We start from the raw sequence: 283,174 nt of genomic DNA, 5'->3' as shown, positions 1-283,174 counted from the left end.
TAATGGAGAGGTAAGCCCGTGGGCAGAGTAACTATAGCTTTGACTATCATTGGCACTGATCACCTATCTCTAAAAGGGGAAAAAAGAGCTAAAACTGAGATGTAAACCAGAATACCATCCTCTACTATCACTTGTAATCAGTGATAGGATGCACCACCATTTCCTTAAGTAGACCTATCCTTGTTAAACATTAAAACCCCCAAGGTAATATGAATTAAGACATAATATGTTTGGCAAATTACTCTCAATTCAGGGCTTGCTAAAGTTGTTCTTAGTGTGTTAAGGGATTGTGGGGAGGAAGAAGGAGTGTGGAGGGGAGAAGTCATGGCTAGGCAGGGAAATCGCAGGCAATCCCATCCTTGGAGGCTGAGTGGATCTCTGGGACCTAGTATTTCAATTCCCCTGTTCAGAACATGCATAGCAAGCTCTTCTAATCAAAGATTTCTGGAATTCCTGCCATAAACTTAGCAGTCCCTACCAGAATTGCCCCAATAAACTGGCTATGACAACCATGTGGCACCAAATCTGGACAGAGCTGGGCCTTGCAAAAGGACCCCTGGAACTCCTGGCTTGCTAGCTGTATAGGTTTATTAACCTTTAAGTAATGTGACCCCAAATTTTCTGAAATTGAGTTTTTTGAAATTGAATTTTTTGAAATCGCTCTCTTTTTTTGTTTTGCATTATGATAGAGTTTTAAGGTACTGAATATTTCCCAAATGCTTGGTATATACAGAGTGCCTTAAGCCATGGTCCCCCTCTTGGCCATCTGTCTTCTGCCACCTAGGGCTGCCCTAGCCCCTTACTTTGAACCCCCCTCCCCTGGGCTATCCCAGCAACTAAGGAATAATACCTTTTGTATCAGGAGTTCCCTAGGATCCTACTCTTGAGCAAAAGTGAGTGAGGATGGCTTCATGGGTATATGTTCTGTGCAGTTACACAGGGCCCTATTCTTGGATGCTTGGAAGGGCCTCAGCCATGGTTTAATGATCTGCTGTCACCATCTTGAAATTTTTAATCATTTTTGAAGAAGGGGCCCCATATTTTACTCTCTACTGTATCCTGTTAATTATGTAGCCACTCCTGAGAGCCAGCATCAGTTCTGATTTCGTTTTCTCAGGATATACCATTAAAACATTTTGGACATCACCCCTGGTTTTTTATATCAGGAAATCAATAATTAGAACCTTAGAAATCACTCACCACCTACCCATGCATCCATTCATTTGTCCATCCTTCAGTCCAGTTCAACATTTATTGCACAATACCATATTCCAGACACTGTGATAGTCACTAAAATAGCCATCCAGCCTGAGACAGTCATTTGCTTGAAGGGGAGAGAAGTGACATTTATTGAGTGTCTACTATGAGTCAACTTCTATGCTAGGTGCTTTATATAACACTATTTCAATAGTCTTTCAATCCTCATCACAATCTGAGAGGTATATAAAGTTCCCATGTTATAAATAAGGAAAAACTTAGGTTAAATCATACATTTAAAGTGTTAAAGCTAAAATGGGAATTCATTATTATTTCCATGCTCTGAACAGTCCTAGGTTCATTCACTCTAAAAATAAGTTATTTGAAAAAGCACTTCTAGATTGGTGGCATGAGGAGCTCGATGGAGCCTCTCTATCAGCAAAACAACCATAACTGGTAAAAATTCTTTAAAAAAACAAATATTTAAAGTATCTAGAAATTGCTCTAAAAGCCTACAACAAATGGAGAAACATTTATTCAAGAAAATCTGGTAAATCTTGGTAAGATCAGCTAGAGTCTATGGCGTTTGAACCATGAACTATTCCCTACCTCCCACCTTTCCCAGCTCAGTGCAATGGGAACTCTATTCCAGGTGGGTGTAGCTAATAACACGGGACTTGCTCTTTTTCCACATTTCAGTTTAAGACAATGATTTCTCCCCAGGAGGGGTTGGCCACCAGCATTCTTTATCCTTCCCAGCTCTGTTGCAGAAGCTCTTTTCCAGGCAAGAGAGATCTGAGGCTCCCTTCCTCCACCCAGCTCACATGCATAGGACAGAAACTCTACCCCAGGCATAGTAAGCTGAGAATACTAGGCTTCAATAATCTTCACACCAGTCTCCCTGTAGGGCAGAGGTTCCATTCTGAGAGAGACAAACCCACAAGACCAGCGATGCCCCATCCCTTCCTGCCTCCCAGCCTAGAGTCTTGCTTGTAACGGGTGGCACTGCAAGAGTAAAAGTTCCTGCCCCCATCTCTGGAGCAGTAGCACAGAGGTTCTGCAAAGGGTGAGAGTCAGGCCATAAGAACAGAGAGCTGTGTAGCTCTCCCTGACTTTATTTGGAATAGAGACTGAGGAAGTTCAAGTCTAAGGGTGCTGTAAAGAAATGCAGATTTTGCTGGTGAGGAAACATAACACAAAAAGGCAGAAGAGGAGATAGAGCTATATAACATTTCTATATGTCACTGTCTTTAAGTTAGTATAAATCTGAAGTAGATCTAATAAGTTAAGCTGTATACTGAAAGTCCACTTAACCACTAAGAAAATAAATATAAATGTAGAGAACAATCTTTAAAGTAATTCAGATGCTACACTGAAAACATTTACAAATGAAGGTAATAAAGCGGAAAAAGAAAGAAAAAAACATGAGAAAAAACAAAAAGTAAAATGACAGTCATAAATTCAATCATATTAATAATGACATAAAAGAAGGCTATATGAGGGCTATATGTACTCATTATTTCCCAGTTCCTCTCATTGGACAAGAGTTTGGGAAATGTACATGTGAGTGTGTATGCATGCATGTGTGTATCCTCCTTATACACCTCAGGCTCAGCTATCACAAAATGCTGGGTTGTCCCCAATCCATGTGAATACCTTTCTCAACCTGCTCAGACTCTGACACCCCACTCCAGGCCACCCTTTCACAAACATGCCCCCCTTACCCTGCTTGGGCTTTGATATTTTGTGCTGGGACTCCCCCATGTGCAGATACTCTCCTTATTCCACTCAGCCTCTAACTTCCCACGCAGGGATGCCCCACCTCCATGCATGGATGCCCTCCTCACCTTGCTTGGCCGCTCACTTTCTACACTAGCCTGCCTCCCCCTTGTGGATTTCCTCTTCTCTGGACTTAAGCTTTTACTCTGCATGCCAGGCAAGCCTCCTATTTAATATCCTCCTCACTAAACTGACTTCTTGTGTCAAGCTGCTCGGCTCTGTGAATGCCTCTCAATCACACTTGGCCACTGACTGCCCATGACAAGTCCTAGCATGGTCATCCTGTTTACCCTGATCACGTTCTGACATCTCATACTACACACCTCCCTTCCCTGCTTTTGTGGATCTTATCACCTCACCCTATTTGAGTTCTGACTCCCCATACTGGGCTACTCTGACTGCATGGGTATTCTCTTCACCCCCACTTCACCTCTAACATATCACTCTGGGTCACTATGGTTCCACTCCTCCCTGTCATGGATGCCTATCTTGATCTATCTCACCTAATTGCCTTATGATGAGTTGCTCAGCAAGAGGAAGAAGGGGAAGGAAGGGCGGTCTTGAATTGAATTTGGAAGGACAAGTGGGCATTGCCAATCAAAGATAGATAAAGGGCATTTTGGGTAGGGAAATTATATGTGAATTCTGGGGTATAGAAAAATAATTTTTCAAGCTTATATTTTTTCCAGAAGGTTACTAAATAATTGCATCACAATTTGTTGAACAAACTCTCTTCTCCCGATGCAAAATGACACCTTCTACCTTTATCATATACTTAATTTGTATGCGTATGTGTGTGTGTGTGTGTATATGTGTGTGTGTGTATCTTAGTCCGCTTGGGATGCTATAACAAAATACCACACACTGGGTTACTTATGAACAACAGAAATTTATTTCTCACAGTTCTGGAGGCTAGAGGTATAAAATCAGGGTACCAGCATGGCCAAGTGAGGGCCCTTTTCTGAATTGCCGACTTCTTTTGTATTCTCATATGGTGAAATGGGGCTAGGGAGCTCTGTGGATTCTCTTTTGTAAGAGCATTAATCCCCATTCTTGAGGGCTCCACCCTCACGACCTAAGCATCTCCCAAAGGCCCCACCTCCTAATATTATCACACTGGACATTAGGTTTACAACATGAATTTTGTGGGGACACACATTCAGACAAGAACTGTGTGTGTGTGTGTGTGTGTGTGTGTGTGTGTGTGTAGTTGAGTTTATTTCTGGGCTCTCTTCTTGCCTAGTGAGCTGCAAGTCTAATCATGTACCAGTACTAGTCATGTACCAGTACTTCTCTATTTAACTATGTAGTCTAATAATATGCTTTAATAGCTAGTAAGGATAGCCCTCCATGCTCATTAGTCTTCTTTTCCAGAAATTTCCTGCCTCTTCTTAAATGTTTATTTTTCCACATATATTTTAGAATTAGCTTGTTTTATTCCCCACACCAATCATATTGGTATTTTTGTTGAGATCTCCTCATAATCATAAAATAATTTGTGGGAGAATTGATATCTGTACAAAATTTTTCCAATCCAAAAACATAGGTATCTTTCCATTTTGTCAGGTATTATATTGTGTTTTTCAGTAGCATTTCAGAGTTGTCTTCAAATAGCTATTGCATGTTTCTTGTTAAATATATTCCTAAGTAATTATCTGTTTGCAGCTTTTGTAAATGGTGTCTTCCATTATAAATGTAATTGGTTGTTAGCATATCGGAACACTTTGTTTTATATATTGTTATTTTTACCCAGCCATCTTGCTCAATTCCTTTAAAGTACAGTTGTCCCTCGTTATCTGTGGGAGATTAGTTCCAGGACATCCCGCCCCCACCACAGCAGATACCAAAATCCACAGATGCTCAGGTCCCTTATATAAAGTATCATAGTATTTTAGTTTTTGCATATAACCTACACACATCCTCCCATATACTTTAAATCATCTCTAGATTATTTATAATACCTAATACAATGTAAATGATATGTAAATAGTTGTAAATACAATGTAAATTCTATGTAAATAGTTGCCAGCACATCATAAATTCAAGTTTTGCTTTTTGGAACTTTCTGGAGTTTTTTTTTTTTTTTTTTTTTTTTTAATCCACACTTAGTTGAATCCTTGGATGTGAAACCCATGGATAGGAAAGGCCAACTGTATATAAAAATTTTCTCTTGGGGTCTCCAGATATACAATTATGTCATCAGTAAGTAATGCTAATGTTACCTCCATCACTCTAGTTTTTAAAAATAAACTTAAAACAATCTTAGAACAATTTTAGATTTACAAAAAAAAGCAAAGATAGTACAGAGAGTTCCCATATATCACACATATTATTATTAACTAGAGTCCCTACTTTATTTCTAAGATTTTTCCTACTAAGATTTCCTTAGTTTTTACCTAATGTCCTTCTTCTGTTCCAGGAACCCATCCCAGATCCCACATTACATTTGGTAGCCATGTCTCCTTAGAATCCTCTTGGCTGTGACAATTTCTCAGGCTTTCCTTATTTTTTATGACCTTGATAGTTTTGAGGAGTACTAGTCAGGTATTTTATAAAATGTCCCTCAACTTGGATTTCTCTGATGTTTTTCCTATTAGCCTGGGACTATGGATTTGGGGGGAGGAAGACCACAGAGGAGGAGTGTCCTTTTCATTGAATGATACCAAGGTTACATACTATCAACATGACTTGTCCCTGTTAATGTTGACCTTGACCACTTGGCTGAAGTAGAGTCTGTCAGGTTATTCCACTGTAAAGTTACTCTTTTTCTCCCTCTCCATATTGTTGTATTTTGGGGGAAGGAAGTCACTCTGTGTAGCTCACTCTTAAGGAATAGGGAGTTATACTCCACCTCCCTGAGAGCAGAATTACCTACATAAATTATCTGCAATTCTTCTGCATGGGAAATTGGTCTACTCTCTCACGTTAGTTTATTCAATCGTTTATTTCTATCAGTGTGAACTCATAGATATTTATTGTATACTTTGGGGTCTAATCCAATATTACTTTATTTATTGTGTTGCTCATATTGTTACAGCTTTGGCCATTGGGAGGTCTTTCCTGTCTTCTTTGACATAACCCCATCACTGTGGGGTTTTTTTACTTTTTAGCACTTCTTTACTTTTTGACACAATAAAATCCTCCAGGCTCATCTTCTATATTTCCTCTCTGAGCCCTAGAATCAGTAATTTCTCCAAGAAGCCTGGTTACTTTTATTGGAAAATAGTATTAGGAACCAAGATCTGTGCTTATTTCTATGTCGTTGTTTCTTTCAGATTTTGGGAGTATCATTTCTTTTAGCCCGTTTCAGCTAACAGAACAAAGAAATATATGTGTGAATACTCATATCTCATAATCATATCATATACTCAAATCATATTAGTTATATATACAGATATCTATAAATATTTCTATATATAAATATTTCTGTTTAAAAGTTATACTGATATATCCAACAGTAATACATTACCACGTGAATCACTTTGCTATCTATAACCTCCCACTCCAACAGTGAGAAACCTGTCTCCCAGCATCTGCCATCTATTTAATTAGTTGTTAACTTCAAGTATACATGTATAACAATATCAGGATTGTTAACCTGTACCCCCATGAGAAAGAACATTATCAACTAGAGTACAGTGCTTTTTTCTTTCGCTTTTAGTCTTACAAACTCTGATCATTTCCCAAGTTACTTGCCAGCACCATTTTCCTCCACCCCCTTAGTGAGGTTGTTTCGTACATTTGTAATATAGTTAGATTGTTTAGTCAAATTCTGCATTCCATTCTCGATGTCAAAATATTTTTTCTTCATATGCATACATTAAGATTCACTTTTTGTGCTGTAAAGTTCTATGGGTTTTGACAAATGTGTAATGTCATGTATTTACCATAACATCATACAAAATAGTTTCACTGCCCTGAAAAATCCTCTATGCTACACCTGAACCCCTGGCAACCACTGATATTTTTATTTATAGTTTTACCTTTTCCAGAATGTCATATAATTGATATCATGCAGTGTATAGCCTTTTTCAGACTAGCTTATTTTACTTAGCAACATGCATTCAAGTTTCATCCATCTCTTTTCATGATTTGATAGCTCATTTCTTTTTATTCCTGAATATAATAATCTGTTATATTGATGTACCATAGTTTGTTTATCCATTCAGCTATTAAAGGACATCTTGGTTGCTTCTAGTTTGTGTGTGTATGTGTGGGTGAGAGAGAGAGAGATTATGAATAAAGCTGGTATAAAGTTTGTGTGCATGTTCTTGTGTGGGCATTAGCTTTCAAATCAGTTGGTTAAATATCTAGGAGCATAATTGCTAGATCATATGGTAAAACAATGTTTAGCTATGTAAGAAATTGCTTCCAGACTGACTGTACCATTTTGCATTCACACTAACAATGAATAAGAGTTCCTGTTGGGCTTCCCTGGTGGCGCAGTGGTTGAGAGTCCGCCTGCCGATGCAGGGGACACGGGTTCGTGTCCCGGTTCGGGAAGATCCCACGTGCCGCGGAGCGGCTGGGCCTGTGAGCCATGGCCACTGAGCCTGCGCGTCCGGAGCCTGTGCTCCGCAACGGGAGAGGCCACAACAGTGAGAGGCCCGCGTACTGCAAAAAAAAAAAAAAAAAAAGAGTTCCTGTTGCTCCTCATCTTTGCCAGTTATTGGTATTGTCAGATTTTTGGATTTGACCATTCCAATAAGTGTGTAGTGGTATCTCGTTTTAATTCACAAGTATACTTTAAAAAGTTATCTTATTTCCATATTTCCACTGTAGCATTTACATTGTGTTTTATTACCATAATTTCCACAGGTGTTTTATCACCATAATTTCCACAGGTGTTTTATCTTTAACCTTATGTATAAATAGATCCACTGCTCAACAAAACTTCTGCTGCTGTTTATACCATCAGTTCTTACTTTGCTAAATTTGTCCTCTACTAATTTTTTTCATTTATATTGGAAAATATTTATTGCTAATTGAACAACACTGTCCACATTTTCTTTTCCTGAGTACTGCTTTGTCCACTAATGTTTAATGCTTCTACACAAAAGTTTAAGTTCAGCATGAACTTCTCCCACTTTTTATTGTTTGTTTTGTTTTTTGCCTGAGTGCCCAAAGGAGTCTTTCTGTTTCTGAAATCCAGGAACTTTACTAGGATAATGTCTTAATGTCTGTTTTCCTTGGAATGTCATGTGTTCCTTAATATATAAATTCAAATATTTCTTTGAATTTAAGGAAATTTCCTAGTATCAAGCTCTTGAACAATTTTTTCTCTTCTAATTTGTCCTTCCCTTTTTCTGGGAAACCAATTTTGTATGTGTTGGATCTCCTAGTTATGCCTTAAAAAGTCAACAGTTTCTTTCTAATTCTTTTAAATTCTTTTCTATTTTTTAAAAACCACTTTTCTCGGGTCAGTCTTCCTATTTCTTTCAGTGATTTTAATTATGTTTCTTATCCTATTTGCTGCTTCCAAAATGGCCTTAATTCTGTGATAGTTTAATTTTTTTCTTCTACTTTCCTGAACTTTTCCAACTCATTTCAATCTTCTTCTGTCATCTTAACCTTTCTTGAGAATTTTATTTTGTGTCCTTTATTTTTTTTAAAGACCAGGTGTTTTTTCCATTCACGTCTTTGAATTCTTAACTATATGTTTGGTCATGATTTGCCCCTGTTTCACAGCAATATGTTTTAGTGAATGCTATTCATCTACTATTTGTTTACCTTTTTCTTCTTTATTTTCTTGTAGCATATTTGCCACATATATGGTTCCTTTAAAATTATAATTTGGCAAGTTCCCAAACTCCACGAGGACAGGAGCTCCTTTGTTCAGGACCCTGCCCTATGTGTCTCTTCATCTGGCTGTTGGAAAACTGCTATCAGTCAAGGAGTCTCCTCCGTTCTGCCTTATTGTAATTGACCAAAAATCTATTTCAAGAAAGCCATCAAAAGACAAGAATCAAACGGTTCCTGGACCAGCATTTGTATCCAGAATTCAATTATATTGTCACTGCTTTAGTTGTTAATTTCCATCACAGCTGTACATAATGGGCTTTCTCAGACTTCAATTCATGATTCCTGGGAGAACTGTGAAAAAAAGAGAACCTGGTCTTGGTGCTCCAGCCTGATGTCAGGCCTGAGCCTCCAAGGTGGGAGAGCCAAATTCAGGACACTGAACCACCAGAGACCTCCCAGACCCATGTAATATCAATTGGCAAGAGCTCTCCCAGAGATCTCCATCTCAATGCTAAGACCCAGCTCCACCTAATGGCCAGCAAGTGCCAGTGCTGGATGCCCCATGCCAAACAACTAGCAAGACAGGAACACAACCCCACTCATTAGCAGAGAGGCTGCCTAAAATCATAATAAGTTCACAGACCCTCCAAAACACACCACCAGATGCGGCCCTGCCCACCAGAAAGACAAGATCCAGGCCCACCCACCAGAACACAGGCACCAGTCCCCTCCACCAGGAAGCCTACACAATCCACTGAACCAACCTCACCCACTGGGGGCAGACACCAAAAACAACGGGAACTACGAACCTGCAGCCTGCAAAAAGGAGACCCAAAACACAGTAAGTTAAACAAAATGAGAAGACAGAGAAATATGCAGCAGATGAAGGAGCAAGGTAAAAACTCACCAGACCAAAAAATGAAGAGGAAATAGGCAGTCTACCTGAAAAAGAATTCAGATTAATGATAGTAAAGATGATCCCAAATCTTGCTTGGAAATAGAATGGAGAAAATACAAGAAACGTTTAACAAGGACCTAGAAGAACTAAAGAGTAAACAAACAGTGATGAGCAACACAATAAATGAAATTAAAAATTCTCTAGAAGGGATCAACAGCAGAATAACTGAGGCAGAAGAACGGGTAAGTGACCTGGAAGATAAAATAGTGGAAATAACTACCACAGAGCAGAATAAAGGAAAAAGAATGAAAAGAATTGAGGACACTCTGAGAGACTTCTGGGACAACATTAAATGCACCAACATTCGAATTATAGGGGTCCCACAAGAAGAAGAGAAAAAGAAAGGGACTGAGAAAATATTTGAAGAGATTATAGTTGAAAACTTCCCTAACATGGGAAAGGAAATAGTCAATCAAGTTCCAGGAAGTGCAGAGAGTCTCATACAGGATAAATCCAAGGAGAAACATGCCAAGACACATATTAGTCAAACTATCAAAAATTACATACAAATAAAAAATATTAAAAGCAGCAAGGGAAAAACAACAAATAACATACAAGGGAATCCCCATAAGGTTAACAGCTGATTCTTCAGCAGAAACTCTGCAAGCTAGAAGGGAGTGGCAGGACATAGTTAAAGTGATGAAAGGGAAAAAGCTACAACAAAGATTACTCTACCCAGCAAGGATCTCATTCAGATTTGACGGAGAAATTAAAACCTTTAGAGATGAGCAAAAGTTAAGAGAATTCAGCACCACCAAACCAGCTTTACAACAAATGCTAAAGGAACTTCTCTAGGCAGGAAACACAAGAGAAGGAAAAGATCTACAAAAACAAACCCAAAGCAGTTAAGAAAATGGTAATAGGAACATACATATTGATAACTACCTTAAATGTAAATGGATTAAATGCTCCCACCAAAAGACATAGACTGGATGAATGGATACAAAAACAAGACCTGTATATATGTTGTCTACAAGAGGCCCACTTCAGACCTAGGGACACATACAGACTGAAAGTGAGGGGATGGAAAAGATATTCCATGCAAATGGAAACCAAAAGAAAGCTGGAGTAGCAATTCTCATATCAGACAATATACACTTTAAAATAAAGACTATTACAAGAGACAAAGAAGGACACTACATAATGATCAAGGGATCAATCCAAGAAGAAGATATAACAATTGTAAATATTTATGCACCCAACATAGGAGCACCTCAATACATAAGGCAAATGCTAACAGCCATAAAAGGGGAAATCAACAGTAACACAATCATAGTAGGGGACTTTAACACCCTACTTTCACCAAGGGCCAGATCATCCAAAATGAAAATAAATAAGGAAACAAAAGCTTTAAATGACACATTAGACAAGAGGGACTTAATTGCTATTTATATGACATTACACCTAAAAACAACAGAATACACTCTCTTCTCAAGTGCTCATGGAACATTCTCCAGGATAGATCATATCTTGGGTCACAAATCAAGCCTTGGTGAATTTAAGAAAATTGAAATCATATCAAGTATCTTTTGCGACCACAATATTATGAGAGTAGATATCAGTACAGGAAAAAATCTGTAAAAATTACAAACACATGGAGGCTAAACAATACACTACTAAATAACCAAGAGATCACTGAAGAAATCTAAGAGGAAAGCTAAAAATCCCTAGAAACAAAAGACAATGAAAACCCGATGACAGAAAACCTATGGGTTGCAGCAAAAGCAGTTCTAAGCGTGAAGTTTATAGCAATAAAATCCTACCTCAAGAAACAAGAAAAATCTCAAACAACCTAACTTTACACCGAAAGCAATTAGACAAAGAAGAACCAAAAAGCCCAAAGTTAGCAGAAGGAAAGAAATCATAAAGATCAGATCAGAAATAAATGAAAAAGAAATGAGAGAAACAATAGCAGACGTCAATAAAACTAAAAGCTGGTTCTTTGAGAAGATAAACAAAATTGATAAACCATTAGCCAGACCCATCAAGAAAAAAAGGAAGAGGACTCAAATCAATAGATTTGAGATCAGGAACATGACAAGGTTGCCCACTCTCACCACTATTATTCAACATAGTTTTAGAAGTTTTAGCCACAGCAATCAGAGAAGAAAAAGAAATAAAAGGAATCAAAATCGAAAAAGAAGTATAGCTGTCACTGTTTCCAGATGACATGATACCATACATAGAGAATCCTAAAAATGCTACCAGAAAACTACTAGAGCTAATCAATTAATTTGGTAAAGTAGCAGGATACAAAATGAATGCACAGAAATCTCTTGCATTCCTATACACTAACGATGAACAATCTGAAAGAGAAATTAAGGAAACACTGCCATTTACCATTGCAACAAAAAGAATAAAATACCTAGGAATAAACCTACCTAGGGAGACAAAAGACCTGTATGCAGAAAACTATAACACACTGACGAAAGAAATTAAAGATGGTACAAAGAGATGGAGAAATATGCCATGTTCTTGGATTGGAAGAATCAACATTGTGAAAATGACTATACTGCCCAAAGCAATCTACAGATTCAATGCAATCCCTATCAAACTACCAACGGCATTTTTCACAGAACTAAAACAAAAAAATTCACAATTTTTATGGAAACACAAAGGACCCTGAATAGCCAAAGCAATCTTGAGAAAGGAAAACAGAGCTGGAGAAATCAGGCTCCCTGGTTTCAGCCTACACTACAAAGCTACAGTAATCAAGACAAGATGGTACTGGCACAAAAACAGAAATATAGATCAATGAAACAGGATAGAAAGCCCAGAGATAAACCCACACACATACGGTCAACTTATCTTTGATAAAGGAGGCAAGAATATACAATGTAAAATAGATAGCCTCTTTAATAAGTGGTGCTGGCAAAACCGGAGAGCTACTTGTAAAAGAACGAAATTAGAACACTTCCTAACACCATACACAAAAATCAACTCAAAATGGATTTAAGACCTAAATCTAAGGCCACACACTATTAAAACTCTTAGAGGAAAACATGGGCACAACAGTCTATGATATAAATCACAGCAAGATCCTTTTTGACCCACCTCCTAGAGAAATGGAAATAAAAACAAAGATAAACAAATGGGACCTAATGAAACTTCAAAGCTTTTGCACAGCAAAGGAAACCATAAACAAGACCAAAAGACAACCCTCAGAATGGGAGAAAATATTTGCAAATGAAGCAACTGACAAAGGATTAATCTCCAAAATTTATAAGCAGTTCATGCAGCTCAATAGCAAAAAAACAAACAACCCAATCCACAAATGGGCAGAAGTCCTAGATAGACATTTCTCCAAAGAAGATATACAGATTGCCAGGAAACACATGAAAGGATGCTCAATGTCACTAATATTAGAGAAATGCAAATCAAAACTACAATGAGTTATCACCTCACACCGGTCAGAATGGCCATCATCAAAAAATGTACAAACAATAAATGCTGGAGAGAGTGTGGGGAAAAGGGAACCCTCTTGCACTCTTGGTGGGAATGTAAATTGATACAGCCAATATGGAGAACAGTATGGAAGTTCCTTAAAAATCTAAACATACAACTACCATGTGACCCAGCAATCCCACTACTGGCCATTTACTCTGAGAAAACCATAATTCAAAAAGAGACATGTACCACAATGTTCATTGCAGCACTATTCACAATAGCCAGCACATGGAAACAACCTAAGTGTCCATTGACGGATGAATGGATGAAGAAGATGTGGTACATATATACAATGGAATATTACTCAGCCATAAAAAGAAATGAAATTGAGCTATCTGTAGTGAGGTGGATGGACCTAGAGCCTGTCATACAGAGTGAAGTAAGTCAGAAAGAGAAAAACAAATCACGTATGCTAACACACATATATAGAATCTAAAAAAAAAAAAAAAAAGGTTCTGAAGAACCTAGGGGCAGGACAGGAATAAAGACTCAGACATAGAGAATGGACTTGAGGACACGGGGAGGGTAAAGCATAAGCTGGGATGAAGTGAGAGTGTGGCAGGGACTTATATATACTGCCAAATATAAAATAGATAGCTAGTGGGAAGCAGCCGCATAGCACAGGGAGATCAGCTCGGTGCTTTGCGATCACCTCGAGGGGTGGGATAGGGAGGGTGGAATGGAGATGCAAGAGGGAGGAGATATGGGTATATATGTATATGTATAGCTGATTCACTTTGTTATAAAGTAGAAACTAACACACCATTGTAAAGAAATTATACTCCAATAAAGATGTTAAAAAATCATTTCATTTGTGAAAATATGGACTTATTCCAGCATGGTAACTACTGACTGGAATTTGCGTATATTTGGCATGAAGATTCAGAGCCCCCATAAAGCTGACTACATCAGGCTATTCTGTGTATTGCCACAACAACCTGTGATAACAGTGTTTGTGGTGCTGCAGGGCACTGTTGTAGATTTTTATGCATTTCACAGTATGTTCATAAACATGCCTCTAATTGTTTCTTACAACAAACCTATAAGGTACATAGGATTAATCATAATGAGATGAAAAGACAAAAAAAGTTAAAACCTTGGCTGGGATTTTATATCTCCAAATATTAGTTAGCCCCACACCAGTGCTATGGTAGCTTCTTGAGAGAGCTGAGAAAACACTCTGTGTAAAGGAGAGCTGTGTATGAGTAAATTAGGCTTTGTGCATCCCCAGCACCAAGCTGGAATGGTACAATTTATTTTTTTTATTTATTTTATTTTATTTTATTTTATTTTTTTTAAAGAAGATGTTGGGGGTAGGAGTTTATTAATTAATTTATTTATTTTTGCTGTGTTGGGTCTTCGTTTCTGTGCGAGGGCTTTCTCTAGTTGTGGCAAGCGGGGTCCACTCTTCATCGCAGTGCACGGGCCTCTCACTATCGCGGCCTCTCTTGTTGTGGAGCACAGGCTGCAGACACGCAGGCTCAGTAGTTGTGGCTCACGGGCCTAGTTGCTCCGTGGCATGTGGGATCCTCCCAGCCCAGGGCTCGAAACCGTGTCCCCTGCATTAGCAGGCAGATTCTCAACCACTGCACCACCAGGGAAGCCCTGGAATGGTACAATTTATTCATTCTCTTTTTCAACAATATTTAATGAGTGCCTTCAATGTGTTCATTTCTGGGGATACAAAGTGACCAAAAATAAACAGGACCTTACTCCATGGAGCTTGCAGTTTAGTGAGACAGAGAAACCTAAATAATTGAAGAAATAACATATAGATTATGATGAGCATTTTGAAGACATAGTGTTCTATGAAGTTGTTTATGTGGTTGTTTGTGTTTAGTAGTATTTTGAATAGAGTGCTCAGGAAAGCTCTCTCTGATGAAATCTGAAAAGTGAAAAGGAGTGAGCCATAGAAGGAATGGCGGGAAAAATGTACTGTAAGCAGAGGGAATAGCAAATACAAAGTACCAGGAATAGGTGAATGCTGGTATTTTGGAACCAAAACAGCATCAATTTTGTTGGTGTGTCACTCATGTGTTTGGACATTCTTGTAAGAATAATTATTTTGAAATAGTGATAAATTCACAGGAAGTTTCAAAATGATGTGCAAAGAGGTCCCATGTACTCTTCATCCAGTTCCCCTCAGTGGTAACATTCTGCATACACATAGTACAATATTAAAGCCAGAAAACCAACATTGATATAAGCTACATAGCTTATTTCACCAGTTTTACATGTACTTGTGTGTGCATGTGCACACGCGTGTGTGTGTAATTCTATGCAATTTTATCACAATTTTATCAACATTCAGGACTGTTCTATCACCACGGAAATCCATAGGGCTACCCATTTTTAGCCACATCCATCTCTCCTTCTCTGCCCTCTGTCCCCAGTCCTTATCCACTGGTGAACCACTAATCTATTCTCCATCTGTATAATTTTGTCATTTTGAGAATGTTGTTTAAATGGAATCATATAGTATATAGCCTTTTGAGATTAGCTTTTTTCACTCAGCATAATTTTTTGAGATCATCCAAGTTGTACGTACAAATAGTTTGTTATTTTTTATTGCTGAGTAGAATTACATAGTGTTTTATTGACTCACCCACTGAAGAACATTTGAAATGACTCCAGTTTTTAGTTATTATGAATAAAGATGCTATGAATATTCATATACAGGATTTTATATGAACATAAGTTTTAGTTTCTCTATAATTAATTTCCAAGAGTGCAGTTGCTGGATCATACAGTAGTTGCATGTTTAGTTTTACAATAAACTGTCAAACTTGTCTAGAGCACCCATACCATTTTTCATTCCCACTAGCAATGAATGAGTGTTGTTTCTCTGTATCACTATTTTTTATTTTAGCTATTTTGATAAGTATGTAGTGCTATCTCATAGTGGTTTCAATTTACATTTCCCTAATAATAAGTGATGTGGAACATTTTTTCACATGTTTATTTGCCATCTTTATATCCTCTTTGGTGGAATGTCTCTTTATGTCTTTTGCCCATTTTCTAATTTGGTTGTGTTCTTACTGCTGAGTTTTGATAATCCTTTATACAGTTGACCCTTGAACAACACGGATTTGAACAGTGCGGGTCCAATTATACATGGAATGTTTTCAGTAGTACAGCACCATTTGTGTTTGGTTGAATCTGTGGATGCAGAACTGTGGATATGGAGGAAACATGGGTATGGAGGGTGAACTATAAGTTATATGCAGATTTTCAACTGAGTAGAGGGTTGAGCCCCAAACCCCCACATTGTTCAAGTATCAACTGTATATTCTAGACATGATACCTTTTTTTGGATATGGGGTTTGCAAATATTCTCTCCCAGTCTGTAGCTTGTTTTTACATCTCTTTCGCAAGGTCTTTCTCAGAGCAAAGTATTTTAATTTTGTTGACATACAGTTTATCAATTTTTCCTTTTATGGATTTTGCATGTGGTGGCATGCCTAAGAACACCTCATCAAGCTCTTGGTGCTAAAGATTTTCTCTTATTTTACCTTCTAAAAGTTTTACAGTTTTACATTTAAATCTATGATCCATTTCAAGTTAACTTTGTATAAGTTGTGAGGTTTAGTTCAAGGTTTGTTAATTTTTTTGTATTTATATTTTGGGTGGTGGTTAAGCAAATTGTGTCTCCTTGCAAACAGACGAATGCCTTGGCCCCTCTCAGGGCATTGGTTGTATGGAGAATACGTCAGAAGGGCCAGTCGACAGAGTCAAATCCAAAAGGATTATACCCTGAGAAGGGAATAATTTGAACTCTATTTCCTCTTCATACAGATAGCTCCAATCTTTTGCAGAAGGCCTTGAAATATTCTGGACTTTGGCGATCTTTACCAGCACTCATTTTCAGAATTAAGCATGTGAGGTAGTTGGAAGAGTGGGCTGTGGGATTGAAGTTCTTCTTAGAAACTTCTAGATAGCATAGTAATTAATGAGAAAATTGGGACAAAAGAAAGTTAAATGACTTGGGAGGATTACCTAGTAAGTCAGTTGTGGAGGGGAATGGAAGCCAATACTCAACTTTAGAGCTATATCCAATATACTATCCTACAGTAAATGAATAGGTGCTCAGTAAATGTTCTTGAAGTGGCAAGAAAGACTAAAAACCTTGGTCTGTAAAGGAAGACATAATGGCATGAATGAAGTGTTTTCTCATTCACTCTCTCCACTAGTCAGAAAATTAGCTTGCGCTATTTTCCATCATTTAAAGAATATAAAAAAAATTCTTGTAAGTTTTTTGTTTGTTTGTTTGTTTGTTTGGCTGTGTCGGGTCTTAGTTGTGGCATGAGGGATTTCATTATGCATGTGGGATCTTTCTTTGCAGAGTGTGGGCTTCTCTAGTTGCGGTGCTCAGACTTCTCTCTAGGTGTGGCACACAGGTTCAGAAGTTGTGGTGCACAGGCTCTCTAGTTGTGGAGTGCAGGGTCTAGAGCACGCAGGCTCAGTAGTTGCAGCATGTGGGCTTAGTTGCCCCATGACATGTGGGATCTTAGTTCCCTGACCAGGTATCAAACCTGCATTGGAAGGCAAATTCTTAACCACTGGACCACCAGGGAAGTCCCTGTAGTTTGTTTTTTTAATGTCTTATATGAAATAATTGCCTGAGCTACCAATTTCAAGGGAACTTGGTCTGCAACTCAAGTTTACTGTATGCAGTTAGAATTCCAAACTGATAAAGTAAAAGCTTTTAAGGCAAAACAGTGTTTAAAACATGATGCTAGCTAAGAAAGAAGAGCTGAGGTACAGATTTGTACTTTTTCAAATACTAAATTAAAAGATGTCTGCAAGCTATTTCCTGTAGCAGACACCATCAGTTTGGAAAGTAACTTTCCAGAACAAGAATTGTTTTACTAATTAATAACAACTCCATGTTTAAAGAACAGAGAAAGGCACTGGAATATTGCATGTTGCTGAGGTATGTGTTATCCTGTCTGAGGTTGGTTCATTCAGCTATTGAGAACATGGTGTTAATGAGGCCAAAGGCACAGGCCATATTCCAATATGGGCCAATGCTATGAACTGAATGTTTATGTCCTCTCAAAATTCATATGTCAAGGTTCCGGGTAAGATGGCGGAAGAGTAAGACGCGATCACCCTCCCCCCGCAACGGATACACCAGAAATACAGCTACACGTGGAACAACTCCTACAGAACACCTACTGAACGCTGGCAGAAGACCCCAGACCTCCCAAAAGGCAAGAAACTCCCCACATACTTGGGTAGGGCAAAGCGGAGAGATTCCCGCACAGAGGATCGGTGCCGACAGGCACTCACCAGCCCGAGAGGCTTGTCTGCTCGCCCGCCGGCGCTGGAAGCTGAGGCTCGGGCTTCAGTCAGAGCGCAGGGAGAGGACTGGGGCTGGCGGCGAGAACTCAGCCTGAAGGGGGCTAATGTGCCACAGCTAGCCGGGAGGGAGTCCGGGAAACCTCTGGAGCTACTGAAGAGGCAAGAGACTTTTTCTTCCCTCTTGGTTTCCTGGTGCGCGAGGAGAGGGGATTAAGAGCGCTGCTTAAAGGAGCTCCACAGATGGGCGCGAGTCGCGACTGAAAGCGCGGAGCCCAGTGACGGGCGTGGGACGCTGGGGATGCTGCTGCCGCTGCCAAGAAGCCTGTGTGCGAGCGCAGGTCACTGTCCACACCGCCCTTCCGGGAGCCTGTGCAGCCCGCCACTGCCGGGGTCCCGGGATCCAGGGGCGGCTTCCCTGGGAGAACGCACGGCGCGCCTCGGGCTGGTGCAACGTCACGCCGACCTCTGCCGCTGCAGGCTCGCCCCGCACTCCGTGCCCCTCCCTCCCGCCCGGCCTGAGTGAGCCAGAGTCCCCGAAGAGGCTGCTCCTTTAACCCTGTCCTGTCTGAGCGAAGAACAGACGCCCTCCGGCGACCTACACGCAGAGGCGGGGCCAAATCCAAAGCTGAGACCCAGGAGCTGTGAGAACAAAGAAGAGAAAGGGAAACCTCTCCCAGCAGCCTCAGAAGTAGCGGATTAAATCTCCACAATCAACTTGATGTACCCTGCATCTGTGGAATACATGAATAGACAACAAATCATCCCAAATTGAGGAGCCAGGAGTCAGTGCTGTGCCTCTGAGGTGGGAGAGCCAACTTCAGGACACTGGTCCACAAGAGACCTCCCAGCTCCACATAATATCAAACGGCGAAAATCTGCCAGAGATCTCCATCTCAACACCAGCACCCAGCTTCACTCAACGACCAGCAAGCTACAGTGCTGGACACCCTATGCCAAACAACTAGCAAGACAGGAACACAACGCCACCCATTAGCAGAGAGGTGGCCTAAAATCATAAAAAGTCCACAGACACCCCAAAACACACCACCAGACGTGGACCTGCCCACCAGAAAGACAAGATCCAGCCTCATCCACCAGAACACAGGCACTAGTCCCCTCCACCAGGAAGCCTACACAACCCACTAAACCAACCTTAGCCACTGGGGACAGACACCAAAAACAACGGGAACTACGAACCTGCAGCCTGCAAAAAGGAGACCCCAAACACAGTAACATAAGCAAAATGAGAAGACAGAAAAACACACAGCAGGAGAAGGAGCAAGATAAAAACCCACCAGACCTAACAAATGAAGAGGAAATAGGCAGTCTACCTGAAAAAGAATTCAGAATAATGATGGTAAAGATGATCCAAGATTTTATTTCCAAGATCCAAAATCTTGGAAATAGAATAGACAAAATGCAAGAAACAGTTAACAAGGACGTAGAAGAACTAAAGATGAATCAAGCACTGATTAAAAACACAATAAATGAAATAAAAAATACTCTAGATGGGATCAATAGCAGAATAACTGAGGCAGAAGAACGGATAAGTGAGGTGGAAGATAAAATAGTGGAAATAACTGCTGCAGAGCAAAATAAAGAAAAAAGAATGAAAAGAACAGAGGACAGTCTCAGAGACCTCTGGGACAACATTAAACGCACCAACATTCGAATTATAGGGGTTCCAGAAGAAGAAGAGAAAAAGAAAGGGACTGAGAAAATACTTGAAGAGATTATAGTTGAAAACTTCCCTAATATGGGAAAGGAAATAGTTAATCAAGTCCAGGAGGCACAGAGAGTCCCATACAGAATAAATCCAAGGAGAAATACGCCAAGACACATATTAATCAAACTGTCAAAAATTAAATACAATGAAAACATATTAAAAGAAGCAAGGGAAAAACAACAAATACCACACAAGGGAATCCCCATCAGGATAACAGCTGATCTCTCAGCAGAAACTCTACAAGCCAGAAGGGAGTGGCAGGACATAATTAAAGTGATGAAGGAGAAAAACCTGCAACCAAGACTACTCTACCCAGCAAGGATCTCATTCAGATTTGATGGAGAAATTAAAACATTTACAGACAAGCAAAAGCTGAGAGAGTTCAGCACACCAAACCAGCTTTACAACAAATGCTAAAGGAACTTCTCTAGGCAAGAAACACAACAGAAGGAAAAGACCTACAATAAGAAACCCAAAACAATTAAGAAAATGGGAATAGGAACATACATATCGATAATTACCTTAAATGTAAATGGACTAAATGCTCCCACCAAAAGACACAGATTGGATGAATGGATACAAAAACAAGACCCATATATATGCTGTCTACAAGAGACCCACTTCAGACCTAGAGACACATACAGACTGAAAGTAAGGGGATGGAAAAAGATATTCCATGCAAATGGAAACCAAAAGAAAGCTGGAGTAGCAATTCTCATATCAGACAAAATAGACTTTAAAATAAAGACTACTAGAAGAGACAAAGAAGGACACTACATAATGATAAAGGGATCGATCCAAGAAGAAGATATAACAATTGTAAATATTTATGCACCCAACATAGGAGCACCTCAATACATAAGGCAAATACTAACAGCCATAAAAGGAGAAATCGACAGTAACACAATCATAGTAGGGGACTTTAACACCCCACTTTCACCAAAGGACAGATCATCCAAAATGAAAATAAATAAGGAAACACAAGCTTTAAATGATACATTAAACAAGATGGACTTAATTGATATTTATAGGACATTCCATCCAAAAACAACAGAATACACATTTTTCTCAAGTGCTCATGGAACATTCGCCAGGATAGATCATATCTTGGGTCACAAATCAAGCCTTGGTAAATTTAAGAAAATTGAAATTGTATCAAGTATCTTTTCCGACCACAATGCTATGAGACTAGATATCAATTACAGGAAAAGAGCTGTAAAAAATACAAACACATGGAGGCTAAACAATACACTACTTAATAACGAAGTGATCACTTAAGAAATCAAAGAGGAAATAAAAAAATACCTAGAAACAAATGACAATGGAGACACGACAACCCAAACCCTATGGGATGCAGCAAAAGCAGTTCTAAGAGGGAAGTTTATAGCAATAGAATCCCACCTTAAGAAACAGGAAATATCTCGAATAAACAACCTAACCTTGCACCTTAAGCAACTAGAGAAAGAAGAACAAAAACATCCCAAAGTTAGCAGAAGGAAAGAAATCATAAAAATCAGATCAGAAATAAATGAAAAAGAAATGAAGGAAACGATAGCAAAGATCAATAAAACTAAAAGCTGGTTCTTTGAGAAGATAAACAAAATTGACAAACCATTAGCCAGACTCATCAAGAAAAAAAGGGAGAAGACTCAAATCAATAGAATTAGAAATGAAAAAGGAGAAGTAACAACTGGCACTGCAGAAATACAAAAGATCATGAGAGATTACTATAAGCAACTCTATGCCAATAAAATGGACAACCTGGAAGAAATGGACAAATTCTTAGAAATGCACAACCTGCCAAGACTGAATCAGGAAGAAATAGAAAATATGAACAGACCAATCACAAGCACTGAAATTGAAACTGTGATAAAAAATCTTCCAACAAACAAAACCCCAGGACCAGATGGCTTCACAGGCGAATTCTATCAAGCATTTAGAGAAGAGCTAACACGTATCCTTCTCAAACTCTTCCAAAATATAGCAGAGGGAGGAACACTCCCAAACTCATTCTACGAGGCCACCATCACCTTGATACCAAAACCAGACAAGGATGTCACAAAGAAAGAAAACTACAGGCCAATATCACTGATGAACATAGATGCAAAAATCCTCAACAAAATACTAGCAAACAGAATCCAACAGCACATTAAAAGGATCATACACCATGATCAAGTGGGATTTATTCCAGGAATGCAAGGATTCTTCAATATACGCAAATCAATCAACGTGATACACCATATTAACAAATTGAAGGAAAAAAACCATATGATCATCTCAATAGATGCAGAGAAAGCTTTTGACAAAATTCAACACCCATTTATGATAAAAACCCGCCAGAAAGTAGGCATAGAGGGAACTTTCCTCAACATAATAAAGGCCATATATGACAAACCCACAGCCAGCATCGTCCTCAATGGTGAAAAACTGAAACCATTTCCACTAAGATCAGGAACAAGACAAGGCTGCCCACTCTCACCACTCTTATTCAACATAGTTTTGGAAGTTTTAGCCACAGCAATCAGAGAAGAAAAGGAAATAAAAGGAATCCAAATCGGAAAAGAAGAAGTAAAGCTGTCACTGTTTGCAGATGACATGATACTATACATAGAGAATCCTAAAGATGCTACCAGAAAACTACTAGAGCTAATCAATGAATTTGGTAAAGTTGCAGGATACAAAATTAATGCACAGAAATCTCTGGCATTCCTATATACTAATGATGAAAAATCTGAAAGTGAAATCAAGGAAACACTCCCATTTACCATTGCAACAAAAAGAATAAAATATCTAGGAATAAACCTACCTAAGGAGACAAAAGACCTGTATGCAGAAAATTATAAGACCCTGATGAAAGAAATTAAAGATGATACAAATAGATGGAGAGATGTACCATGTTCTTGGATTGGAAGAATCAACATTGTGAAAATGACTCTACTACCCAAAGCAATCTACAGATTCAATGCAATCCCTATCAAACTACCACTCGCAGTTTTCACAGAACTAGAACAAAAAATTTCACAATTTGTATGGAAACACAAAAGACCCCGAATAGCCAAAGCAATCTTGAGAACGAAAAATGGAGCTGGAGGAATCAGGCTCCCTGACTTCAGACTATACTACAAAGCTACAGTAATCAAGACAGTATGGTACTGGCACAAAAACAGAAAGATAGATCAATGGAACAGGATAGAAAGGCCAGAGGTAAACCCACGCACATATGGTCACCTTATCTTTGATAAAGGAGGCAGGAATGTACAGTGGAGAAAGGACAGTCTCTTCAATAAGTGGTGCTGGGAAAACTGGATAGGGACATGTAAAAGTATGAGATTAGATCACTCCCTAACACCATATACAAAAATAAGCTCAAAATGGATTAAAGACCTAAATGTAAGGCCAGACACTATCAAACTCTTAGAGGAAAACATAGGCAGAACACTCTATGACATAAATCACAGCAAGATCCTTTTTGACCCACCTCCTAGAGAAATGGAAATAAAGACAAAAATAAACACATGGGACCTAAAGAAACTTCAAAGCTTTTGCACAGCAAAGGAAACCATAAACAAGACCAAAAGACAACCCTCAGAATGGGAGAAAATATTTGCAAATGAAGCAACTGACAAAGGATTAATCTCCAAAATTTATAAGCAGCTCATGCAGCTCAATAACAAAAAAACAAACAACCCAATCCAAAAATGGGCAGAAGACCTAAATAGACATTTCTCCACAGAAGATATACAGACTGCCAACAAACACATAAAAGGATGCTCAACATCTTTACTCATTAGAGAAATGCAAATCAAAACTACAATGAGATATCATCTCACACCAGTCAGAATGGCCATCATCAAAAAATCTAGAAACAATAAATGCTGGAGAGGGTGTGGAAAAAAGGGAACACTCTTGCACTGCTGGTGGGAATGTGAATTGGTACAGCCACTATGGAGAACAGTATGTAGGTTCCTTAAAAAACTACAAATAGAACTACCATATGACCCAGCAATCCCACTACTGGGCATATACCCTGAGAAAACCATAATTCAAAAAGAGACGTGTACCAAAATGTTCATAGCAGCCCTATTTACAATAGCCCGGAGATGGAAACAACCTAAGTGTCCATCATCGGATGAATGGGTAAAGAAGATGTGGCACATATATACAATGGAATATTACTCAGCCATAAAAAGAAATGAAATTGAGCTATTTGTAATGAGGTGGATGGACCTAGAGTCTGTCATACAGAGTGAAGTAAGTCAGAAAGAGAAAGACAAATACTGTATGCTGACACATATATATGGAATTTAAGAAAAAAAAATGTTATGAAGAACATAGGGGTAAGACACGAATAAAGACACAGACCTACTAGAGAATGGACTTGAGGATATGGGGAGGGGGAAGGGTAAGCTGTGACAAAATGAAAGAGCAGCATGGACATATATACACTACCAAACGTAAGGTCGATAGCTAGTGGGAAGCATCCGCATAGCACAGGGAGATCAGCTCGGTGCTTTGTGACCGCCTGGAGGGGTGGGATAGGGAGGGCGGGAGGGAGACACAAAAGGGAGGGGATATGGGAACATATGTATATGTATAACTGATTAAATTTGTTATAAAGCAAAAAAAAAAAATAAAAAAAATTAAAAAAAAATAAAAATGAAAAGAAATAAAAAAAAATTTTGGTAAATATTACAAATAATAAATAAATAAATTAAATATTCCCACAAAAAAAATTCATATGTTGAAACTCTAATCCACAAGGTGATGATATTAGGAGATGCGGTCTTTGAGAGGTAATTAGGTCATGAAAGTGGATCCCACATGATGGGATTAATGCCCTTATAAGGGGAGATGTGAAAGAGCTTGCTTCTTTTCACTCTCTTTTTGTGAGAATATAACAACAAGAAGGTCATTTGTGAATCAGGAAGCATGCCCTATCAGACACTAGATATGCTGGTGCTTTGGTCTTGGACTTAGCTTCCAGAACTGTGAGAAATAAATATTTGTTGTTTAATCCACAGTGTATGGTAATTTGCTATAGCCACCCAAACTGACTAAGAAAGCCAGTGAACTTCTCTCTCTTACATAACAGAGACTTTCCCTCATCCCTCCTTAGCTCACTGGCCAGTATGTACCACCGGCCGTACTAGATAGCTGGATATACTATGTAGCAATTCCCATGAAAATGAGAGCACTTTTAAGTGCAGATCATTTTCCTCAGTTGTAAAATGGATTTTGTGGTTAGTATTAAAAAGTGTTCTTTGGATTAGTAAAACACCTACATGTGCTTTGTGGAACTTTGGTCTGCTGGATGTTAGTAAGTGTTCCATAGAAAAAGCATTCTGGGTTCAAATAACTGGGAAATTCTGGGTTAAGCAAAGTTAAATCTTTTTGTTTTTTAACTGCAGGACTTGGCAGAGCCTTTATTATACTACATGTTGTGGCTCTCAGATAGTAGCATTCAGCATTTTTCAAATTTGTTTAATTGGGAAACTACTTTTTAAAATCCATAAATAAAGCTACTTTTAATCTAGCTTCATTGAGGTATAATTAACATACAACATTGGGCATGTTTAAGGTATACAACTTTACAATGTGTGGATTTGACACACATGTTCCAAAATGATTACCATCATAGCCTTAGCTAATACCTCCATCACACCACATAATTACCACTTAAAAAAAAATAATTAATTAAAGTTTGGTTGTGTTGGGTCTTTGTTGCTGTGTGCAGGCTTTCTCTAGTTGCAGTGAGCGGGGGCTACTCTTTGTTGCGGTGAGGGGCTTCTCACTGTCACGGCTTCCCTTGTTGCAGAGCACGGGCTTTAGGCGTGCAGGCTTCAGTAGTTGTGGCACATGGGCTCAGTAGTTGTGGCTTAGCGGGCTCTAGAGCTCAGGCTCAGTACTTGTGGTGCACGGGCTTAATTGCTCCATGGCATGTGGGATCTTCCTGGGCCAGGGCTCGAACCCATGTCCCTGCATTGGCAGGCAGATTCTTAACCACTGCACCACCAGGGAAGCCCCAATTACCACTTCTTTATTGTGGTAAGAGCATTTAAGATCTCAGCAACTTTCAAGTATTTTATGCCATATTATTAATTATAATCACCATGCTGTACATTAGATCCTCTGAACCTATTCATCTGATAACTGGAAGTTTGTATCCTTTGACCAATATTTCTCTCTTTCCCTCACCCCTCAGCCCCTCGTAACCACCATTCTACTCTGTCTCTATGAGCTTGGCTTTTTTAGATTCCATGTATAAGTAGACCACTACTGTTTATATCTCCTAAGAGAGTATTTCAAGGACAAAACAGTTTGAGATATGTTAATAACCCCAAAGACCTGCCCACCTGAAAAGTAAGGTAAACACTGAAGACTAGAGTATCACTCAGGAGGAGATAGTCGTTAAGGAAGGGCACTTGTGTTTCTTGGGCACACAGAGGTTTAGATTTGTTTACTCCCTGCTTAACCAAAATCTTTGATTCAATCTGAGGCTGAATGAGAAACAAATTGTCCTTCAGTGTCCTTAAGGATGGAAAAAAATGTTTAGAAGTTGACAGCAAGTACATAAGACAATAAAAATAGACTGCTGATGATGGAGTTCATACCGGCTTCAAGTACTGTGCAGTCAACAGCTGATGGGACTATGGAAAGAATGAGATAGATAGATGGGCAATCTGTCCTCTGCTCACTTCCCTAGCCAGTCTTCCTCTTCTTGCCCTGTCTTTGCCAAGTAGTCAGACCCCAGAATTCTGTTCTGAACACTGTTCTCTTCCCTTCCCCTTCCTTCCCTTCCTTTCTCCTCCATTGTCTCCTTGTGTAACCTCATCCATTCTCTTGGCCTTGGGTGCCACCTCCCACTTCTGGGTCTTCATTCCAGAGCTTTGACCTGAGCCCCATATCTGCATCTCTATTCAAATGTCTCACAATCACCCCAAACACATCTCCAAAGTCTAACTTCCCCTCCTTCAAACCCACTGCTTCTACTTCTGCTTGGAGCTGTGTGAAAAGGATGTTCACAGGCAGAAGATGGGATGGGTTGGTGATTTGAATAGGAATGTGAAAGCAACCATCTCCAGGCCCCTTCTAGATGCTGGTTTAAAAAGAGAAGTGGAGAATTAGAAGTCTCTAACCAGGGACAGCCCAGGGTCAGAGATCCTATGATTTCCTGTTTTGAGGGAGTGGTTGGAGAGAAAAGGGGAGAAAAGAGAGAAATCTGGCTGAGACAAAGACATAATTTTTCTTAATAGATGTACACTCCTGGCAGGAGGGAGCTCAGGAACTCAGCCCCTCTATTCTACCTGAATGTAAAGAAACAAGGATCAGAGGAGGCAAAGAGAATAGCAAGGATGTTCTTTTATTTACTTTTGACAATCCAACAGCTGTGACAAAGTGTCTAGGACAAAGCAAAGCCATTGGCAAAGGAAAAAAATCAATTTATAAAGTCTTCAGATTTCAAGGTATTTTGAAACACTGTGCACATACCTTGGAAATGTTTTTTTTGTTTTTTAATTTTTCCCTCTAGATTAATAGATTTGGTTGTGGTGGGAGGTTTGTGACTGGTGTGGGTTTGGCGGTGTCCTATTCAAAGCAAGGGATAACATTAGGATTAATTAACATCTCTGAGACCAACATTCCAAATGTGAGAATAATACCACTTACTTTTCTTTCTTGAGGATTAAATAACCACAGTATGTAGTATTTCACGGATCACAAAATAAGAGCTCAATAAATGTTATGTTTCTCTTTATTTCTGTCAAAAGATGTAAAGTGATGCACTTTCACCAGAACACAGGATATGGATGATGCAGGAGACAATTTACTTTGTGAAGACTGCACTGCAAATATTCAGGGCAAAAGAGAAAACAATGCCCGGGCAAAATGAACCTCCTTAAAGACACAGGATCTGATTTTTGAGTTTGTGAGTGTTTTTTTTTTTTTTTAATTTACACTAAAACCTTAAGTTCTTCCCTACCATCCACGTTATCATTTGCACAGACATTGGAGAAATATGCTCAGTGAAAGAGTCCATAAGCTAAATAGTAATAATCAAAATAATAACAGCTAACATTTGATTTACACTAATGTGCCAGCGTGCAAATCACTTTAGATCCATTATCTCATTCAATTTCACAATAACCCTGTTTGGTAGCCTCTGTAATTGTCTACATGGGACAGCAAAAATTATTTATAATCATTTGCTGCCCTCTGAGGAAGGGGGGGCTACTAACAACTGGAGGGTCCTTTGTTTGCTGAGTAGATCTTTGAGCATGGGTATGTGAGTTTGGAAGTGCCTAGACAGAGATAACTCACCCTGCCAAAGAAAAGGATAGGCAGAGAAGGAGTATAATGATGCTAGGAGAGAGAAGCCAAAGCTGAGAAGGATGAGCATAATAGAAGAGAGTGTAGAAAAGGAGACCTACTGGCTTTAAGAAGTAAGACTTGGAAAGAGATATCAAATAATGGCTTTTTGGAGAAAAATATTTTGTTTAGTAAATCTATCCCAACTTGCCTCTGAAATTTTCAGTATGATATGCATTTGATGCAAATGGATTTTTTATGGAAAATGCAAAGAAGTTCTGAGTCCTGTTTTACAGTTGGTTCAGGGGCGAAAAATAGATGTATGTGGATGCTGCCAACATAGAGATTATACCATTTAACAAATAAAGAAACTGAAGCTTACAGAGGTTAGTTTAGAAACTTGCTCAAGGTCAATAGCTAAGAAGCAAAGGAGCCGGGATTTAATCCCTGTTCTATAATATCCCAGTACCTACAATCTTAACCTTTAAGATAGAATACGTCTCTGAATATGTTATTTTAAAATGTTTTTATCAGTTTATAACCTCAAGTCATAATCTTTAATCTGGCTCATATTCTTCTGGGTCATGGGAGCACTGCAATGTGTCCTCCTTGGCCAGGGTATAGGGGATTCCTTTGCCCTTCCTCTTTACCAGCAACTTGGAGGAATGTAAGCAGAGTGTGACCTTCTCTGAAATAAACTTTGGAGGTCTTCCAGTCAAGAGTATGGCTTCTGACTTTCAACTGAAGAGCTGAACAAGGCAAAATGATCATCATGAAGTGAATAACACAACGTAAAATCATATGGCAGGAGACTAAACTTCAAAGGCTCTTTCCTTGCTTAAAACACTTTAAAAATGTTTTCTATTCCCTCCTGAATACAGAATGTGGGAACACTTCCCACATTTTCTTCTCAAGTCCCTCTCTTCCCTCCCTGACCCTTTTGCCTCCCTCTTCTTCACTAAAATTTTCAAAGCGGCTTTATAAAGCTTTGGGGCTTCAAATTCCCATTTAAACTGAACCCCTTTTCAAGGTGTTTTCTTTGGGGTTATTGAGGTAAGTAAACTCAAATTTATGTAGAGCTACCTGAGAGCCCAGTCCTCAGTTCAGTGACAAGAGTCTCTGGTTGGGAATATTTCTGCTGCTGGTAGTAAATCCAGTACCTGAAGATTCAGAGTTCAAGTGTCTGCCTTCAAAATGTTTCCACAGTTGAATGACTGAATTATCTGTAGTTTGTTTATTAGTCAGGAAGCTGTGACAAAACCAAATCTCCACCTTCATTTAGCACTCCAGAGCCAGCCTCACTGTGCCCTCTGATGTGCCAGAATCATTTGGGCAGTACACCCTCCTCAGAGTTCTGAGGCCTGAGCTGGGCCTCTGTGTTGCCTCTGTGTTCCCTTTTTGCTTTTACTGCTTATTTAACCAATTCCTTGTGTTAGACTGTATTGAAATACCTAATATAGTATCTATTTTTCTATGGAAGTATTTTTTATTCATATTAAGTTAGTTAGGAGAGTCTCTATATAGTTGCATATGAGAAACAGAAAAAAAGTTCTTTCCCTACTTTTTTTCACTGCCATCATTGTTATAATTTAAGTGCTTGAATAATTGTGGATCTATTTTGAACTCTTCTGTTCTATTAGTCTATTTTGCTGTCCTTGTGCAATACCACAATATCCTAATTACTGTAGCTTTATGAGTTTTGATACCTGGCTGTATAAGTCCTCTGACTTTGTTCTATTTCTTCCACAAAATTATTTGGATATTCCTGGACCTTCAAATTTCCATAAATACCTTGGTATGAATTTGACAATTTCTACGAAAAGCTTTCTGGGATTTTTATTGAGATTGTGTTGAATATCTTAGATTACTTTGGGGGAGAAGTGTCATCATTACAATATTGAGTCTTCCAATTCATTAACATAACATTCCATTTATTTAGGTTTTCTTTTATTTCTTTTCAAAATATTTTATAGTCTTCAGCGTAGAATTCTTGCATATCGTTCATTAGACTTATTCTTAGGAATGTGAGTAGGAATGTGTTAACTTTTGATGCTGTTGCAAATGGTATATTTTTAAAAATGTCATCTTTTGGTTTTTGCTGGTATATAGAAATGCATTTTTTAAATATTGATTTTGTATACAACTGTGGTGTAAGGTCTAAAATTAAGGCCAAGTATTATGTTCAGCCTTGACTTCTGGTAAAACTGGAAGAACCTCTAATGGACTAACTGCAAGTTCTCTTCCCCATTCTTCTCCTGCAGGTTAGGTACCCTAGCTAAAATATCCTCCTTATCAAGGGGACCAGGCATATTTCCTGCTTATTCAAAAGGAGTCCACAAAATTATTTAAACAGGCCAACCACATTATTCTCTACAAACCAGGGTTACCCTATCCTCTTGATACTACAAAGCCTGCCTCCTACAGATCTTGATTACTCACTCTGTTCCTGAGTGTCACGTGGCCTTGTATGGTGTGGAGTGCCTTCCCTTGGGCTGTAAGTATATATGACTAATAAACTGCTATCATTCTCACCTGTCTAGTGTTGAGTGTCATGTGTTTGCCAGCCCCATAACTGTAGGGCAGCAATCCCTCCTTCACCAACACAGTGAATAGGAGATGGTTAAAACCTTGCATCCTTGCTAAACTCCCAACAGAGTGAATAGGAGATGATTAAAACGCCTGCATTCTTGCTAAACTCACTTATCTTGTACTGTATTTGAGTATTCTTTGGATTTCCTGCAAACGTAATCATGTCTTTGAAAGTAATGTCAGTCTTATTTCTCCCTTTTAAATTCTTGTACTTATTATTTATTTTTCTTGCCTTACTGAACTAGCTAGAACTTCCAGTACAATGTTGACTAATGGTAGAGATTGTGGACTTCTTTTGTCTTTCCCAACTTCAGAAGAAAATTTCATTTTATCCCTAAGTCTCTTGTTTGTAATAGTTTTATTTTTTTTTCTGTTGTTTTGTTTTTGGTAGGTACCATTGATCAGATTAAGTGTATTCCTTTCTATTTCTAGTTTTCTAAGAGTTTTCACCATAAATGTGAATTGAATCTTCTTAGGTAATTTTTTTTGCATCTATTGAGATGATCATTTTTTCTCCTTTCTTCTGTTAATGTAGTGAATTGCATTGATTGATTTCTAATATGTTAAACCAACCTTTTATTTCTGGAACAAACTTAACTTGGTTATTATTTTTTAAGTTAGAATTTTTGCTACTGTGTTCATAAGTTGAACTTTTTCACCAAGAAATATAACATTCTATATCTAGTGATGGTTTTTTACCTTATAATCTACTTTTTGTAATATTAGTTTTACTATAGCAACTTTCTTTTTATTAGTGTTTGCCTGATATATCTTATTCTATCTTTTTACTTTTACTTACCTATATCTTTAAAATAGTTTTTAAAAAAGTAACATGGAAATACTTATCTTTTAACTGTAGCATTTAGTCCATTTTTGTGGAATGTATTTACTGATATATTTTAGCTTAAATTTAATACCTTGCTGTTTGCTTTCTCTTTGTGCCACTGTTTTATGTCTCCTTTTCTTTCTTTTTTGCCTTACTTTGTATTGAGTATTTTTATCATATCATATTTCCCCATATTAACTTTATACTTAAATATTCTTGTAATATTCATAGTGATTACCATAGGTATTGTAAAGTATATCTCTGATTTACTAAATAAATGAGTACTTTTACCTCTTCTTAGACAATTCAATGACCATAGAATTTTTTAACTCCATTTTACCTTCTCTCTGTCTTATATGTTATTTTTGTCATGAATGTTAATTCTCTGCATTTTTTAACTACTCAATACATTATTAATAATATTCAGTACTAATTTTGATGTGGCCATGTATTTACCCTTTTGTTGCTCTTTGTTCCTTCCTTCATCTTCAGATTTGTTTTAGTTTTTTTTTTTTTCCCTGCCCGAATATCTTCTTTAGTAGTTTTTCAACTCTGTGTCTGCTGTTGACAAATTTTCTCAGTTTTGTTTTTTTTGGTCTAAAAATATGTTTCCTTATTAATGGATATTTTTGTTATATATAGAACTATAATCTGGTCTTTTTTTTTTTAGTAACTAGAAGTTATGTCACTGTTTACTGGATTTTATTTTTCATTTAAGAAGTCACTTGTGAATTTTATTTTTGCTGCTTTGTGAAAAATGAAAATAAATCTTTTTTTTTCCTGGCTGCTTTTAACTTTTTCTTCATCTTTAGTTTTTAGAAGTTTTACTACGATGTACCTAGGAGTGGTAATATTATTATTTATCCTGACTGAAGTTTGTAGGTCTTCTTGAATCTGTAGCTTGATGTTTTTCTTAAGTTTTGGGAAATTATCTGCCATTAACTGTACCAATAGTGTGTTTTCCTATTAGCTCTCTTCTCCCCTTTGGAGACTCCAATTATATATATAATATTTTCACTACACCATCTGTGGGCATTTAGAATACAAAATTGTCTGATACTAAATTCCTCTGAATTACTTTAATGGGCACAGTCAAATTCTAATACTAAAAATATCACTCTAGTAATTAATGTAGAAGATGGCCATGAAGCACAGAGTGGAGGCAAGGAGTATAGTTATAAAACTATAACTAATCCTGTTTTTGACTACTTTTATGGTCAAAAATAATTTGTTAATTATTTTTGTAATTTGTTTCTTTTCCTGGCTTCCTTTTCTCCTCCCACTTTATAAATGTGGGTATTCCCCAAAGTTCTATTTTTATCTTTCTCATCTTCTTTTCATCTTATACTTTTATAGTTTCAAGTTACTGCTGCATTGTTGTCTATGAGATATATATTTCTCCAGTTTTCATTCCCTTTTCCAAGAACAAGTGCTGCATTTGAAACTGCCCATTGTATATTTACCCAAATTTTTTCTGCCACATTTTTGTTCTATGCTCTGATTTCCAGTTTCTGTTAATGGCATGATCATATATTCAGCCACTTGGGCCACTCGAGAGCCGTTCAGCCTCTCTCATCTTTGGCTCCTTCCTCTCTTTTTTCTAAAAAATATTATTTTGTATTGAAGTATAGTTGAATTACAATGTCGTGTTTCTTTACTCTCTCTTGAGGCTAACTTTCCATAAGTTATAAGACCTCTAGCGTTTTTATCCGCATTATCTCCTCCATCCTTTTCTATCATTCTGTTATCAAGATCCAACATAAGCTCTCATCTCCTGTACTATTTTAAGTTTTCTAACTGGTCTTTCTGTATTCAGTCTCTTTCCACTCTAATAAAAAGTTTCCAGGTTAAGTTTCCAAAAGACTCATCATATGTTATTTACCTGCTCAAAGCATTCAATGGGTCTTCATTGCTTACTGAATAAAATATAATCCTTCAGCCTAGCATTAAAGCCCTGCATGATAAGATCCCAACTGAACCTCCATATTTATCTCCTAACATGCTTCAATAGAGACATTTGCTTTAGTCAAACTGGACTGTCATTCTCTACACCTGTTCCATGCATTGCTTCCTTTTTTTATTTTTATTTTTTCATGGGACACAGGCCTCTCACTGTTGTGACCTCTTCCGTTGCGGAGCACAGGCTCCGGATGCGCAGGCTCAGTAGCCATGGCTCAAGGGCCCAGCTGCTCCGCAGCATGTGGGATCTTTCTGGACCGGGGCACGAACCTGTGTCCCCTGCATCGGCAGGCGGACTCTCAACCACTGCGCCACCAGGGAAGCCCGCTAAATACTCTTATTTCGAAAAATAATTACCTGCAACTTGTTTTGGATTTTCAATGTAGAAATTATATTCTTTCAAATAATAATTTAATTTATTTATTTCAAATTTATAGTGATAATTATTTTTGTCATATTATGCTGGGTATGACCTCCTGATTTATATTAAATAGAAGCAGAAATAATAGGCATCCTTGCCATTTTCCTGATTTTAAAGGGAATGGTCCTCATGTTATACTCTTATGAATGATGCTTTCTGTGTATTTTTGGTAGATAATGCTTTATCAGGGAGAAAGAAAGTTTACTTCTATTCATAATTTGCTGCAAGTTGCTTTTTTTTTTTTTTTTTTTGCGGTATGCGGGCCTCTCACTGTTGTGGCCTCTCCCGTTGCGGAGCACAGGCTCCGGACGCGCAGGCTCAGTGGCCATGGCTCACGGGCCTAGCCGCTCCGCGGCATGTGTTATCTTCCCGGACCGGGGCACGAACCTGTGTCCCCTGCATCGACAGGTGGACTCTCAACCACTGCGCCACCAGGGAAGCCCTGCAAGTTGTATTTTAACAAACGTTTTTTCTGTTTACGGAGATGATCATGTTTTTTTCATCCTTTGATCTGTTAATGCAGTGAATTATATTTATGGATTAAATGATGTTAAACCAACCTTACTTTTCTGGGATAAAACAGTTTGGTCATGAAATAGTAAATTGCTAGATTAATTTCATTAATATTTTGTTTGGGATTTTTGCATATGTGTTCATGAGTGTGAATGGCCTGCAGTTTTCTTGTTCTTTCTTTGTCTGACTTTGGTGTCAGATTTATACTGGCCACATCAAATTAGTGGGAGAGCATTCTCTTTTTATTCTCAGGGAGAGTTTGTATAAGACTGTGAGGGAGAACAGAGTACGTGACCCCAAAATATGTCACTTTGGCATGTGGTTTATTTTGAGCTGAAGGCAATCAAGACCCAGCAGACTCAGGAAAAACTTTTACCTCTCCCTTAACTGCCTAAAAGAATTTAGATAGGGGCCCATGCTCAGAAAGAGAGCTATTACCATAGATAAATTTCTATCTGAAAGACCTATCTGTATGACAGGACAAACATCTACCAAATATCTGTTCTTCTTACTGTCCTTTGAAGCTCCAGGTACCCATCCCATTCTTTAGCTCCCAACAGCATATAAACCTCAATTGCCTGACTTGCCTTCGGGTGTTATATCTTTGGGACTCCCATATTACCAAATTAAATTTGTTTTTCTCCCGTTACCTGTTTTATGTCAATTTAATTATCTGACCAGCCAAAGTACCTAGAAGGGAAGAAAGAAAGGAAAAATTTTTTGCCCCTACAATTTTATTTTATTCCTTGAATGTTTGATAGAATTCACTTGAACTTTTTGGTGCTTCCTTTGTGTAAAAATATTGAACACTTATTCAGTTTCTCTGGTAGTTATGGGAATATTCAATCTTATTAATTTTTCTCAAGACAATTTGTATAACTCATAATAATTTTTCTTTGTATATTATTCAATGTATTAGTATTAAGTTATTTATATCTTTTTTATTCACTTTTGTATATACAGTAATTTCACCCTTTTAACTTCCAGCATTGTTGATTTGTGTCTTCTCTCACTATTTTTGGTAGTCTCAACAAAATATGTTCAACTTGATTAATTTGTTCAAGGATCTGACTTTTGGCTTTTGTAATCCTCTTTACTGTATATTTGGTTTTTTTGTTTCATAGAGTACTGCTCTTGATTTTATAATTACATTTCATCTACTTTATTTAGTTTTATTAATTTTCCTTTTGTTAGCTTTTAAGTTATAAGCTTAACTCATTAATTTTCTCCCTGTTTTCTTTTATATCATGAGCATTTATGGTTATATTTCCTTCTATGTACCACTTTTAATATATCATTTTCTTCAATGATTGATATGTAGTGTTTGCCTCAAAGATTAAATTCTATGTTTTAGATCACCAGAATAGTTTTTCTTTGACCCATTTAGAAATAATTTTAATCTCCAAATATATTAGGATTTAAATTTATCTTTTGTTATTTACTTTTTAAAAAAGTGCCTGTGGTCAGAAAAAAATATTTATATGATACTAATTACTTTAAATTTTGTTTACACTTTTTTATTGCTTGGCACATGGTCAATTTTGTAAATATCCTTTTTGTGCTTGAGAAGTTATATTCCCTAATTGCTGGGTGCTGAGTTTGTAGAGGAAGAAAAACCTTCCCCTCTACCCTCCTTGGTCCTCTGGCTGGATCTGCAAAATAAACTGACAACAGATTAACAGAAAAATAAGTCATACAAATATATTAGTTAAAAAATTTTTTTTAATTTATTTTTTATACTGCAGGTTCTTATTAGTTATCGATTTTATACATATTAGTGTATATATGTCAAGCCCAATCTCCCAATTCACCCCATCATCACAGCCCCCACCACCCCGGCTTTCCCCCCTTGGTGTCCACATGTTTGTTCTCTACATCTGTGTCTCTATTTCTGCCTTGTAAGCCAGTTCATCTGTACCATTTTTCTAGATTCCACATATATGCATTAATATACGATATTTGTTTTTCTCTTTCTGACTTACTTCACTCTGTATGACAGTCTCTAGGTCCATCCAAGTCTCTACAAATGACCCAATTTCATTCCTTTTTATAGCTGAGCAATATTCCATTGTATATATGTACCACATCTTCTTTATCCATTCGTCTGTTGATGGGCATTTAGGTGGCTTCCATGACCTTGCTATTACAAATAGTGCTGCAATGAACTATGGGCTGCATGTGTCTTTTTGAATTATGGTTTTCTCTGGGTGTACGCCCAGCAGTGGGATTGCTGGGTCATATGGTAGTTCTATTTTAGGTTTTTTAAGAAACCTGCATACTGTTCTCCCTAGTGGCTGTATCAATTTACATTCCTACCAACAGTGCAAGAGGGTTTCCTTTTCTCCACACATTCTCCAGCATTTGTGGTTTGTACACTTTTTGATGATGGCCATTCTGACCAGTGTGAGGTGACACCTCTTTGTAGTTTTGGTTTGCATTTCTCTAATAATTAGTGTTGTTGAGCATCTTTTCATGGGCCTCTTGGCCATCTGTATGTCTTCTTCAGAGAAATGTCTATTTAGGTCTTCTGCCCATTTTTGATTGGGTTGTTTGTTTTTTTAATACTGAGCTGCACGAGCTATTTATATATTTTGGAGATTAATCCTGTGTCCATTGATTCCTTTGCAAATATTTTCTCCCATTCTGAGGGTTTTCTTTTCGTCTGGTTTGTAGTTTCCTTTGCTCTGCAAAAGCTTTGAAGTTTCATTAGGTCCCATTTGTTTATTTTTGTTTTTATTTCCATTACTCCAGGAGATGGGTCAAAAAAGATCTTGCTGTGATTTATGTCAAAGGGTGTTCTTCCTATGTTTTCCTTCAAGAGTTTTATAGTGTTCAGTCTTACATTTAGGTCTTTAATCCATTTTGAGTTTATTTTTGTGTATGGTGTTAGAGAGTATTCTAATTTCATTCTTTTACATGTAGCTGTCCAGTTTTCCCAGCACCACTTATTGAAGAGACAGTCTTCTCTCCATTGTATATTCTTGCCTCCTTTATCAAAGATAAGGTGACCATATGTGTGTGGGTTTATCACTGGGCTTTCTATCCTGTTCCACTGATCTATATTTCTGTTTTTGTGCCAGTACTATCCTGTCTTGCTTACTGTAGCTTTGTAGTATAGTCCTAAGTCAGGGAACCTGATTCCTCGTGCTCGGTTTTCCTTTCTCAAGATTGCTTTGGCTATTCAGGGTCCTTTGTGTTTCCATACAAATTGTGAAATTTTTTGTTCTAATTCTGTGAAAAATGCCATTGGTAGTTTGATAGGGACTGCACTGAATCTGTAGATTGCTTTGGGCAGTATAGTCATTTTCACAATGTTGATTCTTCCAATCCAAGAACATGGTATATCTCTCCATCTGTTTATATCATCTTTAATTTCTTTCATCAGTGTCTTATAGTTTTCTGCATACAGGTCTTTTGTCTCCCTAGGTAGGTTTATTCCTAGGTATTTTATTCTTTTTGTTGCAATGGTAAATGGGAGTGTTTCCATAATTTCTCTTTCAGATTTTTCTTCATTAGTGTATAGGAATGCAAGAGATTTCTGTGCATTAATTTTGTATCCTACAACTTTACCAAATTCATTGATTAGCTCTAGTAGTTTCCTGGGAGCATCTTTAGGATTCTCTATGTATAGTATCATGTCATCTCCAAACAGTGACAGTCTTACTTCTTCATTTCCGATTTGGATTCCTTTTACTTCTTTTTCTTCTCTGATTGCTGTGGCTAAAACTTCCAAAACTATGTTGAATAATAGTGGTGAGAGTAGGCACCCTTGATTTTTTCCTGATCTTAGAGGAAATGGTTTCAGATTTTCACCATTGAGAATGATGCTGGCTGCGGGTTTGTGATATATGGCCTTTATTATGTTGAGGTAAGTTCCCTATATGCCTACTTTCTGGAGGGTTTTTATCATAAATAGGTGTTGAATTTTGCCAAAAGCTTTTTCTGCATCTATTGAGTTGATCATATGATTTTTCTCCTTCAATTTTTTAATATGGTTTATCACATTGATTGATTTGCTTATATTGAAGAATTCCTGGGATAAACGTCACTTGATCATGGTGTATGAGCCTTTTAATGTGCTGTTAGATTCTGTTTGCTAGTATTTTGTTGAGGATTTTTGCATCTATGTTCATCAGTGATATTAGCCTGTGGTGTTTTTTTGTGTGTGACATCTTTGTCTGGTTTTGGTATCAGGGTGATGGTGGCCTCATAGAATGAGTTTGGGAGTGTTCCTCCCTCTGCTATATTTTAGAAGAGTTTGAGAAGGATAGGTGTTAGCTCTTCTCTAAATGTTTGATAGAATTCACCTGTGAAGCCATCTGGTCCTGGGCTTTTGTTTGTTGGAAGATTTTTAATCACAGTTTCAGTTTCATTATTTGTGATTGGTCTGTTCATATTTTCTATTATTTTCTGGTTCAGGCTCAGAAGGTTGTGCTTTTCTAAGAATTTGTCCATTTTTTCCAGATTGTCCATTTTATTGGTATATAGCTGCTTGTAGTAATCTCCATGATCCTTTGTATTTCTGCAGTGTCAGTTGTTACTTCTCCTTTTTCATTTCTAATTCTATTGATTTAAGTCTTTTCCCTTTCTTTCTTGATGAGTCTGGCTAATGGTTTATCAATTTTGTTTATCTTCTCAAAGAATCAGCTTTTAGTTTTATTGGTCTTTGCTATTGTTTCTCTCATTTCTCTTTCATTTTTTTCTGATCTGATGTTTATGATTTCTTTCCTTCTGCTAACTTTGAGTTTTTTTGCTCTTCTTTCTCTAATTGTTTTACCTGTAAGGTTAGGTTGTTTATTTGAGAAGTTTCTTGTTTCTTGAGGTAGGATTGTATTGCTCTAAACTTCCCTCTTAGAACTGGTTTTGCTGCATCCCATACGATTTGGGTCATGGTGTTTTCACTATCATTTGTTTCTAGGTATTTTTTGATTTCCTCTTTGATTTCTTCAGTTATCTCTTGGTTCTTTAGTAGTGTATTTAGTCTCCATGTGTTTGTATTTTTTGCAGATTTTTTCCTGTAATTGATATCCAGTCTCATAGCGTTGTGGTCGGAAAAGATACTTGATATGATTTCAATTTTCTTAAATTTACCAAGGCTTGATTTTTCACCCAAGATATGATCTATCCTGGAGAATGTTCCATGAGCAGTTGAGAAGAAAGTGAATTCTGTTGTTCTTGGATGGAATGTCCTATAAATATCAATTCAGTCCATCTTGTTTAGTGTATCATTTAAAGCTTGAGTTTCCTTATTTATTTTCATTTTGGATGATCTGTCCACTGGTGAAAGTGGGGTGTTAATGTCCCCTACTATGATTATATTACTGTTGATTTCCCTTTTGTCCGTTAGCATTTGCCTTATGTATTTAGGTGCTCCTATGTTGGGTGCATAAATATTTGCAATTGTTATATCTTCTTGGTTTGATCCCTTGATCATTATGTTGTGTCCTTCTTTGTCTTTTGTAATAGTCTTTGTTTTAAAGTCTATTTTGTCTGATATGAGAATTGCTACTCCAGCTTTCTTTTGATTTCCATTTGCATGGAATATCTTTTTCCATCCCCTCACTTTCATCTGTATGTGTCCCTAGTTCTGAAGTGGGTCTCTTGTAGACAGCATATATATGGGCCTTGTTTTTGTATCCATTCTGCGAGCCTGTGTCTTTTGGTGGAACATTTAACCCATTCATATTTAAGGTAATTATCGATATGTATGTTCCTATTACCATTTTATTATTTGTTTTTGGTGTGTTTTTGTAGATCCTTTTCTTCTCTTGTTTGTCCCACTTAGAGAAGTTCTTTTAGCATTTGTTGTAGAGCTGGTTTGGTGGTGCTGAATTCTCTTAGCTTTTGCTTGTCTGTAAAGCTTTTGATTTCTCTGTTGAATCTGCATGAGTTCCTTGCCTGGTAGAGTAATCTTGTTTCTTGGTTCTTCCCTTTCATCACTTTAAATATATCATGCCACTCCCTTCTGGCTTGTAGAGTTTCTGCTGAGAAATCAGCTGTTAACCTTATGGGAGTTCCCTTGTATGTTATTTGTTATTTTTCCCTTGTTGCTTTTAATAATTTTTCTTTGTCTTTAATTTTTGTCAGTCTGATTACTATGTGTCTCGACGTGTTACTCTTTGTGTTTTTCCTGCCTGGGACTCTCTGCACTTCCTGGACTTGGGTGGCTATTTCCTTTTCCATGTTAGGGAATTTTTTGGGTATAATCTCTTCAAATATTTTCTTGGGTCCTTTTTCTCTCTCTTCTCCTTCTGAGACCCCTATAATTCAAATGTTTGTGTGTTTACTGTTGTCCCAGAGGTCTCTTAGGCTGCCTTTTAAAATTTTCTTTCTTTTTTCTTTATTTTATTCTATGCCAGTGAATTCCACCATTCTTTCTTCCAGGTCACTTATCCATTCTTCTCCCACAGTTTTTCTGCTATTGATTCCTTCTAGTATTTTTCATTTCAGTTATTGTATTCTTCATCTCTGTTTGTTCTTTAATTCTTCTAGGTCTTTGTTAAACATTTCTTGCATCTTCTTGATCTTTGTCTCCATGCTTTTTCCAAGGTCCTGGATCATCTTCACTATCATTATTCTGAGTTTTTTTTCTGGAAGGTTGCCTATGTCCACTTCATTTAGTTGTTTTCCTGGGGTTTTTATCTTGTTCCTTCATCTGGTACATAGTCCTCTGCCTTTTCATTTTGTCTATATTTCTGTGAATGTGGTTTTCGTTCCACAGGGTTCAGGATTGTAGTTCTTCTTTCTTCTGCTGTCTGCCCTCTGGTGGATGAGGCTATCTATGAGGTTTGTGCAAGCTTCCCGATGAGAGAGACTGGTGGTGGTAAAGCTGGGTGTTGCTCTGGTGGGCAGAGCTGAGTAAAACTTTAATCTGCTTGTCTGCTGATGGGTGGGGCTGAGTTCCCTCCGTTGGTTTTTTGTCCTGAGGTGACCCAGCACTGGAGGCTACAGGCTCTTTGGTGGGGCTAATGGTGGACCTTGGGAGGGCTCATGCCAAGGAGTACTTCCCTGAGCTTCTTCTGCCAGTGTCATTGTCCCCGCAGTGAGCCACAGCCACCCCCCGTCTCTGCAGGAGACCCTCCAACACTAGCTGGTAGGCGTGGTTCAGTCTCCTATGGGGTCACTGCTCCTTCCCCCTGCATCCTGATGCACACACTACTTTTGTGTGTGGCCTCCATGCATGCAGTCTCTGTTTCCCCAAGTCCTGTCAAAGTCCTGCAATCAAATCCCACTAGCCTTCAAAGTCTGATTCTCTGGGAATTCCTCCTCCCATTGCTGGACCCCCAGGTTGGGAAGCCCGATGGGGTGCTCAGAACCTTCTCTCCAGTGGGTGGACTTCTGTGGTAAAATTGTTCTCCAGTTTGTGAGTCACACACCTAGCTGTTATGGGATTTGATTTTATTGTGATTGCACCCCTCCTACCATCTCACTATGGCTTCTCCTTTGTCTATGGATGTGGGGTATCTTCTTTAGTGAGTTCCAGTGTCTTCCTTTTGATGATTGTTCGACAGTTAATTATGGTTCTGGTGGTCTTGCAAGAGGGAGTGAGGGCATGTCCTTCTACTCTGCCATCTTGAACCAATCTCCTCACAAATATATTAATTTTTAATTTTATGTGCATGGGGGTATCACAGAAAGAAATTAATGCCCAAATCAGCAGTGAGATTTGAGAGTTTATAGGGGAAAAGCAGGGGAGGGGATGAAAGACCACTTATGGGAGAGCAAATGATTTTTTAGGAAAGATAAATGAGCCCTTAGGAGAATGGATGGGAGATAATTTTTTTTTGCAGTACGCGGGCCTCTCACTGCTGTGGCCTCTCCCGTTGCGGAGCACAGGCTCCGGACGCACAGGCTCAGTGGCCATGGCTCACGGGCCCAGCCACTCCGCAGCATGTGGGATCTTCCCGGACCGGGGCACGAACCCCTGTCCCCTGCATCGGCAGGCGGACTCTAAACCACTGCGCCACCAGGGAAGCCCGGGAGATAATTTTTGACAGTGTCTTTTTGAGCATGGTACTGACTTCTCTCCTCTTTTGTGATAAGAGTCAGTCTTCCCTATTTGATTAATCTCTGAAGGAGATTTATGACAATTGCTTCTTTCTTTTTTTTTGGAGGATCTGTTTTAAGCAGAGAAGGTAATTTCAGAGAAAACCTCTTCTTAAATTCATTGATACTCAAATGTCTTCAACTCAAAATTATCCTTATTTAAGAGTGGCATATTTTGGGGTGGCATATTTTGATCACCTGCAAGTTCTGTATATGATCACTGAATCAAGATTGTTAACTGTGTTGTTTAAATCTACTCTATTCTTACTAAATATTTTTTCCTTGACTGATCAGCAGTTTAGAAAAATCTCTTTTTTTTTTTTTTTGGTACGTGGGCCTCTCACTGTTGTGGCCTCTCCCATTGCAGAGCACAGGCTCCGGACACGCAGGCTCAGTGGCCATGGCTCACGGGCCTAGCCGCTCCGTGGCATGTGGGATCTTCCCGGACCGGGGCATGAGCCCACATCTCCTGCATTTGCAGGTGGACTCTCAACCACTGCACCATCAGGGAAGCCCTAGAAAATCATTTTGTAGTCTCCCATCAAGAGTGTAAATTTATTAAATTTTCTCCATAGTTCTGTCAATTTTGCTTATATTTTGAGTCAACATATTTTGATTTATACTACTTAGGATCCTTATGTTTTCTGAGTCACCTGAACATTTTATCATTATGTAGTAACCCTCTGTATCTCTTATAATGCATCATATCTTAAGGTATATGTTGATAGATACTAATATAACTACCCAAGGTGGATTTGTGTGTGTGCATGTGCATGTGTGTGTATTGACCAAAATTCTGTCCTTGAGCAAACTCTACTCCAGCTCCTCTGAACTTTTTTCAACTAGGCCTTGACTTTTTTTTTTTTTTTTTTTTTTTTTTTTTAATTTATTTATTTTTGGCTGCGTTGGGTCTTTGTTGCTGCATGCGGGCTTTTCCCAGCTGTGGTGCACAGGCTTCTCTTTGCAGTGGCTTCTCCTGTTGCAGAGCATGGGCTCTAGGCTTGCGGGCTTCAGTAGTTGTGGCTCAAGGGCTCCAGAGCGCAGGCTCAGCAATTGTGGCGCACGGGCCCAGCTGCTCCGCGGCATGTGGGATCTTCCCGGACCAGGGCTCGAACCGTGTCCCCTGCATTGGCAGGCGGACTCCCAACCACTGTGCCACCAGGGAAGCCCTAGGCCTTGACTTTTGTACTTCTGTATTCCTCTCTGTATTGCCGAATTTTAGCAAGAATCCTACTTAATCTGCTTAGCTAGAATCCCCTATAGTCCATATCTGGTCCTTGATATCTACTGGGTTCCTCATCCTCTCCTCTCCCCCAGGTGATGTCTGATTACCCTGGCCTGTCTTAAGCAAGAATTCTATTAGGTTGGCTTAGCCAGAATCCTCCCTTACCTCTGATGTTTCCTCTTAGTAATGTTCCATTCAATGACCCCCATCCTGCTCCTTGGCTTTAAATTCCCATTTTCCTATGCTGTATTCAGAGTTGTGCCCAATTTCTCTCCCCTACTGCAAGACTCCATTTCACTGGTCTTCTACTTATCACAATAGTCCCACCTTAAATAAAGTCTTACTGTCTTTAAACAAATGTCATTGAATAATTTTTTTAAATAGTATGTGTATTTGTGTGTGTGTGTTTGTATGGATGTGTGTGTGTCTGTCTGTCTGTGTGTTTTGGTTAGCAAATGCTTGGTGAATCTTTTTATTTTTACATTCAAATTTTTCTTGTCTCCCTAATTTGTGTTGCACAAAGGCATCATCTCCTATCCTTGGGCAGCTGGCCATTTAACATTCAGGTCTCATCATTACAGTAATGAGAGAATGATCCCAGGGCAGCCATAGATTCCACTGTAACTTAACTCTCTGGTTTCCTGCTTCTTCTTTGTTTTTCGCCCTTGGGGATATCCTATCTTTTGTTTTGAGTACTATTATGAATTTGAAACAGCTGTTTTAAACCCAGATAGCATGTTTTGCATCATGTGGTGAGCTTTTAAAAATACTGAAATACTGATGAACCTCCAACACAAAATAATTAAATCCAAATCTCTGGGGCTGATATCCTGGCATTGGTATTTTTTAAAGCTCCCCAAGTTGTTATAATGGCAGCTAGGTTTGAGAACTGCTAAGTTTGAGAACCTAGCTGCCATTATAACTGCAACAGGGAAGAGCTAAATCGGACTCCATGTTCGATCTCTTTCTTTGACTTTAACCTTTGATTTTCGTTGCTTTTGTTATTAAAATCATACATAATGGCCGGCCTCAGGGAACCCTGCCCCTCTGCCTGAATGTTAAACTAAAGTGCCTCTGTTCAGCTCACAGGGAGACAATCTGACCTCACCTTCCGGTGAATGGCTGCAGAAAAGAAGAAATTAACACATCCCCTCACCGAGGCTGGCCATTCCAGGGGATGTTTTGCAAGACTGGTGGCCCTTTTACCTTACTTCCTCACCGCCTCTCCCTCTCTGATTCTATAAAAGAAACTGGCATCCAGACCCCGATAAGATGTTTTTTGGGGACCCTAGTCTGTCGTCTTCTTGGTCTGCTGGCTTTCTGTAAAGTCATATTCCTTGCCTCAACACCTCATCTCCGATTCATTGGCCTGTCACGTGGTGAGCAGAGCAAGCTTGGACTGGTAAGATAACCACTTGGGGAGCTTTAAAAACTGCATATTTAAAAAACGCTTATTATCTTTAATCCAAGATATGTATATGCTGCATAAAGGTGGTTTTTTTTTAAATTACTGTGCCATTTTGCTAGAAATATTAGTTAAATCTAAGTTTCATGTTTTAAGAACTGTAACCTTAAAATCTGAGTAGAAGTTCTGGGCAATGTACATAGTCAAAAAATTTTAAATGTAGATAGCTTTTGCTGAAACACTGAAATCTTAAAAGCTATTGAGTAATGGAAAAATATCTTTTTTAAAAAAGTCAATTGAGAAGGCCTTGCTTTTTATCACTTTGAGCTTCTGCAGCACCCAACAACCCACAGCAGTTCTGTCTTTTTTTTTTTTTTTTTTGGCTGTGCTGCTAAGCTTGCGGGATCTTAGTTTCCCCGACCAGGAATTGAATCTGGGCCCCTGGCAGTGAGAGCACTGAGTCCTGACCACTGGACTACCAGGGAATTCTGGGAAAATTATCTTTTGTCATGTTGGGGAGGAAAAAAATTTTCCTCTACCCTCCTAAGTTCTTATGGTTGGTCTAATAATTAAATTGATGTGAGATAGATTAATAGGTGAAAAACCAATTTAATTTTGTATATACAGGAGGATCATGAAAATGATGTTCAGAGAGTTACTAAAAGTAGGCAGCTTTGATATCTTTTTACATAAAGAAATGTTAAGTTTGTGAGGATTAGACAGCACAAAGAAGCTTAGGTTTGTGTGCCTAATTAGTGAGGAATTTAAGCAGAGTTTGGGCTTGGGGTAGTATATTATTAAAGAAGAAATATGGTTTGTTTATACAGGCTTCTCAGCCTGAATTCCCTGTCTCTAGTGATAGCGGTGTCTCTTGTTAGCTTCCTGGTGTAAGGAGGGTACCCTTCACACATGGGAGATGTATTTCCTTCATTCAGGGATACAAAGGAGGGCCAAAGTGTTCTTTTTGAACCAGCTGATTTTCAAGTAACTTTAATTCAAAAAAAATCAATATGCCATTAAAGCATATTTTGGGGCAGCCAGCCCTGGGTCCCAACAATCAGAAGTTAAAAATTTCTGTGGATTAAAAATTCCATAAACAAATTACAATTTAAATGTAAAATTGAGAAAAGTATTTGGAGCACACAATAGAAATGGAGTGACTCTCTTACAAATAATTATAGACTAATATCTTTTTTTTTTTTTTTTTGCGGTACACTGGCCTCTCACTGTTGTGGCCTCTCCCGTTGCGGAGCACAGGCTCCGGACGCGCAGGCCCAGCGGCCATGGTTCACGGGCCCAGCCGCTCCGCGGCATGTGGGATCTTCCCAGACCGGGGCATGAACCTGTGTCCCCTGCATCGGCAGGCGGACTCTCAACCACTGCGCCACCAGGGAAGCCCTATAGACTAATATCTTGATACAAAAAAATGAAATGTTCAAGTGACAAAAGAACAGTCTTATCTCCAAATAAGAATAATTCAAATAAAACAAAAAGGAAGTAAATATTCCTTTATCACATTAGTAATGGTGAAAAGATTGACTTCACACTGTCACTGTCACAATGTTGGCATGTGTAGGGGAGGAAAAATTTTCCTTGACCCTCTTATGGTTCCTAGCTGGGTCTGAAAATGAAACTGACAAAGATTAACAGGAGAAAAACATACACATTTGTTTATGGGATACAAGAGCATTCATAGGGAAATGAAGACCCCAGGAAACAGTTAGACCTAAGTATTTTAATGCTAGGTTTGATAAAGAGTGTGCAGCTGTGCAGCAATATGGTAAGTTAAGGACTATGAGGAAACTGTAGTAAACTGGGGAAAACTTAGCAAGTCCTGTTTGTTAGGATTCTTCTAGGTGTCCCCTGTCTTCAGAGATAAGGATGCTCCTTTCCTCCAAGTATAGGGAGAGCACCTCTCACATGAGGGTTTTATGACCTGTTTCTGGAGAGAAGAGCTAGAAGGGCTGGGTTGGGGTTGGGGGGAGAGGTGAGGAAGGTCAGCGTGACCTTCCTGATTTTATTGTGTCGACTTAAAAAAAATGCACAACATGAGAGATGAGAGTTAAGTTTTATTTGGGGCAAAATGAGGATGATAGCCCAGGAGACAGCATTTCATACAGCTCTAAGAAACTGCTCCTAAGAGGCAGGGGGGAAGGTCAGTATATATGTGATTTTGGTGAAGGGGGAGTACATGCAATCGAGCACATATTTTTTGCAGAAGGTTTCTGCTAGTCTCGTGAAAGTTACTGCTAGTCAAGAGGAGCAGACATCACCATGAAGGATTTTAGTGTTTTTCTGGATATGAGGAGATACAAGAATTGGGCTCATAAAATCGGCTTCTAAAAACATCTAACTATCTGAAGACCTGTTATGCCAGTTTTTCCCAGAGCACAGAGTGCCTCATTTCTGCTCTCCCTCCTGAACTCCTTTCAGGGGGTGCTGAAAGTCAGCAGCTGCAGCAGCACATGATTTAATCCTTGTAGAGGTAGATGCCAAGTGCCAATGGCGAGTGCCAATTTGTAGTTGACAACTGTTTTCTCAAACTCCTTCAGCTTAAAATATTCAATATCCCAAGGTGCTATAATTTGTGGTAGCATCTCCTGAATCCCATCACAATGTAGGAGTGGAAACATGTCCCCTTCTTCCCTTCTAGGTTCTTTAGCTGGTATAATAATGAAATTGATATGACAGATTAACAGGAGAAAAACAAACAAAATTACATACATACAGAAGCCGCATAAAGATATGAACACACAAATGGCAACGGGGTAACTCAAGCTTATATAACATCCTGAGTTAAGGAAAGGAGTAGGGGTCTGGGGATGCAAAGAGGAGAAAAGCCACCTCAGAGGAGATGTTTAGAAAACAAACTTTGCCCTGTTATGCAGATAAGTTTCATAGGTAAAAAGGTATCTCTGGTGTTAAAAAAAAAAGAAACAACAGGCCCAAGGTGGAGTCATTTGCTCCCAGAAGAGCAAACCAAGACTTAATTGTAGTTTCAGCCTCTTTCAGGAGTGGAATTTTAAACTAATCAGTCTGGAATTTCCTGGCCATCACTAGTGAGCTAATCTGCTTAAGATCCTCTGCTAACGGAAGGTAACTTTGCCTGAAATAATCCACTCTTTTAACTTCCCTACACCACCTCCTTTCTGCCTGTAAAAACCTTCCATTTTGTACAACTCCTCAGAGGGCCTTTCTACTTTCCTAGGTGAGATGCTGCCTGATTTATGAATCACTTAGTAAAGCCAATTAGATCTTCAAATTAACTTGGTTGAATTTTGTTTTTTAACACTGGTAATAGCTCTCTTCCTGGTACAGGCCCCTTTCCAATGTAAATTTAGGCAGTTGAGGGGGAGGTGAAGAGCTTTTCCTGAATCTGCTGGGTTTTAATCTGTCTTTTCTTCATCTCAAAATAATCCTCATGCCAAAGTAGCATATTTTGGGATGACAAATCCTAGTCCCCTTCAAGAAGAAATTGGAGGAAAAAGAAAAATTGGTAAAATCTCTTTAGAGGCCAAATAATACCTGTCAACACAAAAAATGCATACACTCTATGATTCAAAGATTTCATTTTTGTCTAATGAGTCCTCCATCTCTACTACCTCATATATTCACAGCATATATAAAAGACCACCTACTGCAGAACTGTATTATCAAGACACTGAAAAAACTCTAAATTTACATCAGAAAGAGTCTATTTAAATACATTTTAGCATTTTTCTGCAACCGAATGAAGTAGTTTTGCATCTCCTGATTTTGAGTGCAAAACATTTCATAGTTGAGTTAAAAACCTTTTGGAATATAAAGTTGAGTGAGAAACTCAAATGCAGAATAATGCCTTTTATAAATAAGAGACACACAGTACTGATATACATATGTATGTATATGTCTGGAAGATTTTTGAAAGGACAAACAAGACCACTGTGATAATGTTTACCTCTAAAATACAGGATTATGGAGTATGGAGCTAGTTAGAGGGAGCCTTTTCCTTTACTGAATATATGTACAATAAGAATTTTTACCCAGAGCAAGTTTTATTCTCATAATCACTCTTTGAAAAGCAACAAAGGTCCTTTTACTTCTAGGTATTACATAATAAGTATGGCAGGTTAAAGCTTCCACTGACCATGACTAAAAAAATTTGGATAATTTACAAAATCATATTTTAAAGGCATCAGAAAACTATGGAAGCAACAATCACTAAATTGACTAAAATTCAGAGATTGAAAAACTGAGCAGATTATTGGTCACTATTTTTCCACTGTGGGCATTTGCTGTTTCTGGGCATAAAGGAAGGGCCACGTCTGGAGAAAGAGAAACCAGCAGAGCTTTTATTTATTACATGGCTCTAGTGTGACAAAACTGGAAATTAGAGAGGCCTCAAATACAGAGGCTTTATTATGATCCTATGTAGGAAGGTAAATAGCCAAGCTAAATGCTTCAGAAGGGCAAAGTAAAATGTCCCGTGGTCTCAGAGTATTTAGGAAAAAGAGACTAGCCAGGAGGAAGGGCCTGCAAAATCAAAACAGAAAAGAAATGAAAGCTCTAAAAGGAGTGATGAGTTAACACTGAGGCTGTATGGTCCCTTTTAACCTGGGGGCATTTATTAATGTTGGACTCACCTAGAGTTTACAAATGTAGGTTGGACCTCGTTTAGAAGGCCACTGTTGGGGGCAAAGATCTGCAGAGATTTTGGCATTCATGTGAGGCTACAATGACAAAACTGGAAATTTGAAAGGCATCCAAAAAACATTGCTATTTCCTGCTCAAGACGTTTACCAAATTTTGAAGCTGAAAATTTCTAAAGGGCAGAATTGAATCTTTAACAATCTTCCAGGCCAAGGAGACAAAGCTCTATCAAGGTTTCAGCTGAAAACCATGGAGGGACAATGCCATAAAATCACTGGTGATGTAGAGGTAAACAACCTTACGAAAATTTAAATCCAGTAAAAATCAACTGAATCCCTGATTAGATTGTCATGACCATCGCTTCCCCCCACATCATATACTATTAGCTTAATAGACAAAAGGTAGGCCACCTGTGGTAGAAGATAGCCTCATTTGGAGTTTCTATGGTTCTTTAATTAATAATGTTGGGTAAACAATAAAAGTTATGACACATAGGGCTTCCCTGGTGGCGCAGTGGTTGCGAGTCCTCCTGCCGATGAAGGGGACACGGGTTCGTGCCCCGGTACGGGAAGATCCCACATGCCGCGGAGCTGCTGGGCCCGTGAGGCATGGCCGCTGAGCCTGTGCGTCCGGAGCCTGTGCTCCGCAACGGGAGAGGCCGCAGCGGTGAGAGGCCCGTGTACCGCAAAAAAAAAAAAAAAAAAAAAAAAAAATTATGACACATATAAAGACGCAAGATGATGTGACAGATGTCAAGAAAGAAAAAGAAAGATGTCAAGCACCCTCACAGGTGATCAAGATACTGAAGTTAATAGAAAATACTTTACAATAACTATGACTAAGGCTTCCCTGGTGGCGCAGTGGTTGAGAGTCCGCCTGCCGATGCGGGGGAAGCGGGTTCGTGCCCTGGTTCGGGAAGATCCCATATGCCGCGGAGTGGCTGGGCCCGTGAGCCATGGCCACTGAGCCTGCGCGTCCGGAGCCTGTGCTCCGCAACGGGAGAGGCCACAACAGTGAGAGGCCCGCATACAGCAAAAACAAACAAACAAACAAACAAACAAAAAACTATGACTAGAATGTTGAGTTTAATAGAGAAAATGAGCAAACAAATAAATGACTGGATTATTTCATCTTAGAATTGGAATCTATAAAAATAATTAAATAGGCATTCTGTAACTGATAAATACAATACCTGAAATTAATAACTCAGTGGATGAGTTTAACAGCAGATTGGACATCGATTCCAGAAATGGTTAAATAGGAGCTAGGTTAATAGAAAATACATAAACTGAAGTAAAAAGAGGAAAATAAAATGGATAAAAACAGATGACAGATTAAGAGACATGTTAGACATATTCAAAAGGTTGAACATATGGGTTGATGGCTAGCACTTTTAGCAATAAAGTATTTTAAATTAAATATGTACATTTAAAAATTTTTATTTATTTATTTTGGCCATGCCACGTGGCATGTGGGATCTTTGTTCCTGGACCAGAGATCGAACCGAACTGGCACCCCCTGCAGTGGAAGCACAGAGTCTTAACAACTGGAATGCCAGGGAGTCCTTTACATTTTTTTAGACACAATGCTGTTGCTCACTTAATTGACTACAGTATAGTGTAAACATAACTTTTATGTGCACTAGGAAACCAAAACATTCGTGTGACTTACTTTATTGTGATATTTGCTTTATTACCGTGATCTGGAACTGAACCTGCAGCATTTCTGAGGTATGTCTGTAGTTCATTTATGTATGTTTAGAATTCTTAGAAATCATAACAGGAGAATAGTTTTATGGAGGAGCAGGCAGCTTTCTAGAGAAGATTTCTTAAGCACAAATGTAATATGTCAAGGTAACATATTTTGGGGCAGCATATCCTGAACACCATCAACTTTTTTAGTGTGTATTTTTGGCTGCATATATTTGATAACCTCTTCATATGTCAATAATTTTGTAGTATATTTTGCAGTAGAATGTTTTGAATGATAAGATAGTCTTTTTTTTTAATTTAACATCTACATTGGAGTATAATTGCTTTACAATGTTGTGTTAGTTTCTGCTGTATAACAAACTGAATCAGCTATATGTATACATATACCCCCATATCCCCTCCCTCTTGCATCTCCCTCCCACCCTCCCTATCCCACCCTTCTAGGTGGTCACAAAGCACCGAGCTGATATCCCTGTGCTATGTGGCTGCTTCCCACTAGCTATCTATTTTACATTTGGTAGTGTATATATGTCCATGCCACTCTCTCACTTCGTCCCAGCTTACCCTTCCCCCTCCCCATGTCCTCAAGTCCATTCTCTATGTCTGCGTCTTTATTCCTGTCCTGCCCCTAGGTTCTTCAGAACCATTTTTCTTTTTAGATTCCATATATATGTGTTAGCATACGGTATTTGTTTTTCTCTTTCTGACTTACTTCACTCTGTATGATAGACTCTAGGTTTTTTCATACTGCTCACACTTTACATCATATAACCTACTTATAACTTAGCTAAAAATATGTCTCCCCTGAATGGAATGTAAGCTGTATGAGTACAGAGATTTTGGGGGGCTGTATTGTTCACACTTCATCCCCAGTACCTAAAGAAATGCCTGGTAAGTAGTAGCTGTTCGACAAATATTAGTTGAATAAAATAATAAATAAATGAATGATTATTGATTGTAAGCCAAATGTGAAGTTTTTTTTTTTTTTTTTTTGCGGTACGCGGGCCTCTCACCGCTGCGGCCTCTCCCGTTGCGGAGCACAGGCTCCGGACGCGCAGGCCCAGCGGCCATGGCTCACGGGCCCAGCCGCTCCGCGGCATGCGGGATCCTCCCGGACCGGGGCACGAACCCGCGTCCCCTGCATCGGCAGGCGGACCCTCAACCACTGCGCCACCAGGGAAGCCCCAAATGTGAAGTTTTTTTAAAGTTGATTGCATTCAGATGTGTCACGGTAAGTAGAAAATAACCACTTTGCCTCAAAAACCAGGAAGTAGTTCATAAGAGGAAATTGGTAGGCAGAGATAGAGAAGTTGTAAGGCAGCTCACACCTGAAGAGACCCCTAGAAGCCCCATAGGCCCCTCAGGGCACTTAGGCTTCTCAACAGCAGGTCTGTCTATCTTAGTGGAACCAAGGGTGATCAGGCAAGCTGTGCCAAAAGCACTGTTTAAATGCAGTCTCATTGTTGTATACGAGGTCAGGTAAATTATGTAAACTCTTGTCAAGTACGAAGCTGTATTACTTCATAGAACATGAAACTGCAATAGTTGTGAGAACTTAATTGTCAGCATACAGATCCCATACACTGCTTTAGGACTGTTACAAGGTGGATTTGATTATGTTTAAAAAAAGTGCTTATAATATTAAATTTGAATTGTTTCTGTCAATTTTCCTATGGCCTCATATGGAAGATGTTGGGACAATTACAGAGTTTATTGTAATCAACTCCTACTTACCAATGAAAGCCTTAAAGTAGTCTGAAGATAATTCAGACAAACTCTATCAGGAATTCCAATAGTTCAGTCAATAAAGGGAATAGAAACCTATGCTATTTCTCATGTCAAGTATATTTTAGTAATACTATTTTGAATTGGCAACTTTGCATAATAAGATTGGTAAAAATTTGAGCAACATAAAAAAATGAATACAAAGTTATCATTTGGGTTCAAAATTTATGACTGTACAGTCTTGTGCTTATCTCTTGTTTATTTCATTTTTATAACATAACATTACTTCAAATGGGTTATATTTATTGTGCTTATCTAAGAAGATAAAATTATATTTCCTATAACTGCTCTAATTATTTATTATAATACAAAATATGACAAAATATATAATGTTTTGTGGTGAGTTTTTCCCAGTGGTATTGATTGGCATGAATATATTTGGGATATAATTCATTTTCAAACTCTGATATTTAATAATTTATAATTTTAATAATTTAATGATTTTTATTTCTGCAGTTTATTTCTTGCTGACTTTACAGTTTTAATAAAAACTACTTTGCACTTCTTATTCAAGATGGCAATTATATCCCACATAATTAACACTCCTTCTGCCCTAGTTCTTGTAATTAAAGGAACATAATAATTTCAGTAAACACTGGATCAGTACTAGAAGTAGGGAAGGTTGCCAGCAACAAGCTCAAATTTCTAAAACATAATAAAAGACATGATCAAAATATAGGAGTATTGCCATTACTTTGATATCCAGAGTATGCAAAGAAAAAAAATCTCCAAAGGAGGTTATTCCAGGGAAAAGAGCAATAGGAGCTAATGGTTTGGAAGAGTAGATAGCAAACCTACTAGCATCAGCACAATGAGGAGTTGGCCATGTCCTTCACTTTAAGACTTAATCTTTCAGAAGACCCTTAGATAATCCTGCTTGCAGGCTAACGGGTTTTGGGAAATTGGCCATGTAAGTCATTCCTCTTGGAAAGAGAAGGGATTGATGCACTGTCACTAGTGTTCCTAGAGCATAATACTAGAAGTCTCTGTCCAGTCCATCCCAAAAGATGATTTATACAGGTTGTAAACAAGGGCTGGAAATGGGCACATATATTAATCTACAAAATTCTTATGTATCTCATTGTCCAGAAAGCATATATGCATACAACTTTTTAATGTTTCTATTATAGAATAGGAAAAAAATCTGTCTTTCAGTGCCTTGAATGGAGATGAAATGTAAAATGTAAAAGTTGAATTTCATTATTGTGAATTAATACTACTCAGGAAAGTTTATAAATAAAAGCTGAGATCCAGACACTTTTCCCTTTCTAAGCAGTTACAGTATATGACTATGAAGCTTGACTTTGGGCTTGGCTTTCTCTTTGTCCATTCCTTCCATTTGGAGCACACAAAACACTACTGTGACTTCTGAAAAAAGAAAGAAAGAAAGTAAAAGAAAGAAAGAAAGAAAGAAAGGTAGGAGGGAGGGAGGGAGGGAAGGAAGGAAGGAAGGAAGGAAAGAAGAAAACTCACTAACAGAGATCTGAAAAGCATTGAAAATAATATCTGACCATTAATATTATATTAGGCAAAAAAATAAGGGAGTTGTATAAAAACAGTTTGATATTTCTCTGTTTCTTGGTGTTTTGAGATTTTTGTCTTATTCATTTTATAACTAGTCAATGAATTAGATGGAGGGGAACATAGAGAAGGAGGCAGTCCAGATTTTGACAAGATACTCAACTAAGGGAATGCATAATAACTAAAATGAGATCCTTAGTTACAGTGGATTCCTAATGAGAGCAAGCATGACAATTAAAGAAGTGTAGTGCCATGGCCATCATATATGGCTGGGCAGATTTTGCGAGGTGCTATACACTTACACTGCCAGAGTCATGCAGCTCCGTGACCCGGGGTGATGTCCCAGGTAATTTAGGGCTAACCCAGTTAAAATAAATTACAGAATATACATTTTGTTATAATATGTTACATGCATTCTAGAAAAATAAATCTCCTATCACGCAATCTTTCACTAAAAATAACAAGGTTTATTGGAAAATAAGGTTGAAGCAGGTGATTCAAAACATATGCAACTTTGTAACTAGTGCACTAACAAAAACAATAACAATTTTTAAATTTTTTTTGGCCACACAGCATGCAGGATCTTAGTTCCCTGACCAGGGATTGAACCCATGCCCCCTGCAGTGGAAGTGCAGAGTCCTAACTATTGGACTGCCAGGGAATTCCCTAAAAACAATAACAATTCTAACCAAGATAGTACCACAGTTGAAGTGTTCAAGAGGATATTGTATCCATAAAAAGGCAAGAATATGAGATCAGAAATAACATTCAGATAAAAAAATTAAAATATATGCTCAGTTAATAAAACGTTGGGTATTTCAGAGCATGAAATCAGTAAATCAAAGTTCAGTTTAAGGGACTTCCTTGGTGGCACAGTGGTTAAGAATCTGCCTGCCAATGCAGGAGACATGGGTTTGATCCCTGGTCTGGGAAGATCCCACATGCCGTGGAGCAACTAAGCCCGTGTGCCACAACTACTGAGCCTGGGCTCTAGAGCCCGTGAGCTGCAGCTACTGAGGCCTGCGTGCTCTAGGGCCTGCATCCTGCAACTACTGAAGCCCACATGCCTAGGGCCCGTGCTCCACAACAAGAGAACCCACCATGATGAGAAGCCCATGCACTGCAACGAAAAGTAGACCCTGCTCACCACAACTAGAGAAAGCCCACGCGCAGCAACGAAGACCCAACAAAGCCAAAAGAAAAAAAAATTCAGTTTAAGAAATTATGCTAGCACTTGGAAAAAGGGATGTATAAATGATTATCATGAATAAAAGGATGAGACATGAAAAAAATGATAAAAGACATCTAAAATGTATATCATAGGATCCTAGAAGCATAAAACAGAGTACATGGTTCAGAACAAACAATAAGAACTTATAGAAAAAATTTCCCTATAGCTATATAAAGTCTTTTCAAACTCAAAAAACCTACCAAGTACTAGAAAAAATTAAGGAAAAGAGATCTACATGTATACAGTATTGAATTTTAAGAATGAAGTAAAATTCTACAAGCATTAAGAAAATAACCTGTCAGGAAATTTGGGTAGCAGATATGTAGGTTTGAGGGGAGAATATTTTTACCTATGAATTCTGTGCCCAACTAAGCTATCATTTATGTGCAAGGGTAATAAAGAGATACTCTCAGATTTGCAAAAACTCAGAAAGTATACTAATAATTACTCTTCCTGGAAAAATATTGTTTAAATAGTTTTAGAAAACTGAAAATGGAAATAAAGAGTTTAAGAAATAGGGACAAGTTATCAGAGCCATGGCATTGATCACTGAAAGCAGTAAGCTTTGAAATTAATGGATGATGTATAAAGGTTATAAAATCAATACTAACGGCAAAAACTCTTCAATATAGAATCTAAATAATGTACAAAATAAATCAATAATGTGAATATCAGTTGCTGAGATTATTAACAAAAACTAGGTAGAAGGAAAATACAAATGAGGGTCTAAAACCATTATCCATATCTCATGTTACATGTGAGAAGGGAATAAATATTTTTACATTTGTGTTGGTAAGGATATATAAATTCGAAAGGTTTTTTAAATAAAATTAAAATGACTACTAGGAAAGGGCTTCCCTGGTGGCGCAGTGGTTGAGAGTCCGCCTGCCGATGCAGGGGACACGGGTTCGTGCCCCGGTCTGGGAAGATCCCACATGCCGCGGAGCAGCTGGGCCCGTGAGCCATGGCTGCTGAGCCTGCACGTCCGGAGCCTGTGCTCCGCAACGGGAGAGGCCACAACAGTGAGAGGCCCGCGTACCGCAAAAAAAAAAAAAAAAAAAAAAAAATGATTACTAGGAAATTAAACCAATTCATGTAAATACTGAAAAAGAGCTGGTGACACGTAATATATCAAAGAAATACAATTCGTCAAATATGGAAGTAGCAAGTTGCCTAAAATAATCAAGAAAGGTATTTAGAAAGCATAAATGCACTTAATTAGAACTAAGAATGTGGACATAATCACTGATAAAAACCTAAAATAATTAGATAATACTTTATCATATCTCTGAAAATATATTTGAAAGTAAGATGAAATTAGTGATTTGAAATCAAAATTCCTTGGAGAAGAGATAGAGAATAAGAAGAGATAAATTAGTATGGAAGGAATTGAGAAAGCTGTCAATGAGATTTCCCTCTAACCCCAAAGAAAATCCCCAGGGAAAGATTTTGTAGCCCCAGGATCCAGGTTTTACAGGTGGAGTCTTTCTAAGCTTCAAGAAAAGATCAAACTTTTTTTACTCAAATTCAAACTATTTTAGAGGTGTGGATCAGGAGGAAAGCTTCCAAACTCATTTTATGAAATACTGTTAATCAACATTGAGAAAGATGATAATAATGTAAGAAACTAACTATATTATTTCTTTGTCTCTGATTTCTTTGACATAGCTGAATCACAACTTTTATAGGCTCACAACAACACACACACACATGTATATATGTATATGTATGTATGTATATATGTAACATAAATATATATATAAACAGTTCTTTTGAATTTTCATTATATACCATAAAATTCATCATTCACCTGTGGTTTTTTTTTTTGTTTTTCGTTTGTTTTTCTTTTTTGGCTGTGCTGCACGGCTTGCAGGATCTTAGCTCCCCAAGCAGGGATCAAACTGGGGCTCTGGCAGTGAAAGAGCTGAGTCCTAACCACTGGACCTCCAGGGAATTTCCTCATTCACCTGTTTTAAGTGTAAAACTTAATTTTAGAATGTTTCATTTGACCCAATAAGATCTCTGCTGCCCATTTACAGTTAATCCATGTTCTCATCCTTAGCCCTAAACAATCATTAATACACATTCTGTAGGTGAATTGTCAATATTCTGGACATTTCATATAAACATAATCATATTTATGAAATATGTGAAATGAAAATACTGACTTCTTTCACTCCACATAATGTTTGCAAGCTTTATTCATTTGTAGCAGCTATCAGAACTACATTTTTTTAATTGCCAAATAATATTCCATTTTCTGAATCTACCACAATTTATTCATTCATCAGTTGATGGACATCTGGGTTGTTTCCACCTTTTGGCTATTATGAATAATGTTGCTATGTACAAGTTTTTGTGTAGACATATGTTTTCAATGGTCTTGAGTATGTACCTATGGGTAGAATTGTTGGATCATATGGTAATTCTATGTTTAATCTTTTGAGGACCTGCCAAACTGCCCTTAGCAAAGGTTCATTTCAATTATTGTACTTTTTACAGCTATAGAATTTCTATTTGGTTCTTATTGATAATTTCTACCTCTTTATTAATATTCTCTCTGTAGTGAGATGTTGTCATTCTTTCTTATTTATGGTTTAATAGCAGCTTTGAAGTCTTTTTCTGCTGAGTTTAACTCCTGGACCCCATCAGAATCAAATTCTATTGCCTGTCGCTTTTCCTGAACATGGTTCACACTATTTTGTCTCTTTGGTTGTCTAATTTTTTAAATGGATAACTAGATATTTTAGATCATATACTGTAGCAAGTCTGGATTCTGATTACCCACTAGGGCTTGGTTTTTTATTTTTGTTTGTTTCTCAATGATTTGTCTAGACTAATTCTGCAAAATCTATTCCCACACAGTGTGCAGGCCTCTGATGGTGCAACTCTATTTTTTCTCCTTGAGTTTATTTTATTTATATATATATATAAATTTATTATTCATTTATTTATTTATTTTTGGCTGCGTTGGGCCTTTGTCGCTCGTCACTGTGTGTGGGCTTTCTCTAGATGTGGCGAGCTGGGGCTACTCTTCCTTGCGGTGTGTGGGCTTCTCATTGCGGTGGCTTCTCTTGTTATGGAGCACGGGCTCTAGGTGCGCAGGCTTCAGTAGTTGTGGTGAGCGGGCTCAGTAGTTGTGGTGCATGGGCCCAGTTGCTCCGTGGCATGTGGGATTTTCCTGGACCAGGGCTTGAACCCGTGTCTCCTGCATTGGTAGGCGGATTCTTAACCACTGTGCCACCAGGGGAAGCCCCTGCTTGTGTTTATTTTTAAAGTCTGGCTTCCTAGAAGTCATTCTTAAAGTTAGCACTGCTTAGTGTTCTGCTAGTGATTTGGCATAATTGGTTCTTGATTCCCGTGAGGCAGTAAAACTTCCATCCTTTGCAGATAAATCTGTGTGGCTTGGGGAAGGCTTTCAGATCTGTCCCATGTCTAAAATGTCCGCTCTAGTCCCTCCTGAGTGGGTGCAGCCTAGCATGTGTGCACAGCTTTCTAGACCTCCAGCAGTGAGTATACTGTTAACAAGGCCCTTTTTGGCCCTTTCTTTCGCTGGTTCTCTCTGTTAAACTTCTCTCTGGTTTTGTTGATACTAGTTTCATTGCGTTATTAGCTTTCTCTGAACTGCTGACCATTAACAAAGTAAAGGATTATGTGTTTACTTACTGGCTTTACAGTGACTTGAAGTAGTAAGTAATATGTAATATGCTATTTTCTATTCTCCTTTAATCACCTAAGGGAAAATAGTGTACATTTGGAGGGCAGAAGATCTATTGATTGAATCGTAACAGAGAAATGAACCAAGAGTTTCCAAAATTGAACCGAAGGGTGGTTCCTACAATAAAATGAAGGATCAGTATCTTTCCCTTAAGACACTATCTCTTTGAAACAGCCTCTGGTCTATGGTATCATTTCGGAAAACCAGGAGGAGTGACTGAGAAGGTGTATAGGTTAATGTATATGCTTCTCAGCTGCTTTTAGTAAAGGTACTTTTAGGGCACTTGGCTCCCACTCTAATTTTTTAAAAAATTTGGCCACATCACGGGGCATGTGGGATCTTAGTTCCCCAACCAGGGATGGAACCCACGCCCCCTGCATTGGAAGCGCAGAGTCTTAACCACTGGACCACCAGGGAACTCCCACGCTCTAATTTTTAAAGACGACATATTCCTGAGGTACCATCTGAATTGGGGCATCAGGATCAGGAGGCATCTGGGTGGTTTAGATTATCCTCAAGACTCAGTAAGCTATAGCACATCAATGGCAGTGTAAAAGGTCAAAGTGTTCTCAGGAAACCAATAGAATCACCAAAGTCCTTAGTTTCCACCTAGGTAAGAGATCCAGGCTGTCATGAAGTTCCAGTGGCAACGTAGGCTATGGTTTGTCCAGAGGTTGCCAAACTAACTGTGGTGGTATCTTTGAATTCATTACCTGCTTGAATGCATTTTTCACAGAACATCCATTCAAAAGAATACAGACCCTTAGTGTATAATTCAATAATTTTTAGTAGATTGATAGAATTGTGCTACCATCCCCACAATCAAGTTTTAGGACATTTCCATCACCCCTAAAACTTCCTTCATGCCTATTTGCAGTAAATCTCTACTACTACCAGTCCCAGACTTGTAGATTGTACCTCAATAGAACTGTGTTAAAAAATAATGCAAATAAAATCTTATCATGTATTGCTTCTTGTAATATTAATTGTATTTATTGTTAAAAAATAAAATATTTGTAAAACTGAAAAAAAATATACAGATATAAAAGAGGAAAGGAGTGAACAGTAGAGGAAAATTACTTAATGATGGGGTCCGGAGACACTTGAAACTAGAGTAGCTCCACACTTCAGTGGTTTACTGAGAACCCATACCCTTGATGCTCAAAGGCCTGCAAAATTCTCCTTAGAATCATGCAGTGGGGATATTAAATTATATTAGCATCCAGGAGCAGCTTTCATGTAAGTTATTGCCAGTTCTGTTAAAAACATACCCTAGTAGGTTTTGGAATTGAATGTCTCTCCTGTGTTTTTTTCCCTTTGAGCCTTTTTGTTGACTGTCTCTGTTAGACTGTCTTACACAGAAAGATTACTTCAGCTGGGAAGAGCTAAGCTAGGTTTTTCCATAAAAAGCATATGAGTAATTTCTGAATTAAATATTGAAATAAAATTTTAGCCTTTTTGCCTAGTAAAATTAAACTAATTGCTATGGCCTGAATATTTGTGTCCCCCCTCCCCATTCGTATGTTGAAGTTCTAATGCTCAACATGATGGTATTTGGAGGTGGGTCTTTGGAAGATGCTTAGGCATGAGGGTGGAGCCCTCATGAATGGGATTAATGTCCTTATAAAAGAGGCTTCAGAAAACTCCCTCACCCCTTCCACCATGTGAAGACATGGCAGGACACAGGCAGTCTGCAACCTAGGAGAGGGCCTTCACCAGAATATAACCGTGCTGACACCATGATCTTGGACTTCCCAGTGTCCAGAACTGCGAGAAATAAATTTCTATTGTTTACAGGCCACCAAGTGTGTGGTATTTTTTTATAGCAGCCTGAATGGGCTAAGACATTAGTCTTAGAATGAATCCCTTGTTGAAACAGTAACTGTATTTTCTTTGATGTTAGAATGTCATTGGCAACATTATCTTCATCATCAAAGTTATTTTATTGTGTTTCAAGCACCTCTTTCATCTTAAGCATAAACAAGTCACTTCTGAGAGAGTTGTCTCTGTCACTATGAATCTCATGTTAGTCGTTTGTTCAATCCTTGTCCCCTTTTCCAACCTATTCAGGGTAAAACTCTCTCATAATAGGGACTCACAGTGGACTATACATGGCCATCCTTATTAATTTTAACGGCAGGAGTGAATAAATTTTAAAAAGGCTATTCCTCACTTGCACTCATCTACTTCTTTACCTCATTTTGAAGTGGTAATACTTGGAAAGATGCACTTTAATATGGGTTGTGCTTTCTGCCCTGGGGAAGCCAGTTTTGCTTATGGGACAGTAAAGAGGAGTCATATGGTATATTGGGAACAGCACAGGCTTAGAAACCAGTTAGTTCAGCCTCTGCTCTTGCCAGCAGTGTGATTTAAGGGAAGACCCTTTACCTCGCTGACCTACGTTTCCATTACAGCAAAGTGGAGATTTTTAAATGTACGAACCACCTGTTTACATAAAACAAAGCACGTCTGTGTTTGGCCCATTGTGAGGTTTTAAGACAGAGAAGTACAAAAGGGTCAAGCATAAAGTTTCCTTCTGTGTCTTCCAGTCCAGCTTCTCAGACTCTTAACAAAAAGAAAATTATTTAGAATAAAATAGAAATAATTAGAGCTAGACCTGGAGCTTAGATGTAAGGTTAGAAGAAAGTTTATAGTTAGCCCTAAGGGAGAGTTAAAGACAAAGGAAGCATTGGAGTTAATAATAAGTGTGAGGTGAGAGTTTTGAGTAAGGTTAGACTTTGCAGAAGGCAGGATCATGGTTAGAGGTAATTTAGAAACAAAAGTCAGGGTTAGAATTAATTATAAAGTTAAGATCAGGACAAGACACACATAGAGATAGCTTTAAGGATAAAGTTAAGAACAGAAATAATGAGATAGCTTTGAGGATAAAGTTAAGAACAGAAATAATGTTATAGGTAAGACGAGGGTATGGATGGAGTTAGGATTAAATGGAAAGTAAACGGTAGGGTTAGCTTTGGTTTAAGAAATAGGTTCACTAAATTTCTGTCCCTCTGCTACATGGAAGCAAGTTTGAAGGATGAAGACTTTATCACCGTTTTTTCCCAGAGTAACTATGATGAGAAGAGGTTTCCTGGCAACCCACATTGGACATGGAGTGTGAGCGCAAAATGAGTGTTTGTTTTGTTAAGCCATTGAGACTTTGGGATTGTTTTTTACTGCAGCTTAGCCTGAGATATCCAGATGGGTTCAGAAATCTAAGAATCCTAGTAAGCTGTTGATTGAGAACACCTTTAGCATGAAAAGAAATCTCATATAAAAACATATATTTATTTTCACCTCCATTTACCTTGATTTTGGCTTAAGTGACAGGCAGCCAGGTTCTTTCATGTTATTTGTATGGGTGCTGAACTAGGTGGTGAATCTTTTTGAATTAAGTGGTGAATCTTTTCTATTCAATAAATGTACTATTTGTTATAGATGCTATGCTACCCTGACCAGATCCTACCTTCAGGGCTGAAGGGTTTATTCCCCAGGTGATGGGAGATTGTGGACTTGACAACTTTCAGGTATAAGCCCTCTTGGAGAGTTGCCTCTGTTGAAGAGAGTGACCTGACATAAAGTCATATATCTCTCTTGGAGACAGTGGTGCTATAGAGGATTGGCCCCCTGCTTCAACATGGGACAACTCTGAAGCTTCCCATGAGAGTCATCTAAGTGTGATATTGTTTTTGTTGTTCACACCTCTCAATTGTCTTTCCCCTGGTGTTATAGTCTTTGAATACATGCAGAATTAGTCAGGAAAGGTGATACTTTTTGTTTAAGTATGTCTTTGTGAACTTATTTTATAGAATTCAATTTAACTTTCAAAGAAAATGAGGTGAAGTGGTATATTTTTCCTACCAAAGATGCAGGGGGAATAAGTCCTTATTGTAACTACATCACAGCCCAACTTTTCCCTCTGCCCAGTCATCCTTTCTTCCCTTTCCCCATGCAGATGGGTCCCAAGATCACTTCCTAATAAACATCCTGCACACTTATTTCCATCTCAGAATTTATATCCCAGAGGACCCATCTTAGAGCTATTTATGTTTAAAAGTGTGCTATGGGTCACATAATATTTGAGAGCCACTATGCTGTCACCTACTCCTGTTGGCATTGCCTATAAAAATACCTCTTTCTAATATATTCAGCTTCCTGGGTGATATGTTAATATATGTCTAGGGGAATATACAAGGAGAAATGGGCCTCAACCATGGAGATTGCATTGACTTAAGGGGGAGCTGATTAACTGTGTGGAAACTGTGTGTTTCTGCTGTAAGCAGAAATGTACTGCTGCCTGATGGCAAGAAGCATCTTTCTTTCCTCAGACCACGAAGGCCTTCCAGTACAATGGGATGTGGCACTCCAGTCTTCCTCTGTCCCTCCTTCCCTTTCATTGGTAGTAACAACTCCAGGTCTGTGCCGTCAGAAATTTCAGCCTCTCTCCATTGCCTTGCTGTTGGGGAAGAGTAGTCTCTAGCTTCTAGGGACTAGATATTTCCGGTACAAAATATTTCTAGCCATGGGCAGCAGTGACGCTGTTGTTTCAAAGTGGCAGTTCAACATTTATCCTTTGACCCATTCCTAGGACTCAACTTAGTCATGGTTGCAAAGGAATGAGGTATTCCTGCTTTCTTCTCAGGGAGCTGAATTCATGCCAGTGGGCTCACTCAGCGTCAGGAAGGTACAAATTTTGAAAGAAAAGGCCAGTGCATTTTGTCACCCATGGCTCCAGGTATGGAGGAACAGAACAGCTTAGTATGTGACCCTGATGATTGCATAGGTATCCAAAGCCATTTGGGATAGGGGTCAGTTAAGGTAATCAAGTCACACCACATGACTGAATAGTGGGGAGTTGTAAGGCTCCTTTTGGCAACAGGAACAGATAATACAATGCCCACAAATACTGACACTCAATACATGTCTGTTGAACATAGAGTGGCCGCTATCAACTGGGGATAAAACCATCAATAAGGTAAACATGGTCCTCTCTATTCTTGGGGAGCTTAGAGTTTGATGGGAATAAGATAGCAATGATACCTATAGCAAGGAGAGCATATGAGCCACCCCAGGCCCCTGCTCAGGTTAAGGAAAGTAGGATAATTTGAGACTGCAGTTATTCTGCTTATCAGGCATCAGTGATGTTGTTATTAATATTACGTTTGTTGTTTACACCTCTTGTCTTTCCTCAGGTGTCATAGTCTTTGAGTACATAGAGAAGAGTAATATTTTCTGGTTGTATTTGTCTTTATGAACTTATTTAACAGGTTACAATTTAATTTTCCAAGAAATGAAGTGGTGTATTTTTCCCTCAAAAGATGCAGGGGGAAAAAAAGACACGTGACATATTAGGCAACATTTAATAAATTTAATAAATTAATAGGAAGTATCACAAAAACCTGGAATGGATAACATACAGGAACCAGGAATAAGACAATGCTTTGCAACCACTCACAAAAAGTACCATTTGATGAAAGAAGACTTACAGGAAATAATATAAGGCAGTCTGTTGCACATGTCTTAAACAGATATACATACATAATAGGACATCAAAATGATCTGTTTGACAGTAAATTCACCACGTTTACACTTATCACATGGACTTTAAAACATTTATAAAAGTTGTAGGTTTAACATTGAACTGTAAGGTTTATATCCAAATGAGTATACTTGTTTCATACCGAACTGCACAGAACTTATGAATAGCACACAATTTGAGAATAATTACTGTGTTGGGTACTATTAAGTACTACTGCTTCATGGCATAAGAATTATTAACAAATGTGCTGTAAGCTATTATCCTTCAACTTATTGCTAGTGCTTTTGAAAATCTGTGGTTTATATTTTATTTCTTTGTAAAACATGTGCTATGAGCTTGCCCCGATAGTTCAGGAAAGAAATCAGATGTTCCCAATTTTCTCTAATACTCACAATACTTCAGATCTGTTTGCGTGGTCTTTTTAAAGACTGCTGAAGGATTTGCTTCAGTCCTTCTTATATCACCTACTCTGTCTTACATTAATACAAATCGATGGATTTATGCATCATACACGGCATACATGCAGGACACCATCTGTATGTGCAGAACTCATGCTCAGTGCATGGTGTGTTTCTTCAGACATTTTCGTTTCAGTAAGAATTAGATCTCACTCAATTTCATATAACTGTTTTAACATGCAGTTCAACAGAGCCAACAGGCAGGTAGACTTTACTTTCATGTCATAATTGGGCATGCTCAAGCAATTGACCAGCATTTGGCAGTGTTGCAAATCACGTAGAGACTGTATGAGTTTCCTCAAATACGTCTGTTGGCTCTCCCACTGCCCTTGTGACAGACTGTTGGATTTATCTATGCTGTGTGTTGAGGACACACACCAGGGGTTTTAGAAATTCAGATTCTGCCTTCACCAATTTCAAGAAACTCTAAGGTGTGTAAGTAACTGTCAGGCATAAGAAATAGCATCATGAACTCTTCAGAAATTGATCCACAGTTGTGTGACATGGACACACATGGAAATACAGTTACTGGAAACCCTTGTACACTCTGCATACAGCATAGACTTAATGGTCTGTCTTTAGCAATGTTTGAAAACCTTTCACGGTTAACAAACTAGTAAAATGGTACTGAATTCTTAGAGAGCAGCAGGCCCAAGAATGAAACAATGGCCAACACTTATTGTAACACAACACTATATTTTAACAAAGATTTAAACTTCTGGTACATAATTGCAGTACAATGAAGAGCTTGCCACTTTTACAAATTAGCTGCAGCCTTGCCTGCACTAGAGAGTTTGGAAGGATCTGTAAATGAGATACATTTTGTTTAAAATCCAAATGGAAACTCTGTATTTCTGTTTTTCCCAAAGTTCAGTAAAAGCTTCTTTTTAATTACTTTTTTTCACATTCTAAGGGCCCAGTTCTGTAGTCCTTAATCAAGCAAAACTTCCAAGCTTTTGATCATCTATGCTTCCAACACAAGTTTTACTCAAAAATGGACTGCTAAATTAGGTCCTATAGATAGAGGTACCATAATTAATATACTATTTTAATAAGGCTCAAAATGCTAATTTCATTTTGTGTGTAGCACACAAATTTCCAGGATCCTGAGATCAAAACCCAATTGATGATGAATCCTGGATTGGGAAATAACTCTGAGATTTTGTTTCCCAGTTCAATCATGGAATTAGGTATTTACTAAGGACCAGAATGAAAACACTAATTCCAGTTTGCTTGTCATTATAATCAGAATTTAAACATTGTCTGTAAGAAGTGAAAAGCTATTATTGGTGTATATATCTCGTATCATCCTTCCACTTCTGTAGTCCTGGTTAACCAGCTGCTATGTTAAAATACCACTATGTCTGGTGACAGACATTGCAGTAAAATATCAACAGAACATTCTGACAATGTCAAAATTTCCCCTATGTGTGACAACAAGGCTAAGTTCTGCCTTTGACTCACTAATAGTTATGATAGATTATCAGAAGGCAGAACCTATCTTACTGTGTTTATGTGTGTAGATGAGCTGAGCAAGAATTTAAAGTGTATATTTACTGTTAACCCAGGAAAAAGATTTCACTGAATTTGTTCAATTTTGGCGTGGTTGAAATGTAACCACTGTCCTGTGCATCATTCTGGTCTCCTGCAAATGCCACCTGAGATGAAGATCAACACTTCCTTATGTGAAAAAGAAAAAGAGAGAGAGAGAGAAGAGGGAAAGAAAGAAAGCAAGAAAGAGAGGGAGGGAAGGAGGGAGGAAGGAAGGAAGGGGGAAAAAATCAACACGTTTGCATCAAACAACCAAAGTAAGTTATTCTCAATCTATTATAAACAGTAAATACAGAACCCTAAATCTCACTATTGTAAGCATGATTGTAAAGTACAGGATTGCAAAGCTATATATAAAAACAACCTTTTCAGACAGCAATATTTACATTAGGTTATGACCGACAGAAGAATTATAGAACAATTTCCTACATTTGTAGCTTTACTGTAGGAAAAAACTGCACCGCTCCTTTTTACACACTACTAATCCTTTCACTAACCACATTGGAGGGATTAACTGGTAGCTCCAAATTCTCGATTTGCATCTCTATACCGGCCTCCTGGTCATCAGCTTTCTTAATCACTGGTTCATTGGTGTGCCGGTAAATGTTAACATTAAGCTCCCTCCCAGACAAAGCAGTGGCAGCAACTCGCGGGATTTGTCTGATCGGAGGTTTTTTATCTGCCTTGTAATTGCAGCGCAAATAATTGGAGAAAGCTCTTCGGTAAACTTTGTTGAAAAGAGTGTACACCAGAGGATTAATTCCTGAACAAACATAGCCAATCCAAACAAACACATTCAGAAGTTTTTCCATTAGCTTTTGATTACAAGCCTTCCCACAAAGAACCGACAGGATATTAGTAATAAAAAACGGGCACCACATGATTAGAAACACAAAGAAAACAATGCCAAGGACTTTCGAGGCTTTCCGTTCATTGTTGATAGCTTGCATGGTGCCCCTTGGCCGTCTTTCCTTCTTCTTCCTTCGGCGTGGGTTCAAATCTTGGTTAGGGTTTGCAGAGTTCTCTTCATCAGTATTCCTCTTGTAGCACTTCAGGAAATCCAGGCTTATTCCAGGCGGTTCCTCCATGTGGCCATGCAGTAACATCAGAGCTTGTCGGCGAAGGACGTGGATCGTTAGACAGTATGTAATCACCATGATCGTCAGCGGTATGAAGAAAGCTACGAAGGACCCAATAAGAACGAAATTTGGGTCATTCAGCACGCAGGTGGTGTTGTTGATGAACACCTTGTCTTCATCCCTCAGTCCAATCACTGGGATAGGAACTGATACACCTACAGGAACAGAAAAGAAGGTAGGACATTGTTACAACATATTGAAGGGTCGCACAGATTTGTACAGTAGGACGCATTTAATTGCATTTCACTGAAGAAAATTTAGATCTATCTGTTGAAGGCTATTCACAGCATAAATGGGTAGTCACATGAAAGAGTAGCAGTATGATATCAGAAAATGACAGCTTTTTTCAAGTTAGGAATGCCTTCTCGCCAAATTTCCTGTAGAAGACGTGGAATTATCATTATTGAGATAATTATAGGTATGGTTGTGCATAAGAGTGGTTCGTGTCTTTTTTGTTTTATCTCCAATTCCTAGAACTGTCCTGGCTCATAGAAACACTCAATAAATATTTGTTGAATAAGTGAATAACTTTGCATCTATACTCAGTGACGTCAATAAATTCAACTGTTCATTTTTAAGCATCTTCCAAATGCAATAAAAATGATGTATATGCCACCTACAAGAGTAATTATAGCATATCAGGGTTGGCTGAGCTTTTAGCTGAGGACATCTTTTCCTGAGGAAAGTGGTAAAGAAGAGGAACTTCTGTGTGTGTGTCCTTTGGAGACAGGGCCTAGGAGCTCTGGAGTTACTGGAGATGGAGAGGATAGTATGGCCCCCAAACAGGAATTAGATCCGACCACAGTGTAGACATAATCTATGCAGAAACTGAAAGGACTGTCTTTTTAGCATTTTCCTGAGACTGTGCTTAAGCAGGGTCAAGAGACAGATAGAAATGCTGAGTTGGGAAAGATACAGTCCTCCCATTTCTGTGTGGAGTTTTGAACACTTTTGTTTTTTAAGAATACTGAGACGTAGTAATTTTGTAAGCACTTCCATTAATAAAGAAGCTCACAGGCAGAAAATATCAACAAGGAGGTGGGAGCAGAAGGTGATCTTATGCCTGAGCATAAGTAAGAAACCTAGAAATTTTTAGAAATCATTATGGTAGATCTTGAATAGGTCCTACATTAATAAGTAAGGATAACTTGCAAGTGAAATTCAAATTTTAATGTTAATTTATTCTCTCTTGTGTCCACAGGAACTTGAAGCCTGGGAAAATTCAGATTGCATTTTTAGGATTTTATGAGATTATTATGAGGAATCCTGAGCTGGTGGATATCTGCACTACGAACTGTGAGAGGGGATAGAAGCGCACTCTCAAAGATCATTGCTGTGCCGATGCAGGGGACATGGGTTTGTGTCCCGGTCCGGGAGGATCCCGCATGCCGCGGAGCGGCTGGGCCCGTGAGCCATGGCCACTGAGCCTGCACGTCTGGAGCCTGTGCTCCGCACAACTGGAGAGGCCACAACAGTGAGAGGCCCGCGTACCGCAAAAAAAAAAAAAAAAGATCATTGCTGGCTTTAGGGAACACACAGGGAACAGTGACAAATCTGAAACTGAAAGTCCCTATAAATTGTCTTTTTTTTTTTTTTTTTTTTTTTACCACACAGCGTGGGTGGTGGGATCTCAGTTTCCCAACCAGGGATTGAACCCAGAATCCCAACCGCTAGGCCACCAGGGAACTCCCCTACAGGTTGTCTTAAGACACTTTTTCAGGTATAGAGTGTTTGGCTGGATGATCAAGAAGGAAATAAATGGTAAATGTTTCTTTGCTAAGAGCTCGCTGAGGATATTGATTGGTAATTAATTTCTAGGAAGACATGAGGAAGAAAGAGTCTTTGGAAAGTGATCTTTAAGCCTTCTAACTCAGACCCTGAATTTCTTAAATGACCGTTTTTTTTTTGTTTGTTTGTTTTTTCTAGAGAAAGAGGCCAAGTGATGGTAAGAGAACCAGTGATAGATGTGACAAGACTTCCCGGGGTATTGGTACATACCTGCAACCCTGAACCTGGGCATGCCATTCAAGAAAGTAAAAACGGCTGTGAAAACTAGGAGACACTGCAAACAGAAAGTGTCCTCAGGTAATACAGTGCAGGATCTGGTGAAAAGACCTTTGAACTCTGGATGGGAAGAGTGGCAAGTATCAGAAGGTAATATTTACCCAGTTTGATGAACCACGCAGATTACATTTCTTAAGAGTTATAAAATGACAGGTAAGAATGTGGTCAGTTTGTACTGTTAGGATCTTTATTCCAAAAGTTATAAATATGAGGGAATATCTAGAAAGAGTGTAGATCCAGCTTGCCTGCAAAAAGTCAGTATTGGCTTATCCTTCATGAAATGTTTTAGTGAGGATTAGGCTGCAGGAAGTTTTCTGGAGTTAAGGAAGCTAATATGAGATTAAGAAAAGAGGGACGGGTTACTTAAACACAAATCATTTACAAGAGAAAAAATTAGAGAGAGAACCTAAGATTAAGAGAGACTTAAAAGACCTATCAAGCAATTATAATATGTGGACCTTCTTGGGATCTTGATGCAAATAAATTTTAAAAAATATTCATGACACAGGTGGAAATTTTGAACAATGTTTGGCCTTTTGATGATATTAAATAATTTTTGTTCATTAATTTTTAAAAGTGATGTTGATATTGTGGTTATATAGAAAAAATCTTATATTTTTAGATACAGAGACTGAAGTATTTAAGGACAAAGTATTATGATTCTGAGGTTTATTTCAAAATAATATGGGAGGGAGAAGTGGATGGAAGTATGGATGAAAGAAGGTAGTCCATAAACTGATAAATCTTGGAGCTGGGTAATGAGTACATGGGGTTTTATTATATAATTCTATCTAACTTTACAATCTTTGAAAGTGTCTATAACAAAAATTTAATATTTTAAAAATTGAAGAAATTAAAAGAAGACATAGAAGTCCTTTCTGAAACAGAGAAAGAAATGGCTGTTAGACCTCAGATCATAACAGTCTCTAGGATTTACTACCACTGCTAACTTTGGAAGTGATTACTTCTAGAGCAAAAATCTTGGCCTCCTGATTGGAAACGCTCAATATTTGCATATAAATATGGAGAAGAAGGTGATTTTCTGACAAAATGTTGGTAGAAAACTATGTTATACTTTCTCAGGATCCTATAGCAAGACCAGAGGAGGGGTATAGTGGAATGGCTCCCCTTCCAAACTGCCCCCCTCCCCTGCCCTCCAGCAATGTGGGAACCAGAGCCTGAGGCTAGAAACTTGATCTGGGGAGTTTGCATTCATTCTGGAGGAATCCTGACAAGGGTAGACATATCTACACTCAGGAAACAAGTGCTGGAGTGGAGATTCAATTCCCAAGGAAATGCTGCACAATATTTTAGGTATTTCTAGATATCTGAAGCTTCTAGGGAAGGCCTCACACTCTGATCAGAATATCAGTGAAAGTCAGCATTACTCAGAGCCCAGCTCTGAACTGGTATTAACTTGTTTCTGTTAAAAGATTTATTCACTTTCATAAAGGATTCTTGGGCCTAAAAGTAAGCCTGTTGAGAGACAACAAGAGAGGGTAGCAGAGTTATCCCAGATGAGCTAAAGGTGTTATTGGGTATGTGAGGCCAATTTTATCCCTGGCATCTATTTGTATAATTTTATGTACATTGAACAAAGAGTGATTCTAAAGCTGCCTTTTACTGAGTCTATCTTGTATGCCAGGCATTGAGCCATGCATATTAAAGATATATTATATTATATATAATATATATATATATAATATATATATATTATATATATATTATATATTATATTAAAGATATAAAATGTATTATCTCAATTTGGTTAAAACTCCTAAAATACAGATATTATTTGGTGAAGGAACTTAACCATTTTACCAAATCTATATCATCACTAGTTTATTTGTTTTTGTTTTTTTAGAAACTGTGAATGCAGTCAACAAAACAAGAAACTCAAGTTCTTTGTCAGTATTTGGAAATGAAATATAAATAATAGCAACTAAAGCAGCATTAACAGCAGTATCTATTGTACAGATTATCTTAATCAATACTTAAAAAAAATTAAAAGTATATGTCAACAGTTTTCAAAGTGTGGTTCAAGGACCCTGGGGGGCCTCTGATACTCTTTTAGAGAGTTTGCTATGTTTCCTTTTTCCAGCTATTTATCTTTAAAACTGCATTTTCTTTATAAACTTCAACCCAAATAACATAAAACAGGTTGAATGCAGATACATAAATGAGAATCCAACTATATTTCCCTAAAACTAAATATTAAAGAGATTTTAAAACTGTAAAACAATGTCAGCCTTCTCCCAATTATTTTTGGGAAATATAGTTTATTTTTATAAAAAATATTTATGTTAACATTAAATGGATTCATTACTGTTATTTAAAATGAAAAGATTCATAAATATGTTAAACATTTCTCAGTTTTAAGTTATAATAAATATCAATAGATATAATCCATACAAACAAGCTCTTTGAGGTCTTCAACTATTTCGAAAATTATAAATAGGTCCTGACATCAAAGAGTTTGAGAGGTCCTGTTCTATATTAATGGATGAAGTTACTTAAGCCCTGGAGAGTTAAATTCAGCAAATTTATAAAGTCTTTCTCAGTATTTAAAATTTTTCAGCTAGTAGAAATTCAGGTGATGTTATGTCAGGGTAAACATAAACAACATCAATAATAGCAACTAAATATTTTACATGCATCATCTCACTCATTGTTGTAAAAATTATGAAAGGTGCATGTTATTTGGTGAAGTTAACTTCAGAAAAGTTAAATTAATTTAGCAAATATAATGGAGCAGTCTTTGATATTTTTAAACCATTGATATGTCCAAGGAGAAAAAGTGAAAATGAACTCCAAAGAAGACATACAGATTGCCAACAAACACATGAAAGAATGCTCAACATCATTAATCATTAGAGAAATGCAAATCAAAACTACAATGCGATATCATCTCACACCGGTCAGAATGGCCATCATCAAAAAATCTACAAACAATAAATGCTGGAGAGGGTGTGGAGAAAAGGGAACCCTCATACACTGTTGGTGGGAATGTAAATTGATACAGCCACTATGGAGAACAGTATGGAGGTTCCTTAAAAAACTAAAAATAAAACTACCATATGACCCAGCAATCCCACTACTGGGCATATACCCTGAGAAAACCATAATTCAAAAGGAGTCATGTACCACAACGTTCATTGCAGCTCTATTTACAATAGCCAGGACATGGAAGCAACCTAAGTGTCCATTGACAGATGAATGGATAAAGAAGATGTGGCATATATATAAATGGAATATTACTCAGCTATAAAAAGAAATGAAATTGAGTTATATGTAGTGAGGTGGATGGACCTAGAGTCTGTCATACAGAGTGAACTAAGTCAGAAAGAGAAAAACAAATACCGTATGCTAACACATATATATGGAATCTAAAAAAAAAAGTTCATGAAGAACCTAGGGGCAAGATGGGAATAAAGACACAGACCTACTAGAGAATGGACTTGAGGACACTGGGAGGGGGAAGGGTAAGCTGGGACAAAGTGAGAGAGTGGTAGTGTGTATATAGACATATATACAGTACCAAAAATAAAACAGATAGCTAGTGGGAAGCAGCTGCATAGCACAGGGAGATCAGCTCGGTGCTTTGTGACCAGCTAGAAGGGTGGGATAGGAAGGGTGGGAGGGAGGGAGATGCAAGAGGGAAGAGATATGGGGATATATGTATAACTGATTCACTTTGTTATAAAGCAGAAACTAACACACCATTGTAAAGCAATTATACTCCAATAAAAACGTTAAAAAAAAAAGAAAGAAAATACCAGCTATAAATAACAACAATTGCAATAATAATAACTACTTTTTACTGAGTGCTTTTTATTTGTCACACACTGAGTCGTGTGTTTAATAATTATATAGTTTCATATATTATTTAATCCAGACAAAAAACATAAAGAGAAGGAATTATTAACTAGAATTAGTAAGTCTTTCTGAAATTAACTTCAATAAATCTATATCATCTTTAGAATTTTAGAAACAACAAAGATAAGTTATAATTCACATTCGGCTGAAAATATCAGGTACTACTTCAACCAATAAACAGTCAAATATTTTGCATGCATTATCATTTAGTTCTCAGAAAATCCTGTAAAAGTGATTATTATTCATTAAGTTTACTTAAACTCAGAGAGAAAAAAATACTTTCAATAAACTTGTGGAGTCTTAGCATTTTAGGAACACTGAATTCAGTAATAGTTATAGTTCAAGTTTTTATTGAAAATATGTGTTACTATGACTACCACGACTACTAACTATCATTTATTGAGTGCTTACTAACTTTGGTACTGTATCTGCAGTATATACTTTATACGCATTATTTTATTCTAGCCTCATAAAAACCATAAAATAACTTGGTGCAGTTATTTTACTTCAGATAAGGCAAGTAAGTTCAGAGAATGTATAAAGATGTTCGCATTATTTCTTGAAGCCTTGAATTCAAGCAACACAGATCAATTCTCTTCAATCAGATAATAATACCATATGCCGATGATTCTTAGATGTACATTTCTTTTAGATTTTAACATCTTCTAATGTGTGATGCATCTTACAATTGATAGTATCTTACAATCAGTGTTGGCCAGACAGTAGTCATTACATAGCATTACATTGTCAGTGTATGTGTGAGCCCGGTCTGATAAAGTTCTTTTGACATCTTCTGGTAAGATCAAAATTACCAGTAGCAAAATTTGCAAAATGGCTATCAGCCGCATGGTAATAGTTCACACTGTGAATGAAAAATTATGTCATAACAGGCAAAAATAGGGAGTGTTCTGAACAAGGCATCCTCAACAGCATCAAATGTCACAGAAGGGTCTAGAATTTGAAACATTTCCTCTGTCTTTGAAAATGAGGAGGTCACTCGTGATTATAGAGAGAACAATTATAGTGGAGTAGTGAAGACAGGAAACAGATTGCCAAGGGATGAATAATGGTAATTAGACAGAGGAAAGAGAGATTATAAAATACATTTCCTGGAGCAGATTGACCAACATCAAAATGAAAACATAGATTAAGGGAATTTTTTACTGAACTGCAGGGCTATCTCCTAGGTATCTATTTTCATGAGTTTTTCATGGAGAGGAATTTTTTCAAGGACACCTAGGAGGATGACACAATGTCAGGCTGATGGGAGTGGTCCCTTGCCTCACGGAGTAATAAGTGAGTCCCTTGACAATGGGAATTGACAGCAGAAAATGAAGGAACTATTTTCAGAGAAGAACATAGAAGACAAACACAAGCAGTGCTGCCTTAGTTCTCAGGTGACAAAGTGTGACTGAGAGTTGGAGAAACATTTTGCATACTTTGGCAGATAAATCAGTATTGTGATGATGCAGTGGGAATTTTAAGGAAGTCAGAATCAGATTGAGAATCAACTTTGAACTTAAGGAGTTTTTAGCTTTGGGAAGAGTAGGAACCTAGGCATGCATGAATGAAGGATATCTAGTAAGGAAAAGGCCTTAAATGACTTTGAGGAAAGTGGAACTAAAGAAGTTTCTTCGTAAGCAGGAAAGCATGAGAAGACAGTTCATGAGGTGACAAAAGGAATGCCCAGAGTTTGTAAGATAAACTTGAGTAAGAGCTTCTGGACAGCTGGGTGTTAAAAAGAAATAGCAAGCACCAAACGGAGTCATCTGCCTTCATGACGGCAAACCAAGGCTTAATAGCAGTCTCAACTTCTCCCAATAATGTGACTTTTAAGCAATCTGAAATTTCCTGGTCAGCACTAATGAGGTAATCTGCATAATGACCCCTTCCATTACCTTTTCCCTCAAAAGAAGATGACCTAACCTGAAATAATTATTTTCTTTTGCTAATAACTTCCTTGCCCCATTCTCCTTCTGCCTGTAAAAACCTTCCATTTTGTCCAGTCCCTTGAAGTGCTTATCTATTCACTAGAAGGGATGCTACCCAATTCATGAATCATTGAATAAAGCCAATTAGATCTTCCAATTTACTCAGTTGAATTTTATTTTTTAACAGTGAGGGAGGTCCTAGGGAGGTCCAACTATAATATGACTGAGTGCATGAGGAAGTGAAATTTGAGGTAACATCGAAATATGGCAACATTACTACTGATGAGCAGCAGAATATGCCACCCCAAAATATGCGTCTTTGGCGTAAGGATTATTTTGGGTTGATTATTTTGAGAAATGACAGACACAAGAGAAGGTCTGAAAACAGCCTAAGAGAAATTTGCATTTACAAAGGAAATCTCCATTCGTAAACATTTCCTCTCTGTACCTGGAAGAGAAGGATGACTAAATCATAAGAGAATCTTATCAATGGAGAAGAAGCCCACTTAATTCTGCATAACAAACCTAACCCTTGTTTACCTAGCTTTTCCTGGTCACCTCTTATAACTGGTTTCCCCCACCCCACATCTTTATTTGTCTTTAGCTGAAGATGGTATTTAAGGTGATGGCTTACACCATTTGGGGAAGTTAGACTTAGTTTTTCTGGGTATCTCCCATGTATACATAACATATACATGTTAATAAACTTGTTTGTTTTCTCTTTTTAAACTGTGTTTTATTATAGGAGTCTAAGCCAAAAACTCAGAAGCGTAGAGGGAAAATTATTTTTCCTCCCCTACATTGCTCATAAGCTAATGAAGATTGAGGAAACTAAGATTATATTTAAGGTGCAATAATATGCTTACACATTAAAGGTGAAAGCCAATAGAGTGGAAGAGCTTAAAGACATAGAAAAGAAAGGTTAAGATGATAGATAAAGGTCCCTGAGGAGGCAAAGTTGGAAACAGTTGGAAAAATTACACTAGGACTAAAGACTGGTTGTTCCTTTCTATTAGAAGACATAGTATGAATGGATGGTAGAAATTATTGAGCCCTATACAAAAAGGTAGAAGAGAGATGAGAAGAAAGTGTTAAATGGGAAAAGAACAGAGTTGTTAACTGGATGCACAAAGTGATTTAAATGTGTATCTGTTGATTCCACAAAGCAGTGAGAAATAAGGAGAGTAAATGCAGATAGGTGAGTGTGGATAGTCAGCTTTCTTAAAGATAAAATCAGACAGTTGAACACCCTTACATGTTATTGGAAAAATATTCAGGAGAGGGAGTTTGAAGATGTGGAGAAAAAGACATTGAGTAATGGAGCCAGACCCTGAGAACTTGAGAAAAAATAGACTCATGGGTTCCAGGAAGAAAGTCAAGACTTGGGTAGAGGGTGGCCTCAATTCTCTTGTAACAGGTTAAAAAAAAATTATTATACAAGGGAAAGAAGAGAGTCTAAATTAAGGGAAGAGTAGAGGGGATTGGGAGAATAGACAGATTTTTTGAGCTATTTAGAAGTTCCATTGATAGGATCTGATGATTGATAGGATGTGGCATGTGAAGGAGAGGCAAGAGTTAATAAGTAAATGAAAATTTCTGTTTTGTGTCATTAGGTAGATGGGAATGCCATTAAGCACAAGAACATAGATGAAGGAGCAGGATTTTGGCAGTGAAAGTAATGGACTCACTTTGGATTGTGTAAAGTTGGAGATGTTTGTGAGTATCAATATCGAATTCTCTGTGAATATAGTTGTTTAAAACTCAGGAGACAGGTGTGAGTTGGGAACAGGATCTTTCTTATAAAGGGAAACTTCAAGGTCATGATCTTTTAGGGAGACCTTTGGTGAAAAGAAGTCATACAAAAATCTAGGGAAAGGGTTCCAAACCTTTTTGTACCTAAGGATCTCTTCTTAGAATAATGTTTTGAATATATAAAATAACATACAGGAGATTGCAAAAGAAATAAATTATTCTGACATTCTGCTATCAAAATATTAAAGATAAAATTTAGAAACAGTAGTATATGCAGGTTTTAATTAGCACATTAAATAACAAAATCTAGTAATGGGCCTAACAGCTCCTGAAATTTGAAATAGTGATGAGCATCTATCATATGGCAAGATATCTGCCACAACTGAATATGATTTTCAAGTATTTGTAATGCCTATTGGTGATACTGTTACAGATATTGCAAATTACTATTTTGGTTTATTGCTTACACTTGTAATTGAAGTAAATCCCAAATTTCAGTTATAAGTTAGTTAAAATAAAGATGCAGGGAGGGAGTGGCCAAGATGGTGAAGTAGAAAGACCCTGAGTTCACCTCATAGGAACATCAAAATTACAACTATTTACAGAACAACCATCAATGAGGACAACCTGAAGACTGGTAGTAAAGATCTTTTACAACTAAAGATATAAAGAAGGAACCAAAATGAGAAAGGTTGGAGGGGTAGAGACACAATATAGCCAAGACCCATCCCCCTGGGTAGGTAACCCACAAATGAGAGGATATTACAATTGCAAGGGTTCTTCCCAAGGAATGAGTGGTCCAAGCCCCATGTTGGGCTCCTTGCCCAGGGACCTTGCACCAGGAAGACAAGCCCCCAGAATGTTTGGCTTTGAAGGCCAGTGGGGCTTACTTTTGGGGAAGTTGAGGACTGTAGGAAGAAGAGACTCCACTCTTGGCACACACAAAGCCTCACAAGCTCTGAGACCCAGGACAGAAGCAGTAATTTGAAAGGAGCCTGGGTCATAACCACTTGCTATCTTAGCCTCCTGGAGAGTCAGGAGAAAACTGGGATCCACCCTAGGGACATACATGCTAGCAGTAGCCATTTTGGGGAGCTCATTCTACCATGAGGACACTGGTGCTGGCAAGTGCCAATTCTAGCACCAGAGGGCACAGGACCCGACCCTGCCCACCAGCAGGCCAGCATTAGCCTCAGGAACCATTGGACTGTGCCACCAGACATGATGGGACACAGCCCTGCCCACCAGCAGCCAACAATCTTCACACTAGGCAGAGTCCAGCAACCAATCAGACTGGGGGCCAGCCTTACCTACAAGCATGCCTATAGTAGTCAGCCCACCACAAAAGAAGGGCCCATGCAGCTCACATAGATGACACCACTAGAGCATGTAGCTCTGGTGACCAGAGGGGAGTGCACTGCTGAAAGGCATAGGAAGTCTCCTGCATAAGGCCACTTCTCCAAGGTCAGGAAATGTAACCCACCTACCAGAAACATAGAAATAAAAACAGCAAATTAGGTAAAATGAGGCAGCAGAGAAATATGTGCCTAAAGGAGGAACAAGCTAAAGCCTCAGAAGAACTAAATGGAGATAAACAATCTATCTGATAAAGAGTTCAAGGTAATGATCATGAAGGTGCTCAAATAACTCAGGAGAAGGATGGATAAACACAGTGAGACGTTAGAAGTTTTTAAACAAAGAGTTAGAAAATGTAAATAAAAACCAAGCAAAGCTGAAGAATACAATAACTGAAATAAAAAATAAACCAGAAGGAATCAACAGTAGATTAGATGATACAAAGGAAGAGATCAGGGAACCGGAAAGCAGAGCAGTGGAAATCACTGAGGCTGAACAGAAAAAATTTTTTTTTAAAATATCAGGACAGTTTAAGAGACCTCTGGGACAACATCAAGTCCATTAACACTTGCATTGTAGGGATCCCAGAAAGAGAAGAGAGAGAAAAATGTGCAGGGAACTTATTTGAAGTCATAATAGCTGAAAACTTCTTTAACCTGGGAAAGGAAACAGCCATCCAGGTCCAGGAATCATAGAGAGTCTCAAACAGGATAAACTCAAAGAGGAACAGGCCAAGACACATTGTAACTAAAATGGCAAAAATTAAAGATAAAAAGAGAATCTTAAAAGCAGCAAGTTATGTACAAGGGAACTCCCATGAGGCTATCAGTTGACTTTTCAGCAGAAACTCTGCAGGTCAGAAAGAGTGGCATGATATATTAAAAGTGATGAAAGAAAAAAACCTACTACCAAGAATACTCTACCTAACAGGGCTGTCATTCAGAATTAAAGGAGAGATCAAGAATTTTGCAGATGTGCAAAAGCTAAAAGAATTCAGAACCATGAAATCAGTTTCAGAAAAAATATTAAAGGTACTACTCTAATTGGAAAAGAAAGACCACAACTCCACAACCAGAAAAATGAAAATTACAAAAGGAGAAAATCCCATTGCTAAAGACAAATATATAGTAAAGGTAGTAGATCAATCACTTATGAAATTAGTAAGAAGCTTAAAAGACAAAAGTAGTAAAATCATCTATATCCACAGTAAGTAGTTAAGGGATACACAAAACAAAAAAGTTGTAAAATATGATGTCCAAAACATTAAAAGTGAGGAAGGGCATAAAAATTCAGGTTTGTTAAAATGCATTTGAACTTAAGAGATAGAAACTTAAAATAATCATATATTTATATAGATATATATAAAGCTCACTGTAACCACAAACAAAATCTATAATAGAAATACACACAAAAAGAGAAAGAAGACCAAACATAACACTAAAGATAGTTATCAAAACATAAGGGAAGAGAACAAAAGAAGTATAAATGAAAAAAATAGAACTACAAAATAACCCCAAAACAATGAACAAAATGGCAATAAGTACATACCTATCAATAATTACTTAAATGTAAATGAATTAATGTTCCAATCAAAAGACATAGAGTGGCTGAACAGATCCAAAAACAAGCCCCATAACTATGCTGCCTACAAGAGACTCACTTGAGATCGAAAGACAAGAGAATGAAACTGAGGGGATGGAAGAAGTTATTCCATGCAAATAGAAATGAAAAGAAAGCCAGCACAGAAATACTTATACCGCAAAAAATAAACTTTAAAAGAAAAACTGTTACAAGAGACAAAGAAGGACATTACATAAGGATCAAGGGATCAATCCAAAAGAAGATATAACAACTGTAAATATATATGCACCCAACATAGGAGCACCTAAATGTGTAAAGTGAATATTAGCAGATAAAAGGAGGAATTGACAGGAACACAATAATAGTAGGGGATTTTAACACTCCACTTACATCAATGGACAGATCATCCAGACCAAAAATCAGTAAGGAAACACTGGCCTTAAATGATACATTATACTGGATGGACCTAATAGATTTATATAGAACATTCCACCCAAAGCAGCAGAATACACATTCTTTTCAAGTTCACATGGAACATTCTCCAGAGTAGATCCCATGCTAAGCTACAAAACAAATCTTAGTAAATTGAAGAAGATTGAAATCATATTAAACATCACATTGCAACACTATGAGATCAGAAATCAACTGCAAGATAAAAACTGCAAAAATCATAAACACATGGAGGCTAAACAATATGCTGCTAAATAACCAATAGGTCTCTGAAGAAATCAGAGAGGAGATCAAAAAATACCTGGAGACAAATGAAAATGAAAGCACGATGATCCAAAATCTATGTGATGCAGCAAAAGCAGTTCTAGAAGGGAAGTTTACAGTGATACAAGCCTGCCTCAGGAAACCAGAAAATCTCAAATATACAACCAAACCTTACACTAAATGAACTAGAAATAGAACAAAACCCCAAGTTAGTAGAAGGAAAGAAATCATAAATATCAGAGTAGAAATAAATAAAATAGAGACAAAAAAAGAAAAGATCAATAAAACTAAGAGCTTGTTCTTTAAAAAGATAAACAAAATTGATGAACCTTTAACCAGACTCATGAAGAAAAAAATGAGAGAGGGTTCAAAACTATAAATTCAGAAATGAAAAATGGGAAGTTAAGTCAACATCACAGAACTACAAAGGATCATAAAATATTACTATGAACAAGTCTATACCAATAAAATGGACAACTTAGAAGAAATGGACAAATTCCTAGAAACGTATCTCCCAAGACTGAATCAGGAAGAAATAGAAAATATGAACAGACCAATTTTGAGTAATAAAATTGAATCAGTAATAAAACAAAATTCCAGGAACAGATGGTGACAAAGGGGAATTCTACCAAATATTTAGAAAAGAGTTAATGTCTATCCTTCTCAGACTATTCCAAAAACTTGAAGAGGAAGGAATATTTCCAAATTCATTCCAAAAGGCCAGCATCGTCCTGCTGCCAAAACCAGAAAAGATATCACAAAAAAAGAAAATTACAGACCAATAGCACTAATGAACATAGATACAAAAACATCCTTAACAAAATATTAGCAAGCTGAATTCAACAATACATTAAAAGAATAATAGACCATGCTGAAATGGGGTTTATCCCAGGGATGCAAGGATGGTTCAATATTCAAACATCAATCATGTCATACACCATATTAACAAATTGAAGAATAAAAATATGATCCTCTCAATAGATACAGAAAAAGCTTTTGACAAAATTCAACATTGATTTTTGATAAAAACTCTCCAGAAAGTGAGTATAGAGCGAACATAAGTCAACATAAAAGGCCATATATGACAAGCCCACAGCTAACAACATACTCAGTGGTTAAAAGCTGAAAGCATTTCCTCTAAGATTAGAAACAAAGAGAATGATGCCCCACTCTCACCACTTTTATTCAGCATAGTATTGGAATTCCTAGCCACAGCAATCAGGCAAGAAAAATAAATAAAAGGAATCCAAATCGGAATGGAAAAGGTAAAACTGTCACTGTTTGCAGATGACATGATAATATATATAGATGCATAAAGATTTCTACAAAAACTACTAGAACTCATCAACGAATTTGGTAAAGTTGTGGGATACAAAATTAATATGCAGAAATCTGTTGCATTTCTATACACTAACAGCAAAGTATCAGAAAGAGAAATTAAGGAAACAATTATATTTATAATAGCATCAAAAAGAATAAAATACCTAACATTAAGTCTAACTAAGGAAATAGAAGACCTGTATTGGAAAACTATAAGACACTGTTGAAAAAAATTAAAGATGAAACAAACAGATGGAAAGATATACTGTGTTCATGAACTGGAAGAATTAATATTGTTAAAACGACCATACTACCCAAGGCAATCTACAGATTCAGTGCAATCCCTATCAAAATACCAAAAGGCATTTCCCACAGAACTAGAACAAAAAATTTCCCAATTTGTATGGAAACACAAAAGACTCTGAATAACCAAAACTATCTTGAGAAAAAAGAACAAAGCTGGTGGTATCATGCTCCCTGATTTCTAACTACACTACAAATCTACAGTAATCAAAACAGTATGATACTGGCTCAAAAAACACACTTAGGTCAACGGAAGAGAATAGAGAACCTAGGAATGAATTCACAGTTATATGGTCAATTTATCTATGATAGAGGAGGCAAGAATATACAATGGAGAAAAGACAGCCTCTTCAATAAATGGTGTCAGTAAAACTGGACAGCTACATGTAGAAGAATCAAAATGGACTACTTTCACACCTCATATGAAAATAAACTCAAAATGGATTGAAGACTTAAATGTAAGACCTGAAATCATAAAACTCCTAGAAGAAAATGTAGGCAGTGTGCTCCTTAACATCGGTCTTAGCAATATTATTTTTGAATAAGTCTCCTCAGGCAAGGCCAACAAGGCAAAAATAAACAAATGGAACTACATCAAACTAAAAAGCTTTTGCAGAACAAAGGAAATTATCAACAAAGTGAAAAGGCCTCCTACTGAATGGGAGAAGATAAATGATGTAACTAATAAGGGGTTATCTGCAAAATATACAAAGAACTCACACAGCTCACATAAAAAGTAAATAGCCATTAAAATAATTGGCATAGGACTTGAGTAGACATTTTTCCAAAGAAGATATACAGATGGCCAACAGGCACATGAAAAGATCCTCAATATCACTAATCACTGGGGAAAAGGAAACCAAAACCACAATGAGCTATCACCTCACACCTGTCAGAATGGCTATTATCAAAATGACAACAAATAATCATTGTTGGTGAGGATGTGAAGAAAAAGGAACAGTTGTGTACTGTTGGTGGGAATGTAAATTGGTGCAGCCACTATGGAAAACAGTATGGAGATTTCTCAAGAAATTTAAAAATAGAACTACTGTACAATCCAACAATTCTACCCCTGGGTATTTATTCAAAGAAAACAAAAACACTAATTTGAAAAGATATATGCCCTCCTGGTTCATGGCACTGTTATTTATAATAGCCAAGATATGGAAACAACCCAACTGCCCATCAATAAATGAAAGGATAAAGAAGATGTGGTATATATATATATATATATATATATATATATATATATATATATATAGTGTGTGTGTATATATATATATATATACACACACACAATGGAACATTACTCAGCCATAAAAAAGAATGAAATCTTGTCATTTATGACAACATGGATGGACATAGAGGGTATTTTGCTAAGTGAAATGTCAAAGACAAAATACTGTATGATTTCACTTATATGTGGAATCTAAAAAACAAAATGAACAAACATAGCAAAACAGAAACAGAGTCATAGATACAGAGATCAAACAGGTTGTTTCTGGAGGGGAGGGGGGTAGGGAAGGAGAGGATTGGTGAGGGAGATTAAGAGGTACAAACTTCCAGTTACAAAATAAATGAGTCATGAGTATAAAATGTACAGTGTGGTGTATATAGTCAATAATTAAGTAATATCTTTGTATGGTGACATACTGTAACTAGATTTCTCAGGGTGACCAATTTGAAATGTATAGAAATATTGAATCACTATGTTGTGTACCAGGAACCAACATAGTGTTGTAGGTCAATTACACTTCAAAAACAAATAAACAAGCTCATAGCAAAAGAGATCAGATTTGTGGTTACCAGAGGTGGGAGGTGGGAGGAGGGGGAATTGGATGAAGACAGTCAAAAGGTACAAACTTCTACTTATAAGACAAATAAGTACTAGGGGCACAATGTACAGCATGATAAATATAATTAACTCTGCTGTATGTTATATATGAAAGTTATTAAGAGGGAAGGGGTTCTCATCTCAAGGAAAAAACTTTTATTTTTTAAATTTTGTATCTATATGAGATGATGGATAGCCAGTAAACTTATTTTGGTAATCTTTTCATGGTAATCTTTTCTTTTCATGGTGCATGTAAGTCAAACCATTATGCTGTATACCTTAGATTTATACAGTGCTGTATGTCAATTATATCTCAATAAAACTAGAAGAAAAAATGCAAATTTTTTTCACCATCAAAACATACAAACTCAGGCTTCCCTGGTGGCGCAGTGGTTGAGATGCAGGGGACATGGGTTCGTGCCCTGGTCCGGGAAGATCCCACATGCCGCGGAGCGGCTAGGCCCATGAGCCATGGCCGCTGAGCCTGTGCGTCTGGAGCCTGTGCTCCACAATGGGAGAGGCCACAACAGTGAGAGACCCGCATACCGCAAAACAAACAAACAAACAAAGAAAACCCATACAAACTCCCAGCTATAGTCATGATGCAGTAGTTGGTATCTGAGTCAGATTTAACTTTCTGCCACAAAAAACTATAAGAACTCGTAAGTAAATACTGTCATTTTCTAATAATGGTGGAATAGTTTATAGAAGACTAGGTCTCCTGCTGACAACAATCAAAAGCTTGAACAAAATTTAAAACACCCAACATGCAGAGATACTTGAGAGTGAACAAAAAGCAGGTAGAAACTACAGGGGGCTGTGCAATCAGAAATAGGACAAGCTACAGGCAGGAGGGGGTTTAAAATTTCTATACAAACTTCCCTCACATTCTTGTTTGACACCTGAGTCCTTTATTTGTGACTCTCCAAGGAACTCATGGAGCAAGCAACATTTGAGAGGTTGAAAATATTTAATAGAGATCTCAACAGTTTTCTACTGAAAAGGAAACAGAGTTGGGAGTTTGCATCACACCAGGTTAGGAAAGCTTAGTAAACACCCTGGCCTTTTCATCTATACTCAGAAGGAACATGCCTTAGGAAAAAAGCCAATTTCTTGAGAATAAAGGATTTGACCTAGGAATAAAAGCAAACCTGGAACCCACCATAAAAAAGCAAAAACAAGGCCTCCATAAGAGTATGTGTATAAAATGACTAAATATACAAAGAAACAGAAAAATGTGATGCATAATAAAGAAAGAAAATAGCAATAGAAATAGATCCACACATGACCCAGATCTTGAAATTAACAGACAAGAGCTTTAACTATGATAAATATATTAAATCATCTACTAGAAAATGTAAACACATGCTTGTAGAGGTGGGAATTTCAGGATAGATGTGGAAACTAAAGAAAAGAGGAAAGCCTCTAAAACTGAAAAAATTCATTATTTAAAATTAAGAAAAATCATTGGATGGGATCAATAGAAGTAATGATCAATGAACTTGAAGAAGGTCAATACATATCACTCAAATTTAAGCAAAATGATGAAACAAACTTTTTAAAATTGGAGTTATTTTTTTCAGCCATGACATAGAGTCCTTGGCATCAGACTTGCCATCCTTCCAAACACAAAGATAAAACTGGACAGAATATATGATACAACTCTTTTCAGGCATTTGGCAGTATTTGGTATAGAATTTTGCTTTTTAAGATAAGGGAAATACATGAAATAAGTCCTTTATTCACTCTACCCCTCTCTAACTGGAGACAATTTCTTGACTGTGACACAGGGAAATGGAGCCCAAAAAGGGATGGGCTCTCTTGCTGAAATAAGCAGGCAGAGATCAGAGTTCAGGGCTGCCAAAGCACCTGGGACTTCCTAGGAAAGATATAAGAGAAGAGGGAACCATGCAGAGGAGGAGACCCAGAAGTATTTGTGAGCATACCCTCTAGGAATTTGATTGAGGGCTAGGGTGCACATCTGCAGATGAGACTCCATAAGGCCTAGCAGACAGTGGTAGCTATGGGGACAAGGGCATAACAAATATATAGAAGTTACACAGTCCTAGAAGTTAGAGTCTGACCCAGCCAGAAGGGAGACACCACATTAACACATAACTAACATCTTGAGGATTCAGCTGAAACTAAGGAACAGCCATGCCTAGCAGTAAGGATCATGGCCTTAAAAGATGCACCATAATAAAGTCTAAAACTGAACCTCAGTAGGATCAAGAAGAACAGACAATAAATTAATAGCATGCCACCCCCAAATTGAACACTCTTTAAAAGAAACAACACATTCCAGACTCTTTGCAATGTATCCTTTACAGTGCTCTGTATAAAATTACAAAAATATAGATAGGCTAAGAAATAAGAAATTAAGATATTAATTACCCAAAAAGCAGTCAATGAAAAAAGACTCCCTGTACCATTTAATATTGGAATGATCAGATAAGGAATTTATAGCAACTATTATTAAGATGTTCAAGGACTTAAAGGCAAATGTGGTCCTAATGGGTTAAGGGATGCTAACTCTCAGCAGAGAAATGTAAATTGTAAAATGAATAGGATGGAAGTTTTGGAATTACAAGGTTAAATATTTGAATGAAAAATAAACTGCATAAGTTTAATAGACAAGTGGAGCTGGCAGAAGAAAGGAACCATGAACTTAAAGATATTTATACAAATTAATCAGAAGAACAAAAAGAAAAAAAATTTAAAAATAGAGTTTCAGTGACCTGTGGGACAATATAAAGCACTCTGACACACACATAAACTGGAGTCTAAGAAGAGGATAAATAATGGGGCAGGCAAATATTTGAAGAAATAGTGGTAAAAACTTCTCAAATTTGGTGAAAAGCATTAATCTATAGATCTATGAATCTCAACAAATCTCTAGTAGAATAAACCCAAAGGAAACAAAACATAAGAATATTATAATCAAAGTACTTGTAACCAATATAAATAAGAAATCTAAAAGGTAGCCAGAGAAAAATGACACATTTTATAGAGAAGATTAATATAGAAATATACAAGGACTTTCACATCAGATTCCATAGAGAATGGAAGATAATAAAACTTTCTTTTAAAGTATTTTTAAAGAATACATATAAACGATACAAACTCACAGCTGTTAAACCAGAATTTTATGTTCAGTGAACAGATCCTTCAAAAATAAGGGTAAAATTAAGGCATTTTTCAGATAAACTAAAGCTGGAAGAATTTGTTGCTAATAGATCTTCATTAAAAGAAATGCTAAAGGAAGATCTTTAGAGGTTGATGGAAATGATACCAGGTGGACGTTCAGATCTACAAAAGGAAAGAGGAGCATGTGAAATGGTAAATACATAAGTAAATGTGAAAGACTAACTTTTGTTTTATCCTAATTTCTTAGAATGTATAAATGAGGTTTTGAAGCAAAAATAATTTAAATTTAAGGTTATGTCAGTAATATATGTAGAAGTAGCATACATGAAAACAAGAACAAAAAGAAAAGTCTTGGTAAATGAAATTATACTATTTTAAATTTCTTACATTTCTGAAGTCTGAAGTGGGAAAGTGGTTTATTATTGAATTTAAGGATGGTTATGAGCTAAGAAAGCATGTGGTAATTCCTAGATTAACCTAGATCAACTAAATATAATTTAAAAGATGTGTGGTTAAAAAACAATAAAGGAACTGAAATGTAATGTCAATAATATTTGGTAAACAGAAGAGAAAGCAAAAAAAGAACAGAGGAACAAAAATCAAATGAAACAAATAGAAAGCAAAGAACAAGATGTCAGACTTAAATCCAGTTATATCAATAATTATATAAAATGTAATTGGACCAAATACTCCAGTTAGAAGATAGCACTTTTTATAGTAGGATAAAAAAGCAAGACTATCACTGTCTAAAAGAGATGAACTTTAAATATGAAGATACAAACAGTCATATCTTGCTAAATTTACTTATTTATATTAGTAGTTTTCTTTTTAGTGTAATAGATTCCTTAAGAGTCTCCACAGACAATTGTTCTCTTCAAGTTAAAAAGTTTTAACTTTTCCCCCAATCTTTTTCTTTTTTAATAAATTTATTTATTTATTTATTAACCTAAACGACTATGTTACCCCTTGCTCTTTAATGTATGGTCTGTGGCCGGTGGCATTGGTGTCACCTGGGAACATTTTATTTAATTTTATTTATTTTTGGCTGCATTGGGTTTTTGTTGCTGTATGTGGGCTTTCTCTAGTTGTGGCGAGCGGGGGCTACTCTTCTTTGTGGTGTGTGGGCTTCTCACTGTGGTGGCTTCTCTTGTTGCGGAGCACAGGCTCTAGGAGTGCAGGCTTCAGCAGTTGTGGCACGTGGGCTCAGTAGTTGTGGCTCATGGGCCCTAGAGCACAGGCTCACTAGTTGTGGCGCACGGGCTTTGTTGCTCCGCAGCATGTGGGATCTTCCCGGACCAGGCTCAAACCTATGTCCCCTGCATTGGCAGGTGGATTTTTAACCACTGCGCCACCATTCTCCCAATCTTTGTTACCTCTATTATTTATATTTGCCTTATTAACTGGCTATGAACTAAAGTAAATCAAAATGGAAAGAAATAGAAAATTAAAATTTCTCTTCATCTATTAAAGTAATTGAACTAATATATAAAAACTTCTCCAAATCCAAATGGCTTCATTGATTAATTCTTTCAAACATTTAAGAGAGAAACATCAAATTTACACAAGTGGAAAAGTAAGAAATACCCCTCACTAATGTTATGAGGCCAGCATAACCCTGATATGAAAACCTAATGACTTTATCTGATAGGGCTTTTATAGAACAATATCATTTATGTACATAGATGCAGAATTCCTCAATAACACCTGTAAATCTGTATATAAACTCTACCTCAATTATTGACTGATCTTTAAACTACACAGGCACAGAAGAAATATAGGAGGAATACACTAAAAAAGTAGGAGCTGGAAGCCAAGAAAACTGAGCAGAGGCATTAGATGCTGCATAATGTGAGGGACACAAGTTTTATAGTTTGAGTACAGAAAGGTAACTGCCTACTATAAGGCAAAAACAATAATCTTCACAAGAGAAAACAAACTCCAGAATATCACAAAGTATAAAAATGTCCAGTTTTAAATCAAAAGTTATTAGCTATCCAAAGGAACAGAAAGGTGGGAACCACAATCAGTGAAAAGAGAAGTCAATATAAGTAAACTATATTTATTGGTCACAGACATTGGATTTAGAAGGGGAGGGTGGGATGAACTGGAAGATTAGGATTGACACATATACACTACTATGTATAAAATAGATAACTAATGAGAACCTCCTGTATAGCACAGGGAACTCTACTCAGTGCTCTGTGGTGACCTAAATGGGAAGGAAATCCAAAAAAGAGGGGGAAAAAAAGAAATCAGTTGCATTTCTATACACAAACAACAAAACATCTGAAAGAGAAATAAAGAAAACTATCCCATTCACAATAGCTTCAAAAACAATAAAATACTTAGGAATAAATTTAATCAAGTAAGTGAAAGATCTATTCAGTATAAACTATAAGACCTTGATGAAAGAAATTTAAAAGGACACAAACAAATGGAAAGTTACTCCATGTTCATGGATTGGAAGAATTAATATTGCTAAAATGTCCATACTACCAAACCCATTTATAGATTCAATGCAATCCCTATAAAATTCCATTGGCATTTCTCACATAAATAGAAAAAGCAATCCTAAAATTTGTATGTATCCACAAAAGGCCCTAAATAGCTAAAGAATCATGGGAAAGAAGAGCAGAACTGGAGACATCACACTTCAAAATATACTGCAAAGTAATTTAAATGGTATGGTACTGGCATAAAAATAGACACATAGACCGATGGAACAGAATAGAAAGCCCCCAAATTAACTCCTACATATATGGTCAACTAATATTTGATGTGGAGCCAAGAACACTCAATGGGGAAAGGATAGTCTCTTCAACAAATAGTGTTGGAAAAATTGCATAACCACATGCAGAAAAATAAAATTGCACCCCTATCTCACATCAATCAAAAAGTTAACTAGAAGTGAATTAAAGACTTAAACATAAGACCTGATACCATAAAACTCCTAGAAGAAAAGGAGGAAGAAGCTCCCTGACATTGGACTGGGCAATAATTTTTTTGATATGATACCAAAAGCACAAACAACAAAAGCTAAAATCAACAACTAGGATTACATCAAACTAAAAAAAGATTCTGCACAGCAAAAAATAAATCAAAAAATGAAAAGGCAACCTGTGAAATGGGAGAGAATATTTGCAAACAATATATCAGATAAGGGGTTAATATTCAAAATATATAAAGAACTCATACAACTGAATTTTATAAAAACAAACAACACAATAAAAAATGGGCACAGGAACCAAGTAGACTTTTTTTTTCAAAAAAAGACATATAAATAGCCATTAGGTACATAAAAAGATGCTCAGCATTACTAATCATCAGGAAAATGTAAATCAAAACCACAATAAGAGGGACTTCCCTGGTGGTGCAGTGGATAACACTCCATGCTCCCAATGCAGGGTGCCCGGGTTCAATCCCTGGTCAGGGAACTAGATCCCACATGCATGCTGCAACTAAGAGTTCTCATGCCACAACCAGGGAGCTGGTGAGACACAACTAAGGAGCCCTGGAGCCACAACTAAGGAGTCCACCTGCCACAACTAAGACCAGGTGCAACCTAATAAATAAATATATATTAAAAAAAACACAAAATAAGATATCACCTCACACTTGTTAGAATGGCTATCATCAAGAAGACAATAGATAATAAGTGTTGGAGAGGATGTGGTGATAATAGAACACTTGCACATTGTTGGGGGAAATGTAAATTGTTGCAGCCACTATGGAAAACAATATGGAAATTGTTCAAATAATTCAAAATAGAACTGTCATGTGATCCAGCAATTCCCCTTCTGGGTATATATATCCAAAGGAAATGAAAACAGGATTGTAAAGAGATATATTCACTACAGTGTTTATTTTTGTATTATTCACAATAGCCAAGAAATGAGAACAACTTGTGTGTCCATCAATGGATGATATATATGATATAATGGAGTATTATTAAGCCATGAGAAAGAAGGAAATCCTGCCATTTGCAACAACATGGATGGACCTTGAAGGCTTTAAGCTAAGTGAGGTAAGTAAGAGAGAGAAAGACAAATATTATATCATTTCACTTATATGTGGGATCTAAAAAAGCCAAACCTGTAAAAACAGAGAGCAGAATGGTGGTTACCAGAGGCTGGTGAGTGAGGGAATTGGGGATATGTTTTTTGTTGTTGTTGTTGTTTTGTTTTTTTTTTACATCTTTATTGGTGTATAATTGCTTTACAATGGTGTGTTAGTTTCTGCTTTATAACAAAGTGAATCAGTTATACATATACATATGTTCCCATATCTCTTCCCTCTTGCATCTCCCTCCCTCCCACCCTCCCTATCCCACCCCTCTAGGTGGTCACAAAGCACCGTGGGGATATGTTTTTTTAAAGGTACAGACTTGGAGCTAGTAGATACATATGTCCTGGAGAGCTAACACACAGCATTGTGATTATAGTCAACAATACTGTATTATAAACTTCAAAGTAGCTAAGAGACTAGATCTTAATTGTTCTTAACACAAAACAAGTAATGACTATTATATGATGTGATAGAGGTGTTAGCTAACACTACAGTGGCAATCATATTGCAATACATAAATGTATCAAACCAACATGCTGTGCACCTTAAACAATTTTATACATTAATAATATTTCAATTTTAAAAAATGGACTTTTTTTTCAAATGCTATTTATGCAATTGAGATGATAATGTGGTTTTTGTTTTTTATTCTATTGATGTTAAACCAACCTTTCATATCTGGGATAAATTCCACTTGATCATGGTATGTAACTTTTTTAAATGTTGCCACATTCAGTGTGCTATTATTTTGGTATTCAATTATATTTCTATACACTAGCAATGAACAATCCAATAAATGAAATTAAGTAAACAATACAACCAAGGGGGGAAAGCGGGCGGGGGTCGGTTGGTGAGATGAACTGGGAGACTGGGCTTGACGTATATACATTAATATGTATAAAATAGATAACTAATAAGAACCTGTTGTATAAAAAAAATAAAATTAAATTTAAAAAAAACAATGCAATTTACAATAGCACTGAAAAGAATAAAGTACTTAGGAATAAATTTAACAAAAGAAATCTAAAACTTTTAAATTGAAGAGTACAAAACTATTGAATGAAAGTAAAGAATTTAAGCTAATGGAAAAAAGCTTATGTCTATGGGTTAGAAGATTTAAAATTGTTGAGATGGCAATACTCTCCAAAGTGATCTAAAGAGTCAATGCAATTCCTTTCAGCATCCCAGCTGACTTCTTCATATGTAGAAATTGACAAGCCAATTCTAAAATTCACATGGAATTGCAAAGGACCCAGAATAGCCAAAATAATTTTGAAGTAGAACATAGTATGAGAACTCACACTTTCTGATTTTAAAACTTACTACAAAATAATGATAATCAAGACCATGAGGTACAGGTGTAAAAATAGACATACAGATCACTGGAATAGAATTGAGAGTGCACAAGTAGACCTATGTATCTATAATCAGCTAATTTTCAACAAAGGTGCCAGGACCATTGCTATGGTCTGAATGATTGTGTCCCTCTCAAACTTCATATGTTGACATCCTAACCCCCAAGGTGCTCTTAGGAGGTGGGGCTTTTGGGAAGTGATTAAGTCACGAAAGCAGAGTGCTTGTGAATGATATTAGTGCCCTATAAAAGAGGCTAGAGAAAGCTCCCTTGCCTTTCTGCAATGTGAGGTCATAGTGAAAAGATGGCCATCTAGGAAGTAGGACTTCACCAGACACCCAATCTGTCAGTGCCATGATCTTGGACTTCCCAGCCTCCAGAACTGTGAGAAAAAAATATATTTTGTGTATAAGCCACTTAGTTTATGGTATTTTGTTACAATAGCCTGTAAAAACTAAGACAACCATTCGAGGGGGAAAGAATAGTCTTTTTAAATGGTGCTGGGATAACTGGATGCCAACATGCAAAAGGAGGAAGTTGGATCCTTACCTTTCACCATTTACAAAAATTAACTCAAAATGAATCAAAGACCTAAATGTAAGAGGTAAAAATTATACAACTTTTAGAAGAAAACATAGGGATACACCCTTATAATTCTAGCATTAAGAATGTTTTACTAAATGTGACACTAAGAGCACAAGCAACAAGAGCAAAATAGATAAATTGAACTTCATCAAAATTAAAAACTTTTGTACTGCAAATGATGCCATCAAGAAAGTGAAAGGACAACTCACACAGTGGTAGAAAATACTTAGAAGTCATATGTCTTCTGTGTGTCTTTCATCCAGAATATATGAAAATGCTTACAATTCAATAGTAACAGATAGATAACTCATTAAAATTGGACAAATGATATGAATATGTATCTTTGCAAAGAAGATATACAAAAGACCAATATGTACATGAAAATATGCTCATCATCATTAGCTATTAAGGAAATGCAAATCAAAATCACAATGAGATACCACTTTATACATACTAGGACAGATATAATCATGTATATAAACAGCAAAAAATGTAGGTAACAATGTGAAGAAATTGAAATCCTCCTGTAAGGTTGATGGGAATTTAAAATGGTACATCAGCTTTGGAAATAATTCGGCAGTTACAATGTGATCAAGGAATTCCTTAGTTATATATGCAAGATAATTAAAAACAGGTGTTTAAAGAAAAATTGCTCCATGAATGTTCACAGAAGCATTATTCATGATTAAAAAAGACTGGAAATAACCCAAATGCCCATCAGCGGAAGGGTGAAAAAATAAGTGGTGGTATATACATACAATAGAATCTTATTCACACTTAAAAGATTACTGAGTGAAAAAGCCAATCACATAAGGCCACATATTATATGATCATAACTACATGATATCCCATCTATTGCCAGAGTAGGCACACCTATAGAGACAGGTAATTGATGAGTTCTTGCCTAGGCATGGGGGATGGGTAGGTAGGGGTGGTGATACTTATAAGGTTTTTTTTTTCTGTGGTGACAAAAATGTTTTAAAACTAATAGAGGTGATGGTTGCACACATCTATGAAATATTAAAAACCATTGAATTGTATACTTTAGGTGAATTATATAAGAATTATTTCTCAATCAACTGCTAAAAACTAACAAAGAAAGGAAAAAGGTAAACGAAGTACTAATGTATGCTACAACAAGGAAGAATTGAAAAACATTATGATATTTGAAAGAAGGCAGATAGAGAAGCTCACATATTATATGGCTCTATTTATAGAAAATGTCCAGAGTAGACCAATCCATAGAAATAAAAAGTAAATTAGTGATTTCTAAGGTCTGGGGAGAGAGGGATTGGGGAATGACTCTTTTAAATACTTTTTTTTTTGGTGTCCTGAAGATGCTCTATAATTAAATAATGGTGATGGTTGTACAACCTTGTGAATACACTAAAAACTATTGAGTAGTACACTTAAAATGGTAAATTTTAGGTATATTAACTATATCATGATAAGAAAAAAGTAAACAGGAAAGGTGGAATGGAGCAACAATAAAAATAAAAGATGAATAGAAAACAAATGTCAAAAGCAATATCAATAATCACATTAAATGTAAATTGACTAAACCCTCTAATCAAAAGTTAAAGGTAATCAGATTGAATAAAAAGTTTTAAAAAGAAAAGAGAGATTAAATTCGTTGCTGCTAACATGAGATATATTTTGATTATGAACATACATATAGGTTGAAAGTAAAGAATTGAAATATATACTACATGAAATGATATGCATAAAACACTATAGTACAGGGCTTCCCCGGTGGCTCAGTGGTTGAGAGTCCACCTGCCGATGCAGGGGACACGGGTTCGTGCCCCGGTCCAGGAAGATCCCACATGCCACGGAGCAGCTGGGCCCGTGAGCCATGGCCGCTGAGCCTGTGCGTCCGGAGCCTGTGCTCCACAGCGGGAGAGGCCACAACAGTGAGAGACCCGCGTACCACAAAAAAACAAACAAACAAACAAACAAACAAACAAAAAACACTATAGTACATATTAATTTCAGATAGCATATACTTAATAATATGATTAGTATCAGAGGCAAAGAGGGAGATTGCATAACTAAAAATGGGTTAATATAGCAGGACGATATAATAATTTTAAAATATATATGCACCTAATAACACAGTTCCAAAATACATGAAGCAAAATCAACAGAATTGAAAGGAGAAGTAGATAAATTAAGATTTTTAGTTGGAGTTTCAATATCAAACTCTCAAAAATTAATAGGATGAATAGACAGAAAAGTAGAAGGATATAGTAGACCTGAAAAGCACTATGAACCAATTCAACATAATTAAGATTTATACAACTTTCACACAACAGCAAGATACAAATTCTATTCAAGTGCCTATAGACTATAATCCAGGACACACTGGAACATATCCAGGGACATAAAACAAGACGCAAAAATTTCACAGTCTAAAGGTATTGAAATCATACAGAGTCTATTCTCTTATTACTGTGGAATTTTGTTAGAAATCACTATCAAAAGATATTTGGAAATAACCCACATATTTTCAAGTGCAATGTGACATTTACCAAGAGAGATCTTTGACTTAGCTATTGAAAGCCTCAATAAAGTTAAAAGACTGAAAAAAACACAGAGGGTGATTGCAGAAAAGAAAGCATTTAAATGAGAAATTAATATCAAAATGAGAAATTAATATCAAAAGATACTTAAAACCCTCCATATATTTGGAAATTAAATGTCCATTTTTATATGATGGGTGTATCTAAGAAGCCATAACAAGGAAAATTAGAAAATAATTGGAACCGAATAAAAATGAAAAGAGAATTTATCAGAATTTGTTGGATGCAGCTGAAGCTGCTCAATGCAACTAAATACAATGTGGAATCCTGAATAAGGTATGAAAACAAATAATGGACACTAGCAGAAAATGTGAAATTTGAACAAAATCTGTACTTTAGTTAATAATACTGTATGATATGATGATTTCCTGCTTTTGATCATTGTACTATGGGTATACAAAATGTTAATATTCAGTGAAGTAGGATGAGGGATGTAAGGGGACTCTCTGTGCTATTCTACAGCTTTTCTGTAAGTCTACAATTAGCTAAAAAAATAATAAAAACTGGCATTACCAAGTGGCAATGAAATCATGGATCAACTAGAACTCACATATGTTGCTGGTGGGAATACAGAATAGTACTGCCACTTTGAAAACTGGTTTGGTAATTTGTTTGTTTGTTTCTTTTAAATAAAGATAAACCTACTACTTTGTTTTGACCCAGCAATTCCATTCCTAAGTATTCACCCAAGAGAAATAAAAACAGAGAACCTAAAATAGACTTTGAAAAATAATTCTCATACCAATTTTATTCCTAATAGTCCCAAACTGAATAGAAGGTAAATATCCATCTGGAGATAATTGAATAAACAACTGGTAGTATATTCATGCGATGATAGTTACTTAGCAATAAAAAAGAGAAAGTTAATGATAAGTGCAATAAAATGGATGTATCTCAAAATAACTATATTGAAAAAATATGATAGACACAAAAAAGAATGCAATGTTTATTTTCATTTATTTGAATATCTGGGAAAGTTAAAACTAAATATTAGTAATAAAGAACAATGGTTGTCCCATTACAGGTGTATTGCCTGGAAAGTGAATGGGGACAATTATTGAGTGGTAGAATTAGTTTAAATCTTGTTTTTTTTCTGATGGTTACATAGAAATTATCATTTTTTCTTACTCATCAATCACTATACATAGAAATCTGTATATTTTATTGTATGTAAATTATACCTTGGCAACAAAAAGGAAAAAAACAAGGCTGCACCAAATACATTATACAATTGTTTCCATTTACTGGATAAGCTAAAGTGCAAAGCTACAATCTTTAAGAGACAGGAAGCCTATGTTTGAGCTCCCATTCACACAAGCTTCCTCCTGATGAGCAATTTTGAAACTATGTTTTAAGGAAATAGAGCCCAGTCAAAGTGTAGCACTTTTGCTGGGAAGTTGAGACATAAATAACATTTCAGAGCTGAATGGAGACTTAAATTTGGGTGTTATGCCAGGAGAGAATGGACAGACACACAGGGGATTCTCTGAAACTTGCATAAAATTTCTTCTCATGATTTTGGCCAACTCCTGAGATGCAAATGACCTAGGTAAGCCTCTTGGGGTCCTAGCATATAACAGACACTGGAAGGCTGGAAAGCAAAGCTGAGATTTTAGAGATCGTATACGCATAGTGGACCATCTTTGGAAAATACTCAGGGCCTTTAGTTGAGACTGAAGTAAGGCTATGTGCTAGGAATCTAATACAGTAACCAGGTGATATGCTGATAATTTAACTTTCAGTTAGAATAAAATTTAACACTTATGAGAGAAAGATGATAAAATCAAGGGCTTTTATAATATAATACCCACAATGCTGGGCATACAATTAAAAGTACTAGATATGCAAAGAACAGTGAAGCAGTAACTGCTGATCAGAAGATAAAAGAGTTAATAAAAGAGACCCTGAGGTGATTGAGTATTGAAAAAAGAATAAGAAAAAAAAAAAGACAGAAAATAACAACAATAAAAAAGGGGCAAATAAACAGCAAAAGATTAGTTTTAAACCCAACTATACCAATAATCACATTATATATAAAAGATATAAATATGAGCAGTGGAGATTGCAAGATTAGATAAATAAACAAGACAACTATATTTTATCTATAAGAAACCTAACTTAACTATAAAGACAAAAGGAGGTTAAAGTAAAGAATGATGATACAACTGGAGGTAACATTAGTGGAAATGGTGATAAAGACATAAAAATGCTCTTAGCTATAAAAACAATGAGAACACTGGAAAACATTGTCAAAATCAACCTATCAGAGCTCCAGAAATAGGCCAAAGTCTTTCAGAAATTCGGGGAGTATTTATTCAAGAAGAAAGCTCTACTTCCATAAGAACAGTGTTTTGTGGCATTTAAACTTGCCTTATTCTCATTCTTTCATCCCCCCACCCCCCAGCTCTGCTGTAGACTTGGAAAATAACAGTCCTGCAATTATACTGAAGATCGGCAGCCTAGCAGGCACTTTAAAGGTCAGAACAGAGTTGGAGATCTTCCAAACCCCATTCCAAAGAATTTTTTTTTGGGGGGGGCATCTTTGGCCATTTCCTGGAAACTCTTGCAGGGTTTATCATTATTTGACTTGACTTAGTGCTCATCCCTTGCAAACAGACTTTCCCTGGGAGTTATTTATGAAAACCAATCAGTGACAATTGTTAAGTATTGCAGTTGCTTGAAGTGGTGATACCACTTGAAGTAGAAAACATGCCAAACAAAAAACTTATGAGGAAAAGCCATGGAATAAGATTTCCATAGGGGTATTTTCAAAGCTACAAAATATTTCTGGGGAATTCAAAAGGCCATATACCTGGGTAGGGCTGTGTGGAGACTTAGGGAAAATCTAAGAAGGCCCTAAGTGCTCATCTAAAACTTACATTGAGGCTCTGTGCAAGCAGGAAATAAAGGCTAAGGCAGAGTTGTAAACTGCCAGACTGAGCATTGAAGACATGTTCCAATGTACACACAGAGCCTCTTGAGAAAGGTTGGGAAACTTACTGGTCTGAGCACTTAAGAAAATCCCTCTTGATCATTAGCTGACCATGAAGCTAACTTAGCAAAAACTTTAGTGGCCATACACAGCAAAGAATGCCTACTTTAGAGAATTAGTTTAGAACAGTGATAAAAGAAAAAATCAGCAACAACTACAAATAACAACATTGAACCCTTGGGAGAAGGAAGAAACTGATTCCTAAAGTTGTTAAATTACATTATTTAAAATGTATAGGTTGTGACAAAAAATTGTGATACATACAGATAAACAAAGTGTGGCCTATACAAGGAAAAAAAGCAACTAATAGAGACTGTTTCTACAGAAGCCACATACAGTGAACTTACTAAAGACTTTAAGGTATTTTAAATATGTTTGAAGCAATAAAGCTTTGCCAAAAGAACTAAAGGAAAGTATAAGTATGATGCTTCACCAAATAGATGATGTCAGTAAAGACAGAAATTATAAAATAATATTAAATAGAAATTCTGGACCACAATATCTGAAATGAAAAATTAACTACAGAAGCTCAATAACAGATTTGAACTGGCAGAGAATCATAAAACATGAGATAATGCATTCTGAAGAAAAGAATGAATAAAAAATAAAGAAAAAAAAGAGAGCCTCAGAAAACTGTGAGACACCATCAAGTGTACCAACATATGCAAAATGGTTGTCTCAAAAAGAGAAGTGAAACAGAAAGTGGCAGAAAGAATATTCAAAAAACTGATGGCAAAAATTCTCAAATTTTCAGAAAAAAACATTCATCTACACATCCAAGAATCTCAATGAACCACAAGTATACTAAACTCAAAAAGATCCATACCTGGGAACATCATAATCAAATAAAATTCAAAGGCAAAGAGAATCTTGAAAGCAGCAAAAGAGAAGCAACGCATCACAGATGAGGAATCCCTAAGTTTTACTGATTTCTCACCAGAAACCAAGGAGGCCAGGAGGCATTGGGATGACATATTCAAAGTCACGGAATAAAAATATTATTAACCAATAATATTATGTCCAGCAAAGCTACTCTTTAAAAATGAAAGAGAAGTTAAATGTTTCCAGTAAACAAAAGCTAAGAATTTGTTGCTAGCAAATGTGCCCTACAAGAAATATTATAACAGGACTTCCCCGGTGGTGCAGTGGTTAAGAATCTGCCTTTCAATGCAGGGGACATGGGTTCAAACCCTGGTCAGGGAAGATCCCACATGCCACAGAGCAACTAAGCCCATGTGCCACAACAAGTGAGCCTGCACTCTAGAGCCCGCGAGCCACAACTACTGAGCCCGCATGCCACAACTACTGAAGCTCCTGTGCCTAGAGCCTGTGCTCTGCAACAAGAGAAGCCACCGCAATGAGAAGCCCATGCACCACAGCAAAGAGTACCCCCGCTTGCCACAACTAGAGAAAGCCTACACGCAGCAATGAAGACCCAACACAGCCAAAAATAAATAAATAAATACACTTAGAAAAAGAAAAAGAAATACTATAGGGAGTCTTCCAGGATGAAATAAAACAGAACAAAAATTGATTTTGGGGGGAAAATTTCCAACATTGATAAAATTTTAACTAGGCTTACCAGAATAAACAGCGACAATGCAAATTACTAAAAACATGAATAGAAGAGGATACATGACATAAATAAAATGGATTGTAGGGAAATACTATGAATAACTGCATGCCAATTAATGAGAAAATCTACATGAATTTTTAAAGTAATTTTTATTGGAGTATATTTGATTTACAATGTTGTGTTAGTTTCAGGTGTACAGCAAAGTGAATCAGTTACACATATACATATAGCCACTCTTTTTTAGATTCTTTTCCCATATAGATCATTACAGAGTACTGAGTAGAATTCCCTGTGCTGTACAGTAAGTCCTTATTTGTTACCTATTTTATATATATTGGTGTGTATATATCAATCCCCATCTCCCAATTTATCCCTCCCCCCCTTCCCCCCTGGTAAACATAAGTTTGTTTTCTACATCTGTGACTCTATTTCTGTTTTGTAAATAAGTACATTTGTACCATTTTTTTTAGAATCCACATATAAGTGATATCATATGATATTTGTCTTTCTCTGTCTGACTTACTTCACTGAGTAAGATAATCTCCAGGTCCAGCCATGTTGCTGCAAATGGCATTACTTCATTCTTTTTTATGGCTGAGTAATTTTCCATCGTATATATGTACCACATCTTTTTTATCCACTCCTCTGCCAATGGACATTTAGGTTGCTTCCATGTCTTGGCTATTGTAAATAGTGCTGTGATGAACATTGGGGTGCATGTATCCTTTTGAATTATAGTTTTCTCCGGATATATGCCCAAGAGTGGGATTGCTGGATCATATGGTAGCTCTATTTTTTGTATTTCAGAGAACCTCCATACTGTTCTCCATAATGGTTTTACCAATTTACATTCCCACCAACAGTGTAGGAAGGTTCCCTTTTCTCAACAGTGAAGGAAGGTTCCCTTTTCTCAACAGTGAAGGAAGGTTCCCTCTCCAGCATTTATTGTTTTTAGATTTTTTTATGATGGCCAGTCTGACTGGTGTAACATGATACCTCATTGTAGTTTTGATTTGCATTTCTCTAATAATTAGTGATGTTGAGCATCTTTTCATGTACTTTTTGGCCACCTGTATGTCTTTTTTTTTTTTTTTTTTTGCGGTATGTGGGCCTCTCACTATTGTGGCCTCTCCCGTTGCGGAGCACAGGCTCCGGACGCGCAGGCTCAGCGGCCATGGCTCATGGGCCCAGCCGCTCCGCGGCATGTGGGATCTTCCCGGACTGGGGCACGAACCCGCGTCCCCTGCACCGGCAGGCAGATTCCCAACCACTGTGCCACCAGGGAAGCCCCACCTGTATGTCTTTATTGAAGAAATGTCTATTTAGATCTTCCACCCATTTTTGGACTGGGTTGTTTGTTTTTTTGATATTGAGCTGCATGAGCTATTTGTATATTTTGGAGATTAATCCCTTGTCGGTCGCTTCATTTGCAAATATCCTCTCCCATTCTCTGGGTTGTTGTTTGTTTTGTGTATGATTTCCTTTGCTGTGCAAAAGCCTTTAAGTTTAGTTAGGTCCCATTTATTTACTTTTGATTTTATTTTCTTTAGGAGATGGATCAAAAAAGATATTGCTGCAATTTATGTCAGAGAGTGTTCTGCCTATGCTAAGAGTTTTATAGTATCTGGCCTTACAGTTAGGCTTTTAATCCATTTTGAGTTTATTTTTGTGTATGGTGTTAGGGAATGTTCTAATTTCATTCTTTTACATGTAGCTCTCCAGTTTTCCCAGCACCACTTACTGAAGAGACTGTCTTTTCTCCATTGTATATTCTTACCTCCTTTGTCATAGATTAGTTGACCATAGGTGTGTGGGTTTATTTCTGGACTCTCTATTCTGTTCCATTGATCTGTATGTCTGTTTTTCTGCCAATACCATGCTGTTTTGATTACTGTAGCTTTGTAGTATAGTCTGAAGTCAGGGAGCCTGATTCCTCCAGTTCCATTTTTCTTTCTCAAGATTGCTTTGGCTATTTGGGGTCGATGCAGAGATATACCATGTTCTTGGATTGGAAGAATCAAAATTGTCAAAATGACTATACTACCCAAAGCAATCTACAGATTTAATGCAATACCTGTCAAATTACCAAGGCATTTTTCACAGAATTAGAACGAAAACTTTACAATTTGTATGGAAATACATGAATTTAAAAAAAATACCCAAGCTGTGAAGACTAATTTAAAAAGAAAAAGAAAATATGAATAGACCTGTTACAAGTAAAGAGATTCCATTTGACATTAAAAAACTCCACTAAGTACTGCTCAGGCCCAAATGGCTTCACTGTTGAATTCTATCAAATATCTAAAGAATTAACACCAATCATTCAAAAACTCTTCCGAAAAATAGAAAAAGAAAGAATATTTCCCATCTCATTTTATGAGGCTAGTATTACTCCTGATACCAAAAAAAAAGACAAAGACGTCATATAAAAAGAAAAACCACAAACCAGTACTTTTCCTTAATATAAGTACAAAAATCCTCAACAACATATTAGCCAACCAAATCCAGCAACATATAAAAATGAGTATAGGGGCTTCCCTGGTGGCTCAGTGGTTGAGAGTCCACCTGCCGATGCAGGGGACACGGGTTCGTGCCCCAGTCTGGGAGGATCCCACATGCCGCAGAGCGGCTGGGCTCGTGAGCCATGGCCGCTGGGCCTGCACATCCGGAGCCTGTGCTCCGCAATGGGAGAGGCCATAACAGTGAGAGGCCCGCGTACCGCAAAAAAAAAAAAAAAAAAAAGAGTATACATCAAGACCCAGGGGAATTTATCCAAAGAATGCAAGGTTGTATCAGCATGTGAAAATCAATAAATGTAATGTGATATTAATAGAATAAAGGACAAAATCCAATGTGTTTTTATGATAAAATAGTGACCATACAAAAAATAGAAGGGAACTTCCTCAACCTCATAGAGGACATCTGTAAAACACCTACAGCTAACATCTTCTGCGGCATGTGGGATCTTCCCAGACTGGGGCACGAAACCATGTCCCCTGCATCAGCAGGCGGACTCTCAACCACTGCGCCACCAGGGAAGCCCTAGAGCTAACATCTTACTTCATTATGAAAGACTGAACGAGTTCCTCTTAAGATCAGAACAAACAAGTTTGCTTTTACCACTTCTATCCAACTTGTACTGGAGGTTTTAAGCAGAGAATTTAGGCAAGAAAAAGAAATTCAAAGATATCTAGATTTTAAAGAAAGAAGTAAAACCATCTTTATTTGAAGATTACATGATCTTGTACTAGGAAGCAAGTTTAGCAAGTCTTCAGGTTACAAAAGTAATATAAAAGAATCAATTGTAGTAGTATATAATAGCAATGGACAATCTATAAATGAAATAAAACAATTCAAATTTCAATAGCATCAAAAATAATGAAACATTTAGAAATAACTTTGACAAAAGAAGTGCAAGACTTGTACAATGAAAACTGCAAAAAATTTTTGAAAGAAATTTAAAAATATCTAAATACATGTAAAGATATCTCATGTTTATGGATTGGAAGACTTAACATTGTTAAGATGATAATACTCTATTAACTGATCTACAAATTCAATGCTTAATTATCAAAATCCTAGAAGACTTATTTTTCAAAACTGAGAAACTGCTTAAAAAATTCATAGGGAGTTGCAAGGAACCCAGTAGCCAAAACAATATTGAACAAGGAGAACAAATTTGGAGCACTCACACTTCAACATTTCAAAATATACTAAAAAACTAGAGTAATTAAGATTGTGTAGTACTGAAATAAGGAAAGTCTTGTAGATCAACAGAATAGAATTGAATAGAATTTATATGCCAACAAATTAGATAAACTAGATTCATACAACCTAGCAAGATAAATCATGAAAAAATAGAAAATCTGAACCGACCAATAACGAGTAAGGTGATTGAAGCAGTAATAAAAAAACTTCTCAACAAAGAAAAGTCCAGTACTAGATTGTTTCATTGGTTAATTCTACCAAACATTTTACGAAGTAAGTTTAATCCTTCTCAAACTGTTCCAAAAAATATTGAAGAGGAGAGAACACTTCCAAACTCATGTTATGGGACCGGCATTACCCTGATATCAAAGCCCTATAAGGACACTACATAAAAGAAAACTACAGGCCAATAGTCCTAATGAATATAGATGCAGAATTCCTTAACTAAATAAAGCTGACTCTTGAACAACGTGAGTTTGAACTGTGTGGGTCCACTTATATGTGGATTTTTTCAATAAATACAGTATAAAGATGGAGGAGTAGGAAGCCCCTGAGCTCACCTCCTCTCACAGGCACACCAAAATTACAACTGTTTACAGAGCAACTATTGATGGGAAATACTGGAATCTACCAGAAAAGATCTTCTACAACTAAAGGTATAAATAAGGAACCACAATGGGAGGAGGGGTGGAGTGATGGTATAGTCAAGACCTATAAACAGGAGAATAATTACAATTGCAGAGGCTTTCCCAAAGGAATGAGGGGTCTGATCACCACATTGCGCTCCCCAGCCCAGTGGTCCTGCACCAGGAAAATGAGCCCCCAGATCATTTGGCTTTGAAGGCCAGCAGGGCTTACTTTTGGGAGATCAAGAAGGCTATGGGAAACAAAGACTCCACTCCTAAAGGGTGCACACAAAATTTCACACTCTTTTGGACCCAGGGCAGAAGCAGTAATTTGAAACTAGCCTGGGTCAGACCCATATGCTGATCTTGAGGAGTCTCTTGAAGAGGCAGGAGGCAACGATAGCTCGCCCTGGTGAAATAGGTACTGGCGGCAACCATTTTTGAGAGCTCTATCATGTTCTACCATGTGGACACTGATGTTGGCAAGCACCATTTTGGAACCCTCCCTGTAACTTATTAGTCTTGGGACCCAGCACGCCCATGCCCACCAGCCTGTAGGCACCAGTACTGGGATGCCTCAGGCCAAGCAACTAGCTGAGTGGGGATACAGCCCCACCCACCAATAGGCAGGCTGCCTTAAGACCACCTGAGCCCACAGCCACCCTTGGACATGGCCTTGTCCACCAGAGGTCCCAGGACCTGGCCTAACACACCAGTACACAGGCACTAGATCTGGGACCCCCAGGACCCTCTAGCCAGAGAATCCAGGACCCAGCTCTGCTCACTAGTGAATAAGCATAAGCCCCAGGACACCCTGGGTCCCAGCCCAGCCCACAAGCAAGCTGGCTCTAGTCTTGGGACCAGCCTGACCCACCAGTGGTCAGTCAGCTGCTCCAGGATTCTGGGTCCCAGGCACCAGCCCCAGGACCACTATAATCCTGAAGCCTGGTGTGGCAGAACCCAGCCCACCCACCAGCAGGCTGGTACCAGCTCTAAGACACCATGAGCTCCATAGCCAGCTGCCCTGGGATCAGGCCCCACTCACCAGTGAGCTGACAATAGCTCTAGGACCCCTGGGTCCTGTAGCCAGAGACCCCAGGACATAGCTCTAATTGCCAGTGGGCTGGCACTAGCCCCAGGATATGGCTTCACCCACCAGTGGGCAGGCACCTTCCCTAGGATCCCCCAGTCCCTGGTCCTAAACAGCAATAGGCCATCTCTAGCTGTGGGACACCTTGGGCTCCTCAGCCAGCAGCCCCTGGATCCATCCTCACCTGCAGCTGGCTGACACTAGCTTTGGGATACCTTGGGTCCTCCATCCAGGGAGCCCAAGGCCCAGTTCCACACACCAGTGAGTCAGCACTAGCACTTGGAGACTGTAAGCCCTGGCCTTGCCCACCAGAAGACTGATACCAACCTTGGAACCCCCTGGGACAAAGCCCCATCCACCAGTAGGCCAACACCAGCTCTGAGATATCTTGGACCCCTCAGCCAGCCAAATCAGGATCCAGCCCAACTCATCAGTGGGTCAACACCAGCTTTGGGACACCCCAGAACTTTCAGCCAGTTATGTCAGTCCTGACTCACCAGCAGTCCAACACTAGATCCAGGAATCACAGCTCCATAACCACCCACCCCAGAACCCGGCACTGCCCACCAGTGAGCCAGCCCTAGCCCCAGGACTACCTAGGGATCCACAGCCAGCTGCCTCATGACCTGGTCCTACCAAACAATGGTCAGCAGCCTCCACAGAAGGCAGGGCCTGGTAACCAAAAAAGTTAGGACCAGCTATACCTACCTGACTACAGACAGTAGTCAGCCCACCACAACAGAAAGACCCCTGAAGCCCACATAGAGGGCACTCCTAGAACATATAGCTCTAGTGACCAGAGGTGAGTGTGCTGCTGGGATACATAGGATGTCTCCCACAAAGGCCACTTCATCAAGGTCAGGAAATGTAACAAATCTACCAGATACTTAGAAATAAAACAGCAAATTAGGCAAAATGAGGAGACAGAGGAACAAGTTTCAAAAGAAGTAACAAGATAAAACCCCAGAAGAAGAACTAAGTGAAGTGGAGATAAGCAATCTACCTGATAAAGAGCTCAAGGTAATGATTGTAAAGATGATCAAAGAACTTGGGAGAAGAATGGATGTCTAGAATGAGAAGATAGAAGTCTTTAAAAAAGAGTTAGAAAATATATAGAAGAACTAAACAGAGATGAAGAATAAAATAGCTGAAATGAAAGATAGTCTAGAAGTAATCAACAGTAGATTAAATGATACAGAGAAACATGTCAGCAAGCTAGAAGACAGAGCAGTGGAAATCATTGAAGCTGAGCAGATAAAAAGAAAATAAGAATTAAAAAAAATGAGGACAGTTTAAGAAACCTCTAGGGCAACATCAAGCATACTAAAATTTGCATTATAGGGGTCCCAGCAGGAGAAGAGAGAGAGAAAGGGGCAGAGAACATATTTGAAGACATAATAGCAGAAAACTTCCTTAACTTTTGAGAGGAAACCGACATACAGGTCCAGGAAGCACAGACACTCCCAAACAGGATCAACCCAAAGAGGATTACGCCAACACACATAGTAATTAAAATGGCAAAAATGAAAGAGAATATTAAAAACAAGAAAGAAAATCAACAAGAGAAAATCAACAAGTTATGTACAAGGGAACTCCCATAAGAGAAAATCAAAAAGTTATGTACAAGGGAACGCCCATAAGGCCATCAGCTGACTTTTCAGCAGAAATTCTGCAGGCTAGAAGGGAATGACATAATATATTTAAAGTGATGAAAGGGAAAAACTAAAACAAGTATACTCTACTAGGCAGGATTTCATTCAGATTTGATGGAGATATAAAAATTTTTACAGGTAAGCAAAAGCTAAAAGAGTTTAGCACCACCAAGTCAGCTTTACAAGAAATGTTAAAGGGACTTCCCGAAGTGAAAAAGAAAAGGCCACAACTAGAAACATGAAAATTATGAAAGAAAAAACTCACTGGTAAAGGCAAATATACAGTAAAGAGAGTAAATAAACCATGTACAAAATGAGTAGGAAAATTAAGACAAAAGTAGTAAAGTCATTTATATCCACAATAAGTAGTTAGGAGATACACAAAACAAAAGGATGTATAATATGTCAAAAATAGTAACCATGAGGGAGATGATTAAAATGCAAGGTTGCTAAAATGCATTTGAAATGAAAAGATCAGCAACTCAAAATAATCATGTATATATAGAGATTCCTATATATACACCTCATGGTAACCACAAACCAAAAATCTATAATAGATGCACACACAAAAAAGAGGAAGGAATCCAAACATAACACTAATGATAGTCATCAAATCACAAGGGAAGAGAACAAAGGAAGAAGAAAGGAAAAAAGGTGAACTACAGATAACCCCAAAACAATGAACAAATTGATAGGTATATACCTATCAATAATTACTTTAAATGTAAATAGGCTAAATGCTCCAATCAAAAGACTTAGAATACCTGAATGGATACAAAAACAAGACCCATATATGCTGCCTACAAGAGACTCACTTCAGATCTAAAGACGCATACACACTGAAAGTGAGGGGATGGAAGAAGATATTCCATGCAAATGGAAATCAAAAGGAATCTGGGGTAGCAATACTTATATCAGATAAAATAAACTTTAAAATAAAGGCAGTTACAAGAGACAAGGAAGGACACCACATAATGATCAAGGGATCAATCCAAGAAGAAGACATAACAATTGTAAATATATATGCACCCAACATAGGAGCACCTAAATACATAAAGCAAATTTTAACAGATATAAAGAGAGAAATTGACAGTAACACAATTATAGTAGGAGATTTTATCACCCCACTTTTGTCAAAGAACAGATCATCCAGACCAAAAATCAATAAGGAAACACTGGCCTTAAATGACACATTAAACTAAAAGGATTTCATATATATATAGAGAGAACATTCCATCCAAAAGCAGCAGAGTAAACATTCTTTTCAAGTGCACATGGAACATTCTCCAGGATAGATCATATGCTAGGCCACAAAGAAGTCTCAATAAATTTAAGAAAATTGAAAACATATCAAGTATCTTATCTGACCACAATGCTATGAGACTAGAAATCAACTACAAGAAAAAAAAAACTGTGAAAAACACAAACATGTGGAGACTAAACAATATGCTACTAAACAACCAAGGAGTCACAGAAGAAATCAAAGAAGAAATATAAAAATACCTGGAGACAAATGAAAACAGAAACCCAACCATCCAAAATCTATGGGATGTAGCAAAAGCAGTTCTAAGAAGGAAGGTTATAGCAATACAAGCCAACCTTAGGAAACAAGAAAAATCTCAAATATAAAACATAAGCTTACACCTAAAGCAACTAGAAAAAGAAGTACAAACAAAACCTGAAGTTAGTAGAGGAAAGAAATCATAAAGATTAGAGCAGAAATAGATGAAGTAAAGACTAAGAAACAAAAGAAATGATCAATGAAACTAAGAGCTGATTCTTCTAAAAGACAAACAAAATTGATAAACCTTTAGCTAGACTCATGAAGAAAAAAAAGAGAAAGAGCCTGAATCAATAAAATCATACATGAATAAGGAGAAGTTACAACTGCAATCACAGAAAAATGAAGGATCCTAGGAGATTACTACAACTATACACCAATAAAATGGACAACCTAGAAGACATGGACAAATTCCTAGAAGTGTACAATCTCCAAAGACTGAATCAGGAAGAAATAGAAAACATGAACAGACTAGTTATCAGTAATAAAGTTGAATAAATAATAAAAAAAACTCTAACAAAGTCCAGGACCAGATGCCTTCATGGGTGACATGAGGTGATGAATGTATTAAATAACATTATTATGGTAATCATTTCACAATATAAATGTATATTGAATAATCATGTTGAATGCCTTAAACTTACATAGTGTTATATGTAAATTACATGTCAATAAATCTGGAAAAATTAATCAATCAGTAATTCATAAAGCTAGTAGAAAAAACAATATAAATAAAGTGCACTTGAACAGCACTATCAACCAACATATGTTGAGAAGATGTTGTTGAAAGAGGAGATATCCTGAGGGCATGGGTTGAACTTGTGAACTATGGCTACTAATGAGTCATGAACATGGACAAAATTCCTTAAGGCAGCAGTGCCTTATTGGGTGTTCAAATAATTACTCACTAATATGATAGAGAATTTTGTGTAGCAACCCAAAACGGCCCTGGCTAAAGGAGAAGGGTGAATCAATATGCAGAAACAAGATGATTAGGAAATCAAACAAGGCATAAAACAAGGCACAGAGAAAATGATAGAAAAGCAATGTTTGAAGAAATACTCTGAGTAACTGAACATGGGGATTTGAAGAAGAATCTTTAGTTCTTATTGTCATGGGTGTACCCAGCTCACTTAAGGAAATGAAGACGTGTCTTGGATATGGTAAGAACTATCTCTTCCTCAGAGATAGGAGAGAAGGAGGTGTGGATGCATGAATGATTAACAATAAAGGCTTAAACTAAGAAAGCAACTGAGGGAATGGAGAAACTAGAATGTGAGAAATACTAAGGAGAAATATTAAGAACAGGTTGTGTTGATTGGCTATAGGAAGAAAGAGAAAGAGTCTAAAATGATTCTCAGATTTCTTTTTTGGGTATATGGGAGATGCTGTTGCTTTGAGAACACACTTGAGAAACAAAAGTGTAGGAGGAGGGGAAAATGGAAATGGGAGAAAGGTGATGAGTACAAACTTGGTGAGATGGCATTTGAAATATTTATATCCAATCTTCATCTCTATACAGCTTAAGCTAGAGATCTGGATAGATAATCTGGATAGAAATAAGTAGAAATATTTATTTGAGTGTCGTCAGTAGAGATTTCAAGTTATTTCTGTGCATGAAGTAAGCCAGGAAATGTGTATAAGCAATTGGAAAGGACAGAATGCTGGGAAGAGTGAGAGTAAAGCAGAAAATGAATAAGTTGAATAGGAGCAGACAGAAAGAAGGAAGAAAAGAAAACTGATGTGGTAGCATGCAGAGGAAGAGAGAATTATGAGGAAAGCATCTTCCACTGTTTCAAACATCACAGAGAGAGCTAGAGTTGGAAACATAGTTCTTAAAATTTGGTCCATGGGTACCTCAGTGTCTCTAAGACAATTTCAATGGTTTTATGAAGTCAAAACTACTTCCATAATAATATTAATGTTTTATTTGCTGTTTTCACTGTGTGGTTACATGGTGCAAAATAATGGTGAGTAAAACTGCTGGTGCCTTAGCGTGAATCAAGCTAGTGACACCAAACTGTACAAGTAGTCCTTGTATTGTTTACCAACACACACTTTCAGGGGAAAAAAGGTCAGTTTTACTTAAGAATGTCTTTGATGAAGCAGTAAAATCAAACATTAATTTAATTAAATTTTGACCCTTTTAATAATCCATGGGATGAAATGGAAGTATACATAGAGCACTACTGCTGCATACTGACATAAGATGGTTGCTTTGAGGAAAAACACTTATGCAATTGTTAGAGTTGGAAGATAAACTAGCCATTTTTTTTCATGGAATAACATTTTTACTTGAAAGAATGACTGCCAGACACAATAGGGTTATTCATACTTGGATAATTGGCAGATATTTTCTCAAAGATGAATGAGTTGAATCTGTTGTGTCAAGGAAAAAACAACTGGCATTTCCTGCTAATGATAAAACTTGAGCTTTCAGGTAAATATTAGAACTTTGGAAAACTTGTATCTGCCCAGGAAAGCTTGATATTTTCCCTATATTTAGAGCCATTTCTGATAAGATTGGTAGGAATTATTAATGCATGCGATTTTTGGTATTGTATTAACATTTGAAAAATCTGCACAACCCAATGAACCAATATTTTCCAAAATACTTATGCTTGATGTTACAAAATAAAGCATGGATAAAATATCCTTCAAAATGAACGACAGATTAGTGGATTTTAATGTAACAGCATATGAAAAATTCAGTGATATGGTTTCCGATTCCACATTGCAACTAAACTTAAGAAACTACCACTTGCTGAATTTTAGTGCAGTGTCAAAAAAAAGTCCACTATTATCTGAACACGTTATTAAAACATTTTCCCGTATTGAAGCTATCTATCTGTAATGGGTATATGTATATTCTTCACATAATTCAACAAAAGTAGCTTATTACAATAGATTAGATGCAGAAGCAGAAGTGAGAATCTAGCTGTCTCCTAAGCCAGAAGATAAAGAGATTTGAAAAAAGTGTAAGATAATGCTACTCTATTCACTAATTTCATTTTTTTAGAAAATATAGCTATTGTTCATAGAGCTATGTTATTTATGTTAACATATAATAGGTTTATTATTTTAAAATAAATCCACACATAAATAATTTAAAATTTTCTCAATTTTAATTTAAAATTTAATTAAATTTAAATTAAATTAAATTTAAATTTAATTTAATTTAAATCTCAAATTTAATTTAAAAAAGTATAAGACAATGCTACTCTATTCACTAATTTCATTTTTTTAGAAAAGATAGCTATTGTTCATAGAGCTATGTTATTTATGTTAACATATAATAGGTTTATTATTTTTAAATAAATCCACACATAAGTAATTTAAAATTTTCTCAATTTTAATTTCTAGATAGATATATTTCTAAATAGATATAATAGTATATATATTATATACTATTATATATTATATACTATATTATATACTATTATATATTATATACTATATTATATACTATATATACTATATATATATAAATATATATATAGTATATATATTTCTAAATAGATATAATGGTATATCTATTTCTAAATAGATATAATTCATATAAACAAAAGTTCTTTGGAGTCTTCAATAACATTTAAGTGTATAAGGAATCCTGAGACCAAAAATTTGATAAGTAATAAACAATTAAGAAGTCACTAATGAATTCACAGAGATAGTTTCAGTAGAGTGATAAAGCCACAAAATTGATTCTTATGAGATGGATTATAAATGGTGACAAGGAAGACATGAGAATGACTATATAATAAGCTTGCTGTAAGGTCTGAGAGACAGAGTGGCCATAATCTAATTTAGTATATAGATTAGAAAAAGTATTTTAAAAAAATTCAGTTGTTTATTTCTTCTTAATTTATAAATTTAAAGAGACCTCTACCAAAATATAAACAGACTTTTAAAATGGAAGTATGAAAGTTAATGTTAAAGCTCATAGGGAAAATTAAACATTCCAGAATTTCTAGACAAGCCCTGAGAAATAAGAGCAATGAGTGGAGGCTAACCATATCAGATGACAAAATTTATTATAAAACTTTCATAATTAAGACAGTGTGGAATTAGCACACAAATAGACACAGTAGTAGAATAGAGTGTAAACTTCAGAGGCAGGCCTAGATATGTAAGAAAATTTAATATGCTATAAAGATAGCATCATATATTACAGAGTAGATTGACTTTTTGAATAAAAAGCATGAGACAACTGAATGGTTATATGGAAGAAGATAAAATTAAATGAGTATCTCACCACCACCAAAAATAAACTCCAAGTGGATTAGAGGCCTAAAAGTAAAAGGAGTAAAATATGGGTGATTAATTGTTTAACCTGAGTATAGGAAGAGGATTTATAACTATTACTCAACATAGAAAGGAAATCTGATTGATAAAATGAACTGCAAAATAATAATAATTTTGCATGGCAAAAACACTATAAGCTATAGCAAGTAGGAAACACAGAAAATATTTTCATTTACATGTAAACTGTGTACATCTTTGATGTATAAAGAGCCATTAAAATTGAGAAATAAAAAGTTAAAGAACCAGATAGAAAAACAAGCAAAAGGCACAATCACTTTGTGAAAACCAAGTTAGTAATGACATATGAAAACAAGCACAAATTCAACCATAATAATGTAGATGCAAACTAAAACCACTTAGATAACATTTCTCACTTATTGAATTGGCAAAATTTTAAAGTTTGAAAATACACTTTGTTAACAAGATTTTGGAGAAATCAGCTCTCATGGAAATGAAAAATGTTTCAACTCCTAACTAAATGTATATGTATACATTAATCTCTTGATAACTCAACTCTATTTCTAGGAATTTTTGGTGAAATTAAACTTTCAAAAATATGAAACACACACACACAGAGTGAGAGAATGGTATGCACATGATTGTTTCTGGTGGAATTATTGATAATTACAAAATATTAGAAAAAAATGCTCATACTACACAGGAGACTGGTTAAATAAATTACGATATATCTATAAAATGCAGTACTAATGAGCATTTAAAAAAGGAATTTGGCTTTTAAACAGAGTGTTTAGGTCATTTACATGATATTTGGGTTTACATCTACCATCTTACTATGAATGGATAGAGAGGGATTCCCAGGACATATTACAAAGTAAAGAACAGCAAAGTGTTAACATGTATGTAGTATTTTATCTTTTATCTAAGAAAGGAGAAACAAGAATATATATAGTTTTTTGCAAAAATAAACTTCGAAGTGTAGTCTAGAAATTATTGAACGGGTTAACCAAGGGAGAGAAGAAAGAGTGACACTTCTCTGAGTATACTATTTGCATACCTTTGGAACATCATATTAAGGTCTTACATATTAAAAAATAAAGGCAGCAAGGTAGGGTAAATCAATACTGAATGCATACAGAAACCAAAAAAATCCCTAACTTTAAAGAATTGGTAACAGAACCACACAGAAGAAAAAATCCATACTAATTCTAACATTTTGAACACAATGGTTTGACATATAACCTCAGCGGGAAACATTCTAAAGGCAACAAAATAAAACCCCAAAAAACAAAAAAAACAATTGCAATACAATTTTAAACATAGCATTTTATTTACTGTGTGGTATGAGGATCGCAATTCTGAAATGAATTTTCATATTGTAGGATTCAGAAAATATAAATATTAAATAAATATATTGATGCTTTTGAGGATCAGGTTACTCATTGTGAGAAAGGTGAGGAATAACAAGGAATTGGGAAGGTAGCAGAAGAATCCTGTGTTACTGGATTGGAATTAAAGGCATAGATATAGCAATGAGTGTACCTAGATTCCATATCTGTTTGTAAAACCTCTGACCACTAAAAAAAACCAAGGGTTCCTTGTATGAAATAACTGATTTCAGAACTGGGACATGGAAAATAAAGGGTAAATCTGGCAAAATCAACGACAGAAAGCAAGAAAGTGCTTAAAGTGCTGATGGGACATAACAAAAGGAGTTATTGGACAAATCTGGGACAATTTGAGCATCCAAATAATTAAGGACAGTAATGAATTAAGTTACATTGATTACAAAATAATTCAGGAGTATTTACCAATATGAATAAATGAATAACAAAGTGGGAGGGAAAACCTTCCTTACAGTACAATGCCAACTAATAAAGGAAGAAAGAATAATAAAGTGAGAAAAATTATTAGTTTACAATCATATAATAATAAATGGCTCAGAGAAGAGTCATCAGTGGATTCTAAATCCACTGGGTCAAAGTTTATTGGAAAATAATTTCTTAATTTCCAAATATATGTAGATTTTTCTAGTTACCTTTTGGTAAACATTTCTATTTCATTTGAATTTGAATTACTTTATGATTCCAACACTTGAAACTTATTGAGAGTTAATTTATGGCCAAATATATGGTCAATTTTGTTAAATATTTCTTATGCAAATGATAGGAATATGTATTTTTCACTTGTCACTGAGTTCAGCTTTTTTCATTGTCCTCATACAATCACTGACAAGGGTGTGTTAAAATTTTACACCATGATTGTAGACTTGCCTATTTGTCCTTACAATTCTGTCCATGTTTAATTTAATAGGCCATAATATTATATACATACATTCATTATTCTGTGTCTTCCAAATGAATTAACTCCTTCATAATCATGAAGTAACCTTCTTTCTTTAAAATAATTGTTTTTTGCTGAAAAATCTATTCTGATAGATTACTAATATAGCTATACAATCTTTCTGTTGGTTAGTGTTTGTGTGGAGTACCTTTTTAATCCCTTACTTTCCTTATGATATATATGTGTCTTATAAACACATAGTTGGATTATTTTTTCAAATATTGCCTGATAGTCTTAGAATATGTAGTCCTATTTACAATTAATATAATTATGGATATATTTGGTTTTAATTTTGCCATCTTAGTATGTGTTTCTATATTTTCCCACCTGATCTGTATTCCTATTTTTTATCTTTTATTGCCTCCTTTTGGATTTTGTTATATTATTCTCTAATATTCTTCTAAAAATTTGGAAGGTAAACGTTTCTTTTCTATTAGTGATTACCATTGAATGGACAGTTATACTTTATTCATCAAAGCTTAATACTAAATATCATTTTTATTTTTCTCCTGGACAGTGAAAAAAGTTTACTTTCAACCCTCTGTTCTTATATGCTACTGTTCTGTGCATTTTAGTTCCATTAATATACTGAATGCCATAAGACATTATCATTATTGTTTTATACAGTCAATGTTTATTTATATTTAACTACACATTTACCATTTCCATTGCACTTAATTGCTTCCTGCATCTCCAACCTTCCTTTTGTGGCCATTTTCCTTTGTTTGAAGAACACCCTTTAGTATTTTGTTAAGCAGGAGCCTGCTTTTGTCACGTTCTCTTAGTTTTTGCTTGATAATGTCTTTATTTCACTTTGATTCTTGAGGTATAATTTTGCTGAATATATGATTCTAATTTAGCATTCATTAAAAAAAAATTTTTTTTCACCACTCCCTGTGCCATGCGGGATCCTAGTTCCCAGACCAGAGATCGAACATGTGCCCTCTGCAGTGCAAGTGTGAGTCTTAACCACTGGACTGCCCAGGAAGTCCCAGCATTCACTTTTTATCAGCACACTGACACTATCATTTTAATATCTTCTAGTTTTCTCTGTTGCTGTTGAGAAGGGATTCATCCATCTTATCGTTGCTCTACTGAACTAACTTGATCTTTTTTTCTTTAAGGTTGATATATGTTTTCTCTTTTTCTGCAATGTCACAATGATGGGTCTAAATGTTGATTGTTTTTTTATTCATTCTGCTTGAGACTTGAGCTCTTTAAATGTGAGAATCGGTGTTTTTCATCAATTTGAAAAGCCGTTATTTCTTCAAATATTGCTTTTCTGCCATTCTTTTCTCACCTTGTGGAATTCTTCTCACTTTGTACTGTATGTCCCTTATATTATTTTCTCTTTTATATCCTTCGATTTTCCTTGCTTCATTCATCACAGTTTCTTCTGCCTGACCTCTAGTAATGCTCTCTTTAGCCATGTCTAATCTGTCTTTGAGTTCTAAGGTTTTCATGGTATGCTTGAGCTCCAGGTTTTCTCGTTGTTTCTTATATCTTAAATGTCACCCTTTATAGCTTGCAGTTTCTTGCTGAAATATGTAAGTTCAGCTTGTAATTTCCATGTTCACACTACAAATAGTTGTTTAAAGTCTATGTCAGGTAATTCAACTATCTTGAGTGCCTGTGGGTTCATCTGTATTATCTTTTATTGTGTTATATCTAGTTCATTTGTCTTGTTTCTTCATGTGTCTGTTTATCATTGTATTTCAGTTACAGGAATTGAAAGTTATTGAAAGAAGTCATTTGAAGCCTAGGATGATAAGGTTTTTTTGTTTATACCAAGAAAATTGGAAAGGTGAAGACTGTGAAATCACCTTAATCCAATTTCCAGGCTCAAGATTATTTTGGTTAGATGGGTGGTTTAACCCTGGTTCATCCTTACTTCTAGTGTACAGTCCTTTGGGATCCAAAAATAAGCCCAAGTTGGTTGACCCTTGCCAGGCTCGTGAGACTTGAATGAGCTTCTCAACCTGTCATCACATCTTCAGGTTTGCAAATGCCTCATTAGCAGATGTGACCCAAAAGTCATAATCATTTTTCCTGGATTTCTGTCATTTTATGGATGTCTCACTATCTTTTTTTTTTTAAAACATCTTTATTGGAGTACAATTGCTTTACAGTGGTGTGTTAGTTTCTGCTTTATAACAAAGTGAATCAACAATACATATGCATATATCCCCATATCTTCTCCCTCTTGTGTGTACCTCCCACCCTCCCTATCCCACCCCTCTAGGTGGTCACAAAGCACAGAGCTGATCTCCCTGTGCTATGTGGCTGTTTCCCACTAGCTATCTATTTTACATTTGGTAGTGTATATATGTCCATGTCACTCTCTCACTTTGTCCCAACTTACCCTTCCCCCTCCCCATGTCCTCAAGTCCATTCTCTATGTCTGCATATTTATTCCTACCCTGCCCTTAGGTTCTTCAGAACTATTTTTTTTAGATGCCATATATATGTGTTAGCATACGGTATTTGTTTTTCTCTTTCTGACTTACTTCACTCTATATGACAGACTCTAGGTCCACCCACCTCACTACAAATAACTCAATTTCATTTCTTTTTATGGCTGAGTAGTATTCCATTATATATATGTGCCACATCTTCTTTATCCATTCATCTGTCGATGGACACTTAGGTTGCTTCCATGTCCTGGCTATTGTAAATAGAGCTGCAATGAACATTGTCGTACATGACTCTTTTTGAATTATGGTTTTCTCAGGGTGTATGCCCAGTAGTGAGACTGCTGGGTCATATGGTAGTTTTATTTTTATTTTTTTAAGGAACCTCCATACTGTTCTCCATCGTGGTTGTATCAATTTACATTCCCACCAACAGTGCAAGAGGGTTCCCTTTTCTCCACACACTCCCCAGCATTTATTGTTTGTAGATTTTCTTATTAGCTTCTCAATGCTTATAGTATTTTCCCCATATTTTTGTTGTATTTAGCACAAGAGTCAGTCCAAATTACCCAGTCTGCAATTGTTAGAAGGTGATCCCTTTAATATTCTGATTTAATTTAGCTGTGTATTTCCTTTGTAAGCACCGTAAGAACTGGCATCTTTCTAGAGAAGGTCTTCATGATGGAGAGGGTAAAATGTGTAAGTCCTTGACTATGTAGGTCAAATTGTGTATATAGATTCACTTTTTTTCCTTGGAGAAATTTCATTGCTTTTTATCCGAAGGGGTGTGTGTGTGTGTGTGTGTGTGTGTGTGTGCATTCACCTATAATAGAACAATCTTAAAACTTAAATTTATTTTATCAATGAACCCAGAGTCAAAATCTTTACATGATATCAGTAAAGACATCTTGATCTTATAAAATTTATCAGAATCTTTTACAGAAACATAACTTTGAAGAGGAATTATTTAATGAGACACTAAATGTACGTTCCAACTGGAGGAGAAAAAAAGGAAAAAATGGATTGTAAAATCCTTTCTATTCCAATTGGTTAAATTTTGTGACTTGAATATTAGTATTGTTGAGCATGAATATTTTAAATAAAAGCAGTAAGATGATCATTTCTCTCCCTTTAACCTCCCCCAAATCTTTAAAGAAACCAATAGATGTTTTTGTTTCTGTATAACCAGAATTCAAGGAGATATTTAAAAATGAAGGGGAAATAGTATATTTTAGGTTGATTAACAGCATAAATTTTGGCATGTTTACTTTGTGAAGATTCGTATTGCACTATAAATTTTTCCACTGAAGATATAGAATTAGAATAAAAATATGAAGATTAATATTCTGGGATAGATTGATCTCTTCTAAGATTTAAAAGCTGCATTTTAAAATTTTAGATTTTACCATATATCTTTGTCATCTTCAAATTGTTTTAATTATCTCAAAGGTTATGTGTCTGTGTTGCAGAATTCATTGGCGTTTTTGACACATAAAATACTTTAGCAGGATAAATGGAAACTTTACATTTGCATATTTATATTGTTTACATTTCTTACATTATTATTAACCTAAATATCAGATAAATAGGTTAAGAATAATTATTAAATAGAAGAATCCCGATTAAACGCAAATGTTACCAGTCGACGTCTGTACGTTGTTCACAGTACATAATCCGAAAGTATTGAGCATAGCCGCTGCAATTCTACTGGCCAAGAAAGTTAATTACCTAAAGAAATTGCCCAAACAATAGCAATCTTCATGATGGCCTTAGTCCGTGAATTGAAACGGCTATGCTCAATAGGATTACGTATTGCTACATACCGATCCAGCGAAATAGCGCAGAGGTGCATGATGGACGCTGTAGAAAATAAAACATCTAAAGAAATCCAGACGGGGCACAAATATCTAGGTAATGGCCAGACATAATCTGAAAGAGAGCAGAGAGAAGACAAGAACATGTTATGTAAATTATACCAACTGTAGTTTTAAATTTAGTCTACTTATTTTTTCTTCTCATAATCTAAGTTTATAAAAGAAAGTAAAATTTGGTAAACATTGTTTTCCATAGTAGTGATATGACGATGATGATGATAATGCATTCAGTGTTACATACATTATTTTTTATTGAGGTAAAATTTACATATTATAAAATTAATCACTTTAAAGTGTACAATCTAGAGGCATTTAGTCCATTCACAACATTATGCAACCATCACCTTTTTCTAGTTCCAAAACATTTCATCATTTCAAAAGGCAACCACTACCCATTAGGCAGTCACTCTCCATTTTCCCCGCCCCCCCCAGCCCCTGACAATTTCTTATCTGCTTTTTGTCTCTTGAATTTAGCTAATCTGGTTATTTTATATAAATGGAATCATACAATAGGCGACCATTTGTGTCTGGTTTCTTTCTTTTTGAGGTTCATCCATTTTGTAGCTTCTATCAGTACTTCATTCTTTTCTATGGCTGATGCTCTTATCAGTTGAAATTTTTTTGCATGTTCTCATAAATGAAATTTTCATAATTTCCTTTATGGATTGCTCATTGCTCTTGTTTAGAACTATACCTAATTTTCATGTATTAACCTTGAAACCTTCAACTCTGCTGAATTCATTTATTAGATCTATATTTTTGTGTGTGGGTTCTTTAGGATATTCCATATGTAAGATCACATCATCTGCGAAGAGAGGTAATTTTATTTTTTCTTTTCCAATTTTCCTCTGCCTTTTATTTTCTTTCACTTGATTTCTCTAGATAGAATTTCCAGTACAATGTTGAATATAAGTAGTGAAAGCAGATATCTTGTCTTTCTCCTGATCTTAAAGAATAATCTTTCATTATTTCATTATTGAGTAGGATATGTTAGCTGTGGATTTTTCATACATGCCTTTTATCATGTTGAGGAAGTTTCCTTTTATTCCTAGTACGTTCTGTGTTTTTAATGATGAAAGAGAGATAGATTTTGTTAAATGCTTTTTCTACATCATTTGAGATGATCGCATGGTTTTCTTACCTTCATTCTATTAATGTGATGCATTACATTAATTGATTTTTTATGTGCTGAACCACCTTTCATTCTTGGGATAAGTCACACTTGGTCACGGTGTATAATATGATGCCAAATTTAGTTCGCTAGCATTTTGTTGAGGATTTTTGCATCTATATTCATAAGTGATATTGGTCTATAATTGTCTTTTCCTGTGATGTCATTATCTGGCTTTTGTGTCTGGATAATGCTGGTCTCATAGAATGAGTTACAAATGTTCCCTAATCTTTTATTTTGTAGAAATTTGAAAAGTATTGATATTAGTTCTTCTTTAAATAATTGATAAAATTTGACCAGTGAAGCCATCTGGTCCAGGACTTGTCTTGTTGGAAGGTTTTTTGATTACTGATGCAATGTCTTTACTTGTTATAAAGTCTAATCAGAGTCTTTATTTCTTCTTGAGTCACTTAAAAAAAATTATTTATTTAATTTATTTATTTTGGCTGTGTTGGGTCTTCATTGCCATGCACAGGCTTTCTCTAGTTGCAGCGAGTGGGGGCTACTCTTTGTTGTGGAGCATGGGCTCTAGGCACATGAGCTTCAGTAGTTGTGGCATGCAGGCTCAGTAGTTGTCGCTCATGGGCTCTAGAGCACAGGTTCATTAGTTGTGGCGCATGGGTTTAGCTGCTCTGCAGCATGTGGGATCTTCCCAGATCAGGGCTCGAACCCAAGTCCCCTGTATTGGCAGGTGGATTCTTAACCACTGCACCACCAGGGAAGTCTCTTGAGTCACTTTTAGTAGCTTGCATGCTTTTAGGAATTCGTCCATTTTATTTAGGTTATGTGGTTTGTTGGAGTACAATTGTTCATTTATTCTCTTATAATCCTTTTAATTTCTGTAAGGTCAGTAATAATGCCCTTCCCCACTTTCATTTATAATTTTAGAAATTTGTGTCTTCTCTCTCTTTTTTTCTTAGTATTTCTAGCTAAAGGTTTATCAACTTTGTTGACTTTATTGTGCCTTAAATCTCAATTTCTCCATTTTTTGAAGGATAGTTTAGAGTTTTGCCATATGCAGAATTCTTGGTTGACAGAATTGTTGTTGTTATTGTTGTTGTTGCTGTTGAGCTCTTTATTTATTTATTTTTTGGTTTTTTTGGTTTTTTTTTTACAAATTTATGTATTTTTGGCTGCGTTGGGTCTTCTTTGCTGCACGCGGGCTTTCTGTAGTTGTGGTGCATGGGCTTCTCATTGCGATGGCTTCTCTTGTTGCAGAGCATGGGCTCTAAGCATGTGGGCTCAGTAGTTGTGGCTTTTGGGCTCTAGAGAACAGGCTCAGTAGTTGGGGTGCACGGGCTTAATTGCTCCACAGCATGTGGGAACTTCCCAGGCCAGTGCTTGAACCCATGTCCCCTGCATTGGCAGGCAGATTCTTAACCACTGTGCCACCAGGGAAGCCCCTGTTGAGCACTTTAAATATGTCATCCCACTGCCTTCTGGCCTCCGTGGTTTCTAAAGAGAATTCATTATTAATTTTGTTAAAGATCCTTTGTAATTTTGACCATAATGTCTTGGTGTGGATCTCTTGGAGTAATATATGCTTAGCATTCATTGAGCTTAGTAAACTTGATAGTGTCTTGTGTCTCTCAGGTGTTGTTCATTTTTCTTCATTTTTTTTCTCTTTCTTCTCCTCAAACTGGATAATCTAAATTGACCTATCTCCAAGTTCCTTAATTCTTCCTTCTTTCTGCTCAATTCTGCAGTTGAATTGGTCTAGTAAATTTTTATTTGAATTTTTGTACTTTTCATCCCCCAAATTTTTATTTGATTTCTTTTTATAATTTATATCCCTTTATTGCTATTCTTGATTTGTTGAGACAAAATTCTGGTTTCCTTTATTTCTTTGTCCATGGTTTCCTTTGGCTATCTGAGCATTTTTGAGAGAGTTGATTTAAAGTCTTTGTCTAGTAAGTCTAATGCCTAGGCTTCCTCTGGATCATTTTCTATTAATTTTTTTTCCTGTGAATGGGCCATACTTTCTAGTTTCTTTGCATTCCTCTTACCTTTGATGAAACTTGAATATTTTGAATTTTATAATTTGGCAACTCAGGAAATTTGATTTTGCCCCAGACATGTATGGTTCAGAGGTCAGCTAGAGATTTAAGCCAAGTTTATGGTTCCCCAGAGAAGAATCTATGGTTCCCTCTATTTCTACCCTTTCTTATATGCTCCCTCAACTTTCAGCTTTGAGATTTCCTCAAACTCTGTCCTCAGTTTCTTTGGGCTACAATAACTGCAGATTTTTTGGAGGTTTAGGCACTTGACCTGACATAGACTGCATCTTCCTCTTCGACTGTAAGTCATGAAATTTGGAAACTCAACCAGTGCTGTTCTCTTCTTCCAAGTCTTGAGACCCTCCAGAATCTTTCTGTTTTAGGTTTTTCTCCAGTACCTTTAGATAGTTGTTTTTGTATTATGTTTAGAGTTGATAGTTTTTATCTGCAGGAAGGTTGGTTCAATACTTGGTCATACCAGAGGTGTAACTAACAACCATCGGAATTCAAGGAGCACAACAAAGAAATCAAAGACATTATTAAAAATTCTTCTAAACAAAAATGTTTATGAATGTTCATTTCTGTTCATCATTATCTTGTAATCTCCTCAGATTGTATCCACCTAGAAGTTGATTGTGCTGAGGGTTTGGGTATTCTCAAACTGTTTGACTAGCAAAAATTATTTTTCAAATTGTGTTTCAAATACACAAGTATTACCTGACTGCCATTATGTGGAAAATTTTGTTGCCGTAACCACTGGAATATAAGATGCATTGGGTCAATATTGTTATCTGTTTTATTTTTCTACTGTTTTATTCATAATGCTTAGGTCAATGCATGGCACAAAGTAGGCACTAAATAAATATATGTTAAATGTATAAAAGAATACACCCCCCTCAACAGATCATAACCTCACTCTAAATCCAACTTCACCATATGCCAATATATAGCCTCATGAGGATACATATCCACTCTACAAAGTCAATACACTATCTGGTCAGTTCTCAGCAGTTACATATTTAATAATGGCAAAAATGGAAATAGTTATTGTACAGTACCTGTCATATACCAAGCACAGTGTTAGTTAGGTACTTCATTTTTAGTTATATTCCATACAACACAAAAAATTCTGTAGTGTCAGTTCTGTTATCCTACAGTGTGAGGAAAATGTCTCAAACTTTCAGACTTGTTCAAGTCTACAGTGTGAGTAAAGAATTTTGCTCCAAATCTGACACTTTTTCCTGAACACTAAGGTACCCCCTATCACCATACACTATTTCTTATTGAATAGTAAATTCAATTGCTTTTATAATAGAGGACAATATTCCTTGTACAGGGTTTTCAAGAAGTCTACTTCCAAACATACAAGACATACAATTATGGCTGATCACAATTATCCCCTAAGATTCTTATTAAATACATTCCTTCCTGGATTTCACTACAGACCTGTTAATTCAAAATATTTAGAATTTCAGTGAAAATTTAGTTTTCATATTTGTCTTGTTAAGAAGACAAATGGATTTTTCAAGTTGTCTCAATGGAATGAAAGTGTATTTTCTTTAGATAAATTTATGTGATCAGGCACATTCCAGACAAGAAATATGTGAAAAGTTTTGTAGAAGTTGCATAGCAAAAAGGCCATATAGCATAATTTCCATGGGGGAAGTCAATTAGTTGAATGAGATTAAATCTTGTTTTCAGAAGTAAAAATTGTGTAGTGTTTCATAAGACATTTTCCTACATTCCGTCATTCATTTATTCATTCAAAGATTATGTCAGCTTTAGTAACTCCAAAAATCACAGGCATCCCCACCAATATTGACAATAATGGCAAAGACTGAATAATAGACACTGTAAAATTTCAGTTCATTTGTGCAAATGAAAAAATACAAGGGCTTTATTTCTATGAAATAATGGAGACAAGCTTTGCCTTGCACAAAGTAGGCACTCAATAAATATTTGTTAAGTGTATAAAGGAATATCCCCACCCTGAAGATTATAATCCCATCACAGAAAAAATAATAATTTTCCAATATTCTGATAATATAATTAAGGAATGTGGAAATGTTGGACTGTAAAGCAATCCCAAAGCTAGAATGGAAACAAAGAAGTTATAATTGATGTCTTTAAGTTAACATATATGAAAAGATGAATAACCACAAAAAAGTTTTAAAAATTCTCTAATTCATTTCTTAAAATAATACAGAGTCAATATCAAAACTTACAAAATACTGAAAAAATAAGACTAGAGACAAATAGCATTCATTGATATAGATTCAAAATTACAAATAAAATATTCACAAATAGAATCCAGCAAAGAGTAAAATGAAAAATATATTACAGTAAAACAAAAGTTATTCCAGGAATGCAATGGCAATTTAATATAAAAATCTGCCGGGCTTCCCTGGTGGTGCAGTGGTTGAGAGTCCACCTGCCGATGCAGGGGACACAAGTTCGTGCCCCGGTCTGGGAAGATCCCACGTGCCGTGGAGCGGCTGGGCCCGTGAGCCATGGCCGCTGAGCCTGCGCATCCGGAACCTGTACTCCACAACGGGAAAGGCCACAGCAGTGAGAGGCCCGTGTACCACAAAAAAAAAAAAAAAAAAATCTGCCAATATAATCCCTTATAGTAACATCTGTAAAGAACTTTTATGATCTTTTAATAGATTTTTAAGAATAAGTTGATAAAATACAGGAGCCATTCCTAACTAAAACTTTAATTATATAGAGATAAAGGGAATCCCCTTAAATTTGATAACTTACAAAAACCAACAGCAATTATTGTAAACAGTAATGCATTAAATACATTTCAATTACATTAAATTTAAAAATTGGACAGGACAGTCTTTACAAAGCCTTTGAAGCAGCTACCATAACCATACTCAGTGAAGAAAGGGTGGATGTTGTTGAAATTAACAGAAAGAGGACTTCTCAAATAAGACATAGAACTTATGAAAAGAACCAAATGAGGAGTTTAAAGCTGCAGAAAATATCTGAAAGAAAAAAATCACCAGGTGGGCTCAATAGAAAAATGGATATGGTAGATGAAGAGTCATTAAAACTGAATGCAGATCAATAGAAATTATCCAAACTGAGCAAGAATGAGAAAAAATTAAAAATAAATGAACATAGTAGGGACCTAGGGGACATATGTATGCATCTAACATTTGTGCCATTGGAATCTGAGGAGAGGAGAGATTGATACAGAAAAAAACTATTTGAAGAAATAACTAAAATATTCCATATTTGATGAAAAATGAATTTACAGATTTAAGAAGTTCTGAAGGGGCTTCCCTGGTGGGGCAGTGGTTGGGAGTCTGCCTGCTAATGCAGGGGACACGGGTTCGAGCCCTGGGCTGGGAGGATCCCACATGCCGTGGAGCGACTGGGCCCGTGAGCCACAACTACTGAGCCTGCGTGTCTGGAGCCTGTGCTCCGCAACAGGAGAGGCCGCGATAGTGAGAGGCCCACGCACCACGATGAAGAGTGACCCCCACTTGCCACAACTAGAGAAAGCCCTTGAACAGAAACGAAGACCCAACACAGCAAAAATAAATAAAAATAAATTAATAAACTCCTAAAAAAAAAAAAAGAAGTTCTGCAGAACCCAAATGGTTAAACTCAAATAAGATCATGCTTAGACACATAATAATCTGGTGAAAACAAAAGATAAAGAAAAACTTTTTAAGCAGCTGAGAAAAATGACTCTTTCATCAGAGGCCAGAAGGCAGTATAATCACAATTCAGAATTTTATATCCAGTGAAAATATCTTCAGAGAATGAATGTGAAAGAAAGAGATTTTCATAGGAGGGGAAACTAAGAGATTGGTTGCTAGGAGACTTACTGAAAAAATTTTTAAGGATGTTCTTCAGAAAGAAAGAAAACTTGTAAAAAATATACAAACAGCACATGCAGCTCAATATCAATAAAACAAACAACCCAATCAAAAAATGGGCAGAAGACCTAAATAGACATTTCTCCAGGGAGACATACAGATGGCCAAGAAACTCATGAAAAGATGCTCAACGTCACTAATTATTAGAGAAATGCAAATCAAAACTACACACCAGTCAGAATGGCCATCATCAAAATGTCTACACATAATAAATGCTGGAGAGGATGTGGAGAAAAGGGAGACCTCCCACACTGTTGGTGGGAATGTAAATTGGTACAACCACTATGGAGAACAGTATGGAGGTTCCCCAAAAAACTAAAAATGGAACTACCATATGTTCCAGCAATCCCAATCCGGGGCATATGCCTGGAGAAAACCATAAATCAAAAAGATATGTGCACCCCTGAAGGCAGAGAGCAGAAGCAATAAGAACTACAATCCTGCAGCCTGTGGAATGAAAACCACATTCACAGAAAGATAGACAAAATGAAAGGGCAGAAGACTATGTACCAGATAAAAGAACAAGATAGAACCCCAGAAAAACAACTGAATGAAATGGAGATAGGCCACCTTCCAAAAAAGGAATTCAGAATAATGATAGTGAAGATGATCCAGGACCTTGGAAAAAAGAATGGAGGCAAAGATCGAGAAATGCAAGAAATGTTTAACAAAGACCTAGAAGAATTAAAGAACAAACACCTAGAAAATTAAAGAACAAACAAACAGAGATGAACAATACAATAACTGAAATGAAAAATACACTAGAAGGAATAAATAGCAGAATAACTGAGGTAGAAGAACGGTTAAGCGACCTGGAAAACAATGGTGGGATTCACTTCCATGGAACAGAATAAAGAAAAAAGAAAAGAAATGAAGATAGCTTAAGAGGCCTCTGGGAAAACAGTAAACGTACCAACATTCACGTCATAGGGGTCCCAGAAGGAGAAGAGAGAGAGAAAGGATCTGAGAAAATATTTGAAGAGTTTACAGTTGAAAACTTCCCTAACATGGGAAAGGAAATAAACACCCAAGTCGAGGAAGCATAGAGAGTCCCAGGCAGGATAAACCCAAAGAGAAATATGCCAAGACACAAGGTAATCAAATTGACAAAAATAAAGACAAAGAAAAATTATTAAAAGCAACAAGGGAAAAACGACAAATAACATATAAGGGAACTCCCATAAGGTTAACGCTGATTTCTCAGCAGAAATGCTGCAAGCCAGAAGGGAGTGGCACGATATATGTAAAGTTATGAAAAGGAAGCAACTACAACCAAGATTACTCTACCCAGCAAGGATCTCATTCAGGGTCAACAGAGAAATCAAAAGCTTTACAGACAAGCAAAAGCTAAGAGAATTCAGCACCACCAAACCAGCTCTCCAACAAATGCTAAAGGAGCTTCTATAAGTGGGAAACACAAGACAAGAAAAGGACTTACAAAAACAAACACAAAACAATTAAGAAAATGGTAATAGGAATATACATATTAATAATGACCTTAAATGTGAATAGATTAAATGCTCCAATCAAAAGACACAGCTTTGCTGAATGGATACAAAAACAAGGCCCTTATATATGCTGTCTACAAGAGGCCCACTTCAGACCTACGGACACATACAGACTGAAAGTGAGGGGATGGAAAAAGGTATTCCATGAAAATGGAAATCAAAAGAAAGCTGGAGTAGCAATACTCATATCAGACAAAACAGATTTTAAAATAAGGAATGTTACAAGAGTCAAGGAAGGACACTACATGAAGATCAAGAGATGGATCCAAGAAGAAAATATAGCAATTATAAATACATATGCACCCAGCATAGGAACACCAAAGTACATAAGGCAAATGCTAACAGCTATAAAAGAAGAAATTGACAGTAACACAATAATAGTGGGCAACTTTAACACCTCACTTACACCAATGGACAGATAATCCAGACAGAAAATTAATAAGGAAACACAAGCTTTATGACACAATAGACCAGATAGATTTAATTGATATTTGTAGGACATTCCATCCAAAAACAGCAGATTACACTTTCTTCTGAAGTGCACACAGAACATTCTCCAGCATAAATCACATCTTGGGTCACAAATCAGGCCTCAGTAAATTTAAGAAAATTGAAGTCATATCAAGCATCTTTTCTGACCACAATGCTATGAGATTAGAAATAAATTACAGGGAAAAAAAGTAAAAAAAACACACATGGAAGCTAAACAATACATTACTAAATATGCAAGAGATCACTGAAAAAATCAAAGATGAAACCAAAAAATACCTAGAGACAAATGACAATGAAAACATGATGATCCAAAACCTATGGGATGCAGCAAAAGCAGTTCTAAGAGGGAAGTTTATGGCAATAAAATCCTACCTCAAGAAACAAGAAAAATCTCAAATAAACAATCTAACCTTACACCAAAAGGAACTAGAGAAAGGAGAACAAACAAAACCCAAAATTAGTAGAAGGAAAGAAATCATAAAGATCAGAATAGAAATAAATGAAATAGAAACAAAGAAAACAATAGTAAAGATCAATAAAACTCAAAGCTGGTTCTTTGAGAAGATAAACAAAATTGATAAACTTTTAGCCAGACTCATCAAGAAAAAGAGGGAGAGGACTCAAAGTAGTAAAATTGGAAATGAAAAAGGAGAAGTTACAACGAGCACCGCAGAAATACAAAGCATCATAAGAGTCTACTACAAGCAACTCTATGCCAAAAAAATGGACAACCTGGAAGAAATGGACAAATTCTTAGAAAGGTATAACCTCTAAGACTGAAACAGGAAGAAATAGAAAATATGAACAGACCAATCACAAGTAATGAAACTGAAACTGTGATTAAAATCTCCCAACAAACAAAAGTCCAGGACCAGATGGCTTCACAGGTGAATTCTATCAAACATTTAGAGAAAAGCTAACACCCATCCTTCTCAAACTCTTCCAAAAAATTGTGGAGGAAGGAACACTCCCAAACTCATTCTATGGGGCCACCATCACCCTGATACCAAAACCAGACAAAGATACTACAAAAAAAGAAAATTACAGACCAATATCACTGATGAACATAGATGCAAAAATCCTCAACAAAATACTAGCAAACAGAATTCAAAAACACATTAAAAGGATCATACACCATGATCAAGTGGGATTTATCCCAGGGATGCAAGGATTCTTCAATATACGCAAATCAATCAATGTGATACACCATATTAACAAACTGAAGAATAAAAACAATATGATCATCTCAATAGATGCAGAAAAAGCTTTTGACAAAATTCAACACCCATTTATGATAAAAACTCTCCAGAAAGTGGGCATAGAGGGAAGCTTCATCAACATAATAAAGGCCATATATGACAAACCCACAGCAAACATCATTCTCAATGGTGAAAAATTGAAAGCATTTCCTCCAAGATCAGGAATAAGACAAGGATGTCCACTCTGGCCACTATTATTCAACATAGTTCTAGAAGTCCAAGCCATGGCAATCAGAGAAGAAAAAGAAATAAAAGGAATACAGATTGGAAAAGAAGAAATTAAACTGTCACTATTTACAGATGGTATGATACTATACATAGATAATCCTAAAGAGGCCACCAGAAAACTACTAGAGCTAATCAGTGAATCTGGTAATGTTGCAGGATACCAAATTAATGCACAGAAATCTCTTGCATCACTATACACTAGCAACGAAAGATCAGAAAGAGAAATTAAGGAAACAATCCCATTTACCATTGCAACAAAAAGAATAAAATACCTAGGAATAAACCTACCTAAGGAGGTAAAAGACCTGTACTCAGAAAACTATAAGACACTAATGAAAGAAATCAAATATGACACAAAGAGATGGAGAGATATACCATGTTCTTGGATTGGAAGAATCAATATTGTGAAAATGACTGTACTATCCAAAGTGCTCTACAGATTCAATGCAATCCCTATCAAATAACCAATGGCATTTTTTACAGAACTAGAACAAAAAAATCTTAAAATTTGTATGGAGACACAAAAGACCCTGAATAGCCAAAGCAATCTTGAGGGAAAAAAACAGAGCTGGCAGAATCAGACTTCCTGACTTTACAGTATACTACAAGTCTACAGTGATTAAGACAATATGGTACTGGCACAAAAACAGAAATATAGATCAATGGAACAGGATAGAAAGCCCAGAGATAAACCCACGCACCTATGGTCAACTAATGTATGACAAAGGAGGCAAGGATATGCAATGGAGAAAAGACAGTCTCTTCAGTAAGTGGTGCTGGGAAAATTGGACAGGTATATGTAAAGAATGAAATTAGCACACTCCCTAACACCATACACAAAAATAAACTCAAAATGGACTAGAGACCTAAATGTAAGACCAGACACTATAAAACTCTTAGAGGAAAACATAGGAAGAACACTCTTTGACGTAAATCACAGCAAGATCTTTTTTGACCCACCTCCTAGAGTAATGGAAATAAAAACAAAAATAAACAAATGGGACCTAATGAAACTTAAAAGCTTTTGCACAGCAAAGGAAACTATAAACAAGACAAAAAGACAATCCTCAGCTGCTGATGAGGGTGTGGAGAAAAGGGAACCCTCTTACACTGTTGGTGGGAATATAAATTGATACAGCCACTATAGAGAACAGTATGGAGGTTCCTTAAAAAACTAAAATAGAATTACCATATGACCCAACAATCCCACTACTGGGCATATACCCAGAGAAAACCATATATCAAAAAGACACCTGCACCCCAATGTTCACTGCAGCACTATTTACAGTAGCTAGGTCATGGAAATTACCTAAATGTCCATCAACAGAGGAATGCATAAAGAAGATGTGGGATGTATATACAATGGAATATTACTCAGCCATAAAAAGGAACAAAATAGTGCCATTTGCAGAGATGTGGATAGACCTAGAGACTGTCATACGGAATGAACTAAGTCAGAAAGAGAAAAACAAATGTCGTATAATATCGCTTATATGTGGAATCCAGAAAAATGGTACAGCGGAACTTATTTGCACAGCAGAAATAGAGACACAGATGTAGAGAAGAAACTTATGGATACCAAGGGGGGAAGGGGGGATGGGATGAATTGGGAGATTGGGACTGACATATATACACTACTATGAATAAAATAGATTACTAATGAGAACCTACTGTATAGCACAGGGAACTCAGTGCTCTGTGGTGACCTTAATGGGAAGGAAATCTAAAAAAGAGGGGATATATGTATACTTATAACTGATTCACTTTGCTGTACAGTAGAAACTAACACAACATTGTAAAGCAAATATACTCCAATAAAAATTAATAAAAAATGAAGTTTCCTGATTTAAAAGAAAAGAATAAGTGAGGAACAACAGAAATGGTAAACAATCTGGGAAAATATAATAATTATTTTTCTTTTCTTAAATCTTTAAAATATATGTGACTGTCAAAAAGAAAAATTATAAAATCATCTGAAGGTTCTCAATGTATATAAATGTACTCCATATTGCAATTAAAACAAACAGGGAGAGGGCCAAGGGAACTATATGGTTGTAAGTTTTTTATATTCACTTGAAGTGAATAAAGTACTAATTATAAGGAAATTTTGACAGATTACGTATGTATATTTCAATCTAAGAGGCAATCACTAAAAAATTGTACAGAGAAATATAGTAAAAATTCAACACATCAATAAAAATGGAATACTAAAATGAAATGCAGAACCCACCAAATAATTCAGAAATAGAAAAAAAGGAATGAAAAAGTGAAGGGATAAATAGAAAATAATAAAATAGCAGACATAATTACAAACAAATTAATAACTGCATTAAATGTAAATGGTATAAGGTATAATTTGTATCAATTTAAAGAGATAGCCATGTTGGATTAAAAAGAAGAAAAATAATACTATATGCTGTCTATAAGAAACCTACAAGTTTAAATACAATGTAGATAGATATATAGTAAGAGAATGGGAAAAGATAAACTATGCAAACACTAATCAAAGAATGCTGGAGGGCTTCCCTGGTGGTGCAGTGGTTGGGAGTCTGCCTGCTGGTGCAGGGGATACGGGTTCGAGCCCTGGTCCGGGAGGGTCCCACGTGCCGTGGAGCGGCTGGGCCCGTGAGCCACAGCTGCTGAGCCTGCGCGTCTGGAGCCTGTGCTCCGCAGCGGGAGAGGCCACGATGGTGAGAGGCCCGCGCACCGCGGTGAAGAGTGGCCCCCGCTTGCCGCAACTGGAGAGGGCCCTTGCGCAGAGGCGGGGACCCAGTACAGCAAGAATAGATGAATTAGTTAATGGACTCCTACCCCCAACATCTAAAAAAAAGAACTGTTGTGAAAATTAAAAAAAAAAAAAAAAAAGAATGCTGGAGTTGCTATATTAATATTAGACAAAATAATTTCAGACCAAAGAATATTACTAGGGATAACAGAAACCATTTTATGGTGATAAAAGTGTCAATTCCTCAAGGGAATATAACCATAGTGAACATTTATGCACCTAATAACAGAGATTCAAATTTCATGAAGCAAAAAAAAAAAAAAAAAAGAAAAGAAAACAAAAGTACAATCACTATATATATATATGTGTATATATATATGTGTATACATATATGTATATATATACACACACACACACACACACACACACATATATATATGTACAATGGACCATTGCTTCATCTTCAAAATAATGAAATTAAGATACATGCTACAACATGGAGGAACCTTGAAGATATTATTCTTAGTGGAATAAGCCAGACACAGAATGATGACTCCACTTATATAAGGTTTGTAAAATAGTCAAATTCACAGAGACAGAAAGTAGAATGGTAGTTACCAGGGGCTGGGGGAAGGGAGCAAGAGGAGTTATTGTTTAATGGGTACAGAGTTTCAGTTTGGAATGATAAATTCTGGAAATGGATAGTGGTAATGGCTTCACAACAGTGTGAATATACTTAATGTTACTGAACTGTGTGCTTAAAAATGGTTAAAATGATGACTTTTTTGATATGTATCTTTTACTAAAAAAAGGAAATAGCACTTTTCCAGCCACCTTAGAAGCCCTTCCATGTACTCTCACCCAATTGTAAACCCTTCTCCCCCCAAATTAACCACAGTCCTGACATTTACAGTAACCAGTAACTTAACATTTCTTTATAGCCCTATCAATAAAGTGTGCGTTCCCTAGGGGAAGAAAAGTACAATCACAATCATACTTTGAGATTTCAACATCTTTTCCTCAGTAATTAACATAACAAGTAGACAGAAAATTACCAATGATATGAAAGAACTGAACAGCACTAACAACAAACTACAACAAATTGGCATTTACAAAACACTCTACCTAACAATAGGAGTATACACATTCTTTTCAAGAGCTCATGGAAATTGATTGGGAAACAACACATCCTGAGCCATAAATTAAATCTTAAGGAATTCAAATAATTGATATCATACAATGTATATTCTCTGACCATAACAGAATTAACCTAAAAATCAGTAACAAAAAGATATCTTGAAAAAGTCAAAGCGTCTGGCAATTAACACAGGTCTACACAATCCATGTTTCAAAAAGGAAGATAAATTAACTTAGAAAATAATTTGAACTAAATGAAAATTAAAACATCAAAATTTGTGTGACAGTGTTAAAGTAGTACTCAGAGGGAAATTACTAACATTAATTGTTTATTTTATTTTATTTATTTATTTATTTATTTATTTATTGCTGTATGCGGGCCTCTCACTGTTGTGGCCTCTCCCGCTGGGGAGCACAGGCTCTGGAGGTGCAGGCTCAGCGGCCATGGCTCACGGGCCCAGCCGCTCTGCGGCATGTGGGATCTTCCCGGACCAGGGCACGAACCCGTGTCCCCTGCATCGGCAGGCGGACTCTCAACCACTGCGCCACCAGGGAAGCCCTAATTGTTTATTTTAGAAAAGAAAAAATATCTCAGATCCATGATCTAAGCTTCCATATTAAATGGACAAAAAAGGGTAAAAATTAAATCCAAAGTATCAGAAGAAAGGAGGTAATAAATACAAAAGCAGAAATCAATGAAATTGAGGAAAGACAATAACAGACAAAATTCAACGAAATGAAATGTTGGTTACTTGAAAAGATTGATAAAATTGATAAACTTCCAGACAGACTGAGGGAGAAAAATAAAACTAGAAGACACAAATTATCAATATCAGTGATGAAAGAAGGAATATCTCTATAGATCCATAGACAGGTATAAGGGAATTATAACTATAAACAATGGTTTGCCCATAAATTTTGTGGGATTTTGGGGTCCTTAGACATGAAATCACAAATTTCCTGAACCATGAACCGAGGCCAGAATTTCAGTGGAGAGTGTGCTGCTGAGAATAAAATAAAATAAAACAAAATAAAATAAAAAGGATACAAGAGCTCTGAATCTCCAAACCTGAGTCAGCCTTTTCCTTAGCCTAACATTGGCCCACTTGCACTCTTTGAAGACTGCCAAAACCAGGGCACTTTACTGGAAACTTAACCCAGATTTGAATGCATAGTGAATAAAGCCTTTTTAGAACTCCAAAGTCTTTTGAGATGGCCAGGTTAACGTGGAACCTAACTTAAAGTCTGGAAAACTCAATGGCATCCTAGGCTGTCACTCAGGTTGATGCTATTGACAGAATTGATTATCAGCAGCGTCTCCTATAGATCAGTAATTTTCATATACAGGTCCATAGTGAAATTTTCAGTCTATGGAGAAAATTGAGAAAGTAAGTATGACAGTGTATTTTTAATAAAGCTATATTTATTCCATTTAAATATATTTTATTTAATAAATAAATTAGTCCAATAAATATATGGACTTATTTTTATTCTGAGATTATCCTCCGTAGAGAATCCAGAAGTAGAAGAGTCTAGCCCATAAAATTCAGTAAAGCTGGATTTTGCTTTACTATTTTATTCCTTATCCCATGTTTTTGAAGGGCTCAGCCCTGTTCTTGACGTTTCCTATCACCTTGCCTTTGACAGAGTCTCCTGGTTATCATTGGATACTGCATCTTACATCAATTATTTCTTCTAAATGCTTTTGGGGAATGCCACTAACTTTCTCCCTTGGAATCACACCCACTCCCTTGCAACTTGATTCTTCCCCGATACTAGACTGTGTTTGCACCCACTTGAACTTCATTTAGAATTACTGGATCTTCTCTGGGCCACTGCACCCAAATCTCCTGCTTTTGAAGTTGAGACATTTAAAAAAGTATTACCTTGACACTCAGACCTGAAATTCTGGGCTGTTTTTTAGGCTATAACCTTTGCTTCTCTCTGCAGTAGGAATTAAATTCTCTCTCCCTCTATCTACTCTGTCTCTGAGCACCCTAAGTAAATATGTCCAACTACTAAACTCACCTACCTTGGTGTAGTGCTGAGAGGAGGAGGTGCAATTCTGGAGGCATTACCTGTTTGGCTAGTGGAGTTACTGGGAACTCTGCAGGTCCTTCATCTGGCTACTATTGTTCAATAATTTCCTACTGGCCCTGAGCTTACAGATCCACTCATACACTCACTGTCTCTTATGAGCCAAGGTCATAGAAAACAGTACTCTATCCTCTAATGAAGATTTGTCAGAATGCCTTTCTAGTGATGTAGCTCAGCATCTGTACTTCCTTGACACGTAGATTTTATGGTTCTTCAGTGAGGCAGAGTGGTGTTTCCGGTATATGTCCTGATGATGTGGGCAGTCTGGTATGTCTTGATGATGTGGGCGAGGAGATGGGACATCCTACATATGCAACCAGCCAGCCCCCTCTTAGTATAAAATAGGGATTTCCTGGCAGCACTATGCAGGATGTTCAACCTCCCCGCCCATGTGACTGTTAACTGCTGCATCATGAAGTTCCTTCCAGTTTCTGTCAAAGGGCTTGTCGCTTGATGTGTCTTTGTGTGAACCATTTCAGGGAGACCTCTTCCAAGTTGGTCTTCTGTTCCCGATGAACTGGCTGTGATTACTAATGGCCTACATGATCTAGAAGCCTGATAACTAATAACCCACCTCTTACTCAAACTTAAACCCCGTATCTCTAACAATATACTTTTCCATCAACTTAAATAAAAAGAGAAAATTCTTTTGACATGGATACCAAGATATATCATGGATTACAAACACTCTCCAGTTCCACTTCCAATTTTGTCGACCTTTACTAAATAAATACATAAACCTCTAAATTATATAAGCCACTCTAAATAATATAAACACAGACTTCTTATATTACAGTAGAGGCAATTCTATTGCTAGAAGAACCTAGTTGGACTGCATACATTTATCCCAGTTATCCCAAGTTATCCCAGTTGAAATTAACCATCTTATATGTATCACAAGTTATTTGCCAAAAACATAGGTCTAGAAGCATCATCCTGAGACTCGCTGCTCTGTGGCTATGCAGTCTGACTACCACATCCTGAAATAAATAAGAAACTTAGCTAGAGACAGATTCCGTCGGCCTCGTTCTTTCAGCTGAATAAATTTTGCATTATGTACTTTCCTATCTCAAGCCTCTCAGCTCTGAGAACTTTTCTACCTGTAAAAATTCGTGAACCTGAAGTTCCACTAGGACCAGACACCTGAAAGGCTCAATATGACGTATAATACCTTTTTGAATAACACCCTGGATTTGCTTTCCTGAAATAGTCCCACAACCCATCCACCTTGGAGCTTTCCTTATGATTTGCAATTGAGCTAGTTCCTTTCAAGTTGGCTTCAAGTCTTTCCCTATGGGAATATGGCAATGATTTCCATGTCTCTGTTTATATTTTCTCCATAGAATGGAAGACTCAGCAATTTTATGGATCTTGGGTGAGAAAGGTAGGAGGACAAAGAAGAAATGATGAGTGTTTTCCTGGTGCTTTCTACCTAACCAAGTATACATTAATGAAAAATTCTGCTATGTGTACTATGTGTCTCTACCCTAGCACAGTAGTGCGGGAAAAAGAAAAGATAGAGGTAAGAGAATAAGATATTATTGTGGCTTTAAATTTATGCCTCTAGATTTTTTGGTTTTGGTTTTGGCTTCATTTTAATACATTAAGCACACCCATAATCTGGTACTTTATATTCAAAAGAAAAAAAAGCATATTTGACTGTGTCATTTATGTAAGGTGATTGCTAACTCAACAGGAGAAAATATATTTAAAAAAAGTATCTGGTATTCATAATTTATCATGTCTTGATGATACTAGCAGGATTAAATTTTGGTAATTCTCCTAGGTACTTGAATGATAAATATGATGACCACGCCATCATTCTAATGTTCACTAAAGACCAAAGTAAACCTAAAATGCTCTTTTGAATAATGCTTTTTTATAATAATCCTTTAAATCTCTAATAACATATTCATAAATACTAAAATGCACATTTTATTAAAGATTAGTATTCTAGTAATGAATAACTTATCCCTGACTGAACAATTTATCATTTGAAATCTTTAGATCAATATTTCTAACTTTTTTGGTGGCTACTGGTTAATTTACTATTTGGGGGGATACATTTTCTACAATATATTTAAATTAAAGATATAGGACAAAACCTGTAAAATCAATTTACTTTTATCTTAAATTTATGTACTAATATTTACTAAAAATCTAGTCAAGTCTAAATTAATAGCTACTGATACTAGTGTCAACAACATGCTGCCAGGTATCAGGCAGATTTCTTTTTTTTTTTTTTTTTTTTTTTTTTTGCGTTACGTGGGCTTCTCACTGCTGTGGCCTCTCCCATTGCGGAGCACAGGCTCCTGGATGCGCAGGCTCAGCGGCCATGGCGCACGGACCCTGCCGCTCCGCGGCATGTGGGATCCTCCCAGACTGGGGCACGAACCCGCATCCCCTGCATCGGCAGGCGGACTCTCAACCACTGCGCCACCAGGGAAGCCCCAGGCAGATTTCTTAAAGCACTGAGTAGCAATCATGATTTTAGAACACTCAAAGTAGCTACGTCAAAGGCACCATCTACAGCCTTAATTAGAGCACCCTAGTAACTGCTGTTTGTGAATTTGTAACCCATACCCATATCTGCTTTCTCTAGTTAGTGATCCTTTTGATTACCTGCAGTAAATACCCAAGGCTTAAAAATATTCAATACATCTCCAAGTGAACTCCAGGTATTAACACTGAATGCCCCCATGACCTCTCTTCTTTTACATCATAGGTTGAAACCAGTACTTATTCACTGCCTTTCATATGCCCAATTTTCAAACATCCCCACATCCTAAGTTTGTAAAGCTTTTTGGTTTTTATTTATTCTCTGTTCAAACAGTTTACTCTGCAGAATAACGAGAATAGATTAAAAGTTACTGTGAAATTTTAATTAACAGAAAACGGAAACTCCTTCTAAAGCTTCTTAAAGGGGAAAAGAAAGCAATTTTGACATACAATTTCATAGCTAAAAACAAACTATATTTTACATATATATGACTTATAAAGTTGTGGTTTACAATTAGAATATTGCCATTTTAAAAATTTCCCTAAAACTTTCACAAATTTGCTTAAAAATAACACAAAACCGCGCCTCGGAGACGCCGCTGCTGCCAGCATAGCCGGAGACCTGAGCCGACACTGGGGGCTGTCTGTGGGCCCCGCACTCCCTCGATGAGTCGGAGAAGTCCCGTTGTATCAGAGTAAGATGGACGGTAGGTTTGATTGTGATTGCGGTGAGCTGGAGCCACCTGGTCACTAACAAAAGACATCTTGTTAACCAACCGCCCCCAGGGCTTCCTGTTGAAATATACAGCAACAAAGGAAGAAAAGAAGCAAAACGGAAATAGTGCTTGCCAGCACCTTAGAATGATGTTGCTCAGGACCAGTCCAACACTGAATGTATCTGCACTGCGTGGAGAATGTTCATAGAAGCCTGTTGTGTGCATATTTATTCACATTTTTGTTAAATGTTAAATCCTTCAGCACAGTAAATCTGAGTGCATAGTATGTCATTTCATTCCGTTTGAGTTTCTTGAATGTTTTCTTTAAATGTCTGCAGAGTTGCTGCCCCTTTCTTCACCTATGAGTACTGCAATCTTTTTAATTCTCAGTAGGAGTAGAGCTTTTTGAGCTTTAAATCTAAGGGGAACTCAACAGGCCTGGTTGGCATATGCAATTGAAACAACCTTGCTGTGGAAGCAAAATTATTATTTTTTTCTACCTTTTTGAAAGATCTTTCCTTTTGAGGCCAATTTTCTTCCTTATTTACACAAGTTCAACAATTTGAAAGGAAGAGGCAATAGTAAGGGTTTCAAAATGGCAGAGAAATTTAAAAGTCTCCTGAAATCTGGGCTCTAGTTATGTGGACTTAAAACCATTGGGTTGTGGAGGCAATGGCTTGCTTTTTTTCTGCTGTAGACAATGACTGTGACAAAAGAGTAGCCATCAAGAAAATTGTCCTTACTGATCCCCAGAGTGTCAAACGTGCTCTACGTGAAATCAAAATTCTTAGACTTGACCATGATAACATTGTGAAGGTGTTTGAAATTCTTGGTCCTAGTGGAAGCCCGTTAACAGATGATGTGAGCTCTCTTACCAAACTGAACAGTGTTTACATTGTCCAGGAGTACATGGAGGCAGACTTGGCTAATGTGCTGGAGCAGGGCCCATTACTGGAAGAGCATGCCAGGCTTTTCATGTATCAGCTGCTATGTGGGCTCAAATATATTCACTCAGCAAACGTACTACACAGAGATCTCAAACCAGCTAATCTTTTCATTAATACTGAAGACTTGGTGCTGAAGATAGATGACTTTGGTCTTGCACGGATCATGCATCCCCATTATTCCCATAAAGGTCATCTTTCTGAAGGACTGGTTCCTAAATGGTACAGATCCCCACCTCTTTTACTTTCTCCTAATACTTAAACTAAAGCCATTGACATGTGGGCTGCAGGCTGCATCTTTGCTGAAATGCTGCCTGGTAAAACCCTCTTTGCAGGTGCACATGAACTTGAACAGATGCAGCTGATTTTAGAGTCTATTCCTATTCTACATGAGGAAGATTGACAGGAGCTTCTCAGCATAATTCCAGTTTACATTAGAAATGACATGACTGAGCCACACAAACCCTTAACTCAGCTGCTCCCCGGAATCAGTCGAGAAGCACTGGATTTCCTGGAACAAATTTTGACATTTAGCCCCATGGATCGATTGACAGCAGAAGAAGTGCTTTCTCATCCTTACATGAGCATTTATTCTTTTCCAATGGATGAGCCAATTTCAAGTCATCCTTTTCATATTAAAGATGAAGTTGATGATATTTTGCTTATGGATGAAACTCATAGTCACATTTATAACTGGGAAAGGTACCATGATTGTCAATTTTCAGAGCATGATTAGCCTATACATAACAACTTTGATATTGATGAAATTCAGCTTGACCCAAGAGCTCTGTCCGATGTCACTGATGAAGAAGAAGTACAAGTTGATCTCGAAAATATTTGGATGGAGATAGTGAAAAGTATTTGGAGGATCCTGCTTTTGACACCAATTACTCTACTGAGCCTTGTTGGCAATACCCAGATCATCATGAAAACAAATATTGTGATCTGGAGTGTAGCCATACTGGTAACTACAAAATGAGGTCATCATCATACTTAGATAACTTAGTTTGGAGAGAGAGTGAAGTTAATCATTACTATGAACCCATGCTTATTGGAAAGAACAAAGCAAAGAAAAATCTGATAAGAAAGGCAAGTCAAAATGTGAAAGGAATGGATTGGTTAAAGTCCAATAGCATCACAGCAACTCGCTGAAAAAGAAAGGGAAAAGAATCAGGGATTTGATTTTGATTCCTTTATTGCAGGAACTATTCAACTTAGTTCACAACATGAGCCTACTGCTGTTGATGACAAATTAAATGACTTGAATAGCTCAGTGTCCCAACTAGAATTGAAAAGTTTGATATCAAAGTCAGTAAGCCGAGAAAAACAGGAATAAGGAATGGCCAATTTGGCTCAGTTAGAAGGCTTGTACCAGTCTTCTTGGGATAGCCAGTTTGTGGGTGATGGGGAGGACTATTTTCTCATAAGTCAGTTTTGTTGTGAGGTAAGGAAGGATGAGCAAATTGAAAGGGAAAACACTCACCCCAGTTACCTGGACAAGTTCTTTAGCAAGGAAGAAGATATTGAAATGCTAGAAACTGAGCCAGTAGAGGATGGGAAGCTTGGGGAGAGAGGAAGTGAGGAAGGATTTCTGAACAACAGTGGGGAGTTCCTCTTTAACAAGCAGCTTGAATCCATAGGCATCCCACAGTTTCACAGTTCAGCCAGGTCACCACTTAAGTCAATGCAGGCCACATTAACACCTCCTGCTATGAAATCTTCCCCTCAGATTTCTCATAAAACATACAGCAGCATTCTGAAACATCTGAACTAAAACACTCAGCAGACATTTCTTTTTGTATTCTTCATGAAATGTGTTTTGTCTTTGTTATTACTAGTGTTTAAGTCATTTTTTTACTTGAATCAGATGGTGTCATTTAGAAAGGATTACTTTTCTTGGTTTTTAAAATCCAGACTTTTTTTCTACATGTGAGATGGTTTTCATTTTAACTGGCATGTCATTTGCACACAAAAATAAAGAATAGAGCAAAATAATGCAATGTGGGAGGAGACAAAAGAAATGCACTAAGACAAGTAAAAAACATTCTCTCATAGAACAATGATCTGTTTTACAGGAAACAAAAATCTTGCCTTGAAATTTACACAGTGAGACTGTACATAATTGCATGAAAATATCTATTTTTTTCTTAAAATATTTTTCATTCTTGAGTATTTTCAAGTTTTTCATACTGAACACATTTCTTAAAAACACATGATACCAGCAGCAACTGAAAATGAATGACGAATTTGGTACACATGTGTTATCTACCTCAAGGTAACAGAAGTATGTGGCAAAACATATACTACCCATAGTGCTTCACAATATGCACTTCTATTTAGCCAGCGTTTATTGCAGTATTCTTAATAAGATTCACTCACCGTTTATAAATGTTCTGGTATGCATTCTTTATAGTGAAGTGTTACTACATCACATCTTATTTATTTTAGCAAATCAATATATTTTCTGTATTTAATTCTAAAAAGTTAACTTAGTTTTTGAAATTTATTTGCAAATACACTTTTTCTATTTGACACTATGGTTTGTTGTCTACTTAGCTGAATATATGTAAGCTTATCCTAAGGCTGTCCATGTACTTAATTTACTTAAGTATTCATTTTAAGTAAAGCGCTCACTGTGTATAAGAATTTGTATTTTGGAGGTACTTGATCTATCTACAAAGAAAAATTAGGGATTATTTTATTACAAAATGCTCCTAGAAGTCTTAATTGTGTTTATTTAAAAAGAAAACTGTAAGGGCCTCCCTGGTGGCGCAGTGGTTGAGAGTCCGCCTGCTGATGCAGGGGATACGGGTTCGTGCCCCGGTCTGGGAGGATCCCATATGCCACGGAGTGGCTGGGCCCGTGAGCCATGGCTGCTGAGCCTGTGCATCCGGAGCCTGTGCTCCGCAACGGGAGAGGCCACAACAGTGAGAGGCCCGCGTACCACAAAAAAAAAAAAAAAAAAAGAAAACTGTAATGTTAGATGTGTGTGCATGGAAGTAATTAAGGTACATAATTATTGTAGTTTAAAAGTTGTACATGATAAGACATATTTTGTTTCTACTGTATGCTTTTAGTGAATGACCTATTCCCCATCCCAAGGCAAGCATGAATAAAATTAGGTTAAATGTAAAAATAATCAAAACAAAAAACCCCACAAAACCAGTGACAATGTTTCAGAAGCCAAGTATTGAAGTAACTACTACATTGTATAATAGGCATGTTCTTTTCAGAGTAATACGTTACTCAAATTATTAGTAGGAATTGTTAATATGGTAGAAATATATTGAAATGAATTTTAGGAGAACTGGTATATTTTATTAATTTATGGAGTTATTCTCTTCCTTGTTCCAAAATAAGTTTAAGGTGTTTTACTGATGTGGCATTGATTTATGTATTTAATAAATATTAAGTTCTTAATATATAGTAGGTAGACAGAGATAATGATACAGAAGGCAAACATTATACTTGTTCTCATGATTTTATAGTATAGTGAGAGATATTATAAGATGAAAAACTAATTATATAAATTAACTGGACAAAAGAAAAGCACACATGGAGTAGAAGGGCATTTTATTTTTTTTCACATGCAGCAATTAAGAGAGAAGAAAGCCAATGGAAAAACAAAACAAAACCAAAAAACAAACAAGGAAAAACTTGGGATTTTCAAACGGTATCTTAAACCAGAGAATGGCAAACATTTTCTGTAAAGGGCTAAGTAATATATATTTTAGTCTTCGCAGCTACTCAACTCTACTTTTGTAGGTTGAAAGCAGCCATAGGCAATCCTTGAAAGAATGGGTGTGACTGTATCCCGAGAAAACTTTATTTATCAATATCAGTAGTCTGCAGGATTTGGCACATGGATGTAGTTAGCCAACACCTGACCTCAAGGGCTATGAAGGGGGAACTGAGGTGTGGTTGAGGATTGATGGAGATGATTATTATTATTTTTTTTAGTAATACAACTTTATTCTTAAAATATCATTTTTTTTGTTTCAGAGCTAAATACTTTTTTGAATTTTATTTTATTTTTTATACAGCAGGTTCTTATTAGTTATGTATTTTATACGTTAGTGTATATATGTCAATCCCAATCTCCCAATTCATCCCACCAACACCCCCCACCCCGTCCAGCTTTCCCCCCTTGGTGTCCATACATTTGTTCTCTACATCTGTGTCTCTATTTCTGCCTTGCAAACTGGTTCATCGGTACCATTATTCTAGATTCCACATATCTGTTTTTATCACAAAATGGATTGGATTTTGTCAAATGCTTTTTTGAGTCTATTAAGGTAATCAGGTAGTGTTTTCCCCTTTATTCCGTTAATAAGGGGCATTATACTGATTGATTTTCACAGGTTGAACCAACTTTGCTTTTTTTTTGCTGCAGAAAGCTTTATTGTTTCCATTTGGTCCAAGGCTTGGGAGAGGGCCCCAGGGTGTTTAAAAAGCTGCCTAGTGTCTGCAGAGACGGGCTTCAGGCAGAAGCCCTGACACCAGGGGGGCTCCTCAAAGGCCTCTGAGCTCTGGAGGCTCCTAGTTGTGCTTGAGGGTGAGCCTTTCAAAGATACTGGCCGAGGGGCTTCCCTGGTGGCGCGGTGGTTGAGGGTCCGCCTGCCGATGCAGGGGGGGCGGGTTCGTGCCCCGGTCTGGGAGGATCCCGCGTGCCGCGGAGCGGCTGGGCCCGTGAGCCATGGCCGCTGGGCCTGTGCGTCCGGAGCCTGTGCTCCGCAACGGGAGAGGCCACAACAGTGGGAGGCCCACATACCACAAAAAAAAAAAAAAAAAAAAAAAAAAAAAAAAAAAAAAAAAAAAAAAAAAAAAAGATACTGGCCGAGCCCAGCCTGGGACCAGCCAGCCTGCGGAGGTTAGTCAGGTGGTCGCCATCTGCTTGATGAGTTTCAGCTGCTCCTGCAGGAAGCGGCTCTCCAGGAAGTCACAGGGGTGCGTGTCTGCGTGGGCAGAATCCAGGGCCTGCGGGCCCGCAAGGGCCTGGCTCAGGTTTTTCTCCATGAGAATGGTGGCTTCCATAGCGTCCTGGGTTTTACCCCACTCATCTTGGGACGGCTTCTGCGCTCCTGGAGGAGGGTGCGGCTGCTGCACTGGTTTTGCATCTTTAAGAGACGTTGGGCGCCCTCGTGCTTCTCCTTGGCCAATTCGCAGAAAAAGTGGCCCACGCTCTCCAGAGCCACATCCTCGCGGTGGAAATAGAAGCCCAGAGAGAGGTAGGTGTAGGAGGACCCAGATGCATGGGTGGTTGATGGCAGCCTCTACCTCAGTGGAATAATTCTGAGGAATCTGGGAGCTCGTGGTTGATCGGTAATACGGAGTTAAGCTCAAAAAATGGCGTTGGCTAGGGCTTCCCTGGTGGCGCAGTGGTTGGGAGTCCACCTGCCGATGCAGGGGACGTGGGTTCGTGCCCCGGTCCGGGAAGATCCCACATGCCGCGGAGCGGCTGGGCCCATGAGCCATGGCCGCTGAGCCTGCGCGTCCGGAGCCTGTGCTCCGCAGCGGGAGAGGCCACAGCAGTGAGAGGCCTGCGTACCGCAAAAAAAAAAAAAAAAAAAATGGCGTTGGCTGGTGCCGAAAGCTGAGGATGGCTGAGTGGCTGACTCCGAAAGTTGCGAGTGGAAAAAAGTTGGAGGGTGGTTGGAGGCAGGAGCAAGGGGCGTCCCTCGGTCTGTTTTGCCCAAACACTGTTGAAGCAAAAGACAGATCCGCAGGACCGCCTGAGCGCCCTGCCCCAACTTTGCATTTCTGGGATAATACCCATTTTATTGGTGTCCAACCTTTTTCATATACTTGCTAGTATTTTGTTGAGGATGTTTGCATCTGTGTTCATACAGGATATTGATTTATATTTTTTTCCCTTATGCTGTTTTTGTCTGGTTTTGGTATCAGGATATTATCAGTCTCATAAAAAGAGTAGGGAAGAATTCCTCTTTTTTAAAAAATTTTTGAAAAAGTTTTTGAAGAGTTGGTGTTAATTCTTACAAGAGACCACCAGACATGTCAAATAATGACAATTGTCTGGAAATGAGGCTCTGAAGGAGTGTGCTAACTCTGTTCCCTCTGGTAGGTATTGCGCTGCTAGTTTGCACTGAGATTGCAGGCTCTTGGTTTTCAAGGCTACCCCGGAGCCTGAGACGGGTAATGAAATAGGGCAAGTTAAAATGCTACAGAGAGTGCTGTTCTTACCAAAATTCAGTCATTTTTTTTGAATAAACACTCCCTGGATTGCTTTGAGCTTTTAAGTAACTTCCAGAGTCCTGAATTAGTTGATTCTGACAATTCTTGTAAAATTTCTTGTTGCTTTTAAGGAAGAGAGAATTTTGGAAGGACTAAAGGCTGATATCCACATATAATTTTTGTGTTATAAACACATCTTAAAAATTTAAAATCTCACACAGTTTAGAAATTGTAGAAAATTTTGCGCACTGAGATCATATTACTAATATACAGAATGGAAATGGTGATTTTGAACAGAAGTATGAATGAGAATATGGAAACATCATGTTCATATTCATTTCCCAGTATCTAGGGGATGCATTATACACTGTTCTTCTAAATAAACCTATAGGTATATTTTATAATATAGTATTTTAACACAATTGTTAAATATTTGAGACAAATATTTTATGTCAGTCATTGCTTTATCTTGTAATTTTGCTTATGTTTGTTTCTTGCTGCAATTATTTTATCCCAGTCTACTTTACGTTTTTAAAAAAATTTTATTGGAGTATAGTTGATTTACAATGTTGTGTTAGTTTCAAATGTACAGCAAAGTGATTCAGTTATACATATGCATATATTCATTCTTTTACATATTCTTTTCTCATATAGGTTATCACAGAATATTGAGTAGAGTTCCCTGTGCTATACAGTAGCTCCTTGTTGCTTATCTATCTTGTATATAGTGGTGTGTGTATGTTAGTCCCAAGCTCCTGATTTATCCCCCCCCCACGATGTTTCCCTTTTGGTAACCATAAGTTTGTTTTTGATATATGTAAGTCTGTTTCTCTTTTGTAAATAAGTTCATTTGTATCATTTTAAAAATTAGATTCCACATGTGAGTGATATGTATTTGTCATTCTCTGTCTGACTTACTTCACTTAATATGATAATCTCTAGGTCTATCTCTGTTGCTGCAAATGGCATTATTCTGTTCTTTTTTTTATGGCTGAGGAATATTCAATTGTATATATATATATACCACATCTTTATCCGTTCCTCTGGCAAAGGACATTTAGTTTGCTACCATGTCTTGGCTATTGTAAATAGTGCTGCAGTGAACATTGGGGTGCATGTATCTTTTCGATTTATGGTTTCTCCGGATATCTGCCCAGGATTGGGATTGCTGCATCATATGGTAGTTCTATTTTTAGTTTTTAAAGGAACCTCCATACTGTTCTCCCTAGTGGTTGTACCAATTTACATTTCCAGCAACAGTGCAAGAGGGTTCCCTTTTCTCCACACCCTCTCCAGCATTTATTGTTTGTAGTCTTTTTGATGATAGCCATTCTGACCAGTGTGAGGTGATACCTGATTGTAGTTTTGATTTGCATTTCTCTGATAATTAGTTCTGTTCTACTTTACATTAAAAAAAAATGTTTCCGTAGTCAGAAATGTTGTTTTTATATAGCCAAATCTCTCAGTCTTCTCATTTGTGTAATCACCTATGGTTTCTTCATCTTAGATGTTAGGTAAATATCCAATAGTTGGCTAAATATCCTTTTCAATTTCTTCTTGTGTTTACTTGGACAGGTTTTAAATAGTCAACTTTTTAAACTTCCTAGAATTTATTTTCATGTGTGAAATGAGGCGAGGGTCTAAATTTATCTAACATGTTTTCTTTTATCATTGATTTTGATGTCTCATCTATCATAAATAGTATGACCTATTGCTGTACTTTTAACTTTTTAAAAAATGTTTTTATATGTTTAATCCTACATCCACACATTATTATTATACTGGCTGTTGACTTAGAATATATTAAGAAATGACTTTTCTATTTCCATCTTTGAAAAATGTTTATCAGAAATATGCATTGAAGTTTATTAAATGATTTTCAGGCTCTACCAGGATTAATTATAGTTTATTGTGTTTAACCTATCACAATGCCATATTTATATATTTCATAATATGTTTTAAAATCTTTAAATTCATTAGATAAAAAGAAACTAGCATTAGTTAGGTATATGTTTTTTTCCAGGAAACTTTACATATTATATCATTTATGCATCACAATAACCTCATAAATTAGTTATAGATCAAAGCCAAAAACCCCTGAGGTTTGGTGATATTAACACTGAAAGTGATGCAGTTGATAATTTGGATTTGAATATACATATTAAAAGCCATGACTTCACCCTGTTAATTCAATTTGTATTGTGTTTCATTGAAAATTTTTCTGTGTTAATAACTAGGAATTCACTGTATAATGGAGAGACAAACATGCAAACAAAAATTTCACTACAATGCGTTAAGTGCCATGACAGAGGTAGTGCACATGATATTCTGGAAATACTGAGTATGATAAACTTAACTCTCCCCAGGTTTATAAGATAAGTCTTCTCAGAGAAAGCTGGAAAGGGAAGAAAGTGAAGTTTAGAGGAAGCAAGAGAGTTGGACAAAAAGTCAAGGAGATCTGCAATGATGTCATAGAACACAATATTTGTGGATGAAGGAGTTAAAGAGCTGGAAGGAAGAACTTTATATTGAGATGTAGGAAGTTGATTACAGTAGACCCGCTCTTAATTTTTATCAAATTATAAGAGTAGCTGTAAAAATCATGTGACTCTGTGAATTTACAGTAATGTGCTTTAAAAAATATTTATTCCCACATTTGGCATATATACGCCAACTGTATAGTATTCTGTACTTACTCTACTGCCAGTTTTTTAGATTAATGCAGATTTTCTAGTCTTCCAGCTTCCCTTGTCGTATCAGGAAGTTGGAAAGCAAGACTGAGAGTGAGTCAAGATCTCCTTTTACCACTTTTCCATCCTAACTGAGGAGATAGAACTTAGGTTGAACATATGAAAGGAGCAAGGTCAGGAATGACTGAGACGTGCCCTGAGGACCTCCATGTTCACTGCTTGTGCTGAACTTTTGCTGAACAGTCTAAATAAAACTGCTGAATAGTTGCTGAGTTGCCAAAAGGAAAGAAAAATGCTGAGAACTGTACTTTTTCTGAACTAGAGAAAACATACCTTTCCGTAGTAATAGATGAGATATGCTCAATAACCCAATTGTATTTATAGAACAAATTTATCCTCCAATCCAAATTCTTGGGAAACAACTTGTGTAAGACTGCATGAGCTTCCAGCTTTTTCCCGTAAAAACCCCTATCCATTTCCTCTGATGGGACACTATTCTGTGTTCCTCTGGAATCTGTGATCCCAGAATAGCAATTCTAAGGCCCCAGATAAACTGCCTTTTGGCCTCTTTATAGTTTGTGGTCATTTGGGTTGACAAACTTTAGTATTGTTTCTCATTCTAGTCACATCATTGTAGTTTTTATAAACATTTAAAAGTTCTACCATGCATCCAATACTCTTTATTAATTTCTGGTGGGGTTTTACATTTCTTTTTGTTTGATTTTATAGGACTTGTGTGAAATGCTAAGACCAGTTTCCAGCATTTTTACCTCTTCTGATACTTTAAGGTACTTTAAGGTAAAAGCTATTCTTTTAGTTTTAGCTTAGGGTTGCGGAAAAGTATCAAGGAGAAAGGTGAGCCTGATTGCCTGATGTAGAATATCTTTTTCAAGTCATCATCTGAATATCTCTTTAGCCCTCCTAAACATTACATATTGATTTTGAAAGGAGACAGAATGGAAATTCATGGTCAAATAGCCCAAAATAGGGCAGTGCTATTAAGTAGAAGCAGATAAAAATGAAAGGCTTACAGAAAAAGCACTCTACTAGTTAACACAGTCATTCCTCGGTATTGGGGGTGGGGTTCAGATTGGTTCCAGGACTCTGGGCAGAAGCTCAAGTCCCTTACATAAAATGGTGTAGTGTTTGCATATAATCCTCCCGAATGCATAAATCATATCTAGTTTACTTATAATACCTAATACAATGTAATTGCTATGTAACTAGTTGCAGCTGTGTGGCAAATTCAAGTTTTGCTTTTTGGAATTTTCTGGAAATTTTTTTTTTTTTTTTTTTTAATTTTTGACCTGTGGTTGGTTGAATCTGCAGATGAAGAACCCGCAGATACAAAGGGCTGACTGTATTCTCTGGAAAACCTGGCAAGGATAAGTAAAACTTTATTTTAGTTAGGGAAAGGACTGTTTACAAAACAGAATACTATTTATTATATAATTTTCTTTGTGGAACTTGATGAACACAAGATTTCTTTCAACCAGTAATTTGAACAATGCATGGCTTCATTTTGGATGAGGAGAATTTATGTTTTGTTATTATATTGTCATGGTATTAATACCTGCATAACATTTTAGATGTTGATTACCTAATATTACTGTATATTCTTAGTACTCAAGTCACACTTTAACTTCCTGCTAATTAATCATATAAAATGGTCTGTTGTCCTACAAATTTGTAGCACTGGCTAGGTACACACTAGGTATAGTTTTAGGTTCCACGACTTCACAGGAAAGTCACTAAGAATATTACATGCATTATAAAAATAAATCTATAGGATGTCATTAAATAGTTAATTTTGCTTAACTTTCTAAGAAATACAACATTAGTTGTGGTTTACAAGTGTTCTTGCCCAGATATTTCCTCATCCCATCAAGTATAAAACCTAAGTAAAGAGGTCATACCTATGTCATGAAGAATTATTTCTCTGAGATCTAATATTTTGCTTTTTACTCCAGTCCCATCTCTAGCCATTCTTCCACTTTCATTTTCCCATACCTTTGTACATTTTGAATGTACATCTGGAAAACCTGGCAAGGATAAGTAAAACTTTATTTTAGTTAGAGAAAGGACTGGAATGCCTAGAATGACATCTGTAAAATACCCCTTCTTCAGATCCTTTTCCTGGTCCACTAGACAAACTCCTACACATAATTAAAGACCGAGCTGCGACAGTACTTCATTTGGGAAGCCCTTTCTAAAACTGCAGAGTTTAGTAGTTTAGTTTAGTTTTAGTAATTAACATACAGAGTTAATTATTCCTTCCTATATCTTCCCATGGTACCCTGAGTACATCTGTATCTTAATATCTATATTTTGCTGTATTTTTCTTTTTATCTCTTCTGGTATACTGTAAACTTCTTGAAGTTACAGTCTGCCTTAGTAATGTTTGTTTGTAATGTAATGTTTCACATAGCTCAGTTAATAACACAGATGTCAGTCTCTACGTGTTCTGTGGTGTCACAATTCCCGATTATTGACATAATAAGCCCCACCCAGATTCTGGACCACTGAGAGACAGACCTAGTAGTGTACTAGGAGCTTCTAACAACCAGCTCTTGCCCTCTGTGGCCGAGCTGCTTAGCAGCTGGTCTCACTGCATAGGTTCCTGGTACCTAGGTTTTCCAACATTCTTGCTACAGAAAAAGATCTTTGGTAGAGACATAACTTGTCATTCTGGAATGACATAGCTTGTGTGGAAGCAGAATATCTACTTTTGGTCTTCCATATCTCATCTCAGGTCTAGATTCCTCTGCATTAAAATCTTCTCCTGTGGTATCTTCTTTCGAGAGTGAATATCAAGACTAGCAAAAACACCTGAAGTTACATCACTACCAGCACAAAAAGCTTCCGTGGACTGTCCAGATGCTCCATGTTTGAACTGTAATTTGGCACTTCAGATTTGTGAATTTGGATTCAATCTGATGAACCAGTCTCCAGGATGGGGATAGCATTTTTTGCTCGACTATTTTATCCTACCCTGGAAGAAATTTATGACAGTATTAATGGGCCTCCTCCACCAACTTGTCGTCAAGAGTTTACAAATCCTTAAATTTTTTTTTTTTAAAGGAGAGGGTGTATTTGGAACAACATCTTCAAGTTGAGAAATATGATTACAGACGAAATCCTTACCCCACGTGCTCTGACACTGAAAGAAAAGCCTGGAATAGACCTGAAATGGGGTGAAGCTGAGGAATTCCTCCTGTGAGCCTTATCATGCAGGAAAGTGTTAAATAGTCAGAAGCGACAGATACACGGAGAACAAGATGGGATGTCTTGTAAAGGGAATCAGCAAGTACTTTCCACATCTGTGGACCATTCTATTCGCATTCCCAGCCTACTGGAGCATTTATATCCTTTCCCCCTCATCTTTTTTCCTGAAGCTGGACCAGAGGCAAAGAGTGAGGAATATCACTACAGCAAAATCACCAGGATTTGTACCACCACCTCGTGCATGAGCCCAAGATAACTTGGAACACTGTGTTTCATGGATGTTTTGGTGTCAAAAGGGGCAAATACCCTGAAATGTGTCACTGACTCGCCTGGGAGTTTATGCCTGCAGGAGGAAGTGTGTGGGAGCCTTTATATACATAGGATGAAGCGGATTTGAAAATGCGATGTGCTGTGGAACTTAAGGGCTCCTCTCAAATTAAGCAGTGGGGGATCCCTGGAGCTAGTCAGAATGCCTTATACATCAGTTCATCCTAAACCTCCTAGAGAAATGGCTCAGTGGACAGACGTGGATTATTATGTCTATTCTAAAATGTGAAACCTGTGTTTACTTTCTTCACCAGATCTTTAGTGAGTGGAGGGAAGGAAAGAATTCTGTTTGGTATTTCTTTGCTTTCATGCAGTTTTTTTTTTTGTTTGTCTGTTTTGCTTTTTTTTTGTTTTTGTTTTTGTTTAAAGCTGAGTTAAGATGGTTTAAGCTCTTTCATGGAACCAAGTGCTAATTTAGACTTTTATTTGAGTTGCTTTTTGCTGCAGCAACGATATATATATATATATATATATATATATATATATATATATCAGTATAATAATACCAGGAATTAGTATAATATATATATTATACTGTATAATAATATATATTACAATATATATATAATGATATATATATATCAGTATAATAATCCCGGGAATATCCTAGCTAGCATTTCCCACAAAACTGGAAGAGGCATTTTTTAAGTTATAGGACATCTACTTCCTAGCAGCTTTCTTTTTACCTCCTAGTTTCAAGCGACTATTTTCCATGCTTCCCCTAGGTTTATGCTATTGTGTGCTGCTCTGAAGTGTCATCCCCGGGAGAGAGTGGTAAGAAAGGAACAAAGCAATAGCTCACGACTATCAGGTATCCTATATTTGAAAATACTCAGGGGATGAGTCAGAGTGAACAATGATGATGAGTTAGGGTGATGGGCTTCCTGTGGGGGGAAAATTAACACACAACAAACCTCTCTTGTTCCTTTTAAAGTGCCACTGACACAAACCAGGCCCTAGCATGTTCTTTTAGTACCCTGAGTTCCCTGGTCGGGGTGGACATGAAATGGGGGAGGGTGTTGCGGATGACCGTTTCATGCTGAAGTCACAGAGCTCAGGTTCAAGGTAAGCCTGCAAGACTGAATGGTTGCAGAACTGAAGGCAGCATCTTAGAAAGTGGAAGTATGGAACTGAATATGGACATGTGCACACATGTGTCTCTTCCTTGTCTAAAGTAATCAGTCTCTTGAACGATCATTTTCACCATGATAAGTTTGTCACAGAGGAAGGCAGTGGCCATAGCTGCCTGGTATTCTGGGCTGGTTCGAGGGGGTAGATGCTGTGGTGAATGCAGGTATGTTTCAAAAATAAAAGGAAAACAGAGAAAGAGAATGAGCAAAATGAAAAAATAGGAGAAAGAGGAGAAGGAGAAACCAAAAATGAACAACAAAGAAAGAGTATGAGGTGGCCCTGCAGTTTTTCAGATGAAATATTCCTGCTTACACTCGCTCACTGTGTTTTGAAAATCAGTGTCATTTCTAAAGGAACTGTCCAAATTTTCCGGATATTCCTTCTCCTTCATCTGGTTGGTATGATGTGACTGCTTATGCTGGTAAAGGAAGCGGCTCATGGTGCCAGTGTTGGAGAAGATGATGAATATCACCACTGCTATTACTCCTCCGATGAGAGCCGAGTCACTTTGCACTGCGTTGGTGAGTGGTTCCCGCTCATCTGTCTTCTCAAAAAGATCTGATGAAGAATGCACCGTAGTCACTGCACTCACATCCGAATCCATCATCGAGCCACAGCTGGATTCTGTCAGGATCCCTTGGATGGTTACAGGTGCGGTGGTGGCATGGCACAGGGCTGCCTTCAGTGGTGCTATGTGGTTGTATTGGACTGGAGCCAGACAGCCAACAAAACTCAGGATGTTTGCTTTAGCAACTTCAGAATACAATCCATGATTCTCTGTGACTTTGCCCAAGGTGAGGGACCTGATAGCCCTGAACTCAGCCTCTGAGGAGAAGTTATAACTGAGTCAGAGATGCTGATCCATCTGAATGGTAAGCCCTCTGCCCTCTCAGTTAATCTTCAGGTGGTTCAGTCTTCTGTTGGCAAAGTTCTCTGTATAAATGGTGAATACATGGGTTTCTTCCTTGCTTAGCTAGCAGCGAACTTGTAAGCTTCCTGCTAGTGTTGGAGGGTCTCCTGCAGAGGCGGGGGGTGGCTGTGTCCCTCCGCGAGGACAAGGACACTAGCAGCAGAAGCTCTGGGAAGCACCCCCTGGTGCGAGCCCTCTCGAAATCCTTATTTCTTGAGTCTGTTTCTGACATTATTTAATCATCGAGGTTGTAGTTTTAATGTTTGCATGCATTAATAAAGGAGATTGTGAAATATATTTTGGATGTGTATGATGGATTTTGGGTAGATTTTCATCTATGGGGTGGCATGACCTTTTATGACTGCAGAGGATTTAATTAGATGAAACTATAAAGACCTTTTTGACTTCCTAAGTCTGCAGTATGTTTAAAAAAGTTAATCATAAATATCAAAGGACATTTTGTCTGGTAAAAATATTCAAATACTTATTGTACTGTTTGTTGTTTTTTACTTTTATTTAACAAAATATCCACTCTTTAGCGTAATAATTCAATTTATAAGCCGGCATTACTTGGGAAGATTGGAAATTAGTATCAGCTACTTCAATTCACTAACAGTTTATTTGGGCTTAAGATGGCATTTTCATCATTCTCTTTAAACATTCTGGATCCGTCTTAGCTACTAGACAGTGTCTTCATAGAATATGGCCCGGTTTTCATAATGTAGGTTTGTTAAGTGTATAACCCATATAAGGGATGGGGAACAAAATTGGGGTAACCAAGGAAGGAGTCATAGAGTTTCGGGGTGGCTACCACTCTAGATAATGATTTCTACAGAAAAGCAGTTTAGGTGAGTAAATAACCATTCACAGAATACTAAGGGACATAAGAGAAGGTAGTGGGACTAAAAATATCTCAAAAATTGTGGCTGCATAGAGACAGTAGGGAAAAAAGTGACCCTAGGAAGAAATGGTTGTTTTGCCATGAGGAACCTTGAATGTTTGGGGCATGAACCGGTGGTTGTTAATAAATAGAATCCATGTAAATGACTAACGAAGGCTCATGCTGGGAGCAAGTAGTAGCTTTCCAGAAAGCAAAAATGTTCCCATGAAGAAGCTTCCTGCAATAACTCCTCTCCTATATTCTATTCAGACTATGCATTTAGAAATATAGTGACATAAAACATTTAGCCTTGATAGACAAACTGTAGATTTAATATGCTGATATATTTCTCCGTGAATTAAATCTTCGTAATGAATGCCTGCAATGGGAATATTATCATGACTTTTTTTTCATAAGGCAGATATTGTCATGATTAAAGTGATGAGAAATGTCATGTAAAGGTAAAGAGGAAATATGTAAGGGTTTCCCCAATATGAGTATTCCATATTTATATGTGACATCTGTATGTTCTTTGGATATTTTGCTATATTTCTATTGTCATTGTACTACTTAAATATCTTTCATTATCCAAAGACTTTAAGGGATTCTATAAACATTAGCATATTAATCCTCTAAAATATATGTAGAAGGGGGTCTGGGGAAAATTATGAAAAGATGAAATTGGTCCTTGGGCACTTTCATTACTTTCAAACCTCTTTTTCCCATTTATAGTACCTATATTTTAATTAAGCAATTTGAGTATAAATTAGATTTCTATGATTGGAATTGTAGGGAAGGCAAAGTGACAGGGAACAATTTTGGCTGGTGTGGGAGGACAAAGCAACTTTCGCAGTGTCCCTCAAATTACACCTGATAAGAGGCTTACTCTGAAGTTCTAAGAATTCCAAGAACACACTTAGCCATTCTATCTATGACATAAGCAGTTTGTTAGTCTAACTATGTCACATTTTGTCTGTTATTGATTAATATTCAATATACTATAATATAAAATATTTTTATAAATTGGTTTTTAAAAACAGAAACTATACATTTTAGCTGAACCATCACTATCATATAGTCACTTTGGGGTGAAGTATAAGAATTTTTCTTTTTTTGTGTGTGTGATGAAAGTCTTGGTTCAAAATTGAAATTGAAGACATGAAATGGCAAAAGAAAAGGTGTTGAGACAGGTACAGGGATGAAAATAGTGGATGGATGGTGAAACCGTATTACGAGAGAAGGCCCTGAGCCCTGGTTAAGGAGGCAACAAAGGTTAATCAGGAAATGATGCTGTTATGTCTACACCTTGAAGAACAGATGAATCATATGTTAAAGTATGAAAATCAGATAGGCAGGGGGAAAAAAAGGGAAAAAAGGCAAGAAGAAATGGCTGGAAAGTAAAATGGAGCAATCGTGGCACCCCATGGGACTCAGCAGGATAAACAGGGAAAAGTCTCCTTTAACCCATTGGTGAATCCCGGTTCTTGTCCTGCCTGTTTCCCTCAGATTAAATGTACTATCTGGCTACATTCTTAACTTTCAACCTTTATGTTTTGTTCCCTGAATTCTCATCAGCTTCCTTTTTCTTTGGCATGGCTTTTTCACAAGCAGATAAGCTTTCCTCTTGGCATAAAAATATTCATAAGATCTGAAGGTAAAAAGCTCAAAGTGGTGAAAAAGCTTGCGGCCTGGATTTTAGATTTGGGTGTCATTGGCAGATGGTAGCTGTGAATATGAAAGTAGATGTGTTGTCCAGGGAACGACTGGAGGGGAAGTAGACACCGGACCAAAGACTTTAATAGCTTTTTGAATTACTTTTTACCTGAAATTATGTTACTGCAACAAGTCCCTAGAAATACCAGTTGAAGGCTGATTTTCTCCTTCTAAAATGTAGATTACAAAAGCTTACTCCAGAATCCATATACTAAAGCTGAAGGCTTCTAAATTTTTATTTTATTCCTTTTGATCACTTTAATGTCTCTTGGATATTGCAAAGTTTTACAAAATCAGAAAGTAATTATATACAATTTTAACATTACATCATTTTGGCAGCAATTATTTCTTAATGATTTTTATTCTTCTTATCTCAACAACCTTATATAAAATAAAAGCATACTATTCTTAGATTCAGCAACATTTAATTGCTAGTTCAGCATTGTACAACCTCTACTCTTACACTATCGTGAAATGAACACAGACTTTGAAACTAGACAAACCTGAGTGTGAGACACAATTTCACTAGCTTAGGTGTCACCACCTCCATGAAGCCATTAGCTAGTTTCTTTTTGTCTTCTCAAGAAACTGACATAGATCTAACTTGACAATTATACCACCGTGTATTAAAATTATCAGCTACTGTGTCAGTTTCCTTCATTACGACTCCTAACAGGCAAAGGAATATGTTTATTCAACACAGAGCCCAGCACGTGTAGGTGCTCCTTTTAATGTTTGAAAAGACAAATGAATAGACAATACTCAAGTGGCTTGATTTATCTTTTTCTTACAGGAAGAAGGAAAAGAGAAGGATGGTAACCTTTTTTCAGCTATGTAGATAAAGAGAACCTAAGCACACTGTGTCAGTAAAATAAGACCAGAAAATGTAAAGCTAAAAGGCATTATCCTGAGCAAAACTCGATGAAGTAAGTAGAGACCCTTATCAATGAAATCTCTGATTGTCATCATGGGCTACATAATAATTGTCATCTGGTTAGGGAGACAGAGGAGTTTCTAGAAATTAATTTGGCTCTTTGGAAATAATGGAGCACATTTCTGAGAAAAAGGTAAATTGTGAAACTCTATGGCACATTCTAAGATTACTGCCCCCCTTTTGTATTTAATTAGCTCATATTCCTAATGGAAGTGTCAGGAAATAGCATAGAAACTCCGTGCAAAAGCTCCTGACCTCACTCTATGATTTTCCATCTCTGTGTTTAATAGTATCATTAGACCAGACTTTGAAGCTGGCTTCCATAGAGACTCCTGTTTGCTCAAGTAAAAGAGATAGATGAGAAAGCTCATTATCTTGTATTTGGAACTTTATGCAGCTCCATAATATCGTATATGAATACCTCATAGCTGGTGCTAAATATTCACTAGATAGCTCCCATAATTCTACTGCAGAATCCCTGATTGCTGATTCCAAAATTACAATGCCTCAATTTAAAATAAGTTATTAGGCTCTCAGGAATGTGGTAAAAGTTTCATAAATGGACCTTTTTGGAATAGGGGAAATTCTTTATTGTCTCTATACCTCATTGCACTACTACTTTCATCAGAGATGCTTTGTGACTTAGAAAATGCATCCAAATTTAGGGAAACTGCAGTAGTCTTTTAAAATTAAGATCATTCATTTGAATAAATTTATATATATATATATATATATATATATATATATATATATATGTACACAACCAGGTTTTCCTGATGATAAAGTTCTTTGCACAGTTAGAACTTGTCAAAATGGTTATAGTTATCCATAAATGCTCAGATTCTATCAGAGAGTGGATGTTTAACTTGGTAGGAACTAACTCATAAAATTAGGCAAATCTAAGTAAAGTATGCCTTGCTAGCATGGAGGCAAATATGTCACCATGATGGTAAAGAACAGGGCAGAAAAGCTAATCTTGATTGGAGCTCATTTTACTACACCTAGGCACCATATCTATCCATAGCAACAAATGATCTTGCATTCCTTTCTATCCTAGATTCCATGTAAATTGCTTTTTCTTGGATGCATTGATGATGAACTTTGGGGAGAGCCTGTATGATTCTGAGTGGAATCTCTACTGTGATCTAGGCAGATGTCTTCAAATGCTTATTGGTTAATGTTGTGTGTCTGGGCAACATAGGAAAGCCAGAGGAAAAAATTAACACTGGAAATGACACTTGAGGGAAAAAAATCATAAATTAGGGCTTGGTATCTGTGTTAATGTGTAGGTCTGCTCTTCTCTTCTCCACTGCCTAATAAAGACAGCTGAACATTCTCAACTACCTAATAGGGGCTCCCTATGTTCTTTACTGTTGCATTATGTTCCCCACTGCTTGAGAGGCTGCCTTGAGTCCCTCTGTGACTAGCATGAGCTGACACACACACACAAAGGCTTATTGAGCCATATCTTATAATGAAGTGAGAGTTGCCTCAGTCATAGGAGGGCTAAATAAACTGCCACAAAAACTTGTTCCTATGGAATGGGTGCTTTTCTAGCTTACTCTAATGTTGACACACCCAGTATTCTTACCACACAGGGTTAATTTCCCTGATCACATCATGTATTCTTATTTCCCACTCATTTTTATGTCATTCCCACTACTTACAATGTCAAGCCCCACTCCTTCTCTGCCTGTCAAAATCCCATATTTTAAGAACTCTCTTGGCCAGCATATGGAATAGTGCTTCATACACAGTAGATCCTAAGTGAATACTAGTCATTGAATAAATGACTGAATTAGTGAATGAAACTTCTGAGCTGATATATTCCTATTGGAAGTTTGTATATACTTCTAATTTAGCATCCATCAAATATTATCATAGTGGAATGTATACAAACATATGGATATATTTATAAATATATAAATATATACTTTTCCTAGTATTTGTGTATTTCAACATGGCTCTTCAATGACTAAAAACTTCATTGCATATTATAATTTTATTAAATGGGAATGTGAACAGAAGGATGCATAACTTAAGGGATTTGACTGATGTTTCAGAACAGTAGTATGTTGCCTACACACAAAAAACTTTCACATAGTGCATATATAAATATGTCCAGGTGTGTGTGTGTGTGTGTGTGTGTGTGTGTGTGTGTGTGTGTGTATATATATATATATATATAAAATACTTACTTTGTATTGTATATCGTACTTGGTATTAACTTGTTTAATGACTGGTAAATTCAAGTCTATAATACTTGTTATATCTTTTCATTTAATGAATTTTTTGTAGTCTATTTTTAGATATTGAAGAGTTAATTTTTCTGCCCATTGTGGTGGGAAAGAGTATGTACTAAAATTTCCAAATATCCCTCAAAAAAAGAAGAAAGAATCTTTGTAATTAAAATAAATCTTTTTATTCTTCAGGGAGGAGGGATTTTGAGTGACTATTGACCTTATGGCTCCTGCCAACCATTTGTAACTCACGAGTGGTGATATAAATCATGCTAATAAATGCCAAAGAATGCATAATATTTTAATTTGCCTTATTGTGACTTTATTATTCTGAGTGGCATTCCTTATTAGAGAGCTGTGCAGAGACTGTTTACCTGAAAAATATCATCTTTTTTTATTGAAGTATAGTTGATTTACAATGTTGTGTTAGTTTCTGGTGTATAGCAAAGTGACTGATATATATATATATATAAAAATAACTGAATAATATATATATTCTTTTTCAGATTCTTTTGCATTATAGGTTATTACAAGATGTTGAGTATAGTTCTCTGTGCTATACAGTAGGACCTTGTTGTTTATTTTATATGTAGTATTTTGTATCTGATAATCCCAAACTCCTACTTTATCCCTCTCCCCCTCTCCTCCCCGATTCCCCTTTGGTGACCATAAGTTTGTTTTCTATATCTGTTTTGTAAGTAAGTTTCTGTTTTGTAAATAAGTTCATTTGTATCATTTTTTTAGATTCCACATATAAGTGATATCATATGATATTTGTCTTTCTCTGTTTGACTTACTTCACTTGGTATGATAATCTCTAGATTCATCCATGTTGCTGCAAATGGCATTATTTCATTCTTTTTTTAAAGCTGAGTAATATTCCATTGTGTATATATACTACATCTTCTTTATCCAAAAATATCATCTTGGAGAAATTAACACATTGAAACTAAAGTTTTCTAGCCCTTGAAATTCACTAATAGTAACTTTGAGGTTCAAGAAAATATCATTTGAGTCTGATGTTGTCTCAATGAGTCCCTCTCTGACTGTTAATCCTTAGTCATCCCTCCCTTTTCTCACCTCACATGACACATTGTGTATGTGTCACTTGGTCTAAACTGCTTTGCATTGTTTTTTATCTCTTTCTATAAACATCAAGGGTAGGGACCATGTCTTGTACCTCTGTGTCACTTGAGCCTAGGTACCTAAACATTTGAAGGGGGAGAATGAAAATAATTGGGGGCATTCTCTCTCTGTCTCTCTGTTGTGTTTTTAATAGCAAGGAAATAGTCATAAACTGGTATGGTCAAAGTTTAAGTAAAATTTAGACTATATAGACAATATTGAAACTTAGAATGGAGAGATAATTTTAAATATAATTAATTCAATGCTATATAGTGCTGAAGACTTGAGCAATGTTCTCCTTTTGTGGGGAGAAATACATATATACTGTATATAATACATATATTTACACACTACTATGGGCTATTTAATTTTATGTAAATAACTCTCAAAATAGTTTGTTCAGTAATTAACCATGGAACTCACAGGAGATGTTTCTTAATGTTTTCAGAGTCAAGGATTTAGAAATAAAAGGTAAATATGTACAGTGAGAAAGTTTTTAGTGCTGTGATAATACACAGTCTTTTCTATGACCAACAACAGCATATTACGGTTAAGCAGTGTTTTTATGTGATAACTAACACCACAACATATTTAACTTCGTATAGAAAATATGATGGGTTTTAATTGTAATCTGAAGAATATAAGCACCACTTGAAAGTTCTTTGTGTGTCGGCAACATACTACTGTTCTGACACATCAGTCAAATCCCTTAAGTTATGCATCCTTCTGTTCACATTCCCATTTAATAAAATTATAATATGCAATGACGTTTTTAGTCATTGAAGGGCCATGTTGAAATACACAAATACTAGGAAAAGTAAAGAATTAGGTCATTTCCTGACATTAAAACCCCAAGCACTGTGACTGGGTCAGATTAATCAGTTCCTGGTGTAATCAAGGCCAGGTATGCTTGAGAAACTCTGAGTGCCTAGGGCTCTCTTGGTTTTAAAGGACTGCAGTCTGGTTCAATAGACTCTACTACTGCCTCTGAAACTACTTACCTTTGTGTCTAGAGTAATCAGTTAACCACACTGAACCTTAGTTTCCAAGTCAGTAAAAGGAGGGAAGCTGCGATGTTTGAATTTTAAGGTCTCCTTTAGTCCTCAGACTCTGGGTATAAACTAGTAGGTTGTCTTCCTAATTGTCTGGGGAATATAGAGATGGCCAAGCCATTCTTTCAGGCTTATTGAAATCATATTAACAGGACAATGTTAATACTAATATAATTAATTTACAGCAAGATTAACACTCAGACCTGTGTGAAATCACATGAAGGAAGCAAATATTCTTACTGAAATTTGGCTATTTCATATATGTGATTTCCAAACACCCCTATCTTAGCACATTCATACCATAACATCTTGTATAGGTGACAAGTACAAGGTTAATCTTACTACTGTGTCTCAATGGGACATTGCTTGTTCCCTTTCTCTAACTGATGATGATTCAGTCCCCGTATCCCAGAAATAAATCCCTTTTCATATATACTGTTCTGGGCTACAGCCAGATGCTCCATTTATGAGAACAGACCTCATCAGTCTGACTAGGGATATTTCAGCTATACACTGTCCACCTTGGCAAAATTTTCTTTAGCTTGATTAAGCCTTATTGCCAACTTCCCAAGTGAGAACACTTATGGGACAATGTGATCTTTTATAGCCACTAACACTACTTAATCCTGGTAGCACAACAATTAATTGCTTCTTTAATTAATTTAAGGGTAAGAAGTAAAATCTGTAGGCACTTTTATGCCCATGGATGGTTAACTTATATATACTGTAGCTTAGGTTAAAAACTCAAAAGACAGTGTTGCCTAATCAGTGAAACTGAACTCTTAATAATTAGAAAACCTTACATTACATGACCTTCACCAGAATTTACCTTAGGCCAACTACAGGTGGATTGGAGTTAAGAGGGCCACGATTTGGCAGAAAGAATGGTATAGTGGAAAGAGAACAGGGTCAAGGGTGACACATGATTTGTGGTTCCAGTGTTAACAATTACTGCCATAAGCATATCACCCTCTCTGGTTGTCAATAGAATGAAAAAAAAAAACAAACAACACTTGGTTGCAGATGTGGCACTCAATTCTCCACCATATCTTGATACATGAGAGTAATAATAGTGCTTCAACCATCTACCTCTTTGTGTCACTGTGCTTATTAAATGGTGTAAAGAGCTCAAGCTTTGGAGTCAGACAGAGCTAAGCTCTGTAGTACAGCCAGACCTGGAACCTAAATCTCCTGACTTTCAATCCTGTACTCTCTTTATTACACCATGCTTGAGGCTGATCAATGGAAGAGAAAGATAACTATGAAAATCCATAATGTCCCCTTACAGAAAGGTGAACATGGGTAGTACAGGTAATGTGTGTAATGAAAAGGTTATTCTTTGAAGATTATTTGAAGACTATTGATTTATAAAGTAACTTTTCCTATCAAACGTTAATTGTCCTAAGTCCAAGGGACAATGAGAAGCCAGTGATACCTAGCTTCAGTATTTGGAAGTATAAAGATTAGATCAGTTAAACATCACTATCTTCCTAAGAGACTCACTGTTAAATAATAAGTTTTTTAAAAGATTGTGCAAATACTCTCTCTCCCTCTGCATTGGCTGAGATCAATATATTATTGTATGGGACTTTGGTCAAGAAGATAAAAAGGCAGAATGACCCTTAGAAAATTATTGTGCTGCTGCTCTCATATGTCTGGACGGGCCACAGGGCTTAGTAGCAGAAACTGTCTTTCTGAAAGAAAGATCTTGATAGAGAACAGTGAGAGAGATCTTTTTTTTTCTTGGTTGAGTTGGGTGTTTGTTGCTGTGCGCAGGCTTTCTCTAGTTGCGGCGAGCGGGGGCTACTCTTTGTTGTGGTGTGTGGGCTTCTCATTGCTGTGGCTTCTCTTGTTGCAAAGCATGGGCTCTAGGTGCGTGGGCTTCAGTAGTTGTGGTGCATGGGCTCAGCAGTTGTGGCTTGCGGGCTCTAGAGCACAGGCTTAGTAGTTGTGGTGCACGGGCTTAGTTGCTCTGCAGCATGTGGGATCTTCCCAGACCAGGGCTTGAACCCATGTCCCCTGCATTGGCAGGCGGATTCTTAACCACTGCGCTGCTGGGGAAGTCCCGAGAACAGTGAGCTCTTGATAGAGAACAATATATTTATGGGAAGGTAAGCAGTGCTATAGTCTAAGTTGGAGAAAGGAAAGGGTTATCATTTTCTACTCTGTATCTCTAATAAAAATGTATATTGGTTTGAGTGCTTATTTTTCAACTTAGCTTCTAAAAACTTAGCTTCTAAAATTTTATAAGTACAGTGGAATATCTATCTATCTATCTTTCATATATCTTATCACAATGAATTCCCATAAAATAGAAAATTATTTTTTCTATAAAGAACTGATATTGCCTAACCTAAGTGGTTCATTGGCTGGGATTCAGAAATCATTTTGTTTTTGTAAAACATTTCAACATAATGGTACTTTTGGACTTTATTTCCCTCAAACATTTAATTCAGTACTTATGGAGATTCATGCCACTAAACATATCCATTTGATAGGAAAGCAATTGCATCTCAAATAGATTATTAAGACAATAGAACCAGTGGAAAAAATAAGGCCTTGGAAAGACATAGAAGTAAATATTCACATTTACACCTATTGTGGAATTATTTTTTGAATATCATGAGGGCTTTGATTATCCTGAAAAAGAACAGTAGGATCTTTGTTCCTAGATATCTTGGGACAGACATCTAACTACATGTACTATATAGATATTTTTAGGTGTTTTTTTAAACATGACTAAAGAACAAAAAAAATGCAGTAATGTCCTTCATAGACCAACCAATCTGTTATTGTCTATTTAGAATAAACAAAGCAATTTATTTTATGCAAAATGTAGCCAAAATATAAGTACTTAGATGCACAAACATAACTCAGCATTGTTCAAAAGATACTCTAAGGGCCTATAGATAATATAAAAACTTGGTAGGAAACAAAATCCTTAGAATACTAAACATATTATTTACAGCAATAGTAAGTAATATATGTTGCTTACTATGTGCCAGGCACTATTCTAGGAGTTTTATTTATTACCTTGCTTAGTCCTCAAATCATATAAAGTACTTACTATTATCATCCCCATTTTACGGATAAGGAATCCGGAGTATATCCGAGCCATTTTCTCATCCTCCAAACTCTTGTCTAAACATAAGAGAAGACTTTCTTACTTTCTCCCCTTCTTATCAATATTGTCCTTGGTTGTGCGTGTGTTAGCAGTATTTCCTATTTGTGGCCTCCATGCTTTTGCTAAGCTCAAAGCTCACTTTTCAAGTTATTAGAGGTCCTTGGCAATTTTCTTTTTACCTTAGTATTTAGAATAACTTCTAATTAAGATCACTAGTAATTGTAATTACTGGTAATTATTTTCTTTCTGAGAAAGGCCTGTAAAAGGTTAGCTTACTTTCAGGAATCAACTGAGAAAGAATTAAATGACATATTTTTTTGCGATACATGGGCCTCTCACTGTTGTGGCCTCTCCTGTTGCGGAGCACTGGCTCTGGACGCGCAGGCTCAGCGGCCATGGCTCACGGGCCCAGCTGCTCCGCGACATGTGGGATCTTCCCGGACTGGGGCACGAACCCGTGTCCCCTGCATAGGCAGGCAGACTCTCAACCACTGCGCCACCAGGGAAGCCCTAAATGACATTTTTAAAGGCTTTAATTTCCAATGAGAAGCTGCAGCACTGGGAGGGTTTGACTCAACATTGTATAGCGTGTATGCCTGCAGTTAATGAGAAATGCTGGGGTATTTGGTTCCTTGTAAGTGTAAAGTAAGATAAAGCATGAGTCATAATTCTCTTGTACAGTAACAAAATAATGACTACACCAAAATATTTGGCATTCTGCGACACAATTAGAATCTCGAACAGTTTTCCATTCTGATTACCACAAGAGGGTAATTAAACTGTTTCAAAATCTTTCCTTCAAAACTCTCCCTGGGCCAAAAGTTTGAAGCAAATTATTTTCTTCTTGAGCTGGTATCACTAAGTGGGGGGGAGGTCTCAGCTTTCTTGAGAACTGCACTTTTTCTAATGCTTCTTCTAAGAATAGACCAGAGCAAGTGTACTTTGAGAAGACTGACGTTAATAAAGTCATTTCCTCCCCAGACATAAGTTAAAGTAGGAAGACAAAAACTTGAATTTGAGATATAACAACAAATTTCCCAAAATGTCCCTGACACTGTCCTAATTTCTGAACCTGATTTCATCTGAATTGGGAAGGTTATATTGATGAAGCATAAAACCTCATTAGAATCTGAAATTTATCTAGTTAATAAAGACTTACAGCTAGTCTGGAGGTAGGGGCAAGGGGATGGAAGGGCAGAGACAGGGGATTCCTTAGTTTTTCCTAGTTTTATTAATACTGTTGGATGAATAATGCAGGACTAATCCCTGAACTTCAACAGAGTGTTCTCATCCTCCTAAACACAAAATATATATAAAAATGAATTTCCTCATTATTGTAGGGAATATTTGGGGATTTTAAAATTTAGCTTTGGTGTGTTTATTTCTGCATGAAAAGAAAACCCCAGCTTTGAATCATTAGAAAAAGGTCTACCTTTTAGGCCAAAATTACATTGTCATTTTATAGCTTTCTTTTTCCAGATTATTTAATTTAATTCAATCTCTTATACTTAAGATAAGTTGTCTCAAGCATTTGTGAATTTTAATTCATTTTTTCCATAACCAACAAATAGATATTTCTGGTCTGTGAAATCATAAAGACTTTCTTGTGACCAAATTTTTCATGACTTGCTTGTCATCTTTCTTAAAACCTTGAACTATAATTCTGAGAGAAATTTCTCTATGTGTATAAATTGATGCATTATGTTTTCTTATTTGCTTCCATGAAATTTTGGAAGGATATTTCAAACTTGGTGGGTTTGTGTTGTATAGACTCCTCTGGGGGACGAGATGCAGGGACAGATGGTTTACCCTCATTCTGTGTATAGGGTGACCCAGAAAAAGATTCTTATGGGTTTTTAAATTAGGAAAGACTGTTGCCCAGAAGTGGATGACTAGTACCAATGTATGTCAAAGACTGTTTTTCTCGGCAGGTGTTGACAGTTGTTATTGCTTTCATCATTTCCATCCCCCATGGTTAATCAGATTGTTCTGCCCCACAGTCACTTAACAAAATGAGAACTGGAAAAAAGAATCAACCACAGCCCTTTAGCAATGAAGGCTTTTAGAGGAAAAGAGCAAAGGAAACTTTTTTCACTGATAAACGACAGCTTAGAAAGTCATTTTGAGTGACAGAGCTAAGGAGAAGTAGGCTGATACATTGAGCAAGGTGATTTCAGGCCAACTGGGCTTAGAATTTAGGAGAACTATTAGGCTGACCCATATGAATTTGCTAATACTCAACTCTTGACTTGCAAAAATGTCAGTTTCATATAGTTCAACCTAATAGTATTCATTTCCTGCAAAACAAATTTAACAGAGGCAGCATAGTATAATAGCTAAAGACTTTAGGGTTAGATTGCGTGGAGGCAAACCCCAACCCTGTCACTTAAAATTTGTGTGATTTGGGGTAGGTAAATAGCTGCACCTCTCTGTGCCTAAGCTTCCTTGTCTGTATAGTATTTGGTTATATTACCAAAGGCAGCAACTTAAGTATCCATTTTGTTATTGCTTATACAATTTAGTTCCTTTTAGTTTGGGGTAATTACAAGCAGTGCTGCTACAAATAATTCTTTTACACATATCTTGGTGCTCAGGAGTAAGCCTCTTTCTATACTATATACCCAGCAATGGACCTTCTGGATCATAGGGTACACACTTTTCTAGTATTGCTACATAATGCTATATTGTTTTTAATTATAGTTGTGTCAGTTTACATTCCCATCACAAGTGTATGACTTCATGTTGTTCCATATGCTTGCCAACACAAGTATAGTCACACTTTAATTTTTGTCGATCTGGTGAGTATTTACCGGTACTTAATTGTAGTTTTAATTTCCCTGATTACTGATAAGTTTGAGCATCTTTACATATGTTTATTGGCCATTTGGACTTCTTTTGTGAAGTACCTCCTCAATTTTGTCTTTTTGTCAATTGCATTGTTTGCTATTTCCTTATTGATGCACAGGGGCACTATATTCCAAGAATATTATCAGCTAAATTTATAGCTTGAATTTTTTGGACCACTGAAAACGTGAGTTCTGGCTTATGGTTAAAAATTATCAGGGACAGGTTCCCTCTGCCCCTCAATTCCAAGTCACTTTTCCTGGCAGACCATGGGGGTGAGGGTGTGGTTCTGGTTTACCTCTGGATCACCCTTATATTAAGGTATAGTCATTTAGGGTGCCAGCTTAAAATGGGAATGATCTTCTGCTTGAGTTCTTGTCTGCATACTCTCAAGCTCCCTTTTTAAGCAGATTTCTGCAGAGTAAACATCCTGAGCCTATGTCTGGGTTCCACTCTTGACTAAAATTTTGCCTTGACAATTCCTTACTTATATTTGCTTGGTAGTGTTGTTCAAACACACTTAGACTGCCATATTTCAGAAAACAGAACTCATTGCTAAATAACCTTATAAAGTCTCATCTTGTACCTAATGCCTCCACTTCCCTTTCAAATAAGTTGAGGTCCCACAAAGGGAAACTAAGCTCTGACTTAGAGAGATTTTCATTGAAATGTAGAGTTATCATTTGAGATAGCTGCTAATCTTTGAGTATGACACCCCCGCCCCTCCAGTGGCTTTCCAGAGTAGTGCAATGTGAGTCTGAAAGAGCTCAGGGCCCCACTGTCCATGTGAAGCAATGATCCTGCTTGAGTTTAAAGGATTTTTGCCTAAAATAAGAAGCTGCATTGGAGATATTACGCATTACTGTTAACAGGTGCTTAACTCTCCTTCCAACCTGCAGGGCACAGGAGAACACGTTCTATGGTTCTAATGAGTATGGTTCTAATGAGGAAGGGAGGAAGAAGATTTGCTTTGTCACATACTATCTATATGTGTGTATCCACTTTGGGATTTAGTTGGGTTTTTTTCCCTTCTGAAAGCTCAAGAAAATTACCTGTTTTATCTACTTTGTAAGTTGTTTGAGAATAAATAAAAATAATGTGTATGAATGGGTTAAATATTTAAGATAGCAACTATAGTCTTCCACCCAAGATAACATACCTCTGCTGCTTATGCTTCAACTGCCCTCGTAAGTTACCCAGAGCACTGAACCAGTGTTGGGCCTGTGCACTCTTCCTTACCTCAAAGGCCTATGCAGACAACTGGAAATTAATGCTGCAACAGGAGGCAATTTTATCTTCTATCAAATGTCTTTGGAAATGGAATGCTGGGGAGGTTAGTCAGTCTGTGATTAAGGATATAGGATTTATACACAAAACTTCTAATATTCTCTTTGATTATTTAGCCCTATATATTTTGTATTCTCCATTTTTCTATTTTTTTGTTTATGTGGAGTTTGAAGAGATAGTAAAGAGAATCAGGATGGGAACTGGATGACCAGCCTGGAAGTTAAAGTTTTCCATGCCTGGCCTGGGAGAGCAAAGATTCCTTATTATACAGCCAACCCTCCATCTATGTCCCAGACGGTCCGTCACTGTCTCTTATATAGGAAGCTTCATCTAGTTGGCTCTGTTTTCATAATGACAGATACAACCTTTTTTTTTTTAAACATGGAAATGGCAACAAAGATATATATATATGAATGGGAAAACAAAGTATGTATGATCATTTCCCACTCACCAAGACATATATGCTGCACACAAAGTGCTAATCAAATCCTATTCACAAAGCTGTAGGGCACTTCCACTTGTAAGCTGACTTGTGAGATATTGTATTCTTAACCAAAGGCACAGAACTAACCTAAAAGACATTCATTCAAAAACAACCTACTTACATTTGGTAAGAATAGTGGCATCTGTGTTTCCCTTGAGGTTGCTCCTATTCTCCTCCCAGCTCAACAGTGGAGCACAGTAGCCATGAAGAGCAGCTGCCAGTGGAATGGGGCCTGACTTGTTTTGGAGTTCCTTGTAAATTTCCATCCCCATAGCACTGTATGTATTTTTATAATATTTACAGTAGTTTCCTTGAAACACTCTATTCCCAGGGCATGTGGCTATTTGATATGACTCTGAATTCAGTCCCTCAGAAAAAGTCCTATACCTCGGGTATTATTGAAACAATAGCAATAAGTTGGATTCAGTAATACTGTAGTTGTCTAAGGCTGTGAATTCAGTTGGAACAAATAAGAACCTGGCTAAAAGTTTAGAAGGAATGCCTTTGTAATAGGAATATGACAAATATAAAGGACTTTAAAAAGCTCCAACATATTCTAGGAGACCTAAAGAGGCTGCATACATGCATGGCTGTGCATATGCCCAAGAAAGCCTGGAGAGGACCCCTGCTAGTTCATCTCTTGCTTTCCTTGATTCTCTTTTCAAGTAAGAAGTAAAAGTAAAAGTCTTAACTGACTTGTAACCCCCCCGGAATTTTGAAGGTATGACTTCACACACAAAAAATCCCCATGGAAAAGGGTGGAAGAATAACTGGCTTAAAACATTTAATGAAGTATTCTGACCAATCATTGACTGATCAGACACTATGCAGATTCAGGGGTGACTCCTAAGAAGCCAGGCTTAAAAATAACAAGAATTAAAAAAAAAAAACCCACCAGAAAAAATAGCAACCACACATTGCAAGGAATATAGAATCTATAAGATTAATCTAGGAAAGTCACTAAAGCAAGCAGGAATGAGGAAAAACCCAGCAACAACAGAAAACACCGGAAGGCAAGGGGTCTAATTCCAAAGTTGTGGCTTCCCTGGTGGCGCAGTGGTTGAGGGTTCCACTGCCAATGCAGGGGACATGGGTTCATGCCCCAGTCTGGGAAGATCCCACATGCCGCAGAGCGGCTGGGCCCGTGAGCCATGGCCGCTGAGCCTGCGTGTCTTGAGCCTGTGCTCCACAACGGGAGAGGCCACAACAGTGAGAGGCCCGCGTACCGCAAAATAAATAAATAAATAAACAAACAAATAATAAATAATTCCAAAGTTGTTACAATATATTATTTAAAATGTCCAGTTTTCAACAAGAAAATACAAGATGACAAAGAAACAGGAAGGTATGGCCCATAGGCAGGAATAAAAGCAGTCGTTTTCTAGTATCCAGGAGGGGGTTCAGTTGTTGGACTTATTGGACAAAGTGTTTAAATCAACTATAAAAATATATTTAAAGAAGTAAAGGAGACTATACTTAAAGAATTAAAGGAAGCTATGATGATAATGTCTCACCAAATAGAGGAAATCAATAGAGGGATACAAATTAGTCTAATATGTAAAACAAAACCAAAAACAAATAGAAATTCTGGAGTTGAAAGGTGTAATAACTGCAATTATAAATTCATCAGATGGATTTAACAGTGAATTTTAGCAGGCAGAAGAAACGATCAGTGGACTTGAAGATAGGTCAAAAGAGATTATCCAGTCTGAAGAACAGAAAGAAAAAAGAATAAGAAAAATGAACAGAGCCTGTGGGACACCATCAAATGTATGCATAATGGGAATATGTATGCAGAAGGAGAGGAGGGAGAGAAAGGCAGAAAAAAATTTTGAAGAAATAATGGCTGAAAATTTGATGGAAAACATTAATTTACACATCTAAGAAGCTCAAAGAACACCAATTAGGATAAACTTAGAGAAAGACATCTAGACACTTCATAGTCAAAGTCAAAAGACAAAGGCAAGGAGCAAATTCTAAATACAGCAAGAAGTAAATGAATCAACATATGTAAAATGACCCAAAAAAAGATAAACAGCTGACTTCTCATTGGAAACCAACAAGCCCAGAAGGCATTGGGATGACATATTCAAAGTGTTGACAGAAAAAGACGGTCAACCAAGAATTCTATATCCAGTAAAACTGTCCTTCAAATATGAAGGAAAAATAAAGACATTTCTAGATAAACAGAAATTGAATTTGTCATCAGCATATTTGACCTACAATACCTATTAAAGTGAATCCTCCAGGTGAATTGAAAGGCTAGATGGTAACTTGAAATCATAGGAATTAAAACACTTTTCTCCTAAATGTGAAAGACATGAAAAATTATGTAAAAGACAACTACATAAAACAATAGCTACAAAACTATTTTGATGTGTTATAATGTATAAGATGCCATATGTATGACAATAATAGCACAAAGAAGGGAGAAGGAATGGAAGTATATTGGCACAAAGTTTCTATATACTATTGAAATTCAATATTAATCTTAACAAGATTGCTTTGAGCTAAAATGCATATTATAAGGAGTGACTGCTAATTTGTATAGGGCATCTTTTTGAGGTGGTGAAAATATTCTGGAATTAGATAATGATGAATGCCCAATTTCATGAATATACTAAAAACCACAGAATTGTATACTTTAAAAAGGTGAATTTTATGGCATATGAATTATATCTCAATTTTTTAAGAGGAATGCAAATAAAGAGAAGCATATTATAAGACCTGGAGTAACCTCTAAGAAAGTTCAAAAAACATAGTAGAAAAATTCAACAAAGTAAGTTAAATGATACAATAGAAAATATCTCTATCATTTCCATTTAGGTGACAAGGGTAAAAGATAATTAAGAATCTTTTGTGACTAGCAGTAGTTGGTCTTTCAAAGTACAGAAAAATATTGTCATAGTGGTAAGAAATTGAGCAGAAAAATAACGACCTGGACTTTTTTCCATATGTGTCATTCCTTATGTGGTATATGTGAGGGGGTTGGCTTCTTCTTTAAGGGAAAAAATGATTGAACCACTTGTATAATTTTTACTTATTAGCACACTGTTTTGAAATCACTACATATTCATTTTTTTTCTCCCCAGCTTTAAGTATAGATAATGATACCTTAACAAAAGACTGTTTTGATGTTTTAGTGAATAATATAAGTAGAAATATTAAATCTGAGAAACTACTATTATTTGTGTGACACAGCAAAGCAGACTGAAAAGAGCATAAACTTTGAGGTTGAATCAGTTGTTCAACCTGAACCTAGATTTCCTCATCTGTAAAAGATGAATTGTAACACCTACATTATGTAATATTTTTAGGTTAAATCATAAGATTTGAATAAAGTGCTTGGCATATAGCTGGGCCCCAATATAGACATAGCTATCACTATTATTGGTCTTATTTGTGTTATTGTTTCGTTAGCATATAATAATTTCCTTAGGCCATAGCTCTGCCCTATTAGGCATGAATAAAAAAAAGCAATAGGTAAGAAAGCAACGTGAGTCTACCTACCACTTTTACTTTCTGTATTCTTTTATTTTTTCTACTATCACCTTTGTGTACTGTTAAAATTGTCTTTTTTTTTTCAAGTAATCCTAACACGTCTGAAAAACAAATTCTAAGAACATCAGGTAGGGCTACAAGTGTCATATTTTTACTCATTTTTTGTTTGTTTCACAGTAAAAATAGGGTAGTTCTTAATTACAGTGTTGCAATATTTTAAATACAGTCAGATTCTCTCACTATATTTCCCCTCTTTTGTTCAGTCATTTATATAACTAATTTAATTAGAGTTCACTAATCATGTGTAAAATAATATTGTGACTAACCTAAAATTAAACTTTTACGTGAGTAAGCCATGGTAAAAGTTAATTGAGTAATTTGTCATAGTATTGCATGCTAAAAAAATTATTTATGAAATATTGGTCTTCAAAAATTGCCTTGTATTTTTTAATGAAGTAAGTTTTGGCTAACTGGTCCTTTAATTTTCCTACTCTAATTAAACTACAAGAAGCTTACTTACTTCATTATAATTAAGCAGAAAATTTATATTTTATATTATATTATAGTTCAACCAAGAAAATACTTCCAGAACATTTGTTTTGGTAGATGTGGAAATACATAGTTTATATTTTCATATGCACATTATATTTAAATTTAGATAGAGGCTTGGTTTAATGTAATACTAAAAATAATAGTATCTTAAAATCGTGTAGAGGCTTACAGTTCACTAAATAATTTCACTTTCAGTCTTTAATAGTCATAAGTACCTGTAAAGTATATGCTAAGTGACATAATGTAGGTTAAAATACTTAGCATGATAGGTACACAATAAAAACTAATCATTCATAAAGGAGAATCTAATTCTTAGAGATATCCACTGATTTGCTCATAGTCACAATATTAAAATGGCATTATTGGAGTCATTTGATCAAAAAGATATAGTTAAAACACAGTATTTCTTAGGCAGAATTGGAGCTAAGGACATAAAACTATCAAAATTCAAATATGTATATGATTAACTTATATTCATGTTCCGCTTTTGTATAATTTTTCTATTAAACCGTTTCCTTTTTATTGGTAACTAAGCAAAATATAATTCAAATCTTTGAAATAATTATCTTTATTTTTTACTCCAATTTCCCTCCTAGAGAACACCCTGGTTGGTTACAATGCTTTATATGCCACCCACTGGTGAAATTCATGTATATACAGAGATTATAATCCTAGGTTTTTGAGGAATTGAAAATTAGAGACTTCATTCTCTCCCATCACGAGAAATACTTCAAAGAACATAAGGATTTTACTTTTCATTATTTATCTGTGCTCTGTTTTGAGTATATTTTCCATTTGAAATGAAATACATGAAAGTTAGCTTCATCTATTAGTCCAATAGTGCATATTAAACTTCCTCTTCTGTACTTGTTCCTAAAATAGGAAATCCAGAAAAGTCCTTTCTGCCTACAAATATGGAAATTTTAAGCTGAGAGTATATAAGATGGGGTTAAAATAAAATAGAAAAATGAATAAGTGCCTAATAAATATTAAATGCCTTTCCTTTAGTTCCCCTTCAAGGTTTTTGCTACATAATTTTGAGGAGAAACTTTTTTTTCTTTATTAGCTAGTGAATTCTTTTGGGCTCCAAAATGATCTTGATCTAGAATAAGGAATACTTTTGCTCTACAGAAGGTGTCCTGATGTAGTTATCTCATGTGTACCTACTAATTCAGAATACTTCCTTTCCTGCTTCATTCTGAATAGAGTTAAAAATCCACAGTAGCTTTGATCTTTTAATTACATAGTAAACAGTGATAAATAATCTACAATGGTTTGGGCTCATTTGAAATTGTACATACTTCCATAAAGACCCTCAAATATCTCTTGCCAAGTAATTAAAGAATAAAAATAAAGATACATAGGCTGGTAATTAAAATTCTGCTTTCACTACCTATTTTATGAAATATTTCTCAGTGAGAAGATCCATACTAGAAAAAAATCTCATTTAACCTTGATTGTCTTGGTGATATTCTTATTAAAAAGAAACAGTGGCATCAAGTCATGGAAAAACAATTTATGAATTGTATTTTTGGAACTTAGTGTTATGTGAATAATGGGTGAGTAGCTTGCATTTGCTATATTTTGAATGCAGAAAAATTAGAGTGCAAAGATTTTAGATTTCTGATATCTTTTACCTGGAACATGAAACAAATTTTAGCACTTGCAGAATATAGAAATTTAATTTGGCTAAGGAGGAAAAGAAAGAAATCAACTTTTAACAATTAGTCCAAGAACCCGGCCACTACACAGTTCAAGCACTGTGTTAGGAATACATAGATATAAATGAGAACAATTCAGATTCATCTTTGTAAGCGATTCTGTTTAGCATATGAAAGACAGCTTTCAAGATTGAATTACTGCCCTTTGAGATAAAGGCTAAGTAGGCTATTCTTATTCATCTCATAATGTTTAAGAGTGAGGGTTTTGGATATACAGTCCATTCATTCTAAGCAAATTTTCTTTTATGTCCACTTAGATGGCAACAAGAGATAAAATGTCTTCTGAGTTGTTAAAATAATATATAATTAATGAGTAGGTTTTTCATCCAGGGTCTCTTAAAAGCACATGTGAAATGTAACCCTGTTGTATGAAATAGTAATTCTTCTTTTCATCTCCCTGTCATTCCTTCTACTTCCGTAATGATAATTTCAGACTCCAAGTAACTTGTTCAAAGTGACATCAATAGGAAACTTAATGATACAATCTGAAAACATAGGCGGAAACACAGAAAGTATCTAGTGCAACTTCCTATTCAAAGCAGAAGTTCCTTATATAACCTCCGGTAATGGAGTAGTTCCTCTCTTTGAAAGATAGAACTTTTCATTGATAAAGAACATTTTAATGAACCCTAATCTGCTTCTTTCTGTATCTTTTACCATTTATTTTGGTTTTACCTTTTGGAGCTATGAAGAGCCTTCAACTATTTGAAGATATATTATGCCCCTCCCCCACACCCCCTTAATTCTATTTTCTAATCACATGGCAACAAAGGCATTGAAACCTGGGCCTTCAAACTCTGTGTCTGAAGGGGGTGTTAATAGAGTCTAAAATGTACTGAACAGAAATTACTTTGAGCAAAGCTATGTTTCTAAAAGAGTGTCTATCAGCTAAGATGGTGTACAGCACTGATATGTGTAAAACAACTTCATTTATTCATTAAAAAATACCAGATACAGGAATAAATGCTGGGTTACAAGACTGAGAAGGTCACTGGTTAGCCTTTCAGGGAGAAGTTTTTATGTGGATGCCTGAGGACAGAAATTAAGACATCAGCAAATATACTCTAGATCAGCCCTATAGAATGTAAGCCCTGAGGAAACTACAGTAAGTAAAAAAGAAAAAAAAAAAGAGTTGTTTTACAGAGGGATTTTTGTGAAGAGGGCAAGGACAAGCATTGCTTTTTCCATGTTTAGATAACAAAGTGTGCTACATATTCCTAATTTTTGCAAGGAACACTAAATATAATAAATACTGAAGCAAATGCAGCACCATGTGGTATCCTGAGGGTGTGTAGGTTTGGCTATACCAGGTGACACCACTCAAGACAGGTAAAGCAGCATTCTCATGGAAGGCACGGGTGGTGAAATGGCGGAGCATCAGCAGAGACCACAATGCCTGGTGGGAGATTGTGGATTCCCAACAGACAGGGCGGTACTCAGCAGATGCCCAGCAAATGATGATGGATGCTCAGTGGGTGATGATGGATGACCAGTGAGAGATGATGGATTATCAGCAGATATAGTGAATGGTGGCAGGTGATGGTGGATACATACGTGCTCGATGAAAGCCCAGAACGGTTGCAACAGTGAGTGATGCAAATTGATTTATTCATGATCACATGTGAGATAACTCCTGGGGACTTCTAGAAGTATTTGGAGGGAAGGTGTGTATCTTTCTAGGGGATTGGAGTAACTTTGTTAGCACATGGGGATAACAAGCCAGTGAATTTAGGGTATTGATATCAAGGTTGTTTCTTTTGTGCCCACAAGCTGTGAGTCCTGTCACAAACTTAAATGCTTTTAGGGACCAGGTAGGTTTATAATCAGTGAGTAAGGCAGCGAGGTGTAAGAAAATGGGGAGTAGTAGAAACACAGCAAAGTTGGAACCCATACACAATTGAATAAAAGATATTCAATTTACAAAGTTTAAAAATCATTGGTTAGGGTAAAACAAAACTCACCTGCAGGCAGAAGTCAGATAAAGAGCTGCAAGATAGTGGCATCTGGTTTTGGTGAACACTAAGTACCAATGTCCTAGAGCTTAGTACATCATTTATCTAGGAATGTGGTACCACCTTTACACAAATAAGAAAATTGTTTCATTTTGAGAATGAACGCTAGGTATGCAAATTTTGGATATACGTTAGGTACATGAAAAGATTATCTTCTACTATTTGTTAACCAATTCAAAGAAATCAGAAAGATCCTATTTATCACATGTTTATTTCCATTAACTCTAGCTTTTCTAGAATGTTTAGGATAAAGGCTTTTTCACTCAACATCATTAGAGCTAAATCACATACTTTAAAAATTATATTTTAATGATAATGTTATAAATATAATGCTGTGTTAATATTATAATTATATCAATATTGATAATACTTTTAGGGCTTCCCTGGTGGCGCAGTGGTTGAGAGTCCGCCTGCCAATGCAGGGGACACGGGTTCGTGCCCCGGTCCGGGAGGATCCCACATGCCGCGGAGCGACTGGGCCCGTGAGCCATGGCCGCTGAGCCTGCGCGTCCGGAGCCTGTGCTCTGCAACGGGAGAGGCCACAACAGTGAGAGGCCCGCGTACCGCAAAAAAAAAAAAAAAAAAAAATATTGATAATACTTTTAACTTTAACTATTAATATTAATTAGTAATAATGTTGATATTATATATTAATATGTTTTATTAAGGGATTCCCTAATATTGGGCCAACATAGTGTTACTGGAATTAATCCCAGTTCATCGTATAATATTTTTTAATGTGACATTGGATTCTGTTTGCCAATTGTTTATAAAGAATTTTTGTCATAAGTGATGTTGGTCTATAATATTCCTTCTTTGTGCTTTGTCTTTATTTGGTTTATGTGTTAAACCTATGCTTGCTTCATATAAGAATTAGGAAGGTTTTTAAAAAATTTTTCAATGGTCTTAAACAATTTACGGAATATTACAACTATCTGGTCTTCAAACGTTTTAAAGAATTTCCCAGGGGCTTCCCTGGTGGCGCAGTGGTTGAGAGTCTGCCTGCCGATGCAGGGGACATGGGTTCGTGCCCCGGTCCGGGAAGATCCCACATGCCGCAGAGCGGCTGGGCCTGTGAGCCATGGCCGCTGAGCCTGCATGTCCGGAGCCTGTGCTCCGCAATGGGAGAGGCCACAACAGTGAGAGGCCCATGTACGGCAAAAAAAAAAAAAAAAACAAACAGAATTCCCTAGTGAAACTATCTGTATCTGATGTTTTTTTTGTGTGGTAGGTCCTTGATAACTTTATTTCTTCTACTGAAATTGTTCTCTTTCTTTCTATATCTAATGAGGTCAATTTTGCTAACCTGGTTTTCCGTGGGAAACTACCTGTTTTTTTTAATGTTCTCAATCGATTTGCATATAAACCTACAAAGTAATCTAATGTTTAAAATTTACTTTGCTTCAATGGTTATTTTCCTTGTTATTTCTTATTTTGAATATTTATGTTTCTTCCTTTTTCCTTGTTTCAGTTAGCTAGTGTTTTTATTTTGTTTAAAAGTTGCTTTTTAAAAAAGCAGGATTTTGATTTATTAATTAGGTATATTGTTTTTCTATTCTCTACCTAATTAATTTCTGCTTTTATCTTTAGTTTGTTTCTTTGTGCTTTCTTTTGAGTTACTTTGCACTTCTTTTTCAAGGTTGCTTTCTAGGAATTTAATTCATTTGTGTACCTTCATTTTTACTTATAAAGGTGATGAAGGCTATGAATTTTCCTTTGATCATCGCTTAAGTATATTCTATAGATTTTGATATGTAGTGTGTATTCTATCATATTTCTAAAGTAGTCTGTTCAGTTTGCATTTGTCCTTTTGATCAACAGTTTAAAATTTGTTATAACTTCAAGATCAGATGGTCTTTAAACTTTTGTTGTTAATACTTTCTAGCGTTATTGTGTTCTTATCAGAAAGTAGTTTTCATAATAGTTTTACTTTTCTAATATTTTCTTTGTGGCCTAATGGATAATTAATTTTTGTGAGTGTTCCATGAACTCGTGAAGAATGTATACGTTCTATGATAAGCGTATAAAGTTTAATATACATCCATAAGACATACATGTCCAGTTTTTTTGTACTGAGTATGATATGTTAAAGTCTCCCATTAGCAGAATGTGTCCATAAATGTATCCTTCCATGTTCTTTAGTTTTTGCTTTTAAAAGAGCATTGCTGTGTTATTGGGGGGCATAGATATTCTTAACTGCTATATACTTGTTAATTGCAGCTTTTTATCATAAGTAAGCATCCTTTTTGGGAAAAAAAAAGCATCATTTTTTTTTTTACTCTTACTTTTTTTAATTTTTCATTTAAAATTTACTTTGTCAGATATCAACATCACAATTTCTGTTTTCTTAGTGTTTCTATTTGCTTAGTATACCTTTGCCCATCCCTTTATTTTAACTGTTATGACTCACTGGGTCATGAGTTCCTCTAAATATAGAGAGTATAGTTGGGTAATTTGTTTTAAGCCAACTTGAAAATCTTTTATTTTTAATGGTAAGTTAGGTTCATACAAGTGTATTGCTATTACTGGTATGTTTGTTTTCAACTCTGTCATTGTATCATGGTATAATGTTGAGAGCATTGTTTTATTTTCTTGTGTTTCTTCCTCTACTTGACTTTTTTTTTTTTTTTTACTCTTCTATTAATTGCATTTCTTTTGGTTTTAGATAGGTTTGTCTTTTTGTTCTAGTGGTTAACCTTATATCATGTTTATATCATGTTTTCTTTACATCCTGTTTAATACTCTTAGACCTCTGTTTTCTTATGAAATCTAGTTTTTCTGGTTTACCATTTTTTGGAGTCATATAAATTAACACCCATCTTTTGTTTATAGAAAAATCAATGAAATTATTCTACTTTCTTCTTTCTCTTTCCCTTTCTCTTTTCTTCCCAATTTTTGGTTGCATTGCTTCTAAGTTGTTAGAGTATATAACAAATAATATATATCATATAAGATATGACAGTATTCTTATGCCCTTATACCACCTTTATTTCTGTCTTAGCTCTAAAATTAAATATATTAAACACTCATGATCCATCTTTTTGAGGAAAAGTTCCCAATCATCCCTTTGTTAGATGAATCTTATCCATTATTCAGTTTCTTAAGAAGGACTTACGGGTTCAGAATTCTCCGGGTTTAAAAAATATTAAACTTTTTACAGCCTTGATGGCCAACTTGTCTGGATACAAAATCTTGGTTTGAAACTTTGAGTATTTTTCTTTTTTAAATTTCAGGTATAACTTACATACAGTAAAATTCACCCTTTTAAAACTGCATACTAGAATATATAGTTTTTTTAATTTTGAGAAATATATATACAACCACTACCACAATCAAGATATAGAACAGTTCCATACTACCAAAGTAAATGCCCCTTTGGAGTCAGCATCGCACGTTCAGACCCTGGGAACTAATGATCTGTTTTCTGTCTTTATAGATTTACTTTTGAAAGAATATCCTATAAGTGGTTGACCTTTATAAAAATATTGCTTCATTGTTGCTTTGTTTTGTTATTTTTTAAAAATTATGAAGCCAGTCTAATTCTCTTGCTTTTGTAAATTTTTTTTTTTTGGTATGCAGGCCTCTCACCGCTGCGGCCTTTCCCATTGCGGAGCACAGGTCCCAGACGCGCAGGCTCAGCGGCCATGGCTCACGGGCCCAGCCGCTCCACGGCATGTGGGATCTTCCCGGACCGGGGCACGAACCCACATCCCCTGCATTGGCAGGCAGACTCCCAACCACTGCACTACCAAGGAAACCCTATTTCTTATTTTTGCCTGAAGATTTTTCTTTCTATTTAAAACCTAATGTCTCAGATATATCTCAGAGTTGATTGTTCTAGGTCAAATTTTTGGTACTGGGTTGGCCCTATCAATATGTACATTTAGACCCTTTTTATTTCTGGAAAACTTTCCAGGATTATAGTTCTAAATATTAATTCTGTTCCATTATATTTTTTTCTTTTTAAGGATTCTCATTATACACACATTGGATCTTTTATTTGCTGGTGTTCCATCTCAAACACTTTCTTTTTGACCTCTTTTACTTCTTTCTTCATCTCATTTTCATTCTCTCTGTTGTTTCCCTGTTCTTCTTTAGTGCCCCTTATTAAGTTTTCATATTAATCTATTCTTCTTTAGGCACTTTTAATTTAATGTTCATTCCAATATGATTTTATCTTTTTCTCCTATTTTATTCTCTTGGGTTCAATCAACTTTTGCTCTATGTTGACCAATTTTTTTATCCATTTCTTTTCTTAGTTTTTAGATTTCTACTTCAAGGTTTTGTTTTTTTTTTTTAATAGATATGTCTTTAAATGTTTGAGAAAATTTAGTTTATCTTGAAGTATTTTGTTACAGCTTTCTTGTTTTTTGATCATTATTTGTGGGAACTTTCATCAAATGGCTTTTTTTTTATTCTCATGTTCTGCTTTCTTTTTATAGTAGCTTGGTGTAGATGAAAGTTGGTTGCATCTTTGAATTTGTATGAACATGGCTAGCAGTTTGTGGGTGGTTTCCATGGCTAGCAGTTTGTGGGTAGTTTCCAAGATTCCAAGCTCTGGAGCACCCTTTTCTCTTCATGTAACAAAGTATGATTTCTTTATTGGAGGAGTTTTGGGGTACAGTGGAGGGCAGTGGGGAGAGGGTTGATGGGTTCTTACATGTTGACATTTTTTTGTCTTGTAAGATGATGAAACTTCCCCTCTTGTTTCTTTTTCCCTTCACTGTGCATCTTTTTTCAAAAGTCACCTCTCCCTTTTAACCCTTTTGTACCTCCAAAGAGTTCCTCTCCAACACTGCTTTCTTGAGTCCTATGTACACTTCTAAGTCAATTCTCTAAAGGATGAGCTTCCAGAGAAGTTTCTCAGAATTTTCATACTTGGGGTAGACTTTCTTTCTTATGATGATTTTAGATCAATCTTAGGCTTCCTACTAGCTTTCCTCCTCTCTCTTTCATCTAGTATTTACTGGACTGCCCTTCCTCTTCACAACAGCACGTGGTGGGAGCCTAATAGAGAGCTCATTGTGATCTCTTATTTATTTTCTACTTAAAGATAATTTGAAATTTGGATGTTCTCCAAATTAGGTGGTGGTATTGTGTAGTTTTATTTGTTTTTGTTGTTCTTTATTGCTTGGGGGTGTGGTGATGGATGTGTTAGGATATTTGGATTTAGGCTGATGCCATTTTTTGACCACCAATATATTTTTAAGGGAGAAACTGGCAAAATGAAACAGACACCACAAGACAAAGTATACCTTCTAAAGCACATTCATTCCAGTGACCTTTTCTTACATAATTTGGAGCTATAGTTTGGTAAAATGCTCACAGAGAAGGTAAAATACTTATACTTTGAGATTAATGCATCATTCAAACTCAGTAAATATAAGGAAAGCATATTTCCTGAGAACACTATTTATAAAATGCCTATCGAGACAATCTATTACCACTGTGTATTTAGAACAGGATAATTAATTTGTAAGTTCCATGAGAGATTATTTTCTAGATGCAGTAATCTTCTTTTAGGACTTGAGAACTAGATACACTTTCAGTATCAGTCCTTCCACTCTAATTCCATTACACACTCCAGGGAAAAGGGAGTCTATTTCACTCCCTTGTGAGATGAGCATATTGACAATGAAATTCAAACTGGGTTCTCCAACTCCCTAGGAAAGAAACTTTGCAGTATAGTATAAGTGGTTTTGATAGTTCTTAATAAATATTAGTTAGAAACAAAAGTTAGGATAAAATGAATAGGGCAAAGATATGGCAGAAAATCAAAAGAAAAATGAAAAGCTCTCTAAAATCATATATCAAAACTTTCAGTGCTTGAATTTTTATTGTGATAATATGACCTTGAACTTATATAATTAGAAATTAATTTTTATCACTGTCTCCTTTTAAAAACATGAATTATAGACTCTAGGAAGAAGAATAGCTGTTATTGAGTGCTTATTATATGCCAAGCACTTAGTCTGTCAATATTTAAGAAGATTACTTAAAATATGTTTTTAAAGATGATGAGCCTTGGGGACCTTCAAGATGGCAGAGGAGTAAGATGAGGAGATCACCTTCCTCCCCACAAATACATAAAAAATACATCTACTCAGGTTTCGGAGGCTCAGGTTTCAGAGGTCAGATCCCAGGGAGAGGGGCGGGGGTTTGCTGCATGAAGACAGCCTGAAGGGGGCTAGTGCACCACAGCTAGCCAGGAGGGAGTCTGGGAAGAAGTCTGGACCTGCCTAAGAGGCAAGAGACCATTGTTTCAGGGTGCACGAGGAGAGGGGATTCCTTCCCTGTCTGCCCACAGAAGGCAGAGCACCACCTAAATGAGCTCCAGAGACAGGTGCAAGCCGTGGGTATCAGCTTGGACCCCACAGACCGGCATGAGACATTAATGCTGCTGCTGCAGCCACCAAGAATCCTGTGTACAAGCACAGGTCACTATCCACAGCCCCCTGGGAGCCTGTGCAGCCCGCCACTGGCAGGGTCCTCTGATCCAAGGAGAACTTCCCTGGGAGAACATACGGTGTGCCTCAGGCTGTTGAAACGTCATGCCAGCCTCTGCCGCTGAGGTTTGCCCCACATTCCAATTATAACTACTGTTATAACTACGCCTCCTGCCCCCTGGCATGAATGAGCCAGAGCCCCCTAATCAGCTGCTGTTTTAACTCCATCCTGTCTGGGCCAGAACAGATGCTGAGGGCGAGCTACATGCAGAGGTGGGGGCAAAACCAAAGCTAAACCCCAGGAGCTGTACGAACAAAGAAGAGAAAGGGAAATTTCTCCGTACAACCTCAGGAACAGTGGATTAAATCTCCACAATCAACTTGATGTACCCTGCATCAGTGGAATACCTGAATGGACAAGGAATCATCCCACAATTGAGGTGGTGGACTTTGGGAGCAACTGTAGACTTGGGGTTTGCTGTCTGTGACTGATTTGTTTCTGATTTCTTATGTTTATCATAGTATAGTTCTCAGCACTTGTTATCATTGGTGGATTTGTTTATTGGTTTGGTTGCTCTCTTTTTTTAAATTATTATTTTATTTTAATATTTATTTATTATTATTGTTTTTTTCTTTCTTTTTTTCTCCCTTTTCTTCTGAGCTGTGTGTCTTGACAGGGTCTTGGTGGTCCGGCCTGGGGTCAGGCCTTAGCCTCTGAGGTGGGACACCCGAGTTCAGGACATTGGACCACCAGAGATGTCCCAGCCCCACATAATATCAATTCGTGAAAGTTCTCCCAGAGGTCTCCATCTCAACACTAAGACCCAGCTCACCCCAAGGGCCAGCAAGCTCCAGTGCTGGATGCGCCATGCCAAAAAACTAGCAAGACAGGAACACAACCACACCCATTAGCAGAAAGCCTGCCTAAAATCATACTAAGTTCACAGACACCCCAAAACACACTGCCAGATGCAGCCCTGACCACCAGAAAGACAAGATCCAGCCCCACCCACCAGAACACAGGCACCAGTCCCCTCCACCAGGAAGCCTACACAACCCACTGAACCAACCTCACCCACTGGGGGCAGACACCAAAAACAGTGGGAACTACGAACCTGGAGCCTGCAAAAAGGAGACCCCAAACACAGTATTTTAAACAAAATGAGAAGACAGAGAAACATGCAGCATGAAGGAGCAAGGTAAAACCCCAATAGACCAAACAAATGAAGAGGAAATAGGCAGTCTACCTGAAAAAGAATTCAGAGTAATGATAGTAAAGATGATCCAAAATCTTGGAAATAGAATGGAGAAAATACAAGCGATGTTTAACAAGGACCTAAAAGAACTAAAGCCGAAACAATGATGAACAACACAGTAAATGAAATTAAAAATTCTCTAGAAGGAATCAATAGCAGAATAAATGAGGAAGAAGAATGGATAAGTGACCTGGAAGATAAAATAGTGGAAATAACTACCACAGGGCAGAATAAAGAAAATGAATAAAAAGAATTGAGGATAGTCTCAGAGTCTGCTGGGACAATATTAAAGGCAACAACATTCAAATCATAGGGGTTCCAGAAGAAAAGAGAAAAAAAAGGGACTGAGAAAATATTTTAAGAGATTATAGTTGAAAACTTCCCTAATATGGGAAAGGAAACAGTCAATCATGTCCAGGAAGCACAGAGAATCCCATACAGGATAAATCCAAGGAGAAACATGCCAAGACACATATTAATCAAACTATCAAAAATTAAGTACAAAGAAAAAAATTTTAAAAGCAGCAAGGGAAAAGCAACAAATAATATACAAGAGAATTCCCATAAGGTTAACAGCTGAACTTTCAGCAGAAACTCTGCAAGCCAGAAAGGAGTGGCAGGATATAGTTAAAGTGATGAAAGGTAAAAACCTACAACCAAGATTACTCTACCCACCAAGGATCTCATTCAGATTAGATGGAGAAATTAAAATCATTAAAGACAAGCAAAAGTTAAGAGAATTCAGCACCACCAAATTGGCTTTACAACAAATGCTAAAGGAATTTCTCTAGGCAGGAAACACAAGAGAAGGAAAAGACCTACAATAACAAACCCAAAACAATTAAGAAAATGGTAATAGGAACATACATATCGATAATTACCTTAAATGTAAATGGATTAAATGCTCCCACCAAACGATATAGACTGGCTGAATGGGTACAAAACAAGACCCATATATAAGCTGTCTACAAGAGAACCACTTCAGACTTAGGGATACAATACAGACTGAAAGTGAGGGGATGGAAAAAGATATTCCATGCAAATGGAAATCAAAAGATGGCTGGAGTAGCAATTCTTATATCAGACAAAATAGACTTTAAAATAAAGACTATTACAAGAGACAAAGAAGGACACTACATAATGATCAAGGGATCAATCCAAGAAGAAGATATAGAATTGTAAATATTTATGCACCCAACATAGGAGCACCTCAATGCATAAGGCAATGCTAACAGCCATAAAATGGGAAATCAACAGTAACACAATAATAGTAGGGGACTTTAACACCCCACTTTCATCAATGGACAGATTATCCAAAATGAAAATAAATAAGGAAGCACAAGCTTTAAATGACACATTAAGCAAGATAGACTTAATTGATATTTATAGGACATTCCATCCAAAACCAACAATATACCTTCTTCTCAAGTGCTCATGGAACATTCTCCTGGAAAGATTATGTCTTGGGTCACAAATCAAGCCTTGGTAAATTTAAGAACATTGAAATCATATTAAGCATCTTTTCCAACCACAACGCTATCAGACTAGATATCAATTATAGGCAAAAAACTGTAAAAAATACAAACATGTGGAGTCTAAACAGTATGCTACTAAATAACCAAGAGGTCACTGAAGAAATCAAAGAAGAAATCAAAAAATACCTAGAAACAAATGACAATGAAAACACAATGACCCAAAACCTATGAGATGCAGCAAAAGCAGTTCTAAGAGGGATGTTTATAGCAATGAAATCCTACCTCAAGAAACAAGAAACATCTCAAATAAACAACCTAACCTTACACCTGAAGCAATTAGAGAAAGAAGAACAAAAAAACTCCAAAGTTAGCAGAGGGAAAGAAATTATAAATATCAGTTCAGAAATAAATGAAAAAGAAATGAAGGAAACGATAGCAAAGATCAATAAAACCAAAAGCTGGTTCTTTGAGAAGATAAACAAAATTGATAAACAATTAACCAGACTCATCAAGAAAAAGTGGGAGAAGGCTCAAATCAACAGAATTAGAAATGAAAAAGGAGAAGTAACAACTGACACTGCAGAAATATAAGGGATCATGAGAGATTACTACAAGCAACTATATGCCAAAAAAATGCACAACCTGGAAGAAATGGAAAAATTCTTAGAATAGCACAATATTCTGAGACTGAACCAGGAAGAAACAGAAAATACGAACAGACCAATCACAAGCACTGAAATTGAGGCTGTGATTAAAAATCTTCCAACAAACAAAAGCCCAGGACCAGATGGCTTCACAGGAGAGTTCTATCAAACATTTAGAGAAGAACGAACACCTACTTCTCAAACTCTTCTAAAAGGTTGCAGAGGAAGGAGCACTCCCAAACTCATTCTATAGGCCACCATCACCCTGATACCAAAACCAGACAAAGATGCCATAAAAAATGAAACCTACAGGTCAACATCACTGATGAACATAGATGCAAAAATCCTCAACAAAATACTAGCAAACAGAATCCAACAGCACATTAAAAGGATCATACACCATGATTAAGTGGAGTTTATCCCAGGAATGCAAGGATTCTTCATTATACACAATTCGATCAATGTGATACACCATATTAACAAATTGCAGGATAAAAACCATATGATAATCTCAGTAGATGCAGAAAGAGCTTTTGACAAAATTCAACACCCATTTATGATAAAAACTCTCCAGAAAGTAGACATAGAGGGAACTTACCTTAACATAATAAAGCCCATGTATGACAAACCCACAGCCAACATTGTTCTCAAAGGTGAAAAACTGAAACCATTTCCTCTAAGATCAGGAACAAGACAAGGTTGCCTGTTCTCACTGCTATTATTCATCATAGTTTTGGAAGTTTTAGCCACAACACTCAGAGAAGAAAAAGAAATATAAAGGAATCCAAATTGGAAAAGAAGTAAAACTGTCACTGTTTGCAGTTTACATGATAGTATACATAGAGAATCCTAAGATGCTACCAGAAAACTACTAGAGCTAATCAATGAATTTGGTAAAGTAGCAGGATACAAAATGAGTGCACAGAAATCTCTTGCATTCCTATACACTAATAATGAAAAATCTGAAAGAGAAATGAAGGAAACACTCACATTTACTCTTGCAACAAAAAGAATAAAATACCTAGGAATAAACCTACCTAAGGAGGCAAAAGACCTGTATGCAGAAAAGTATAAGACACTGATGAAAAAATCAAAGGTGATACAAACAAATGGAGAGATATACCATGTTCTTGGATTGGAAGAATCAACATTGTGAAAATGACCATACTCCCCAAAGCAATCTACAGATTCAGTGCAATCCCTATCAAATTACCAATGGCATTTTTCACAGACCTGGAACAAAAATTTTACAATTTGTATGGAAACACAAAAGACCCCAAATAGCCAAAGCAATCTTGGGAAAGAAAAACGGAGCTGGAGGAATCAGGCTCCCTGACTTCAGTCTATACTACAAAGCTACAGTAATCAAAACAGTATGGTACTGGCACAAAAACAGAAATATAGATCAATGGAACAGGATAGAAAGCCCAGAGATAAACCCATGCACATATGGCCACCTTATCTTTGTTAAAGGAGGCAAGAATATACAATGGAGAAAAGACAGTATCTTCAATAAGTGGCACTGGGAAAACTGGACAGCTACATGTTAAAGAATGAAATTAGAACACTTACTAACACCGTATACAAAAATAAACTCAAAATGGATTGAAGACCTAAATGTAAGGACAGGCACTACAAAACTCTTAGAGGAAAACATTAGGCAGAACACTCTATGACATAAATCACAGCAAGATCTGTTGAGAAATGGAAATATAAACAAAAATATACTAATGGGACCTAAGGAAACCTAAAAGCTTTTGCACAGCAAAGTAAACCATAAACAAGATGAAAAGGCAACTGTCAGAATGGGAGAAAATATTTGCAAGTGAAGCCAATGACAAAGGATTAATCTCCAAAATATACAGTCAGCTCATGCAGCTCAATATCAAAAAACAAACAACCCAATCCAAAAATGGGCAGAAGACCTAAATAGACATTTCCTCAAAGAAGGTATACAGATTACCAACAAACACATGAAAGGATGCTCAGCATCACTAATCATTAGAGAAATGCAAATCAAAACTTCAATGAGATATCACCTCATACCAGTCAGAATGGCCATCATCAAAAAACCTAGAAACAATAAATGCTGGAGAGGGTGTGGAGAACAGGGAACACTCTTGCACTGTTGGTGGGAATGTAAATTGATACAGCCACTATGGAGAACAGTATGGGGGCTCCTTAAAAATCTAAAAATAGAACTAGCATATGACCCAGCAATCCCACTACTGGGCATACACCCTAAGAAAACCATAATTCAAAAAAGAGTCATGTACCACAATGTTCATGCAGCTCTATTTACAATAGCCAGGACATGGAAGTAACCTAAGTATCCATCAACAGATGAGTGGATAAAGAAGATGTGACACATATATACAATGGAATATTACTCATCCATAAAAGGAAACAAAATTGAGTTATTTGTAGTGAGGTGAATGGACCTAGAGTCTGTCATACAGAGTGAAGTAAGTCAGAAAGAGAAAAGCAAATACCGTATCCTAACACATATATATGGAATCTAAAAAAAAAAGTTCTGATGAACCTAGGGGCAGGACAGTAATAAAGACACAGATATAGTGAATGGACTTGAGGACACAGTGAGGGAGAAGGGTAAGCTGGGATGAAGTGAGAGTAACATTGACATATATACATGTAAAATAGATAGCTATCTATTTTACATGTATATATTTACCACATGTAAAATAGATAGCTAGTGGGAAGCAGCTGCATAGCACAGCGAGATCAGCTCAGTGCTTTTTGACCACCTAGAGGGGTGGGATAGGGAGAGTGGGAGAGAAACAGAAGAGGGAGGGGATATGGGGATATATTATACATATAGCTGATTCACTTTGTTATACAGTAGAAACTAACACACCATTGTAAAGCAGTTATACTCCAATAAAGATGTTAAAAAAAATGAAGATGATGAGCTTCTTTCATCTTTGTATAAAAGCTGGTACTAGGTATGTGTACTGCCCAGAACATAGGGGTAGGCACATGTTTCTTTCACTGTAACATTCTGTATATTGGAAGGCAATTGTCATTGTTTACAAATGACACTGAGCAGTAGAGTATATATGATTTTAATATATTATAAAACATTTGTTTTGCTTTTTCAAGAGTCTGCTACTGATTTATTTAATAAATATGATACATACATCCAATTTCTTCTGTCACACAATTTTCTTTTTTCTTTATTTTCCAAATGATACGAGTAGAATAATTAACTTTCTGATTTTTTACGATACCTGCCACAGATTTATGACATGATCTGAGATCAAAATACTAATAAATTTGTACTTACCATAAAGGATTGCAAGCAGAGACAGTGGCATGACAAGTAGTCCCACTAGCATATCAGCAATGGCTAGGGACATTAAGAAATAATTGGTGGCATTGTGCAGTTTCTTTTCCAAGCTTACTGCCATGATAACGAGAATGTTGCCACCTATTGTCAAGATTATTATTATGACGATTGAAAGTGCTGGCCAGTTTTGTACCCCGTCTGGGAATTTGAAGCGTCCACCATCGGAGGTATTGAAAATGTCAGTTACTATGGCTGCTACTGGGCTCACAGAAATATCACATTGCCAAACCAATAGGCCAATCAGGTGCACACTGAAAATTAAGAAAAAAATAATCAGGTATATATTATATTGCTTGTACCTAATAAATTACTTATATAAATCAACTGCTTTTCCTTTAACAATCATTATTATCATCATCATCATTTCTACTCTCAATTAAACCTCAGTATCTCTTCTTTCTCTCCCCACATACTTTTATTGAATGCTTAATATGAGTCAGGCACTTAGCTTACTGAAATATATATGTATAATCTCATTTGATCTCATACAACATCCTCATGAAGTCAGTACTGATCTATATCTATTATGTATAAGGAGAGACTGAGGTTCAGAGAAGTTAAGTAACTTTCTCAAGGAAATATAGCCAGTAAGTAGCAGGGGCAGGGTCCGTACTCAAGTCCCCTTGAATTCAAAGCCTGTGTTTTAGACTTTCACTCTCTACACTCAATCTGAAACCACAGTATTGTTTGACTTGCTGAGTGACTTTATGCTGGCCCATAATTTCTTAATATCTGTCCTGTAAATTTTCCTTCTACCTGACACTCTCCCCATTTCTGTCCTATGTTTTCTGGTGTTGTTCTAGGTTAGAAAATGATTTGTGGTGATAATTAACTCCTACGGGTTTGCTGCTTTCCTGTGCTGGAAAAGAAATCTCTTAAGTCATTGAAAATGTACACCTCTCATGATGGTACTTATGTAGATTTTTACTGGTAGGAATTTCAGGCCAAGTGGCAGACTAATGCAAGAGAGTGGTTATGTTTTGTACATTCCAGGTTAATTTCCCCCGATGGTGATATGAGATTTATTCAAGTTTCATACATTAAGTCCTTAAATTGTCTCATGAAACTAATATTTATTTTCCTTAATAAGATAAACAAGAAAGATAAGTATATTCAATAGTTCCTGCTTAAAAGCAAGAATTATTATCTGTGAATGACTGTCTTATGTGTATTCTATGTTCAGTAATAGTTATTTAATGAATACTAAGCAACAACTATACTATATGTACTAGTTGTTAAACCCTGATATTATTTATAGAGAAGAAAATTTCCTCTACTGGTACAATATGTGCTAACCAATTCTCTATGCAAGAAAATTGCATGGGGGATGACACATGACATTACAAAATCCAGAGTCTGTGAGTTCTCCATGTAAAAGTTTTGATTTCATTATCTCATTCACTTGTTCTTTGAGCTAAAAATATTATTTCTACAAGGAAAATATATGTGTGATTAGATTGACTATCACTTATCAATCATCAGAGAAACTTGCAGTAGTAACACTAGATGATTATGATTATCATAATTGTATCTATAATATTATACACACACACACACACACACACACCATACTTTCTGAACCCAAACTGGAACACTGAACCTGAAAAATTATTGGCCTTATTTAAACTTAAGTAAAATATTATAATAATTTTCTACCATGTTTAAAAATTATTTCTCTTAATATCTTATTAATATACTTTATGTATTTTAACGTAATGAAGAAATCATGAAAATATTTTGACTTTCTCATTCTACAAGAGGTGAAAACTAGTACTTCGGACATTTAGCTTAAAACTACTTCCTCATTAGTCAAAGCTGCCTGATATCCTAAGCATCGTGTCGGTGGGAGATATACATAGTAATTTTTTTCAAATAATGAGAAGTAATCATTAATTTCTTTCCAACGCTGGATGTATTCTTTTTTCCTGGGACATAAAAAATAAGCTAAAATAATATGTAATTCAAAAAATCTATATCCTAATTAATTTGTGGTTAAAGTGAATAGAAATTATTGAAATAAAGGACCAAATAAATAGAAGCAAGGTATTTGCTTTCAGCTTTGATTATTCTGTCACTGTATTTGTTGCATTTGGCATGTGGCCAATGTCCTGGCTACATGACCTAAATGATTTTTTTTGACCAGTCACTTAACCTCTCAGAAGATCAATTTCCTCATCTTTACAATGAGGATGATCTTTATCACATTATTGTTGTGAAAATTAAATGATATATGTAAAGTCTCAAAATAATACCTTTGTCGTAATAGGCCCTCAGTAAATGTTGGAGCTTACCTTCTTTCTGCCTTCAAAGTTAAACAAAAGTATTTTGTGGTAGCTATACCCTAACTCAATGTACTTCAAAATTTGTCAAGAATTTAAGTCCTGGTTTTATTTTAAGAAGGTACTTATTTATGCAGAACTGGCTCAGATAGTAATTTTAAATCCAAGGTCTTTTCTGGCCTAGCTGTTGAAAAACATGTTCTTCTGAAATTAAAAAAAAAATCTGGTTTAAATTAGTTGATGATCATTTCAAGTAGTCCCACAAGACTTTATGCTCACAATAATATGCTGCATCTTCAACCGTCAGTTGCAGAATCACAAATATATTTATTCTTAAGCCTAGATAATATGGTCCTAACAGGATATGCAGTGCAACTTCAAATTTTCTCAGTAAATTGTGAAAACATCTAAATCCTTTCACATTTCTGTAAAAATGGTAGAAGAATGCAAAATAAAATTGTATATAACAAAAGTACATGAAAAACTATGTCCAATTATGAATTTTATGATTTGAGTATCTTAGAACTTTGGGGTAGAAAACCACTTAAAACATTCATCTTGCCTACCTCTGCTGGTCAAATATATTTTTACTTTTTATTAAAGAGTCCATGAGACAAATACTGAATTACTGAGGAAGCTTGTAGAATCTAAATATATCTTTTGTGAATTATTAAATAAAGTAATGGTGTTGGGAAAAATCCTGACAGAGTTTTTACTTCAGTTTCCTGGTTTCAATTCAATTCAATTTAATAAATTCTTATTGAGCACTACTTACGAGCAAATTATTATGATTTTTACTGCAGTCAATCCTATTTTCTACTGTATTGTAATCAAGAATTGGCTGTATTGTAATTAAACCTAATTTCTAACATTTACATGCTCAGTGAAAAACATACAGTCCTTTTACAGAAGAGGAGTAGTCTAGGTCTTGTTTCTAAAGCTTACGTTGATTGCTATTAAGCCCATAGATAGTGGGAAGCAGCCGCATAGCACAGGGAGATCAGCTGGATGCTTTGTGACCGCCTGGAGGGGTGGGTTAGGGAGGGTGGGAGGGAGGGAGACGCAAGAGGGAAGGGATGTGGGAACAGATGTATATGTATGACTGATTCACTTTGTTATAAAGCAGAAACTAATTAAAAAAAATAAAGAGCTGTGGCAAAAAGGCAAAAAAAATAAAAAAATAAAAAAATAAATATAACCCATTGGGGGAAAAAAGTCTCATAAAATACGTGCACAAAAATCACAATTTCTATCTGAACAGTTCAAATAACTTATTCATTGCTACTAAGTTTTGAATGAAAATATCTGACATTCTTAGTAGATAAACAAAATTGTAATTTGATTTAAAAGTCTGAGTACATTTTAAATCTACTGAGTTTTTGCATGGCATATGACAATGGGCGTTAGTAGAAGAGATGAATGATCCCTTGTTTCTCTTAATGTAATGGAAAAAATTCTATGTGAATTCTTTAATTCCATAGCAGAATAATTTGGTACCCTTTAAGGTAGCCCTGCATTTGGTATATGGATCAAGGGCTATATACTAAGTTGTCCTTTCATTTTCCCAGACCTGGCTCTTCTTTTCCCTTCTTTATCACTGTCCTTCACCCTTTCCTTTTCCTCTCTGCTCTAGTTTTCTTGGAACCACGTATCCTTGAGACTATCATCACTACAATGTACAATGACATCCAAGATGGGCTATAATGGTGCATACTGCAGAGGATCCAGTGTTGATGTACTTTATATCTACACTGCTCTGTAAACTTTTTCCTCAGTGAGCACTTTTATAGAAATCACAGAGGAGATTGTGCAGGAGCAAGGCGATTCAAGGCTTCTCAGTTGTACTGATCAGAGTTTACAGAGCCCTGGATCTTGTTTTCCATGCCCCCATTCCTCAAAGAGTAGGTTTAGAAGAAAGCAACCCAACCTTTTACTAAGTTAAAAAGAAGATATACCTGGATTAGATCATGTTTTGAATTGCTTAGTGCTTGAATTCAATGCTTTCCTTATCACTTTTATGTTCTATTGACTTTAACTACTAGTTCATTGCTTCAAGGCTACATCCTGTCCAGCTACATCCTCCAACCCCTATTTCCTGACTTCTCTCTCATTCTTTTGCAACCTTAACTATTTTTCATAAAACCAGAGACTTGTAAAGACATTTATTCTCTTTGCTGTTTAGTTCATGCAGGAAGGAAGAGGAAAGAACCTTTCTTATTTCTACATTTTAACCATACAGAAAGCAACCACAAGTATCAGAATTCTTTTTGTATGATATTACTTGTTTGAACATATGAGTGGTTGTGTTTAATTGGAGTTCAAGTTATTGGGTTTTTTCCCATTTATTGTTTTTGAATAGAAAACACCAGTAATATTAGTCTATTGGAATGCAAGTCATTTATACAGATTGAGGCAAATATAGCTGAATAATCATATAAAAACCTTTTTAACATTTTTGAGCGAACCACTATGAAAAGTTATTTTAAAAAAATAATAGGTAATAACATCCTTACAGGAACGAGTGCACTGCCTTCCTCAGGTTCACCATAATTGCTTCAGTCTTAAGCAACCAAAGTTTAAAATTGAGAAGAGGAAATTTAACAGACTGGATTCATTATGCCATCCTTTCTGGGGAGAGAAAAAAGAAAAAGAGAGTTAGTTAAAAGTTTAAATAACTTTAATAACCTTCGATTAAATAAAAGTAAATATATTTATTAAGTGATAAGAAATAATCAATACTAAATTTAGCAAACAAGCAAGCATATTATATAAGCGATAAAAAATGGCAAAGAGAATAGATTTTTCATTTATTTACCAATATACAACCATCATAATTTTTCTAAAATTTCTTGTATATACTTTCTTTATATGGGGCTTCTACTAAATCTCCCCCTGCTGGAGTACAAAGCAGTGTTTTGAAAAAGAAATTAAGAATATATGCTTCTTAATTTGCAAACTATTAGGGGAAAGTTTGTGATCTAATAATTAAGTAGCATGTATAAAGTAAAAAGGTTTCATCTTATAGAACAATGAAAAACTAAAACAAGTTTTAAGCATTTTTATAAAGTGAACATATTTTGTACAACATTTCTAACTTTTTTTTTCCAGTGAAGCAATCTGCTTTTTCATAGATAGCTTTCTTTATACTTTTGCATTAACCAACAATATTATCCAGAGGGTAGCCACAGGTTTATACCAAAATAAATGAGTTGATTAAGTTTACCTAATTAAATATAGCAACAACCCTATGAACCAACTAGTTAGTATCCAACAGATAATATGTTGCAGTCAGGGAACATGGGATAATGTTGAAAATTGCAAACAAAAGGTCAGTTGCACTCGATGATTGAAAAAAAATTTTAGTTTCATTTATTGATTAAGAACTGACAGTGCATTTTCAAAGGAATTAGGAAGGAAACATGAACACTCTACAAATATCAAAGAATTTCAGAGTGAGTACCTTTGATTTCTGTAGGCTATTTTTGAAGGAGTTATTGGTTGCAATGCAAACCCCACCAAATATTTACATAAGAGATTATTCACCACTTAGCCCTCACTATATTCAGTGTGCTAAAATGTTGGCCAAGAGTAGACTGGATGCAAATTTGCTGAGGATCTCTGCTGTGCTCCCTGTGGAAATAATATCTTTACACGGAGTAAATCGTGTCACTATGAATTTTTACATTGATATTGAAGAAATACCCAGCATGATTTCTAATCATTAACATAGAGACCCCTTGGTTTTCCTGCATAGCAATTCTTAACTGGGAATAGAGTAGGTAAACCTCTCTGTTTTTCATGTTGCCTTCTCTATATCTTCTTTTTTTGGATTTTGATTATACTCTCTTCTCATACCAAACATGTAACTGTATTCTTTTTGGGGATCACAAGCTATTATAAGAGTCAAGACTGTGATCTTAAGTTTGCATGTAGTGGGCTGTCAATGAGAAAAATTTAGTTGTGTATGTTTGTGGGTGGGGAGAGAGAGAAAGGGAGAGAGAAAGGGAGAAAGAGAGAGTTGAATAGCTTGAGAACATGGAATATTGAAAGGTCATCGCTTTTGTTTAATTTGTAAATATTTTCAAGGAATATGATAAAAATTTGTCAGTAATCTTTTTTAGTGTTTTCTAGTTCCTTTTAGAAATTTGGAAATAAAATTTTACCAGAGAAAATTGCACCTCCCTATGTTTCCCATCTTATTCAACAGCACTCTTATTCTAGTTAGTCAAGCTACAAATTTAATTTATTCTCACTTCTTATCCCTCAGCTCTCACTTGTGAGTTCTCTTAGTGCTGCCTACACAAAAATTTATCCCCAAATCATCCCCCTAACTACAGTATGAGAAATATTCTGTGAGTAATTCTACAAAAAAGGGAGGGGATGCAAAATCTCTTAAAGCCTTGGATAAGAAATTAATAAGAGAAACAGACAAACAAAAAACAACTCTAATTGAACACTGATCTGCATACCTCTCAGATTCCACCAGTCTTTCATAATGGAATTCTCGTGATTGTGTGAACACACACACACAAATATGTGTGAGTTCAAGTATTCAAATTTGGGAGGACTTGTGTTTTACAAAATAAATTAAAAAATCACATGGGATAACTGACAGAGTAATTGATTAATTTTTAATGAGAATTTATGATTCTTATAGAAACTATGTTTGATCATGTAGCAACATAATAAGAATATATATACACATTTATATGTGTGTACATATGTATACATGTATTTGTGTTTGTGTATATATATAAATATATATATAAAATTTTGTGTAGAGAAAAGCATTGATTAACCTGAAATTGTCTCAAGCATGAAGAGAAAATTACAGATTAAGTCACAGAAATAAGTTCAGGATCAGTAAATACACATCAGACCAATCTCTCATTTCTTTCTGCAACATAAATCACAAATCTTTTCATGCTCTCTCTAAAGCTCTGTAAGATCTTCAGGCATCACTAACAGTAACTATGTTTGCTAAGGCAAAAAAGGGGACAAATATTAGTTTTCATACAGTTCTTAATAGTACACAAGATATTGCAGAATAACTTCAGTTAATGTGGAATTTCAACTAAGCAAAACTCATATCCTGAGCATTATATTTAATTGATGCCTATAAAATCTATGCCCATACGTCAACATATGTCATCTGTCATATAGCATACATCATCAAAAATAGTGTGAGCACTTGAAAATAATTGGCCTTAAATAGGATCTCCACTCTATATTCAGAACTAAATTTCAAACTACCAGAATCAGTATCACTCATAGAAATATTTAAGAGCCATTTTTAATAATCATCTTGGAAGTGAATTTTTTTTGAAAAAATAAAAAAACACTGTGGGGAAGAAAGGCTGGCATGAATTAAAAAGAACAAAAGCTATTTTTGACTCTTCCAACATGGTTGCAGGCTAGACTTGGGAATTTGTTAGTTTCATAGCTAATTGGTGTGATTCTCATTTAGCTCTAAATTTAAGAATGACTATGATGGGACCTGGCTAAGATTTCTTCAGCACACAGCTTTTATTTTGACTTCTTAGTGACCGTATAAGGGTTTTGCATGGTCATGAGTTTAGTCATGCTACGCCTCTTGCCTTCATTGGGCAATAATGTGATGATTCACTTGGAAGACCAGTACCATGCTCTCTCTAAGAGATACCTAGTTTTCCACGCCAGTTTGCCATCCAAGTGGTGGGAGATATATGACCATCCTTGTGGTCCATAGAATACTTATTAAATTCATTTGTGAAAACTACAAAGATGAGGAAGGGAAATCAGTTTTGCACATTATCTCAGTTTTACACATATTAAATTTAGCTGATAAAAGAGCGTCTACATTGCTCTCTTTTTGAAGTAATAACAAGAACAACAACAACAAGGGGAAAGAAACCCCATGATTTTGGACTCCAGTAAATTCATAATTGAGGATTAGGTTTAAGAGTCAACTGTTAAACCAGTAGAGAGTAGACATTAGAGAAAAAAAATAAAGGGAGAGGGCAGCAAATAAAATGGAAAGAATAGGCAAAAGGGAAAATGTCAAGGGAATGTATTTTGAGAAGGAACAGAGTGCATACGGTGTGATTTGTCTAAAAGGAGATTGATTGCTGGTGAGCTTAGCACCATTTCAATAAAGTAGTGTAGAAGGGGTCTAGAATGTAGTTGGATGAAGGGAAGAGAAAAGGACTAGCCAGATGAGAGGAGGTGGTTGGTGAGGAAATGGAAAATGTTCAAAGGGTTTTGTCCAATGCAGCAGAGGCAGATGTGTACTAAATGTGTACTAAAGGCAACTTTTTTTTTTTTTTTTTTTTTTGCAGTACGCGGGCCTCTCACTGCTGCGGCCTCTCCCGTTGCGGAGCACAGGCTCCGGACGTGCAGGCTCAGGGGCCATGGCTCACGGGCCCAGCCGCTCCGCAGCACGTGGGATCCTCCCGGACCGGGGCACGAACCCGCGTCCCCTGCATCAGCAGGCGGACTCTCAACCACTGCGCCACCGGGGAAGCCCTAAAGGCAACTTTTTGAGAGGAAGAACCATCTAAGTGTACTTTCCAGGTAACTCCCACATTCCTTAGTGAAGTGCTGGGTACAAAGTAATTGGCTGATTGAAGGAAAGGGAAAGGGAGAGAATTGAAGTGATTTAAGGTGTGACATCAAAATATCCTAAGAATAAAGGGAGGGCTGTGATTTTGTCCAAATTGTGTTTGGAGAGGATAAAAGTCTACAACTTTATTGAAAACCCTGGACATTTCCTTGCACCTTCTAAGCTAACCTTTTATAGTTCATTTTTACCATGACCTTTTCCACCTTTGACACTGAAGAAAGATTGTTCATGTTTCAATCACATTTTCTGTCCTCAAACTGTTTCTTATTCTTTCTTTCCCAGACAAGGTCAAACATAATATTGATGAGGCTAAAAAGAAAATGCCAGTGTTTCTACTTGATGTTTTAATAAAATTTGGGGGGTATACAGTAACCCATAAAAAGACATAGTTTACATTAGATTTCTGGAAATTCCATGAGCTCATCATGGTGATGCAGCAGATTGGTTTCTCTCATACCGAAGAGCCTACATCTGACACTAAATGTTGTTAAAAATGATTGAATAGACAGTTAACTGAGATCATTCTTCTCTGATTTTTTTTTTATAATAAAGCATTTAAGAATTGAATGATAATATACAAAGAGGTTTAATTTTTGTCAGTTTTCTCTGTTCAGAAATTATGGGCTCATAATCTTAAAATATAAATCTTCCTTCAGGTTACTATAGCCTCTGAGCTTTCAGCAGATGGCTAGATCAAAAGTGAATTAGTCACAAATGTTTAAATTAGTCCCGGGAAGACTATATTAATGTGGCACAGATTTACAGCATTTTGAGGGGAAATCTTTTAATTCAAAAATTGTTCTTAGGACTAATGAATGTTGTAGGAATTTTTCTTTCAACTTCAAATGTACTGTAGAGATTTTCTAATAAAATATACAGTTGTCATACGAAAAATTCACCTTTGCTAACTACAGTCAAATCAGATAATAACTATTTATGGTTTTAATAAAAATTGCTAAGCTATCCAGTTATAATCAATGTGATTAAAAACTCTTCTACAATAAAGAAAAAAACCCTGCTCTTCTATCAGTCAATCCAGGATTTTCAAGCATGTTAGGCTCACTTAGAAATTTATTCTAGGAAGTTAAATAAATTCAAAACTTCTATATTCAAGTAACGTCTTAATTTCTTCTACAATTATGAATTCACAGAACTCCTAGGGCTGAAAAAATTATGAGTGATCACGTAATCCAGTCCTCTGCCTTCAGACAGGCCTATATTTAATCTACTTTAAGAAAGTTGATAATTGATGTTCTTTAGAACAACCTTTGGGAAAGGCAATTTCATGACCTTCGAATGTTTAGAAATCTGCTTTGCCAGAAAATGTTACTTTATATTAGGCAAAAAGCCTCAAGCTAACAGTCTTCAATGGGAATGATTAGTTCCTTACTAAATTGAGTATCTATATCACAGGATAATATGATACTAGCAACTTGCTTACTGCATCTTTCTTTGGTTTGCCTGAGAATGTAGCCCTTCAGACACAGAAATGGACATTTCCTCATAAAGTGCCATCGAGAATTCTAACTTTTCTGAATATGCAATTATATATGTTGGGTGATTTTTTTTTTACATCTTTATTGGAGTATAATTGCTTTACAATGCTTTATTAGTTTCTGCTTTATAACAAAGTGAATCAGTTATGCATATACATATGTTCCCATATCTCTTCCCTCTTGCGTCTCCCTCCCTCCCACCCTCCCTATCCCACCCCTCTAGGTGGTTACAAATCTTCTCCAAACTGAGATACTTTTGTAAATGAAGGTTGGGGGCCGGGAGCATTAACTGGATGAGACTCTGGGTCTCTCTTGGGCATTTCATTAGATCGGGTAATAAGGTGATTATTCTATTTGAATGCAAATCTAGTGTCATTACTGTCATTTCCTTCCCCCACCCCCTCAAGATAATGTAAGTGGTTGTTTAAGCAAATTCAACTGTTCCTCTTGTACTTGAAATTAAAATGAAACATGAAATAGTTTCTCCTTATTTGTATTTACTAAATGCTTCTGCTTGCATTTTACGTATTTCATGAGAGTGATTACTGTTTAATTTAGTGAGACATTACAAGATAGTTAACTCCTAAAATCTACAGTATATAAAATCCTGTTTTTCACAGCTAGACCTATTCCATTTACCTAAAATAATACTTCAAAAACAAAATAGCCTCCAAATTGATAGAGTTAAAATAGCTATCAAAATCACTCCATGATAGTAGTGTTGGGGCCTAGGTCAGGCTGCCCCCAAATATGCTTCAATGGCATATTGATTATTTTCAATTAAAATTAAGAAACAGCCAATGCAAGAGGGACACTCTGACCCTCCTTTCTGTCTCCCTGAAAGCAGGAAATAAATATCATATGCACTCCTTGCATTTGGGAGTAGGACATCATTATTGCCAGAGATAGGGAATTTGGGACCAAGAAGTCTGTATAAACAAACCTTGTTACTTCTTTAATTTACTATCTCAAGCTCAAACTCTGTTTAGATTCCTCACTAGTTAAGCGCCCAAAGCCTAAGTTTCTTTGTCCTGTCAACTCCTCACAAATTTACTGTTTCCTTGTCTAAAAATTATAAAAGCTGCCTGCTTTAGCCACTTCTTAGGTCCTATTTCTATGAGTGCTTCATATACATGAATTAAAATTTGTTTCTTTTTCTCCTGTTAGTCTGTCTTGTGACAATTTTATTAGTCCAGCCACAAGAACTCAAGAAGGGTAGAAGGGTAAATGTTCCCCTTCCTGACAGTAGTAACAGACATCGAGAGAATCTGGCTTTGTGGGCAGTGTGCTCAGCGATTTGAAGCTGCTTTCTCCACAGGTGGCAGCAGAACTGTCTCTGAATTATCTCAACATAAGTATCCACATAGCAGAATAAATTGAAGGCTTTTAAACAGGGGAGCTCGCGGAGCAAACCATATGCTAAATCTCTGTGTTGGAGACCAATTCCGACTGATTTGGAGGACTGAAAACTCTGTGTGACAGCACTTTCGTGAATTCAAATATTTATTGATTGCCTATTATATGGTAGGCGCCCTGCCAGGTGCTGTAGCAAACAAAGTAGAACAGGTCCCTGCTCTCCAGGAGCTTATATTCTAGTAGGAGATACAGACAATAAACATTTAAACAAATAAGTAGGATAATTTCAGATAGTAAGAATTGATATGAGTAAAATGGAGTGGCGTAATGGGATAAAGAGTGACTGGGGGAAATACTTTAGATGGACTTGGTTATGTAGCCATGGCTTGAGGTTAGATATTTTAAAAATATTATAATATACTAATAATATGAGCCAGCATTTGCTGGGCCTTCTCAATCACAATAAAAAATCCAGTCCTTTTATACTGGTGAGTTAAGCACACAAGTGTCATTGGTGGGAACAGTTCAACATTTTCTGTTCGTTTGATTTTAATTTTGCAAACTAGGGTGGGAAACTCTCCTTCATCTTTTGCCTAAGATACTTAAAATTCAATTGAGCTGCAAACTAAAATGTTTTCCCACTTATATTTACATTGTTGTCTCCTCCCCAATAAGCAACTCCCACTTCCCATATCATTAGGTTAAGAGATCACAAACTTTTGGCTATATAGCAGGCCCTTCTGGCTGTAGAGGATTCCAGTCGAGTCGTGAAAAGCGAAAAATTCAATCAGTTGCCCAGATGTATTTATTGCCAAATATCGGGGTACTTGGATACATCTGGACAGCCGAATGAACTCTTAACTTCTCGTCTTTCCAATAGCTCTTCGTTTCACAGCTTCAGAATCAGGGAAGAGAAACAAACAAACAAAAAGCCACTTTGGAGTGGAAGGATCCATCTAGTGCTGGTTCTGCTGCCCCATCTACAAAAAACAACTCCTACTATTGTTTTATAAGTTATTGTTATACAATGCATATAAATCACTAAAATTGATCAATACTATTAAATAACAAATTAATAATGTGAAAATAAAATATATCACAAATTCAAAAAATTGAGCCAAAATCGAAATTAATTGTATAACTGATAAGCTATATAATGTATACACCATTCTAATACTACTCAGTCACCTAGGTGTTAAATATGTGAGGTATAGCAAAAAGGACACGAGGCTGAGAGGTGGGAGACCTCAGTTCTAGTCTTGATTTTATCACTTAGTTGATGTGTGATTTAGGATAAGTCACTGGACCAATTTGGGCCTCAGCTTTTTCAACCATGACATGAAAGGGTTGTGATAAAGGATCTCTATCCCTTCTGACTCCAAAAGGCTGTGATTCCGGTTTTCTTCATAAATGTTGAACAATATTCTATGCTATTTTACAAGTAAGATGCTTCTAAATAGCTAAGTTTGGTTACAATCAGATTCTACTCCTATTTATTGCCAATGAAATGTAGGACATGACATTCATCTGAGAAAGCCTCTTGATTTGAAAGGAACATGAAAGTGGTTTTTACCTTGATTATTCTCGTGATGCAGCCTGCAAATTAATGTGCATGTATTCTGTCCCATCTCTTCTTTCTGCTTCCTTAAATGATTCTTAAATATGTATTTCATTCTCAAGGAATTAGGAGACTACCCAGACACACACAAATTTTAAAACAAAATTATTTGTGATTTTCTGATTTTAAAAAGTCTTTATGCCTAGGATACTTTACAGAAAAATGAAGTATAAGAAGTACTGGCCAGTTTCGTGGTTATCTAAAGTTTCACTTCTGCTTTAGTGGTCTAATGCTCGACTAAAACCTGTTTACTGCTTTGTGTACTCTTCTTCCTTTTTATTTATTTATGGAGAAAAATGGTACTGCAATTCGACAACTTTGAAAATACTGTTTCTTGCACCAATTCTGTGAACTTTATATCAGATGGTGTTAATATTTAGAGAAACAGAGCTGCCTATTTTATAACTCCTCTCAGTGACATTAAAGCTAAGGTATCAGGCCACAAATGACATGTGATATGTTTTCACTTTTTTCCTAGCTAAACGCATGAAGAATTCTGCTAATTGCCCTCCCAGAGTACATCCTGTACAACTCAGTTTACGAAAATACAATCTGTCAAGAAGTTCAAACCAGCATAAATCCTCAAACCCTTTCGCTCACGATTTCAAAGTGTGTACGTGTATATGTGTGTGTGTGTGTGTGTGTGTATTTTGGGGCTGGGGAATGAAAAGAAAGGTGCTATGAATATACAAATTTTATCACCCTCCATAACACCATAATCTCATAAACTGAAATCATTTCATGATGATTCAAAGCCCCTTTGAGTGGTTGAATATTTTCATTCATGTTTTTCAAGCAGGAGAATTAACTTACCTAATTTTAAAAGTCTATGAAATATTGATTACTGCACATTTGGCAGAAATAAGCAATTTGTGAAATAACAGATGCTTCATAACAGCAACACCAGTTTTTACGTCTCACTGAAAGATTATTCTGTATATAGGCAGTCATGACTGTTCCACCCACTCACGTACAGTAGAGACAGTTTTCTATCACATAGATTCATAGTGTAATATAGACCAACTGTAGGCAACTTTGGTAAAATATCACCATGTTATTCTACAGTTTCATCCAAAGTTAAAGTAAATTTAAGAAGAAAAATATAAAAAGATATTTCTGAGACAATTGAGAAAATGTGAATATGGACTGGAATAGTAGATGGTACCAATGGATTATTCTTAAAATTGTTAGATTCTCTTTTTATCTCCCAGGTATTTTTAATGAATGTTGCCGGAGACGAACACCTCCTCTGCTTTTTGTCCCGTTCCTCATTCCTCATTCTTAGAAGTGCATGCTGAAGTAAAGCAAAATGATTTAAAATAATTCAACAAAGAGAGTGGGAGAGAAAGAAAAAGGGATAGATGAATCAAGCTTTGAAAAACCTTATTAATTATTAAATCTGGGTGATGGGTACATGAAGGATCATTATACTATTGTCTCTACTACTGTGTATGTTTGAAAGTTTTTCAAAAGAAATTGTAACTACAAATGAGATATGCTTTCAGGTTATATAGCATGAAAAATATTTAGTTTTCTCAAAGATGGCAGAATTCATTGTTTTATGCCCAACCCAGTTTTTATTTTTAGCACTGTAATATGCCACCAGTCCCGTTGTTAAAAAGGAAAACAAAACACAAAACATTATTTTAGCCATCTCTAATATGACGAAGACAATGTACTTTCTCTAGAAAAAAATTGATCTTTCTAGATACCGTAAACTTATCTAGGCCTCTTTCTTCTTTGATAGCTTTCTTCCCAGTGGATATTATGACAGTGTATTTTGAGAAAAGTAGTCTCCTTGAGTGAACCACATTTCAAATACCAATTCATTAAAGTCTTTTCATCAGTATACCCTCTCCACTTTAACAACAGCTTACAACAACTTGAACTCTCTCATTTAAGCTATCGAGGGAGACACAATCATGGTGATTCATTAAATACAGGGCATGGCTCTAATTTGGTAAAGGTCTTAAAAATTTTGCAGGACAACAATGTGATCATTTAGAGGAAGGTGACTGACTGTAAATAAGGTTTTCTGACAGCTTCACATACAGTATGCATATTACAATATTTAAGTTTGCTATGAATTTCTCTAGTAGCTGTAAATTCAAAAGTGGTTCCATTGTGCATGACTGGGCATAATTTTTAACAGTGACTTAATATATTGAAAATTTGCATTGATTAAATGTATTAATTTCTCACTGGAAACCTCTGTTCACTCAGCAAATTTATAAAGGAAAATGTATTTTGTGCTAATCCTCACTGAGGTACGGTGTGACCCCTTTACCTCATATGTGATTTTATAGACCTTTGAAATTATGCTGGGAAATAGGTTAATGAGAGTACTTTATTCTTTTTTCTCATTTCAGGGGCTCAGTATTTCATGATATCACAGAAATGGCATTTAAATAATGCTTTATTTTTCCAAACGGCATATGATGCTGACTAAATTATGCATTTGTTTAACAAAAATATATGCATCAACATGGACATTTGTTCTTCTTTTTTTTTTTTTTTTTTTTGCAGTATGTGGGCCTCTCACTGTTGTGGCCTCTGCCGTTGCGGAGCACAGGCTCCGGACGCGCAGGCTTAGCGGCCATGGCTCACGGGCCCAGCCGCTCCGCGGCATGTGTGATCTTCCCGGACCAGGGCACGAACTCGTGTCCCCTGCATCGGCAGGCGGACTCTCAACCACTGCGCCACCAGGGAAGCCCCTGTTCTTCTTAAGTAGTAAATCATAGGTGGTATTGTTACTTCTATTGTTACATTCAAAAACTGTCACAGGAGTCCTATTTTCTTATTTTACAAATAACAATTTCTAGGTTAAAGTTCTAGGGGCCTATTTTTTTCAAAATGCAGGTACAGTGCTAATAAAACAAAAATCCACAAATATTTAATGACCACCTACTGTGTGCCAGGCACTATGACAATTAGTTTCACCTAATTTGAAGTTCCACAACTCATTTTACAGAAAAACAAATTGCTAGATTCAAAGAGGTTAAGCAGTTTTTCCTAGTAAATAACAAGTCAAGATTCTAAAAGAACATTTTACGGATTAAAAAACCAACACATTTAGAAAGACAATATAAGCAGAGAGCTTAAGTGCTCATCAGGGCATAGTTCAATTATTCAGCACATTTATTTAATGCCTAGTATGTGCTCAACAATATTCTAGACACTTGGAATACAACAGTAAATAAAGCAAAGACCCCTGCCCATGTAGAGATTACATTCTTGTTTTTTCCACTGATTATCAATTATTTCTTAATGGAGAATATATGATAAAATAAATTGGTATAATTTCTAAATGCTTTCAAGATTTTACTCATCTCTTCTACAAATAAAAATCCTGCAAGCTACTTTTGCCAAATTACCTCAATCCTTAAGGTTACTGAATAACATATTTGTAATTTTATATTCACTGCTGTTCTCTATTGAAACAATTTTTCCCACCATCTGCTGGTATTGGAGTTCTGAAATAAAATCAGTTGTCACCGCATTACTTGTTATTGAAAGAAAGATTCCTTGAGTTTTACAATCTTATTTTAAATTACTAAAATATTTTGGTCCAAATTAAATCCATCTGTATAGAAAAGCAACTTAGAAAAATAAAAGCCAAAGATAGAAGAGTTGGCAATATAGTGCCTCCATAGCCGATCATATTACATCACATATATATATAGGTTTGAAAAATTCTACAGATTCCAGAGAACACCTGCTACTCAGAGAAAGCCAGAAATTATCTAAATGGTCATTGCAATTAACTTGCCAAAAACTGAGAATTTACATTCATAAAACAAGTACTCAGCTCTTGCCAATATTTGTGGAAATTTATTCATCAGCTTCCCACGTACCTTTTGGCTTGATATTTTGCATCTGGCAGTAGAGAAAATCTCAGTACAGAACTTTATAAAGTTCATGCCACTGAATCTGTCATTGTGATATACCCTGGGAAATATTAGTATCTAAGTCACCATTTGTCACCCTAAGATATGTAGAGAGAGTAAAGGATCTTCCTGATGGAGTAATCCCTGTAGAAATTTCTCAGCATGAAAAGAATATGAGGGACTTCCCTGGTGGCACAGTGGTTAAGAATCTGCCTGACAGTGCAGGGGACACGGGTTCAAGCCCTGGTCCGGGAAGATCCCACATGCCGCGGAGCAACTAAGCCCATGTGCCACAACTACTGAGCCCACGTGCCACAACTACTGAAGGCCGCGTGCCTAGAGCCCATGCTCCGCAACAAGAGAATCCACCGCAGTGAGAAGCACGTGCACCACAATGAAAAGTAGCCCTCGCTCCCAGCAACTAGAGAAAGCTCACGTGCAGCAACAGACCCAAAGCAGCCAAAAATAAGTAAATAAAATATAAATAAATTTATAAATAAAGAATATGAAAAGGGGATGCATAATAATTGTTTCCATTTACTAATTTATTATTATATGCCAAATTCTGTGAGAAATACTTCATATAGTTTTTCTCACTTAATCTTGGCCATGACAACAATGCAATGCCAAATTAAAAAATAAATTGAGATGTTAAAATATCACATATAGATAGTAAGTGGTCGAGATGGATTCAGTTTCAAAATTGTTCATTCCAATGTCTGTACTCTTTCACTTTGTACCACCAACCCTTACAGTGGTTCTTTGATTCCTATAAGAAACTATTACATTCTCCAAGTTGAACATTGTACCTGTCAATTTCTATGTCTAATAAGTATACTCTCAGGAAAGGTATTGAAGGGAACACTGAAAGACCATCCAACTTCCTGTTTTGACAGTTGAAGCAACTGATCCAGAAGAGATAAATGACTTATCTAATGTCCTTATGTTAATTTTTGTTGGTGCCAAGATTAGAAGCAAGTCTATTCTCTTTCCAGTCCTTTGATGCTGAGCCTTACCAAGAGCAAAGGGCCTCTAAAAGTCACAGATGTTTAAAGTCTCACTAGTTTATGCATAATGTTTAGTACCAATGTCTCATATCCTCCCTTTAAATAAAAGAAGTGAAGGAAATGTCATAGACTACACAATTAAATGCAGTAGAAAGCTACTTTGGAATGCATTCCTGAACACCTCACTCTTCAAATATTCAAAAAAAGGAAGTCAGGCAGAAAGGCAGAAAGAAAAAAGGAAGAAAGGAAGGAGAGGAAGAAAAAGAGAAGGGAGAAAGGGAAGGAGGGAGGGAGGAAGAGAGAGAGGAAGGGAACAGAAGGAAGAAGGGGAAAGAAAATTGTTTTCAAATCTGTATTAATTCCTGTACGTCTGGAAGCCCCACATGGTTGTGTTATGCATACTGTTTCAGGGACTAACTCTTCAGGAATAGCTGGCAGGGCTATTCTCAAACATAAGTTAGTGTTTATGCAAAACTTTGTTAAGTCTCACAGTTGCTTTCTTGATCATTTAATTTACTGACAACAATAGCAAGGGGACAAAGTGAGTTTTAGATACAAGTAACACTTCCATGACTAGAGTAAAAATGTAAAGAAGGCAATTTTGTTCTGTTGGAAAACACACTAGTTTATGTATTCAAACAAGTAGTATGGAGATAATCCCACCAACCAACAGTCCTAGATTATTAGTTTAATACAGTTTTTGAATTTAGCATAATTGACACAATTATAGGCAAAATAAAACTCCACTAGGAAGGTTTTAAATAGCAAGAAAGATAGCTTTTAGCTTTGGTGCACTAGGATTAACCCAAGTGATTCACATGATGACACTGCCTTTCATCTTATAAAACTAATTGCACTAGTAGTTTTGAAAGCAGAGACTCCTTTCAAGCAATAAAGTGTTCTATTATACTTTAAGAGTTGCCAAATAATGCTTTCTCCCTCTGGGTCACATAGTTAAGTACGCATAGAAAGTCTTTTGTCCATTTCACGTGAAGCTAAAATTTTTGAGTCAGGTAACCAACTTTTGGAGGACATTATGTCTCTAAACTTTTAAGATAAGGTGCGTAAAATACTGGGATAAGCTGACTTTAACTGTTATTAAAGGAAGACAGAAGTATGCTGCATTTGAATGAGCACTGAGTTTTGCAGTCCAAAGACAGAAAGTTGAGTACAGCTTTTACTTCTGAACTTTATAACTTTGGGCAACTCATTTAATCCTTCTGTGCCTTTTTAAATCTAGTGTGTAGCCAAAAAGCTGATAAATGTGAAATTGCTCTGTAAAAAGCTAAATGATTGGCAGATATTAAAGAGGTATGTTGATTTAGTGAGTAAGTGCACTTTCTAAAATTAGTCAATAGAATCATCTAATTATTTTAAAATCATGGTCAGAGTAACATGATTAGGTACCAAACTATTTTAGTTAAGGTTGATTGATTTCCTAATATGCAACTCTAATACAATATATTCGTAATGAAACAACTCACAATAAACATTTATTTCATCTAGAGTTTTTTCTTTGTCTTCAAAGATTGGGAGGCATGCCAGTTAGAAATGGTTATAATACATTTATGTATAAGTAGTGTTACTTTCAAAAAAAGGGCAAAGTTGACAGAAAGACTGAATTGACTGTATTCAAGCCTGACTAGAACTGAAATCAACAGGGTTTCCATGATACTCAAATGAGGAGATACACAAACACTCAGAATTTACACAGGTAGGGAAAGAAAATCACTCACATAAGCCATGAACTGAAATATGGGAATAAATGGACAGTCAGAAGGAGAAATTATTTCTGATAGTGAAAAAAATCACTCTTTAGTAGCAGGTTCAGCATAAATACGCTCTCCAGTCAGCTTCATCTTCTTTATAATCCTCTGGATTATAGTACCATCCTGAGCTGAAATCGTTAGCTTTTGGCAATCCATTCAAGGGAAAGTGGTAACTGAACAATCATGATGGTTTACTATAAAAGCACATGCTTTCAAACTGATGGGCCTTTTCTGCAGGTTTTTAAAGTGATGTTTAGATCTTTAGGGTTATAGTCCCATTGAAACAATGCACTATTAATACATCTTTATAAAATATGATAGATATGTTTTTAATTTAAATGTCTGTAATAATATTTTGAGTAAAAATTCCTTTAAGAAGTTTCTATCACTTCATCATTTTTTAAGCATACATATAGTAAGCACTCAAAAATAGTCTTGAGCTTTTTGAGTTGAAGTTTTAAGGATAACTAGTTCTTGGAGATTTTTTTCTGAGTTAAGTTAGGGTGGCTGGCTGGTATTCATTGACAGTTTGAATTTCTCTATATATACAACAGCAGTTGAACTCTTTTTTGTTTGGTTTGGTTGTTTTTAATAAATTCTAGGAAAAAACAGCCTGGACAAATCTTAAAATCTTATTTTTTTAAAGCACTGATTGATTACATTTCAATTTATTACCATATAATAATTTTTTAAATAAATTATACGTGATCATTTGGTTACTACTTTTCTTTTGACTGGATTACCAAAAACTATAGATTTCAGCATAAGATGGTACTATAATCCAGCCTATTTTATTTATTTATTTTTATTTAATTTTTTTTTGCGGTACCCGGGCCTCTCACTGTTGTGGCCTCTCCCGTTGCGGAGCACAGGCTCCAGACGCGCAGGCTCAGTGGCCATGGCTCACGGGCGCAGTCGCTCCGCGGCATGCGGGATCCTCCCGGACCGGGGCACGAACCTGCACCCCCTGCATCGGCAGGTGGACTCTCAACCACTGCGCCACCAGGGAAGCCCAAGCCTGTTTTAAAGAGGATTAAGCCAACTGGAGAGTGTATTTATGCAAACCGATTTTAACAGATCACAATTCTTTTTTGCTCTTAAATCTTGAAATGAGCATAAAAGAGTCAAATAACTGGGTTATTTTTACTTTCAAGTTCAAAAAAATCAGGGCAAGCAGATGTAGAAAAAATGAGCATGTCCAATCTATTTGAAGTCTTTATATGGATTCAAAGCTCATCAGCAAAACATTCTTGAGGCCTCTATTTCAGCAGGGAATTTGTTATTCTAATAAAACAACAATAATAAAATGAAGAGCCAGTGAATTAGGGAAGGTGTATTATGTCCATCAAACTTTAAAATATGACAGAATGCATTTTTTTATTCACAAAGGCAGGTACAATCACATGCCTTCACATCTATTCATAATGATTTAGAGTAGCATGTCAGTCCTATTTACACTCAGCATAATTCATATTCCACTTCAAGGAATAATTCAATGCTTCATTATATTACTTATGTTATTATAAAAGAAAAAGAATTATGAATGAGTACAAAATCACCTGACAGTATAAACTGCTAGATTGAAATGAAACATTTATTATGCTGATATTATATATACTTTCAAATCTGTAGACTCATGCTTTCCTTGCCAAGAAATTCATATTGAATCATAAGAAATGCAACAGACCAATATCTGTGGCAGTAACCTTTTATGTTAATGAGGGAACTGGCAGTCATATAAAATCAGATGGATCACAGAAAATACAGTTTCAAGAAAGTACACATTGGCTAGCAATTTGATATTTCTTCTCTTCCTCCATGAAAATTATATGCATGAAAGGATTTTTAAAAAAATCAACATTTTAATTAAAAAGTTGCACAGGCAGACTTTGAAACTATACCTTAAAGTAGTTGCCTTCTTTTTGCAACGACAGTAAAGGTGATTCACTTTAGCCTTGGTACTCCCTGAGAAAAAGCAAGGTCTCTAACAAAAAAGCACTTCATGAGGAAAAAAGAAAAGAATCCACACTCATATCCATCATTAATTTATTGCCTAAGCCTTAATTGAGGGCCTTTTATGTGTCAGGCACTATGCTAGGTGCTGGTGACATGGTGACAGGCAAAACAGACATCCTTTTTTTGTATGGAGAAGAAAGTCTATTGCGTATAACAGACTTTGTATGAAAAATCACACCAATTCCATATCATTGGAGGTTGTGATTGGTGCTAAGAAAGGAAAGGATAGGGTGCTAGGAGCGAGTTTAATTTATATTGGTTGGTCAAATATGCCTTTTAAAGAAGTAACAATTAACTGGGATCTGAAGGATTCATGCTATGCCAGTTTTTCATTTGGTTACAAGGTTATTGGAAAAAAATTGTCAGTCTCAAGTTTAGCAGATCCAAATCCATTTATAGTGCTGGGGTTGCAAGATGAGTATATTAAAAAGCCATAGCTTAAAATAAAAGAAAAAGCTATTATAAATATTGCTCAAAGAAAACTGGAGGACATTAAATTATACCATGTTAGGTCTTGCTTTATTGTTGAACAATCTCAAGATTCCATAGAATGTCTGAGGTAGAATTCTAATACTTAATAAATAGACTCCCTTCTGTGGGCACCTTTTATTTTGGGCAATACACATCTGCCATCTAGTGACTACCACAATAACTACTAAAAAAGTCATTTATATTGGTAGGCCGTATGGTGGTTTTTACACAGAATAAAATGCTCCTACCTAAATACAACAATCTACATATTGAATTCCTAATCCTCTTTCTTTACATGAAAAGTAATTCCATGTGCACATGGCAAAAATACTAATATAAAAGGAGAATAGGATAAGTTACTATTAAAAATAAAAGAGCTCACTTCAAATGTTATCTCATTCCAATTTTCATAGATCAATTTTGCAGATCACCAAAATTACAAATGGGTTTCCAAAAAGAGAAACAAAAGTGACTGTTTTTCCCAATTTGGCTAAAAAAAGTTTTGCCCTAAATTTAGTAGGTTAAAGCAATCTTTTCTTTTTATGAAATAGAAAATAACATCATTTATTGCACACAGTAAGAATACTCTTTTGTGAAACTGTGTATGTGTGTGTTCCGAGTTTCACACTACAATGTATTTCAATACTGTGGATATCAATCAAAAAAAATTTTTTTTTTTAATCAAAAAATTTTGAAAGGCACTAGAAGGCTTTCCATGATAGTGGGTTAGCATGGTAGGCAAATCTTCTAGAATGACCTCAGTGACACTCACCCTTGCATAATTCCCTCCTTTTAAGTGTGACTGGAACATGTAAATATGAGATATCACTTCCATGAGTTTGTTGCTTTATACAGCAAGAGATATCATCCAGGTGGACCTAATCTCATCCTATTAGTGCTTTATAAGTTGATAATTTTCTCTAGTTTGTAAATGAAGAGAATTGAAGCATGAAAAGGATTCTATATGCAGTTGCTGGCTTTGAAGATAGAGAGGGCCATGTGACAAGGAATGTGGGTTTCCTCGAGGAGCAGAGAGTGGCTTACGGCTGGCAGCCAGCAAGAAAATAGGGACTACAGTCATACAGCCCTAAGGAACTGGATTCCGCCAACAATCTGAATGAGCCTGGAAGCAGATTCTTCTCCAGAGCTTCCAGATAAGAGCTCAACCCAGCAGACACGTGGACTTCAGCCATTTGAGAACTTAAGCAGGGAATCCAGGGGAGGTCCCTGGACTTCTGCCCTACAAAGCTGTGAACTAATAAATGGGTATGGTTTTAAACCACTAGGTTTTTGGTAATTTGTTACACAGCAATAGAAAACATACAGTTAATCAATACAGTTAATATAAGAGGCATGGGGAAAATGTTCAGTTATTATAGGGGCAGAGACATGAGCAAACAATCAAAGTGTGAGGAGTAGGGATGATTGTGATATATCAGGAAAGGTAGAAGAGTGAGGGTGATGGCATGGGCAAAAAGTAGAGCCTCAGAAAAATGACTAGAAGAGAATAGAGGCAAGGAACAGAAGAATCACAAGATGTAGCAGGCGAAGTCTTGTTCTCCTTGTTAGGTCAATGGGTTTAAAACCTTTAATTTATTTAACTCATTTTTTCTGGCATTCTCCTTGATAGAAATGGGAAAATCAGGCTCAAAATGGGAAAAAATTAGAAGTTGTACATTGTCACAATCCATCTTAATAGAGAAGTTTTATTGGATTTGAAGAAGCATGAATAAGAATTGAATTAAATTTATGCCAAAAAAAGCAGAAGGCATTTTATTTGGATTGATGTGGACTAAGAAATCAAGTGATCAAGTCAGTACATTGTTAGATTAGTGGCACAAAAGGAAATGGAAACATTGAAAAGCTTTGCTTGCTTAATATACAGAATCAGGTAAAAGACTGATGGCTCCAAAGCAAGTAAATGGGAAATTGATCGCATAGTGCACAGAGTGATATTCCTCTGAGACTTTGGAGAACAAATATAACCTACTTCAGGAAAGATTCCCAGAATTTAGAACTCAGAGCTGTCAGATCATGAAAAGAAGAATTCTGAATAGGCTGTAATTGTTATTGAAACACTGAGGCAATTAAAATCTTAAATGTGAGGAAAGCCAAAGAGATGATGGCATCCCAGGAGAATGCCATAAAACTTTAAATATCTCCTGTGCTCTAAACTGCTCAGAACTAGCAGGATTATTAAGTTTTTAATTCCTTTCCCCACAGTGAAACCTCACAGAAAGCCATTAATAAGCAACTACTATGAACAAGACATCATTTTCTTCTCCTTAGGGTTTATATAATAAGAGGGCAAATGCTAAGCCCACAGAGAATTCATGCTCTAAGGAAACAGAAGAACAATGAACAAGAAGAATAATCAACACTGTATAGTTTTATCAGTAATCATCAAATCCTTTTCCTCTTGTGTCACAAATCTTTAAGAGTCCAAAACAATGAAAATAAAACCACTCTCAAATTGAACTTAAGATAAATGAAAAAAAAAAACCTGTTAGGAATGTACTTTCATTCAGTTTTGCACCTGTAACTGCTATTACAGTCCATCTTTATGGATTCTTGGCATTGTATCAGAGTTTCTAAACTTATTTTCCACCCCCAAATGGTATAGGTAAATGCTACACTTAATTTCATGATTTTCAGTAGCATATGTAAGACTTCTTTTTTCTTCTGCAAATACTTACTGGTTTCTCAGTAAATTAGAAACATCATCTTAGTAGGTGCTATTGATTAGATACAGATTTTATTTCCAAGTACGGGTGAAAAGAAGGGTAAAGTAGATACAGGTATACCCTAGAAGTCACTATACTGCAAGTGATGATGTGTGACCTGACTGTTGTAGTTAACAAGAGGTACCAGTGAATCATATTTTATCTCAGCTTTTAGAAAACGGACGTATTTCAGTTTTTTCTAGTGAGCTTAGGGTGTGGTCTTACTTGAAGTCAGGGAGGACTAATGCTTATATAATCTTGTTCAACACTGTATGAAGTATGCTCCATTATATGCCTTTGAAGAATTGACTTGAAAGTATGCTACTTGAACAAAATTGTTTGGTTAGTGACATTCGTTTGTTTCCTAGTGTGAATATATGATTCCTGATGTTAATGAAAAGAGGAAAGTTTGCTAAATCAACTCTTAAGATATAATTAAATGACACTAAGCTTCACTGCAGCTCATCATTATTATTATCGTGGTGCATTTATCTGGCACTTCTTATTTGCAACGTGCAAGACAAATGCACTCATATTAAATCTCCTACTGAGTTTGGGGAGTCAGGGTGAACACATAACTCTATTGTTCAATTAACCAAATTGAAAAGTTTACAAAACCTCGGAGGAATTATTTGTTCACTGTAGCTACTATTTGCATAGCACTGGTGGTTCCCAGCTAGTGTTTACTATTGACTGGGAAAAAACTTAATTTTTGTAATTCTGCTATTAAAAATTCATAGCTCTTCATAATTTTTCAGTGAATAAAGATCATGGTGCTAGGAATTATATAATACACTATTTTAAAATGACTTCCTTGTGTTTATTACAATGAATTTGTGGAGGTAAAGGGAGAGAAACATGATGAGGTTGAAGATAATTGATTGTGAGATAGAGCAGTAGGACAGTGAGCTGATTATTTAGGAAACATAGATATTCAGCATTAGGAAAGTTAAAGAGCTTTCTTTCTCTGTTGTCTCTTGTCCCCACTCACACACAAACAAACATATTTTAAAACTCCCAATCCTAATCTCACCTAAGGAATCTGAGTCTAGTATCAAAAACAAAACAAAACCCAGAACTAGGCCTATGTTCCCATCATACAATTATTGGCATATTTTCTTTTTCATGGTTCACTTTAGGAGTTTGTAATGCAACTAAAAGATAGTTTCTATTTAAAATTTCCTCATTAAATAATCGTTTTCATTGTTAAGAATATGTGAAACTTCTAAGGGCATTAGCAAATCAAATAATTGCTTTGTATGACAAACTTCCCTTAGGGGATGATATTGCAGACAGGAAACTCTTATTTTTAAAAGGCCAAAAGATACAATCTTCTAGATAACAAGCCTAAAGAGAGGCAAGGTATCAATAATCCTTGCCTTTTAACTTTAAAGCTTTAGTGGGAAGCTGTGAAATTAACTGAAAATATTAAAATAAGAAATACTTCAAGCTTTTCTATCCCTCTGCAACCCCTCATTCCCAGGATCCAGCAGTAATTTCTAAATTATTGGTTAGAAATAGAGGACGTTGTGCTACTAGTGAGGTTTGAAAGAGAGTCTGTAAAGCAAAGGAGAACAAAAACATTTCTTGGAACACAGTATAATCCTAGCGGTCCTAGAAAGCATAAACATAACATATATTACAGAATATATTTGAGAAAAATCAAATTAATAGATAGTTCTAGCTAGAATAAGTCTTCCTTGTTTTAGTGTGCTAGGGATAATTAAAAGAAACCCTCCCAGCAGCCATAAGGTCTCAGGTAAAGGAATATTTTGTCTCTGCACTGAGTTTATGCAATATTTAATCAATCATTAAAAATATGCTTAAATTATGTTGCCTTATTTGTTTAAAATTTTTATTTTGCCTTCCTGGTGCTCTAAGTGTTATCTGGGAAGGCACCATAATCTTTTCAGTGCTTAGAGTCTTTAAAATCTTACTTTGGCTTGACCTGGATGTAACTGGAGTTGTGGAGGACACTGATGTCTACTGTTGGTACCAGGAATTTGGAGATTCTTGCAAGTAATTTAACAATGATTTTCTCACTGAAACTTTGTGGTTGCACCCATAGGGTCACTTTCCATATTGGGTTTTATGGTTATTGTCTCAAAAAATAAAAGGAGAGTAAAAAAGAAGCAGGTTATGGTCTAAGAATTGCTGATGACTTGGGACAGTATTTAAAAAAATCAACTCTCATTGAATACCCTTAGATTTCTTTGGGAAATTCTGTATCCAGTTTTGATGAATTTTCTCTTTGTTTTGTTTTATTTTTTAACCTTCCATTTCAGCCAACTTTTACTACAAAGATGGGAGAGCATAATCCAAGAAAATAGGCGATGTTGGTTTTAAACCGACCATGGGAATGAATACGGAATAATATGACTACTACGACTATTACTACTAAGATGTTCTTGAATACTAGGAATATAATATATTTTCAGACAAATTTATAACTGCCCCATATTTTTCTTCCATACTGAATATGAATTTTTAACGAAAAATCATGATTACGACTTGGAAGAGAAAGTCTGATTTCCAAAGTTCTTATGAAATATATGAGCAGTCTTCTATGAAGTCACTGTATTGATTACTTATTTTTATTTTTTATATTTATTTATTTATGTATGTATTTTTGGCTGCATTGGGCCTTCGTTGCTGTGCACGGGCTTTCTCTAGTTGTGGCGAGTGGGGGCTACTTTTTGTTGTGGTGCATGGGCTTCTCATTGCGTGGCTTCTCTTGTTGTGGAGCACAGGCTCTAGGTGTGCGGGCTTTAGTAGTTGTAGCATGTGGGCTCAGTAGTTGTGGTTCACGGGCTCTAGAGCACAGGCTCAGTAGTTGTGGCACATGGGCTTAGTTGCTCTGGGGCATGTGGGATCTTCCTGGACCAGGGATCGAACCCATGTTCCCTGCATTGGCAGGCGGATTCTTAACCACTGTGCCACCAGGGAAGTCCTTGATTACTTATTTTTAATCTACCATATCAATTTAAGAATGAGGAGTCCAAATATGAATAAAAAATTAGTTTGGGAAGCTGCATTTTTCTTATCTGGAATTATCTTACTAGTACAAATCACCCTGATATATCATCTTAAATTAACTGGTGACATTAAGTAATCTAAAGCACATGTGCAAGTATTTTGACTGCATCCTTATTCAAATACATAATTTAACAAAAAATATGTTTGGTGAAGAATACTGACATTGAACTGTAATGCCAACTTTAGGTAGACTAGAGAAACTATTTAAGCTTGTTCTAACATTATTTGATATATAAAATAATATTCTCAAAAGCACACAGATAACAATGTCTGATACTTTCTGCTCATCTTTTCCAGGAACACTTTTCAAAAGTTTGTTTTCAAAGATCATAATGTTATTAGAGGAAGTTTAAAAGGCTACTTAGAGAATACCATGTTAGCATTCAACACAATGAAGCACTGACTGACAACAAATGATCCTATCATTCCTCATTGTATCCTCTGTCAAGTGCCTTGATTTGCCCAATATATGAAACATAGATAATACCTATTTTGTCCAAAGATTAAAAGCTGGAAAAACAATTTCAAGAAGGCATTTTTAACATTACAAATACCAATTCTTAATATTGCAGAAAATAATTAATGTCATTTTGTAAAGGAAACAAATTATTCACAGAAATGTTCATACCAACAAGCTCACTCAATTCATTGTTTGCTATGTGCCAGGCACATGATGGCAGACTTCTGGGGACCAACAAATAAATAAAACACAGCCCTTATCAACAAAGGGTTCATAATCTTATATGAAAAATTCATAGCAAGCGCTTATCTTTGCTGATACTTGCTCAGCGGAATTATTTTCTCCACAAATTTAAGACTTTTTGAGTGTCCTCAGAAAACACAGAGCTTAGAAAAGTGAATGTTGAATATACTCAGGGCAAATAACCTGAGGGGAGGAAGTCACTGGATTGCTGCCTAGAAGATGCGCTGAGTTCAGAATATGTTATTCATCATGACTAAGCAAGTTAGAATGGGGATGAGAAAGTAAAGAAATGAAGTAATAGACAAAGCACCTGGCAGAGTCCATAGCAAAGATATGATTCTTAAAATATTCAGTGTAAGGTGACAATTGTAGAAGACTACATTGTTAGTTAAACCAGGGGGTCAAGAACAACCTAAGATTATTCCTCAACTAGAACTTTGCGACTCATTAAGGCTTTGCAAATAATCTAAGGACTCAACATTCAGAGATATAAAACTATTTCTTACAAACCAAACAGTTAAAAGATAACTGTATTTTTTTTCATTTGTTCCTACAAAAAGTCATCCATAAAGAAAATTCTCTTAATAGCTTAAAATTAAGCCTGCAGTCAACTGAATGCACCAATTTTCAGAAAATATGTAATGATGTACATAAATCACAGATGCTATCGTTTTGAATGCATTACTTCCCAGGAAGCTGCTCAAGGAAAAGTAATAAATGTGACTATTACTGAATATTAGTCTCATAAAACACATAAAATTATAAAAAATAATTTTTTGTATTAAGAAAGAAATGTTCTGCTCTGATAATGTTCATTTATTTGTATGCTTACAAAAAAAATCTCCCATTAGTTAATGCTGACATCAGAGCTGATATGATACATGTGTTTGAATTATTCTACAAAGCACACACATTTTTCTCCTTCAAATGAGATTCTACTGTCTTTGTTTTGGAAACATGTTAGAGGTCAGCACTGTCTTAATAGGGGGAGAGTTTCTTAATTACATCCTGGAGGAAAATCCAAAGTCTAGATCCTGAGTTGAAACATTGACCATTTTATTAGTATCAAATATGCTCCTGATTTCATCATAAAACTGCACAGCATTCCTTCCAGGATCAATCAGAAATCCACTTATACAAGGAAAGACATTATCATTTGTACAAGGGACATTTTGGAAATGATTACGATTTCATAAATATTGAGATAATGCAAAAATCTGAGCATATACATTAGATACATATATCTAAAGGTATATTTGGATAATTGAAATAAATTTTGTTTATTCGATGTGCCAAATAAATACTTCACCTATATAGAAAGCAACTCATAATAAGAAGAAAAATCTCCCAAAGTAGCATGAATAATCCAAATAATTGTGATTTTATTTCATGATGGAAAAATTTAGATCCTTGGTAAACATAGCAAGAGAGATATATTGAATTAGATCAAAAGTGACAGAGAAAGAAAACTACATTTATTGAGAAAATGAATTATTTCAAGAAGTAGCAAATTATTACATCCAAAAATTAATCACCTTGCTGACTACACGATTCCCTATCTGTGTATTTCTCATAAATCATCTTGAGTTGGCTATGATTTCTAAAGTGACTAATTTGGGAGATGGCCTAAAAAGAATGAGAAAGGGATGGAAGTAAATTAAAAATGACTGGGCTAGACTAGGTTTATGAAAAAACAGAATAGATGGGGTAGTTAAGCATGCAAAATTGTGTTCAGTAGGCAATAATATGTTCCTCTGATCTGTCCGTATATTTTTTGTTGGACATTTCTACCCTAAAACTGTCCAATGAATATTTAGTCATGGAATGAAATAAACTGAGCTTGGAACACATGTAATCCATGGTTTTATAAAGCCCAAGCAGATGGAATTTATTTTGGGTGTCTACAATAATAAAGAAATTCTATGTAAAACACCTGGATTTCACCATGTGGAAATTGCTAGTAAATGGAAGCCAAGAAAAAATTACAGAATAAAATAAATTCTTCCTCATGCTTTCAAGAGTGAAGGAAAATAAATAATTTCATGAATTATCTTATTATTTTTTTCTTTAGATGAGCAACATGAGGTTGCCAAGGAAAAGGTAGGTGGAGTAGTTCCAAAATCTGAGACAGAGAGAACCAAAGATATTCCTTGTTAAAACTTTCAGAAAAAATGCAGTAAATTTTGATTGCTAATTACAGCCATGTTTTGACACAAAGTAACATTTTCTTTTTTTCTAGCATTTTGCTTGGTCATACTATTATTTGCCTACTTTTTCATAGGTAGAAAAAAATGACTAAGCTTCAGACATAAGGCATTTCAGACTGTACCAAAGAATAATATGTTCTCATTAGGATTCTCTTTTCTCCCTGTTTTTATTTTTAATAAAGGGTAACACTGTCTACCCTTATTGCCAACCTCAAACATTCATCTTAGTATCTCATGGTGGGGGAAAAATGGCTAATTGATAACAGTGAATAACTAAAGCATGAAAAATGTTTACATTTGTCAAATTATAACTAAATATTTTGATGAATTCATCCCAATTTCTTCTGGCACTTTCATCCGCATTAGTCAGGATGGCACTAACAAAAGACTTCACTTGGGGCTAGAATGAATGGAAAGTTGCTGGCCTTGATGGCTTCTGTTTTTATTACTCATAGACACAAAAAGTAGCTCTTTTCTTCAAAAAGAAGGAGGCCCAAGCAAGTCCATCAGAGATGCTTTTAAATAATCCATGGATGTCATTTTAAATAAGGGAGAGTTGCATATCTCTAGGTTAGGTAATAATTTCTGTTCTTCCATAGCATTTATTTTGTGGATATCTTTGGGGTAGTGGTTATTCTTCCTTTTCTAAACTTCTCCTTCACTCCAGTGGAAATATTTAGGGTCTAAGTCAGTAGTTTTTGACTGAGAGTGATTTTGTACCTCAGGAGACTTCTGGCAATGTCTAGAGTCATTTTTGATTGTCATAATTGGAAGAATGTTGCTACTGGCATCTAGTGGAGAAGGGCTGGGGATGCTGCAAAACTACCTGCAATGCATAGGACAGCTCCCACAACAAAGAATTATTTGGTCCAAAATGTCAATAATGCCGAGGTTGGGAAACTCTGGCCTAGCTGTACCTTGCCAGGGATTTAGTCCTTTTTTATTTATAGTAGTTCTTTAGCAAGAGACTTTAGGCTTCTGTATTCAGTGGTATATATTTCACATATATCAGCTCTTTATAATCTATTTGCCATTGTCATCTTTTAAGAAGCAGGAAGTCCTGGGACATTTTACATAGAAGTCTTATACTAGTCATCTAAAGCTAATTTATATTTCTCAATATGGATGTGCTTCTCTTTCATGACTCATTATATATGCCTCTAATTATTCTTCAAATGATGCCATTTTATTCCCAACATGCATCATGAACACTAGGTTAAATACAACGTTCTGTTAGCCCACTAGCATTTCAAAATATGGTGGCCAATGCACTAATCTCTTGATTATCTTTAACAACATAGAGCAATCTAGCAGACAATCATCTACTGAAGCCTCCTCACCCAAGCAAAATCATTTATTTTTTAAAAAAATCCATTATCACATTTTTAAATTCAATTTTTATTCTTCATTTTATTTAAGACATAGAACAAAATATAGCCTTTAGAGCACGTTGTTTCTTCAGATTAATTTTTCTAATTATAACGTCAGTGCTGCATTAAACAATTTAAAAGCAAATTACAGTGGAGAGTAACTAAAGTTTCAATTAAGGTACTATTCTCCAAATTAAACACTATTAGGTATATTTTAATCTGAATTCTAATATGCTAAGTCGACCACTTATGACAGCGATATGAGTGAGGTAGGACCCCATCCCTTGTTAATCTTGCCTTGGATAGCAGTGCCTTAGCTGCTATTAGGACAGACTCTGTCTTTAATACAGATGCAAAAGCTGAAAGGGGTTGATACTTTGCTATCGTGATAGTACATTCAGTAAATTTAAATTTCTTTACCATTTAGTCTTTAGTGGAGAGAATAAAGTCCCCTTAGGTATAATGGGCTCCAGGGATCTTAAACCACAGTTTAGCTTTAGCAATTGTGATTCATGATTCAACCATATTTAAAAAATGACTGTTTTCTTCATGTGTTTTGTCTTGTAGTCAGGTTAATTCACTGATCTTAAGTGAACATTAAGTGGATTATATCAAATTAGGCTTTTCACAGCCAGTAGCATTGGAAAATTTCAATTTCAATATTCTGTGTAGAATTATAGAAACTGAGAATTTTGAAACGTAAGAGAGTTCCTTAGATATAGAGGCAGTCTCAAGAAATATTTGTTGAATAAGTTTTCTGTAAACCACTGGCTTTCAAAAAAAGCAAGTTACGTATTTTAAGATTGAAATGGACTAACATTGTTTGGTGTGCTAATTAAGTTTTCAAGTTTATCTTCTAGGCAGCATTTCTGCTGATGATCTTCTTTTCTCGCAACACTTATGATACCTATATTATTTAGCACTTAGAAAGCTATTTTAAATTTGAAAGAGAAGTTTCATTGAAGGTTTATAGCATATGCAAAACATGCCATATAGTAGTTGGGTGACAAAAGCGGAGGCAGAAAGTTTAAAGAATATACCAACTCAGTTTATGATGCCCAAGCCACATACCTCTAGTTAATAAATGTATACAGACAAAAGATCTTACACTAAATTCTTAAATTTTTTAACCATATGTGATAACAAAAACTACTTAATTTTTGAAAAGAAAAAGTTAAGCATGCTTATCCCCTCTGGAAAAGTCCATAAGAACTGACATTTTCTATCTAGCTGGCTATAAGAACTCACTAATTGTTTTATAATGTACAGTGACTTACTTGAAGTCTTGCTATGAAATAAGTACATAGAAATAAATACTTCTAAAATGTTCTACTTTCTTTGTGGCTGAAAAATGATAGTCTTCAGGAATGGTGCCTGATGAATATTAACATTATATTCTTGAAATAAAATGTATAACCTATAATTTACCAAACTTTTAGATCTGAGTGAAATGCTTTTTCTGGGACTATCTAATATTGGAAGCAAAAACTATATTATTGGAAACAATTATTGCCAATCAATTCTTCCTCCAAGAACAAATGTTTCAGTACAGTAATATGGAAATATAGGTCAATATTTTCTTTGGCTTTATGCTGTAATAAAGGAGATGCTAAAGTGAGGCAAAACACCTAGCCAAAATATAAATTGAAAAAAAAAATCACAGTCCAGTTACCTGAGTTCATTCTTCTGTTTGAAAATGAGAATTATTCAATTTTTTTTTTTTTCGGTACGCGGGCCTCTCACTGTTGTGGCTTCTCCCGTTGCGGAGCACAGGCTCCAGATGCGCAGGCTCAGCGGCCATGGCTCACAGGCCCAGCTGCTCCGCGGCATGTGGGATCTTCCCGGACCAGGGCACAAACCCGTGTCCCCTGCATCGGCAGGCGGACTCTCAACCACTGCGCCACCAGGGAAGCCCTTCAATTCTTTAACACTTTCTGGTTAACCTAAACATTCTGAACTCAAAGAACTTTTTTCACCAAAAGAAACCTAAACATTTTTAACTCATTGTTGCATTCATTCCCATGAGATAATTAAACAGACAGGCTTGGGAATTCAATGAAGAGAATTGAAAAATGACAGTACAAAGATCCTCCATACATTAGTGGATCATTCCTGTACCATATCCCCAAACTCCTAACACCCCTAGAGTTGCATTAGTGTACACCTGAAGTCCTCTAGTTCCTTCTCTCTAGCTAATTCCTTCCTACTTCATCTATGTACCTGCAGCACTAGGGATCCCTACTCTAAGCAGGGAAAGAGATCAGAAAGCAAACTATCAGGCTCAGAATCCTGTTTTCTTTTCTAAACTGACATTCTGGGATTTTGGACCCTTACTTCCGCTGAATACTGTGGTCAGGTTTCTCCCATCCAATTCTACTTCTGTTATCAAATGGCCCCAAATCTGATTCTTTAACTCCACCTGCATTTCCCAGTTTTAAGACTTTTGTACAGGTTGGGACTACAGATGCATTAGCTCCCTAGGCACAACTTTGATTTCTTGGCTCTCAAGTGCTTGGTAAGCTTTTGATCTATGGCATTATATGGGAAATAAAGTTCTTATTTGCCGCTTGTGTCCAAATCTTTCCCTTCCTACTTGTCTAACTAGAACATATTACTGCCTGTAGAGCCAGCAGTAGGAACCCCAGTTTCTTAATTCCTGTTTCATTTCTTCTTACATGAAAGGCACAAATACTGAAAAATTGATAGTCACTTCTCCTGAACGAGTTCGTTCTGTAAAAGATAGTAATTTACGAAAAATGTAGTGCTTCTCTTTTAGTGAAGATTGTGTCTTCCCTTAGCAGATAAAGCCTCAACATTTTTCTGTTGTTGCATTTTTTTTCCTCCTAATGTTTCAAGAATTCCCAGCTAGCAGTGATGATATCAACAAGATATATAGATGCTATTTTTTGCTAACAAGTAGTAGCCATCTGGGACAAACACATTTTATGAAACAACCTATTTATTTGTACCAGTACGTTTGGAAGTAATTTGTTTTTAACAAGCAAAAATGCCAAAGTGAATCCAAACCATGTCTCAGATTATCAACGTCGATATTTGACATTAAATTCCTTAAGACAGAACCTGGCATAGAGTAGGAGTTTAGTAAATATCTGTTCAATGAAGAAACTATTGAAATTTCTCAAACTAGTTGAGATTTTCTCAAGAATTTATACAGAATTAAGGAGGCATGCAAGATAGAGAAAATAACTTTAAAAAGAAAGAAATTTCAAATAATTGCTCAAAAATATGCCTTGTCAAAGATACAGAGCTAACAAAAAAGCAAAGGGTTATATGATAAATGTGTAAGTTTTGGTTTTATACAGAAATGCTTTCTAACTCACATTTCTCATCAGTCTGTGCTAAAGCAAAATAAACTTAGTTTCAATGTTAAGTAGGCTATGTCACCACTATTGTTTTGTCACTTCTAACGTTCAGCATGGGGCATTTGCTGGTGTGATTTCTATGTTACCACAGTCCTGTGTATAAGACTGAAGAGCATATGCCTATTTCTAGTTCGCACACACTGGTTTGCCATTGATTTCCATGTAGTTATAATTGATTTTCATATAATAATTTCCAAGGAGACCAAAGAAGGAAGTGTTCTAATATTTCTTTTAAAGAAAATTCCTTTCTTTCTCACTGTGTGGCCTTGTTCTACAAGGTACTTAATCACTTTTAGCCTCAATTTCCTCTTCTATAATATGGAGGTAATAATAGCATCAATCTCGCTGGGTTGTTATGAGGATTGAGAATGATAGAAATTAAGATTATTATTGTTGTTAATATGATTGTGATGATAAAAGATAAATAGTGATACCCATTCAAGGGATACCTGTTTAATGAGACAATTCGTGTCTATAAATAGGATGCAGTGTAGTGTCAAAAGGGGCCTCAGTCTAGGGTTCAGGCTATATGTTTTTCATAACACGGTAAACTTGCTAAATAATTTTAGACATTTTTTTCCAGTATTGTATTAAAGTATTAATGTTTTCATCACAGAGGATAAGTAAAATATTGCATGCTTATTGTTTTTAATCTCTATTAACTGAGTTTTATTTTTATAATGCTCATCTCAAGCTAACCATCAAATAATATACAAAAGAGCACTTGCTCTATTATCCCAGAATCAATGACTGCCTTTTTAGTTACTAATTTACTCAGTATGGCATAAAGGAATCCTCTATGGTTCATCTATTTTTGTTTGTGAGTTGTTTCCCATAATGTAGTCTTTTAATTAAAGTTCTTTCATTGTATTCCATTTTTTATATAGAATTCTTTTGTTAGATCAGAAGAAAATGATACAGAAAAAAAGAAAAACATCTTACAGATATTGCAGCAGATGGAAAACAGTCAAGCAATCAAAATCATGTAGTGCTAGTTTTCATTTCTTTTAGGTATAGTCTGGAGGGGAAAAGAAAAACGGAAAGGAAAGCTGTCATGTACTACTGAATACCAGGCACTATGCTAGGAATGTCCACATGTCTAGATATTTAATTCTTGCCTTCAATTTGTAGAGGAATAAATGGCTGAGTTGCAAACTGGAAATTCTTAACCAGATCTACATCTGTATCTCATAGAGTCAAGAAGTGTCATGACCATCTTTAGTGCTCTGAGGGAAAAAGGCTGCCTTTCTAGGGTGCTGCTAAGATATGCTGACCAAAATAATTCCTCACCCAGGAAACAGACTTTTCAAAATAGTGATAGACACAACAGATGCTTTAGTTGGAAATTACGCAGAGTTGCAGCGTTGCTGTTCTTATTATTTGAATAAAAAAATATGAAGTGCTGTCAAATTGATAACTTTTATAAATAGTGATTTTTTAAAAAAAAATGAGAGCTGAGTTATCTTACAAGTGACAGGAAATGTTCCCAGTAATAACTGTAATCTTAATTTCACTTTAAAATTTACTGCATCACAAACCAAACCATATTGTACTTCACTTGAACTATTAAGTTACTAGTATCAGGACTAGTGTTGTATTGAAATTCCAGTGAAATCTAGTTTATAGTCTAATGTCTTTGCATTGTTTTGGTTATAATGAATCATCTGATGTGTTACAAATCCTGAGGTCTCTTCCGTTTTGGAGAAAATGTCTTTGCAGTCACACAGATATGGTAGTTGGGAACACCACAGTTACACAAGTGTTCCCAGTTTTCCATTTATTAATAAGCCTCTGGCCAGCCAAATTGTACTGACAAATGCAACTGAGTCAGAATTGTCCAACAAAAAGCCTATTTTACTAAATTAAAGTAAGGAAGTATACTCATATCTCCTTATTTCAAGGAACTGAGTCATTTTGGAAGCCAAATTGATGTGACATTAATGAAAATAGAACCAGAATGACACTGTGTTAGCCTCAAAATGAACTTTCTATCCAGATTAAGTAGACCTTTCTTGGATCACACTCACACCCTAGAGGATAAATTTGTATGGCAAGGTACTATTGGGGAATATGAGATATTTGCCACCAAAAATCTTGCTTTTTAAAAATTGAACTCTCTCTCTTTCTCAGTGGCCAGATGTTTTTTAAAAGTGCAGTTGTCTGAATTTTCCAAGCTTTTTAGAAAGGAAGCATTTGTAGAGATTTTCTCCTTTTAAATCCATTATTAAAAAATAATTGTCAGAAGTACCATTTGCCTCTGGTCTAGACTGAACCATTCTAATGCAAAGTAGACCTGGTTCAAACAAAATGCTACTAGGTTTGCTCTGATTCTACAAGGCTGTGGTCCTTTCCCTCTTCAGTATCTAGTTTTCTTGTGAATTTTTATCAGGACAGAAAACAAAGGTATCATTTTTTCTATTTTCAGTCACTTGAATAAAAAAATCCATTGCTTCAGAAGAAGAGCTGATTAAAGCTCTAATGACTGATGTAATCTTTATCCAAGTTGTAGTTTCCTCAAAGACTCCACATTACCTTATGAAGAAGCACCATCCCCTTAAGATACTAATAGAAACTGGGCAAGTTCAGCAAACGTGGTTTGTGAGGACAGTATGGTGCCCACAACACATTAATAAAGGCTATTATTTAAGCCCTTTATGGTTGTTTTATAGATTTTGTATAATAAAATTTGGTTATTGGAAATTAATAGTTATGTACCATTTTTTATAAGTGCTTACTTTAACTTCTGAAGATACAAGATTAAATCATCCTGTTTGAGAGAAATGTCTAGTAGGAGAAACAGAAAAATAAGTGGGCCATTGCAGGTCAGTGACTTACATACTATGATGGAGGTACCTACAAGGTGTTATGAGAGCTAAGAAGGAACACATCTCATCAAGACAGGAATTTTTAAAACTTCCTTATAGTAAGTGAGTTTTGTAACATAAATAAGAGTTGGCTAGAAAAAGGGACTCAGGATATGTGTGAGGAGTGTTATCTGAAAATTTGGTTCTTCCCTTTTTCTCTTCTGCTCTTTCAGTATTGTATCTTCCCACATAATAAGTATGTAGATCTGAAGACGAAATTCTCATCTGCGCTTCTATGACCAGGAATAAAAATCTGCTCAAATTAGAATTCTCCTCATCTGTCTATTATTCAATTTCCTTATTTCAGTGAGGCTTTCATCAAAGAATGAATGATAAAATAGCTTTCTCTTCCCAGGTAGCAACAGCTAAATTAAGTGTACTACTTATTAAACTTGACTGTTAAATTATAAGACAGCTTTTTTTTTTTACTATGTCACAGTACATTATGTATATTTATCATTAATTGGTAATCATAATTCATTTTCTAGCCAGCTGTGTGCCTGTAGGCCAATTACTATGGTGTTGATATAGCACTTCCCCAAATGCTAATGTGAATTTCATTTCCAGATTTTTTAAACAGATCTGTGCTTCATAAAACAATTGGAACTGAGTTTAGTATTTATGACTAGTTTAACATTTATTACAATCTAACAGATGACTTTAATGAAGATCAGAAGCATAGTACAAAAGGAAGAGCCTGAGACATTAAAAATTGACAAAGAATGGAATTGTAATTTATAAAGGAAATCTAATAAGATAAATTTTGCATTAAAAGACCATAAGGTTAAGAATCTCCAATGCACTTTACGTTTATAAATATGAATCATCTCTACCAGTATTTTGTTGACTAAAAAATAATACTTTTCAAAATTTAAAATAAATTACTCTGAAATTATGCTACTAAACTTCATAGATCATACCAGGTTGGTCTTGAGGCTAGATCAACCTAATCTTAATTGTTAGCTATACAAAATTCATAATAAAGTAAAAACAGATTTTAAGCATTTGTTTACTCTCTGCTAAAGGAATTATAAATGCTTTTATAGAAAATATACAACAAACATGACATTTTATAAGCAATGCACTGCTAATTGCTAGGGTTTTAGGATACCTTGAGGTGATGTTGAAAGACACTCAAATTCCCAAATCAGTGCAAGTACACAAAACATATAAAACATGGATACATTATTAAATGATGAAAAGTGCACAAAATAATGTATTGTGAAAGTACAAATATAACTGTGTCTATCAGCCAGCAGAAACCTAATTGCTTTCTGAACAATGTAAGTTTTCAGAATATTGTTTTTCATATGTATTTTCCACTTTATCTCATAATATATACCAAGTAACTGTTCTGCATACCATTTTCCAAAACAAGTTTTATATGCTTACCGGAAGAAAATATAACTGGTGTAAATGATAGGAATAATCTTTTTAATTCACAAAATCTCTTCTGAACCTCAGCATAATTAAGTCAATGCCATGAATTCCACTATGGCTGTATTTTCAAAATGATATTTCAGGCACTGACTTTACATAACAAATTTTATTTCTCCTAAGAAAAACTTCAGCTCTATAAGATATATCAAATATTAAAATAAAGTAATTTTAAAAATTTCTCTCTTCTTTCAAAAAGAATAAAATGCAATTCATAAGGTTTTAAATTTATTTTGTTCTTATCTGAAATATTATATTATGAAGGTATTTTTGTTTGTTTGTTTGTTTTGTTTTGTTTTTGCGGTACGTGGGCCTCTCACTGTTGTGGCTTCTTCCCTTGCGGAGCACAGGCTCCGGACGCGCAGGCTCAGCGGCCATGGCTAACGGGCCCAGCCGCTCCGCAGCATGTGGGATCCTCCTGGACAGGGGCACGAACCCGTGTCCCCTGCATTGGCAGGAGGACTCTCAACCACTGCGCCACCAGGGAAGCCCGGTATTGTTATTTTTATTTATGGTGAGTTTGTATCTATAATGTATTCGCACAATGGCTATTTAGTATTTTTATTTTAGTTATGTTCCTTTATATGTATCATAAATCTGCTTTTATAATCTTCTTTAAATGTTATTTTAATTGTTTTAATAAAAATATAATTATTCTGGGTAGAAGTAATACAGGTAAATTTTTCCTTCCTTTCTACCTTTGCCTACTTTCCAAATTAAACATTTTAAATTGTGAACACTTTAACAAACTTATATTTTAAAATAATTCACAAGGGGCTTCCCTGGTGGCGCAGTGGTTGAGAGTCCGCCTGCCGATGCAGGGGACACGGGTTCGTGCCCCGGTCCGGGAAGATCCTACATGCTGCGGAGCGGCTGGGCCCGTGAGCCATGGCCGCTGAGCCTGCGCGTCCGGAGCCTGTGCTCCGCAACGGAAGAGGCCACAACAGTGAGAGGCCCGTGTACTGCAAAAAAAAAAAAAAAAAAAAAAATCACAAGATGTTAAATTAGAAATAACAACCTCGCTCTTCCCCCAATAGACCTATTGACCTCTCAGAAATAAGTTCCTAACACATTCTCACATTGAAACTTCAGCCTCAACTGAAGATGAATATTCTAGCAATAAATCATCAAGAGTTACCACTGGAAACGCCTTTTCAAATTAAGTACTTTTCAACGTTAGTACTTTCTGACTGGAGAAAAATACTTCCAAGATTTGTACGTGCGCAGTAGCATCAAAGTGCTGACATTCCTTGTTTCTCTTTTTATTTGCCCATGGAGGAAGGGCTCTGAGGAATGTGGAACCAATGGAGAATTGTTTCTGAAACATGTTGTAAAGTAGAGTAGCTAAAAATTCTTCCTTCTGCTAGAGGATTCTCATATCCTAATCTGGTCAAAAGTTTTAGATAACACAGTTAATTTTTTAAATGAAAGATGCATTTTAATCATGTCCGAGGACAATAAAATATTTAGAGTAAATGGTAAATACTAACAGGGAAAGGCTGTCAGAGAATTACCAAAATGACCCTTATTTATATTGTTTATTTTAAAAGGATTTGCTTTATATCAACTGTCCTTTATTGAAGGCTAAATATTGTTACACTTCATTGACTTGCATAGCAACATTTTTAATGGGGAAAAGGTAGGGGCTAGGTAGAAACACTTAACTGAATCCTCATTTGTAAAATAAAACAATTGGGCTACATTCCTTCTTGTTATAAAATCCTAGGAACCTATGCTAATCTACTGTTATAACCTGTCTCAGATAAATGTGTGGCTCTGACAGCCCATCCAGGGACTGACAATTCCCTGGTAATGGGTTCCTCTAATTTCAGTTTTGTTTTAGGTAAAGAAATCAACTCCTGAAAGCTGTATCAGCACATATAATCACACATAGTACTAATAAAAATTACGTCTGTTCCAGTAATAGATTACTACTTCATTGATGAATTCAGAATTCATGAGATCGGTTCAATGAAGTGGCACCAATGCAAAGTGATAGTTTTATTGACAGGGTCTCCATGATTAAAGGATATAAAGAACTATGCTGCATTCATCTTATGGCTTTTGAAGGTACTAAAGTGCCAAAGTACCACTGAACATGTGAAACAAGAATACTCTATTAATATCTTGCTTGTAAGCTGTATAGTCAGGATAATTAAACATTGTTCTGGTGGGATGAGAAGATTTAATTAGTCCAGGGCATTTAGAAACCATTAATAAAAGTTTAAGTATTCATCAATCTTACAGCTATTGTTAACTGGTTCACTAATACATTATCATGCTATTTATTAATGACACAAATTAATGGCATTTATAATATAAATGGTAGAATTAATAAAACAATAATTTAAAAAAACATGAATATCGCCTTTAGAAAAAAAATACCCACCAAATTTTAGTTTACTGAAGTGTTTTGACTGCGGTACACAGATTCTGTTATTGCTCTTCTAGTTTTCTTTCCAGTGCATCAAATTACACATCATTATTGTTCAAAGATTTTACTCTTTTGACCTATTGTATCTAAAATATTTGTATAAACCTATCACCTGCCTGGACTTAGAGATAAAAGTTTTACAGTGAGGTTTTTGATTTTAAAAGGAGCTATTTTTGATTAAACTTTTAAAATAAATTCATTTATATCATGGTGATTTTTAAAAAGGTATCTTGTGTTAGTCCTTTTCTATAAAAGTATATTTTTAAAGTATGTGAGGAGAAATAAAATCCTCCGACTTTCATTCCCCTTTTCATAAATTTGATATTTTGCAAAAAAAACCTGCAATACTTTATATGCCAAAAAAGCTTTTGTACTTATTCTTAGTGTGTTTTAAAATAGTATCAAGAAAGTGGAAATTGTCTGTCTTTCTTTAGAAAAATATCTCCCCCTTCCACGAAATAAGCAAGAGAAACAGGGTTACCACTAAACAAAACTAGATTTTACAAATTTCAAGACTGTGAAATAAGAGAGGTATTTTCTGTTATTAAACACCTGGCTTGGAAGAAGAAAATGGAAACACTTTCCAAAGCATAATTTTTCTTGATAAAGAATATTTAATTTTAGTATAATCAATGCTTCTTTCTAAATAAGTGTAATCTTTGGATTCTTGTACAGCTACATTTATGCTTGGCCACAAGTTCTTAGATCAATATCTTTACTTAAGGTCAGTGAATAATGTCCTCTTATTGCATTCTTCAGTCTTGGTACAAATCATTTTACAAAATGTGAGAAGCAGTCATGATACAAAGTATGTTAGAATACTTCAGTGGAATTCTAAGGTAAAACTGATACAAAAATATAAAAATACTAAATTGGTAAGTAGTTAATAATAACCAAGTGGGTTATCAGTATAACTTGGTATCTCAAAGGGTTCTCAATATAAAGCTGCTTTCTTATATCATAAAAATATATTTATATTAATTAACTATATTCACTGCTGCCAAGGGTTATTATTTTTTTCAGGGAAAGGGATGTACCTTAGCAGTTGGTACATACAATAACAATACATATTGTTATTTTAAAAGGTAATTCTCATAACAAAATTTTTGAGTGCAAAAAATACAGTTCTCAGAAGTCAAGCATTTTGAATATAGAGTATCTGGGATTCCTAAAGGCTTATTCTTCTTTGCCAGTGTACAAATTTTATGAATAATGAATGCCCCCCCCAGCAACCCACACTTCAGTGAAACTTCAGCTTACATTTACTAGGAATGCAAAATTTGGAAGTGCAAATATGGCATTCAGGGACATTTTGTGTATGAAAGTGTTTTGTATGGCTAAATGATATACTAGCATAGATGAACAGCAGTATAAAGATAAGTTATCTCTTCAGCTCAATGCTTTGTGATGACCTAGAAGGGTGGAATAAAGGCTCAAGAGGGAGGGGATATGGGGATATATGTATACATATAGCTGATTCACTTTGATGTACAGCAGAAACTAACAACATTTTAAAGCAATTATACTCCAATAAAGATGTAAAAAAAATAAGTTATCTCTTTCTATCCTCAATCTATTATATTCATTATTTGTATTTCAACGTGTGTTACAAAGAAAATCACCAAGAGAACATTTATCTTTGTATATGTAGCAACCACTGATGAGTTAAAAATAGGTAAAAAGTCAACCTGTGTTTCAAATACTGAAGTGTTTCATCAAACTTCCAAGAGTGACACAAAGTTGTGACACCTCTGGCACGTTTGGTCTATTTATCTTATGGCCATAATTACAGCCTCATATTATGCTTCCATCAGTAAGACAGGGAACCAGCTCTGCTTACCTGGTGTCATCAGTATGAGTACGTATTTTCCAATTTGGCAGACAGAAAGAGGGGCTTCTGTTTACATATGAATAATGTTAAATTAATGGAAACCTTTGAATGAAGTGACTAAGAGCATACTGCTCCTTTTCAAATAGTTATATGCAATAGACTATTCTTCTTAAAAAAAAACAAAAAAGCTTACGGAGAAGTCTGGCTGAAGCCTATTATACACGGGTAGGGTTTCAGAGCCATGAGGAAAAGGTATTGGGTGGGTACGAAGGAGGGAGGAGGGAGACGGAGACATCTTATCTCTAAACGAATTGTAGATTTCTATTATTTTTCTGGGTAGGCAAAAAAAGAAAAGGTTTATTTCAATGAAGATGTTAGTCTAAAACTTAATAAGCAGCAGAAAGCTAATGAAATACGCTTTTAAGAGCATGACAATTCTCATTTCTAAGGCAACTTCATTCCCCGAACTTTGAAATTCTGAAAAGAGCAGCATATTAAATGATATAAAACACATTTACATATGAAACTGTCATCTAGAAATTTCAATAGAAATATGTTACCACCCACTAATTATAGATACTAAATAGTCCAGTTTTATAAAAGATTCAGTTTCTATTTAAAATAGTACTACTCACTTAAAAAATATATCTAGGGCTTCCCTGGTGGCACAGTGGTTGAGAGTCTGCCTGCTGATGCAGGGGACGCGGGTTCATGCCCCCGTCTGGGAAGATCCCACATGCCGTGGAGCAGCTGGGCCCGTGAGCCATGGCCGCTGAGCCTGTGCGTCCGGAGCCTGTGCTCCGCAACGGGAGAGGCCTATATATATATATATATATATATATATATATATATATATATATATATATATATATATATATATATATAAAAGGTTATCGTTGAGAGAAAAATGGCAAACTTTAATCTACACCAGTTAAATCTCAATCATAACATTTTAAAGGTATTCATTTTATCTGTCTTCCATTAATGCTTTTAGCATATGCTTCTTTATGGTTCTAGGTATTCATTACTTGTTTTATTGAAAAAATAAGTGTGACCTTGTGGAATGAGTTTCCTAATCTTTAAATTCTTTCTCTGAATGCAAGGTAATTATATATCAATGGCATGTATACATTGTAAACAATTGATTTTTGTTGTTGAAGTATAGTTGATTTACAATGTTGTGTTACTTTCTGGTGTACAGCAAAGTGATTCAGTTCTATATATATATATGTATATGTATATATTCTTTTTCAGATTTTTTCTATTATAGTTTATTACAATATATGGAATATAGTTCCCTGTGCTATACAGTAAGACCTTATTGTTTATCTATTTTATATACAGTGGTTTGTATCTGCTAAACCCAAACTTTTAATTTATCCCTCCCGCTGCCCTTTGGTAACCATAAGTTTGTTTTCTATGTCTGTGGATCTATTTCTGTTTTGTAAAATAATTTCATTTGTATCTTTTTTTTACATTCCCAATATGTGATATCATATGATATTTGTCTTTCTCTGTCTGACTTACTTCACTTAAAATGATAATCTCTAGGTCTATCCACGTTGCTGCAAATGGCATTATTTCATTCTCTTTTACAGCTGAGTAATATTCTGTTGTGTATATATATATATATACCACATCTTCTTTATCCATTCCTCTATTGATGGACACTTAGGTTGCTTCTATGTCTTGGCTATTGTGAATAGTGCTGCTATGAACAGTGGGGTGTATGTATTTTTTCAAATTATAGTTTTTTTCTGGATATATGCCCAGGAGTGGGATTGCTGGATCATATGGTAACTCTAACAATTGAATTTCTAGAGGTAGCAAAACTTGACTAAAAATAAGTCTTAATTTAAATAGTTCAGGTAGTAAAGATAGAAAAATTCCTTCTAAAAATTAAAATAAGGAATCCATGTGTTCCGTATCCCACTTTATTGATTGCATTTTCCTCATTTCTTTTGTGACATTGCTAGCCATACAGATGTGTATTTGAAGGAAGGGGAATGTGGTTAATAGAAAGCAGACTGGCAGAGAGGAGCTTTTTGTTTGTTTGTTTGCGGTACGCGGGCCTCTCACTGTTGTGGCCTCTCCCGTTGCGGAGCACAGGCTCCGGACGCGCAGGCTCAGCGGCCATGGCTCACGGGCCCAGCCGCTCCGCGGCATGTAGGATCTTCCCGGACCGGGGCACGAACCCGTGTCCCCTGCATCGGCAGGCGGAATCTGAACCACTGCGCCACCAGGGAAGCCCCTGAGGAGCATGTTTTGACAGTAGAGAGCTCTACTATATTCTAACAGGTTACAGAAACATTAGGGATAGGCCCTTCAGCACAGGTTTCCACTATAGAAAGAAGAGAGCTGACAATCATGATTATCTCCTGGGATTAGATCACTAAAATACCTGAGACTTTTCATTAATCTGAGAGGTAAAAGACAAACCAGGAAAAGTATGATCAAAGGTGGTCACTTCATTCAAAAGTTTGAATGAAACTTACTGATGACACCATTGCCTCTTTTTTTTTAAATTAATTTTTATTGGAGTATAGTTGCTTTACAATGTTGTGCCAGCTTCTGCTGTACAGCAAAGTGAATCAGCCATACGTACACACATATCCCCTCTTCTTTTTGGATTTCCTTCCCATTTAGGTCACCACGGAGCACTGAGTAGAGTTCCCTGAGCTATACAGCAGGTCCTCATCAGTCATCTATTTTATACATAGTATCAATAGTGTATATATGTCAATCCCAATCTCCCAATTCATCCCACTGCCCCAACACCATCGCCTCTTCTTATTTCCTTTTCCTCACTTTGGAGGCAGAAGTTAGAAAACCCAACTGCAAATCATAACTTGAGCCCCCTTTATCCTTTTGTTTCTTGCAGTGTTACCCAATGTTAAGGCTTGATTGACCACTCGTTGATTTAGTACAAGTCATTTTCTCAAAGCATCAGTTTCCTCCATTTTAAAATAGGGTAATACCTACTTCAAAGAGTTGTGGGAACCATAGCACCTAGTAAGCATTCAATGAATGTATATTATAATAATTATTATTAAGGCTGGCAATGACCAAGCGAGTGATTTCATAATGATATCTAAATATAAATAGTAATCTCACTTAGAGTAAGATGACCAACTGTCCTCAATCTCCTCAGGGGATAGAAAGTGAAAGAGGATGACTTTTTGGAACAACATATTTAACTATAATATAAGAAAGAAGGATACTGAAAAAATTCAGTATTGACATAGGTTTCTGGATGGAGTGCAAAACGGATAGTCAGATGAAATGAGGTTTCCATATGGCTGTCACCAATGTTAACCAGTATAGTACAGTACTTTCTCTTCTAAGGTCTAAATTAATTAAATGTAGAATATGGGCACCATGATCTGCGTGGCAATATTTTTATCACTAGAAGGCAGTGGCAGGCTTTTTCTGTGAAACGTGTAAAGCTTGAAATTGCAAAACTTTGGGACATAATAGGATACAGGGAGATAACAATACTTTTGTTACCACCAAAGGTTGCTTTAAACAAAGAGTCTCTGTACGAGTCTTTTGGTATATATTATTCACTTAAACACTTTTAATCCTCACAGAATATAACCCTATCAACTAATCTTATGCATAATTTTCTTCTGGAGATTTTTTTTTTTAGCTTTCATTCTTGGCAAGATAATTAATAAACTTCTTGGATATTAGAAGTGGTTTCAGATCTAGTAATTAATTACTGCTTGTTTAAAGGGGACAACAATACCTTTTTTGTTATTTTGGTCACTTAATTCTGTTGTCTTTTCCATGGTTCCAAATTTAAGTCGAGAAATTGTAATCAAATATTGTCCAATTATAAACCATGTGAAGTAGGTATCGTTTATAATTTACTAAGTATATATCAACATAATCAGATTCAAGAGTTACGAATTTAGTGTGAGTTATGCATCAATAACCAAGAAAATATTATTCTCCTACCTAAATTTTACTCATTTGAAGATGATATCGGATCCTTAAAGAAACTCCGTGGCATGTCAGGCAAAGCATTAAGCTAGGAGTGAAGATCTAGATTCTAGTTTTGTGAACTTGGACAAGTTACAATGTTTTTAGAACTGAATTTCCTCTTCCATAAATATTAGTATGCATTATATATAAGCTATTAGGTTTAGGATTGCAGCTATACTGTAAATATAATATGGCCTCTACTTTGACGGAGCTTACCTTCCAGATGGGTGTGATTTTCTTACTGGATAATCTCTAAATTCACATTCATTTAAAAAATTCTGTGACAGTAATGTTCTTTCAGATTGCCAAGGATTGGCCAGCATTATATGTAGGAAAAGAAAGGACACAGGACACGTAACAATTGTACATTAAGTATGGAATGAGAAAAAGAGAGAAATAAACAAGCCCATGCCCACAGAAGGCGCTCAATTCAGAATTGTTTACATAATCATTTTACTAAGAAGTCTAACAATGTGTTTCCACTTTGTGGTTTAGCAGATTTGTTTTTCCAATATTTTATATTTCTGCCTGTTTTATTTATATTTAATTTTAATTTTTTTTCTTTAGGAAACTCTTGTGCAAGTCTAAGAGGACATCTTTTAGTGGGTGAACATACTCCTTCTAATTGACAGATTACTTAGGCAGCAAGAACATTTTACTAGCTAAGTTCATAGCTCTTCTTAGTAGCTACATAATAAAAATGAAATGGCTTAAGGCTAACATTTTAAAAGTGATGTGTGGGTAACTGAGAAACTAAATCTGAGTAGGAGAGATGAAAATTACTACATCATTTGAAATGTTACCTAAACCCAAATGTGTAATGTTCCTAAAATCTATGGTATTTTACGGTTTGCAAAGCACTTTCACATTCATCATCTCATTTGAACCTCACAAGGTCAAGATCACCAGAATTGGAAACAAGAGGAAGAAAGCAAAGTAAATGCTATCTTTCTTTTTAAATAGTATTGAGGCTCTCTATTCATTCCCCAGTATGGTCTGGCTGCTAATCTTCAACACCACTGCAACACTAGAACTTTGTTTTCTCTCTCTTGTTCCCATCCTCACTACTAAATCAACAACAGCATTTTCTGGTTATGCCTATCACTTTTTTTCCAGTTTGAGTTAGGAACATGGAAGTAAGAATACAGGTGGGAAGGTTGACAGAATTTGAGGGGGTGGTTAGTTTGATCCTTTAAATTTGGTTCTGTTTTGCATCAGTCTTTATAAATGTGTGAGTGTGTGTGTGCATTCATGTGTGGTTTGTGCATGGAACCCAAATATGCAGTTTTAAAATATCTTGTCAAGTACATACTGTCTGATCAACCTTTAATATTTACTACATATTCAGAAGAAGAATCATTCTGCCCATACTCTATTCACAGGGTCTATTTACCTTGATTTATGCTGGGATCCAAAAATAATTCAAAGAACAGGAAAAAGGAGAGGAGGATGGCCAGACCTTCTGGTTCAGAAGTAATTTAATAAATTTTTAATTGTAAAATGGCATTGTTTTGTAGTACTTAATGTCCTTATATGTCATAAGAACTCAGGAAAACAAAAAAATAGAGTGCTTTAGGATACCTATTTTTTTAGCTATGGCCTAGAGGATCATTTTGATAATTTGGCAAATCATAAAAGGGAAAAAATGGTAATATTAGAAATAGGTATAGTAATATTTTCATTTTTTCCTAATCTCAGATACATAGAATTGAGCTCAATTATGTTCTGTTTAAGAAGGCAGATAATAATTGCAAAAAGTTTAGCCTGCTTGTAATTATCATTCTTTTCTCCTTTATTGACAGGTACTCAAGATTATTTACAGTCCATTGTGATTTCTTATTAGCAAAGGATTATCATCTGAGCTCTTTAGTTTTTAAAATCTCCAAGTCTTTTGGTGTTTTAAAATATAAGGCCTTCTTAAATTCCATATACGTGTGTTAGCATACGGTATTTGTCTTTCTCTTTCTGACTTACTTCACTCTGTATGACAGACTCTAGATCTATCCACCTCATTACAAATAGCTCAATTTCGTTTCTTTTTATGGCTGAGTAATATTCCATTGTATATATGTGCCACATCTTCTTTATCCATTCATCTGATGATGGACACTTAGGTTGTTTCCAAGAAAAAAAAAATGTCATGAAGAACCTAGGGGTGAGACAGGAATAAAGACACAGACCTACTAGAGAATGGACTTGAGGATATGGGGAGGGGGAAGGGTAAGCTGTGACAAAGCGAGAGAGTGGCATGGACATATATACACTACCAAACGTAAAATAGATAGCTAGTGGGAAGCAGCCGCATAGCACAGGGAGATCAGCTCGGTGCTTTGTGACCACCTAGAGGGGTGGGACAGGGAGGGTGGGAGGGAGGGAGACGCAAGAGGGAAGAGATATGGGAACATGTATATGTATAACTGATTCACTTTGTTATAAAGCAGAAACTAACACACCATTGTAAAGCAATTATACCCCAATAAAGATGTAAAAAAAAAAAACCTAAAAAATAAAATAAAATAAAATTACAAACTCAAAATATATATATATATATATATATAAGGCCTTGTTTGTCATTAAGAAGCTGCTGGCTGAAAAACAGAATTTTTAACTCCGTCCAATATACTGTTTCATTGTGTCATGATTAAAGTACCAGTAAGTACTTCATTATTCTCTAGGGCTGAACGTTTTCTTGTAGTTAAATGAGGTTTGCCCTCCAAGGAGAAGACGAAAGCAATCAATGCTTCATTGAGATATTATACACTGGTAGTTTTCCCAGATGACTTAAGCTTAAGGCATCAGCTTATCAAAATATCAGTATTTTCGGATCTGTTCCCTCCTTTCCTGTTGGCCCTCATCAACTTTTGTCTAGACTATTCCAATAGTCCCCACATAGTTCTCCTTGCCTCTAGACTCTTACTTGCTCCAATTCTTCTCAATATTGCCATTATAGCTTAATTCCCGTGTGAGATGTGATCATGTTATCCATCAGCTCAAGAAATCTATATTGACCACAGAATAAAGTCCAAACTTTTTAGCCCTTCACAAAATTCCCAAAACCTATTTCTCATTTCCACCGTCAATAGTGGCCCTGCAAACACACAACAAATGCACACATGCACACACATCTAACACAAATCATAATATATTTTTTGAATGTGTCAGGCACTTTCATGAGTCTATACATTTATTATTACAGAGAGGAAATCGAATACAATTGCTTGGTATTTTAATTAAGAAGTTCAAACACTGAACTAGAGGAAGATTTTAAGCAAGCAAATCTCCCTCTTCTTCTAGCCCTTGAATTTCACACTCACCCACTCAGGCCACCTGTTATCTGACTAGTTTTTAGTTCAAAAGCAGATAATTCCAGAGCAGTCTTTTGATGGTTTTCTAAGGATTAAAAAAACTTCATATACAGCATATTCATTCTGATCTAAAAGTAAAAAAGCAAGCAAGCAAGCAAACGACCAAAAAACAGAGTATCATAGGACAATAATAACAAATTACTTAAGCCCTTTTTTGGGGAGAAGTGATTTTTCACATTTCTATCTTAAAACTCTCATGAGTAATTCTTTCAGCAATTAATAAATCCCCATGAAAGAAAAAAATCTGTATTGCAATTTGACAGTTGTCACACCTGTAGCTCTCAATGAATTCTTTCTTTTCAAATGATTTCTTAGCAATGATTTTTCCAATGTGCATAAAAATGGAAATATTTTTGCATTTCGCAGCCCAAGTGATCTTTTAATTTCCTTTCCAAAAGTGGGTCTTTTCTTCCCTCAGAAAGCAGAAGTGGAACACATTTCTATTTTCAGCATGGAACAATGGCTATGGACAATCGAAGGTGATTATATCACAAGATGAAGGAGAATTCTGAATGTTAGAGAGCAAGCCTTTTTGCTTAGTCATTTTGGTAGATTAATCAATTTCATTTATATGTTTTTTTTTTATGTATGTGTTAGGCACCCACAGACAAAACTTACGATTGCAGGCAAATGATTTTCAGAGTTAATATTTACCTACTCACTATTAGATATGGTTATCAAAACAACCCTTAAAAACTTTAAAAATCTCTCAACATTACAATAATTCATATTTTTTCACAACTTTTATTCCTTTGAATTTTTGTCCAATGAAATGATCAAGATGTCAGGGTTTAAACTATTTCTATGTCTGGCCTCTTGGGAAGCTACAGCAACTATTTCAGGTCATCACATGTTATTCGATGACTCATTTTTTCATTGTACTACAACAAACTCCAGGGAATAAAAGGAATAATGTAAATACCAAAGGTCCTTAAACTGGAACTGTCAAGGAGAAAACATAAAATAACCTTTCAGCAAGCATGTGTTAAATGAAGTACAACACATTACGAGAAAATTAGACTGTGCCATTCCACGGGTCCCTTTCTACTCTTGAGCCTATAAATATAGATTGATTACCTCTTTGGTATTCCTTGGAATTCTCCCATTAATGTAAATGACAGGTTAGATATTTGAATAAAAACCAGAACAGAAGACTTATGCATTTTAGAAAGATGTACTACTATAAGCATTGAAGTTAAAAAACAAAAAGAATTTAACCAGAAATTGTGTCACCTGACTATTCCAACTTAACAAAGTCAACTTGTTTTGAGGTTAATTTGTCTAATATTTATAAGAAGGAATATTTTTGTACCTATATCACATATATACAACCTTTTAAACTGGCTAACCACAGATGTATTAAATAATACAGAATATTTGCTGCTGAATATATAAGCTTTTCTCATAATTATGCCACTAGATTATTTATAATACATCTGTGTTGAAGAAAATGTTAATGTAATATTTAGAAAGCTACTAGTTTGCTTGTTTTTTTTTTTTCTTTTTGCGGTACGCGGGCCTCTCACTGTTGTGGCCTCTCCTGTTTCGGAGCACAGGCTCCGGGCGCGCAGGCTCAGTGGCCATGGCTCATGGGCCCAGCCGCTCCGCGGCATGTGGGATCTTCCCGGACCGAGGCACGAACCCGTGTCCCCTGCATCGGCAGGCGGACTCTCAACCGCTGCACCACCAGGGAAGCCCTAGTTTGCTTGTTTTGTAGGCACAATGTAGGAGCAAAAGGCAGCAACTGGCACAGTGCCTCCTATGTTTAGCTGTAATCCGACGAAGTGTAGTTCCATATTTTTCTAAAGTTTAGATAAGTATGATTTTGAGCTCAGGGTCCATTGTGAACAGAGTATGAAACTGTAAAATAGGATCTAAGATCTACCACTTTCTTAGACCTCAGCAATGAATAGAGTATCAAGAAGATTATCTGGTAGACAGCAGAGTTTAAAGTCAGAAAAGATGGGTTCTAGAACCACCACTGCTTTTAATACACATTTGACTTTGGGCAAAACACTCCCTCATAACTTAATCACACATCTGTTAAGTGGGTATAATAACTGTCCCACTACTGGGGGACTCAAATGAAATAATAGACGTAATTTTTTAAGGATAAGACACTATGTAATACAAAGTATCTCTTATTGTGCTGTACCTTTTGACTTAAGAACATTGATCAGCCTTGAGTACTTACCACAAATATATTATTTCAAATTCTTCGATTTAGTATTTGGGAAAATATGGGCAGAAACACAATGAGAAACTTGTTTGAAGTGAGAAAGCAGATAAGAAAAAGGGGTGTTAGAAGATACATTTTTCCTTTTTTTCCTGCCTACTGCAGACTTAGAGAAAAAAAATTCTTGAAAACGTCTCACTGTAAAAAAAAAAAGTCACTACGAGTTCAGCAGTTTCCCTAAAAAGTTTGTTGTTTAACAGGAGAAATGGTGGCTCTTGGAGTGTTTCAAATTCTAAATGTTGCCATAGAAACACAGCTTCAGACACTGGATAGAATGAACCGTACGCCACTCTTTTTTTTTTTTTTCTGGTAAGGATCTTCTTAGGAGTATATCTTGGAAAAACTAGACTATGAAATAGGTGGAAAGACACGTTATGAAGCTCTTTGTTGGGTCATGATTGCAGAGCCTGGACCTTGTTTAACCCACAAACACATTTGTTCATGTGTCAAAAGGTGTCTGTGCACTGCCCTGAGGAACTACTGTTGGGAAAAAACACAACTACTGAGAACAAAGCTATTCTCCCTACTGCCCATAACAAGCTGGGAGTTCAAAACTTATCAAATATAGCCTTGAAGCAGCCAGAGGCTAATGTGTTTTCTTATTAGAATATATTATAGGCCTTCCCTGGTGGCGCAGTGTTTAAGAATCCGCCTGCCAATGCAGGGGACACAGGTTCGAACCCTGGTCCAGGAGGATCCCACATGCCACAGAGCTGCTGGACCCGTGCACCACAACTACTGAGCCTGCATGCCACAAGTACTGAAGCCTGCGCACCTGGAGCCTGTTCTCCCCGCGTACTGCAACGAAGTGTGGCCTCCGCTCACTGCAGCTAGAGAAAACCCACGCACAACAACGAAGACCCAATGCAGCCCCAAATAAATAAGTAAATAAAATAAGTTTATTAAAAAATATATATTATAATATAATGTATTATTAATGTAAGTATTTTGAGAGATCTGGAGACAGAAAATTTTAGTTATAGAAGTAGAAGGTTTGAGACTGCTTTTGGTCTTTGAGGCAAAAAATTTTCCAATGTTTTAAGATATCACATTATTTCCATTGCTTATAAACAATATACATATATAGCATATAAAATTTGAGAAACAGAAAAGAAAGAATATAAAGATCCCAAGTGATTTTAACGCTCATATATAACGACTTTTATTTTATTTTATTATTTTTTTTAAGATGTTGGGGGTAGGAGTTTATTAATTTATTTATTTTTGCTGTGTTGGGCCTTCGTTTCTGTGTGAGGGCTTTCTCTAGTTGTGGCAAGTGGGGGCCACTCTTCATCACGGTGTGCGGGCCTCTCACTATCGCGGCCTCTCTTGTTGCAGAGCACAGGCTCCAGACGTGCAGGCTCAGTAGTTGTGGCTCACGGGCCTAGTTGCTCCATGGCATGTGGGATATTCCCAGACCAGGGCTCGAACCCATGTCCCCTGCATTAGCAGGCAGATTCTCAACCACTGCGCCACCAGGGAAGCCCCAACGACTTTTAAACTTCTGTATATTTTCACATAGATGAAATAGAAAATGTATCGTTTTATAGCCATATTTTTCTACTTAATATTGAGATTTTTCACTGAAAATAAAACCTCACATTGCCATATGATGCCAGATAGTCTATAATAAGAATAGTAGAATTCAAGAATATCAAATGCCAAATGATGAATGTGTTTCTCCTTTTCTGAATTTATTTGCATGTCCTCCATTAAGGATGGAGATCATGAGAAGAGGCAGTGGCCAAAAGGCTTTTCTGAGTTTATATGAAGGAAAAGTTGAGTTGTAACAACCTTAGATTTCTTAACGTTGCTTTCAAAATCTTGGTTTCTTTAGCTTAATATCACATAGGTCATTTTTTTTTTTTGCAGTCCAAAGGTCTTGAAAACACGGATTGCTTCATGAATTTGTGTGTCATTCTTGCGCAGGGGCCATGCCAAGTGTCTCTGTATCATTCCAGTTTTAGTATATGTGCTGCTGAAGCGAGTGCCCATATTTGTCAAATTTATCAATCATATATTTTCCATCAAATCCATTAAAATAGTCAAAGGAATATAAAGATACAAATGAAGTTTAAAATAAAAATTAGAATAATTTAGTGAAATAATTTACCTCTTAGTGTTTTTGTTTTCTTGGAATTTACTATTTAATATAAGGTTTACCCCAAACTGAAGTTAATTTCTAATTAATTCAGGTTACTAAAGTGAGATTCAGTGAGTTATTACCTTAGGCCAATTATAATTCTTTGGCAACCTAAAGAGTTAATATAGCTTTCAAGTTTGTCTGCTTGACAACTGGGAAAGAGCTTTTGCCCTGAGAATATGTGGCTCAGGAATGGAGAATCATAGAATTTTTAAGGGCCAATTATGCATGGGGAAGCAGCACTTTAAATCCTGATGATCTTAAGGATGCAATCAGATAAGTCTCCTGATCCATATTAATCTTGTTATAGTTAAATGAAGATAACCTTCCTTCATAGCTATGCTGTTCATGTTTCATTTAATAATGAAAATTTAAGGCAGGAAACACTGACCAAACAATCTAGTTAAGAACAGAAAATTGTAACACAGTCTAATAATCTCAATTTCTGCATATTAACTTTAATACATATGTGTACATATGGCTGCCATTTTTCCAAAGTCATATTTGAAAATCCACAGAATACGTGTATGCGCCTCAATTTGAGGCTGTTTGTATATGTTGTGAATATTGTTAATGTAGATATTAGCTGTAGCTATTATTTAAAACTATGTATGTAATTATATTATTTCATTTAATCTTTGTATCAAAGCTGTTATCCCCATTTTAAAGGTGAGAAATATTTATTTTACAGGAAAGCTAAGTAAATTGCCCAAGGTCATATAGCTAGCATATTCCTTTAAAAATTATTTTGTATAAATAAATGCTTATGCTTGAAGTTACTTAATCCAAAATATAAAATGGAATTGAAATTTTTAAGTGATTTTATTCAAGTGATGTGAAATATTATTTTACAGTGTATTTCAGATAAATTTAAGTTACTCTACTTTTAAGATTTAACACTTCTCTCTTATAAAGGTAAATGCTCCCAAAGAGTTTTTTTTTTCTTGTTTCTTGTTTGCCTATGTCTAACAGAATCCTGACATTTTCATTTCTGTACTTTAGAAAGGAAAAGATAAATGTTTGGGTACTGTCATTGCTCATTTTCTATGAACAGGCTCTATGACAAGTGCATATTAGACTCATTCTCAAGTATGTTGCAAGTGAATGCAACTGTCTATACAGATCTTCCTTAACTTACAATGGTGTTATGTGCCCAAACCCATAGTAAGTTGAGAATATCGTAAGTCAAAAATGCATTTAGTACACCTAACCTACTAATACATCTAACCATAGCTTAGCCTAGCCCACTTTAAACGTGCTCAGAACACTAACATTAGCCTACAGATGGGCAAAATCATCTAACACAAAGCCTATTTTATAATAAAGTGTTGAATATCTCATGTAATTTATTGACTACTGTACTGAAAGTGAAAAACGGACTGGTTGTAAGTGTATCGGTTGTTTACCTTTGTGATCACATGGCTGACTGGGAGCTGCAGCTTGCCCAGCATCACAAGAGAGTATCATACTATATTCTGCTAGCCCAGGAAAAGATTAAAATTCAAAATTTGAAGTATGGTTTCTACTGAATTTATACCACTTTTGCATCATCAGTAAAGTTGAAAAAAATCGTTAAGTTGAACCATTGTAAGTTGAGGACTGTCTGTACTTTTAGAGAAAAGACGATAATAGTGTCTGAATATTTTTTTACTTTCCAATGAGCCATCAACTATGAATAATGGTAATGCCTGAGCTCAATACTGTGCATGCCAAATTCTTAAAAATATGGTCCCTGTCAATAATGTCAATGACTAGCATTTAATAATTCTAATGATCAAAGAAATATTCTAAAAGTTTTATGGTATTTCAAAAGATCTACACATTATGGAATGTGACATAATTTCTAAGCCATCATAGATCAGCTTAACAACTGCAGAAATAAATACCATATTGTTGTACGACATCAATCACGATAGAAATGTAAAAATAACTGAATTAACAGTTAAAGTCAAATCCAAAGCAGTCTAAATGCTACAAACTCAAATCTTTTGAATTTTCAGTCTATTGATTAAAAAGTGCAAGATACCAGTAATGCAGCAAAATGCTCATTTTAATATTTGTTACTGAGATTAACAATAATTTTTATGTAATTTGGGGATTGGGCATCTGGGATCTGAAAACAAGGCATATAATTATATTTACATATAATTGCTTTTGTCATTTTAATTAGATTTTCACTTATTATTATTATTATTTTTTTGCGGTACGCGGGCCTCTCACTGCTGTGGCCTCTCCCGTTGCGGAGCACAGGCTCCGAACACGCAGGCTCAGTAGCCATGGCTCACGGGCCCAGATGCTCCGCGGCATGTGGGATCTTCCCGGACCGGGGCACGAACCCGTGTCCCCTGCATCGGCAGGCAGACTCTCAACCACTGCGCCACCAGGGAAGCCCAGATTTTCACTTAAATTTATCTGAAATTGATGAAATTTATTTGTCAAGAACCATTCATAAATTTCAGTAAAGAAAGCACTCTAGAATTTTTTCCATCTGTGAATACCAGTGGGCATACATGAATATTTAAATGTAAATCTTCAGCTTGATTTCCCCCATGGTGTGTTAAGAACTGTATAGAAACAGTTTCACAGAGTGGAAGATATTGGATATGTCCTAATTAAAATCATTGACCAAAAAATATCACATAAAGGCCATAAGTCCGATGATGAGGCTAGTCCATGGTTTACATGGCATGCCACCATGCATATATATAGATAACCAAGAATAGATAATTCACTGAATGCATCCAGTAACTTTATTTATTTATTTTACATCTTTATTGAAGTATAATTGCTTTACAATGTTGTGTTAGTTTCTGCTCTATAACAAAGTGAATCAGCTATATGTATACATCTATCCCCCGTATCCCCTCCCTCTTGTGCCTCCCTCCCACCCTCCCTATCCCACCCCTCTAGGTGGTCACAAAGCACCGAGCTGATCTCCCTGTGCTGCGCAACTGCTTCCCACTGACTATCTATTTCACATTTGGTAGTGTATATATGTCAACGCTACTCTCTCACTTCGTCCCAACTTACCCTTCCCCCTCCCCGTGTCTTCAAGTCCATTCTCTACTTCTGTGTCTTTATTCCTGTCCTGCCCCTAGGTTTATCAGAACCATATTTTTTTAGATTCCATATATGTGTGTTAGCATACGGTATTTGTTTTTCTCCTTCTGACTGCATCCAATAACTTTAAATAGAAATACATTTTAAGTCCATTCTTTACTCAGGTCTGTTCTCCAGTTGAACTCATACATTAATTATAAAAAACAGACTACTTTTGTGTAAGAGAAGAATATTTTGGTCCTGAATACATTTTATTCAGGCAAAGTGCCTAAAAGCAAACACATGGCCAACTCATAATAATAGTCTGTGGGTTTGCTTGTAGGGGTATTAATCATCGACCTGCCACAAATGTATATATTTAATGAGAAATTTAATATACTGCATAAATTTCAGTTTTGGTCAATACAGAGTCATTATACACAGTGAATCCACATTGTTAGATTAGTAAACACCATAAGATGTGTTATTGCATGCTAGGCTGAGAAGAAAAATATCAATTATCTTTTAACTGTACAAATGTTTAACTGCTTATTTCAGGGTAGGTATGCACTGCTTTGGGGCAAAGGTCAGTATGATATTTACATAGTTAATAAAGACCAAACACAAAAGAATGATTTCTGAGCATAAAAATGGAAAACTTTATGCCATAAATTGCTAAAGGAGCTATCTCAGCTTTGCCGTGTACAAGCTGTATATCTTGGGCCAGTTATTTAACTTCTATGTGATTATTTCCTTATCTTTTAAATAGGGATAGTAGCAAAACTTATCATAAAAGGTTGTTAGAAGAGTGAGTGAAAAATGCATGTAATACTCTTAGAATGATTCTGAGCATACAGTAAATGTTCAATGAATGTGAGCTGTTATCAGTGCACAACACTCCTAGTTTATTGCACAAAAGTATTCTTTCAACTCATTGCTTAAAGGATAGAAATGTATGTATTCATCAATAAAATAGTTAACTATATCTTTTCAAAAGTACTACTCAAAAGTAAATTCTAACTAAAAGTCTCTTTAAAAAACCGTTTGACTTGGTTCCCAGTACGCAGAGAAGAAATGAAAGTTGCATGGAAAATTTTGTAGCTCAGAGGTTCAACTAATTCATCTTTAGGTTAGGAGAGTCTGGAAATAACCAATTATTGTTATGCCAAGGTCACCATTTATTTTTTCTCTGCAAAGAAAACTTTAAAGAGAAAAGATACAATCTTGTTTGGCAAGTACTGAATGGGAAGAGTTGAAACCAGCGTTTTTTTTTAAAATTGAAGTATAGTTGACTTGCAATATTATATTAGTTTGAAATCGGCATTCTTAGTAAGCTTAATTTGTTCAATGGCATGGCTCATACTGGCTTACCTGATTATGATTATGCTCAATTAAGTGACTCATAATTCATCTGATCATCAAAATTCTAATTAATAGACAAAGTGGGCTTAGTAATGGTTTGGGCACTAGTACATAAATCACCAGGGAATTAGGCTTTATGTTTTTCTACTCCAATAAAAGAGCTCTAATATACCAACCTGCTCATCAAATTAAAGTAATATTTCACATGCTGAGAGAACTCTAATTTATTACCAGAAAATTATTTATGTGTGAATATAATTCTTAGCTTAATTTGAAAGATTAAAAACCACCGTATGATTGCTATCCTTTTTATCAGTTTTTACGGTGGCATATTACCTATTAAAATGCACTTTATAAAATAAAAAACCTGTTGAAAGGAAATGGAGTGAAAAAAGGCTCTTTTATATATCAAAAATTGACACAAATATAGGAAATATACTATAACACAAGCATAACACAAGCGTCTTTACTTTTGACCTCTCTAAGTCATTTGAAAGAAAATATCTCTTCATGTCCTGTACATCAGCAGTACCACTACCCTTCAAAAATTACTTGGTTTAGAAAATAGCCTGAACTATATCATATATATGTATATGTTTTATTGAAGTAGAAGTTAATTTTTGGTCTAAAGTATGTAACTTTACTTGAAATAGCTAAATGATTCCAAAGAACTATTGTGACTGTCTAATCTCCCTTCCATTTTGAATTTTAGATCCTCCCAAGCAGAAGGGTTATAAGAGCACCTTTATGAAATATTATAGGCAAAGAAAAATCATTCCTGGTACCCATTTTTATGATTATAGTACTGTTTCAATGGTTATGAGATATGCACTTTGCACCTACACAGTAGAATGACACTGGATTTAGAGTATTTGCAAGAAGGAAGTGTATGGAGTGGAATTTACTTATTGGGGCACATGCTATAAAACCTACTTTTACTCTTATCTATGCCTTTTCAGGTTCTGCACCCACCTATCTTAGATTTAAATCTAGCCATAAATACACATCTTTTAAATAATTATAGAACTTTGGTCCTTCAGGGGATGGATTCCCTCACAGAATTTCTGAGAGCTAAATAAAAATTAAAAAAATTTTTTAAAATGTGTGGGTGAGATGTAAAAGTAAATCAGAGTACCTGTCATTTTGAATTAGATGATTAGTAATTAACTTCAGGTATTCTCAAAACGTGTTCACAAAGTACCTTCAAACCTATTGTGTAAGGCTCTTGCTAAGAGAATTTATTTTACTCTAAAAGGAGCATAGATCAGGCATCTATGTTAGGAGGATAAACCCATTATCAGTCTCATTCTGGAAACATAAGGCAATATCTTGTACAAAGGAAAAAGTACTGAGAAGGAAAAAAAATCAGAGGACTTGTCATTGAGAGTCTATTATATTGATATTAAAACCCTTCCATTATTTACTATGTTTAGTAAATCTAATGTATGTTTGTATTCTGCATATATGCATATATTGCTCTTCAGTATCAGTGAAGCAGAAGTTTTAGTATGTCCTCTATCTTCCAAGACATGGGCAGATATAGATGATATGTTTTACTAGAGGAAAGTAAATTTTGCCATACATAAGAAGAAAGTATGTGAATGAATTTAGCTAAAATTATTTGAATGCAAACATTAAAAAAGTTTGTGTATTTCTAGAAATGTTTAAACACCCCATAATATGTCATTGCCTATCAGTAAAGGTCATGTGTCTGGCTCATAATCAGGACACACAGTGTGACTTCTTCCATAGCTGCCTTGGGTCTGTGACACACATTTGGAAGAGAGCCTGTGTGCAATCTGTGGTCACAACACTGAGAAAAGCTAATTGGGTCCAATTTGGTTACTTGGCTTCCTAGAAATTAATGCTGCATTTGACTTCAATGCCATCTCTACTTCCACAGCTCCAGTTTCACCTTCAGTTGCCTCAACATATAATAAATAACATAAATATTCTCATAAGGTTTCCAAAGTCCAAATTAGTCCTATTTTCATTTAGTTTAGACTCCTCAAAATACAAGTCAGTATATATTTTATAGTATCATATATCTTTTATAGGACACTGGAATGGAAGAGTAAGCTTTGAGTGTTGGATTGAGGAATAAAAAAATAAGTTAGCTTCCTAACATAGATGCCTGATCTTTGCTCCTTTTAGATTAATTCAATAATTCAATTGTTTATGCCAGATTACAAATAGGTTCAGTAACTAATACTAAAAAAAAAAAAATGAGACACAACTAAAGAAATCCTCTTCTCTAAAATTTACTTGTCTTATTCTCAAGGTCTCAGGAAAACAAAGACAGAAACCAAGTATCCTTTCACAGAGAGCAGAATTAAAGTCATGTGTAAATAATTTTTTTTTTTGCTGCAGAAGGCTTTATTGTTTCCATTTGGTCCAAGGCTTGGGAGAGGGCCCCAGGGCGGTTAAAAAGCTGCCTAGTGTCTGCAGAGAGGGGCTTCAGGCAGAAGCCCTGACACCAGGGGGGCTCCTCAAAGGCCTCTGAGCTCTGGAGGCTCCTAGTTGTGCTTGAGGGTGAGCCTTTCAAAGAGATCCTGGCCGAGCCCAGCCTGTGGAGGTTAGTCAGGCGGTCGCCATCTGCTTGATGAGTTTCAGCTGCTCCTGCAGGAAGCGGCTCTCCAGGAAGTCACAGGGGTGCGTGTCTGCGTGGGCAGAATCCAGGGCCTGCGGGCCTGCAAGGGCCTGGCTCAGGTTTTTCTCCATGAGAATGGCGGCTTCCATAGCGTCCTGGGTTTTACCCCACTCATCTTGGGACGGCTTCTGCGCTCCTGGAGGAGGGCGAGGCTGCTGCACTGGTTTTGCATCTTTAAGAGACGTTGGGCGCCCTCGTGCTTCTCCTTGGCCAATTTGCAGAAAAAGTGGCCCACGCTCTCCAGAGCCACATCCTCGCGGTGAAAATAGAAGCGCAGAGAGAGGTAGGTGTAGGAGGACCCAGATGCAGGTTGACCAGGAGGTTGGCGGCGGCCTCCACCTCAGTGGAATAATTCTGAGGAATCTGGAAGCTCGTGGCTGATCAGTAATAAGGAGTTAAGCTCAAAAAATGGTGTTGGCTGGTCCCAAAAGCTGAGGATGGCTGAGTGGCTGTTTCCAAAAGCTGCGACTGGAAAAAAGGGTTGGAGGATGGTTGAGGCTGGAGCAAGGGGCGTCCCTGGGTCTGTTCTGTCCAAACACCATTGAAGCAAAAGACAGATCCGGGGGACGGCTGAATGCACTGCTGTAAGCAGTACTTTATTGTTGTTCTCTAGGGATCTTTTATTGTTAAAAAGCAACAGATTCTATAAATGATAGTATTATTTTCAGATTAGCTCATAATCTACTATTTAGAATTGTTGCTTACAACCACAAATCAAAAACATACAATAGATTCACAAAACCAAAAAGAACATAAGTGTAATAGAATTGTTGCTTACAGGTTTGAATATATTAAGCTCCCCAGAATGTGACATTGTTTTCCTCTATTTAGTAGAGCCCAGAGTTCGCTTAAAACTCAAGAAACAAATGATTAATAGTTCAATGATACCATGAATTATAAAAATGTAAAACCATTAAATTATTTTCATAATTATATAGTGATAACAAGTAATGATTGAAGTAACTAGCAAAGGTCTTGCTGTAACCTATTTTAATAATAGATATCATTGAATACTATAGAATGTTTGAAATCATTGCTCAAGATCAAATTAACAGTGCCCCATCATCTCACTTGTCTGTTCTGATATAATGTGACAGTCACATTGCTAAGAAATCTTACATGATGCAAAAAAAAAATGTTTTCAAGGGAAAGAAAACCTGGAGTTTCTAGTGAACAACAATTATTGTTTCTGAAGGAATTTAGAGTATTTCCTAAACCCCATACTTTTCTTTTGTTTTTTACTTAGTCATCCTCAATTTATGTCCATTCTGAATTAATGAAGTTTGACTAAAAAAAGAGTTCAATGATTCTGATAATCCACAGACTATATAGAATACTATAAATCCCAGCAGGAAATGAACATATAATGCAAGGATGTTGTAAGGGAGCTCTATTATTTACATTACTGCTTCAGTTACTAAGTAACCTTTTAAGTAAAACAAACAAACAAACAAACAACAACCAAAAATCCAGAAGACAGTAAAAGGTTATTCAGGAAAAGTGTAGGGAAGTAATTTAGTTACTGTACATTTTCTGAAATATAAACTGTGCTTTAAAAATAAAGCTCTATTACAAATAATTTACCCAATGCATTTGGTATCCAATAGTATCTAATATTGCTATTCATTGAACTTAAGGTATTAACAAACTCCTTGAAAACATTTTAAAATTTGGCTGTACAATGGATTATACTTAAAAAAAATAATAGTCATGTGTATGTGTTAGGAAAAATAAAGCTCTAATATAAATGACCTTAAAAATCACGTCTACTTGAAGGAAAAAGAAACACAGTGTGTTCAATATTGATGTAAATAACCAAACACAAATCTCATATCTTGAATTGCCTCATGTTATTACAAAACCTAAAATGTAATTTTTGCTCAGAATTCAAGTTTTCTATTCATCTTACATAATATGGCACCTTGGTAACACTAATATGATAAAACTAGATAATTGTAAAGAGAAATAAGATGATTGTTAGAAAGGTTGTTCTCTGAATAAACTTTAGAAAAACTATTTCTTAGATACTCAGTTTGCTTTTCATTTCAATTTCTCTAGAAAATTATGTTAGTGACGATTACATTTTATTATTTTTAGCAACATTCCTCACAACTATCTTTGAAGGTTGGTTAGCATGACTTACTCCATTTCTGCAGAGACAGCTGAAGCAAAGAGAGCAAGCTCAGAACAGAATTGAGCTCAATACTCACAACTGTAGCTTGTGTTTTCAATCTGCTGCTTAGCCTCTAGGTCATTAGATCTTATATCTAATGTTTCCCCTGCCTTAGTATATTTAATTGATAACTGAACATGTTGCTTTGCCTACTATCACTATGAATCTTTTGTCAGCAGCATGAAACAGGACAACACATGTCCTTATAAACAGGTTTTAGTCCAAGAAATAATTAGGTTGTAAATGATAGGGATGGGAAAACGACAACTGTTACATCAGATAGATAAAGAATACATTTTAAGTAGAAAAATCTCTCTTAAGGAAAGGAGAAAATAATGTGTCATGGATACTAAAAAAAGAAAGGGACCTTTAGTTTCTTACAGGGTATATGTGCCAAGAAGAAAGGCATATCAAAAACTAAGCAAATATTTAAATTTTATCTCAATAAGTCTGTTTAAAAATGAAACCACAAATTTACATGAAAATCAGCAAGAGGAAACAGAACACTTTTCAGCACTGTGGAAAACTCCACCTTAAGAATCAGTTTGAAGTACTTGGATAAATTGAGATGACTTTCACAGCCGGTGGCAGCCATACAGGTGTATGTCAGATGGGAAGAGATATACCTGTCTAGTCTCCACCGATCTCTTGATTTGCCTAATTTCTGGGATGTCTACCTGCTGCATAGGTTTGGTCTTTTGACATAAACTTCCTGTATGCCTGGACCTTAACTGCTGTCAGTATTCATAATGTGCCTAGTCAGAGATTCTCCTGGTTGGTTACTAATTAGGACCTTAGTAAATTGCCTGCCTTGTCCCCTCCTGATTCATGTGATTCTTCTTCCTAGAGAGTCCTACCTGCCGAGACAAAGATTCAACCTATCCTTCTGGCTCAACTGATAAAAATACATTCAAGGTAAGTTGACTTACTGTCTTCCTGTTTATCTTCTGGAGAAAGGCCAACCTAGTAAATAAATAGTTAAAAGCAAACACAGGTTTGTTAGAAACACTTTTCCCTCACTTGGTGGTGGTTAAATTTGGAAGATAGCCTTGCTGTTTCAGAGATCTTAGCATCATATAAAACCAATTCACCAAAAGCACAAGCAAAACAAAAACTACAAGGAGATGGAAATGATTTTTTTAAAATGTGTGTTTGGTTTTTGTTGACTCGTCTGAGAGATTTGGATGAAAATTACAAGCATAGATGTCAGTTGTTTTTGATCCTCTTGTCATATTTTCACTCGAGCCTTCACACGGAATGAAACTATGTATCTGCTATGGTCTGAATGTGTCCTGCGAAAATTCATAGTACTTTCTCATGTGAGTAGCCCCTCTTATATTTGGGTCATTTACATTAGGCATCATGATTTTCCTGTTACTTATGCAACTACTTTACAATAAAAGGCAATACTACTGTACACATTTTATTTTAGGTTGATTTTTCTCCCTAAATCCATGTGATTCTTCACTTATTCCCAAAACAAAATATAGTGTCTGATTTGTTGACAATTTCAAAAAGAATAAGAGGTGATCTCCTTCTGGCAAGATTAGCATTATTTAATAGACTATGTGAGTTACTACTACACACAGTTGGTCCACTCAACGACCAGCAAGCTACAGTGCAGGACACCCTATGCCAAAAAACTAGCAAGACAGGAACACAACCCCACCCATTAGCAGAGAGGCTGCCTAAAATCATAATAAGGTCACAGATACCCCAAAACACACTACCGGACACAGTCCTGCCCACCAGAAAGACAAGATCCAGCCTCATCCGCCAGAACACAGGCACCAGTCCCCTCCACCAGGAAGCCTACACAAGCCACTGAACCAACCTTAGCCACTGGGGGCAGACACCAAAAACAACGGGAACTATGAACCTGCAGCCTGTGAAAAGGAGACCCCAAACACAGTAAGTTAAGCAAAATGAGAAGACAAAGAAACACACAGCAGATGAAGGAGCAAGGTAAGAACCCACCAGACCAAACAAATGAAGAGGAAATGGGCAGTTTACCTGAAAAATAATTCAGAGTAATGATAGTAAAGATGATCCAAATTCTTGGAAATAGAATGGAGAAAATACAAGAAATGTTTAACAAGGACCTAGAAGAACTAAAGAGCAAGCAAACAATGATGAACAGCAAAATAAATGAAATTAAAAATTCTCTAGAAGGAATCAATAGCAGAATAAATGAGGCAGAAGGACGGATAAGTGACCTGGAAGATAAAATAGTGGAAATAACTACTGCAGCCCAGAATAAAGAAAAAAGAAAGAATTGAAGACAGTCTCAGAGACCTCTGGGACAACATTAAATGCACCAACATTCGAATTATAGGGGTCTCAGAAGAAGAGAAAAAGCATCTGAGAAAATATTTGAAGAGATTATAGTTGAAAAGTTCCCTAATATGGGAAAGGAAATAGTTAATCAAGTCCAGGAAGTGCAGAGTCCCATTCAGGATAAATCCAAGGAGAAACACGCCAAGACACATATTAATCAAACTATCAAAAATTAAATACAAGAAAAAATATTAAATGCAGCAAGGGAAAAACAACAAATAACATAAAAGGGATTCCCCATAAGGTTAAGAGTTGATCTTTCAGCAGAAACTCTGCAAGCCAGAAGGGAGTGGCAGGACATATTTAAAGGGATGAAAGGATGAAACCTACAACCAAGATTATGCAATCCATCAAGGATCTCATTCAGATTCGACGGAGAAATTAAAACCTTTACAGACAAGCAAAAGTTAAGAGCATTCAGCACCACCAAACCAGCTTTACAACAAATGCTAAAGGAACTTCTCTAGGCAAGGAAACACAAGAGGAGGAAAAGACCTACAATAACAAACCCAAAACAATTGAGAAAGTGATAATAGAAACATACATATTGACAATTACCTTAAATGTAAATGGATTAAATGCTCCAACCAAAAGACATAGACTGGCTGAATGGATACAAAAACAAGACCCATATATATGCTGTCTACAAGAGACCCACTTCACACCTATGGACACATACAGACTGAAAGTGAGGGGATGGAAAAAGATATTCCATGCAAATGGAAATCAAAAGAAAGCTGGAGTAGCAATTCTCACATCAGACAAAATAGACTTTAAAATAAAGACTATTACAAGAGACAAAGAAGGACAATACATAATGATCAAGGAATCAATCCAAGAAGAAGATATAACATTTGTAAATATTTATGCACACAACATAGGAGCACCTCAATACATAAGGCAAATGCTAAGAGCCATAAATGGGGAAATTGAGAGTAACACAATCATAGTAGGGGACTTTAACACCCCACTTTCACTAATGGACAGATCATCCAAATTGAAAATAAATAAGGAAACACAAGCTTTAAATGATACAGTAAACAAGATGGACTTAATTGATATTTATAGTACATTCCATCCAAAACAACAGAATACACATTCATCTCAAGTGCTCATGGAACATTCTGCAAGATAGATCATATCTTGGGTCACAAGTCAAGCCTTGGTAAATTTAAGAAAATTGAAATTGTACCAAGCATCTTTTCTGACCCCAATGCTATGAGACTATATATCAATTACAGGAAAAAAAAACTGTAAAAAATACAAGCACATGGAGGCTAAACAATATGCTACTAAATAACCAAGAGATCATTGAAGAAATCAAAGAGGAAATCAAAAAATACCTAGAAACAAATGACAATGAAAACACGATGACCCCAAACCTAGGCAAAGCAGCAAAAGCAGTTCTAAGGGGGAAGTTTATAGCAATACAATCCTACCTCAAGAAACAAGAAACATCTCAAATAAACAACCTAACCTTACACCTAAAGCAATTAGAGAACAAAAAACCTCCAATGTTAGCAGAAGGAAAGAAATCATAAATATCAGACCAGAAATTAATGGAAAAGAAATGAAGGAAACAGTAGCAAAGAACAATAAAACTAAAAGCTGGTTCTGTGAGAAGATAAACAAAATTGATAAACCATTAGCCAGACTCATCAAGAAAAAAAGGGGGAAAACTCAAATCAATAGAATTAGATATGAAAAAGGAGAAGTAACAACTGACACTGCAGAAATACAAAAGATCATGAGAGATTACTACAAGCAACTCTATGCCAATAAATTGGACAACCTGGAAGAAATGGACAAATTCTTAGAAAAGCACAACCTTCCGAGACTGAACCAGGAAGAAATAGAAAATATAAACAGACCAATCACAAGCACTGAAATTGAGACTGTGATTAAAAATCTTCCAACAATCAAAAGCTCAGGACCAGACGGCTTCACAGGCGAATTGTATCAAACATTGAGAGAAGAGCTAACATCTATCCTCTCAAACTCTTCCAAAATATAGCAGAGGGAAGAACACTCCCAAACTCATTCTATGAGGCCACCATCACCCTGATACCAAAACCAGATGAAGATGTCACAAGGAAAGAAAACTACAGGCCAATATCACTGATGACCATAGATGCAAAAATCCTCAACAAAATACTAGCAAATTGAATCCAACAGCACATTAAAAGGATCATACATCGGCCTTTCTCACCTTCTGAGATGGCCCACACTCTGTCTGTGGAGTTGTTTCTCTCTAAATAAATCCACTTCTTATCTCTCACTTTGTCTCTCACTGAATTCTTTCTGCAATGTGACATCAAGAACCTGAGCTTCATTAAGTTCTGAAACCAGGTGTGTGATCTCAGTTGGAAGACAGTGGATTTTGGCCAGGTTCAAGTCCCAGCCTCATGGGTTCAAGTCCCAATCCAGGTTTTGGCCAGGTTCAAGTCCCGGCCACATGGGTTCAAGTCCCAATCTGAGTTTTGGCTGGGTTTGAGTCCCAATCTGAGGTGCATGGTTTCAACTGGGTTATCTCCACCTTGTCCTTTTTTTTTCCTTTTGTTGGGGGCCGAGCTGCACGGCATGTGAGATCTTAGTTCCCCCAACCAGGGATGGAACCCATGCCCCCTGTGGCGGAAGCAAGAAGTCTTTAACCACTGGACAGCCAGGGAAGTCCCTCCACCTTTGTCCTTGACAAGACTATCTCACAATTCTGTAGAGGTAGAAGTTGCAGAAAACTGATAGTAATGCAAACAATTTCTGTCCATAGAAATACAAATTGTATCTAGTAAAATGCAAGTGATTGTAAACCTATGAATATTGCCCAGTTTTGCATCCATTTGCAAATTTATTTCAGCATCCCTATCTGACTGTAAAGGTGGTATGTTGAGTTCTTGTCTGAACTAGTTGTAATATCTTACTGGGTCCATGAAAAAAAAAGGATCATACCCCATGATCAAGTGGGGTTATCCGAGGCATGCAAGGATTCTTCAGTATACACCAATCAATCAATGTGATAAACCATATTAACAAATTGACGGAGAAAAACCGTATGATCATCTTAATAGATGCAGAAAAAGCTTTCAACAAAATTCAACACCAATTTATGATAAAAACCCTCCAGAAAGTAGGCATAGAGGGCACTTACCACAACATAATAAAGGCCATATATGACAAACCCACAGCCAACATCGTTCTCAATGGTGAAAAACTGATACCATTTCCACTAAGATCAGGAACAAGACAAGGTTGTCCACTCTCACCACTATTATTCAGCATAGTTTTGGAAGTTTTAGGCACAGCAATCAGAGAAGAAAAAGAAACTAAAGGAAACCAAATTGGAAAAGAAGAAGTAAAGCTGTCACTGTTTGCAGATGACATGATAGTATACATAGAGAATCCTAAAGATGCTACCAGAAAACTACTAGAGCTAATCAATGAATTTGGTAAAGTAGCAGGATACAAAATGAATGCACAGAAATCTCTTGCATTCCTCTACACTAACGATGAAAAATCTGAAAGAGAAATTCTGGAAACACTCCCATTTACCATTGCAACAAAAAGAATAAAATACCTAGGAATAAACCTACCCAAGGAGACAAAAAACCTGTATGCAGAAAACTGTAAGACACTGATGAAAGAAATTAAAGATGATACAAACAGATGGATAGATATACCATGTTCCTGGATTGGAAGAATCAACACTGTGAAAATGACTCTACTACCCAGAGCAATCTACAGATTTAATGCAATCCCTATCAAACTACCAATGGCATTTTTCACAGAACTAGAAAAATAAAGTTCACTGCTTGTATGGAAACATAAAAGGCCCCGAATAGCCAAAGCAATCTTGAGAAAGAAAAGCGGAGCTGGAGGAATCAGGCTCCCTGACTTCAGACTATACTACAAAGCTACAGTAATCAAGACAGTATGATACTGGTACAAAAACAGAAATATAGATCAATGGAATAGATAGAAAGCCCAGAGACAAACTCACGCACATATGGTCACCTTATTTTTGATAAAGGAGGCAAGAATATACAATGGAAAAAAGACAGCCTCTTCAATAAGCGGTGCTGGGAAAACTGGACAGCTACATGTAAAAGAATGAAATTAGAACACTCCCTAGCACCATACACAAAAATAAACTCAAAATGGATTAAAGCCCAAGATGTAAGGCCAGACACTGTAAAACTCTTAGAAGAAAACCTAGGCAGAACACTCTATGACATAAATCACAGCAAGATCCTTTTTGACCCACCTCCCAGAGAAATGGAAATAAAAATAAACAAATGAGACCTAATGAAACTTAAAAGCTTTTGCACAGCAAAGGAAACCATAAACAAGATGAAAAGATAACCCTCAGAATGATAGAAAATATTTGCAAATGAAGCAACTGACAAAGCATTAATCTCCACAATTTACAAGCAGCTCGTGCAGCTCAATATCAAAAAAACAAACAACCCAATCCAAAAATGGGCAGAAGACCTAAACAGACATTTCTCCAAAGAAGTTATACAGATTGCCAACAAACACATGAAAGAATGCTCAACATCACTAGTCATTAGAGAAATGCAAATCAGAACTACAGTGAGGTATCACCTCACACCAGTCAGAATGGCCATCATCAAAAACTCTACAAGCAGTAAATGCTGGAGCAGGTGTGGAGAAAAGGAAACCCTCTTGCACTGTTGGTGGGAATGTAAATTGATACAGCCACTACAGAGGACATCAGGGAGTTTCCTTAAAAAGCTAAAAACAGAACTACCATACGACCCAGCAATCCCACTACTGGGCATATCCTCTGAGAAAACCATAATTCAATGAGTCATGTACCACAATGTTCATTGTAGCACTATTTACAATAGCCAGGATATGGAAGCAACCTAAGTGTCTATCAACAGATGAATGGATAAAGAAGATGTGGCACGTATCTACAATGGAATATTACTCAGCCATAAAAAGAAACGAAATTGAGTTATTTGTAGTGAGGTGGATGGGCCTAGAGAGCCTGTCATACAGAGTGAACTAGGTCAGAAAGAGAAAAACAAATGCCGTATGGTAACACATATATATGGAATCTAAAAAAAAAAAAAAAAAAGGTTCTGAAGCACCTAGGGGCACGACAGGAATAAAGACGCAGAGGTAGAGAATGGACTTGACGACACGGGGAGGGGGAAGGATAAGCTGGGATGAAGTGAGAGAGTGGCATGGACATATATACACTACCAAATGTAAAGTAGATAGCTAGTGGGAAGCAGCCACATAGCACAGGGAGATCAGCTCGGTGCTTTGTGACCACCTAGAGGGGTGGGATAGGGAGTGTGGGAGGGAGGCTCAAGAGGGAGGAGATATGGGCATATATGTATATGTATAACTGATTCACTGTGTTATAAAACAGAAACTAATACACCATTGTAAAGCAATTATACTCCAATAAAGATGTTATAAAAAAGAAAGATATAACTTTATAATATTCATGCCTATGTAAACAAAATTAAGCAAAATATTCAATAATTCTGTGTACTTGTCAACATTCTCTATCATGAGTGTGATAAATATGAAATTAAGAAGTACTAAGTGAGGTATTAAAATGCCTTGTTTTTTCAAAAAGCCAATCTCTTCATCTCGTATTCCCAGAAAATATTGAAAAATTTTGCCACTCTTTTACTTCAGCATTTATTTTAGCCCCAAAGAGGAAGATAATTGCTGATAAAGAAAAATCAATGTAGAATGAAACAACATATTGGCTGTACAATACATAAAAATTCATTACATATGTTTAAACACTTTGAAATGGCTAGTTTGCAGTAAGATTCTATCTGAAAGTGCTGACATGCTGACTACTATAACATTGTAGATTAACTGGCAAATTGAACGTTAAAAAAGAATGAGACCTAGGGAAAGTAAGACTTGATCGATGTGTGTGTTTGCTTGGGAGATTTAAGTAAAAGTTAAGAAAAAACCCACAGTTGGGCATTACAGTAGTGGTCCCTAAACAGCTTAGGGATTTGAGAGTACTGGAAGCCAAAAGGAGGGCAGAATATGGATAGATATGTGAGATATAGTTTTTTATAGATAGATTCCTTGATAAGTATTGAATACTGATTGATTTGAGAAGAATGAAAAAATTAAGTATGTCTTATCTGCTGTTGTTACTGAGTCTCATGCTAGGTATCCTAGGAGATTATAGATGCTATGAAGTCATACTCATAAACCTACTAGGTTTAAATGTACAAAACCTATTCTTTGAATCTCTAGTCTTGGCATTGGGTAATTAAGATATGCACAGAAAAACTCAATACATTATTTTCATATTATTTAAACCTCTTTGGTAAACAAAGGAAACATTAGATCATAAAAATAAAACAATGAAGTACACACATATTGCAGTCTAGTCTTAATATTAGTTGGAAAGTAAATAGGCACAGAAGACCAAGATATTATCCATGAAATAAGAAATTAGGCAATAAATATAATTTATAACTCAATTTCAAATAAAAACCTAACTCAAAATTTAAGAAACAAGGATATTCTGCAAGATAAAAAATAGAAGACTTCCCCTAGCATTGATTTGTTCTTTTAAACAAATTATTTTATGCAAGTTTGGTTTTCAGCATTCCTAGCTGACATTCTGGAGTAAAAATTATTTTTACTTTATAACACATATATACTCTCATTTCCCTTAAAATACGTGTTACTTTGTGGAATAGTTTGTTGAGTGGTATAAGAGAATATGGCAGCATTTTTTTCATGTTCTCTCATACTGTTCAAATTAACCAGCAAAATATTTATTGTGTATTTACGTGCTGGCTTTATGAAAGAGTCAAATGAAATGAGTGACCTGATTCCTGCCTACAAGGAACATGTAATTTAATTCTGTTGATAAACTACATATGAATAAAATAAAGTCCTAAACTATCTAGGGAAACAATCATAAGACAGCGTATGTATTAAAATAGTACTGATAAAACAGTACAAACAAGAAGTATAGTAGGAGTTTGGAGACAGAAGGCAGAATAACAGGTGCTCTATAAATGCCTGCTGAAAGGAACTAATTAATTCAGTCAGTAACATTTAATGAGAAACTACTGTATACTGATCTACATACTAGAAATTCAAAGATGAATAAATCAAGGGCTTTGCCAGTAGTAACCAAGAGATTTTAAGCCGGGGTACCTTGGTTTTTAGCCTAGATGCATTAGATCTTCAGAGCACGATTGACTGTTTCCCAAATCATCAATTAATCGACAAGGGTCAATAGTTTTAAAGAAGGCATCAAAAGAAAAGAACAAGCTGTTAGCTTATCCTTCAGGAGTTCTAAGCTATAGTTATCAATAATCAGTTTTTTTTCATGGAAATTATGAACTCTAAAAATATGAAAATGAAATAAAATAATTACCTCCCCTGAAGCATTTGATTAGGTGGATCATGATGTATAAAAACATATTCATGCCTGCTCTAGACAAACTGTATCCTAAGGGAAGTAGACTTATCACATTAAAACAGATTTCTTCTATTCATTAAAATTGGTTACTTGTTAATATCACTAAATACTTTCCATATTACATGTAGGTTATAAAAATGCATTTTCAGGCTGCATTGCTGAATTTGCATGAATTATTTATAAAGCAGAAAAGTTTTGCCCATATTCTTATTATCACAGGTTTTGTGCATGTAACCTGCTATTGATTGCTAGCAAATAAGGATTTAAACAATTAAAAATGAAAGGTAATTTAGGTAAATACCCTAAAACATCAATGGTCTTTAAAAACATAAAATATCACATGAATGAATATTTTTTAGATGATTTTTTTTTCTGGTTCCATTCCATCCTTATTTTGAAATGAAAGAGCAATCAAGTTATGGGAAATGTATGAAAATATTTCTATTTTAAACTAATTTATTAAAAATAAGGAAGTGTGACAAAAGACATAGCAACTAATTGAATTATGCTGAAGATACATGCCTCTCAATTTCATTGAGCTGCAGCTATTTATAAGATTGTTTCATAATCACAACTTGAAAATTCATTTTTGGAGTTAATGAATATGTAATATTCATTTCTTGAAATAACTTAGGCCTTTTCCCTACCAAGTTAAACATGATATAAGTATATTTAATTTTTTGTTTCTTTTTGCCAGATGCCCTTTTCTAGATCAAGATGTCTTTTGACCAAATTGAAATTAAATGAAATTATCAGTGTGTTAACTTTTCAAACTATATGACCTGATACAATTTGACTATATCTAAAAATGACTTAAGAAAAAATATTCATTTCCATGAGAAGGTTTTGCGTAAGATCTATGATAATGGACAGCTATTTCAAATAGAATATTTTCATATTAGATAATTTTTGCTCAATTTAAAATCTATTCCAGAAAAAAAAATTACCTGATATTACCTGACACTTAACTTTAGTAAACCCTTTCTAAGCAATGCTTGAGATATATGTGTATATATATATATATATATATATATATATATACACATATATATATGTGTGTATATATATATATATATATATATATATATATATATATATTCTCCCCCCCCCCTCTTTTAGACTACAGGGAGTTAAAGGTAAAGCAAAAGAGAACTTGACTCAGTGGAAATAGGAATTTATTGCATTAAGAAGTTAATGGATATATCCATTCCTTTGTAACCAACTGTGTTAATGATAGTTACAAAATAAATGAATAAATGGATCAATGGGTGATTAAATGAGAATTCTTTTTTCTCCATGTTGAAGCAATACCTTAGGAAAAACACTGTGTAAAAGCAGAGAGGACAGGAATAAATTCGGAGATTAAATTAAACTAATTATTTTTATCTCCATCTTTAATTTCTCCAGTTAAACAATAAGCAGGGAGACAAAGCATCCAAGAGCAACAAAGTGAGCATATAAAACAATGATAGGTAATTCTGAGATAAAAAGTTCAGAAAAGATAATAGAGAAGCTCAGAAAAGATCTGGGACAGTTCAAAAGTATATACAGTAGCAGAAATCAATCAAATGGATGAAACAATGAGATAATTCATTTTCTTGTACAAAGTGAGCTAAATGAAGGTAAGTTGGCTGAAATTACCATGCAAACAAAAAGTAAATGCATATTTGAAATAATAATGAAAATACGAAGAAAGCCAGGATGGAAATAATCAAAATAAGTGTGCTATGATTCAGCAAGTTATTTTTGTAACCTTAATTAGCAGGTCAATTCAAATGAGTAGAGTTTTATACAGTTAAAACTTGGCAAGGTACAGTATCTTCCAAAAGAATCCAGTCAAACCAGTGAAAGGAATTTAAGAGGCAGAAAAGATTTCTATAATGTGTAGCCTCATCAGTCTCCTAAAATGGCAGATCTAGATATAGCTCCTCTAGGATTTTTAGTAAACCAATTCATTTACTAACATTTTTTGGCTTGGTACATGAGGTAGTTGTAAAATTATTTGTAAAAATATAGTAAAGGAACACTTAGTCTATGATATGTGCCAAAATTACATAAGAAGGTGAGGAACAATGAAAAAAGTAACTAATAACAATGAAATGAGCATATACAGCAAAAGAATATTAACATAATTCATTAGCAATACACTAATATGGGTTGAGAACACATTGAAGGAGTGTAATTAAGAATAGATATTAAAGTAGCCATTATAACACATTTTGGCTAACAGATTGGACAGGTGGTTTGCCAGACCATTTAACACATCTAAAGAAGTAGTGTAATGGCAAATTGCCCTCATAGCAATGTTCAGTTCTACAACCTAATGCACACAACTCAAAATGTGTGTCTTGTTTGGTACTTTAAAAATCTAAGTACATTACCCTCTAAGAAAAATCCTTAACATTGTCACCTATCAGATTGCATTCAACCTCATAATTCGCAATTTCCAGGAATTGTACCCGTGACCATCTGATTCCTCATCATACCTTATTTACTTACTAGGTTCATGAAAACTGCCTCTTTGTTTCTTAGTTTTTCTTTTCTTTTCTTTTCATCTCCACCGCTAGTCCCAGAAACGTGTTTTGTAGTTCCTTGTAGTACAAAACTCAAAGTAATCAAACAATAAATTCTTGCTATATCTCTCAGTTAGACATTAAATATTTAAATAATTTGCATTTCAACCTCTGTGGGAAGGACATGAATAGGCAGGAGACATGCAACACTGATACCACCTTCTCTAAGAGCGCTTCCCTGACTGACTCCCCCACCTGGAGGCTGGATTCGGAGAGCTTTCATGTGCTCTCAAAGCATCCTGGGCTACTCCTGCTGTAGCACTTCCAACACAGTATTTTAATTGTATGCTTACTTGCCCACTTCTCCCAATAAAATTTGATCTCTTTGAGGAGAGGGATTGAGCCTTATTTATCGTTGCATCTGCGGCTCCTAGCACAATACCAGACATTAGATACAACTTTATTAAATGAATAAAAGAACAATATGGATAAATTTTCAGTGCAAGTTAAAAAAAAAAAGGAGCTCACCAATAAAAGGTATTCTACAATTACTTCAATTGAGGGGCCATTATCAATGGTTCTTTAACTTTTAATCCTTCAAAACATAGGATTATTAAACATCTAGGGATACAATTGTGTATGACAAAGCTTTTGATCTTAAAAATTTGTGTTTAGAAATGTCACGGATTACATACTTAGAAATGATAATATTAATCAGTATTACTAAGTAGGTGTCATGAGTTCTGTTATTAAAAGATATATATATATATATATATATTTATGTATTATTTTTAATTTAGGGGGTTTTAGAATCTCATGTGGAATTAGTTACAGTAACTAATTAGTTTTAATTAATAAGCAAAGAGCAAAATACTCCACATGCATTTTTCCACATAAATTTTAAAAAATTGTATTCACATTTTCATCCATAATAAGTTGGAGCAATAGATTTTCTCATTCAATCCACTGCCTTCAGATTGACAAGATATTATTAGTCAGATTTTATATTGAGAAAACCTGAAGTTCAGGAATATGAATTCACTGACTTCAGGTTACAGAGCTAAAAAGTGTTGAAGGGGTGTGAGGCAGACAGGCCCTAAGTCTTCTGTGCTCTTAGGCAGAGTTGGGTAGAGAAGCAGTAGTAGAAATATTTTAAGAGTTAATAAAATAAAAAGCATTTGCATTTTATTTTAGTATGCACTGTGTATACTCAGGAGTCAGATTGATCTTCCTATATTGTGTTTCTTGATTAGATTGCTATATTTAATTGGGTTTTCTTTTCCAGACCAAGTGGTTATTAATTTATTCAACAAATATTTATATGGATGCTCATTCAAGCCCATGGGCTGTGTTAGTAGTTGGTAAAGAATGGTGAACAAAACCTGCATGATCTCTGTACACTTAATAAATAAAGAAGAAAGAACAAGAAGAAGAAACAGGAGATAGAGAAGGAAAAAGAGGAAAAAGAAAATGGGCGTAGCTAAATTCTATCTGATAAATAGGAAAGTGGGTTAGGAGCAATATGCATGAAAGGGGTGAGAAAACTAGCTTAGAATCCAAGTGATTTTCATATCATTCATATGATAGGCATAAATGTCTTGGGTGGGGCAATCAGCTTGCTTTACTCCTAACACCGCTCCCTACCCTGATGAAATCAACATTTCCTAATACTGGGTACTTCTCACAAAGGTGACCGAAGAGGAAATAAAGAGAAAAAAAATTAAACTCTTTGATCTTCCCAGGAAGGAAAACAGTTATAAGTTTTTATACTAGAAACAACTCATGCTGTTTTCATGATTTAAATTAATTTCTAATAACTTAGGCTAGAAATTTAACCTGAAGAATAAAATGATTGACAGAGTAATTACTGAAATGTTTTGCATATGCTCTACTAGAATTGATATATGTGACATATTAAGGAAAAAAAAAGCCAAGAGACAAAGAGGCTTCCAGGAACCTAGACTATTTCATATTATAAGAAGGTAAAAGGCAAATGGAATTTTAAAGAATGGATGATTATAAAAAGATTTCTTGATGATCTGATATTTGTTTTTGATTCATTAAGTATCTTATAGGAATATTGATTTAGTAATCTTTATATATTTGCTTAAATTTCTACAATAAATAATTTTGCTCACTTAATTTTTTACTAATTCTGAGGCTCAAGTCACCTTTTCTCTCTAAAACCTTCCCAGATGGGAAATGATCTGGCTTTCCTCAACTTTCCAAGATACATTTATTCTTATCACACACTTTCTTATGTGGTGGTTATTTGTGCATCAGCCTTATATTTCTTCTCTCCCATATTAGATCATAAGCTCTGTTTGGCTCGTAGGTTTTTATCCTCCACATAACAGGTGCTCAAATAAGACTTGTTGGTTCTCTTATTCTTGCAACAAATACTTATTGAGGACCTGCTATATGCCAGGCATGAAGAAACACAATGTGTTGAACATATTCTGACATTTTCTTTAAAACTATTACACCATAATTTTGTTTGATAATATTATAGAAAATATCCCAATATTTCAAATGAGCATTTATTAAAATTCCTCTTTCCCTATAAGCCCACTTTCTATCTCTATTCTGTTTTATAGGTTCACTCAAATGTACTTTTGTTATTTTTCTTTTCTATAATATCTTTTTATTCATCTTTTTTTTTTTTTTTTTTTTTTTTTTTTTTTTTTTTTTTGTGGTACGCGGGCCTCTCACTGTTGTGGCCTCTCCCGTTGCGGAGCACAGGCTCCGGATGCGCAGGCTCAGCAGCCATGGCTCACGGGCCCAGCCGCTCCGCGGCATATGGGATCCTCCCAGACCGGGGCACGAACCCGTATCCCCTGCATCGGCAGGCGGACTCTCAACCACTGCGCCACCAGGGAGGCCCTTATTCATCTTTTGAACCAAGTCCAGTTCTCTTAATAAGAACTTCTAAATATATATTTTGCTATTAGATGTCTAAAAGTCCAGCTTTTGGTTCTTAATATAAGCAAGGAGATACCAAAATAAGAATAACAAAACAATTTTCTAATTATGAGGACTATAGTCATGATTGGAGCAAGTATATTTTATATTTGGAATTTTATGCAAAGGTCACACAGCTGTCAAATCAAACTAATTCATTCTAATACTCTAGGAATTTTTTTTTCTGTTTCAACTTAAGGATATAAAATCAATTTATAATTATTGAAGTAATAGATTCTCATTGTAAAAATATTGGAAATTATAGAAAATTTTTAGCAAGTTGGTTAAAGAAACATCCATTTAGCTGATAACAAGATGATATGTTCACCAATATTATCATGGGGTAAAATCATACTATGGAGATTTTAATTATCAACTGTAAATAGAAAGCATTTGATGTGTCAGGAAAGAAATATCAATCAAATGATAAAAAATCATAATAATTATGTTCTTCCAAATGTGCTTTTTATAGTTCTATTAAAAGAATTCTTCCGTTACTGAAAGCTAACTTTGACTACCCATGTGAAATTTTAACAAACTTTTAATCTAAATAAAAGAGGAATAAAAAATCTATTATAAAAATAGAAGTACACAGATTCCAGTTATGAGTTTGGAATCTAGATTGTGGAATTGAAAGTTCGGAGGCAGGTTTAGTACAAAGCTTAAAATGAAGAGTTAATACATCTACATGAAGCACAAAATTACTTTTTAAGAATTTGTGTTTTACCCTCTGGCTGTCTTTTAATCTCTATTATGTTCACACTGCACGCTCTGGGTATTGAATAAAAATATACACAGCCCATGCAATGAGCACATCCTAGAGCCAAGTCCAGCTGTGATATAAAGCTCAAAAGGTAGTATCATTTGGTCAAATTTTAAATGTTAAATAAATTTGAAATGATTTATTCTGAAAATTGAAAATTTGGCCAAAAGACTATACTAAAATCTTAGCACTTGAGGAGACCATATTGAAGTAATCTCTTACCCTCTAGCCATATCCTTTACCCTTTCCCAAACCATACCAGACAGATGAATATCTAGTCCAAGTGCATTTCAAAGATATTTGGGAACAACCTGGGATAACTCTTATCAGAATTTACAAACTGTAATAAGAAATGTCTTTGTTTATTACATCCAAATTAAATTCCTTGTTCTGCAGACTAAACCAAAAGTGGTATCATGAAAAAAAATACTGGACATGAGACTAAGAAAACATGAATTATACCTTATAACTATGTGACAAGTCAGTTAAATTCTCTGTGCCGCAGTTTCTATGCCTGTAAAACAGGGATAATAATAACAAATTTACATATTTATTATGTGAAAGGTTAAGGGACTTTACACATGCAAAAGTAGTCTGTAAACTATAAAAAGCAAGCAATTATAACGGATTCTTTCTCTGGAGTAGTAATACTCCAATTCATATCACCATTTTCTCCTCTTCACAGGCCTTATTTTCTGATCCTTTCATCATCTCTGTATCTCTTCTCTGAAATCTTTTCAATCTTTTCTCTTACATCATTATGCAATTCCACCACCCTGAACTAGACCTAAGATTTAATCAATTAGTTGGCTGAGTTCTATTTTTATTACTTATCATTCTTACTTCAATAAACATGCAAACTGGTTGCTTGAGATATAGCTGTGAACAAGACAGATAAGGTCCTGGCTACCATGGAATTTACAATATAGGGACAGGGAGAGAGTCAATAAGGAAGCGAACAAATAAGATAATTTTATATAGTATTAGTGCTGTGAAAAATAAAACAGATAAACATGAGAGGTGAGGGTGAGTAGTTTGGATGGGGTCATCAGGGTAGAATTTTTGAGACAGTGATATATGACCTGAGACTTGAAGAAAGAGGGGGATTAGTCAGTTGAGGATCTGGGAGAATAGTGTTCCAGAAAGAGCATCAAATGCAAATGGCTTAAGGTGGGTGTGAGCCACTGAGGCTGGGGAATAGTGAATGATTTGTTTAAGAAAAAGCTAGAGAGAAAAGCCTGGGACCCTATCATTAAGGTGTTTGAAGTCATGGTATGATGATAAGAAGACATTGAATGGTGTTAAAGATGGAATGATGTGTTACAACTAACTAAAAAAACAACCTTCAGAGTTACCCAGTGATTTCTGAATCCTCTCAGTACATTCAACTGAGTATCAGATGGGTTTCTTTTACTTTGTAAATGATCTGCAAATTGGACTTTAGGATTTTCCTTTCATCTGTGTTTAGTAAGCATTAATTAGTTGTTTATGTGATACTTTGCAATAGAGTAACGACTGACATTAAATGTAGTCAACTTAGAGATCTATGCCATCCGTTTTGTCCTCATTCTCCAGATATGCCAAAAAAGACTGACAAATCAGTCTTGTGCTATTTCCATTTCATAGGAAGTCATGCAAAATGACAGAACCACTCTGTATGTGGATAAAACTATGTTTTATCCTACTTCTCACCTGTCATTCAATGATGAAATGATTGAATGATGATATACGGATATTTTAAAAAACTAAAGAGGAAAGCCTAAAAGACTACCTTGTTTTTCTCAGGCTGCTACAGCTACAGCTAAAAGCCCTGCTGACATCCTCTCTCCCTTCCCTGACCCGTGCCCCACCTATGAAAAAAACAAAGCATTCTTTCAGAGAAAAATGCAATTTACAGTGTAATAAATACTGTGTTTCTCTATTTAAAAGAAAGACTGCTGTATCATATTGTATTGGGAATAATCAAAATAAATTAATCATCAAGAAAAAACCCCACAAGAATAAAAATTACTATTTGCATTGTTCGCCGGTGGACAAAAATGACAAAATGTGCTCCCAACCGTTAATAGTTTCTGCATAATATTTAGATAATATTGAAAGAAAACCTGAATTTGATAAGTGAAAATAGAATATCCTCCCAAATGCTTGAAAAGTGTATTAGGCACTATGGATTTAGTACTATAATTGTCATGATCATATGTGGAAAACACTTACATGAAATAATTGGGGAAAAAATGGGGAATATAATACCTGCATCTGAACTGATGTACTACTAGTCCCTTGGAGCCAAGGACTGTGGATTTTAGGGGAACAAAACTTGCCACCCCAAAATGTCTCTTTGGCATGCAGATTATTTCAAGCTGAAAGCAATCAAGGCCCAAAAGACTCAGGAAGAAACTTTGACCTTCCCCCTAACTGCCTAAAAGAATTTAGAGAGAGGGCCTGTTCCCAGAATAGAGCTATGACCAGAGATAGCTGCAAAGAATATGGGCTCAGTGTGATGGTGGTGGGGGGCAAAGAGGGCCTAGGGATCAGAGTCCACAGCTGTGTCTCATTGTTTCTGCCTGGCCCAGTAAATATTTATTTACCAAACATTTTGCTTTTCCATCTCCATGTGAATTGCCTTCCTCCCCTTTGAAATCCCAAACCACTACCCTCAACATCCTCTTTTGTCTTTAGCTGAAGATAGCATTTAAGGTGGTCTCTTGGGCCATCTCAGGGAGCTAGTTTCCTGAGTATGTCTCATGTATTCAGGAGGTACACATGTTAATAAACTTCTTAACCTGTCTTTTATTATAGGGGGTCTCAGCCAAGAACTCAGAATGGTAGAGGGAAAATTACTTTTCCTTCCTTACACAGACTACATTGTTTTAAGACATCCCTGTCTTAGCACATGCTATTTCTTCTGTCTGGAATGACCTTTGACCCTTTCCATGCTTGGCCATCTCAGAGTCATGACATAGAGCACTGCTAGATATCATGTCCTCTGTGAAGCCTGCTCTGACAGTGCCAACCATTCCCTTCTCTACAGTACTTGTGGATCTCATACTTATTCCATCATTGCCTTCATGCCATTTTATTCTCATTATTCGTCTGCATATCTCTCTCCTCTGTGAGACTGGGAACAATTAATTAACAACAAATATAACTAAATCTTTTTTGGGTCCCCAACACCTGGCATAGTGCCTGCATACAGTAGGCATTTAGTAAACTATTACTGAACTGAGCAGTGTTAAGCAAAGTACCTGCAGATACCTGAAGTTGAGGAAAATAGACATGCTGATTTTAAAACAGAACATAAAAACCCTTGTTCATATTGGAAAATGAGAATCAAAGCATGTTGCCAAAATACTGCTTCTCATCCACAATCATATTTTTAATGATTCTTCTATGTTTGTTTTGTAAAAAAAAAAAAATCTAGTGACTGATATAGTTCATTCAGAAATAATCTATATTCACCCCTTTTCACAAAAGTGGTTTTTTCATGATTAAATCTGATTTACTGACCTGAAATCGCATAAACCACCACAGCCTTCTGCATTTTTATAATCCTGCCTTTTGCATTCTTATACTACACATTGCATGCACATGCTTTCGACTGTGTTACACTTGGTTGTCTGATTTTAAATAATTCTTCAAGATTCCCTTTAAACTTTCTTAAATTCTCCTGACTTTGCCCTTTATACTTTCAAAGTCAGCTTCCAACTAGGGCAGCTTGTTTCCCTAATTCTTTGTCATTCATTCGTGGTTTTGTTTTTTTTCTCTCTCCTTCCTTCTTCTATCTCTCTTGATCCCCCAGTGGCTCCCCGGGGAAGCTGCTGACTGTTTTTCAGGCTTTTCATTGTATTTTCTCGTATTCATTATTTTCTCCTCTATGGAGCTATCGCCTTCATGTTGTTTTCTTAAGGCACTTTTTTCTTTACATGAGCCCTATTGTATCTGTTTTCTTCCATAGTTTCCATTCCTGTCACCACCTGATATTTATATATATTTTTTCCTCTGTTACTTCCTGAGCTTCCTCATACTTCCTTCCTCTCTTTTGTAACAGTTAAGTGGCTTTTTGGCATTCAGTAGAACAGGGAATATTGTCACCAGCTCAGAAATTCTTTTGTCCCCCAAAACAATAGAGGTATTAAGTGCTGCCTTTTCTTCGGCTTTTCTATGGGCTGTTTTCATATGTCTTTCCTCTCCAATTACTCACAGTCCCTTCCTGAAAAATGCTGTATTCGAGAATCTACTTTGGGATTATTTGAGCTACCATTCTCTGTTGACTCACCTTCTTCCCAATGTCTGGCCCATACCCGAGGCCCTCAGCTGCTTACATCACGACTATGGACTAAGCACAATTAAGAAACTCAGTATTGAGGACTAAAACTTTATTTAGTATGCTCTCACTTTTCATTTATTTCTATAATATGTTGCCACCAATTTTTAATACTTTCAATTCTGAGAAAATAATTACTTCAAAGCCTCTAGCAGTACTTATTTTATTAGCAGGGGCGTGTAACTCTTATCTACAAAGGTTCAAATACCAAAACCTTCAGATCCGATAAGCAGGTGATATGCCAAATCAATAAACCATTAAATAGGAACGACATATCTAATTTTCAAGGATACAGATTTCAATGCCAATCTGATTAAAGTGTGAGGGGGAAAAAATTAAACGGGAACAATTCAGTGTGTTTAAAAAGAAATAATAGGCCCCAAATGGAGTTACTTGTGCTAAGCTCTAGGTCAGCAAACCAAGACTTAATACCGCCCCCAGGAATGTAGTCTTAACTGGCCAGTTAGGAATTTTCTGGTCAGAACCAATAAAACAATCTGCCACATAGTCTCCTTCCATCCCCATAGGTAGGTTACCTAAGACTGAAATAATCCACTCTTTCCCCCCCTTCTGCCTACAAAGGGCTTCCATTTTGTACAACTCCTTGGAGCTCCTTTCTATCTGCTAGATGGGATATGCTGCGCTACTCACGAATCATTCAATAAAGCCAATTAGATCTTTAAAATTTACTCAGTTGAATTTTGTTTTTTAGCAAGTAGTTCTAGTCATCCTCCTATGTGAATCCAGGAGACTCGTAAGGTGCTATAGATAGTTTCCATGCACTTAAAATGTGACTTAATGAAAGTTCAGTTACAAATAACTTCTCGGAAATGTATCTATTGCCTAAAACAAGGCAAACTCACACTTATCTCCCACTAGCTACCTCGATTTTTGAACAATTTCAGCTATTCACTTAGGTAAGCACATGAGCTCCCAAACTGTTCCACTAACTATTGATATAATTAGAATTGTGATATATAGTGAAGAGAATAAGCCTCCAAAAACACTGGCTCAAAAATTTAAATCTAAAATCTGCTTCCTTTGCACCTTATAGAGCAGTTATTTCTTGGTTGGTGCTTTGAAGGTTTTTTTTTTCTCTGCAAGACTGAAAACTAACAGACATTTTTTTGTTTAGTTTAGCAGCAAATTGCCTGAAATTGAGCCAGCCCAAGAACATGTAGTTAATAACTGTCAGTCCTTGCAAGTAGCTCTGTATGCTAATTAACTTGCACTTTCATAATTTCTTAGCAAAGTTCCTTTACACTGTGAGGTTTTTCCTGTTAAAACTGATTCATTTTGGTTCTGCAAAGGGGACAGAAACTCAAAGCTCAAAGGCTCTCCCCTACCCTGATCCTACCCTGTACTATCTTGGTTAAGTCATTCAATTTATCTGTGGTTCATATTTTCATCTTTAAAAACCAAGATGTTAATAAATAATATGTGAAGGCTGACAAAGCATTATGGCAGTGAGAAGCCTGCATTAAAAAACACCAGCGCATACATTAAAGAAGACAAAATAGAGAGTCCAAGTAATCAATGTTGCTTCATCCTTTTCTAAGACACAAATAAGTAACCTAGCTTCTAGGGCTCTTGTGAACACTAAAAGTGATCTGTTTTTCAGATGCTCTGTAAACGGCAACAACTGATTTATCCAGAAACATCATTTATATAGAACAAAATTGCACACAGGAAGGAAGCAAAAGTAATATGTTATCACAAAGGTCGCATCCACTTCATTAATAATAGCATTGTTTCTCCTTTCAAAAAAATCATGTCTCCTAGTTTCTAAATATTTTCTTAGAAAATGGGTTCTGTTTTGCAAAATTCATTGTTCAATTTCTTTTTCCTGATTTACTCATTAGTAACACCAGTATGCAAAAGTTGGGGGTTAATTATCAAATCATTGTGGTGAGCTAAAATTTATTGTTAACAAGAAAACAAATGTGTGTCAGTGGAAAACTGAAAATTCATGAACAATCCAAGAAATCTTTCTACAAAAAACTAATCTGTTAAAAACTAATTTGCAATTATACCACAATAAAAAAAGAACAAATCAGAAATAATATTAATAGATAGTATATAGGATCTATATAAACATGACTATAAAAATCTACTGATGATCTAAAAGGAGATATACATATGTATATACATGTATGTGTAGATACAGATATACATATATTTGTATATATGTAATTTTATTATTGGATTATGTAGTGGACATCAGTTGCTTTTGTCTTTCCAGTATTTTCTCCTCCCTTTTTTTGTTACCAGTGTCTTCCTTCTTTTGAGGAACTCTACTTTCGCTAATCTGTATGGTTCTGTGGAAGCTCCCTCCCCCAAACAGAGGAGGCTACTCTCTCACTCTGGGTCTATAATAGTACCTTAGCCTCTTGGTCACTCTAATGATCCTAGGGACCATGATTTGATCCACATAAGTCAATTATTCCAAGGTGGAAATTAAGGGAAAGCATTCTCAATTCTCCTGGATGATCATCTGTAAGGATGGCTCTTTAAAGATGATAATAGTCACATTTCCTGACACATGGAACAGTCTAAGAGAATGAGGATAGCACATGCTCAAGAGCTGAAATAAGAAGTAAAACAATGGGGGAAGGGGGTGGTTGTGACACTTTTCAAATTCCAGGATGCCATCAATTCCAAGTCCTGTACTACTCCTTACCTTATGGATGTATGAGCCACTGAATTTGCCATATTTAGTTAAGATGGTTGGAATTGTGTTTCTAAAAAAAGAAAATACTAATTTGCATAAAACTAATATGGTTCAATACCCTAAATTACAACATTATACACTTTTCTAAATAAACTTGGAACCTAGAAAAAAATGTTATCATTTTGGTATAGTAACCCCACAAGCAAAGCAAAAACCAAGAAACAACCATTAAAACATAAGTAAATTCATGCAAAAAAATGCAAAAAAAAGTCCCATTTATTACTCTGAATGGCATCTACCATGTTATATATAAAATACTAACTTGTATATTCCCATGGTAGTTTCAAAGTAAGACATTTGCTCAGGTTTTTAAAAAGTTTTGATATAGATACCACATAGTATTAATAAAAAAATTCAGTTAAAATTCTTCATTTGAATTGTACCTTTTTTTATGTAAGGTACAGTAATAAGATCTAAGCTATGAAAATGTAGACTTGATATTTCCAAAGATGTATAAATATTAATGCAGTTTATTTTATTGCTGCCTGAATGAAGCCTACATCCTGATGGAATGGGATAATATTCTTTTTTAATGACCTGTTTAAATTATCATCTACTGGGAAATAGTTATACTTTGTTCTTGAAAACAATTTGAACTTTATTTAAAGTTGAAAGTAATTATTGAAAGAAAATTAAGTTTTCCCTTGTTGATCTTATATGGACAACCACTTGCATCTAATCAAGTTTGGAATAACAAGAATTTTTTTTTTTTCCCAAAAGCTAATCAATTAGAAAAAAAAACCTTCAATATAAGAGCTAGTCAGAAAATCACTCTCAATATTTCACTCTCAAATATTCACCAATTCTTGGGCTTCCCTGGTGGCGCAGTGGTTGGGAGTCTTCCTGCTGATGCAGGGGTCGCGGGTTCATGCCCCGGTCCGGGAGGATCCCACATGCCGCGGAGCGGCTGGGCCCGTGAGCCATGGCCGCTGAGCCTGCGCATCTGGAGCCTGTGCTCCGCAATGGGAGAGGCCACAACAGTGAGAGGCCTGCGTACCGCAAAAAAAAAAAAAAAAAAAATATATATATATATATATATATTCATCAATTCTCAATATCTCAGAATTGGTTCTTCACCTTTATTTATTTATTTAAAAACCTTTATGTGAAACCAGATTTATTTATTTGGCCACACCTTGAGGGATCTCAGTTCCCTGACCAGGAATTGAACCTGGGCCGCAGCAGTGAAAGCCCGGAATCCTAACCACTAGGCAAACCAGGAACTCCCCCATTCTTCATCTTTAAATGAGACTATACTAACCAAAGTCTCCATATCAGAAGAGGTTCCAAGAGTATAAGGGCCCTGATTTCATGTTCTTAAATATAAGGACTCAGCAAAAGCAGAAAACAGTTTTATGTTAGGAAAAAATATGAGTCTATTTGTGAATTTTATATGCCAATGTAGTCAGGTAGCACTTAAGCAGAAAATCTACTACCAATGAACGCTTAATCCTTTGAGTTTAAGAAACAAGGAGAAACAGAAAGCACAATATAATAATAGGTGGTGTAACTCAAATGCATAAGGTAGAAGCATTCTACTTTTTCTTTTTTTTTTTTTGAAGAGTCCTACTTT

At 36.1% G+C, this 283,174-nt stretch overlaps 1 protein-coding gene and 1 pseudogene across 3 annotated transcripts; one reads left to right on the top strand and one right to left on the bottom strand.

The window, feature by feature from the left end:
• Window positions 1–68,055: 68,055 nt before the first annotated feature.
• On the bottom strand, window positions 68,056–197,912 carry HTR2C (5-hydroxytryptamine receptor 2C; the record flags this gene model as incomplete). Of its 2 annotated transcripts, none has more annotated exons than XM_079728287.1 (4): window positions 68,056–68,879; window positions 121,139–121,339; window positions 193,023–193,336; window positions 197,878–197,912. In XM_079728287.1, 4 exons carry the CDS (start codon window positions 197,910–197,912, stop codon window positions 68,056–68,058), a joined length of 1,374 nt encoding a protein of 457 aa, XP_079584413.1. The 2 variants fall into 2 exon arrangements, with proteins under 2 accessions (XP_079584413.1, XP_079584414.1); XM_079728288.1 differs by having other exon boundaries at window positions 68,840–68,879; window positions 121,234–121,339.
• Window positions 141,633–143,727, top strand: LOC307069065 (mitogen-activated protein kinase 6-like; annotated as a pseudogene). The gene has a single exon. The product of its transcript is annotated as a mitogen-activated protein kinase 6-like (transcript).
• Window positions 197,913–283,174: the final 85,262 nt, after the last annotated feature.

This window comes from Hyperoodon ampullatus, assembly GCF_949752795.1.
Source record: "Hyperoodon ampullatus genome assembly, chromosome: X".
In the NCBI taxonomy this organism is placed as follows: Eukaryota; Metazoa; Chordata; class Mammalia; order Artiodactyla; family Ziphiidae; genus Hyperoodon; species Hyperoodon ampullatus.
This window is presented reverse-complemented; position numbering and strand designations above follow the sequence as displayed.